The following is a 288358-nucleotide window of genomic DNA, read 5'->3' on the forward strand; positions in this document are numbered from 1 at the left end:
AACTTAAACACCATGAAAATGAGATGAGGAGCATTATTCAAACTCTTTGACTTAAGTAAAGATCATCTTGTTAATGAAATACATAGCCACTATTTAGACCACAGTATAGATGACCTCAATTGTTCATTAGTTTCTTCTATATATCTGTGATGAAACCTGCCATTGAAAATGTGGCATCAGTAGCCTTAAAAAGAAATAAAAAATATGAAGCATTTCTGATCCTTTTTACTTTGGCCATTCAGGGATGGGGCAGGGAAGGCTGGGTGATCACCAGCTTAGAACCTTGTTAACAAGGAGAGACTTAATTCCCAGCCACAAAAAGTGGACTGGGCCAGCTAGGATGAAGTAAGAAAAAGCATAACCAGGCAGGGGCACTCAATCATTTTCCATAGAAAATCGTCTGTCATGCTGAATAAAGTGTATCATGTCCAACCTCTAATCCAAGATTTTAAAAAACCAAGCTGGTTTGCAATCTGTGTTTAGAAGACTTCCATCAGAAAAGATGGAATACAAAATAATACTACAATAGATTCCAGTTTTAATGCCACTGAAAGAGATAATGAAAAAGCCACACAATGTGCTTTCCGGGTTACAGTGAGAAAGATCTTCCAAATATCACATTTTCCAAAGAGAAGGCCCTGTTAAACAGATCCCAAGTATAAGTTAATACACAGGACTATTAAGATCTTTACAACAGAACTATACTGTTCTTGATTTATTTAGAAGTGTTAACAATTTGCTATGTGTTAAGACTTTGAAGTCAGTAAGGCCTGAGTTCAAATCCTGGCTGTGCAATTTACTGGCTGGATCTTAAACTGGTGTGAGTTGTGTTTCTGTCACTTTCAATCAATAGTCCTGACTAAAAAGGAAAGAAAACTCAACCAGGTACACTCAGGACACAACAACTGATAAAACTAAAGAAATAATAGAAGTCATATACATAATAGAGGAGAAACTATGGGGACTATGTCCAGCAAGGAAAACAAGAAAGGTGGAAGGTAGATTAGAGGTACCTTAACTCTTTGTCATATATCTAATCAACATTTCCTAGAACCATAGAGCAGAGCTGAACTTCTTAAGAAGACAGCACATCTGTAGATCTTTCATGCCTGCATTTGCATATACACTTCCATGTTATGCAAAGTATTTCAGGAAGTCCACAAACCTCTCATATGTAATTAAGAATTGTTTTCCAAGGGCTATAAGATGCAACTAGTGCTAATGATGATGCTAGTGATTCATATTTCTTCTTGCAAACTGTGTGACATTAAGTAATAGATATTTCATTTGTAATATTTAAATAATAAAAACACTGAATGTAACAGAGGAGTTGTTAATATTAAGTTGTGTCATTATTTAAAGACCTGGTACTGTGAGTGACACATCACTGTGATTTAATAAATGCAGCTTTCATTTTCATCATCATCATATCATCATCAAGTTAATTAACAGATGCTTATGTCTAAGGGTGCACAGATATCAAGTATTTAACTTTCATAATCAACTTCATATTTAAATTTGAACATGTCTTTCTAATTATGTTTTATTGCCCAAATAAAGGAGCCCTCTGGTGGTCAAAACCACTTTTAGAACATGTTAAAAACACTACCTTTATTAAAGCATAAAAATGAATCACATGAGGATATTGCTATCTCCATCCCATTATGATAAAGCAGAAGTTATGGATTTATGAATGATGTTATGGGCTGAGTTGTATTCCCCCAATATTTATATGTTGAAATCTAACCCCTAGTACCCCAGAATATGACTATATTTGCACATAGAGTATTTAAAAATATAATTACATTAAAATGGGATCATCAGGGTAGATCCTAATCCAATCTGACTGGTGTTTTTATTGAAAAGAGAGCAGGACACAGACACATAGAGAATACATGTGAGGATACAAAGAGAAGGCAGCCATCTGCTAGCCAAGGTTAGAGGGTTAAGAAGGAACCAACCCTGCTGACAACTTAATCTCAGACTTGCAGCCTCCAAAAGGAAATGTTCCCAATGGGAAAATAAATTTTTGTTGGTTAAGTCACCCAGTCTGTGCTACTTTGTTATGGCAGCCCTGGCAAATAATCCATATAGATTGAGATACCAGTCCGTAGAAGACATAGATTTTCCTCTTAGTGTAAATTGTTTCAACAAATATAACTTATCACCGAAACTGGTTTGGCTCAGTGGATAGAGCATCAGCCTGTGGACTAAAAGGTCCCAGGTTCGATTCTGGTCAAGGGCATGTACCTTGGTTGCAGGCACACCCCCAGTAGGGGGTGTGCAGGAGGCAGCTGATGGATGTTTCTCTCTCATTGATGTTTCTAACTCTCTATCTCTCTCCCTTCCTCTCTGTAAAAAATATATAACTTACCCTCTCTGAGGTCCATTTGGATGTAACCTGGGTTGATGTATGCCATAAAGCATAGCACTAAGTGAGGGTTTCATTCTGGGTTTAGGCCACACGAGATTTACCTTGGTACATAACCAAATACTAGCCATTGAAAACCAAGCCAAGGAGACCTACCTGAATACTGGGGATTGCTAGATAAAATCCAGTAAGCATTAATCAAAAATTATAGAAGCATCATATGTATTGACAAAGTTCAACACATGTAATAAAACTTAATCCTATAAATAATTACTATTTGTAATAACATTTTCATAGTTTGATGTAGTTTTTGTGTATTTTTCCAAATGTTACAGCAACCTCATTATGATAGCTTTTTTTCCACATTTAAGTATAAACAAATGAAAAGTCATTGAAGGTCAGTAAAGGTTAGTTGCAAAGCTACAGTGCAAACCTAGGCTTTTTGACTCCATATCATATGCTCCTTTGACACATTTACCATTTTCCATGAGCCCCATTGCTGAGATCTTCTTAGGCATCTTTATTAAATCTGAGGGTTGTTTTCTGGTTTTTTGTTTGTTTTTTCATGAAGAATGGCAGCCATTTGTTCTACAGGTTTGTGTTTAAGATCAAATACATGAAAAAAATAACTGGATATGAAACAGGGAACTGGATATAAAGATGGATGTGATATGCACTTTCCAGAACCTTAAATTGGTTAAAGATGTAGAGATCTGAGAAGGTTTCTATACCAGGAATGGAGATGAGAATAATTTAGAAATGTTTTTATCCTCATAATCTCATGTTATTCTGTGCAGTCAGTATTTAATGAGAATTGGTGTGATCTCTCCATGTTCACAGAAGTATACTATGATTAAAGGAGGGAGTTCAACATTGCCTTTTCTTAGTTTGGAGCTTATCCCTTGAATAACTGACCCTCAGTGCATTTTAATTCAGAATATCTAAAAGAATGTAAATAAGAATTGATGGAAAATTAATTAGTAGAATTCAGTGCTAGCAAAGTGTTGCCAAATCAAATAATTAAATTCAAATGTACAAAATTTCTGCATTAAATGCAGTAAGGTTTTATTGATTTGGAGCCCATTAATTTATGATAATTTAATCTAGGTCTAAGGATGTGCTAAGGAAAATCCGATAGTGTAAACAAGAATAAGTGAAAATGCCCTAGCTAGTTTGGCTCAATGGATAGACCATCAGCCTGTGGGTGGAAGTGTTCTAGTCCAGGGCACATGCCCAGGTTGTGGGCTCGGAGATTCTCTGTCATCATTGATGTTTCTATCTCCTTCTCCCTTCCTCTCTGAAATCAATAGTATATATATATATATATATATATATATATATATATATATATGAAGAACAAATGGAAGCATTTTCATCTTGCATAAACAAAATTATTGTTTTAAGAAACCCTGACACACTCATTGTAAACCGAGTGGATCTAACCCATGATGTGGGCATAGAATGAGCTACCTGTTTAATTTGTTGAACCAGTCAGTGAATACATGAATTCAAAGTGTGCAGATTTTCTGCCCCTCAGAGAAGGCCCAAGAGTATGTCTGCCCACTAAGACAGTGGTTCTTAATATTTGGTCCTCAGACCAGCAACAGCAACATCACCTGTGAATTTGGTAGAAATGCTAATTTTCAGGCGCCAGCTTTGGCCTACTCAATCCAAAACTCTGGGGGTGAGACTGAGTCATCCGTGTTTTAACAAGCCCTCCAGGGAATCCGATGTGCGCTCAAGTGTAAGAACACTGCACAAGAAAAACAGTTGTTTGTTAGATGTGTGAATGTTCCTAATTACACTCAAAAGGAATAAAGCTGTCTTTCTTTATGAGTAGTCTGTTAACTCTTTCGCTAATTCAGAGAGACTGTCTTCCCAGTGAGTCTAAATGAAGAGAGATGAGCTATAAGGAGGTATTTGTTTGTAGAGAGGCTAAGAAGCAAAACTGATGCCCATTGTCCTGACAGGAATGAAGGCTCAGCTGTTGAGCCTGGCAGGCCTCCTGCTGATGGAAGATAATGGAAATTAATCAGGATCTGAAGCTCTCAAATGGTTGAAAATTTTTTTCAAATATAGTTTTTATTTCTCTTATTTAAGTTGTGTTTGAAATGCAATCCAAACCATATTTTCCCTAATTTACATTTAAAATTGTCCCAATGTTATGTTGGTAGGGAATGAGTGAGTCCCAAAGAGACCTTTTGAACCTACTAAAACTTGTTCTTCAAAACAGGAAGTTGCACTTTACCCAGTGCAAACAAAGTTTAGCTTGAAAAGGCCTGATTTGTACTAAGTTTTCTTAGCTGGAAATTTTGGAATATATTTTAACTTTCCAAATGCACTTTCTCCCATTTTCCTCCCCATCATCAATTTCTATATATAGCATCCCAAAGTGTATATGCTGCCTTTTCTTCTCATATAAGCTAAGGTATGGGGGCTCTGACCTTATTTTAATAATCATATGCTTGTCTTTTATGGCTAAGGGATTATATAATTCTATAAATGTATTAGTTACACCTAAGTTTAATTCAGTTCAACAGACATTTATTATTTCCTGTGCAGGGAAATAAGACTGCCTGCGGTGAAGGAGGAGACAAAAACAAATTTCAGAAATAATTTTATCTCAACTGAGACATGCCTGAGTATTTGTCATATTAAATATATTTTGATCACTCTTTGCTTCCCAACTTGTCTGCAAATTTGATATATATAGCCTCCATATTAGATTTCTGAAACTTACTGGAGATTTTAAAGAACCTCTCCATATTTGGGAACAAGCAATTTAATTAGTGGTCTGAGGAGGAGGGAGAGATGGAGCGAGAATTGTGGCAACCTGCCTGGGTCAGAGCAGAATATAGTCAGCTTTCTTGTGCCCAGCTCCTCTGTGTTCCCACAGTACTTTGCACCTACCTCCATTTAGCACCTGGCCTCAAGGCAGCTACTGATTTACACGTCTACTTCTCTTAAAAGGACTTGAGCTCTTGGAGGGCACAGACTGCTCCTTTCTCAGTTCCTGTGGAGTTGCCCCAGATGCTTGATAAAGCATGCTTCTCCAACTGGTTCTCTTAGCTACCTTGTCACTTGAGGTCTCATGGAGGATTACAGAGATCTTGCTATTTGGGCCTTATATGTATAGAAGAAGCTCCCAGCCAGTTTAGGGCAAGGCCTTTCTCATTGAAAGAAGCTAGAATGGAGTAATAAAGGAGTAAAGTCTCTAGTAACCAGATTTGGAGGCAGAAGAGCCCTGGGGAACAAGATGAGCAATTGAGAAGATAGAGATATGAGGCTCCTTCATCCCCTCTCCTGCCCCTCTTCATTACCACTCCATTCAGATGCCTCATCCTGAGCCGGGGTGCCTGTGTTCCAATCACTATTGCTGCAAAGCAACCCCCCCCTCTGACCCACAAAAACAAAACAAAAAACAAACAAACAAACACACACATACACACACACACACACACACACACACACACACACACACACACACACAAACTTGGGCTCAAAACAATCACTTTATTATCTTTCCTAGTTTCTGCAAATCAGAATTCAGGAAGGGCTCACTGGGCAGTTCTAGTGTGAAATTCTGGTGCAGTTGCATTCAGACAGTGACTTGAACTGGAACAAAGTGGGGCTGAAGCAACCGGGTCTTGGCTGGCATCCCTCTCTCTCCATCAATTGCCAGGGCCCCTTCACATAGTGCCTCCATGTGGCCTGATCTGAGATTCCTTAAAGCGTGGGGACTTCAGGGTAGTCAGTCTGCTTCCATGGAGGCTCAGGACTGCCAATATAGTTCCCACCTTGTGATAGGAGGAGTGTCGAAGCCACATTGTAGAAGAGCATGTGAAATGAGAGATAATATTTCTATCATTGGGGAATATACAATCTGTCCCAGCCAGGAAGAGAGCTAACAGTTTTAGGTACTCATTTCTTCCCACCAAAATTGTTTCCCTATAACTCCCTCACCCCCAATATACGTAAACTGTATTTCTTATTCCAGTTACATTTTTCCTTTTGTTTTACACTTAAGAAATCTGGCACAATATTAATCTTAAATACCTTAAGGTTTCTGTCCAATATGTGTGAATTGAGGTTTCATAAAACTTAAAAATACCATCGGTTTGATTGTTCACACACATTCCCAAGTAATTTTCTCAAGGAAATGCTATTTCAAATTCTCTGTTAAGGAAAGAAAAAGTTAAATGAAAATCAATATTGATGGGTAGTGCTGCATGAACATGTGTGTTGTAAGTTATTTTACCACAGAGGTAGTTTCCTGTGGAAACTGTGACTGGTAGTAAAGCTCAGTTTTAAAATATTTTGAGATACAAGCCAAAATCGTGGGTGGGGAAAAATAATTTGCTATTACCCAAAGAAATGTCAATTACTTAGTAGTAAGCTTTTAAAAGATATGACTAAAGTATGCATAGTTTCTAAAAGTAATTTGTAGCATGTCCAATTGTAGCTAGGACATACTGGCAATTAATTACTAATACATTTATTCAAAACTTGTAGGTAATTTTGTCCTAAAAAGTTTAGTTTTCTTAATAAAGAACTACTGGATTTTGAAATTTTACTGACTACCTAAAGCAAGCAGCAAGTTACTATTGACCCGATGAGATAATAACTATTATTCTTAATTACCTCACTACCAAAATCTGGTGCCATTCAACATAATTTATACATAAATTATTGCAAAGGAAAGATTCAAACTGTCACAGAATTATATTCCAAAAAGAAATATAAATTACCCTTGTCTCTGTTTTCTACATTGATGACCTGTATAATGAGCTAGCGAGGTAAAATTCAGAAAACCATTTTCATTAACAGTAAACTAAGAACAATTAATAAGAATTTTTTAAAGGTAAAGGAGAAATCACTGCCCAGGGCTACATAATTAAAAAGTGTAACCTTGTTAAAGCTGATTATGTTTATGAATGCATACCTACCTCTAACCAAAAATGTATTTGCAAGTAATTATCACCACAGCATAAAAACTGTAATATCTACCTGAGTCAACATTAGTCAGATTTGCAAAGCACCAAAAAAAATAAGCAATTAGTTGATTCCTCATCCAAGAAAAGCATATTACTTAGTTATAAATAATTCCAAAATTCCCAAAGGAATGAGTGGGTGGAGGTTGGTTCTGTACAACCATGATCCAACTTCAGGAGATGTGGCAGGGGACATGTCAATCAGAAGGCCATCTTCTGATAAACTGTGGCTCAAGCTTCCTTTTTCTGAAGGTCCATAATAATAACAGAGTTTTATGATATTGAAGTCTGATGGATATTATATAGACCTTCCCATGAATAGAACCTGAAGCACAAATGTTGATGAACCCTAGAAGCACGTGTCCAAAAGACCCTCTGTCAACAGCTCCAAGTCTGTAAGAGAAAGGCCTCAAATGGCCCTTGTCATCAGTTGTGAAATTCTGGACTATATTCATTTCAAAGCAAGAGAGTAGACATGGAAATGTTGAAATAGATTATAAACTATTCATACATTATCACTGAATGCTTTTTAGTACAAATGCATTCCTCTTCTCCCTCCCTACCAAAATTTCTGGATGTTTCGCTGAATCCTACCAAATAATTGTGGGGGACTAATTTTTCTAGGTTAAACAGAAGGCAGGGCCAACTTTTTAAAGCTGAAATTCAGAGGAACATTCATGTTTGCCCTCTCACTTGTACAATATTTATCCACCTACTACCCAGGAGTTTTATGAACAAGAAACCAGCCATGGCAGGTGTTGGAATGATGATGGTCTCTGGCTCTACTCTGTGATTGGTAAATTCCTGGGTACATATGAGATGTGGTGCCCTAGCTTCTCCTGGGAATGAGAGCCGCTGAGTGAAAGAAACACGTTATCACCTTCCTATCTGATTATCCTATATAATAAAAGCCTAGGTGGCATTGTGTGATGTTGTCACAAGATAGCCTACGTGACATCATCACAGGATGGCCGCCACAAGATGGCCACTGTCACGTTGTCACAAGATGGTCACCACAAGATGGCCAGCAGGGGAGGACTCTTGAGGGTGACCAAGGCTGCGGGGGAGGGCAGTTGGGAGTGACCAGGCCACCATGGAAGGTCAGTTGGGGGCGACCAGGCCTGCAGGACTGGGCAGTTGGGGGCAATCAGGCTGGCAGGGGAACAGTGAGGGTGTGATCAGACTGGCAGGCAGGTGAGTGGTTAGGAGCCAGCAGTCTCATATTGTGAGAGGAATGTCCAACTGCTGGTTGGATCGTTGGATTGGGCCTAAACTGGTAGTCAGACATCCCCCAAAGGGTCTCAGATTGGAAAGGGTGCAGACCAGGCTGAGGGACAAACCCCCATGCATGAATTTTGTGCACTAGGCCTCTTGTATGTTTATAAATGCATATCTACCACTAACCTTGTCCACATGCCAGTTCTGGATCAGCACAAGACATTCACTTGTTTTCTTAACTTTAGAAACTCTGTTTCAATAATTTAAGAAAGCCTAAATCAATAAGAACCATCATATTTCTAAGGAAAATATTTGTAATACACAAGTTGTTGTTAAACAGAGTAAGTCTGCATTTCTTTCCTTTTAGTCCTCATTCACAACTGAGAGTGGACTATAGTAATACACATTATCTACTTACCAACTGTTTTGTTTTACCCTTAGTTCTGTGTATAACAATCCTCTGGGAAACTGAGGACTTTTCCCTCTCATTGTCAGTAAAGATGCTCTTTGATCTTGAGAATTTTACTGTCAGAGGAGAGTAAACATTAAACACAGAAGGATCCCCCTGTGTAGTACAGGACTCTACACATGAGTCCAGTTATATTGTCCTGGATTGTTTATTTGCTGAAGATAACTTCATGTCTCAAAGTTTCAGACCCTTGAATTGATTCACTTAAGTTAAAGAGTTGGAATTCATCAAAGTCATATGCAAAAGACAGCAATATTTTTTGTTTTATTTTGTATTTAAAATGTTATATCTGTTAAAAATACATATATATCAATACATTAGCCATTCATTTTCAGCTTCCAAATTACACATTATTATTATTATTATTATTATTATTATTATTACTATTATTATATATTTTTCAAATTTAAAAACTATTTCCATACTTGCTCAAAGGCCTACTCATGAGGATTAAAGGATACAAAAAACTGAAGGTCTGTGAACCAGCCACCCTCAGGCACCCTGATGGTACTCTCTGAATAACATTTGGATGTGATCCTTTTTAAAAATTGGATTCAGAGGAAACTCAGACTTGGGACTTGTGGTTGGCATAGGGATAAATGTTGAGAAATCTTCATTTGGTTTGCATGAAGGAAATAATATGGCCACCTGGAACCTTTAAAAAAAAACACACACACACACAACCCTTAATTGTCCTGTTATACCCAATTTCCTCTTGTATGAGGAGCATTGGGTTAGAACTGCCTTTTTTGAAAGAACTACAAGGAAACTGTGAAGAACCATGGGAAGGGGGCAGGTCTTGGGACCCTCTATTAGTTACAATTCTTTATGCAATGCATACAAAGCATGTGGGGGGGGGGGCATGTGTGTGCACACACAGTTTTTTTTTTTTTTTTTTTTTTTTTTTTTACCACTACACACCATCCATTGTAAATTGTATTCATCAATATCCATTGATCTCAATACTTTTTTTTGGCTTAGTTCACTCACACTGACATTACATTTCTGAAGCAGGTACAACTACATTTTCTACTTGTATTCCTATCCTCAATCTGTTTCATAAATATACTAGTACTAGAGGCCTGGTGCACAAAATTCATGCATGGGGGGGCAGGGTGGAGGGTCTCTCGGCCCGACCTGCACTCTCTCCAATCTGCGATCCCTTAGGGCACATGTGTCAAACACAAGGCCAGCGGGCCAAATCCAGCCCGCCAGGCCTTGCAATGTGGCCCGCACCGCGCTGTCATCACTGCACTCTGCTGTCAGTTTATGACATTGTCAGTTTATGACTGTTCAGTAAACCATTCGGCCCGCGATTTAGGCTGGATTTTAGATTTTGGCCCCTTCTCTGATTGAGTTCGACACCCCTACCTTAGGGGATGTCCGACTGATGAATTAGGCCTGATCCCCATGTTTCTCTGCTGTCTGCAGGGCCTGCTTGGCCTCTCCCAGGTCATTCTCAGTAGCCGCCCCCCAGGACTAGAGGACTCCAGGAGGCTGAGAGGACTGGGCGCCACCATCTTGTGGCTATGGGCACCTCCATCTTTGTGCCGGATTGATAGTTAATTTGCATATTACTCTTTTATTAGATAGGATTTCCTGACCACCAACCTATCCCCTAGCTCCTTAGGGCAAACATAAAGTCTGCTTCTCTGGTATCTCCTATTGCTAGTAGGACAATGGTGGAGACAAAGGTACTTGAGACATGCTTAAAGAACAAATGACAATGAATACATTTCTTACTTGCCATCAAAATTCTGGGTCTAAATGACCCCCAAAATTCAAATCATTTCCTAAATAACACCTGACACCTTCTAAGGACATGATACCTATCAAGAGTGCCTTAGGACAATTTGTATGTGCAGAATGTGACATTTGCACATTTTTACCTTCATCCAGTTTAATTCTACCCCAATTTCAAATATGATATTTGATTCTTTCTGTTGATGCCAATATCTAGCAATATTGAATCTCTGCAGTAGGGAGACAAGGGACAGTCCGCTTGTGTTAACATATTTATCACAGTATACAATGAACTTGGCAGTATTTGTGCAATATCTATTGTATTTCATAGTGGTAATTCATGGATAGTGCTGTATTACTATAGTTCAGGAGGTGAAACAAACAGAGTTAGGTGTCTTCCTGGCTCAACTTTGTCCCAGAAAAGCATGTGAGCTTTTATTTCCTTGATATTTTTAAGGATACTTAGCAAGACTTTTCTGTCCACATTTATTAAACCGTCATTTTAAATCAATAAATGACACAACTAAATGTTTGTGTGTGTGTGTGTGTGTTTTGTTTGTTTGTTTGTTTGTGTTTGTGTTTTTGTTTTTTTTGCTGTCATCTAGAGGAAATATTGACTTCTAAGTACAAAAGCAAAATCAAAAATTAAAGAAAGTCTCAGGCAAAGTTAGCATGACTCATCCAGTGTAACCCTATTCCAAGTTGAATTTTAAAGTTAGAAAGGCTCAGCAACACAAAACATGCATCTTTAGCAGTTTCAGTGAAAATCTTAGTTCATCTAAGAGACTGACACAGTTCTCTGAAATCCTGACAGTTAGAGCACCATGTATGCCATGAATGTTCCTGGCAGGGAAACTAATGTTCCACACCTTAAACTACATAATTTCACCCACCCCCAACTGTAAAATATTGGGAGAATTACCCACACAATTATTATAGCTTCAATAATTAAAAAATGACAAGTCTTACTACCAAGTATAAATTATACTTGAATGGTTTAGAAACATTTTATACACTCAAATGTTTTCAAAGATGTGCAGTCAGAATGCATTACTAAATCCACTAGTCAGATATCTTCCCTGTGTCCCTTCAGCTCTACTTCCCACCCTTTTCTTCCATGCTCTCTGCCAGGCCCTGACAATCTGGACTATAGTAGTCCCCTTATCCACAGTTTCACTTTCTAAAGTTTCAGTTACACAAGGTCAAATGTGGTCTGAAAATATTAAATAGGAAGTTTCAGAAATAAACAATTCATAAGTTTTAAACTGTACACTATTCTGAGAAGCATGATGAAATTTTGTGCTGTCCTCAACTCCATCCTTCTCGGAACAGAATCATCCCTTTGTCCAGCACATCCACACTGAAGATACTCCCTGCCCATTAGTTACTTAGTAGCTATCTCAAGACATGAAATCAACTGTCTTGGTATCACAGTGCTTACGTTCAAGTAACCATTATTTTACTTAATAATGCCACTTTTACATAACTTTCATTACACTACCTACACTAATAAAAGAGAAACATGCAAATTATTGTAACTCTACTACACTACCAGCCAATCAAAGTGAATATGCAAATTAACCTACAAACATGGCGGCAGCCCTGCCCCCACCACTCTGGGCCTGTGGGGGTTGGAGAAGTCAGGTTCCAGTGCCTGAGGCTGGCTGCAGCCCAGGATATGAAGAAGGCTCCTGCCCCATGATCCCAGACTGCTGCCCCATGATCCCACACTACATCCAAGGAAAGACGGAGAAGCCCCACGCCTGCGGTCCAGGCGCCAGCACCTGCAGCTGGCTACAGCCTGGTAGACTGAAAAGCCAAGCCGCCCACCCCACAGTCCCAGGCACCAGTTCTTGCGGCTGGCTGTGGCCCAGGAGACAAAGAAGCAGGCCACCCCATGGTCCTGGGTGCCAGCACTTGTGGCTGAAGCCTAGGCTGAAGCCACCTGCCCACCATCCCCTGCGGCTACAGCCGGCCTGGGTGCCTATGGCTGACCAGAGGGAGGGAAGCCTGGATCCTGGATGCCTGTGGTTGGCTGGAGGAGAGAATCTTGGGTCCCATATGTGGGCTGAAGCAGAGGTGGTTAGAGGCAATCAAGCCAGCAGGGGAGCAGTTAGAGACAATCAGGCTGGCAGGCAGAAGAAGTTAGGGGCAATCAGGCAGGCTGTCAAGCAGTTAGGTGCCAGCAGTTCTGAATTGTGAGAGGGATGTTCGACTGCCATTATCCCCTGAGGGGTCCCAGATAGGAGAGGGTGCAGGCCGGGCTGAGGGACACCCTTCCTCCTAGCCCCCACGTACATGAATTTCATGCACTGGGCCACTAGTACTGTTATAATTGTTCTATTTTATTATTGTTGTTGTTGATCTCTTATAGTTTCCAAAATTAAAGTTTATCACAGATATGTATGTATATATGCATTTATAGGGGAAAAACATGGTGTGTACAAACATACCCTAGTTTAAATCACAATCCAATATAGACTATGCCAACTAGCATTTGATTAGATATATTATTGGTGTATGTATAAGGCCAAAAAGAATGATAATTGGATAGTTACTGAATTTATGAACAATTTATTTTCTCTTTGAACTTCTATAAGGTGACATTTAAATACTGTAGGAAAACTCTTATGATAGCCTGAACCTATTCTATTTTGTTTCTCACTAGATTATTATAAAAAAGACATTATCCATATAAAGCACCCATATGGATAATCGACACATAGCACATGATCTAGAAGTTAGTCATCGCTATTTATAAAGTAGTGGGTATGGATATCCTTCCAGCCTCCAAGGATAACTTTATTTTCAGTCAATGTTACCATCACACAAACACGCTATTCTCTAACCTCTTCACAAAGAGCTTCTAGCTGGAGTGCCTCTAATTTGGGGTCATGTCATTGTGCCAGGTCCTGAACCAACCATCAAAATTGGAGTTTTTAAAAAATGCCTATAAAATAAATTTTAAAAAAGCAAAGTTTGATATGACTTATTTCCTCTCCTCGATACCTTTCCTATCTCTATCAGAGAACTATGCGAAAATGGAATTTTGAATAAAAGAAAATGTTGATCTAGCTTTTCTAAAATAAATTTCTAGAGATGAGTATAAAAGGAAAAAGAAGAACTTGGAAAGTCCAATTCAATTGCCTTTATTCTAGAGGTCAGCTGAGGTCCTGTTTTTTCAACTGTTTTAATAAATTCTTCTGGAAGGAATTGTCTTAATTGGGTTAACTCTAGAAAATAAGGCATACTGTATTTAAAATTTAGAAATAGATATGTTCACAGAAATTAAATACAGTTAGAAAACTCAAATAGGAGTTTTACTGAATATATTTATACCTTCCACAGAGAAATATTTTTTTGCAAAGGTATCAAGTTTGCCATTATATTTTTTACTAAAACCAAGGAAAAAGTTAATCAAAGTTAGGTTTTCTTATCCAAAGAGTATTCAAAAATATTTAAACAGACCTACTTAAAAATAATGGGTTTCCAAGTTTTTTATTGTATGCTCTTTCAACTGACATCAACAACAGCATCAGTCCCTATAACAGATATAGCTAAAATCAAATTCAATTTAGAAGTCAGACTTTCTTTTTTTTTTATGCCTTCAAGGCAGTAAATTTTTTTTTATTGATTATGGTATCACATAATTATCCTCATCCCCCCATTCCCATCCCAAATCACTCCCTTCATATGCCTGCACCCCCCAATTGTCCACTGGTTAGGCCCATATGCATGCACACAAGTCCTTTGGTTGATCTCTTCTCCTTACCCCCACCCTCCCCTACTTTCCCTCTGAGGTTTGAGAGTCTGATCGCTGCTTCTCTTTCTCTGGGCCTGTTTTTGTTCATCAGTTTATGTTGTTCATTATTTCCTCTAGATGTGTGAGATCATGTGATACAAGATGGCTTGTCTCAGTTCAGGTTCTTAAAAGAAGTCAGACTTTCAATAAAAATTTAACTAGATTTTAGGTAATCAAAGAAACAACATATTTTAATAATGATAATTAACCTTATTAAGTAACCATTTGCCAGGGGGAAAAATTAAAAATAAACACTTAAATTTTGCCCATTTTTGAAAATGAAGAAACATCAAATTAACTGATAGTACTATATCTTTTAATGACATTGAAATAAAGAATTGTGAAAGATCATCATGTTTATTTCATCCAACTCTGCCTACCGTAGGTCTTCAGGGAAATGATAACAGTCTTTCTTACTATCCAGGTCTGCATTGAAATCAAAATGAAGAGTTAATAGCTATTTTTGTAACTGTATAAAGTGGTGGCTATGGGATAGGCCATGTGATCAGCACTCAGTCTCTAATAGAATATTTTCCTTCCTGTCTCCCCTCTCCTGCATTGGAATTCAGGAACTAGACACCATATATGAATTCAGGTGTCTAGACTGATGAGAAAATGTCCTAGGAGGAGTTTCTGACACTAGAACATAATCATCATGATGTTTCCTGGCTTAATTTACACATAGGCCATACACAGTGTTTGACTACTCTGTGTATCCAATGTTTATACAACTATGACATGTGATTGTTTAATTGGAAAAGTGTTTTCTAGGTGAAATTAAGGATTTATTTTATCATGGCATGAGGATTTAGGAATTTGAGCTTTGACTCCGCCACCTTACACCAGTATCTCAGGAGATGGTCACCTCAGTGCCAGGGGCTTGTCATCTCACTGGTAGGGCTTTGGTGGTCTCATTATGGGATAGAGGCAGATAATAACTAATGGCCTCTTCATATAGTTGCAATCCTGTTATTTGAACATTGGAAGATGGGGGATTAATCAGGTGTATTAACAAGGGTTCTGCTGATATAATTCTGTGCAACAAATGATTCCAAAACTTGATGACTTATAACAATAACATTTATTTCTAGCTCAGAGACAATAAGATTATCTGTAGTTCAGTTGGGCTCAGCTCCAATTTTCAACTTCTGTTAAGGTTTGTTCCACATTTCTCTTAATTCTGGGGCCAGCAACTATCTGGGGCATGTTCTTCTCACAGTTTATGCCAACACACACACACACACACACACACACACACACACACACACACGAAGTAAGTGGAAATACACAATACTCCTTAAGATCTCAGCTAAGAATGGCACCCTTTCACTTCTACTTAATATTTCTTTTGCCAAAGTAAGTCACATAGCCAAGGCCAAAACCAATGGGTCAGGGATAATTTTTCTCTTCTGAGAGGCACTGCAAACTTACATGGCAAAGGATATTGATGTGAAATTTCATTACAAGGAGATAATTAAGAATTAGGAACACAAATCTAATCTACTACCATCCCACTAGCCACTTGGTCACTAGGCAAAACTTATGATCTCTAAATTCTCTAGCTCTGATTGGTGTGCTCTCATCTTGTCCTCATATATATACAGCAATAAACCCACACATTATCAGTGAACTTTACCATCCACGCATGGGGGTGGGGTATGTGTCCCTCAGCTCTGTATGCACCCTCTTCTTGCTCCAAATAAAGAGGCTGGTAGTTGTCTGGGACAGGGTACCCTGATATTGGCCAGCCAATCCAAGGCAAAGCTGAGTCAACATTTGTGGTCTAAATTAGATGGGAATTTATTGAGGGCTCACCCTAATAAAAGGGTAATATGCCAATTGACCATCACTGCAACACACAAGATGGCCACCCTCATGTGGTCAAAGATGGATGCCCCAATGTGGACACAATATGGCTGCCACAAGATGGCCAGCAGGGGAAAGCAGTTGTTGGCAATCAGGCCGGCAGGGAAGGGCAGTTGAGGGCAGGGGGGAGGGGGGAGACCAGGCCTGCAGGGGAGTGCAGTTGTGAGGGACCAGGCCTGCAGGGGAGGGTAGTTGGTGAGGACCAGGCTTGCAGGGGATGGCAGATAGGGGTTACTGGGCTGGCAGAGAAATGCAGTTGGGGGGGACCAGGCCGGCAGGGGAGAGAAGTTGGGGATGACCAGGCCTGCAGAGGAGAGTATTTAGGGGTGACCAGGCCTGCAGGGTAGCGCAGTTGTGTGCAATCGGGCCAGTAGGGGAGCAGTTAGGTGTTGATCAGGCTGGCAGGGGAGTGGTTAGGGGGTGATCAGGCAGGCAGGCAGAAGCAGTTAGGGGCAATCAGGCAGGCAGCCAGCTGATTGATTGGGATCCAGCAGTCCTGGATTATAAGAGGGTTGTCACAGATTGAAGAGGGTGCATGCTGGGCTGAGGGACCCCCCCCACACACACACACACACACATCGTGCACAAATTTTGTGCACCAGGCCTCTAGTGTTTATATAAATTCCAGACAGTAGAAAGATTTCTTCAGGTCCCAGAGACATTTTATTCACCTTGATGCAGTTCCAAATGATTCCACAATGATCTTTAGGTTCCATAGTGAAGTAGATTTCTTAACTCTTCTCAAAAGTTCCCATGTAAGAAATTAAATAGAAAATTATGGAAGTTTCCCACAGTAGCTGTCTTAGAAGGCCTGGCAGTATTATTGACTGCCAGAAATGCAAATCACCAGACTTACGTCAACAGAAATGAGGCGTTTCATCTCTCACTCAAAATTGATTGAGTCCTCTTGAAATCTGATCTTTATTCTTACTTGTGTGAAGATGCACATCCAAATCTGAATCAGGAAAATCACCAAGCTACTCTTCTCAGAAATGGTCAGACCCTTGTGGGGTATTCTCTTCCTTGTTCCCATTTTGACCCTTGGAATTATGGGTTGTAATGGGAATGTTGGCACAATCAGAACTCTAGCTTCAGACTGTACAAGGGAGCCTCATGTCTGCAATTTTTTTTTGGCTTGTAATCTGCCAAGACATATACACAAAATGTAAACTGTCTTGGTTTAGGATTATAAATTGGATGTTTTTGACAAACTCTAAGACCTGCAGGGAAATCATTCTGCCATTGACAATTCAGATTACTTAATGAGCCATATTGAAAGAAAGGGTGGGAAAGCTCAACTTATATCTATCTTCCAAGCCTCAACCCAAGAAATGAAATTCCTTTCAGATGGTGAGACCTCACTTCCATGGACAGTCATTCAACAAACCTGTGAGAAACCATCATGGGCTATTTCCAGGCTGAATCAAAGCCATGGTTTTGTCTAGTTGCTTTGTTGCTGTCAGACCAGAAAGTTTCACTGGGATTAACTTGCTTCCCAGAGATGGGAGAAAGGATCCCACTAACAGGCTATTGACTGTGGGCCAGCAAGGTCATCTCTCAATAGTGATACAGGCTTAGAGCTACTCCTAAAAAAAAAAAAAAAAAAAAAAAAAAAAAAAAAAAAAAAGACTGTCAACAAAGGATGTGGAGATGAGTTCAAAATTTGTGCCTAACTATCATGGATCAGTGATTGAACATCAACCTATGAACCAGAAGGTTATGGTTTGATTTCCAGTTGGGTCACATGTCCAGGTTGTGGGCTGTATCCCCACTGTGGGGCATTGGGGAGGCAGCTGATCAATGGTTCTCTCTCATCATTGGTGTTTTGATCTCTTTCTCTCTCTCTCCCTTCCTCTCTAAAATGAATAAATAACATTTCAAAAATGAAACTTGTTCCAAAAATATGCTGTTTATATGATTGCTTTAATTAGTAGCTTCTGGAAGCCATTCCAGAGTATTCTGTTGATGAAAATTTATTTTTTTTAAAGTCTATAAGATGAAATTAGTGAAAAATAACTTTCCCTTCCAAGAGGTAAAAAAGAAAATATGGAATCAAAATTGGTCTGTGCCCCTAAGAAGAATTTTCACATTCTATGATACTAACAATAGGCATTGTTGTGGGTAACATCCTGGGAGAATTGTTCCCTCTGATTGCTTAGTACCTTTAAGATATTTACTCATTCGTATTTTAGAATATTTTACTAGGTAGAAATCCCATTATTTTAAATTTCATGTAGATTTATTGGGATAATGTTCTTTATAGGCAGAGAATGGCAGAAAGAAATGTGTCTTTCCTTGATCATACAATAGTAGTAATCCTGTATTTACTATTTACTACTGTGAAACAAATTGCCCTTGAATTTAGTATCCGAAAAGGACAACACCATTACATTTATTATAATTTACATTATATATATATATATATATATATATATATATATATATATCCTACCTAATAAAAGAGAAACATGCAAATTGACTGCATCTTCTTTGCTACGCCCACAAGCCAATCAGGGTGACTATGCAAATTAACCCAACTAATATGGCGGTTAATTTGCATATCCAGGCCAGAGCGAAGACTGATGTGTAGAAAGAAGCCAAGCACTGTAGAGAAGCAAGCAAGCAGGGCAGGGGAGAAGGAAGGGAAGCAGGCAGGATGCGGAGAAGGGAGAGAAGCAGGTGGGGAGGGAGAAGGGAGGAAAGCAGGTGGGGCAGCGACTGCAGCAGGAAGCCCTATTGCAGGAATCAAAATAAAAAGAAAATATGGAATCAAAATTGGTCTGTGCCCCTAAGAAGAATTTTCACATTATCTTACCTCCCTGTATTTGTGGCCTCCTATAGTCCCTTTACATGGTATAATGAAAACAAGATTTACTAGTATTTAGCTGCAGCATCTAGGATTCTGCTATGGGAAACAGCTAGGAAGAAATGGTCCCTTGTTCCTCATAACTCAATTCCTTCATTTCTCCCTTTTACTGCTGAATAGCACCCATCCTTTATTTCACTTAATAATAAATATTTTCATCCATTTCATATTTCTCTTGCATTAAAATATTCCTGGTGATTTCCTCAGTTTTCTCTTAGAGATCCATGTTCCTCTCCTCTCCATCCTCTGTGCCCTGAAGCTGCCCTCTATGATGCTGCATCAACTGGGCCAACTGGGCCTCTGGCTTCTGGTTGGGTTGGGCCTGTGTGAGGCACTAACAGGAAGTCAGGAGTTGAAGAAAAGAAATCAGAAAATGTATTCTACCCTCACTCTACCTCCCTGGCAAGTCAGTTTCCATTATCAACTCCATAGCCAACTCCATAGCCATTTCCACAGCTACAGCTCTTTTGGGTTTCAGGAACAGCACTCATCCTTTCATTAGTCCCAGGCTTCCTACTTTCATTAGTCCCTGGAGTACATCACCAACCTTGTTGGTTCCCTTCACTTTATCCACAATTTAAGTAGCCCTTTGTTCTTCAATCACCCCTGTAGTGTGCCACCTGTTTCTTGTGGGATCCTGACTAATAAAGACATTAACTAACAAACAAAATCCAAGAACCCCCATACTGAATTGTTATCATTACAGCCAAAAGCAAAGTTGCATAGTGAGATAGAAGGCGCAAAATGACCACTTTGTGTTTCAAGGGGAAATGAGGATATGCCTGTCCCTAAGTCGGAGTCCTCAGGACCTGGAAGAAGATAAATGCCTGAACCCCACCTGGCTAAGGCATTGTGCTCTTTTTATAGGCCACCATGGTCTGGGGTCAGCAAGATTATACTGTAAAGGAGCCAGCAGCAGCTGGCAGATGGAAAGAACTAAGGTCTTTAGGGGCATTTGAGGAGTCCAGGAAGGATGACAGCAATGCAGCAGCAAAGTCACTGAACCAGGAGTGGCTTTTAGGTGCTCATGAGCACAGACTATAAGTGACTGGTGGGGTGTTAGGGCAGGTTGATACAAATGGAGGGTACTGGAGCCCTTGTCAATGTTGCTCTTAAGTAATTTCTTGCTCTTTAGTGATTTCAAATTTAATTTGGAGAAAATTGATACAATGGGCCTGGATTACTAAAGTTTGTGGATTGGATTTTAGAAAACTGCTTTGTACTGACTATTATTGCAATTATGAAGATACTTAAAAATCTCTTTCATTTCAAATAAGATTCTATAAATACATAAAGAATCATCTAAAATCTCTTCCACAAGTCACAAGCCAATCTAGAATAAGAAAGTATCCTATCTAATAAAAGAGTAATATGCAAATTAACTATCACTCGTGACAGAAATGGTGGTGCCTATAGCCACAAGATGGTAGTGCCCAGTCCTTTCAGACCCACCAGAGTCCCCAGTCTCAGGGAGGGCTGCCACTGAGAGCTGGCAGAGTGAGCAGCCTGGCGGAATGCTGCCCAGAGGCCCTTCTGACCCTTAATAAAAAACAAAAACAAATTCACTCCTCATGGAGTGATCCCACACACACAAACCTGCAGCCTGCGGTCTCAACCTAGGAGGGGCGTGCACTCCCGAGGAACTGATCCCCTCCCAGTGATGGCAGCCTGAGGTCTCAACACCAGCCAGGCAGATATGGAGGAATCTTAAATGTTTCTTTTTAAAAATATATTTTATTGATTTTTTTACAGAGAGGAAGGGAAAGGGATAGAGAGCTAGAAACATCTATGAGAGAGAAAAATGAATCAGCTGCCTCCTGCACACTCCCCACTGGGTATGTGCCCCCAGCCAAGGTACATGCCCCTGACCGGAATTGAACCTGGGACCCTTGAGTCTGCAATCCGATGCTCCATCCACTGAGGCAAACCAGTTAGGACTGTCCAATATGTCAGGGGAGGGCTGTTGGAGATGATCAGGCCAACAGGGGAGCAGTTAGACTGGCAGGGGAGTGGTTAGGGAATGATCAGGCTGACAGGCAGAAGCAGTTAGGGGCAATCAGGCAGGCAAGCGAGCAGTTGGGAGCCAGCAGTCCTGAGGGGTCCCAGATTGGAGAGGGTACAGGTTGGGCTGAGGGACACCCCCACCCAGTGCACGAATTTCATGTACTGGACCTCTAGTATATTATAAAACTCGGATATTAGTGATCTAATCAAGCCCAGTGATGGGTGGTTACTGGAAAAAAAGGCAAGTTCAATTTCTGGGAACTGGTTTTTGCTATGACTTTCATGTGTAACAAATGGAGTTGCAGGATATAGAATTTGAAAGGATACTGCTAAATGTTGAGACAAAAAAAAAGAAGGAAGGAAAGAAAGAAGGAAGGAAGGAAGGGAGGAAGGAAGGAAGGAAGGAAGGAAGAAAAGAAGGAAGGAATGGAAGGGAGGGAGGGAGGGGAAAGAAGATGTTGAGAAAATATGTAAATATTTTGCATAAAGAGATGAGAAAAAAATATCTGTCTAAAAATATGGCCATGTCCTTCCCATGTGCATCATAACAAAGTAATATGGGCTTGAATGTTTGGTATTATGACCTTACTACCATTGCTCCCCTCATGCCACAATCACGTCTATGAAAGTCTTGAATCATGAATTTTTAAAAGTTTTCCTACTATAAATTAGAACTTCTAAACTAGAAACTGGGAATGACACTTTAAATATCCTACATAATAAAATCCTAAAGAGCCTTCGAATCCGGAGCTAGAGCAGCCAGGCCAGCGACCTGGAGCTGGCGACAGCTGCGTCACGCAAGGGGCGGGGCCACTGCGGGCTGACTGGCGGAGGCTGTGACCGGAAGCGGAAAAGGCTTCGACAGCGGGAAGTGGGGCCTTGTCGCTGCCGCAGCCCAGGAGACTATGGATCAGTGTAAGCGATACGGCTCCCCTGAGCCAGACCCATATCTCAGTTACCAATGGAAGAGGGAGTCTTACAGTCGGGAGCATGAAGAGGGACCGCGATACTCATCTCGAAGGGAGCCTCCACCCCGGAAATCTCGGTCCAGAAGCCATGACCGCTTACCTGACCAGAGGCGGTACCGGGAGCGCCATGATAGCGACCCATACCGATGTGGAGAGCGGAGCCCATATTTTGGTGAGGAGTATCGTGAATCTTCACGTTCCCATCATCCTCGACTGTCCCGGGATAAAGAGCCGTTCGGGATTCGCAAACATGGCTACCCTCTCCACAGACGCCGCACCAAGTCTTGTAGCAGTGCCCCCTCAAGAGGCCAACAGAGCAGTAAGCGGTTTGTGGTAGATGATAAGGACGGCCACTTGGTGTGCCGAATCGGCGATTGGTTTCAAGAGCGATATGAGATTGTGGGGAACCTGGGCGAGGGCACCTTTGGCAAGGTGGTAAAGTGCTTGGACCATGCCCGAGGGAAGTCTCAAGTTGCCCTGAAGATCATTCGCAACGTGAGCAAGTACCGGCAGGCTGCCCGGCTAGAAGTCAATGTTCTCAAAATGATCAAGGAAAAGGACAAAGAGAACAAGTTCTTGTGCGTCTCAATGTCTGACTGGTTTAACTTCCATGGTCACATATGCATCTCCTTTGAGCTCCTGGGCAAGGACACTTTTGAGTTCCTGAAGGAGAATAATTTCCAGCCTTACCCCCTACCACATGTCCGGCACATGGCCTACCAGCTCTGCCACGCCCTTAGCTTTGTACATGAGAACCAGCTGACCCACACAGACTTGAAGCCAGAGAACATCCTGTTTGTGAATTCTGAGTTTGAAACGCTCTATAATGAGCACAAGGGGTGCGAGGAGAAGTTGGTGAAGAACACCAGCATCCGAGTTGCTGACTTCGGCAGTGCCACCTTTGACTATGAGCATCACAGCACCATTGTGGCCACTCGTCATTACCGCCCACCTGAGGTGATCCTTGAGTTGGGCTGGGCACAGCCCTGTGATGTCTGGAGCATTGGCTGCATTCTCTTCGAGTACTACCGGGGCTTCTCCCTCTTCCAGACCCACGAAAACCGAGAGCATTTGGTGATGATGGAGAAGATTCTAGGGCCCATCCCATCACACATGATGTACCGAACGAAGAAGCAGAAATATTTCTACAAAGGCAGCCTGATTTGGGATGAGGACAGTGCTGATGGCCTGTATGTGAGGGAGAACTGCAAACCTCTGAAGAGTTACATGCTCCAAGACTCCCTGGAGCACATGCACCTGTTTGACCTGCTGAGGAGGATGTTAGAGTTTGACCCTGCCCAGCGCATCACACTGCCGGAGGCCCTGCTGCACCCCTTCTTTGCTGGCCTGACCCCTGAGGAGCGGTTCTTCCATACCAGCTGCAAACCCAGCATCTGACAGGCACAGGCCACTACATGAGGAGATGGAACTGGGCTGCCTGGCCCTCTTTCTCCAACCTCTAAGCACTGGGCCCCAGGGCCAGAGCCACCCAATGAACAGTGCAGCGTGAAGGAAAGCAGGTGCCTGCAAGGGTGAAGATATGCTCAGCTGCCAGAAAGCACAGATTTGACCCAAGCTATTTTATATGTTGTAAAGTTATAATAAAGTGTTTCTTAGTTTGTAACCTCTGGGACCAGTGTGTTGTCTCCAGGCTCCCTATCTTATTAATAAAGTTTTTCTTAGCAAATAAAATAAAAGCCTAATATGCAAATTGTCCTCTTGACCAGGAGTCCCACCAGGAGTTCAACCACCCGCTATGACGTGTGCTGACCACCAGGGGGCGGTGTGGAACAGGGCGGGTGTCTGTGATGCGAGGCTGGCAGTGGAGGTGCTGAGGAGAGCAGGACCACAGTAGATGGTGGAGCAGGTGGGCAGGTGGCGCCAAGCCAAGGCAGGTGTGGGCTGGAGTCTGATTGACCCGCCAATCGCCCTACAGATGGTGACCAGTGGTGATCACAGGGAGCAGGGCCGCTGCCTGGCTCCCAGGTGCTGAGGGAGCTGGGCGATGGGAGCCCCAGCCCAGATCGATTGCCCTGCAGATGGCAATCAGTGGTTGGCAGGCCCTGACTGCCTGATTGAGGCCAGGCCCTGGGCTGGGACAGGGAACTGGGGGTGGGTGGTGATGACCAACCTCCTGAGTGCTCAGGTAGGGGGGCTGCGGCCTTTTGACAGATACCTGGTGCTGGGGTGATAGGGTTGGAGAATGTGGGGTGTCCGCCAAGTTCACTCTCTCTCCCCCTGCTACCCTCCCCCAGGATGCCAGGGCTCCCGTGCCAGGGAAGTGCCTCCACCACTCAGGTGCCGGGTGCCTGCAAGGAGCCTGCCCCATACCTGTGCAGCATCTTCTGGGTAAGCCGGACCACAGCTGCCTGGACCACAGGAACCAGTTGGGCTCCCCATAGGTCCACGTAGGAGCCAGTCTGCAAGGCCTGCCAGGAGAGAGAATGCTGCCTACCCAGCTTCGGTGCAGTGCCACTGGGCAGCACAGAGGCCCATGCTGTGCCCTGATCCCAGCTGCGTTCACCGGATCTCCACATGGGGACTCGGGCACCTTGACTCAAGCTGGGATCTGTCCTTCTACCCCAGACGCTCGTGCTTCAATGGCCGAACAGAGATATATTGCTGTAGACCAGGAAATGTACATACATTATCTTCCTGAATCCTTGCAGCAATTCTAAGCAATAGACATTATTGTCTTGATTTTACAAGTAAGAAAACTGAAGGATCAGTGATATGCTCAATGCCTCAGGACCAGAAAGCAGTTAGGCTTGGATTTGAGCCCAAGTTCATGCTTTTCAACTATGCTACTTTCTAAAAATTCCAATGAGCCAGGACCGGTTTGGCTCAGTGGATAGAGCGTCGGCCTGCAGACTGAAAGGTCCCGGGTTCAATTCCGGTCAAGGGCATGTACCTTGGTTGCGGGCACAACCCCAGTAGGGGGTGTGCAAGAGGCAGCTGATCGATGATTCTCATCGATGTTTCTAGCTCTCTATCCCTTTCTCTTCCTCTCTGTGAAAAATCAAAATATATATATATATATATATATATATATATATATATATATATATATATATATATATTTTTTTTTTTTTTTTAAAGGAGACATTTAAATAAATAAATAAATAAATAAATAAATAAATAAAAATGCCAATGATTGGGGGTGGGGTCATTGAGGAAATCAAATAATTGATATTTTTAGAAAGTCGGTTTATGTAACTTTTAAATATTTCCCTTTAAAAAACAAAAAACACCACTATTTTGTTTATTGATCTTAACACCAACTCTGTATTGGTTTCATTGGTGGCTTGTTGACTACAGACAAACTATTTATTTAGGCATAAAAATGGTAGATTTGGGAGGAGGGAGTCTCATCCCAGTAAGTTAGCTGGGTAATCTAACCCCTCTCTCTGTTTAACCTTCTCATTCCTTCATGGGCTCTTAGAAAGGGACAGTTTGCTTCATTCCTGTTAGTTTTGAAAAATGATTTTAGTGCCTGTGCATCAAAACATTAACATCTAAATCTGCAGAAATAAAATGGTTTAGATATTCATGTAATTACCCAGAACATTTGGTATAAATTCCAAGACAAAAATCTTATCTTCCTGGTGAAAAAAAGCATATGGATAAAGTTAAAGGTGCTAATTTGCATTGAATGTGAAACACAATTAAACTGGCATGAGGTGAGTTGGACTGAATTTTTCCCTCTATTTCTCAGATCCTGTCTTCTAACCTGCTCCACTACCATGTCAATATAAGTTGATCTATCTTTTCTGCCTTTCCTTCCAGGGACACGCAGAGTGACACCATCCAGAAGGCACAAGGGAATTCTCCCAGCCTGCTGGGACAACAATCTGTGCCAAATCAATAAAGAGAGAGAGAAAAAAAAAGGGAGGTCAAATGATTGGGAATGACAAAGTATCATATACTCAACCTGGTTGAACTCTAGTCTATTTCTTATTTTCTGTAAGATCATAGACTATGACCTTTGCCATGGAAACTGGGTCAGCGTGCAAGGTATATTTTGAATGTATTATTACACTATAATAATATTCTGAGCAACTTGCTAGGATTTGTGAAGGAGGAATCTGCTTATGAAAGTGAAATATTGGTTTCTTCCGGATCGCTTCAGGCAGATACAAGCAAAGACTTAGTTATTCATGTAAATCAAATTACAGGTGTGAAAATGAAGCTGTGGGAGCATAGGTGCATGTTAATGAGCATTAATGTCTGAGGAAAACAGTGTCAGTTTATTTTTTAACATATGTTTAAAAGCTGCGAAGGTGAGAAAACTCACAGGATGTTAGCATGTGTGAATGTGACAGATTCACAGTCAAAGGAGACCAGAGTGATGAAACCATTGCAGTGGCATCTTATTGCTCATCTCAATTCTACTTTCAGCTCAAGAGCAGCTGCCTGTGGGTGATGCAGATAACCAGGAAAAATATGTTTGATTCTAGGTGAGAGGCAGAATTAAAGTGCTATCACAGACATACATTTGTATTAGGATGGTCTCTGGAACCAGTGTTGTACTGGTATAAATGCTTAACAACCAGATCTCCAGGAAATAAAAATAAAAATAAAAAACAACAACAACAACAACAACAACAAAAACCATGATCTGTAGCAGCTATCAATTTCCATTGTATAAATATTCCTATCGTAGTCAGTTTCAAGCTACCAACCTAACCTTTCAATACAGACCGAGAAAGAAATGTGAAGCATGCTCCAGGACACCAGAGCATTACCCTTTTCCTCCTGCAACCCCAGATGCTTCACTTGAATGGGGCACTCCACTGAGTGATAGGAAACTGACCAGTTTCTGTTTCAGAAGAAAAATTACAGATGAGTTTTTTGGGTTTTAGCTCACACTGGTTCCTGAACATCAAATGCTTTTCCCTATCCTTCTTTACATCTAGTCGTCCTTCGGGTCAGTGTAGAAGTTTTCCTTGCTTCCAACTCCAAAGCTAGGTGAGGTCCCCCGCCTACAACTCCGCAGTTCCTACCCAGATAACTTTCTGTGTCGGAATCTGATGACTGCTCTGGGAATTCCTTGAGAGCAGAGCCTGATCTCCTTTACCATTATTTCTCTGGAGTTTAGCATAGAACCTAGCACAGGATAGGGGACTTAACATATATTTTATTGAGAAAAGCAAAAAGGGAGGGAGAAAAAGTGAGAGATGGACCTTGATGTACCATCCTCAAGCTACTACATCTGAGAAACACAGCTGAAGAATTGAAGGAGTCACAAAGCATTCTTTTTTTTCTTAAGGTATTATATGTGTACATATCTTACCAGTTCCTCCCCCCACTCCCATACATGCCCTCCCTCCCCAGAGTTTTGTATCCATTGGTTTTGCTTATATGCATGCTTACAAGCCCTTAGGTTGGGATTTAAAATGTGTTAATTGGCCAAAACCGGTTTGGCACGGTGGATAGAGCATTGGCCTGCGGAGTTTAAGGTCCCAGGTTCGATTCTGGTCAAGGGCATGTACCTTGGTTGTGGGCACATCCCCAGTAGGGGGTGTGTAGGAGGTACCTAATTGATGTTTCTGACTCTATCCCTCTTCCTTCCTCTCTGTAAAAAATCAATAAAATATATTTTTAAAAATAAAATGTGTTAATTGATTTTATCATTTTGATTACAATCATTTATTTAGCTATCTAGAGTTTCCATGAAGGCTGTATAATTTGGCTTTGGACTCAGGCTCCTTGGTTTGAACTCAATTACTTCATTTACAAGCTCTGTAACTATGAGACCAGTTTTTTATTTTCAATGCTTTAACTTCCTCTTTTGCAAAATGGGGAGAATTGTAGCATGAAGTTCATAGAATTGTTGCAAGAAAGGAATAAACAATTTGTTCAGCACTTAGCTGAATATTGGACTCCTAATTAGAGCCTAATAAATGTTAGCCACTACTGATACATTGTTATTCTTCCTGTTTTCTTTCAATTGTCAACAAGAAAAAGTCCTTTGCAAGCCATATACCCCTAACTGCAGGAAGGCCATGCACATATGAACAGCTAGTGATTTGTTCCTTATATTTCCCTTTGTCATTCTACCCATGGACTAACAAGATGTACATTATCCACATGGTAAGAAAAGAGGTGATAATGTACATCTTACTTCACTCCACCTTGGTGATCTTGCTCCTCCTCATTGTTCCTTTTTCCCTTGTCGCTTTCTGTTAGTTCACATGTTCTCTGTTTAGTCTCCCATCCTTCTCCTACTTTTTCTCCCACTCCCATTTTGAACTCCATCATAAGCCTCTGGAGGTCTTTAAACAAATCTGGAAGACCCACATGATTACACTTTTCCTTTTCAAATGCTTTCAAGCATGCTTTTATCCTAAAGCCCAACAATCTAAATCAATAAAAACAAAATGTGTTTTTAAATTTTTTCCTAAAAAATGTTGCACAAGCTTTGTGCCCAGCTAAATGTACATTATTTATGCTAATGATATTCCAACTAATTTTTTTCTGCAAAAAATATTCTAATATTATTCCAACTAAAATGTTTATTATTATTACTCTTGTTGTTGTTGTTGTTGTTGTTGTTTGGGGGATGGATGCAGACTAACCTCAGAGCCTGGGTACTACAATAACATTGCTTCTATGGGAGCAAACTTGTTTGTAAATTTAAACTCCTTGTCTATGCTGTCAATGAAGTTTATAAATGATGGCTTCTTTTGTCACTTGGATGTCTTTTTTAGCCCCAGGGAAGCCTGGACAAGGAGAGATTATCCCAAGAAACACATACACAGCACAAAATACACACTCAGGGCACTGACCTTTGAAGGAGCATGCGCTTTTCTACAAAGAAACAATACTTTGCTTTTATAAGATAGTTTCTTCAAAATGTGTGAGGAGTAAGTACAGCAGGCCCAGCAGGATGTGTGTTTTGGTGAATATCAGCATGTTGATCCTAGACACAAAGCTTATCTGCTTCGCTCAAAAAAACATATTTCTGAGCTTTTGTAGAATTGGATGGCAATCAGCATGGGGACTCCACACAGGCTCACTGTGAATGCTGCTTAACTAGGGAACTAGGTTGTTGGGAGGGGACCTGCCCTTTCGAAGTCCAAACTGAGTTCAAACTGTTTCTTATCCAGTGACCTTTTAAACTTGTTTATAGAAACTTCTCATAGTTCAGAAATAACCACATTATGACCCCAAATATAGAATTACTGTATAAATGACACAGACACGATTTTAAATTATGACATATTGGTAGACTGACAAGAAAATCTTTATAGGGAGTAGAATCCTGGGGTGTCATTTGTAATGGCAGTTACCTGAAGAAGAAGCAGTTATTTAGACAAGAAGCCAGGCATGAAATGTCCTAGACTGGTAGAGGGAAATTGATGTGTAATCTTGAAAATCCCCAGGTGATCAGCAGAGCCACTAAATGCATTCAGCCAGGTCATTCGCTGCACAAGAGTAGTTGTTTGAGGGAGTTAATGGAGGCTGAAATTCAGACCATCATCTGTTGTCCAAAACAAGCCCCTATCGAACTGCATCTTCCCAGAGAGGGCACCTTTGTCACATTCACACAAAAATACTTTCTAGGCTAGCCAAGGCCTCCTGTGGCTGGCTTCATGATGGCAGCAGCCACATGGAAACACAAACTAAAATATAAAAAGGTCAAGCAAGAGCTTGACTATTTGGGTTTCTATACACAAATATCAACAAAGTACATGAAAAGGAATATGGGCTTAAAGCCCTGCATACAAACTGTCCAAACCAGGCTCAAAAAAAAACCAAAACTATTTTGTGAACCTTGTACCACTATCTGTGTTTATTTCCTTTTGTTTTTCCTTAGAACGGTATAAAACTTTTACAGAAGTCCTAGTCTGCCTTGACACTGTTTAGTGGAACCATGGGAAAGGTTTAGTTTGACGTTTGAGTCACACTAATAGAGAATCATATACCCTTAGGGCCCTGAACCATGGTAATAGAAGAAATTAGAACTGCCCACCTTCTTCCTCGTTCCCCTTCCAGGGAGATTTATAGATGTCAGCCTATTTGGGAACCCTGTAGTTTGGTTTTCTTCATATTTAATGGAAGTTAGTAGAATTTATGGTTTTTTGTCAGGGGGTTGCTGTGGGTCCTCCAGCCATACCCATAGTTATTTCTCTTTGTGGGCAACAAAGGAAATTGTCCAGAAAGAGAGTGATGGAATACTACCTCCTGCGTTTTTTTCTGAGAATCTTCATGGAATTCCATAATATTGTAACTTTTACCTCAGCCTCTCAAATGTATTTCATTACAATTTGATTTTACATAGAGAGGAATTGAGAGGGATAGAGAGTTAGAAACGTCGATGAGAGAGAATCATCGACCAGCTGCCTCTTGCACACCCCCTACTGGGGATGTGCCCGCAACCAAGGTACATGCCCCTGACCGGAATCGAACCCAGGACCTTTCAGTCTGCAGGCCGACACTCTATCCACTGAGCCAAACTGGTTTCGGCTGTATCAATCATTTCAAGTGTACAGTTCACTAGAATTAAATACATTCTTGTGGTTATACAACCATCACCATCATCCATCTTCAGAACTCTTATTGTCTTCCCAAACTGAGACCCTGGAACCATTAAACAACTCTCCATTCTTCTCTCCCCTCAGCCACTGAAAAACACCACTCTACTTTTGAAAAGTTTTTTTTTTATTTATTTAAATTCTTTATTGTTGAAAGTATTACACATCTCTCCTTTTTCCCCAGGGAGAGTGATCTCTCCCCAGTCACCGTCACCCTCTAGCACATGCCCCTACCCCCTAGTGTCTGTGTCTATTGGTTATGCTTATCCACATGCATACAAGTCCTTTAGTTGATCTCTTACCCCCTTCCCCCACCCTCCCTGCCTTCCCTCTGCTTTTTGTCTGTATGAGCAGGTACTTCATATAAGTAAAATCATACAGTATTTGTCCTTTTGTAGCTGGTTTATTTTACTTGGCATAATGTCCTCAAGGTTCATTCATAAGGTAGGATATGTCAGTATTTCATTCCTTTTTATGGCTGAATAATATTCCACTGCATGAATTACCACATTTTTGAATTCTTCCCCCCCCTTTTTTTATTAAATTATTATCTGTGTACATATTTTAACATTGCCCCCCATACATACCCTCCCTCCCCAGAATTTTTTGTCCATTGGTTGTACTTATATGCATGTTTACAAGTCCTTCGGTTGATCTCTTTTCTCCCCCAGATCTCCCTACCCTCCCCACTGTAATTTTACAGTCTGCTTGTTGCATTACCACATTTTTAATCCTCACCTGAGGTTATGCTTTTATTGGTTATATAGAGAAAGGAAAAGAGAGAAACACCAATGTGAGAGAGAAACATCCATCAATTGCCTCCTGTATGTGCCCCAACTGGGAAACAAACTTGCAACCTAGGCATGTGCCATGACCAGGAATTGAACCCACAACCAGGGCTATACCACATTTTGTTTATCTATTCATCTGTCAATAGGTGTGTGTGTTGCTTCCACCTTTTGACTATTTTGAGTAAGTCTATGATTAATATATATATATATATATATATATATATATATATATATATATATATATGCCTAAGCTACCAAACAACCAATCAACCAGTCGACCAGTAGCTATGAAATCCACTGACCACCAGGGGGAAGATGCTCAATGCAGGAACTGCCCCCTGGTGGTCAGAGTGCTCCCACAGCCAACTTCCCTTGGCTGCCCAACCTCCTGCAATCCCTCCCCCAAGCAGGTCATATCCAATCTGCCCCGATCACTGACCAGGCCAAGAGGCCTCACCTGTGCACAAATTTATGCACCAGACTTCTAGTGTTGCTATAAACATGAGTGTGCAAATACCTCTTCAAGACTCTGCTTTCAATTCTTTTGGATATATACCAAGATGTGGGATTGCTAGATCATATATTAATCCTATTTTTAATTATTTGAGGAAACATACTGTTTTCCATAGTGGCTGCACAACACCAATTTCCATTGAGACCCATGCATCATCTAGATACCTTTTAGGAGTTTCCACTCATGATGATGGAAATGACCATTTTGATCATTTGCAAATCTTTCCCTCTTCCCTCATCCTCTATCAAAAACAGGACACTTAAGCAAGAGAGATCATTTTGATTAGCTTCAATAACAATCTTGTTTCTTGGCTTGAGAAAATAATAGTATAAGTCAGTGGTCAGCAAACTGCAGCTTGAGAGCCGCCATTTGCCACTCTGTTGACTAATGAGTTTTCAGACCACTGGTATAGATCAATCCATGTTCTCTTTTCTTGGGGATATTTTGACCAAGACTATTCACTGAAGTCCATAGCCTTTCTATGGTTTTTCACTTACAATGGTTTCTTTCTTCTCAGGCACAAAAGACTTCTCTACCAAGTAACTCTGATGGTTATCATTTTATGATAGTGGAGAAAATGAGAAGCAGAACATTTAAGTAACTTGCACAAGATGACTCAGGGCTGCAGTGGCTGAGCCAGGAAGAAAAGCCAAGAGTGTGTGTTCTTCTGTCTGAATCACTAACTTGCACTAATTCTAAGAAGCACTGGTAAATCCAGAGATGGCCATGTTTTTCAAAAACTTCCCTCTGAGAGACTGACAGGTTAGCCAGATCCAGCTGAAAAGAACAAGCGGCATTTGACACTGGGTTTACTCTACCAAGGATGGCAAAGACTGACCCGTGGACAATGGAAAACAGTTGTAGGAAGGTTATTTTCTAGTAGAAGGAGTAAGAGAAAAGTACTCTCTTGAAATTGTTTAAATGCTGCTTCTTTAGTTAAAATGCATGTATGAGGGTTATTACCAACTAATGACAAGTTATGGGCACATCTTGAGTGATTGAAATATTTCTTTCAGTCTAAATATTTCTTTCAGTAAGAATAAACATGGGTGATAGGTATCAGTAAGGCAGCCAAACATCTCTGGGGCCCAATGAGAACAGATGCTGGTTCTAGTGAATGATGTCATCCTGTTTTTGAGAGGGTATATACAACTTCCTACAGGATTCTATAAAATTCCTTTTTTTAAAAACCAGTATTGTAAACAATTCTTTACTTCCCAGGGAAAAAAGAAGCTAATTCATCACTGTATTAATTCATTTGTCTGAAGCAGCAAGACCTAATGGTTAAGATAAAGGTCTTCAGAATTAGAAGATCTGGTGTTCTTACTTGGCAATAGAGCATTAGCCTGCAGACCAAAGGGTCAAGGGCATGTACCTGGGTTGCAGGTTCCTGCTGGGCCCATGTTTCTCTCTGTGTGTTTCTCTCTCTCTTCCACTCTCCCTAAAAATCAATGGAAAAGTATCCTTGGGTGAGGATTAACAAAAAACAAGTTATTTTGAAAATAAATCCTACACAACTTAAAATAATGATCACTTGATGTGATTCTATCATTGTTCTTTTACTCAGCATATACAGCTATTTTACTGAGTCCAGGCTCTGCTAGTTAATAGCAGTGAGTAAGGCACTCAGGGAGTGTATGTCTATCATTGCTATTATGAAACAAATTTAGTAAAAGTTTAGGAATGAGATAGGACACAATTCCTAGGATAAATGACTATGGCATGAACAGGATTATAGAAAATTGTCTTTGTTGAAAGAAATAACCCTCCCCCCTCAAAAATACCCATACTAATTCTTCTGATCTCTTCTAGGGCTCAAATTGTGGGTGAGACCCTTTCTGCACATCCCCATATTTGAGTATTTGGCATTCTCCAGATATGTAACAACAAGAAATAATATGCACCCAACTACATTAACATTTGCTTATTTTCTGTGACAAGATGTTATTTTGTGTAATTTACGGTGATGCAGAATAGAAAACACACTCCTTTCTCACGGAAACACTGCATAAACAGAGCTGTTAATCTTCCAAATGAACATATCGTTTTTCTATTGTATGTCTCTGGAAAATGTTCAACCCAATTGAGGTCATGTGGGCTCTGTAAAATTTTCAAACCAGTTAGACCTTGTCCTTTCAGCAGCCATGCAGAAGTTACAGATTGAGGAAAACAGATGGGCTCATCCAGATTTTTCCTGTTATATATTCCCTTTACATGCAAACAAGAGAATATTTTGAGAAGAGTATTGGGGCCACATGAGTCTTTCTGGTACATAAATTACCCATATAATTCTCCCATTGGAGAACTTTCTATCTTTTAAGAGATTTTAGGAAAAATTTTTTTAACCATAAGAGAAGCCTTAACGGAGCCAGTTTAGGGCATTGAGATTGGCCTGGTGCCCCTCATGCTAGGATGATTCAGGATGTGTGAGAGGGGAGCAGAAAAATAGTTGGAGACATAGGCAATTGTGCCATTTCCCCATGAGTCATCCCCAAGGCCAGATGGGTGGTATTGTCCCTTCTCCCTTGGCACATCCCTTTAGGACTTTTTGTGGTTTTAACATACTTCAAGGCTGTCTGAGGTTCGTTTTAACCTCATTTTAAGTTAATAAAAATGTTATGTTTGTAAGATAGGGAAAGAAGAGAAGGAGGAGTGCATACTTTGTCCCAGGGTTTAAATACCCTGCCCTTGAATCACCTTTATTTTTTAGGCCATTTTTTTAGCATGTGTTGCAAAGCACACCCTAAAAGCCTCTCAAAAGGGCTTCAAATCTTATTCTCTGTGAAAATTTTGCACTGGCAGTTACCAGACTGACCACTGAGTAATAAATCTGGATAGTAAAATGGTTAAATTAGATGCCTCACTCTACAGAGCCTTTAGCAAAATGTACAGCTACATGAATGATGTTAGCCTTGTCATAAGTCCAGAATTTGTCATAACCCTGCAATGTATTAATTGCTTCCCAGCTTTGGATAAAGCAGGTTTTCCACATTTATTATATTTTTTAAATCAAATACAAGATAACAAAGCAAAATGCATTCAGTGAAACAAACATGATTAGACATTTCAGGATTATAAAAGCCTGAGCAAATGCTGACATGTCACTAAATGTATCTAAGCCTCTTCCTTTTTCCTACTTGTTTTAAAGAAGTGCTCCAACTTTGTGGTGATTACATTTGATTTATGCTCACCAAAATTTTCTTGAAGAGAAAAGCATCCATTTTCTACAAACTACTGTTATACTTTTTCCCCTCCCAAAGCATTTTTATGTCTCTTTGGCTCCACAAAACCCTTGGAACTCTAATAGGACAAGAATTAGTACTGACTCAGCTTGGCAGGAAACTGAGGGTGTTATCCCAGGTGTTCCCTACAACACTTGTATAAAGTAAGAGCTGGACTCTCGCTGGAGTAAGAAAGACTCAGACTAGCTCACAGGATATCCATGCCAGGGCTTCCCAGCTCATGCTTAAAGGTTATTTTCTCTCCTCAACAACTCTGTTCTCTTCATTGGCCCAGGCTATCCAGTGAGAGCCAGGATAACTTATAGTGAGCCAGCCAAAATCACTTTCCAAGAAAAAAAAAATCATATGAAAGATAGCTTCAACAACTGGGGTGCTTTCTCCCTCCCGTGGTTTCATTGGGACACTGAGAAGCCATTAGTGACCTGAGCTGTCCCCAAATGGGAATAAAAATAACTAACTTGTCAAGGAAGAGAGCCTGACTGGGGTCAACAGGCTCCCTATATTTTGGGTCCTTAGTACTATGTGTTTCTTTGTTTTCGGTGCCAATTAGTTCATCGTGGTATGTATCTCCTGTACAAAACACACTCATAAATCTAACTGGAAACCAGAACGTGGCAAGAATGTTTGATTATGGGAAAAATCTATTTGATTTATAAGGTATTATGACCCAGTGAGCCGTATTGTACTTTCTTCTCTGCTGCCTGGCTTAACTGTGTTGGCAATCAAGTCAGCCTCTCTGCTTCACAATCACAGGAGTCATGGCCTGTCTCTAGCAGTGACAGGGGCCAAGGAGGGAAGGGTGAAGAACAGGAAGAAGAATTCCTCTTTAATTGTTTCTTATTTGAATATTAAATTATTGCTCATGAAAATAGCTAGATTCAGCAGTCTGTGACTTGGGCCACATTTTTTTGTTAATGTGATCAAGAGCCCTGCCTTGTAAGAACTCTGAGAGAACCCACACTTGAGTAAATGTCCTAGGAAATATTGTGAATCAAAAGCAGGCTACCCATTGCCCAGTCAGCATGGCTCAGTGGTTGAGTGTCGACCTATGAACCAGGAAGTCATGGCTCAATTCCAGGTCAGGAGACATGCCTGGGTTGTGGGTTGAAGTCCCAATAGGGGCATGCAGGAAGCAGCCAATCAATGATTCTCTTTCATCCTTGATGTTTCTCTCTCTCTCTCTTCCCCTTCCTTCCTCTCTGAAATCAATAAAAAGATAATTTTTAAAAATATATATTTTATTGATTTTTTACAGAGAGGAAGGGAGAGAGAGAGCTAGAAATGTCGAAGAGAGAGAAACATCGACAAGCTGCCTCTTGCACACCCCCTACCGGGCATGTGCCAGCAACCAACGTACATGCCCTTGACCGGAATCGAACCTGGGACTTTTCAGTCTGCAGACCGACGCTCTACCACTGAGCCAAACCGGTTTCAGCAAAAGATAATTTTTAAAAACATGCAGGCTATAAATTCCAAAAGGTAAATCATAACAAAGGCCTCACAATTCAGCTACTTTAAGGGAATTTTGCCTAGAGAGCACACCAAATAAATTATGAATCTTCTGAGAATACTTTCATGTACATTATCTGGTGCTCTAAACAGCATTTTTATGGATATTTGTGATTTCCTTTATTGGGGGTTTGGGAGTGTAAATCAACTTTGCTTCCATTTGTATGACTAATATGGGTTAACCCAAAGTGAGATAAACATCTCTTCCCACAGGTACAAAGTGACCAATTACCAAAGTGACCAACCAGAATCACTGCTTTCAAAGGAAGTATGGTAAAGTGTGATCTGTGCTTCTGCCCTTCTCTCTAAGGGAGAATATATATATATATACTATATATATATATATATATATATATATATATATATATATATATATATATATATTCATTCAAAGCAAATCTCTAAATCTAAATTGGGATAATAAATTCAAGTCTGGCCAAACATGGTACAGGGAAGTGATGAGGATTCTAAGAAGCACTGTTAATTGATCTATTTAAACAGACATCTACAAGCCTGAAAGATAAGACCAGGCTCTTGGGTAAGGGGATTAGCAAAACCTACTCTAGACTGTGAGCTTCATGAGGGTAGAGGTCCCATCTGTTTCATTTACACACTCCCTTGTGCTTGGGGCAAAGCCAAGCATACATTGGGGGATCATTAACAATTTGTATAATGAGCAAGATGATTGAGGTTCCCCAGATAGCAAAGCTAGAGAACTAATGGGTATAATAATTGTCTCCATCTCAAAGGGTAGGATGATATTAGTTTAGCTAATGCATGTCCAGTGCTTAACATTGTTCCTGGAACATAATGATTTCCCCAACATGTCTACTAATAGAATAAGAGGCTATATTGAGTCCTTCAAACTATTGGTGAAAAGACTCCGCATCAAGTCAGGTCTCCATTGATTCTGGGACTTAGTGAGGCCCAGCCCACAGATGGGTGAAGGATAAGACTGACAGGGACCAACAGACACATTCATGTGTTCCGCCAGCACAGCCAAGGGTTCGGCGAGTCTGAGGGAGGGCAGTGAAGGATGAAAAAAAGACAGAGAGAATAAGCCGGGTCCAGGTGGATCTTCTGTGCCTTGCTGAGGCCACAGAACAGATCCAGACTGCAAAGCTGATGCTTAATTTATAGTCAGGGGCAAACAAAGTAATTTACTATGTTCTTGTAAGTTTCACTTGTTTTAGCAGCACTTGCTGCCCCTCTCACAACCCACTAGCTACCCAGGAAAGATCTAGGGAGCAGTTACAAGATCAAGCTTAATTATGCTTAGAGGACTGTGCACTCCAAGCTGGGACTTGTTTGCGACTTTGCCAGCAGGACAGTCCGACACTTAACCCTATAACTACTCCCTGCACATTCAGGCCTGAGCAAAGTCCCAACTTGGGTCTTCTGCCTCATGCCTTGGTAGCCAAGTAGTTGAGTTGAAGCTTTCAAGTCAGAGTCAAGTTTAAATCCCCATTCTGCCACAATGTTCTTTGTGACCCCAGGCAAGTTATAAATTTTTCTGAGCTCTTCTGTAAAATGAAGACAATAATAGTACTTACTAAATAGTTGTTGTGAGAGATACATGAGAACATATTACATTTTCAACACAGGTCTTGGCCCACAGGAAGCATCAGCAATGGTAGCTATAGTTAGCACTTATTGATCAGACATAGTGTCTTCTTAATTTCATCTTTAAGCCTCTAAGACAATGCTTTGCACAGGATTGGTATTAATAATTGCACATGACTAACTCTTCCTCCTTCTTTACCCCATCTGTTAAGCTGAAGAGCTAAGTTCCACTCCAAGCTGCAGGTCTAGCTGGCTCAAGGGAGCTCCAGGTATGTTTCATCTTCTTCCTGGAAGCAATGGTTAGTCAAAGGATGTTCTTCTTATGTTGGTATCTGAAGCACAAGAGTATAAGCCCAACCATACAGACACATTTCAAGCCCCCGCTTGAGTCATATTTGCAAACATCCCATTGGTGAAACATGTCACACGGCCAAGTCTAAAGTCAAAATATGGGGAAATACGTTCTGTGGGAAGAACTACAAAGTCACATGGCAAAAGTGTGGCTTAGGAAATGGTGAAGACTGATTCCAACAACTAGAAAACCTTTCTTCATGATGCCCCTATATATTAAATCTCACATCTAGATATTAAATCCCAACCCATAATCTTGTAAATACTTCCACATCAGCATTTACCATGTCAACATCTATATATCTTTTTCCTTGGCTCCCCACTAGGCAAGGGAATTTTCAAAAAGAAAAATGGTGTCTTATTACTTTCTCTATCCCCAACACCTACCACAATGCCTGGCACATAGTACATCTCTCATGAATGAATGTTTGTTTTCATTGATGAATACATGTTTGTTTTCATGAATAAATGGATGTTTGTTCTCAAGAATGAATGGATGTTCATTGTGCTTATTTTATCATCCCTTATCATTCTCTGGGTTGACTGGGGCTTTGGAAGTTAGTGATGAGTCAGTATCATTAGGAACCCATGCCCGAAACAGCACCCTCTTCTGTAAATGGCTCATAGGTCTTTTCATTGGATGCCCTCATCCTTCCTCCAAAGCTTCACTTTACCTTCTTATCCATGTTCAGGACCACTTTTAGGGGAAGGTCACTGTTTTGTTTCAATCCTAAAGAAGGGAAGTACAAATAATACAAGTTTGTAACCAGCTGAGATGGTTTAAATACACACAGCTCTTTATTCTTTAGGACTCACCTTTATCTATCCACCATTAAACTCTAATCTATGGAGAACTTTGAAGCAAGTTTTGTGAAACATGTCCAGAGGGCATTTGAGTAATGACCAACCTTTCAGCTCTTTCCCTGTTCAGAATGAATTCCCAGTAACAACCCTTAACTCCCCACACACAATTCAAAGTGAGATTTAACCTTTGTTTCGATCCTTAATCTCAGTATCCCACAAGGCCTTGAGGGCATCATGTAACTAGAACTAAAGTCTTGCACTGAGAGCCTACATTTTTGCAGGTGAATAGCAGATTAGGCCCCTGCATGATTACATTTGATAAGTGCTGCAAACACATCAGCCAAGGAAGTCAAGAGTTGTTGGCTTGATTATTAAAAAAAATATTGGAGTGCTCAGTTTATGTTTTATTCTTCATTGGATTTCATAATAGTAAACATTTCTATGTTCTGTCGCAGATTATTTGCTCTTCTAAATACACTTTTTATAATAAATTAAGAAGCATTTACTCAATAGGACACTTTCAGAATTTCCAGTGGGAGTATTTTTGCCCAAATGGGAAACCAGTGTTGTCAAAATTGTCTTTGTGAATTGAGATTGAGGTCAAATGAAAAACAGCCCTTGGAACTCAATTACAGAATCATAGAAATCACATAGACCTTGAAGGAAAAGTAGTTCTTTTATTTCTGGAAAAACAGTGAAACTTACTTCTTAAGGATGAATTAGAATGAGAACTAAGAAAGGAACATTTCCTTTCTTATTCCAGGGCTGGATTCAACTAAGAAAAATGGACACATTTTGCAACAAAATTGTCTCTAACACCTTTTCTTTGTTTAGCTAAGTCCTGTGTGGGAATTAAAAGAATTAGAAAACATGATGACTGCTCTTTATAATCTACAAGTCACATATGGTAAGCTATCAGAAAGAATACCAGACTGTACAGTGTGTTCTAGTTCAGAGCTTCATAAACTTTAATGTGCATATAAATCATCTTTAATTCTGGAGTTCTGGGGTGGGGCCTGATATCCTGCACTTCTATCAAGCTCTTATATAATACTAATGTAACTAGTCTATGGCCCATACTTTGAGTAGCAAAGTTCTAGTTGTACAACATACTGGAATCTTGTATAGGAATGTAAATGTGAGGGACAGAATGAAGGTGAAAGTGGTGAAAAATTCTTTACAGAGGAAGTATCCAGATCTGGAACAATGTGCCTCTAGCAAAGCCAAAGTTCCACCAAAGATTCTCACTTACAAAGACCCCGTGATGAGTCTGAATGAATCCTAGAGTGAATTATAAATAGAGTGCCCCTTAATTCAGGTTTGCTCATGCAAATAAATCCTTACTAAATTGGTGAAATGTAAAATAAATTTAGCTCCCACCTAAGAAGACGGTGTCTTAATATGATGTAGTAGACTTTAGGTATTAAAGATATCTAAATATGTATATTTTATATTTCCATTGAGTATTTTGTGACACAAACATGCAAGTACAACCTCCATCGGTTCTTATTACCCACCTAAGACTACTTGCAATCAAATAATTTCTGAACCTGAATAGTGCTCAGTGGGGATTATCTGCCAGAAAAGGGTGATAGATTTAATAAGCTGCATTTAAAAATTTCACAATATGCTTCTAAAAATGTTATGTGACTTGGGAAATTATAAAAGAAAACTGAAGAGAGAACAGAAACTGCTTAAAGGACGGAAAGGTTTGTTGATATTTTTCAGAACATTGACTCTCTTCAGTTCTTAGAGGAGACTTAGAAAGTGAATCTGTTTCTTTATATTATTTTTAACAATGCAAAGTAGCTTTTTCCTCCATCACACACTAAATGTTGAGCAAATATTTCAAGAATATCAGTGTGAAATTGCACAAAATTGTTATCCTGTTGTCTCCAACAACTGTCTCTAAGGAACTGTTTAGATTGGTTGAAAGGACGAGCATTTTAGGCAGGAATAGAGTTCAGGCAATGGTAGTAGTACTGTTTGCTTAGAGCTGGGAAGGGGTTATGGAAAGTAAGATTGCCAAGACAGGTTGAGGCCAGATGGTAGGGAACCAGCTGAATGCCTAGCAAAGAGTCTGGATACTCTTCTTTAGGTAAGCACATTTTTTACCCAGAGATGAAATAAAATATGAAAAGGCCCATATTGAAGTACTTGATTGTTGGCATTTGGCAATGCTTGGTATGGGCCATTCACCCACTTAACAGTTCCTCAGGGAGTTTTAAGGGTGGTTCAGTAGGGAGGGGTGTCCAAGTTCAAGGTAAATGCAATAGCAGACTGCTGAGAGAGACAAATTCCCACAACCTTGGGATCAGACTCGAATCAGAGACTTCTCAGTGAGCCCAAAATACGTATATAAAGTAACTGGTCCTCAGAGGGGCAAGATGCCCAGCTTGTCCCTAAAAATCTGACTGGAGGGGGGGGCATCCATATTTTCCTCATTAACTTATTCATGACATAAATTACTATGTCTTACTGAGGAGGGTGGGAAACATTTCACTGAAGTCTTGAGCTGGAAAAAAATTAAGAGTTGTTTTTTTCCCCCTCTTTATGACCCAGGCCAAAGAAAAAGTTTGTCACTCTGAATATTTAAGAGAGGGTAAGCTAGATGAGCAGACACAGCCAAATCCTCCTGACTCATTACTGAGCAGCAGGGGCAGCATGCTCAATTAGTAGACAATTTAATTTAGCCAGCCCCCAGGGTTGGAGGTGGCAGGGACACTGGAAATGGGGGAAGGTGGAAGGTGGCAATTAGAATTTTCAAAAGTATAAATTTACCCAAGAGAGTGGGATAGCAGGTGACCCCTCTGAGTGCAGCCAAGCCGACATGGCTGCCTGTCACTTCTGAGCTCCAATAGGTCACTAGTTCAACCCTGCTGTCTATATAGCCAAAATGAATAATGCATTATCAATGTGAGAAGCCTCAGATCATAAAACCAAAGGGGAATAAATCAGCCAAGATTGTCAAGATGTGAAAGAGGTGGAGATTTAAAGCTGGGACTCCAATAGGCTGGGTAATACTCTTCTAACTCTGAAGAGGCTGGTTTCTTCCTCCCTTGGTCAGAATGGCGTTAGTGCTGCCCAAAATGAACACCGCCCTGAACTGAATTTGTTTTGCTCCTAGTGAGGGAAGGTTATTGGCGATAATAATAGCATCCCCATGGAAATGACTTTGATCGTTGTGGTTTTTAACAAACTTTTGCTCTCTGCTTCACTCTTGCTTGCACATTCATTATTTTCTTCATTTATTCTTTCATTCAGCTGTGATTGTTTACACACCTGCTATGCACCAAGTGCTGTGCAAAGCATGGGAGAATACAATGGTGACTAAGGCTCAGGCATGCCCCTAATAGGCTTTTAGTAGAGAGAGCCCAGGGATAGTCTGAAAGTGTTGGATTCTAGACTGTTCCAGAATAGCCGTGCAAGAATCCACTCTATTCCACATAGTGGTATAAGTCCTTCTTAGGGAAAACTGAATTTCTATTCTAGTTTGGACTGTACAAGAGGTTCTAGACTGCCTCATGGTATGAGAGAGGAAGATATTTGGTAAAAATTAAACTAGAACTTTCTCCTCCTGATCATACTAGAAGAGTGACAGAATGTATGCCTCTCTATGTGGATTCCCAGAGTCAAACCTGGATTAATATATGTGAGGCTTCACTTTCTCTTCTGAGAACATTCCTGAATAAAAATGAGTCTCCCAAGAAATCTATTCTGGTTTCATCTTAATGTGACAAGATAATTCTTGAGGTATTAATTTATATTCTCCCTCTATGCATTTTTTCCTTTTTCTGTTTCAAGCTGACTACAAGACCCTGAGCTTCCTCACCTCAGAGAAAGCTGGCAGAGGGAAAGCTGAAGTTGATTATTTAGAGTGCCATTGGGGCCACAGAAAAAGAAAAGGGGTGCCTTAAGGCAGTGACCTTGAATGATAGACAAGCAAAAGGTGTTACCTTTTGTGACTTCTGGAAATAGAGGAGAGATTACGAATCTGCACCCTGCAGAGTGAGCCAAACAAACCACAGTGAAGAAAGACTGAGATGCCCCTAGAAAGTCTTCCACTGGCCCAGGGACTGCCATTCTAGAGCAGAATGTTATGTCCAGGAAAGCCTGTGGAGTGGAGGTAGCATATGAGCTGGGACAAAGGGCCTCTCAATAGTAACCAGTGTAACAGTTAACCTAAAGGCTTAAAAGTGTGTGTGTGTGTGTGTGTGTGTGTGTGTGTGTGTGTGTGTGTGTGTGTGTGTGCCTGTCTGTCTATCTTCTCACTTGTAAACCATAGGACCCTAGGAGTAGGGGTAGCTTCTAAAGGTTTGAATTTCCTATCATTCAAGCCTGATGGGATCATAATAGAAACTAAATTGATTTATTTAGGTAAAAATAAGAATAGCAATATTTCTACAGTACTGAGGATATCTATGAAGTTATACCTTCTACTCTACCCAGATCCTTCTTTCCTTAGCTGTTTGTGTGATGTTCCAGGGTGGGGATATTAGGCCTGGCACACAGACCTATCTTAGAATAAAGCCTATTCCTATGAGATAGAGATCTTTACCTGAATAAAAGCTTTTCTGGAGTAGAACCCTCCAGAATGTACATGTATATTTTATATTCCTATTCTCTCTCCCTCTCTCTCTCTCTCTCTCTCTCTCTCTCTCTCTCTCTCTCTCTCTCTCTTTCTCTCTCTCTCTCTCTCCTCAATTTTTTCTCCTTCCCTCCCTTTTCCCCTCCCTCTCTCCCTGTCATAATATACTCTGTTGTCACTTTACAAATACCAAGAAAGGATAGTCAAGTCTGTCTGGGATAATGTGGAAATATCTCCAAGAATCAAAGTACAGAGGAGTGTACTTTGGAATGATTCTTTTGTGTAAATAAAAGCAATTATTTGGATATATAAATATAGACATTGATTAATTTCTTGATATTTGCCTAAATGATTTGGGGGATTGGAGAAGGAGAGACAAAAATATAGTAATAGTAGCTCCCTTTAGGGAAAGACTGAAGACGCAAGGAGAGAAATGTTCACCTTCATTTTTTTCCATTTCTATACTTTTTGAATTTTCTAACCATGTAAATGCTTTATTTTTCATAACTACTGAGATCATACAAAAGCTGAGATTCATAAGGCTTTTTTCCTTTGTTCTTTAATAATCTTTGTATATAAACAACTAATAATTACGTGTTACTAAAAATAATATCGCACTATGCTTGTCCAATAATTCTAACATTGTGATTTCACCACCTATAGGCCAGAATAATTCTGAGGTGACACTGGAGACACCCCAAATGTCATGACTAGCTCGGGCAGGGGGCCAGGCTCTAGCTTAAAGAAGTTTATATAACAGATAGAGAAGGTATGCTGTTGATTACATCACTTCTCCCACCCCAAACCCTCAAATGCCCTGTGAGGAATCTAGAAACTGCTATGTGAACTCAACTTTCATATGGGCATAAAGCTGACATTGCCAAAAACATTTTTTAATTAAAAAGAAAAACAATAATATTGACTTAGAAGCTGGATCAAGGTTATAAATGTGTGTTTTATTAGAAATTGAGATGAAATGTTGATATTTGACCAGGAACCCAAGAATGCTCAAATCCTGTTTATGATAAATGATCTGGCTCTTACAAAGACTCCCCATTCCCAGGTGCAGTATCTGTGGTTATGGGAAAGAAACAAGCCTTGTAGCTGAAGCTTCAGGCCCACACTCCCAAGGCAGAGGCTCTGGTAAAAGGGGCTACATTCAGCAAAGACATATATGCCCAGTGGATAGAAGGACTACTCTGGTGCCCTAAGAAACCCTTCAGTTCCAGTGTTTTTCCCAGCCATGTCAAGCCATTAAAACCAAGTGTCATAAAAATAACAAGACTTGCCCTAACCAGTTTTGCTCAGTGGATTGAGCATCGGCCTGCGACTGAAAGGTCTCAGGTTCGATTCCGGTCAAGGTCATGTACCTTGGTTGTGGGCACATCCCCAGCAGGAGGTGTACAGGAGGCAGCTGATGGGTGTTTCTCTCTCAGTGATGTTTCTGACTCTCTATCCCTCTCCCTTTCTCTCTGTAAAAAATTCAGTAAAATATATTTTTAAAAAATAAAAAATAAAAAAACCCACATTTTCAAATCACATTTTAATAAACTGTTAAACTGAGATTTCCCAAAACTGCAAAGAACATCCAATCACATTGCTTTCACTTATAAAGAAGAAGAGGTGTTTTTTTTCCTTTAGCTAATAATAATAATAATAATAATAATAATAATAATCACCTTATATAATAAAAGCCCAATATGCAAATTGTCCTCTTGAGTGGTCATTCAATGGGGAGAGCAGAAGTTCTACCATTCGCTATGATGTGAATTGATTACCAGGGGGCAGCAAGGAGCATGGGGTCAGGGCGGAACACAGTAAGAGTTGGGGAGAAGGAAGAATGAATTAGTGGAACACAGAAGATTTGGTGGGGAGTGGAGAACAGTGAAACTAATCTATATGATACTATAATGGTGGATGCATGTATTTAATATTTGTCCAATCCCATAGAATGTACATCACCAAAAGTAAACCTTAGTGTAACTATGAACTTTGTGGGATGATGTGTTGATGTTTGTTCATTGATTGTAATGAATTCTTCACTCTGGTGAAGAATGTTGTTTAGGGGCATATAAAAACTTTTAGTTTTTCTGCTTAATTTTGCTGTGAACCTAAAACTCTTCTAAAAAATAAAGTCTCCTTATAAAAATAGAATGACCACAGACAGTCTAGAGCACTACTCTTCTAAATTTTTTTATGTGCAGATCATCAGTAAAACATTAAGAGTATACATCCTTAATAAGTGCATATTTGCTTTATAAGTGTTATGTGTTGCATATGGTTATGCTACCACATTGTGTATACACTATGGCAAATACATTGAAAATATGAATTTTCAAAAGTTTATTTTTAAAATATTGCTTATGATTATGTTTCATTGTTTCAAAATTTCTTAGTATATTTTAGAATATATAATGAAGTAATCATTAATATAGTTTATAAATAAATAAATATACATACATTAAGAGTGTACTCAGAATTTCCTTATTCTTAAAGCGCCAATAGAAGCAGAGCTGAGACAAAAACCTTGGTGTAGGGATATCATCTAGTAGGTGATTCTGGAAGCAAGAATGAAGAAACAGGGAGCAAGAGATAGGGAGGATGGAAAAGCTAATATACTGTTGAGCTGATTACCTCTGTGGACAACTGAGATTCAGTCTTACTAGTGACACTCTAGAGTAAACTACTAAACGTGCCCTTTAATTGTAATTGTTCCTACAAAAAATATAAACCTGGAGAATTTATCTGTAACTGACATTTCCCATTGGTGAAGGGTCCCTCCCCCCACATCTCATGTTAACTGCCCAAACACACACATTCCAGACTCCTCTGTGTGGGCTAAGTTCCTGAAAACAGATAGAAGTGGCTGACAATTGGGGTGAAACTGTCAATGTGTGTGGAAACTGTCCACCTAGTCATTGATGATCAATGCCTAGATCAATGCCTAAGGGTTTCAAACTGACACTATAGGTCATTAATAAACATGTTTAATATGGACACATCTGAAAGTAGCCCCAACAACTCTGATAAGTACTCTCTGGTAAATTTGTAAACCAAAGAAGGGTGAACTTAAGCAGGGTACTTTGTATTATTACTACACCCTTTGTTCACGGTTTTTCAATCTGCTTGAATCCATTGAAACAACCTCAAAGTCCAGATCAAATCAAATTTAGCTTTCTACATACAAACATTTCCTTCAGTTCCGGAAGAAACTCATCATTAAATACCAAACATGTGACACGATTTTCATGCCCTGGATCCATAATTTCTATAATTCACTTAAAGGGGCTAGTTCATTATGATAACAAAGTGTCCTTTTACACCATTCCAGGGCTTTCTAACTGAGCCAACTATGCGGAGGGGAATTTGTCATCATATAAGTCCTTATTTAACATCTTTACTAATAATCTAGAGTAGATCAAACTACCCATGAATGAGAGATTATTAGACTAGAAATAAAGACAGGTCATGCCTGAAATGGAGAGGATGATAACACTATGTTATAATTTTTGTATGGACAAGTTCATTAAATGATGGTCCAGTTATATGGAAATGGCCCAACCTGTGGTCTCACTCCAGGAAACATAAAGTGACTGGCCTACCACCTGGAAGGAAGTCTGGACTGAAAAAGGTGTATAGGATGATCTCATTTATATGTAGAATCTAATGAACAAAATAAACAGACGGACAAAATAAGTTCAGAGGTATGGGTGCATGAAACAGAATAACAGATCTCAGTGGGGATTGGGGGTGGAAGGAGAAGGAACAGATTAATCAAAGGACATATATGCATATATGCATAACCCATGGACACAGACAATAGCATGGGGAAGGCCTAAAGTGAGGTAGGGGGTGGGAGGAGGAGAGCAAAAAGGGAGAAAATGGGAAACATCTATAATACTCTCAACAAAGAAAAAAGTTTAAAAATAAAGATAAAAAGATTTTAAAATGGTGTGTGGGAATCATGAAAGTACCCATGCAAATCCCACATAACAAAAACTGAAGAGGGTTGGTTTCAGAAATGACAGAGCTACACATGTCATTTCTGGTGTTTGAAAAATATAGAAATAAAATTGGGGCAAGATAAACTATTAAGTTCTAAGAAGAAAATTGGAACAGAAAAATCATATTCGTAGCTTTATATCTTAAATCACTGATATGCAGTATGTGTAATTGCTCTTGACTTTAAATAGATTTTGATTTTGTTTGCAACAATAGATTCATTAGCAAACTGGAAAAACCCATGTGGCCCAAACCACACAGCTTTAGGGAAGGGTTCAAGCTAGAAGTGCATACCAGAGACTCATTACGAATGGCGTAGTCACCAAATAGCAGTCCCTTGGATATGCCAAGCACTTTGCAAACACAATTAATTGTAACAACTTTGTGAAATTGCTATTATTATCTCCATTTTATTAATAAGGCAGCTGGGACTAAAAAAAAAGTTAAGTGGTTTTTCCATAGTCTCGCAACTAGTAAGTGGCAGAGACTGCTTTTAAACACAAGGTCTGTCTAACCAAGCCTTTATAATACTCTGCCTTGTGACAGTTTGGAAACAACATAAGGACATGACATTTATAGAGCATCTTCATTCAAATTGTCCATTAAGAGCCACCACATAGCTTGCCCGAAGCTCAACAAATAAACAGAGTGCTCTTAATAGCTATACTCTACCAGCAATGGGAAGGTAGTATGAAACTTCATACTTAGACATTGGCCCTGAAGGTCAGCCTCAGATCCATTAAATTTTCGTCTTTCCATCAGTAGCCTGGGAGACAAAACAATAAGTCTGCTCAACATGTTTACATATAATTGCATTCTGGGAATGGGAAATTCCAAGGAAGAAGCTTCCCTGTAAGCCTGGACTATAATATCAAAAGCCCCTAGTGAAAATCATGAAATAGAAAATAAAAGGAAAGAGTTCAGCAAAGACAACCACTAAGATTCAACACAATAAAATCCAATACAGCCTTGCCCACATATTACAAACATACCTGCAGACTTAATTCCTAAACTTGTTAGCTAAGTAGCTGTCATTTAATCAAGGTCCAAGGGAAACCATATAGGCAGAAATGTTGCATACAGGTTCTAAAAGAATCCCTTCACTCTAGAGTATGCCCTTCTGGTTCTACTATTTAAAAATTCAAAAAGCTACCAAAGAGGAAGAAGGTGGAGGTAGGTAGGTAAAGGGGGCTAAATATATGGTGATGGCAGGAGACTTGACTTTGGGTGATGAACACAAAATGCAATATACAGATGATATATTATAGAACTGTACAATTGATACTTATATTATCTTATTAACCAATGTCACTCCAATAAATTTAATATAATTTTTAAAGTTAAAATAAATTGGAAAGTCTGACTGAAAAGTTATAGAGATGATTGAACAGTCTATCTATAAAAACTTATGGACAGTGAAAGAAACTAAAGATTTTATAATAGCCAAAAGAAAAATAGCAATACTTTAATAATGGTATCTTTAAAAATTACAGGTATACTAGTAAGCCTATTGGAAACATTAAACTATTGTAAATTAGAAAGAATTTTCAAGCATGCTCCTAATATTAATCTACTCTAACTAAAATATTAACTCCATCAGGAGAGTTTTTCTTCTACTCAACCCAAATTGATATTTTTTTTTCTTTCCTTTCCCTGGAGTGATATGAGAAATAAACTCTTTTGTATAACTAATTATTTAATAATTATTTTAATATATTCTCCATTCTAATCTCTCCATCCTAAAAGTTCAAACTAATTGGTTAGGATATCTTGGGGTTGGGGGGAGTTCTGTAGTAGTTAAAAGCAATAAAATGCAGATATTTCTATTCATAAAAGGAAGGCCCAAGAATAAAAAATAAAAAATAAATTACCAGTTCAGAGCACCAACATTGTAGTGAAATTATTCCTTTCAAATGGAGGATTAGCTCTAATTTATCCTTTTGGCTTAAGTTTCACTTTGAAGCAACCCAGAACCCAAGATTGAAGAACTGCAACAATTGCTTAGTTTTATAAAGTACTTTACAACTAATAAATCAATTTTGCATTTTTTTTCCTATTTAATTTTCTTGCAAACTCTGTGAGGGAAATAGCATGGAGATTTTGATTCTTTTCTATCAGATAAAGGCCCTATCACCTCAGGAAATGTTGGCAAACAATTGGGCCAGAAGTAGTATGACATTCAATTGTCACCTATATTATCAGGGTTCTCCAGAGTAACAAAACCAATAGGAAACAGGAGATACAGGTATAGATAGATATAAATAGATAATAGAGATAGAGATGATAGAGATAGAGATGATAGAGATAGAGATAGAGATAGGTGTAAATATTGACAGGTATAGCTATAGATACAAAAAGATTATGTGGAATTGGCTCACAAGACCATGGAGGCTGAAAGTCCCAAGATTTATAGTTGGAATGTGAAGACCCAGGAGAACTAATGACATCATTTGAGCATTTAGGTATGAAGGCCTGAGAACCCAAACAGCCAATAGTATAAATCTCAATTTAAGGGCAAGAAGAAGACTGATGCCTCAGCTCAGTCAGGCAGAAGAGGCAAATTCTCCCTTCCTCCACCTTTTTGTTCTTTTCAGGCCCTTCAACAGATGGGATGATGCCCACCCACATTTGAGAGGACCATCTGTTTTCCTCAGTCTACTGATTCAAATGTTAATCTCTTCTGGAAAAAAATCTCAAAGACATACTCAGAAATAATGTTTAGTCAAATAGCTGAGCATTCCAGGGCCAGTCAAATTGACATAAAACTAACCGTCACATCCTCTAATCTCACCTCAGGGAAGCAGTTTTCACTTCTGAGGGTCTCCACCTTTGCTCTGACCCAGGCTCTACCCAGGTGGTCACCTCAGGACACTTTCTTCCAAGGAAGCCTGGATGAAATCTCCTTTAAAGACCCCATTTAATGCTAGACACTCCAAGCCTATCCATATGAAAACAAACTCATTAACAAAAGCCATAAGACCAGCTTCAGTAAGAATAAAGAGAATCTCCAAATGTGGAGAACAATAAAACAGAATTCATTTAGAAAAATACAATCTGAAATATTCAGTGTGAGGCAACCTAAGCCAGACTCAGCTGGATTCTGGCCTTCTCATATAACCAGGGCAAGTTAGCTAATCTCTCCAATCTTCCATTTACTCACAGGTTACATAGGTATTAAAATATCTCACCCGGAGCTGCTGATACACAACAATGTGGATGCCTCTCACAGACCTCATGTGAAGTGAAAAAAAGCCAGACATGAAAGAATATAACACCATATAGTTCCATTCCTATGAATTTTTAGCACAGCCAAAATGAATCTATGGAGATAGAAGTCAGAATACTAGCAGCTTCCAGGATGGTGAGAATTGATCAAAAAGGAGCAGAAGGTTACTTTCTGTGGTGATAAAAAATCATCTGTATCTTGACTGTTGTGTAGCATACAGAGGTGTATACATGTGTTAAAATTTATCTACCTGTGCATTTTACTTTATAATATGTCTCTATAAAAATTTAAAAATGCATATTTCATTGGGCTATTGTAAGAAATGAATGAGATAATATAAGAAAAGTGTCTTCTGATAAGAGTACTTGGGTACACAGTAGGTGTTCAAGAAGTGATAGCTAAAACACATTTCAAGGTAAGTGACTTCAGAAAGTCATCTAGAAATTCAAGAGGATGTCAGAGCAGGGGCATATGTCAGAGTTTTTCTGCTCCTTCCCTCAGTAGCCTACTTGTGGGATTCCCCACCACCGCAGCAACCTGGTCTTACTGAGCAGCCAGATAGGTATTGTTCGAGGAAACTGGCAGCAGGCAAGGACCCATAGGTGCATGGGTCTAAGACAGCCCTGGGTAGGGCTGATGTCCCAAATTGACTGAGGAGAGGCCTGGTTAGAAAGAGATTCCTAGTCCAGAGGAAATTTTTAGAAACCCCAGAGAGAGATCAGTCTGGGGAGAAGTGGAGGGGGAGAGGGGCAAGCCAAGGGACCTGTCTTTTAGAAATCAGTGTCAAAGTAGGGACTGAATAGAAGGCAGAGTCCAGCTCCTAGGACAAAGCAGGAGGAAAATAAAGGTCTTTCTGAGTACATAGCTTGAGCATCAGGCTTGTCCCAGAGTCTGGGTTGAAATCGAGCCTGATTGAATCGAGTTGACTCTGCTACCATTCAAGTTATATAAAATTGTTCTAGTTGAACACTAGAACACTTCTCAAAGATGAATGTGCACACGAACTGCTTGGGAATACTGTTAAAACGCAGCTTCTGGTTCAGTAGGTATGGGATAAGACCTGGAATTCTCTATTTCTATAAAATTCCCAGGTGATATCCATGCTTTATTTATCCATGGAGCACACTGGACTTACCAGAAACCTCCTAGAAGATGCACTGTGTGGAAGCAGTCTGCTAACTGGCACGACTCCTGGATTTCTTCAAATATCTGTTTGCTCAAATTCTTAAATTAGATGGAGAAGTAAATAAGAACACCCTCCAACACACACACACACACACACACACACACACACACACACACACTCACACACACCATTAAAGCCATGGAAGTCAATATTCTATGAGGCGTTCTAAGAACCCCCGTCCTATTTATTCTGAGTTTAAAACACTGCCATAGATGGTGTTGCAAAGAGATTTATAGCTTTTAATCTTCTCATATAGCACAACTGCTAAATACAATATAATATATGTGACAGGAATTAGTCCAGAATTTATTTAAGACTTTATCCCCACAGTTCATATGTCAAAAGATTGCCATTTCCAATTATTTATTAGAAATGTGATGTTTTTTAAGGTGGATGCATTACTCTTGTTATCTGCTTTCAATTAGCTGAGAATTTACTATGCTTGGCCAAATGTCCATTCATCAGCAAATTCCAGATTCCTGGCAGTCTGATTAACTTCCCAGGGCTCTTTCTTTATAGTTAAAATAAATGAGCCTGTCTATATCTCATGCTTGCTTGCTTATAGAGGGAAAAAGAATAGGTTCTGGAATTGAAGGAGGATGAGGAGCAAGAGAAGGGGGAGGAGGAAAGAAAAAGCCTCAAGCAATCAGAAAATATTATAGAAATAAATACCTGCCCTTAGACCAAAAGTTACTCCATGCTAGGGGTTTTTTTCAGCCATATCAAAAGCCAGCAGTTCCAAAGTGCCTTCAGCAAAGGGTTGAAGGACTTGAACTTGACACATCATTTCTTGCTCTGGGACCTGGTGTAATGAGAGACGCATAAGCTTTGGAACCAGTGAGGCCTGGCTCTGAATACCAATTCAGCAACTTAAAACCGGGGCACCTGGGGTAAGTTATTGAACCTCCATTTTAAACTAAGTTTCCTCTTCTCTAAAATCATGACAGTAATGACTAACTTGCAGATTTGTCATGAAATCAAGTGGAATGGTATTTATGTAACAATAAGATAACCCTGCCCTTGAGTTTCAAATGGCATTTGTTCACACTGCATCCAGTGTTTGCAGAAGACTTCAAATCACTCCCAGTTTCTCTGGGGACTTGAAGAGAAATTGGGGATAAAGGGGTGGGGGTGGTTAATGTTTGTCCCGGCCATGGCTGGCCATATGGTCTTCCTTCTCCTGAATTAGTCCTGTCATGGATTTCCTACTGTGTGTGTGCAACATAGGTCATCCCTGTTCTTTCTGGTATTCTCACACACATCCTAAAAGGTCATATGTGTGCAGCAGATTTTATTACTAATGGCCTGAGGAGCAAGAGATTTACCTTGCAGTAATTCACACGCTTAAAATTGAATATTTGCCACTTTGCACTTACAAACATCAGTAGCAATTTTTTGTTAATTATAATCTTACTTAATAATAGAGAAACATGTAAATTGAACATACCTCCGCCACACCCACAGCCAATCAAAGTGAGTATGCAAATTAACTCAACAAAGATGGCAGTTAATTTGCATACATACCTAGGTCTGGAAACCTCCTGGGCACCCAGGTCACTCCCAGCCAGCCGACAGGCAGAGGCTTGAGGCTTGGGAAAGGGCCGTGCCTGTGATGGGAGGTTCCAGGCAGGGGTTCCCTTCCCAAGCCTAAAGCCTGAGGTGGAGGCTTTAGGCTTGGGGAGGAGCAGAGCCTGCAATTGGAGGTGTCAGGGGTGGAAAACCCTTCCCAAGCCTAAACCTGGGGCAGAGGCTTTAGGCTTGGGAAGGGGCTGAGCCTGGGATTGGAGGGAAGGGGAAAATATCAATGGAAACATGTTAGGATAAAAAGAAAAATAAAGAAATGTCATATCCTATGAAAGACACATCTTGAAAATGCTTCAAGTTGTCATTTTTTTCATGGTGAAGAGACTAGAGTCTGCATTTTGGTGGGGTGTCGCTCCAGGGTGGTGGCAGGGCCTTTGTCCCACTTGGGGGAAGCCGAGTATTGCTTTGTCAGTGCCTGGTCCATGGTGCCGTTTCTTTGTAAAAGGCCAGTATGTGTCACGGCAACTCCTGCATTGAGTATCTGCCTCCTGGTGGTCAGTGCACATCATAGCAACTGGTTGGATGGTCAAAGCGACATTTAGCATATTAGCCTTTTACATATATATATATATATATATATATTATTATTATTATTATTATTATTATTATTATTATTATTAAAGGCAATGCCTCCAGGAACCAAACTGCAGATCCCTCTTTCTCATAAAACAAGCCCCAAAGGATGTTCCTGACTCTGAGCCAGATGTTGCCAGTGCCCATGGCAATTCTCTTCATTTGGCTGTTTTATTTGTTGGCCTTACTTACAGAGGGACTTACTGAGTTTGCTACTCACCAAGCATCTGCACAAGTCATGCACTAGCATTGGGGACTTATAAAATCTGTTGCTTTTACCACAATGACTCTTGGGTGCACAAGAATCACCAGGGTAGCTTGCTGAAAATGAAGAGTCTAAATCTCAGCTATAGCCAATCTGGAATAGGGCCCAGAAACCTGCTCTTTTAATAAGCCTCCTCAGGTAGTTACAATGCAGGCATCCATGGAAGCTGCAGCAGATGGCCTTTAAACAAGGAGCACCCAAACCTTGAAGGCAGCACTGACTACTCAAATAAATGGATTGGATTTTTTTTTAATACAAATGGTTTAACACATATTATCAAAAAAATAAAAAACCTACAGGATTGCCCAGGCCGGTTTGGCTCAGCGGTAGAGCGTCAGTCTGCAGACTGAAGGGTCCCAGGTTCGATTCCGGTCAAGGGCATGTACATTGGTTGCGGGCACATCCCCGGTAGGGGGTGTGCAAGAGGCAGCTGGTCGATGTTTCTCTCTTATTGACATTTCTAGCTCTCTATCTCTCTCCCTTCCTCTCTGTAAAAAATCAATAAAATATATTTTTAAAAAAAACCCTACAGGATAAACATATATTTAAAGAATGTTTGCTTCTATTTTAAATACTATGCTTGCTACATTTTTCTTCAAACTCTGGACATCATCTAAGGTGAAATGATGCTAAATTTAAAGCAATGGGTTCAATAGTTAATCTGAAAACAAATTTTATATATTAAATATATGGTAATAACTATACTACAAAATGCCTAAAATATCTGGAAACACAAAGAAAATAGTTTATTTATAAATACATACATAAATATACTCCAGAGTGTCCAGAAAGTCTATAAACATTTGAAAATGTAGCTAACATACTGCTTGATAATAAATCTATCCTGTGTTTCCTGATTGCTCCGACACCTTGTAAAATGTCATGATGTCACAAGTTACATGATTCAGATATATCATGACCTGCATCAAGTCCCCCTCGCTCTCTTCCTCCCTTCCTCCCTTGCTCTCTCCCTCCTTTTTTTCCTTTCTTCCACCATTCCTCCATTTTTTTTCTTTTTCCTTCCACAATGATTTCCCAATCTAAAACACGCACAGCACTCTTCTCTACATGGGTACAATGGATATATAGAGGGAAAGGTGTTATCCAAAAAATAAAAGGCAGAATCCCTGCTCTAAAGGAGCATTCTCCTTGGAGTGTAAAATGTAAATATCTGACACATTTAAATATTATTTTAAATCAGCATCTTAATTAGGTGACTATTCAGAAAGTATGTTCTATAAAATTTGGGGTTAGAGGTGTCAAACTGTCTGGGAGGATCCAGATTGTTTCAAGGCATTTCATTCTGGGAAGACTTTCTTCACTCTCTCTTCACCTAAGACATAATCACACAAACGTACAACAGCAGGTTGCAAATGAATCCTATGACACAATGAGAAGAAATGTTTAACTTTTCAAATTTAATATAATAGGTGACTTTGACTCAAGGGCATTATGCTTGATTCTCCATGCTGAGGGATCTGTCCTAATGCAGGGAAGAGAACAATGGCATGTCACCCAATTTTTATTCTGACACGGGTTGGCTGTTGACATAGGCATGGAAGTGTACTTTTCCATCTCATTTCTCATGATTCTTTTCATGCAGATTACTTCTTTGGGGAGGTGAAGAGGTAAAGAGATATCTTGTCTCCAGAAAGCAGGAGAGAGAAGAAATTTCCTTGGTTAAATTGATAATTTATCATCCAGTTATCCTGATCAACAGAGTTTCCTGGGACAAAGCCTTGGGCTTTTAAAGAGATTGTACAGTCCTAACCGGTTTGGCTCAGTGGATAGAATGTCAGCCTGTGGACTCAAGGGTCCCAGGTTCGATTCTGGTCAAGGGTATGTACCTTGGTTTTGGGCACATCCCCAGTAGGGGGTATGAAAGAGGCAGCTGATCTATGATTCTCTCTCACTTATGTTTCTAACTCTCTCCCCCTCTCCCTTCCGCTCTGTAAAAAATCAATAAAAAAATGTTTGTTTGTTTGTTTTTTTTAAAAAAGAGAGATTGTACAGGGTTCCATTCTGCATAAGAATTTACCTAGAGCAAAACTGCCATTTGTGTCTGGATAATTTTTTGTTGTTGGGACTGTCCTAAGTATTGTAAGATGTTTAGCAGCATTTCTGGCCTCTACTATCTAAATACTATCATAGTCACACTCACCCTCAGTTGTGACCAAAAAAAATGTCTCTGGACATTATCAAATGTCCTCTGGGCGGGGGTTGAGAATGGTGTCAAAATTTATCCTGAGAAACAAAATTACTTCCTGACTATCCACTGGAACCACTAGAGGAGTTTTAGAAGGCACTAATGCCTGGGACTTGCCCTCAATATCTGATTTGATTTGTCTAGGTGTGGCCTGCAGTTCTGTATTTTTAAATACTTACTAAGGAACTCAATGTGTAGTGAGGTTGATCTCAGATTTACCCACAAATCTTAACTGTGACAGGGACCCCACACAGATTACATGTCCAATGCTGTTTTGACCTGGTCAGTAGGGAGCAGTTCCTGCGATGCTGCAGGTCATGCTTTGATTTATGGTCTGAGAATTGGTTATTGGAGTATGTTCAGTTTGAGAAAATGTATAGAGCTATACACTTATAATTTATGTTCCATTTGTCTATTACACTTCAATAAAGTATTTAAAACTTAAAAATTTTAGGCCTTCTCTTTCTCAGCTGCTGCCCCTCACTCCCAAGTTCAGAGATTGGGGGCTTTGACAAGACACTGATGAGTCAGAAGGTGGACAAGTCCCAGAAAGCTCCTCTTGTCCTTGACCTTGTCCCCCTGTCACTGTCACATATACTCAGGTAGTCTTGCACAGGTTAGAAACAGAAAGCACAGAAGTGAGAGGACTTAGTGTCTCATGGCCTGTCTACTGGGACCCAGACAATTTCACTATCACCTCTTTTTCCAATATATTTTTATTGATTTCAGAGAGGAAGGGAGAAGAGAGAGAGAGAGAGAAACATCAATGATAACAGGGTATCATTGATTGGCTACCTCCTGCACGTTGGACTGAGCCTGCTACCCAGGCATGTGCTCTTGACTAGAATCAAACCTGGGTCCCTTCGGTCCGCAGGCTGATGCTCTATCCACTGAGCCAAACTGGCTAGGGATACTATCACCTCTTGAGATCATAGAGTCCAGCTCCAAATTGGGCAAAGAACTGTAGGATATTTTTTTCCTTTAATCTAGATTTTTTTATGCCCAAATCAACAATCTTGCAGCAATGATGGAATCAGGCTGTAGCTCAAGGGTGGGATCTGCTGGTTTGGCCTTTTGGCATTCACCACCCCAGCACTGTACACTCTGAGCTGTATGTCATCTCTGTAAAAGGCCTCTGCCCATCGTAGCAGCTAATGTTTTATCCACAGACACCATTGTATTTTCCCAACATCTGCATAATATTCTGGATCCCACACACATGAATCGAGTGTTTATTTTACTAGTGGAATACACCTGCACCTAAATAGTGTATGCTGAGCAGCTGTTGGTGACTCTGAATTGAGACCTGGGTGAAGAATTGTAAACCCGGGAGGTTCGTCCTTAGCAAGTATGATCCAAGACTTTCAAATTCAATAAATCTGAACACAGTTGAGAGAATGGAGGCATCATTACAGGCAGATAATGGTCCTAAATCCCAGCCAGTGATGATTGGGGAAGCAGATGTAAGCCAGAGTGATTTTTATATGTTCCGATAGCCCCTGCTGGGTGGGATATAAAATAAGCAATAGGTCTGATTGGATACTACATTTGGGCCACTGAGTAATTGCAGAGGTAGAAGCAATCATATTGCCTGTGCTTGCCAGAAGGAAAAAGATGGGGTTAACCTGCTAAAAGCAATCATTTTGTCACATAGCTTTATGTACTCAGACATCCTAAAATCCAGTTATGTAATTCACCTAAGGCACTGCCTGTTTGGAACAATTACTGCCCCCCACTCCAATATATTTAAGTGTCGAGCCAGTCATTCTGATATTTGGGGGGAAAAAGAATATGTATGAAGTGAAGTACTGGTAATATATTAATAAAAGCTATGACCCCTGCTTTCAAGAACTCCGTCATCAAGTTGTTCTGGCTATTGGCTGCTACATAAGAAACCACCCCCAAATTTAAGGCTTCAATATAAGAACAACCAGGGTGACTACCTTAGTCTGTTCTGGCTGTGTTAACAAATACCATAGGCTGGGGGAGGGGAGCTTAAACAACAGAAAGTTCTGAGGGCCTGAATCCAAGATCAAAGTGCCTGCAGATTTGGTTCTTGGTGAGGACCCTTTTCCTGGTTTGCATAGGGTCCTCATGTGGCTTTTCCTTTGTGTGTGCCTACAGAGAGAATTCTCCCTCTTCTTTTTCTTATAAGGGGACTAATCCCATCATAAGGGTCCCACTCTCATGACCTCATCTAGACCGAATTACCTCCCAAGCATCCTACCTCCAAACACCATCCATTATGAATGAGGGCTTCAATTTATGAATTGGGGAGGGGAACAAACACTTAGTCTATAACAGTGACCAACTTTATTAGTTTGCTAGTGCTGCCATAACAAAAACCAAAGACAGGGTGGTGTAAACAGCAAAAGTTTACCTTGTCACAATTTTGGAGACTAGAAAGAAGTCTGAGATCAAGATGTTGTAGCATTGGTTTCTTTTGAGCATCTCTCCTTGGTTTGCAGAATGCTACCTTCTTGTCATAGCCTCATATAGTCAACCCTCAGTCTGAACACTGTCCGTGCCCTAATCTTCTCTTCTTATAGTACACCAGTCAGATTAAAGTAGGGCCTTCCCTTATAATACAATAATATCATATTATTTTACAATAATAACCTCTTTAAAGTCCCTAACTCCAAATATAGTCACATTCCAAGGTCCTGGGGGTTAGAATTTCAACATGAGAACTTTGGGGGACACAGTTCATCCCATAACATTAACCATCCCGGTTTACCCAGGACTGAGTGGATTCCTGGAATGCAGGACTTTCAGTGCTAAAACCAGAAAAGACTCAGTCAGACCAGGACAAATTAGTCACCTAAACATTAATGTGCTAAAAAATCTATAACATAGCTAGGGCTCAGAGGAGACAACACATATCTGCTCTCCCCACTAGCTGGGACCCCTTGAAGGCGCACACACACACACACACACACACACACACACACACACACACACATTCTCTCTCTCTCTCTCTCTCTCTCTCTCTCTCTCTCTCTCTCTCTCTCTCTCTCTCTACCTCTCACATCTGGAGGTTGGTGGTGAGGAGGAAGAGGGATAAGGGAGATGTTCCAGGCTGAGGAAAACCTAGCTCAAACAGTTACAGGCTGGGATGGCTGTTGCTCCTCCATCATTTCTCTGTTTCTATGTGGTCTCTCCATGTGGCTTCTTTAGCATTGTAAGTGGACTTCTTATATAGTAGTTTGAGGAACCCAAGGCTCATTTTTTAAGAGAGCCAGGCAGAAGCTGTGTTCCTTTCTATCACTCAGATTCAGAAAACCTTACATCAGCACTTCTGCATTCTCTTTATCAAGGCAGTCACTATGGTTTTCCCAGATTCTAGAGGGAGAAGAAATAGACGACAACACTAAATGGTGGAGTAAGAAGAACATATGGGCACATGCAATATATTGTTGTAGCCATTAATATTTTTTAAATCTTGGAAAAACTTAGGAGGATGAAAGAGAGATAGCCAGAAAAAGGTGATTAAGGTAGCAGATGTAAACAAGCAGGAATGTGAGATGGCTTGACCTCATGGAGTTAAGAACGTTTGGGGTAAAGGTAAGAGGAAGGGAAACACAAAGGAAGAATCTTCCAGGCAGAAAACCCAGCCAAGTGAAGAGCTTTATAGGAATGCTTTGGTGTTTGCCTGTACCATAGTTACTAAGGGGGGCCATTGATGGGATTCCTAAAACTATACACGTAGTTGACTCTTCTGTACTTTTGCACATGGGGTTTTCTCAAACTGGGACATTCTCCCTTACCCCCCTCTTCCTGATAAAGTCCTATTCATATTTCAAGATCTTAATTCCTGGCTATGACCTCTCTGCTGGGACCCTCCCTGTCTGCTAAGCCATAGCTCCCTACGTTGCTGCTCAGCTCCAGAATGCCATGAGCTGAATATGGCCTTGGCCTCCCCTCCCTGACAAGCTGTGAACTCTTCAAGGATTGGACTCCCTTTTCCAGATTAGAGCCCAACATGAGGACTGAATAATGTAGAATGTGCTCAGTAGTTGGCTGAATTAATGCTTTTGAAATGGTAAAAAAGCTTGAAACAATACAGAAGAGACACCACCCCTACCCCTGGAAAAAACAACAACAACACAGTCTATCCAGTCAGATAAGAACAGGCACATCAGCCTGGATCCAGGGACATGGGAGTCTGACCACTGAGTCCGACCACTCTTTAGCTTTTATGCCATGGAGTCAGTACTGACTTGTTGGGCTTAGGTTAGTGATATAGGCAGTTACCCACATAGGCCCACCAGACCAAGAACACCAACCTTTTTACACAGCATAAAAAATGGCATTCATTGAAAGGCCGATATGTTCTGCCAATGCAGACCCAGGCTGGCCCTGAACCAATGGCTAAAGGGAGAAGGTAAAAGTTTCCATGTCTCCTTTTCTGCTGCTATTCCCTCTTACACATATGGGATTTATTCTTTACAGGTTTAAATGTTACATTGAAAATAAACTCGAATGACCAGAATGTTTCATTGAACAATCCATAATAAAGATAAAAGCCACCTGCACTGGGGGCGGCACAGACAGCCAACTCTAAATTGCTCTAGTGTTTGAAACTTCCTGAATAGAATCCTCAAGTGCTTTCTGAACAATTTAAAGAGCTCATCTGTCCAGGTTTGATTAGAACTGTCCCCAAAATGGGGTAACTTCAATCAAACAAAAATGGAGGAAAACAAAGCATTCTGGAAAGACAGAAACAAAATAAGTTACAACTGCACCCAGTGGATTCTAATAACATGGACTTTCTGTACCCTTGTATGGAATCCAGTATATCTGTATATGTGTATATATTATACTACACACACACACATTACACATATATGTATATATTACACACATATTTACATACACACATGTAATCTCCCATTTATTCTACTTAGAATATATACATACACACATGTAATCTCCCAGTTATTCTACTATAGAATCTTGGTCTAAGATTATGACCCTCTCCAAAAAAAAAATAGCAATGTAATGGAGACACTTTTATAGTCATCTCTACTTTTATGATCATCTTTATGATTGACCTCATAAAAGAATATATACATGCATGCATACATAGGCCAGATTCTCAACTTACGTAATTCTATGGGAATTCACAGAATTACATTGGTTGAGAATTTGGCTTCAGTTTTCCTTATTATAGAAATTCCCATCAATTCCCATCAACTAGTCTGAGATGAGGCTCCAAACACATTGCCACAAAACTTCACAGGCTGAGAATCCGGCTGACAGAGCACAGAACAATGTCCGCCCAAACATCGGCTGCGATTTTATCTGGCCTTGCTTTCCATAGTGGCTTGCATGATGGAATGAGCAAATGCCTTTGGCCTCTGGAGCTCTATGAATCAATGTGATCCAGTATGGGAAGCCCAAGGCTGTCTGTCCATCCTGGAGAAGCACAGTCCCCTTCCCACCTCACAGTTCCTACCTGTGAGTTGGATGGGACTATTACCTGCCTCTTCCTTCTCCCTCTGAGCATATTTGATGTTTATGGAAATACTGTTTGCAAATAGGACTCCCAAAAAATAGGCATTAAGAGCTGGAGCCCAGATTTTGTTGCCAGGGGAAATGCATTTATTTGCTAGGTTAGCAAAGTTCCAACACCACTAATTGAATTTGTGCCAAAACATGCATTTAAAAAAAAATGTTGTTCTTTTCCATTCATTATTTATAGAACATCACCTAAGGGCAATGCATGCTACAAGCCAAAAATCTCATCTTGCGTTTTATCAGAAAACCATTGCAAGGAAGGGGAGAAGGGAGAGAGAGGAAAACAATAAAATGAGATTTCTGGAAAAGCTAACGGAACTTGTCTGGAGTGTTTTGTCTGGACCAGTAATGCCCACAGGGTGACTTGATAATAATCTCCAAATGCAAGGGGACTGGATAGCAGCTGCTCTCTCTTGCCACTCAAGACAGAAGAAGAAACAAACCTCCACTGTAGCATGAAAGATTTAGGCGAGTTAGAAGGAAAAAATTCTCTAACAGAGAGTGTTATTAAAAGAAACTGAGGGCATGGAAAGATTTTTAGATAAGGGAAGTGTTTCATGTATTCCAAATAGTCTGATAGTCTAAGGGTAAGAAGCCAATTGAAAGTTTCCTCAACACTAAGACAATAGATGTCCTTAGAGATCATTGCCACCTCAGAGAACTGTCCTGGTTACCAGATGGTTTGTCATCATGTTAGTAATATGGGTTTTGGCATGAGAAACCTTGCTTCGCATGCCACACTTGGGCAAATTACTTGAACTCTTTATGTCTTAATATGCTTAAGAATTCATAAGATGGTGATAATTACTCATTTAACATCACAATTGCAGAAGAAAATATTCTAGGGGATGAGGATATAGTGGTGAACACAATAGAAAACAAAACAAAACAAAACAAAACCCCTGCCAATTCTAATGGGGTAGTCAGACTTAATGCAATAAATAATAAAGAGTACATAAGGTCCCTGGCAGGCATTGCCCAGTGATTAGAGCATTGGCCCGCACACCAAAGGGTCAGAGGTTTGATTCTTGGACAAGGGCATGCATCTTGGTTGCCAGTTTGACCCCCAGCCCCGATCAGGGCACATGGGGGAGGCAACCAATCGATGGGTCTCTCTCACATTGATGTTTCTCTCTCTTTCTCCTCTGTCTCTCTCTCCCCCTCGCTCCCTCCTTTTTACTCTCTCTGAAAATGCAATGGAAAAAAATATCCTCAGGTGAGGATTAACAACAAAAAAAAAGTTAAAAAAATGAATGAATGAATGAATAAATAAATAAATAAATAAATAAATAAATAAAATGTATAACATATCAGATGGTGATAAATGTTATGGATATAAATTAAGCAGGGAAGGGAATGAGGGTGTGGAAGTTTCCATTTTAAGTAGGGTGGTGAGGGTAGATTGTACACTGAGATGACATCTTCTGAGGAAAAAATTAAAAGAAGTGAAGGAGTGAGCTAAGAGTGCAATTGGTTGAATGGTGTCTCCCAAAAGGTTATGCTCATGTATCCTAATCCCTGAACCTGTAAAGGTGACTTGATTTGTAAAAGGGGTCTTTGTAGATGTGATTAAGTTAAAGATCTTGATATGAGATCATCCTGGATTATCCTGTGGGGCTCTAATTCCCAATGGCAGGTGTCCTTAGAAAGACAATGAGACTAATAAGGAGAACATCTAAGGGAGGAGTGGTTAAGCATTGAGAAAAGCATGTACAAAGGTTCTGAGACAGGTCTTATGCCTGCCTGCTTTGGAAAAAGCAAGGAGGCCTCTATATTTTGAATAGAGTAGAGGTTCTCAACCTTCCTAATACCTTAACCTTTTAATACAGCTCCTCATATTGTGGTGACCCCCAACTATAAAATTATTTTCATTGCTACTTCATAACTGTAATTTTGCTACTGTTATGAATCGTAATGTAAATATCTGTGTTTTCCGATGGTCTTAGACGACCCTGCTAGCGGTTCTCAACCTGTGGGTGGCAACATTAGAGAGGTTGAGAACCGCTGCTGTAGAGCCCAAGACTATCGGAAAACACAGATATTTACATTATGATTCATACAGTAGCAAAATTACAGTTATGAAGTAGCAACAAAAATAATTTTATGGTCAGGGGTCACCACAACATGAGGAACTGTATTAAAGGATCGCGGCATTAGAAAGGTTGAGAACCACTGGAATAGAGGAAGTGATGCAGCTCTCTGAATTAATGAACAGCTGAAGGCTCTCTGCTGACAACACTTCCAATAGTTGGGCAGCAAGTCTTTTCTGAAAGATGCAGTTGGGGGTGGGACTCAACACAACTGAGTCTAGTGCAGATGTCATTGTAAAACCAGGTTGATAGGGGTGGAAATAATGAGTTTCTGAGTAATTTCTTGAGGAATGGAGATAACTGGGTTAATAGTATATTGTATGTGGGTTATAAGATAAAGCGCGAGGTCAAGAATGGCTCTGAGGATGATTTTATGGTAGATTGGATGTGAGTTATAAAATAAAGAGCATTTTGGTCTGAGGAACTAGAAGAATAGAGCTGCCATTAGGTGAGATGGGGAAAGCTATACAGTACATGGGACAGGTTTGGGGGAAAAGGTCAGGAGTTTGGTTTAGGACAAGTTAGGCTTAAGCTGCTTATTAAACATCTAAGTGCAGGTATCAGATAGTTAGATATATGATTGAAGGGGAGCTATCTGATCTGAAGATGTACATTTGGATGAATTTTTAAATCTATTTTTAAATTTACAGCAAAATTCTTCCTTCTGTTATATGGTTTTATAAGTTTTGAAAAATGCATATTTATGAAACCACCATAACAATAAAAATATGCTAAGTGCCTGCCATCCCATCATTGTCCAACCAATCAAAGCATAATATGCTAATGATATGCTAAGGCTGCTCAGTCACTCACTATGACATGCAAAGACCACTAAGGGGCAGATGCTTCAACTGGTAGGTTAGCTTGCTGCTGGGTTCCAGTTGATTGGGATTGAGTGAGACAGGCTGGACATGCCCTGGAGCCCTCCTGCAGTCCCTCCCTGGCTGGTCAACCTCCTGCATCCCTCCACAGCCTCAATCATGTAATTGTGGGGTCCCTCAGCCTGGCCTGTGCCCTCTCTCAGTCCAGGCTGAGGGACACACCCCTTCCCCTGAGTGAATGAATTCTGTGCACCGGGACACTAGTAAGTATATAAATTCTTTGGTTAATCTCTTTTCGTCCCTATATACACAGAAACTCACACACACACACACACACACACACACACACACACACCAAGATATGTTAGTTAGTTTTATGCCTCCATATCTCAGTTTTTATCTTGTTTGGCAATTTATTTTGTTTTTTAGATTCTACAAATAAGTGAGATCATGTGATGTTTGTTTTTCTCAGTTTGGTTTATTTCACTTAGCATAATAGTCTCCAGGTCTTTTCATGCTGTCTTAGAAGGGTAAGAGATCCTTCTTTTTCACAGCTGCATAGTATTCCATTGTGTAAATGTACTATAGCTTTTTTTATTCACTTATCTACTGATGGGTATTTGGGCTGTTTCCAGATCTTAGCTATGGTAAATAACATTGCTTAGAACATGGGGATGCATATATTCTTTCTGATTAGTGTTTTGGGATTTAAAAGATATATTTCCAGAAGTGGGATCACTGGCAGTTCCATTTTAATTTTTTTGAGGAAACCCCATACTGCTTTCCACAGTGGCTGCACCAGTTTGCATTCCCGCCAGCAGTGCACGAGGGTTCCTTTTTACTCTGCATCCTCACCAGCACTTGTCATTTGTTGATCTGTTAATGATAACATTCTTTTGCTATACGAAAGCTTTTTTATTTTGATGTAATTCCACTTGTTTATTTTTTTCCCTTTGTTTCTCTTGCCCTTGGAGATGTATTGGTGAAAATTATGCTATGTGAGATGTCTGAGATTTTACTGCCTATGTTTTTTCTAGGATTTTTATGGTTTCATGGCTTACATTTAAGTCTTTTATCCATTTTGAGTTTATTCTTGTGTATGGTGTAAGTTGGTGGTCTATTTTCATCTTTTTCATGTGTCTGTCCAGTTTTCCCAACACCATTTTTTGAAGAGACTTGATTCCATTGTGTGCTCTTGCCTCATTTGTCAAATATTTCATCCCCAGCCCTTGGTAACCACTGATATGTTCTCTTACCTTAGAGTTTTGCCTTTTCCAGAATGTCATATAAAGTCATACAGTATGTAGCATTGTGAATCTGGTTTCTTTGGGTCAGTGTAATGCATTTGAGATTCATTCCATGTTGCGTTTATCAATAATTTATCTTTTTAATTTTTAAAAAAATTTCTTATCTTTTATTGCTGAATAATATTCCACTATATGGGAGTACCATAGTTTGTTCAGTCATTGACCCATTGAAGGACATCTGGGTTGTCTCCCGTTATTAGCAACTAGAGGCCTGGTGCACAAAATTCATGCATGGGTAAGGTCCTTAGGGCTGGCCAGTGATCAGAGTTAATCAGAGCCTTCCAGCTGTCGGCTGGGGCCTCTGTTCCCCAGCTGCAGCTACCAGCCAGGACCTCCCTTCCCTGGCTGCCTGCCAAGGCCTTCCTTCGTTATTCACTGCCCCCTGGTGGTCAGTGCATGTCATAATGAGCAATCAAACTTCCAGTTTCCCAGTTGAATTCCCAAGGGGACACTTTGCATATTAGCATTTTATGTATTTAGATTATGATAAAACTAGTATAAACATTCATTTTTATGCATGTGAAGAAAATTTTCTAGTTTTTTTGAGTATATAACAAGGATTAAAATTGTTGGATCATATAGTAAGTGTATGTTTAAGTTTATAAAAACTGCCAAACTGTTTTTCAAACTGGCTGTACCATTTTGCTTCCACCAGCAATATCATATTTTAAATTATTTTTAATTTATTTTTAACCATTCTAATAGGTATGTAATAGCATCTCATTGTGGTTTTCATTTGCCTTTCCCTAATGACTAATGGTGTTGAATGTTTTTTCATGTGGTTATTTTCCATCCAAATGGTGATGTATCCATTAAAACTTTGCCCATTTTAATTGGATTATTTGTTTTCATATTGTTGAGTATGGAAAATTCTTTATATAGTCTGCTATGAGTCCTTTGTGAGATATGTGATTTGAAAATATATTTTCCAAATTTGTAGCTTATCTTTTTATTCTCTTAAAAGTGTTTTTGGCAGAGCAAAAGTTTTAAATTTTTATGAAGCGTAGTTTATTATTTTTTTCTTTTATAGATCATTATTTTTTTTGTATCTAAGATGTCAGGAACTAACTCAAGGTCACAAATATCTTCTCCTTTATCTTTTAAAAAACATCTTAGGGATTTATGTTTTACATTTAGGTTTATGAAAATATTTGAGTAAATTTTTATTTAAGGATTGAGATATAGTGAAGGTACATATTTTTTCTTTTTTGCATATTGAGTCCCAGCACCATTTGTTGAAGCTCTGTTCTTTTTTCATTCACCATTTTCTATTTTATTTTAATTCTTTTATCTCTTAGTTTTCAGACTGGATCATTTCTAATTGTCTATTTTCAAGTTCACTTGTTTTCTATCTTTCCTTTTTAATCCTCACCCAAAAACATGCGTAGAGAAAGGAAGAAGGGAGGGAGGGAAGGGGGGAGGGAGGGAGGGAGAGAGAGAGAGAGAGAGAGAGAGAGAGAGAGAGAGAGAGAGAGAAAGAAACATTGACTGGCTGCCCTCATAAGTGCTCACAACTCAGGTACGTGCCCTGACCAGGAATCAAACCAGCAACAATTGTACAGGACAATATTCAACCAAATGAGCTACTATAGCCATGCATATTCACTTTTTTTCTTTATCATCTCTACTCTTGAACTCATCAGAGATTTTTAAAAAATATTTAAGGTATCATATTTTTCAGTCCTTAAATTTGATATTTTTATAGTTTCTATTTTTTTTCTTGAAAGTTTTGAACTTTTTATTCATTTATAGAATATTCACTCTTACTTCATGAAACATGGTTATGATAGTTGTTTTAAAGTCTTTACTAATGCTAACATCTGGATTATTGAGGTTTTGGCATCTGTTTATTTTCCTTTTTCTTAAGAATTGGTCAAATATTCCTGGTTCATTGTATGGTGAATCAATTTAGGTTGCATGCCAAATATATTTACTATTATGTTATGATACTGGGTTCTATTAAAATCTTGAGAATGGAATGTCAATAGATTTTGTTTTTTTAACAAGAAATAAACAGGTTAAGATCACAAGTTTTGTCCTACTTTTTGTGGGCAGCAGTTCAAATATCATTTCAGGATTAAGTGCCATTGTTTATATTGTCCCAGTATATGTAACACTCAGGAATGTGTTTGGGACTTGGGAGTGGTTTATATCATAGCTCGGTTCCCAGAGATTTTACCCTGCTCCTTTTGCATCTGTGCACAGCTTAGGGGTGGGTCAGAACTTCCGTCAGCTCATTCACATAATTAGAGGAATTCTCTTTTCTAACTTTCTTCTCTCTGGGATTTTCTTCCAATTCTCTGGCTCCTGAGGTCTCCCTTTTCCCAATTTCTTTATCCAGATAAATTGATTTTTCTCAGATTTTACTCCCCTATACACAACCACATGCAGGTGTATACATGTGTGTGCATACACACACACACACACACACACACACACACACACACACAATGTACAACCATCTTGGCATACAGTTCTGCATCACTAGAGTCACCCTCAGGGTGAAGCAACAAGAAAAAATAATTAATGTTGATTCCTTCTACACTCTTAACACAGAGAGATCATTCTTCTTGGTTCCACTAGTCAGAGAAACAAGGTTCACATGCCTGCACTACCATTGACATTGTCATCACAGACATTGTCACCACATCAGTGCAGATCTACAACTGGGGCTTGAATCTTGTTTTGATTATAACAATTATGAGCTATAAAATTTGAGCTACTAAGGAAACAGAAGACATAAATAAAGTAGAGAAGTGATAGAGAATTAACTAATTTCAGCAAAGCAAATAGGTTTGAAAGGGATGACAGAACTTGGTGGTTAAGGCATTATTGTAATCAAATCCAAGTTTATACGCTACAGGCACAGTAAGACCAATCACTAAAGCATCATGTATGCAACAAAGAAAAAGTTTATTGCCAGATGAGGAAATGGGAAGAAAGCCAAAATCTCCCTCCCCAATCTCGGGTTTCAGGTGCAATTTTTAGGGGTTAGGTGGAACAGGTATGCAGAAGTACTGATGGGCAAGTTTTAATGGGAGGAACTTGAAGTTTGGCCATTTATGGTAAGAGGATTCAGCACCAGATTTTCTTGGACAACAGATCCTCCACTTCTGAAAGAGTTCCTGTGTTCAAGATCTGGTCATGTCCTGATACTTTGTTTCCACAAGGAGTACAAGACTTTTGTTCCAGATGCAGCTAGAGGTCAAAATTCTCTCTTCTACACATGCTTCCACTGTATGACTTGTGGTTTTGATCTGTTGTCTCTAAAAAGCAACTTGGCATCTTGATAGAAACATAATAGGACCATTTTGAGCTGGTTCTGTGGTTATGAGTTGGTGGAAAGAACACAGGAGATACTGTCAGATAAACTAGCTCTAGTCTCAGTTTTAACCCCACCACTTGGATGCTCTGACTACATCAATAGACCAGCTTCCCTACCTTAGGATACACACCATGATCTCCTTTCCTCTAAAATTAGGAAGCAGGGTCCAGGTGGGTTATCTCTTGAGTTCTCCATTAATTTAAGGACCCATTTATTCAACACACATTTATCAAAGTCTCCTATGGGCTTCATACTGGAAAAGACACTGATAATACAAAAAAGAAAATTACAAGATTACAATAGTCATTGTTTTGGAGGTAGACCATGAATTCTGAAGGGTAGCAAAATTTTCCACCCCAGAACATGCCTCTTTGTCATAAAAATTATGTTGAGCTGGTTATTAAAAAAAGAAAATAGTAGACATGGAAGAAGCTCTGAAAATAAGTAGATGTTACTCTTTTGTAATGGACAGTTACATTTATGAGGGAAACTTCCACTTGTAAGTGTCTCCTTCTCAGGAAGAGAAGATGACCAAATTTCTAAAACCTCTTATGAATGGAGAAGGCACAGCCTTAAATCTGCATAACAACCTTAGCCTTGTTTACTATGTTTTTCCTGATAATCTCCCATACCTGCCTCTGCCCTCCCTCCAACATATTTTTTAAAATATACTTTATTGATTTCTTTTTTTTTTTTTTTACAGAGAGGAAGGGAGAAGGATAGGGAGTTAGAAACATTGATGAGAGAGAAATATTGATAGGCTGCTCCCTGCACACCACCTATTGGGGATGTGCCTGCAACCAAGGTACATGCCCTTGACTGGAATTGAACCTGGGACCCTTCAGTCCACAGGCCGATGCTCTATCCACTGAGTCAAGCCAGTTTGGGCCCAACATATTTTTAAAATTAAATTTGTTAGGGTAACAGTGGTTAATAACATTATATAATTATTAGGTATACAAGATTATTAGACATCTGTATACTCTATTGCATGTTCCCACCCAAAGTCTAATTTTCTTTCATTACCATAATTTGATGCCCTTTACCCACTTCACCCTCCCCCCACATTCTTTCTTTTCTGGTAACCATCATTGTGCTGTCTGTATCTATAAATTTGTTACTGTTTATTTTGTTTGTTACTTTTGCAGTATTATTTACAAATAGCCAAGACATGGAAACAACTTAAGTGCCAATTGAGGGACGATTAGATAAGGAAGATGTGGTACATATATACAATGGAGTACTGCTCAGCCACAAGAAAAACAGAAATACTGCCATTTGTGACATCAGGGAATGGTGAAAGTATCATGCTAAGTGAAATAAGTCGGATGGAAAAGTACAAAACACCATATGATTTAACTCATATAGAGAATACAAAATATCCTCTTTTATCTTTAGTTGGAGATAGTATTTAATGTGGTGGCTTAGAACATTTCAGAGATTTACTCAGTTTTCCTGGGTCTTTCCCATTTTTGTAAGATATATACCTGTTATTAAACTTCTGTCTTTTTCTTCTGTTAATCTGTCTTTTATTAAAGTGTGTGGGTGGGGTCTTAGCCAAGAACCTAGAAGAGGGGAGAGAAAATTCTTTTTCCTCCCCTAAAATTCCATGTATTATATCTCTCAGTTAATATAAGGAAACCAATAATCAGTCAAGATTGTTTCTTATTTAAACCATTACTCATATAATAACCAACTTCCTGCATGACTAATACAAAACTTCAATGAATTTGATTCCTTTTTACCCATTCTTCCTCTCACTTAGAGAAAACCACACTCATGTCGAATTAACCCTGGAATACGCCATCCTTGTTTCTTGGGGTTACAAATGGTGACTAGCTAGTTTACTTATATCCTGATCCCATTTTCTGAAAGCTGTTCACAGTTGTTTTAATAAGAGGGAGATTCCTTCAGGGAGCTATTGACCTTTTCTAGAGAAAAACTAATTTATAGTAACCCAATGGTATGCTTTGTTTCTGTCGTACAGCTGCCTCACCTCTGAATTGGACCGTGCTTGGGTACATTGGTCATTACTATGATTTATCATGAGCTAATTACCTGGTCAATTGTTCCCTTACTGAAATAAAGTGAAAAAAATCAAACTATCCTTCTATTCAATGCAAGGTATACCAAATGGCAGTTTCCTTCATGCTCAGGGACTCTGGGCAGCCCAGATGATTACCTGTTGTGATGTGATACCTACAGCTTTCTAATCCTCACAGCACTGTTCTCCAAGGACCCATTCACCTCTGAGTGCTTCCCTTTAGGGGTGTGTGTGTGTGTGTGTGTGTGTGTGTGTGTACACATGTACAGATGTGCACAGGCAACCAGAGTTGTTTGGGAGCCCCTGGCCACTGCAATAAATCAAAATCCATAACACCAGATGCATGCTCATCCTTCTGCATTAATTTATTGCAGGGTTTTATTATTATTCACACAAGATGCTACATTTATTTTCCTGGGTGAAGAAAGTGCAGCCACCCTGGGGGTGGGTATGACAGGTGGGAGATGGGGCCTTTGAAGTCAGTAGGTCACCCAGGTATGGGCTGTCTAGAGATTAACTCAGTCTATAAGAAAACAGCACACATCTTTGGTCCTTGGACACACCACTTTGCTTTCCTGAGTCCGTGATGCCATTGTAAGTCTAAGACTTGGCCTTGGTTTTTCAATTTCAAAGTGACTACATTTCTAACTAGAAATCTATAGGGGCATAAAGTCTGTCATTTATCTCAAGCCTCCCCAATGAATTGCTAAACTCCCTCAAGCCTCTCTTATCAACCTTGTGTGACGTATGAGGGTGGAAACTTCAGATATATTGTTTTATCTAATCCCTATTTTTCCCAAAGCTCCTCAGATTTTACTTTGTTGCAGTGGGAATTAAAAAGATTCTGATAGTGCTCGCTTCGGCAGCACATATACTAAAATTGGAACGATAAAAAGATTCTGATACTTTTTATATGTATGAAAAGGAAACTTGGGTATGCTGATAATGGCTAATAAGCCTGCAAATATATTAAAATATTTAGATTTTTCAAGAAGGAAGAGCCAAATGTCAGCATAGAGCATTCACATAGGTTGGCTTAAGATGAGCCTACACAGCTCCTTGATACCTATACCAGACTCTTTCGGGTAGAGTGACATGAGAATGTGCTTACAGAGAAAGGCAAAAAAAATTTTTTTTGAGCAACTGGGTTTATTTATTAGAATTTAATATGCCTCTATGGGGACTAGTTTGTGACAAGTTGTATCATTTGTAGGGCTGGTTGGGGGTACATACACCACAGCTGTTCATTTTCTCAGGTGCTGTATATTCCCCATGAGATAGTCTTCATCCACCATTAGCCTCATCTCTAATGGCCTATATTAATTTATAACTGAGGGGAATTGCAAGAATGCACTATGTTTCACAGAAGCAAGGCGAGCTCTCACAACCCTTTTAAAGTTATAATAAATTAAGCTGCAAAGAATGACAGTATTTATCTTGCATCATTTTTATAGTAATTGCTGCTATTTTTCTTATGCTACCTTAATTAGGATGTCTTTGGGGAATTAATTTCAGTTTGAATAAAAGCATAACTTTTAAAAATAGCTTTGTTTTATTTCTCTGAATAAGAGTAGGTACTGTGGTTTGACAAGATGTCAGAGAGAGGTGCGAAACACTGGCCTGGGAGTCTAATTCCCATACTAGCCAGGTGACTTAGGTGTTACTTTCTGGAATAGAAGAAATTGGATTACCCAATATCGAAGGCTCTTTCCCTGGTTTTTGAACACCATCAGCTTGATCACTAAGCAATCAGGCCAATTGCTGCCAGATTTGATCACAGGAATCATGAAACTAACTGAAATAGTTAAAATATATGCTAGCTTTTAAAGACTGAACTGAGTAGGTCGCTCAGTATCCTGATTGATCATTCCACAGCTGGTTGTTTTGACAACCAGAAACATTGCTGCCAAAGCAAGGACTTAGTGGAGAGAAATGGACACAGCCAGAAGCCTCTCTGCTGTGGGAGGTTTAAAGAGGCTAAGTGGGCCCTATAGATTTGTTCCATTCAACCCTCGGCCAACACTGGCCCCATTAGTCTTTCTATCTGATACAAGTTTTATACTTAATCATTTGGCAACAGCTTCATATTTAATCTACAAAGCAACCTTGGTTGACTTGAAAAGTCCCTTGGTGTAGCCAACTGTAGCCTGCTCTTCAAGCTAATCATCTCTCTTTGTTTATGAAAAGATCCATATGCCTCCTAAATTCTTATCCATGTACATCCTTATTTGCATTAACTTTATACAGCATAGCTTAAGCAATAACTCAATCCATCTAGTTTAAAAAAGGCATAAGATACCCTTTTAAACTTTTGCGATCACAAAAGATTTCCCCTCTTTAGTTTCTCTTAAAATGGCATACTTTTTTTTTTTCAGGTCAAAGAACAATAACACAACAATCATTCTTGCCAAGCTCTCCTTCAACAGACCACAGTCCACCAAGTAGGACACTGGTTGTCACCACTTACAGTAAATTACTAGATGGTGGAACCATCTTTGCCAGTCAGAAATATTTCCTCACCACACTGGTTCTGTTTGATCTGTCATGGGTTTACGCAGTTCCTGGCACAGGGAGGGTCTTTTCCTCCTCTGCCAGGTTTCTTTCAGACTCTGGCCCAGAAACCAACCCACAAAACTACCTTCCCAATTGCTCCTTTTGGCCCCAAGAATGTCATCCAGTTTTCAGTGAAGGTCTCAGTCAAAGGCTTTGTTGTTCTGGGAGCTGGTACTCCAGTGGGATGGGTCATTGCCAACCACATCTTCCTCACCCACCCTAGCCCTGGGTACAGTTGAGGGACTTTGAGTTCCCACAGCCCCATAAGCAGGCAGTGGGGGCTGGGATGCCATTGGACAAGGTTGCAGGGCATAATTATGGGATTCTGAAACTCTTGACTTATAAAGACACTGGTCAAGCTGAGTTGGAAAATAAAAACGTTTCAAGCAAATAATAATATGAATTAGGTCTCAAACTAACACTAACTAATTTGGAATTTTAGGCTACTTAGCAGAAGACCTCCTATGCATCTTCCCAGACTCTATCCCCTCACTCCCCTTGTCCATACTCAGGAAGTAATTTCTATGAAGAAGCGTTTATTGCTTGATTTATGGAAATTTCATTCTCGCATTTATAACACTTCTCAAGCTCCATATACATAAGCCATGGGATCTTGATTTCTGAAGAGGAAGTAATTGCTGGTGTTTTCTGAAGACATCAGATTTGACCAATGCTCCAATTTCTTTAGGCAAAGACTCTGTCACTTGAAATGAGAAATGGATAATGCTCAAAATGTCATGTGGTCAGTAGTAGCTGGACCTCATGTGAATTGAGTCACCTGATTGCACCTCTCTCCATCCATGTCCCTCTCATTACCACTCCATTCTCTTGATTATGGGATGAAAGACATAAAGCCACAATATTTATGTGTTATGCATGCAGAACACAGTCCAGGGTCAAAAGAAGGAGGAGAAAAAAAATAAAAACTGATAGCTCAGGCCTTCACAGTCTCACAACTGGACTGTCACTACAGCCTGATTAACTGATTTCCATGCTGCCAATTTCACCTTCAATCTCTAACCCAGTGGTTCTCAAATTTTAGGGGCATCACACTTATCTGGGGGGCTCATTAAAACATGTTCTGATCCAGATTTTCTGATATAGTAGAGATTATAATAGTATATTTTAATAAATCAAGAAATTGTATTATTAAAAAGTTTCTAGGTGATGCTTATGTTCATAGTTCAGGGACAATGCTTTGAGAACCAGTGCTCTAATCCATTCTTCTCTGTTTCTGGAATGATCTTCTAGCATAGGAGTCTGATCAAGTGCTCACCACCCAGTCACCATAGAATACAGTCTCACCTCAACATGATATTTAGGGCCTCCAGAATGTGGTCCCAGATGGTATGTACTGTCACTACCTCACACATCCCATATTCTAGCTCTCAGATTGGAATCCCACAGAAGCACTCTCTGAGATCAAGATTTGAAGGGTAATTCCAGGAAGCAATAGTAAATGAGGCAGTAAGACAAGAACAGAAATAAAACCAATATGAACTGAGTTAATGAGAAAATTACTATTGTGGGCTACTAGTGCTCAATCTCAAGGGGGTTCTCTGAATGACTGCAAAGAGCACATCTCAGAGTTATGCTTGACTGCTGAGGGACCTGAGGTATTAGTCACCAATTTTGTCAGTCACTGGTTGAAGGCTATTTCCAGACCTATTAATTACCCATCACTTCAGTGTGCCCCTGTGCAAGTCTAGCTTATTCCCAAGGCCAGAGAAAGCCCTCAGGCAGAGCCCTAGGTACTTGAAGTAGAAAGCCATTTGGTCAAAGGAAAGGAAATGGTGAGTGTTGAGGGTTCTTGGTTGGGGAACCATCAGCATCTACTCCACAAGCCCAACTATCCTCTTAATGCCAGCTATTTGACACATCTGCTCTTCTGCTCTGGCTCTCTGGAAGACAAAGCTTTGGATTGGGCTGAGGTGATTCATTGAGGCTTAGGTGGGCCGAAGACTGGGTATTCCTTGGCTCAAAACACAGAAGTCTGTATGACCAAATGAAGCTAAGGAGCCTGAGAGCAGGTGGTGAGTTGAAACAGCAGCACCCAGACACTGCTAGGGAAAAATGCTGCAGGGTAGCTTGGGGTGCTGACAAAGCAGTTGAGGGAGTGTCTGCAGGCACAATTTTTTTATAATTTTTTTAAAATCAATCTTTATTGTTCATATTATTACAAAGATTCCTCATTTATTCCCCCCTCCACCAGGTTCCCACCCCACCCTCTGCCCTTTCCCCACCCCCCATTGTCCTCATCCATAGGTGCACAGTTTATGTTCAGTCTCTTCCCCCATCCACCACTCCCCTTTTCCCGGAGAATTGTCAGTCCACTCCCCTCCCGTATCTCTGATTCTATTATAATCAACAGTTAATATTGTTCATCAGGTTTTTTAATTTCCTTGTTTTTTTTTAATTAATAAACTTTTATATTTTTAAGAATAAATTTTAAAATCTAATAATTTTAAACCTTGTTTTTTCTGCCCTGGAAACTGAGAAGCAAACTTGTTTACATGTAAACTTGCCCTTAGGCTATCAAAAGGCGTAGCCATTCAAATGTAAATAGACACATTGTTTAAAGATAGTTGCTGGCTGGAATTGGATTACCTGTTCTGGGTGGGAAGGGCTTGTCCTCCCCTTTCTCCATTGAAATTAAGGTGTTAGCTTTAAAACCTCTTTCTGGCAAGAGATCTTAAACTTTCAGAACTTTAAATTTTTCAGGTAGTAAATCAATTACTTAGTATTTTCTCATATCAATAATACCTCCACATGCCCAAGGATACACTTCACACAAAAGACACTTCCAAATAGATCAACCAATCTCATCCAGACCCCACACAAGGCACTCACAGATCAACACCCCAGCGCTATAATAACTCAACACATCCAGATCTAAGCCTTCATCACTTGATTCAGCAGACCCTTAAGTTCCCCCAAAAGTTTCCAGCCATGTCTGAGAAGCAACCCTGGGCCATGGGCAGGCTAGGAGAGAGCTGTTCCGGGCCTGGCTGCTCCGGGCTTGGCCTCTGTTGCTCTGGTCTGCTCCACAATCAGCTGCTCTGGGTCTGGCCGCTGTCGCTCTGGGCCTGGTTGCTGCTGCTCCGGGCTGGCTGCTCCCGACCCGGCTGCTCTGGGCCCAGCAGGCACAATTTTTGAAATCAACTTTTGAGGGGAAATCTGAGCCCCTTTGCTTTCTTTAGACAGTAGTGATTATGAAATATCATACAGAGAAAATAGTGTAATAAGATCATCCTATTGACCAAATGGGAATCTTAAAGAGGGAAGGATGGAAAAGAAGGGTATGGTCCCTGCAACTGTACCCTGACACTCAAGTGAAGTGCTGCCACTCCCCAGAGCTATTAGAAACCCCTTCCTTCTCAGTCAGTCTTTGCCTCAGGCACTGACCCTCAGAAATTATTTTCTTGAGAACCCAACAAGTTGAGAATATTCTCTCTTGACTGGGAGACTTCTTGTTCTACTACTGGGGTTATGAGAATGCAATTTATGGATAGCTTAAAGTGATTCAGAGCAACAAATGTGTGCAACATTGGTATTTTTGGGTGGGCAAAAAAGACAAGAATAATAAACAACAAAAATTTCCCATTTAATGTTATGTAGTAACTTAATATTCACTATGTAAAAAATGTCCTCTCTAAAAATAATATAATTTTTTTCTTAAGAAAATCTTCTGACCAAAACTGTCTTATGTTCATAAAATGTTAGTGAGTGGCTGGTTTATATCCTTTTTTTTTAATCCTCTTATTCTTTTAAATAGCAGTTGAAGTGAAATATACATGAACTTTGCAAGGCATAAGAAAACATAATTTACTTGACATGATTTGGGGAGAGAAAACTGAAATATATTAAATGTCACTCAACCACATTATTTAGAAAGAAGACAATCAGAGACACTAATTGCCCATGATGGCTATTTATACAATACACCACTGAAGTGATAACAGGCAATTTAAATTCAATCCAGAAGGCAACCAAGGGAGCCAGTAAAGACATAATAATCTCAAATGAGACTGCAGAGTAGAAAAACTTTGTCCCCTTTCCTATCTCATTTTTTTTTTTTTTACATGATGTCCTCCCCATCTGATGCCCACTGTTCTGAGGATTACCCCTAAATTCCTAAACTCAACTGGGAAATTGCTCCTGATCCAGAACAATCCTTTCTTTCCTCCACATCAACCAAAACGTACTTATGCTATCTTAATCTTCAAAAGTTTGCTATGTGATTAATTAGCTGTTCCTTATAATCTAATAAAAAATTCCCATAAAGAGTCAATAACTAATGATAGTACAAGGAGAATACATCAATTTCCCATTTTATTCTGGGTATTGCATAGGAAGGTCTTAATTTTCTCAGTGGATCCTGTGAGTGTGAACACTAAAATTGAAGTGAATAAATAGACCTGAATAAAAACACCTTGATGTTTTAAAGATTCTAGTACTTCCCAAATAATCTGTGATGGGAATGGATATTTTCTGGCGTATAAGACGACTTTTGAAACGAAAAAAAGTCAACCAAAAATTGGGGGCAAAAGACCAAAATTGCACAAAAATTACCTGCAGATCTTGACGGCAAAGTACGTCTTTTCTTTGAAGTGGGGGGTAGTCTTATACAGTGAATATAGGCCTAAACCTATGTTTTAACTGTAAAATTAGGAGGTTGTCTTATACGCCGGAAAATACAGTAGGTTCAGCTGCCAAATAATTTTGTTTGTGGTGATGAAATTAAAGGGGCCCTATTAGAGCTAGGAGAAAGGTCTGTATTCCCAGTCTTCCAAATGGATAGGCTTGCTTGGATTTCTTAGAAATAAAATGTCTACAGGAGTTACATTAGAATTTTCAGTTCTAATAAGTTAAAATATATTTTTATCTTTTCCTGGTAGGATGTGAGTTTTTGTTTCCATTTCTCAAATTATTCCTTTATGTGGTGTACCTGGAATGGCACTGGTCTCTTTGAGCCTTCAGGTATCTTTGTTTTGACTCACTGCCAGTCAATATGAATTCTCATCAGGGTAAAAAATGGACAACACAGCCACACAAAAGACACAACCAGTTTGTGCCACTCCCTCAAATCAAATTCTCAAAAAAGGGCCTATATCCACTGCCAAGTGACCTTTACGCCTGTTAACGAAAAAAACCATTGAAACCTGTAAAGAATTTTTTAATGAGTTTATTTGAGCCAAAACTGTCGACAATTGCCGGGAAGCAAAACCTCAATGGATTGAGATAATGCTCCGAAGAATGGCGAGTTACATTTCTCTATTTATACACCGAAATCAAAGGAGGGACATAGGTGGGTTACATGAAATTCATTGGTGATGGAGTAAGGAGGCGGGAGAAAGCAAAGCGGTGGGAAACTCCTGGGATTGGATAAAAAGTAAAATGATGGAGGTGTACTCAGGTGAGTGCAGGAACAATTAACATGATAAAGAAGGAATTTGAGGCATCTGTCCTGGCGCCCACCACATTTGGTTGTTCCCCAGGGGCTCTGGAAAAAGGGAAGTTACAAGTTACCCAGACATCTCACAGATATGTTATCTTAGAGGCAAAAAGGCAAATGGGCTCAGTAAAAAGATCAAAGTTGATCTTTGGGAAAATATCTGGGACATGACTACCTACTATAACCTGTTAGATATTTAATTTTCAAACCATCTTTTGTGGTTATCTTGGGTCTCTGGGTTTGCAAGACTGCCACGCAGGCCTTCCCTGAGCTTGTCAGGTTAGCATGTGGCTTTTTTCTTTCACACGCCAAAACAATGATTCCTTCACCCCTGAAGATGATGCTGCAGCTAACATTTTCAAGTAGGATTACATTGGGAAAGAAAATAGAAACTGAGTTAAACTTAGTTTAACTGGAATGTACAAGGCAGTATAATAAGATGCTTTCATAGACCTTTATTTCCTTTATTTGTTGCAAACACTTGTAAGATAGGTGTTGCAATTCCTCACTTCTCAAAGAGAAACCTAAAAAGAAAGTACTTGCCAACCTAAATTAATAAGTGGTTGAACTAAAACTGGCTCCAAGACACATGGTATTTCCTCTAAATTAAACTGGTTCTCAAGGTGTGATTCTCCAAATCAGCAGCATCAGAGAACTTGGTACAAATGTATTGAATACATTATCAGGTGTTGTTCCATATCTACTGGATGAGCAAGAATTTCAGAAGCTTGGCACTTTGTGTCTTAATAAGCCCTCCAGGGCATACTGATATTCCTTAAAGTATCAGAACCCCTGTCTTAGAACACAAATTCACCATCAAGTTCAGAAATGGGCCAGCCACAGCTTGGCCCCTACCAGGGGCATTTAATCATTACAAGCCCAAATACAAGCTCACTCCTCTGTACCCATTCTGTTCTTAGTTGATCTCTTCCTCTGAACTGTCCTTATCTATATAATCCTCTTGTCAATTTATCACTGTGTCTGAAGACAACTCTTTCACTGGGGCCTGAAACTCTTAGACCTTTATAGTGATTTCATTTTTCACTTTTGTTTTCCACTTAACAGTGCCTGACAACAGTGGCTTGCATAAAGTAACCACTCCATAAATATTCATTTCCATGATAAATGGATATATCAGAAGCAATAAAAATTGCTTTGTATATCACAAGAATACTGGATATTCTTCAGTCCATAGAGCACCTATGTAAATAAAATGCTGACAAACGAGAACACACCCTCCTCAAGATCCGTGGTTCTTAAATTCTAATGTGCACACAAACCACCTGAGGGTTTTATTAAAATGCAAATTTCATTCAGAATTCTAAATTCCTACAAGCTCCCAGGTGATACCCATGCTGCTAGTCCACAGACAACACTTTGAGTAGTGTGGCTAGGGTGCCCTGATCTTAAGAGTATGGCAACTGTAAGGGTATGGCAAGAATAGTTGAGGTGGGGATTTACATGGCTGGCTTTGGATATTTGGAGGTGAGGAGCAGTACATTCATTCTTAGCTGGCCAGAGAGCAGTGAGGGGAAGCTATACTACATTAACAAATTCCAATTTTGTCTCAATAGAGAAGAATTTCCAAACTATCAGAATCACCTATCCAAGTAAATGGATTGTCTTGAAGTATCTGCGCCCTCCTCTTTTCCTTAGCCTTGGAAGTGTTCCTGCAGATGAGGGATCATTGAGCAGAAGTATCAACAGGAGGGAATCATGAATGGCACAAGCTGAACAAGGTGGTCCCAGAGCCAATCAAGCAAAATTTAAGTACAGGTATTTCCTTTCCCAACTGAGAGCAGAGACCACATCTCATTTTTTTTGTATTTATTTTTTCTTTATTGATTAAGGTATTACATGTGTTCTTATCCACCCATTACCCCCCCTCCCTTCGCCTCATGCCTTCACTCCCCTGGTGTCTGGGTCCATTGGTTAGGCTTATATGCATGAATACAGGTCCTTTGGTTAATCTCCCCTCCACCCCCACCCTCCCCTACCTTCCATCTGAGGTTTGATGATCTGATCGATGCTTCTCTGTCTCTGGATCTGTTTTTGTTCATCGGTTTATGTTGTTCATTATATTCCATAAATGAGTAGATCATGTGATATTTATCTTTCTCTGAACGGCTTATTTCACTTAGCATAATGCTCTCCAGCTCCATCCATGCTGTTGCAAATGGTAAGAAATCCTTTTTAACAGCAGCGTAGTATTCCATTGTATAGATGTACCACAGTTTTTTTAATCCACTCATCTGCTAGTGGACACTTAGGCTGTTCCAAAATATCTAATTTTTATTAATAATGCTATCAATATTCTGAAGATAGATAATACATATATTCTGAAGAAAATATGAATTTATAGAAGTGCAAAGGAACAGTGAAAATCAGATCAATTCTATTACCCAAAGATAACTATTGTGAGCATTTTACATTACTTCCTTCAAGCCCTTTTCTAAGCATATATATTTTTTTACGCTTTTTATTTTTATTTTTATTTTATTTTTTACCTTTTTCATTTTTTTATTTTTTTATTATTTTTTTAATATATTTTACTGATTTTTTTGCCCCCCCCTCCCTCCCACACATCCCCTCCCTCCCCAGAGTTTTGTGTCCATTGGTTGTACTTATATGCATGTATAAAAGTCCTTCGGTTGATCTATTATCTCCCCCAGATCTTCCTCCCCTCCCCGCTGTAATTTGACATTCTACTTGTTGATATACTGTCTCTATATCTATCTTTTGGTTCATCAGTTTATAATGTTCTTTATTATCCACAAATGAGTGAGCATATATTTTTAAAGAGTTAAAAATGGGTGGAGGTGAAAAGAGTATAGGGGGGATAAATGGTGATGGAAAAATATAATAAAATGAAGGAAAAAAAATTTAAATATATATATATTTTATTGATTTTCCACAGAGAGGAAGGGAGAGGGATAGAGAGCTAGAAACATCGATGAGAGAGAAACATCGACCAGCTGCCTCCTGCACACCCCCTACCGAGGATGTGCCTGCAACCAAGGTACATGCCCTTGACCGGAATCTAACCTGGGACCTTTCAGTCCGCAGACCGATGCTCTATCCACTGAGCCAAACCGGTTTTGGCAAGGAAAGAAACTTTTTAAAGACAAATTTTTTTTTTAATTGTTTTCAATTACATTTAGTATCCAATATTATTTTGTATTAGTTTCACATAATTTACAATAATTTTAGTACCTATCTGTCACCATACATATTACAGTATTATTATATTATTAACTATATTCCTTATGCTATACTCTATACCCCTGTAACTATTTTGTAACTACCAATTGTACTTCTTACTCTCTTCATATTTTATATAAAATTTTGAGCTATGGTTTTTCCCTTAGTATTTACATCTTAAGTAATTCTTCAATGACCTTAAAAATGCTTCATAATATTTCTTCTTCTCCTTCCTCCTCCTCCTCCTCCTTTTTTTTTTTTTTTTTTTTTTTTTGTTAATCCTCACCCGAGGACATTTTTCCCATTGATTTTTAGAGATGGTAGAAGGGAGTGAGGGAAAAGCTAAGAACCATATGATGCCATGCATATGTAGGATATAAAACTGAAACTTGTTGGCACAAACAACAGTGTGGTGGGGATTGTGCCTGCAACCCAGGAATATGCCCTGACCAAGCAGCCACATCTACTTGTCTTTCTTCCACCCTCATTCACATTACCACTTTAACCCCTAAGAACCATTGATCTGTTCTTCACTCACTTTTTAAAAAATTTTCAAGTACGTTATATAAATGAAATAATATGTAACCTTTGGGGGATTAGCTTTTCCACACAGCATAATTCTCCTGTAAACTTACCCAAGATGTTGCATTGCATCAATAGTTCATTTTTTTATTGTTGAGTGGGATTTGTATTGAGGTATTGCAGTTTAACCATCAACTCATTGAAGGACAGCTGAGTTGTTTCCAGTTTGGGACTATTATGAATAAAACTGATATAAATATCCACATATAGGGTTTTGTATGAACATATGTTTTCATTTTTCTAGAATAAATGCCCAGGAGTGAAATTGCTGAGTCTTATGGTAGTTACGTGTTTAGTTTTTAAGAAACCTCTAAGCTGTTTTACAGAGTGGCTGAACCTTTTTATAATTCTACCAGCAATGTATGAGTGATCCAGCTTCTCTACATCCAGGTGGTATTTGCTGTTGTCACTACTTTTTTTAAACACTCCGATAGAAGTATAGTGATATTTCATTATAACTTTCTTTGTGTTTCCACAATGACTAAATGATATATTTTTATGTCCTGAATTTTTATGTGTATATTCTCTTTGGTGAAATCTCTGTTCTTGTCTTTTGTCCATTTTGAATAGATTGCTTGTTTTTTTATTGTTGAGTTTTTATTTTTTTATTTTTTGTATATTCTAGATACCAGTCCTTTGTTGGGTATATGGTTTGCAAAGGTTTTCTCTTGGTTTGTAGATTGTCTTCTTATCATCTTAACAGGGTCTTTTGAAGAAAAAATGTTCAGATTTTATCAAGTCCAATTTATCATTTTTTTAATGGATCACACTTTTGATGTCAAGTCTAAGAACTCTTCACTTACCTCTTATCCTGAATATTTCCTCCTGTTTTGCTTTGAAAAATTTTATGGTTTTACTATAATCCGTTTTGAGGTGGTATTTGTATTAAGTGTGAGGTTTAAGTCAAAGTTCTTTTTTTGCCTTTGGATGTTTAATTACTTCAGTACCATTTGTTGAAAGGCAATCCTTCCATTGACTTGCTTTAGCACCTTTGTTAAAGTTCAGTTGGTCACATTTGTGTGAACCTATTTCTGTGTTCTTTATTATCCTCCATTGATCTATGTGTATATCCTTTCACCAATGACAAATCTTGATTATTGTAGCTATATATATTTTTAAATCAGATATATTGACTCTTCTTATTTTGTTCATGTTTTTCAAAATTTTGCTATAGCTACTATAGTTCCTTTCTTTTTACATATAAAATTTAGAATGATCTTGTCTATATATAAAAAAATTATTGCTAAAATTCTGACAGAAACTGCATTAAACTTCTATATCAATTTGGGAAAATTCATACCTTTAGTATATTGAGTTTTCCAGTCCATGGTCAAATGACACATTTTTATTGAGGTGAAATTCACATAATGCAACACTAACCATTTTAAAGTATAAAATTTAGTCCCATTTAGCATATTCACCATGTTGTATAACAATCACTTTTACCTACATCCTAAACATTTTCATCACTTCAAAAGAAAATTCTGCATCCATTAAACATCCACTTACCATTCCTCAAATCCAGTATTTCAGTTTCTGTAGACTTACCTATTTGAATATTTCATATAAATGAAATAATATATGTGATCTTTTCTGCCTGCCTTCTTTCACTCAGGATGTTTTTGAGGTTCATCTATTCTGTAGAATGTATCAGTATCCTATTCCTTTTAATGGATGAATAATGTTGCACTGTATGTTTATGCCACAACTTGTTTATCCATTCATCTTTGGATGAACATTTGGTTTGTTTTCCTTTTTTAGCTATTGTAAATAGCTAAGCCTGCACCCTCTCCAATCTGGGACCCATAGGGGGATGTCCAACTTCCGGTTTAGTCCTGATCTGCAGGACATCCATCTCACAATCCGGGATCACTGGCTCCTAACTGCTCACCTGCCTGCCTGCCTGATTGACCCTAATTCCCACCCCCTGCTGGCCTGGTCTCTCCCAACTACCCCCTTTTGGCCTGGTTGCCGCTTCCTGCCCCCTGCCAGCCTTGTAGCCCCCAACTGTCCCCCCACCAGCCTGGTCACCACTTACTGCCCCCCTCTACTGGCCTGGTCGCCCCCAACTGCCCACTATGGGCCTGGTAGCCCCACATGGCCTGCTTCTTGGTTGTTTGGTCACCCCTCACTAACCCCCCTACCAACCTAGTCACCCCACGCAGCCTGTTCAGTCATCCATTTGGTTGTGATGGTTGTTAAGGCTTTAATGTAGAGAGATATGCATAGCCCATGGACAAAGACAAAAAAACAGGTGAAGGTCTGGCAGGGTGAGATGGGTGGAGGAAGGCAAAAGGAGGAGAGTAATGGGGGGACATTTATAATATTCTCAACAATAAAATAATTTTTTAAGTTAAACTTACATTATCCAAAGGATCCAGTACACCCAATAAGTGCACCTTCCAGATGGTGGAGACTGACAGTATATTTTCACTAGTCACAAAGCAAGTTCTCAAGACATAGCACAAGACAAACTACACAACAAACAGAAACATAGCCCTATCTGATTTGGCTCAGTGAATTGAGCATCAGCCTGTGAACCGAAGGGTTCTGTGTTTTGATTCAAACCAATGGTACATACCTCAGTTGCAGGCTGGACAATCTTATCTAAGTTCAAAATTACTACCCATGCTCTGATGTATCTCAAATATGTATCTCCAGTCCTGGCCATATTGCTATGATTCAGACTTGATAAACCCATTGCCTTATCAACAGTTCAACTTTTCTCTTCCACAGGCTCCCTAATCTAGCAAGTCCAAGGCAGAACTCTTGGTCCTCCTCAAACTGAATTTTACTCCTGTGTGTCCCAGCACAATGAATGACAGCACCATCTACCCAGTTGTCAAAAGGACCCAATCCCAATTTTTATTTCTTCTTCCTTATCTCCAACATTCTGAATGTGACATAAATCTATCTACTTCCTACCAACCTCACAACCTCACTGGCATTTCATTAATTCAAATCACCCATCAGTTCTCTGGCAACAGCCTCCCATCCTCCTCATCGCCAAACTCACTCTTGTTGTTCACACACATAAGGCAAGCAGAGATTGTTAAATACAGACATGAACTTTTCATTATTTAGATAAAATTCTCTCAGTAACTTCTCAGGCCCTTAGAATGAAGTTTAAACTTTTTAACATGGGTTACACACACAAGGTGATCCTTATTCTCATCCTGATTCCCCTCTATAAATTGTCATCTCTTGCAAATTAACGTTGTCATTCTCCACACTCCAGTCATAGTTAAACTGGGGATATCTGCAGCAATTTGAAATGACTTTCCAGCACCTGTTCTGTATTCAATGAGTGGCCTCAGCATTAATGAAGAGCCATGGTAGCAAGGGAGAAAAAAGAAAGCAAAGTAATTTTATCAAGTTCCTTTTTGGTCAGATGTTCATAGTATAGTTTAAGTAAGAAAACTGAAACACAAAAATTACTTTGGTGGCTCTATTTCTTTTTTTCACTTTTTATTTTATTTCATTGATTTTAGAGAGGGGTAAAAGGAGGGAGGGAGGGAGAGAGAGAGAGAGAGAGAGAGAGAGAGAGAGAGAGAGAGAGAGAGATATCAATTGGTGCACCCCAACCAGGGATCGATCCCGCAACCTAAGTATGTGCCCTGATGGGAATCAAATCCACGACCCTCTGGTGCATGGGAAAATACTGCAACCAACTGAGCCACACCAGCCAGGTTTGGTGGAACTATTGCTAAAGGAGAATGGATCTTGTGTTTTCAACCAAGCCATCTGCTACTCTGGATTTTAATATTAGAGTGGGGTCATAACAAGCATTACCCCTGTTATTGGCTTTACACAGATGCAAAGTAGTGCTCAGGAAGCTAGGAGGTTGATGAGAAGCCATGTTGGTTTGATATATTTGAACTATTCACCACTTTGAGTTAAATGTGTATATTCTGTTCAAAATAGACAATGGGGAGAGGTTCCCCCTTTTCCCTCTGTAACTTGCATAACATCAGGCCTTCCTGCTTAAACTAATGAGTATTCAGAAGTAAAAGCTCCTACTGATTCCAGCCGGTCATTAATTTTCTACTTGCAGAACCACCATGGAGTTTTTTATCCAGCATATTTTTCAGCCTTTTCCAGTTGCTTTTCAGCAGCAGTGCTGAACCTTGGGTTCCTGTGCCATGCACCAGACACATAATGGGCAGAAAAGTCCCTTCAGAAAAAATTTTACTGGAGACCAGAAATGAATGCAAAAATGAACATTTTAGTTTCAGAACTCTTAGTTTTGGGGAATGTAATTGACCTTGAATGAAAATATTAAACATTATTTAAGCCAATATTTAACCTGGTAGAAAAAGGTAAGTGGAAGTGAATTAAAATTTCTCTTAAATTAATTGCACAGTCAGCACTACCCTTTGTAATAATGATGTTTGCTCCATATTGCTCCAGGTTTGCTAAATAGCTTCATTGATCTTGCCTCGGTGGGTTTTCCATTTCTACACATTATAGTCTCTTGAGAATTGAAAAGACTATGTGTCTGAAAATGCTCATTCAACTTCAAAAAATTCATTTTCAAAAAGGTATTAACCTATCTTCAAAGTTTGATGGAATTCAAACTTTGCTCCAACAAATATTAGGGCAGAGACTCATCACTTAATTATATGTTCAACATTATTTGGAAGCTGTTTGAAAGGTCATTTACAGAGTGTAGGGAAGCAGAATTTGTGACCCCAAACTATGTCTCTTTTGCATAAGTACTAATTGAGACTGATTATTTAAAAAAATATAAAACAAAAATCCTGCAGGCACAGAAAAAGCTCTGAGTAGGAGTTACCATTTTGTAAGAGATAACTGCACTTATAAGGGAAATCTACAATTGTGTCTCCCTTTTTATCCAAGGAAAAGGAGAGTGATTAAATCTCTAGAAACTCTTAGTAATGGAGAAAGAAATCTTAAATCTCAATCCTAAACCTTAATCTTAAATATTAAATTGAATATAAAATGGAGAAGGCAAACTTAAAGCTACATAACATTACCTTTGTTCACTGTGTTTTTCCTGGTAGCCTCCCATAACTGATTCCCCACCCCAATATCTTCTTTTTAAAATATATTTTATTGATTTTTTTTTTTACAGAGAGGAAGGGAGAGGGATAGAGTTAGAAACATCAATGAGAGAGAAACATCAATCAGCTGCCTCCTGCACACCCCCTTACTGGGGATGTGCCCACAACCAAGGTGCATGCCCATGACCTGAATCAAACCTGGGACCTTCCAGTCCACAGGCCAACTCTCTATCCATTGAGCCAAACCTGTCAGGGCCCCAATGTCTTCTTTAGTCTTTAGCTGAAGATGGTATTTAAGGTGATGGCGTGCGCCATTTGGGGGAGTTACTCAGTTTTCATAGGTCTCTCTCATGTATACAGGAGGTATATATATGAATAAATATTTTTTTAATCTTGTTAATCTGTCTTATGTCAATATGATTATTACAATAGACCACCCAGAAGAACTTCTTAGAAGGAAAAAGTGTATGCCCCTACAAGACCACTTCTGAAGGATATCCAAAGTGCAGATATCTATATTCTTATTTAAAATATCATACAATATTTTATTTGAGCCAAACTGATGACAATAACCAAGAAACAAAATCTCAATGGATTGAGAAAATGCTCCAAACAATGGCAGTTTTGCAGCTTATTTTATTAGAATCAAAGGGGGAGACAATTAGGGTTACATGAAATCCATCAGTGGTTGATTAAGGAGGGTTCAGGAGAAAGCAAAAAAGGGAAATTTCTGAGATTGGATAAAAAGTAAAGTGGAAAGACATACTTTTTTAAAACAAAATTATTGGGGTGACATTGCTTAATATGATCATATACATTTCCAGTGTACCTTTCTATGATATGTGGATAGTTCTTTTACATTTGTGGATATATGATAGTTAATAACATTTACAGAGATGGTATGTGAGGAACAAGACAACAATACTGGTTTCTGTGGGTTTGTTCTCTGGTGGGGATAGATGAAAAAGAAGTTTACTCTGTCATTTCAAAGATATCTCAGATTAAAAAAAATAGACAGGTTCAACTAAGATCAAGATTGACCTTTGTCAAGGAAGCTATAGACCTAGGACATGACTACCCGCCATGACACACTTTTAATTAGTAATTTTTATGTTGAGACCATCATATGTGGTTACTTTAGGTCCCTGAGTTTGTAAGGCCCACCATGTAGGCCTCGCCTGAGCTTGTCAGATTTAGTGTTGGCTCCCTTTTATCCACAGTTTCCCCTTTCGGTCATAAATCATTCTGAAGGATGCAATGATGACCAGTCTTTTGTTTGAATAATTTGGTCCCACATGGGTAGAAAGGCTGATTCCTAGTAAGTCTCAGTGTCAGTATTTGTCTTGCTGAACAGTGGACCACTGGAGATGGGGCAAGACTGAAACTTTGGATGAAGGTAAAGACCAAATTTTTCTCAAAGTGGAATGCAGGTCTTGTGGGCCTTTAGTAAGGGAAAACACTCTGGATCATTTTTACATTTGATCTTAGCCAAAAGGCCAAGAAGTAAGAAACTGAATCGCAATGACACCAGGGGGCAGATGCTTGACCAGTAGAGGAAGGAGCCCTATTCCTCACGGAATCGGCCATGGGTTAGGTTGCTGTAGGCCCTGAATCTGCTTCACCTGCACCCAGGACCCATCGGGGGATGTTGGAGGCCCTGTGCACAAGGTTCATGCACCAGTGGGGTGCCTCGGCCTGGTCTGCACCCTCTTGCAATCCAGGACCCCTCAGGAAATGCTGGAGAGCTGGTTTTGGCCTGATCCCGCAGGCCAGGCTAAGGGGCCTCTAGTATACATATAATCGAGAACATGACAATTCATTATTCAATGGATTCTGCATTATTAAACATCATAAATATTTTGTGGAAACCCCTACTATTTCATTAAGTTATTACTGAAGACTCCGATGGCCAAACTTATAGCAAAATTATAACGTATGGAAGAAGGGGGCAGGGAAATGAAGAACAAGTGGAAAGACTATGAAGAAGTCATCATTCAAATTAAGATAAATCAATCCAAGTTGGAAAGACAAAAGTTTTTGTTGTTGTTAATTTGGACAGATTTTAGTTTTTCATCAAGAATTCCCTATTCGAAAAAAGGAATGACAGTTTAAGTATCTTAAACACATTACTGAGTTGCCCATAAAGACTGGAAACTCTATGAAACAGCACATAAATCACACTGACCAGCTTAAAACTGGTTCTGCTCCTTTAGCAGATTGGTGATCAATACAAGCCTTGAGTTATTTACAGAGACAGCACTATGCATGTGCCACCCCTGTTCTCTATTCTCACATGACTGGAACTTGAACACCGGAACCTTTTCAGAGCGAAATGTCTGTTGTCCAAGAAGTTTTGGTGCTGAAGCCCCTGACCATAAATGACCAAGTTCCAAGGTCCTCTAATTAAAACTCCACCCAGCCAGCACTTCTACATACCTCTTCCCCTAACAAACCCTATAATTGTAAGTCATTGGGTAGTTTAGGCTTTTGAGCAATAGTTTTCCTATCCTCTTTGCAAGGCCTAGCAATAAAGCGACTCCAATTTCTCCACTGAAATTTCAGTGTTTGGCTCTACTGTGTGTCAGGAAGGAAAAACTCTCTTTCTGTTCAGTTACATCTACAACCCTAAAAAAAAAAAAACTTCAAAGAGCATAGCATACAAAGACCAAGAATGGTATGTTTAACATCAATTGGATCAAATGTAATAAAGTAGGCAAAATGCTTAAACTATTCTAACTTGAAAGTTACAATGCTCTTCATCTCCTTTCTGTTGTTTAAAATTGTAACTATTTTAGTAAGCACTAAAGTTGATCCATAAACTGATCCACAATACTCTTCAAACAGGTCCAAATAGTTCAAATGGTTAAATTAAAAAGGGGTGAGTGAAGGCAATTAAACACTGAAATTAGTCAACTGCCAAGAACATACATGCTTGACAAAAATGACTCAGCAAACCATTGAATGTGAACTTCAATAGCTTTTAACCAGTTTCTTATGAAAAAGACAATTTGATTTGGGCTTTCAAATGACTTTATCAATCATTCCCACAGTTCCAAGAATACTAAGAAACAATTCATTCCTAGTACAAAAGAGTTGCCTATATTAACCTTCAACTCACCCAGACATCTACAGGCAGCACTTGCTTTTCCATCAAAATGAGAAGATGTTAGTAGCCAAAGATGTAAGTATATGCTAAGGTTATAAAACTTTGAGAAAGTATTACTCTGGATAATGGCAATAGTTGGAAGTTCTCTTTTTTAGAAAGAAGAGAAAAGACAGAAATTCCAGAACTCTTTCCCAACACCCCCAAATATTTGAGTCACAGGGTTTATTTGTGCTGAAAACCAGTTATCTTCTACTTGAAACCTAAACAGAATTCACCAGCATTTTGGGACCACCTGGGACCAAAGGGTTGTGTTGGGAGATTTCCAGATGGATTATAAGACAATTCATTGATATTTACATAACAAGAATAAATGTTTTCCCTAAGATAGCATTTCCCTTCAGTGCCTTGAGACCACCAGCAAGAGGGCGGTACAGAAATTCTGTTACATTAATGGTCTTTGTTTTTATAGCTTTGGCATTTATTAACTAGTGGGAGCTGTTTATTGGGCCATAAACTTTACTAATGGGGATATTATCTCGAAATTATAAATCTCCTTCAGTATATGGCTTAGTTATAAAAAGAATAATTATTTAAAGTGTCTGTATGGCTGCAGTGTATCATGTTTATCGGCATGATTCCTATAATGGCCATTTAATTGCTAGTTGTAGGGTTGAACTTTGAATAACCAGGGCAGTGACACACATCTCTGCAAAAGAATAAGCAGTTGTCATCCTACAAGTTCAGGAGCATATCATTGGTTTGCTTCCTTTTTCTCCTACTACTTCTCAAATGAATTATAGTAAAAGCTTGTGTAAGGGCTAAATTATCTATATATTTAAAATCTTGAAGGAAAGACAACTGACTGAAGAGTTGAATAGGTAAGTGACAAATATGTCAGCTTGAAAAGTTCCAGGAAAGTGTCATCCTTCTAGAATCTTGTTCTTTGGGGAATAAAAAATCTTAAAGAGACAAAATGGCTTGGCAATGTCAGTTGTCTTAAAAAACAACAACAACAACAACAACAAAATCCTGGGGAAAAATTCAAGTAGGCAAAATTAGATTTTTGTGGGTAAATGGTTCTAGTATTAAATTGAGTGTTTTAGTTTATTGGAAAGTCCTATGGGGTCTATTCTAACAATGGCACATATAGAGTTTATATAAGAATCATTTATTGATCAACTTTAATTTTAAAAACTAAAAGGGGCATTGTTGTTGAGAAAATTAATATGTGTGAGTGGCAGGAAGCCAGCTCATTTCTAGGTAAATGTGAAGTGAAAGAATGAGATAGAAGGGCCCCTGAGATAGCATCAGTACCTCATCCTCTCCGCAAAACATTCTCTGAAAGGTAAAGGTTGCATTCCCCTCTCCATAAGCTTCTATTGTCTTTGAGAACACCAGGTTGTTAGATTATGGTACATGGCACCCAACACTGAAGACTGGGATAGATTGGGACAAACCTCTCAAATGAATTCCCAGATGTCCATGATTATGAGTGTTAATGAAATATACACTACATGACAAAAGTTCTGCTGAGACTCATAAATGTATAGGCCTAGAAGGAAAATAAAAATAGAACTAGGGAAATGCAAGAGGGAAATGCTATAGTCTTAGAATAGCATTATGAATCTGTTATGAATTGTAATGTAAATATCTGTGTTTTCCGATGGGATGGTCTTAGATGACCCTGCTAGTGGTTCTCAACCTGTGGATCGTGACCCACAGGTTGAGAGCCGCTGCTGTAGAGCCTAAGACCACTGGAAAACACAGATATTTACATTATGATTCATAACAGTAGCAATATTACAGTTATGAAGTAGCAACGAAAATAATTTTATGGTTGGGGGTCACCACAACATGAGGAACTGTATTAAAGGGTGGCAGTGTTAGAAAGGTTGAGAACCACTGCTCTAGAGGTTTAAAGATTATTTTGATAAGATAGGCTGCTACAAAATTTGATTATACAGGTAACAAATATGTAAAAATATTTCAAAAATGTTTAATACGATCTTAATTTATTGCTTTGATATAATTTGATTTTATATTGCTATGTATAGCTGTCAAAAGTAATTTTCTTTTTATGTTGCAATAAATCAAATTACGTTGGTTGCAAAATTACCATAAGATTCTTTGGCATTAATAAATCATACATATAATAAAAGTGTTCAGTGTTTCTTTAAATGACATTTGTAATAGTGTTGGCATATCACTATATAATATGATGCTCTGAAAAACTAAAGACAAAAAAGAAATTAATTATAGTCTACAGATTTTAATTCAATATGAACCTTGTTTCTTTTTTATTTTTAATGAAATTATACCCACTGAAATAAAGTTGGCAAAATCAGAGCAGGGAATCAAAGGGAGCTGAGCAAAATTGGCATGGTCACTCCACATCTAAGCCATACACGTCCTCTAAAAATTTAAAATAGTTAACGCATTTAAAAGGAATAGGTGATGGCATCCCAAGCCACACATCTTCACATCTCTAAAAAGAAAAAAAGGATATAATTAAAACCACATTCCAAAGTCTAGATTTGTAAATGCAACATTAAATTATTTCTTGTTATATAAGCTCTTGGCAAATGTTTTCTTTTCAAAGCAGACATTTCTGCAGTCCACTTTTGGATCACAAGGACTTTGTGGGACATTGGATTCTTGTGCTCAATTCTTCATCCCTGCCTGTATTAGAATTATACACCTATTATCTCTGAGATGTGACTTTGCAACACCTTCCATGGAGTTGATTTTTTTGTTCCTTTGATAGGGGGTTGGCCATTTGACTGACTTTGGCCTATTTAATGTTAGCAGATGTGCCAAACAAAGGCCGTAATGTGCTGGCATGATCTGGCCTGGCCTCCTGCGCCTCTGTCATAGCCATGAGAAGAACATGACCCATGAAGCTGCTGCTGGTCAGAATGACACAAGTGGAGCAAGCAGAGCTGGAGCCAAACCCAGCTGACCTACAGGCCGATGGAGAAAAAAAATACCTGCTGTTAAGAACCAATAAGATTTTTGTTATACAGCATTATTGCAGTGGTAGCTCTTCTTATGCTTTATTAAGAATTTATTTTTTTTAAAAGCCAAACTACTAGCTATACACACTGCTTGGTTACTGTTTCTTCAATCTAACAATGGAAAAAACACTGTATCATTCACAGTATTCTCTTGGGGTTAAGCTACTTTATATATACTTCATATACTTCATATATATATATATATATATATATATATATATATATACTTTTTATTTAATATATGTTAAGTATATGTGTGTGCTAACTTCATAAAATAAACACCTTCACTCTAAAGGGGTTTAAGAAGTAAGTTTATGAGATAGTTGCAACAAAATTATATAAGTAATAAATGTGTCAAAGAGATATAAAAAATCTTGTATATATAAATCTATACAGATGCAACATAAATAAAAAGTATGCATGTATATATATCAACATCAACAAAAAAGGAAAAGCCTATAACTGTGGCTCCTTAAATTTCTATTTTCAAGGATAATTATTTTATATAAGAGGTGCTCTATGTTACCTACAGCTAAATTGGTAACCAAACCCACAAGGTATCACAGAAACACTTAAAGTAAGGCCTCAATAATTATATGTGATTAAATTGTGAAAGCAACCTGTGTAAGTGATATTTTACTTGGAATTTACAGAATAAGGAGCAGTTTAGCAGGAATTAAAGTCATGAAGGCTGTATCAGGCAAAGGGAGCAGCATAAGCAAAAGCCTGGAGACTGAAAGATTGATTTTTTGAGAAAGGATAGGTTGTGCAATGGTTTGGGGCACATAGCGCAAAGAGGAAAGAAAGGCAGTTGAATGGAAAAGATGGGGCCAAACTAGGGCTAGTGTATATTTTATGTTGTGATTAAGGAAAGTCATTGGTGAATCTCATCCAAAGAAATCTGATTAGAAATTAATTACATAACTAGGATGTATGAAGAGTGAAATAAAGGACAATCACTTTGGAGGTTACTGCAATAATCCTGGGGAGAAATGATTGTGTCATAACATGGGCAGCGGAAGCTGGGACGCATAAGAGCCACATGAGAAAGATTTTGCTACAGGAGACCATATAATACCTGGAAGGCGACTGGTTTGAAGTGGTCATAAAAGAAAGGGGTAGTGTTATGGGTTGAGCTGTGTCCTCTCAAAAAATATGTGTTGAAGTCCTATTATTGCAGTAACCTCCAAGCTTCTAGGTTGCTAAACATGAGATTTGGGGATAGAGATTCTCCCGGAGAAGGCATAGAAGCTCCCCACTCTTGTCCCATACCTTGCCCTATGCATTACAAGCCAGTAATCAGTGAGAAAAATGTTTCTCTAAGTTTTATAAGCCACAAGAAATTAATCAAACCCAAGAAGGGAATCTCTAACCTACAGCTAATTGGTCAGATTCTCAGGTGACAACCTGGACACGTAAATGGTGTCTGAAGTGGGGAGGCAGTCCTGTAGGGCTGAACCACTAAGCTGTGTGATCTGAAGCTATCCCTTGGTAGATATTGTCAAACTGAGTTGAATTGTAGGACACACAGCTGGTGTTGAGAATTGCTTGGTGTAGGACAGTGGTCGGCAAACTCATTAGTCAACAGAGCCAAATATCAACAGGACAATGATTGAAATTTCTTTTGAGAGCCAAATTTTTTAAACTTAAACTTCTTCTAATGCCACTTCTTCAAAATAGACTTGCCTAGGCTGTGGTATTTTGTGGAAGAGCCACACTCAAGGGGCCAAAGAGCTGCTTGTGACTTGCGAGCCACAGTTTGCCAACCACGGGTATAGGGGGAAAACCTATACATTGGAATTGGTACCAGAATTATAGCCAATCCACAAGTTTAGGAAGATTTCCAAGTTACTCGTTTAAATAATGCAAATCAAATTGGAATTCAAAGGCGGGTAGGAAGCAGGAGCTAAGCCTTAAGCAACTTGGAAGAAGGGGAATCAATAAAGTAGGGAGAAAAGATTTCTCTTCATACTTTTTGCCCATACTTGCATCTATCTAAAGAAATAACATGGCCAATCACTTTGTAAAATAAATAGATCTTTGGTGACAGGAGAATCCCCATATTACCATGCCTAATTGTTCTAATAAATCTACAAACATTCTAAACATTACAGAATATTTAGGACAACTGGGGCAGTGAGTTAAATAGCCTTTGTCTCCATTGACCTTTTATTCATCCTACACCACAAAATGCAAAAACAAAACAAAATGCAAAAACAAAATGAAAAAACAAAACAAAAAAAACAAGAACACAAAAAACCCTCCAGATTATATTGTATTCCTAGAGGTACATGTAACTTTTAAGTGGAAATAACTACATGGTAATTTTACAACAGGAGAGTTCATCTACAATAGTCCACCCCCCCCCCCTTCAAGATGAGGGTGAGCCTGCTTGTGTTTCTGTAAAGGAGCTCCCTGGATGATGCATGCTGGAATCTTAAATGTCTTTGTGTAGCAGGCTCTGCCAGTGCCCTTCCCCATTCTCTCACCCTCTCCACTTGGCTCACACCAGCCTGACTTCCAACCACCAGCTCCCTTGCACTTGGGGGAGGGGGGATAACTCTGAGTTACCTGTTGGCTATTGCACCCCTTGCACCTGGGGTGGGATAACTTGTTGGCTATTGCATCCCTGTGTTTCTCAGAGGCATTAAGCTCCAGTCACCCACATTGGTTACTGACTTAATAATATGCTCTATAAGCTCCTTTTCTTCCATTTCTCACTTCTCAAATCCTTTACTAGTGCTCTTTTCACCCCCCCCCCCCCACAAAAAAAAACACACAACAACACTATGTTCTAAGACTTGTTTCCAAGTTAGCTTCTAAAGGAAGTCAAACGAAGGCATTACGCAATCTTCCATTTATCAAAACTAATGAAATATCTATGAAAGTCACAAGACATCTTGGAACAAAGCAACTTCCTGACAAATTGTGAATAAATTCAGTTTCCAGTGTGACTTCCAGATAACTCAAGAGAATAGAGACCAAATTTCAAAAAAATATTCAATTTAATCTGAAGAAAAAGGACATGTGCCACAGATAATTTTATGAATAAAGGAAGAATTGTGAAGTATTGAGTAAAATTCAACTACAATGCAAAATCATGGCTCTAAAATGGCTGGGAATTATTGTTTGCAGAGGACCCCATGACATCTTCCAAGCTGGCTGTTACTCGAGCTACTTAAGATGTCAAACAAGTTGGCAATAGATTACTTGTTCATCAATGGTGAAAAAAAATGTGGCTGCCAATTATAAAGTCATGCACCCTTGAAATAGGAAGCAAAGATGGCACTGGATAGAAACCCAGTAAATAGCAGCTGCCCAGTGAGAATTGCAAAGCTATGAGAGACTCATGGGCCCTGGATTTATTTGCTTTGACATTTTTAAAAGGACATTTAATTGGATTATGTCTCCTTCTGGTTTAAAATTTTCTACTGTAGTACTGGCCACCAGATGCATGAGGGGAAAAGATCAGGAGCCAATTAAATTCCATGCTTCAATGAAACAAGGTTATTTTTATTCCAAATGTAAGGCTGATAAGAGTCATGTTAGTGATTTCACCCTACTACTCCCCTCCCCTCACTTGAAAAGGGACATTTCTACAGGAAATATCTATGAATTTGTAGAAAAGTCCAATAGTGTGCATGGAATTGAAATTGTGGTTTTATTGGATTTTCTTCATTGTAATAGGTTGACATGACTTTGTGAGTAATCAAGTTAAATTGACAAAATCACAAAAAGTTTCAGTAAAATAAATTAAAATTAATTTTGGAAAGATAGTTCACAAAAATTGTCAAGATGATTAAGAGTATTCTGATTACATAAGGAAAAGTTCATATGACAAGTCATGAGATCTGCTTATATTATTATGCATTCTGTCTTTACTATAATAACAATATTTCACAATTGCTTCCCTCTGCCCCAGACAAAGCTTCAAAAAAGCTGCCATCTTTGTGAATGTAACTAAAACATAGGTGTGACTTGTAAGCAAGAAATTTCTCCTTAAAACTGCATTATATCCCTGGCCAGTGAGGCTCAGTTGGTTGAGCGTCATCCCATGCACCGAGAAGTCACTGGGTCAATTCCTGCTCAGGGCATGTGCCAGGGATGTGAGCTTAGTAGCGGGGCATGCAGAAGGCGGCCAACTGATGTTTCTCTCTCCCTCTCACTTTCTCTCTCCCCCTAAAATCAATTAAAAAAACATTTTTAAAAAAAAATGTATTACAGGACAAGTAAAGTTTTCAAGGACACAGATTTTTTTGAGCTTTAGTGACAGACAGACATACATTTCAAGTAGACATCATCCAACACTTTAAAACAAAGTGGATTCCAGCAGCAGAATTTCCCACTATGCTGTTGTTTTGTGTTAGGTAATCAGTATGTGCTTACCAGTGAGAATGATTAATAATCTATTTGTTAAATTCAACCTGAAATATTAGAAATGACTGTTTATTAAAGTGTTGGCACTATCCCCTGATTATATAATCTTTACCTTTAGGAATGCTTTTGAGTCTCTGATTATCTATAAATTGGAATAATATATCCTCACAAGGTTGTTGGGACAATAAAATATCACAGGTTATTCTACCCTCTAAATATCAAAAGAAGATCCTCAACAAGTAAGGTGCCCAAAGATATATCCCAAGGTGCACTCAACTTCCTCCTACCCCCACTGCCACGGGTATATATCATACTGTGTGACATGATTACTTTAGAGCCATTTGCTAATGCTTCTGCAGTTCCAGAGCTTATGAAATGAAGCCACATCCAAATTTTCTCAGAAATGTCCAAAGATAAGATGCAAGTCACCCAGTGCAACTTAAAAAGTTTATATGAGGACTGATTTTAGTGTTATTTTTTAATGTGACTTCTGAGATTAACCAGACTGATTCTAAACAGTGGGACCTATTTTGCCAGTTTTACAGCTACCATCTGTGAGAAAGCACAATAGAATGGAGATGGGGTCTCCAGGCTGTGACAGAGTCAGAGCCACATGCTGACACCATAGATAGTCACATAATGGAGTGAGAGTTAAATTATAGCCCCAATGTGGGGGACAGGCAGAGGCCTGGCCAAGAGAGCTTCTGAGAATCCAAGCTATAGGCCACAGTCAACAGTCATAGTGGATGTCAGCTTACACATATCCATGTAGGGAAACCTCTCACCAAAGGGTAGTAGGACTAATCAAAGCTGGGCTAGCTACAATCATAGTCCTACTTATAAATTTTACTAATTTATTGTTGGGCGCTAGCCCTGTTAGCTGAGATCACCTAACCATCACAGGTAGGGGAGTCCCATCTGTGTCCAGGGGATCAGACCTGACATCCAGCAGACCAATCCAGGAGCTATTAGTCTGAATCTGGCTTTATATGATCGCTGTGTGGCTTGCTCACCTGAGCTCTTCTTTATTCTGGTAACAGACTATGCTAGATCATTCTCCATTTGCCCCTTGAATCCATTTTGTGCCCTTCCCCTTTTTTCACTGAGTTCTCTGCACTGAGAGGCCAATCTCTGTGAATTGCATCATTTCCTGAGCTTCCTTGTTCTCTGGGTTTGGGGTGGGTCCAGCCAATGTGAAGTAGCAAGAGATCAGGGCATTGATTCCACTTCCCCTTCCTCTACTCCCTTCCTGCCTGGCCATGGTTTGGCAGCGGCTAAACTCCTCTACCTTCTGATGTGCTCTGACTTCTCTACTGGGTCCAATAATACTACCACCCACCTCTGCTTCTTCAGACCTAGAAATGGTAAAGCCTTCCAACTCTTGTTAGTACCTGAGTGTTCCACTGCCCTCACTGGTTCTCCTTAACCCTACCCACTCCTCTGTCAAGAGTCCCTTCATTAAATCCATACCCCTGATTCCTTTGAGTGTATTATGTGTGTATTTCCTGATGAAACTTCACTGGTATAGTGACTTAGCCTATTCTATGCCCTGAGCAGGACTGAAGGCTCAGTTCAAGCCTGCTGACTAGCCTCTGATTGCTGAATAATGCCAACTTCAGGATTCCCTACCACTGTACTCCCTTGTTTTGGAGAGACCCCTGCTGAAATTCCCAGATGCCCTGTCCTTCCAATCCCATGTCCTACTCAGCCTCTGGTTGGCTGACACCTGTGGTCCTGTTCCTCTTTTTTGGCTCCTTCCTGTTCAACTCATTAACTTCAGTTAAACAGACTACACTGGGAAGATGTCTCAAATCCCCACCCTACCACAAATTTCATCCATTAACACTGATGCAATCTAATACCTAGTCCTGCTTAGCTTTCATTAGTTGAGAAGTCCCATTTTATTTCTCAGTGAGATCCAAAATTCAGGAATGAAATCCTCTTGAGGATAACATTCAGTCCAAGAGTAAAGACATCCAGGTTCTAACTTATTTATGGTATCTCTGCAGCTTCAGGCACAGCCAGCCTGACCAACTCATACACTGAAGGAAGCATACAGTTGCCCAACCCCTGGCCTCCACAGAGTAGCTAAGCCTTGTTCTTAACAAAACTTGAATATTGTCACATCACACTCAGAGCTAGGTGCTTCACAGCCTGGTGAATCTTGTCCTAAAGTCCCACATGTGACTTTTCCACTATGGCAGGCTCCCCAAATGTTGGTGATCCCCAAAGCTCTAAGTGATAGGTTTTCTTTAGGTTTTCTTTACTCAACTGGGCCCCACCAACCTACACATCTGGTCCAACTCCTCCATGGCCTCTTCTAGCATAACCACTCCCCTGTCAGTTCCCTGCCACAGAGTAAGTTTAGAAATGGATGAATAAATTATTCTATACCCACACTACACTTATTAAAGAATGGCTGAGGTCTATACATATTAAACTAGAAAAATTTCCCATGATTTACTATTCAGTGAGAAAAACACACTGAAGACAAATGCATGCAGTATGATAATATTTTTGTACAACAGATGACGAAATCCTCAACACACAAGTAAACAGTTGGGTGGTGGATTGGGTGAAAAGAGAAAGGAGAGAAGTAGAAAGTAAGGAAAAGAACAACAAAGACAGTTGCTAACTAGAAAAAATAAGTACGAGTCTTATTCAGGATCCCATGGGAAACAAAGCACATATGCAAACTGTGTAAGTTGAGAAGAGTTTAATAAAATAAATATCTACAAAGTTGTTGGAAGTGTTTAGGGAAACCAACAGGGGATCCTCCAGTCACTCAGGGATTGTAGCAGTGGGGTGCCATTGCCACCACCAGCAATGCTAAGCAAGTCCAACTGATGGCTTAGGCACACTAAGCCATCAGTTGGACTTCCCCCAAGGCTCCTGGACTGCGAGAGGATGTAGGCCAGGCTGAGGGACCCTGCTCCCCAAGTGCACAAATTTCAGGGCCTCTAGTTCATCAATGAAACTTCAAGCATCACCTCCACTGAGAAGAGTTCCTGTCCCTCCCCAAACCCAGTCTGTCTTATAAGCAGCTTCCTTCTCATCCCATTACAACCCATGCGGGCTGTATCATGCCATACTCCAAATCATAAGTGTATTGATTGCCTCCCCTATCAATAGTGGGCCCCTGACCTTTTCCTCTGGACCCCAGCACAGAAGACAGAACCTCCTGAGAGTCTATACTTAATCATGATTTGTCGGAGAATAACATTTGTAAATGAATTAGTTAAGAAAGTTATGAGACAGAATTCAACCGTAGTTCTGTTTAATTCCAAAGGCCACCACTGTCTCCCAATCATCTGGAAGTTCTAAAGCTGCCTGACACTCCAGAATAGCTACATGCCTGAGGGAACTCTCCAGGGGCACCAGACCAGTCCGGGCCAGAATGAGCTGGTCAGCAGAGATCAGAAAGAATAAATGCCTCTTTTCTAGGAGTATCAAAAACATGACATTTGCTTTATCAAGGGATTTTCCCAAGAAAATCAATTTCTGGAGCATGTTAAAATAAAAACAAACAACCACTCACCCACCCACTTCTTAAAGACAATTGGTCCAAAGAGATCCTAGAGAATTTAGACAATTCCACAATGTTGAGAGCACCATCTGATCACATGAACTTTGTTTTCCCTAACCAAGCATTTTTTTTTTTACTAAATTTTCATTTTAAATCAGGCTCCACTCTGAAATGTGTATCCACATACTGTATTGTTTGACCCAAGGCAAACCTGTGTGTACAGCCACAGATACACGGGGGATTCTTGACATATTCACCATTTGAGATTTGCTCTTGTAGCTCATGATGATATTACCAGATTCGCTTGATAACAGTGTTTATATCTATTTATAACTATAACCTATTATCCTATCTTCCATGTAATTGGATGTGACTAAGGTTAAAAAAAATTCAGCTGCATAAGAAAAGTCATCCTCTTATAGAACAGATGTTCTCTCTGCATGGAAAGTGAATTATCATTTAACACAAATACCCCAAAATACATAAGCACTCTTTCCAAAAGCATGGATGTTAATATTTTACATAGAAAAATGACTTTAAGACAAAGGATATTATTAAGAATAAAAGAGGGGGAAATGAAAGGGAGATACCACAGCTGGTTTTTAAAATAGGTATTAATTTTACCTCTTTCAAGGGTGATACCGGTATTAATTCAGGCACAGGATTTCTTCTCCAGTTCAGCGCAGAGAAAAATGACTTATAATCAATTTGTCCTTCACTGTCTTCAAAACTGAAAATACAAGTATATATATAATTTGATTCAAACTGCAGGATTTAGCACCAAAATGTCAGTTTAAATGCTACTATGAAAACAGAATATCAGGGATGCTTCAATATCTGATATTTTTCTTATCTATTATTGGTTTGTTATCTGTTTCTAACCTTTCAGAATATAAACTCTTTACAAGCAGAGATCTCACACATCTAATTCACCAAACTATCTGTAGTACCTAGATCAGTACTCGTACTCAATAGGCATTCAATAAATATTTGTTGCAGTTGGCATAGGAACAAATTAGTTTATTCAGTAACTAAGACCTTTGCTATATTTTGTTAAGAATATTTGAAGGTCTCTTTAATTCAAAATGGTTGATACTATATGTTAGTAAAATAAAATGCCCTTATATTTATCAAATAGCATGCTTTTTAAATCTTTAAGGCAAGCCTAGATTCATTTTGCCTAGTACATGTTTTAGGGAAAATAAAAGGTGTCTTTATCATTTATTATGTAGCCATTAAAAGGGATTATTTCAATCTATATATTCTATCAAGAAAATATGTTCATGAAGGACCTCAGAGGGAAGGTAGGGGAGGATGGGGATAAGGGGGAGAGATCAACCAAAGGACTTGTGTGCATGCATATGAGCCTAACCAGTGGACACAGACAACAGGGGGGTGAGGGCATGTGTGGGGAGGGGTTTGGGATGGGAATGGGGGGATGAGGACAAATATGTGATACCTTAATCAATAAAGAAATTTTAAAAAAGAAAATATGTTCATGATATATAGTTGGGTGGAAATGAGGTCATAAAATAGCATGTAGACTTATGATCTCACTTTAGGTTTATCCTATATTATAAAAGGCCAAAGGCCGTAAGTGTCATTACTGGAATGAAGGCTTGACCCATTGCCATGAGGTGGCATTGCCCACCTCTCGGTCTCTCCCCCATTCTGGGGGAACATGAGCAAGGGCGGGGCAGGACTGGGGACTGGCGACTACGGGTGGGCTCAAAAGAGGACCTTTTGGTCCCTCCCCGCTGTTTACAGGCTCCGATGGATCAGCAATGGTGAACAGGGGAATTGAGGTGGGTGGCTGGCTGTCAGATCACCAGCTCATCCCCAACTGCTTGGGGGCTCTGGCCTGAAGGAAAGCAGGCACCACAAACTTCACCTCCATGCCAGGGCTGGTAGGTCACAGGCGTACACCGCAGCTTCCTTCAGTGCCTCAAGCCCCAGCAGCAGTGGCAGTGGCAGTGGCGGCAGCTGCGCCCACTTGAGCGGGCCCCGAGCGGGTAGCGTGTTCCATCAGCAGCCGGCCTGGTGCACACACATGGAGGTGAAGTCTCCAGCACATACTTTCCCACAGGACTGAGCCCCCAAGCAGCCGGGGATGAGCTGTTAATCCCAACGGCCTGACAGTCTGGCAGCAGAGGCAGGTTCAGCCTAGGGACTGGAGAATGGGCAGAAGATGGCCCTGATCACAGGAGGCTAGGCCTAGGGACCCTACCCGCAGGATTTCATGCACTGGGCCTCTAGTATTTATATAAAACGACATAGAAAAAGGCCTAATAACAATACACTGAAGTATTAAGAATAGTGATCTCTGATAAGAGAGTTTATAAATTTTGGTTTTTTTTCTTTAGTATTTCCTGTATAATCTGAATGGTTTTAATTTTATAATCAGAAATAATTAAGCCAATATTCATTTTAAAATATTATCCTGCACCACAAAACTATAGGTCAAAAATAGACTCATCAACCTATTTGTCCTCCTTTTCCCCATCTCTCTCTCTCCTATTCATCAAGAAAGTATAGAATTCTTCTTTCAATACTTGATGGTCTCAGAAAGAACTCCAAGTTTCTGGCAATTACCCAATAAAGATGAGGGCTAGGAGATGACTCATGCAGTGAAACCTACCAATCAACAAGGTGCACCCCAAAAAGCTTCCAGCATTAAGGACAGAAGACAAAAGAACAACAGAAAAAAAGAGAACCAGAGAAACAAAGACAATTCAGGTAGCAGAGGGAAAGACGTGAGATAAAAAGATATATTGCATCCATGAAAAAAGAACAGAAAGCTAAAAAAAAAAAAAAAAAAAAAAAAAAGGAATTCGACTAAAAAATTGCCTATTGAAATAAAAATATGATAGCAGTCAACAAATGCAGTAGAAGGGGTGGAATATAAAGTTGGGGAGTACATCATAGTGACAAAGAGGAAATTAGGGAGAGAAAAATATCTAAATTTAAGAGCCCCAAATCTTAATAATTAGAGTTCTCAGAAGAAAAAAAAAATGAAAATGGAGGAGAGAAAATTATTAAAAATTAATGGACAATTTTATAAGATGTGGTACATTTACACAATGGAACACTATGCAGCAGTAAAAAAAGAAGGATCTCTTACCCTTTGGGACAGCATGGAGGGACCTGGAGATGACTATGCTAAGTGAAATAAGTCAGTCAGAAAAAGACAAGTATCACATGATCTCAGTCATATGTGGAATCTAATGGACAAAATAAACTGATGAATGAATCTCAGAGGGAAGGCAGGGCTGGAGGCTGGGTGGAAAGAGATTAACCAAAGAACTTATATACATATATGCATAGCCCATGGACATAGACAATAGTGTGCTGAAGGCCTGGGGTTGGGCAGGGGCAGAGAGGAGGGAGGTAAAGGGAAGGAAATTGGGGGACATCTGTAATACTATCAACAATAATCTATATATAAAACCCTAATATGCAAATAGACCTAATAGCGGAACAACCGGTCACTATGACATGCGTTGATCACCAGTGGGTGTGCATAGAACATGGTAGGCATTGGCAGCAGATGACAGAGCATGGAACATGGCAGATATCGGCTGTGGTGAGATGGTGGAGCAGGTGAGCAGGGGCGCTAGACCAAGGTGGGGCGCCAGTTGCTGTGATCAGGGAGAGCCTCTGTTGGTTAATGAAAATGCTTTGCTCCAGTGCGCCGTTGTCCTGCCTGGCACTCATATCCACAGCCAGTGACAACTGCTGGAGACAGAGCTACCACTCGCATCTGCTGCTGACACCATCAGCAGGTGCCACCAGAAAGTGCCATCAGCTCAGTGCCATCAGCAGCTGGCTGCTGACCCTGATTGCCCCACAGGGCTTCTCCACCTCCCCCTGCTCCTGAAGGGTGATTGGAGCTGGCAGATGCCTCTTGTATCCACTGCTGGCACAGGGACCAACCCTCGAATCCACTACTGGCACCCAGTTCCAGTCCCAATTGTTCAGTACCATCAGTGGGTGCAAGTGGTGACTGCTGGCCCTGATCACCGATGAGGGTTTCTCTACCTCTTCCTGCTCCTGAGGATGATTGGGGCAGTAGCCGCCACTTGTACCTGCTGACAGCACCGGCCCCACTTGCTCCTGCTGCTGGCACTCGATCCTTCCCCCCATGGCCAGCCAGATGGTCAGTGCACTCCCACAGCCGACCTCCCGCAGCGGGCCAACCTTCCATGGTCCCTCCTCCTGGCCAGCCAGCCAACCTCCCACAGTCCCTCTCCCGATTGGCCACGATCGGGACTGGGTAAGATGGCCATGACCAGGCCAAAGTACCCCACCTGTGCACAAATTCGTGCACTGGGCCTCTAGTTAAAGAAAATGCTACTAGCCTTTGGCCTCAACATCCCCGTCTGTAGAATTAGAATCACCAAGGTACCTACCCTATGAAGACAGCACGTTACAATACTTAAATAATCATCTGGACTCAGACTTGAGTCTAAACCTGGACTCTGCCTGCTCCCACTGAGTGATACATCAGTTTCCCCTTCTGGAAAGAGAGATCATTTTCTGACACCCATGGGAACTGTTTTGAGACTCAGCTGCTTCCTATATTAACCTCCATTTGATAAGTACTGCTATGTGACAGGCTCTGGCTGTCTGCTTCATATGCAAAGATTCAAAGAAGAGAACATGGGTTTAGTTCCCTGCCTGGTGCCCAACACATGCCCAAGCCTGTGAGCTGTAGTGAGTCCTGTCATCACAGTGGTTGTTATTTAAAGCATCTAGCATTGGTCTTGCACAAAGCAGGTGCTCAGTAAATGCACTCTTTGAAATTAAATAAACCTGAGCTCTAATTCTGGCCCTAGGGCCTTGGGCACATCACTTTCTCCTCCTGAGCCTTGGTTTGCCCATCTGAAAAATGGGCTCACATGGGTAATGGGCAGGCACAGCACCCAGCATAGCCTGAGGGGCCAGGATGGTATATGCTGGGTGGAGTGTTCTTATCTCAGTGGGATGTCAATGTCCTTGCTCCCTGGCAAGTCAACCTGCCATTCAGATTGTGACACCCCTCCCCCACCATGACCTCACCTTCAGAGTGGCCAGTGGAACCCTGAGGCGTCTGTGAGGTCACCCCATTCCGCTCTACACATACTCTCATAGGCCAGCAACCACTGGCTGGTTTCTGTCCCTGGGAAGCTTCTCAGACCCTCAGTCTCAGGAGCCGTGGTCAGGAAGACACTCCTGAGAGGGAAACAGAGCATTGGGAACCAAGGACACTCCAGGTGCTGAGCCTGGGAGGCCATAACCAGAGGGGGAACTCTTGTGGGTGTGCAGAGTATAATTCAGCAGTTCGGAGAGGCCCAGTGTCACTAGGCCACCATGGTCCTTGGCTGGCTATTGCTTCTGGTGATGGCTCTGCCCCAAGTCATGCTAGGCGCCAAGGAGTGCATCTTCTGTGATCTGACAGACTCCTTGGACTGCACTGGCATCCCCATGACCTGTGGCGACAACGAGGAGTGCTTCGAGGGCGAAGGCACAGCCCCCGGCCTCAACAACATCATCAACAAAGGCTGCATAGAAACCACCTCATGTGGTAATGAGGAGGCTGTCACCTACCAGGGCGTCACCTACAGCCTCATCTCCACCTGCTGCGATGGTGAACTGTGTAACAGAGCCTTCATCCCCACAGGCATCCTGAAGGCGGGGGCCACCATCGGCCTGGCACTGGGCATGCAGCTGCTGCTTCAATGACTATGACCAGCCTGGAGGGCAGGGCATGGGACTGGTCTTGGGGCTCCCCTGCTCCTTGTGTCCCCTGTCTCCTTCCCCTCCCCTTTCCCCCATTGAATGGCCAGAGTCCTTAGACAAAAAAATAAAAAATAAAAAATAAATAAAAGATATACAATGCTTTTTTTTCCCCCCATAGGAATCATAGTGTAACAAAATTTAGAAATAAGTAATACTGTCAACAATAAAAAAAGAAACATCTACTTAAAAAAAAATAAAGCTACTAGTAATAATCTAAAATATATATATATATAATGGATAATGTCTCAGAACCAAAGTAGAGAGACTTAAGACATAGTGACTCTATATACAGCCACACACAACACATACATGCACTATAAAGTCTCATCCAGAACACTAGGAATAAGGAGAAGATCCTAAGAGCATCCAGAAAAAACAATAATGGGAACAAATATTATGTCAAATTCTCAAGGATCGTAACAGGAAGTTAGTAGTAGTATCTAAAAATGAAAAATACAGAAATAGTATGTGCATGCTATTTAAATTTCTGCAGAAACAGCTACAAGGACTGAGAGTGGTTGTTTCTTGTGAATGGGGTGGGGAGGAATGCAGCTAGAAACTGCTATTGTTGGAATAAGTTTTTAGAATAATTTTATGTTTTACTAAGAATATCAGTTTGATATAAATAAAAATTTTAAAAGTATAAAAAGTAGTTGAGAGACCTTGAAACATGCTTTTTAAGATAGAAACTCATACAGGTCAGACTTGGAAAGGAAGGAGCTCCACAAGTTGGGAGCATGATGAGTAATAATTCTGGATCTTCTTTTCTTTTTCATAATTCTGCACATACCTTCCTCCCGTGGACCACTGATATAGTGAGATTTTTCATGCCCTTATTTGTTGTTATAATATACTAAAGGCCTAGTGCATGGATTTGTGCACTGGTAGGTTCTCTCGGTGTGGCCTGCAAGGAACGGGCCAAAACCAGCAGTCCAATGCTGCCTGCCACTTCTGCCTGCAGCTCCTGCCTGCTGCTCCTGCTCATCCATGCTCCACTATGCCTGATGCTGCTGCTCGTAGGCTCTCTGCTGCTCCACTGTGGTCTATGGGCTGTGGCAGCCATCTATGAGCACTGCAGTCTGGCATCCATTGGTAAGCTGAGCAGTGCTCCCATTGTGGGAGAGCACTGACCACCAGGGGGCAGCTCCTGCATTAAGCATCTGCCTCCTGGTGGTCAGTGCATGTCATAGCAACCAGTCTAACAGTTGCTGAGGCTTTTATATATATACTAGAGGACCAGTGCACAAAATTCATGCACTCATGGGGGGGGGAGGTACCCTCAGCCCAACCTGCACCCTCTCACAGTCCAGGAGCCCTAAGGGGATGTCCAACTGATAGCTTAGGCCCATGCCCTGCTACCACCACTGCACTTGCCAGCCATGTGCCCAGCTTCTGGCTGAGCAGCACTATCCCTGTGGGAGTGCACTGACCACCAGGGGGCAGTTCCTGGGTTGAGCGTCTGCCCCTGGTGGTCAGTGGATGTCATAGCAACTGGTCATTGTGCCATTTAGTCTATTTGCATATTAGCCTTTTATTATATAGGATAGATTATGTCTAATATATGTTATTGCTAGATGACACTGTGTGAGAGAGAAGACTAGGATACAAAGGGAAGCTCCAGCTGTAAAAGCAGTCCAGGTTGGAGAAGAAGGAGACAAGGTGAAGCCCTTCAGAGATGGAGAAAGGCTTGACTATTAGGAGGGTGAAAACAAGTAGGTGAGTGCCTACATTCAACCCTGAGTATTATCTCCCTAGTCATCCATTGTGGAATCCTCCCTGCCTTGTGACTATAGGCCATCATTTGCCAAATCCTACCCATCCTTTCAAATTATGACTCATATGCCAGTACATGCTATACTTCTGACCACAAACGTTAAGATCCTGATTCCCTACTTGAGTCCCCTACTTTGCTCTTTTTCAAATATTTGACTCTTGCTAAGACTCACCCATGGTCAAAGGATAATGACTTGCCACTCTAGAGGAAATTCTTTGGAAAAAGTAATTTCAAAGAAGAACTTTGTATGACAACATTGTTGAAATCAGTGCACAGAGTTCCAGGGTAACTGCCCAAAAGGGCAACACTAATTCTTGTTTTTAAGTGTTCTTATGCTTATTAAAAGTCAGCCTCCATACTTTAAATTCCCAGTTCACAGCACTAAAGTGTTTTCCTAAAATCTCCATAAATTCTTCTTTCCCTTTGATACTTGAGCAAGCCACCACTTACTTCCCTGAACAAACTAAGGGACACCTTTGTGGAAGAAAAGGGAGAGGAGGCAATTTATCTGGATCTTCTCTATAAAATAATGACCCCAAGCATGATTCCCAATGCCTCACTCGGTGGGAGTTCTTAGAAATGACTGTAATGTGTCATTTGATGGCTGTTCTTGCTCCCCTTCCCAAAAATGATACATGGCTTTAAAACTGTAGAACCCATCCATCTATTTGTCATGGGGAATAATGATGATCTGCTTTATTTCCACCATCTGTGGAGGGAAAAGGTGCAGCAGTAGCTGTGTTTTGCTAAAGACTAATATGGTTTCTCCTCTGCTGCAAAGACTATCATATAACTTACAAGAACTGGCTAGCTGTGTGACTAGGGGAAAAAGGGAGGGCAATGAAGAGACACTCTAGACTAGGGGTGTCAAACTCAATCAGAGAAGGGGCCAAAATCTAAAATCCAGCCTAAATCGCGGGCCGAATGGTTTACTGAACAGTCATAAACTGACAATGTCATAAACTGACAGTGGAGTGCAGTGATGACAGCGCGGTGCGGGCCACATTGCAAGGCCTGGCGGGCTGGATTTGGCCCGCGGGCCTTGTGTTTGACACATGTGCTCTAGACTCACTTAATTGTGTTTGGTTTCAGTTCATTATCCAGAAAACCCAGAGGAGCTCACTGAAGTACCTGGTGAGATTCTTAAAAACCTGAAACTTGATTAAAAAAAAATGGAGCTCTGGGCGATTGTGCCAACAAACATGTAGAGTTGGAAAATTGGCATTGCCCAAGTTGTCAATGAGTAACTCGTTGTCTCCAATAGCCAGACCTCTAAGTTTCAATTGTGATCCCAGCACAGATCACCTCAGTGAGGCAGGTCACAGTTGCCAAGTACAGACTGCATACACGATCAATGTTCTGTTGGTCCATGTGGTTTTGAGTATTTAAAAATTTCTTAAAGTACAAATCACCTTATATTTGAAAAGATAGAAAGCATGGGAGGGAGGGAGGGAGGGAGGGAGGGAGGGAGGGAGGGAGGGAGGGAAGGAGAGCACCTTCTCTGTGAAAACTTTTCAGTGTACCGAACACTGCAACAATAGCTGCTACATGGCTCAACCCTTGCCCCTCAGCTTTAATGCCAAATATTGTTGGTGAAATAACTTTAGCTTAAACCATGCCTCTGGAAGGGGGGCAGAGGGTGAGGTTGGGTAGAGTATAATGAGATAATTTTAAAGCCCTGTTAACTTTTTCCATTTTAACTGATATTTCTGGATGAGGCAGTAGCTCTCTTGGGAGGCCAATTCTAAGGCATTCCATGGAACACAAAGCCAGTTGTAAAAGACTAGCTTGGGGCAGAGTTGCTGGGGAAAGAACTGCACTTGAATTTCCAACTATTCCAAGTCTCGATTCAGAAGTCCACAATTAGGAAAGGAGGCTACCTCTTTACTCCCTAGTCCCACAAGGAACACAGAATTGAATGACCTCAGAATACTCTATACTTGTTATGGTTTGAGAACCAGACTTTCTTGTTAGCACAGAGGAAATATTAATATACAAGTGAAGGCTCAGAGGGGTTGACTCAATTTATAAGGTTCACATGGGAAGGAGGCAGTACAGTTGTACTTCAGATTCAGGTCTGGTAGAAATGAAGCTGTTTTGCCCTGTTCCCAACATACTAGCATAGGACAAGTCCCTGAGGCTGCTAAAATGAATGAGACATAGACCCTATCCCTAGGAGCTCAGATAGGAACAAATATTTGGGTATCTTATGTAGTTGTTATTCCATTAGACTCCATTAGAGATTTATCTTGACCTGAAGTATGCTCTTTAATTGATAGTTTCCTTATACCTCAATATTTCCATTTATAAAATGAGGAATCATACCTGCCATCAACTAAAATGCTCATCTTAATATGCTCAGGGATATATTTACAAAATATTCTAGGGCCCTTGGCACTATGTCAATACAGAGTGTACTCCTGTTATTAATGGGTAGTAAGTACCACTACATAGATATTTAAGTTTGATGCTTTGTGCATTAGTAAAATGACTTCATTTGGTAAGTAAGGTGACCTCATATCATCTACCATAGCACAAACTGATGGGAGCTGGTGTTCCCGGATGTGGAAATATTTTGAAGTCCTAATTCCAGCTTGAATTCCAGCTAATAAGAAAAATACCAACTAAATAACAAGAAACATGGAAATAGAATAGAGGAAAACCTTAGTACCAAAACACAGGGACAGGAGAAACACATGGGTAATGATCACTGAGTGAAAGAAACATCCAAACCATTAGCCGTATTGTTTTTGGTCTCCTGGTAAGAATTCGGGGCTAAACAGCTGTTCAACAGCTGCCCAGTTCTATCTCAAGGCAGGTAAAACTGCCTTTGGACTGAGTATGCATTGAAACAAATCAACAAACTCCACGGCTGCCTCCCACGGGAGACTGTAGACGTCAGAGGGGTTCTGGCTAGCGTGCCACAGGAGGGCTATGCAAAAAGAGTCTGGTCAAGGCTCTGGAAAGCCCTGTAGAGTCTATGGGGAACAATAAGAATGCAGAACATAAATGTAGGCTGAAGGCTGATGGGCCCATTAGGAATTAGGGCAGTCTTTGAAAGGAATCTGTGGAGATGATGCAAAACACCAAGCATGTGACCCACATCGTGGCAGGGCATATTGGAGGGAGAGGGGAATGAGAATGAGACATATTCTAATCTGATTAGTCTGAAGTTTCTCCTGAGTGTCAAGAAGGGTCACTGCACAATTAGAGGCAAAGTTAGACTGAACATGGTTGGCTTAGTGACTCAGAGGGATGACCTCCTTGAAGCTAAGCTGGGCTCAGAGGAAGATGTGTTCTGAGACTGGGAGGACCTCAAAGTGGGTTATGGAACAGTCTCTCTGCCTTTAATGTCAAATTGTAAAGCAAAGACAAAACAGTTTGCTGAGAGAATGAGAGGATGATGACTTGGTGGCCCCAGTATTGGATAAGAAACATGTAGGTCCTCCAGAGGCCAGGTTCCCACATTCTGGACTTCCCAGGATAACTCATCCTTGAGGCCATCAAGAGATAATCTAATAAGCATCCACAGTTGCCTGACTGCAAAACAGCTTAAAATGTAAAAGGCATTCAGAACCAATTGTTAAAAACAAAACTTCTTCTATGTAAAAGTATATAGGTTTCTTCTAGTTTATTTCTAAGTCAGAGTGTGTGGTCTATGGATTCCAACTTAAACTACTCTCCTAGTTCCCAATCAATACTTAGACTCAGGGGCAGTATTTTATGTATGTTATCTCAATTCATACTCAGAAATACTAGGAAATGGGTATTGTTATCTCATTCTAGAGGTAAGGAATATGAGGTTCATGCAACAATACACTGTTTGCTTATAGGTGGTAAATCAAACAGGTTAGAAGTAGGTCTGCATCTGAATAGAGCAAATATCAGTCACAAATTTTCATTACAAGGTGAGGGCCAAAAAGAGAAACATAGTGTTGTGAGAATCCTTCGGAGGAGATAATCACTGTCAGCCAAATAATCTGGGAGGGCTTCATGAATGTGGTTCTACTTGAAAAGAGTTTTAAAGGAAAAGCAAAGCTGAAAAACAAATTGGAAGTTACTCTATACTGAGGGGGAAAAAGTAATAAAAAAAAAGGCAAATAAAAGTGAGAAGGCAGGAGTTATCCATGTGAAATGGTAACTGGTCCATTTGGCTTGACCAGTGGGAATGGGAAGGGAAGCTTTGGGAATGTGTTAACTGTGAAGAACCCTGACTCCTAGGTCTTCTTACTTCATCTCAGGTATTTTACACCAGGATGACCTAGTTATCCTTCACCCTGATGCTAGCAAGTATAAGCAAATAGAGCAGATGTACAAAACAACCCCATATCAATCGAATGCAAAGCACATCCAAGTGGATTGGCCCTTTTATTTCTTTTAACCCTCACCTGAAAATAAGTTTTTAATTGATTTCGGTGAGAATAAGAAAGGGGGACAGGGAACATTGATATGAGAAATAAACATTGATCTGCTGCCTCCCATATGGGATCAAGCTGCATTGTGGGCATGTGCCTTGACAGGTAGTCAAACCTGCCACCTTTCGATGTATGATATGACGCTCCAACATCAGTCAGGGCTGACCCTCTTCCTGATCCCCCTCCTGACACCCTGGATCCTAGTTCTCCCACATGGGATTAAGTATTATCTGTTCTTGCCATTCTCCTTTTGTCTCAGATAAGGACTCCCAACTCCGAACAATGATCCAAATGGCAACCCTAAACTCCATGATGGAGAAAAAGAGTTCAAAGCCAAGGAGTTTGGTTTTTCTTTGAGATGGTACAGAAGGTTTGTGAGTAGACAAATTGCATTATGATATTTTTGCTCTAAAGTACTTAGCAAAGTACATCTGGTGCTCTAGCAAGATAGAGCCCTGTGTTAATAACACTATGTCCTCTTATGGCATGTCTTTAGCCATCAAGAACTACTGTTTTGAAAAATATGCCCTGAATTTTATATCTAATACCCTCATAGCCAATTAAGTTGTGCATTTTCATTTTCCTCCACATCCTATGTATATGCAAGTGTGTCTTAATGGTAAGAAGATAAAATAATCCTATATAATAAAAGCCCAGCAACTGAACAGCATAACAACCAGAACAACCAGTCGACCAGTCACTATGATGCACACTGACCACCAGGGGACAGACAATCAATGCAGGAGCAGCCCCCTCGTGGTCAGTGCGTTCCCACAGTGGAAGCAGCCGCTCAGAGGGCGGGTCCACAGCCACTCGGCTGACTGGAAAGAGCAGCTGCTCCTGCCGTGGGCTTATCCCTGCGGGCCACGTTCCCCACCAGTGCATGAATCCTGTGCACCGGGACTCTAGTAATTCATAATGGGCTCTCTAACATTTAAATCACAATTAACTTTTTCTTTTGTAGTAGTTAAAATGGAAGTGTGTCATCAATAATATAATCAAAATAGTCAAGGGTAAATCAAAGGTAATGAAAGGTAAATGGAAAACCAGGAATGGTCCCTTAAAGAAAAACATAAAGGATAATTCCCATGAAGAATGCAGATCTCACTTACTTGGACAGTAAGGATTGCAGAAGTTCACTAGTCAAAGGCAACCTGGCGGCCTTGCATAACTTTCTGATGTCACTGCTGGGCAATTTCTTTGTACTATATTAAAAACAAAATATTATTACTATATTTAAAACAAAATAAATGAGCTTATGTATACTTTGGGTCTTTCAAGTAACAATTGCATGCTATAGGAAAAAATACATTGTATTCTAAAAATGTACACATGGAAATAAGTATGAAAATTGATATTGGAATTTACAGTAAGGAAAAACAGTCATATTGCATTTTATCAACTTTTTCCATTTCAAAACTCATCAGATTCTGTCCTTACAAAGGTCTTTCCATCAGGATGCAGATTCTTTGTTGGTGATAGTAGTCTATTAAAGCTGCAGCCATTTTATTTTATTACTTAAGAGTGTTGCTCTAAGTAATCGATCTGTATTCTTGACCACCAGTTAAAAATGGTTCTGATATTTGAAAACATCTCTTAATTTGACAGGCATCTAGAGCCTCCAACACAAGTAGAGGGTGTTTTCCTACTCTTCTCCTTGGACCCAAACCTTACAACCTGGAAGCCCCAGGTGGGGCCTTAACATTCACCTCAATTTTGTGACATGTTTTCTCCAGAGCAGCCTAACAGTAATTTTCCCCAGCCTGCTGGGGGTACAGAAATTCTTGTCCAATGTTCTCACTCAGCCTATGTTCTTCCAGGCAACAGGCAAAATTAGGACCAACAGGAAACTTCTTTACAATGAGGTTATAAAATTATGACAAAATTTATGTCTAGAATCAAAGCTTGTTAGACCTAAAAAAAAAAAAAAAAAAAATCTCAAAGATGTCTTATCAAGCAGCTCCATTATTGTGAAGAGATGTTCCTTTATAGAAGGAGGGCCACACTTTTCACCCTGGGGAAGGAGTAGCACCAAGGTAGAAGGCAGGGTCAGAGTAATGCAAAGCTCAGGCCACACATCCTCTGAGAAGGTCAAGAAAACTTAAAGATTAAAGGAAAAGTACAATTTTTATAAAAACTCAACGAGGATATATTATGAATTAGGAAAAAATCATGTTCATTATTAAGATGAACTTTAGGATCTTCAAAGATACAGGGTGTGCAGCTGGCTACTTGGGTGCACACTTCAGGGTTGAGGATTGAGGGAAGAGGTCATTGGAAAGAGTGACTGCAGGGTGTGCAGTTAACAAAATTAGAAGCTAGAGGCAAACCTAAGATTTTCTAACTCCACATAAATACCCCCACACACACTCTATCAGGTCTGTGGGTAAGATGAATACCAAAACATATTTAGGTGGGGCTCCAGTTGTTAATAACAATGACTTAATAAAGTTTAATACAAGCATGATAAATGTACTAGAAATAGATTATGCTGAGCTTCATTATTTTCAAGAAAAAATAATTTCAAAGAAATTCTTTAAACGTTTACTTGCAAGCTCCTTATTTTGTATATTACAAAAGTCTCATTTATAAATCCCAGTTATCACTAAAATAACATAAGAAGAAATCTCAGTATTAAACCTTCTAACATCTTAATTTGCCGTATTTCAGTTGAAAGCTTCTAGAAACCAATTAAAACAAAATGCAAAGGAGCATCCTATTCTTTTGAAGTACATCAACAAACAAAGCTCACCATCACTATAAAATATTTTCGCCCAGATACTCTCCAAAAATGATTTAAGGTGGCTTTGCTAAACAGTAGAATATTATGAGACGTCAATTTTCTTTTTTCCCATTTTGATAAAATACAAATTTCTTCAGTAATCAGGTTCACAGAAACTTAAATTACTTATTGAATCAATAAAAGCTTACTGTTTTCGATCTTCATATTCACAGTAAGAAATGAGTTTATCAAAATCCTCATAAAAAATTTTCCTGAACTGTTCATGAGCCATTGCAAGTAGGATAGTCCCATTTGGACATGGTTTCTCAGGCACTCCATAGCGACGCACAATGGTTATAAATTGTTGTTCTGAGAGTCTGTCAACGGTTATATCCATCAGTATGTTTCTATAAAGAAAATGGAAAAACACTCATGAAGTTATAACTAAGAATATTTTCCTTCACTTTCTATTAAAAATACCCAAATCCCTTTTTATAAACTTTTACCAACTGCATAGAGGACAGGTAATTATGGCTTTTTAATTTAATTTCTCTACTTATAAATAGCAAGAAGGTACAAGTGCTAGAATAGAAAACCATAAGCACTATAGATCTAATAAAATGCTATTTTTCCCAGAGTCAAACTTCTACCTGATAATAGCCTACAACCAGGAAGTAAAATTTTAAAGTCCTTGAATGGTCTAAAAACCTAACACTAAATGCATAATTTCATGAAATGCCTGTTAATCTTACTTTACACAAAATAGCAACAGACTTGGAATTTTGGTTTCCCAATGTATAAAATTTATAAATCAGTAAATGAAAAAGAAGTTTTGGAGATGGGGAAAGCTTAAGCACATTTCTGTAGTAAAAAGTAAAAACTGACACACCCTGCCAGTGAGGAAAATAAACGAAAGAAAAAAAGTGTAAAAGAACCCAGCCAGCATGGCTCAGTGGTTGAGTGTCAACCTATGAACCAGGAGGTCATGGTTCAATTCCCAGTCAGGGCACATGCCTGGGTTGTGGCTCAATACCAGTAGGAGGTGTACAAGAGGCAGGCGATGGATGATTCACTCTCATGATTGATGTTTCTGTCTCTCCCTCTCCCTTCCTCTCTGAAATCAATAAAAATACACATTTTTTAAAAGATGAAAAAAGCTGTGTAAGGGTACAGTTGTCTGCGTCTTTAGAAGGCAAATGGCATTGAGATTATTGGGCAAAGCTTAAAAAATGACAACATAATAATGATGCAGATTCAAAGCCTGACGAATAGGCTGAATTGTTTTTTCTCTCTATATGAAACCTATAAACCATGCATAATGCATTAGAAAGCATTACATCAAAATCGTTAAAATGCAAACTGTTATGGTGGTTCAATGAATAAACTTTCATCATCTAGAAAATTTACTTGCCAGAAATAATTCAGTTCCCTAGAATACCGAATAAATGAAGGAATACAATATTTTATATGATCTTCTGCTGTAGACTGGTCTTTCAGAATAATGGCTTTCAGTTCTTTTGTGTATTTCTTCTCATTATCACTATCATTTAAGAATCCTGGGTTCTCCTGGTTAAGAATTTCATTAGAGTATAGGAAAGCCCATATTTATGATGTTCACCTATCTCAAGGAACTGCATTTCACCTACATCCCCTTCTCAGGGTTTCTGGGGGTTTCTTTTTGTCAAATAAAATATAAGGCCAAATTCAATCAAGAAGACTTCACAACTGCAGCGTTAGTTTATGTCAATGGTTGTCAAACTTCCACAAAATACCACGGCCTGGGTGAGTCTATGTTGAAGAAGTGGCATTAGAAGAAGTTTAAGTTTAAAAAATTTGGCTCTCAAAAGAAATTTCAGTCATTGTACTGTTGATATTTGGCTCTGTGGACGAATGAGTTTGCTGACCACTGGTTTAGGTCCATCAATCAGCAATATTGGTTGGGGGCTCACTGTGTGTAAAATACTGTAAAGTTACTTTGGCATCTGAAATTCTCAGAGTCTATAATCAAATAGGGCTTCCCAAGCATACAGATGAGCTCTCACAACAACAAACTATGAGGGCCAATTGAAGAACTGAGTAATAGTAAGAAATCTTGCCTTTCATTCATTCAGGTACTGTGCTGCCAAGGTCATCTCATCTACTATTATCTTCATTTTACAGATGAGAACACTGAGGCACAGAAATGTTAATTTTTATGCTCACTGTCGCAAAAGCTAGAATGTGAACCCTTTACCATCTGGCTCCAAAGCCCAAGCTCTTGCATACTATGTCCCCTTCTGTTGGGACACAGAAGACAAAATGATCATATGGAATAGGGCTTAGTCAGGGAAAGCTTCTTAAGGCAGTGGGTTTTGAGATAATGTTTCCAGACCTGTATTCCCTTCACCATGCATTACCTCTGCTTTGAGGGCTAAAACTGACCAGCATAAATAAAAGAAACTTTCAGAAACCCTGAGTCACCAAGCATCTCTGACTGACTGGTAAGTGACCACGAAGTAACCACTCCCAGGAAATCCCCTGGCTCATTTAGAACATTGGTCATGGAATAATCAGTCATGACATGTACATAAAATAAACACTATGCAACCATGAACAGTGTGTTGTTTATTGGCATTTACTGGTATGAAACATGTCCATGCTATGTTGTTAAATGTAGTATGATCCCAATGAATCTTAAGATAGTGGTACATACACTGAGTGGCAAGATTATTATGATCTCTGAATGCATAATAATCTGGCCATTCAGTGTATATATATAGTGTGTGTACGTATATATATATATGTGTGTATATATAGATAGATAGCATATTAGCCTTTTATTATATAGGATATACACTGAGTGGCCAGATTATTATGCATTCAGAGATCATAATAATCTGACCACTCAGTGTATATATTCATAGAAGATAAGACTGTCCGAAATCGGTTTGGCTCAATAGATAGAGCATCGGCTTGGGGACTGAAGGGTCCCGGGTTCGATTCCGGTCAAGGGCATGTACCTTGGTTGCGGGCATATCCCCAGTAGCTGATCGATGACTCTCTCTCATTGATGTTTCTAACTCTCTATCTCTCTCCCTTCCTCTCTGTACAAAATCAATAAAATATATTTAAAAATAAATAAATAAATAAAATACAATAGGCTTTAAAACAAACAAAAAAAGACTAGAAGGATACATGCCATGACATCTACAGTAATATTGGTGATTTCTGATAGATAGATGGATGGATAGAGGATTGTAGATAGATAGATGATATAGATAGATAGATGATAGATAGATATGGATATCAATAGATATAGTATACTTTTTCTGAATTTTTATAATAATTAAATATTACTTTCATGATCAGAGAAAAAACACTTGACAGCTTTTTCCTTTTGAGGGTAAGAAATGGTGTGAAGAAGTGGCACACACCCAAGGACCAGGGAAAAGATGTATGCGGCAGTAATGAGAAACTTTCCACACACCTTTAATTAAACTTATTTTTCTTTTCATTGGATAAACTGAAATTATCCTGGCCTTACTGCAGTTAAAATTAATATCTGCTGCGTTTCTGTATGCTTGGATTTTAAATGACTCAGTATTCCATGACTTTCCATGGTTTTATGTGAGAATTTCAAACCAGCTCTCCCAGACTTAAAAGTGCTCTTAGTCATGTGGCAGGTCCCTGCACCAGCGATCCCAATCAGAAAGTAGAAGTCTTGTTTTGCAGGACTCAAGAGGACGCCATCACGTCCCCTCAGCTTGCCACTACCCCTTCTTTAGGACTCACCCCACCCTGTCAATCTTTAATGGGGTTCACCACAAAATAGGAATCTTATCAAAAGGTACACACTCCATTTTTGTTGTGGCGGTAAAATACAAATAATATAAAATTTACCACTAGTGACATTTAGTACACTCACAATGTTGCACAGTCACCACCTCTATCTACTTCCAGAACATTTCCTCACCCCAAAGAAGTCATCACTCCATTTGCCTCCTTGCCACTAGCTCTCTGCCCACCTGGCAACCACTAAATGGAATCATACAGTATGGTCTATTCTGTTTGACTTTTCTTACTTAGAAGAGTGTTTTGATGTTTATCCATGTTGTAGCATACGTCAGTACTTCGTTCCTTTTATGGCTGAATAATATTCCATTGTATGAACATACCACATTTCGCTTATTCATTCATGCAACGATGGACATATGGGTTATTCCCACATTTTGGCTATTATGAATAGTGCTTCTTTGAACATTCATGTACAAATTTTTGTTTAAATATCTGTTTTCAACATCTACACAGGAGTTGAATTGCTGGGTCACATGGTAATTTTATGTGTAACCTATTGAATACCCGCCAACTTGTTTTCTGCATACTCCATTTTTACTTAGCAACAACTAAAAAAATAAAACCAACTTCCATCACATATAGCCATACCTCATCTAAAGGTCTGAAATAAGGTCTGAAATAATATCTTGGTACTTCTTGCCCAATCATTTAAGGGAAATAAAAATGCATTTAAAAAAAGTATCTGTAGCCCTAGCTAGTTTGGCTCAGTGGATAGATAGAGCATCAGCCTGAGAACTGAAGGGTCCTGGGTTCGATTCTAGTCAAGTGCACAAGCCTGGGTTGTTGGGCTTACAAGAGGTGGCTGATTAATGATTCTCTCTCATCACTGATGTTTCTATCTCTCTTTCCCCCTCCCTTCCTCTCTGAAGTCAATTTTTTAAAAGCAGCTGTAATTGTATTGACTGGTGTTCTGTGATTACTATCGTTAATCTTAAAGATTCAAATGGCAAGTCATCTTCACCTTACCCACGATTGCACTACAGATCATCACAATATTTTTTAGTTAATCTTATAAGGGACACTACCATGATTTTCTCTGTTTTTGTTATTAAAGTCATAAGACTCCAAAAAATAATTCCAAAACTGCTCTAAGACATTGAAGTAACTGCACAAAATTTTGAAACTTGAAATGTGCCAGTTTTACAAGACACAATTCCATTAAAGTAAATCCAGTCAAGTAATGGTAAATTGAAACTGCATTTTAAAGTTCTGAATCTCATATTGAATTTTTAAGTCTAAGCAATGTCTTTCAAACAAACTAAAAAAATAATTTTGATGTAAACAATATTTCAAGAGTGGAAGCCTTGGGCTCTAAGGCTTATAAGAAAATCTGGTTGAGTCTAAATTAAACCAAGTCATAGTTTTTATACAACTTGGTAGTACCCTTTATCATTTCCTTCAATATGATATTCATAAAATAAAATGAATTTCATGTCTTTTAATCAAAGCCTGGCACACCTACTCACATCCTATACTCCCTCGGGCTTTGTCTTACATTTGTCAGCTTAAGCTGCCCATACAGAGCAAAAAATCCTGCCTTACCATCTCTTGCATCGCAGTCCAGCATACTGTTGGACTAATGTGTTGCCAGATGGCAGACAGTGGTAGAGGTAACTGGTGGAACATGTGTGTTGAGGAAGGAAAAAATAGAAAGCTACATCAAAGTGGGGCCAATACAAATGTCTAACACCGTGGTTGGCAAACTGTGGCTTGCGAGCCACATGCGGCTCTTTGGCCCCTTGATTGTGGCTCTTCCACAAAATACCATGGCCTGGGCGAGTCTGTGTTGAAGAAGTGGCATTAGAAGTTTAGGTTTAAAAAATGTGGCTCTCCAAAGAAATTTAAATCATTGTACTGTTGATATTTGGCTCTATTGACTAATGAGTTTGCCGACCACTGGTCTAACCAAAAGGATTTTGCTACTGATCATAGTTGATCATAGTTCACAACCATCTATAAAGCTCTTCAACCTCACTGGGGAAAGCCCATATGGCCACTTAGGCTGGATACTGTCCACCTCTAGAGAGTGCCTTTATAGACTGATAGTATAAATGGTGTCCTTTAGAGTTGTGTGACATGGGAGACTCACCAGAGAATCCAAGAAAATCCAGAGAAAAGAGGGAAAGGAGATCACCACACACTATAAGAAAATCTTCTACTCCAGCCTATTTCACAAACCTGTTTGCAACTGGGAGGTGGTGTAATTTAATGGGGAAAGCGTGAGCTTTTGAATTACACAGCCCTGGTTTAAAATTCAAGCAGACTATGTAACTGTCTTGAGAAAGAGCATGATCCAACTTCACGGTCTTTGCACTTGCCAGTCCTTTTACCTGGAATGTGTCTTCTCAGTTGCTCAAGTATCATCTCTGTGAGACCTTTGCTGATGTGATCCTTCCTCGCTACAAGTCTGTCTTTCCCCAACCCACTTCTCTGCTTTCTTTTCTTCAGTGGCATTCATCATTCTCCAACATAGTATAACATTTACTTTCATATATATTTTTAATTGAGTTTTTACAGAGAGGAAGAGAGAGGGATAGAGAGTTAGAAACATTGATGAGAGAGAAAAATCAATCAGCTACCTCTTGCACACCCCCTACTGGGGACGTGCCCACAACCAAGGTACATGCCCTTGACCGGATTCGAACCTGGAACCTTTCAATCCGCAGGCTGATGCTCTATCCACTGATCCAAACTGGTTTCGGCTACTTTCTTATTTTGTATATCTAATTTATCTCTCCCCTTGGCCCCCGCCGAGTAGAACGTAAGTTCCACAAATGGTAGGGTTATTAATCTATTTTGTTCACTGCTGAATCCCCAACATCTTAAATAGCCCCTGGCACACAGTAGGCCCTCTATATTAACTAGTTTGCTGAATACATAAAAAAGATGGTTAAATTAGCAAGATATGAAAAGCATTTAGTGTAATACCTGGATTATAAGCACTCAATAAATAATAGAAGTTTTTAGTATTCTCATCACTCCACAGTGAAGATTCAAGTTGTATTAAACTGAAAGCTATTTCTCTTAAGCAAGTTTACTTTGAAAAAATATAAAATATTTTTGATGATTGAAATAATAGAATTTATCAGCAGAATATGAAAGAAAAATGATGCACTTATTTTAAATAGTCATTTTCAGGATTAAGTCTGAACTGAGAATGTAATAAACTCCAAGTGTTCCTTCCTGAATATAATGGATATAGTATTTTAGAAGCTGCACAAATGCTTAAGTCTTAGAAATCAAATGAGATGCCCCACTTTTACTCTCTATTACATAGAAAAATACTGGGTCTTCATTTTGGTCATTTTTAGTAGGCAATGGCACCTAAGACCTTAGTTTTAAATTCCTCTAATTTCTGTCAAGTTCATGACAAGGAGGCACACTGAACCCTGAAATAAGTCCTTTGGAAACGAAAGAATCTTTTGGCAGTATAAGTAATTACTGCCAAATCCATCTGCTTTGTAAATTGACTTTTTGATATATTTTCTCGAAGAGAAGTACATCTGCATTAAAAATCATTGACCCTGTTTTCTTATTCCAAATAAATATAAGCAGCTCTAGGTTTCTCTGTTACTGCTCTAATCTTCATTTCACATCAAATGCTATGGCTTTTCCTGTTTTGACATGTAGTGGAATGTACATGGTAATTTTGATTTATTTAGTTTGAAATCCGGTATGTCTTGGTGTAGTCGACTTTGGAGCTATTTAAGTGTAGCCAAACAAAATGAGATTTTCTCATGCAGTTAAGAGAAATTGCTGTATGTTATTAACAATGTTCTTCGTAGAGAAACTCTTTAAAATGTTCATCTCTAATTTTCTACAATTTGGTACAATATGCATTTAATCAAGCTAAGACAACAGCAGTGTTGTGTGTGTTTTTTAATCATGTCAAGATTTTTGGTAACAACAAATGATGGTGCTTAACTTGCAATGTGGGCAGAAAGGAATGAATATTCATTACATTTACAAGCAAAGTTATTCATTTTCTACCACCTACTTTTTCATTAATACCCCTCCTGTGTTCAGAGATTACTTATCTCCAAGAAAACTTCACTTGTTTGGATTTCTGTTTTTAACTCTTTCTCATTGGTTGCCAGATGTTTTAGAGGCCATTCTATAAGGGAGGGTAGGGTGTGGCTTTCAGGGAGGATGAACCCATATAAGCCCACAGATAATATATTGACAATAAATAGGTTGAACACAAGACCAGGCCTGTGCCCTCTGGGTGCTTACAATCAACTTACTAAACTCAAAACTTACTCATATAAAAACATATCCAAAATATATATAATTAGATTTTTAATTCTAAACACACACTTTAAAATATAAAATTTATTTGCTTTGCTCCATCATAAAAAGAATACATTTCTAATTATACAGAATTACTGTCTAAAAGAAACAAAAGGAAAACCACATACACTCCCACCAAGCAAATACAACCAAGTAAGCATTCTGGTATACTTCTTTGTAGTCTCTTTTCTATGAATGGGTATTAATTGCTTTTTTTTCTTAATAATTGTAAACGTATTTTATAGTCTGTTTTTTTCATATAACTAATAGATTTCATTTTATCACATATCCTTCTGAAACCAAAATGCTAAGCTTATTGGATATTTCATGGGCATTTTCCCAATTTTTATTTAAATAACGTCACAATGAATATCTTTATGCATAACCATTTGTCTGTATTTAAAATTATGTGCTTAGCTCTCCAAAAGGGACATACAGATGGCCAATAGACATATAAAATGATGCTCAACCTCACTAACTATCAGAGAGAAGCAAATTAAAACCTCAATGAGATATCACCTTACACCTGTCAGAATGGCTACCATCAATAAGTCAACAAACAACAAGTGTTGGGGAGGATGTGGAGAAAAGGGATCCCTAGCACACTGCTGGTGGGAATGCAGACTGGTACAACCACTGTGGAAAGCAGTATAGAGTTCCTCAAAAAAATTAAAAATGGAACTGTCTTATGACCTAGCGATTTCACTCCTGGGAATATATACAAAGAAACCTGAATCACTAATCTAAAAGAATATAAGCATCCTTATGTCCACTGCAGCATTCTTTATAATAGCCAAGATTTAGAAGCAGGCCAAATACCTATCAGTAAATAAGTAAAAAATCTGTGGTAGTCCTGACTAGGTGGCTCAGTTGGTTGGAGTGTTGTCCAGTACACCAAAAGGTTGTGGGTTCAATTCCTGGTCAGGGAACATACCTAGGTTAAGAGTTTGATTCCCAGACAGGACATCTACAGGAGACAGCCAATCAATGTCTCTCTCTCACGTTGATAAGAGAGAAATAGACTAGATTCAACCCCCAACCCTCAATATCTGTACCTTAAAGTTAATTGCAGACCAGAAGGAAAGTGAAGTCAATAAAGTAGAAAAAGGGCGGTAATAAGGCTATGTCCAAAAGCTCAGTGATAGTACCCCTCATCCAGTCTGGCATATATATATATATATATATATATATATATATATATATATATATATATATACACACACACACACACACACACACACACACACACACACACACACATAGCAGGAAAATCCACAGAGGTGGTAGTGAAGCAGACCTCGAAGGTAAAAAACAATTTACCACTCAGAGAAGTAGGGCAGGTAGGGGAAAGAGTTTGGGAGAAAAGGAAGAAAGAACCATATCCTCAAAGATACAAGGAGAGCAAGAGCATGGTACACCAGAGGAGCTATCCAAAATATTCATAACAGGAGTTAACATTAATCAAGTGCTCAGTGCCATGCATTGTTCTAACTGGTTCATATGCATGAAATAACTTAATCCTCACAATAATATTTTATGTAGGAACTTCATCCCTATTTAAAAATGAGGAGCTAAAGCCCAGAAAGGTTCACTCAATTGCCCAAGGGCACACAGCTAATAAGTGGTAGAGCCAAGATTTGAACCCAGATGGTCAGGGTTCTTAGAATGACTAGAACATAGGGAATGTAAACAAGAGATAAGTTAAGAGAACTAGTAGGTTATCCCAATCATGAAAGGCACCCAAATGGGCCATGTTCCAGCATCCAGATTTTCTTCCACAGATGAAGACCTCAGAACATGTCAAGCAAGGAAGAAATCTATACTGATAAAAGGGTAAAATGCTAATGAGACCAGGAGACCTTCTGGGAGACCTTCCAGATGTCTTTCCGGACAAAGCCATGGTGGTGGGGCCTAAGCAGAGGCAGTTAGGGGTGACCAGGCCAGAAGGGGAGGGCAGTTAGGGGTGATCAGGAAAGCAGGGGGGTTCAGTTGGGGGTGAGCAGGTTGGCAGTGTGTGCAGTTGGGAGTGAGGAGGCCAGCAGGGGGGCAGTTGGGGACAAGAAGGCTAGCAAGGGAGCAGTTATGCATCCATCAGGCTGGCAGGGGAGTGGTTTTGGGTGATCAGGCAGGCAGGCAGGTGAGCAGTTGGGAGCCAGCAGTCCCAGATTGCAAGAAGGATGTCCAACTGCAGGATCAGGCCTAAATCAGCAGTCAGACATCCTCTGAGGGGTTCCAGATTGGAGAGGGTGCAGGCCAGGCTTAGGGAGACACACCCTTGCATGAATTTCATGCACCGAGCCACTAGTATTAACAGAATTGGATGAGAGAGCATGCAGGAAGTAATGCAAAGGTAGTTAGGGCTATAGTGAGGGCTGGTAGGGAAAAGCATGGAGCTGAGAAGCATCAACTAGGATTGGATGTGTTTGGCCAAGTTTGGTCTCAGGTCTCTTGTTGCATACCTCAAAGGCAGGGCCATCATGGAAGCTAGCTTTGGACAGCAGGGGAGTGGATTACCTTTACTACTGAGATGAGAAAGGAAGAGTGCAAAGTTGTGGATGCAGGGCATTGGGTAATATTGCGATCTCTATATTCTTTATTAATCTGGTCATGAAGTTTTATGCTATGATATTAGGAGCTTAAGAGGGAGAAAATTTAAAACATCCATTGTGGGTAACTGGAAAAGGCATAACTAAGCCTCGACCCATCCTTAACTGCTTTTTTATCCTTAACTGCTCACTGACCCATCAATTGCCTAGTCTGTCATCAGTACCTTTTATTTCTTGGTTCCTATTGATCCTTTCCCTTCAGCTTATAGACATATTTATGTCTCTCCCAACTGAAAACAGCAGCAAAACCCAGCTCTCAATCTATTGCCCAATTAAGTCACCCCAGTGGCATCCATCAACTTGGCAGAACCAGTCTTTCACAGCAGCCTTGTGACAGGAAAGAGCTACACTGTGGTGTTTGATCATGTTCTGACACTCTATGGACAAAGTAAGCGTCCCTGGGGTTTCAAGGGAGGAGGGCAAAGGAAGGTGTCTCAAGAGAAACATATTGATCATTCCTCAAGAGGAATTCCTGGTAATATGGCCCATGGGAACTCAAGAATTAAATGGGAAAGTAAAAGAGGGGGGATCATATGCTGGCCTTGAGCAGGTGGAATGTGTCATAATGATTCTAGGGGTCATCAGAGAGTTCATATTTGAGGTCAAAACAGCTCTGAGGACTTTTTTTCCCTGTCATCTAATTTTGTGTTTTTATATTGCTATTGCCTTCTATTGTTACTTGTCTTTTGCAATAAAGACTATACTAGGTTTGCTTTTAGGTTCTACAAATTTTTTTTTTCTAAAAAATAACACTGTGCACTATATTTGTCTTTATTTTTTCTACTGATGTTTTAAAATATAAAACAAATGCATCATGGTATGAATTCAAAAAGTGTAAGTTATATAATGAATCTCCTCACCACCCCAATCTCTAGTCCCACTCCTCAGAATTTTCCCCCAGCTTTTTTGAGCTATAATGACAAATTGTATATATTAAAGCCTATAACATGGTGATTTGCTACACATACACATTGTGAAAGAATGATTGAACTCTGCAATTCTATTTGGAATTCTATCTTGGTTTAGTTGAAATTGCCCTAAAGTATGTTAAAATTATACCTGCCCAATTTTCAAAGATAAGGATGAAATATAATTTTACTTTCAAGATGGAATATGAGGAATTTAGCCCTTACAGTCCCCACTCTCTCTGAGTCTTGGCTATTTTATAGGTGGTATAAACCATGTCATCTTCCTTTTCAATTTTTCTAGAAATAGCATTCACCTCTTGAAATAGTATTTTATCTTTGAATTTAGATGTATACATGTATGTGTAAACTGTTTTAATGTTAAATGCTGTTCCAATATTTTTAAATAGAAAATGACTCCTTTGGGTTAATTTTTATTTTCTCTTCATTCAGTAATTTCATAAAATAATGTATTACTTTGAGTAATTTATTAAATAAACTATATTAAATCTTGTTTTCTTGCAGATTTAAAAACATTTTCTGCTGTTCCCACATATAAAAACAACTTGTCCCCAATTTTTTTACCCTCAAATCATAGAATATTTAATCCACTATCTCCTTACATTACCTGAGGCCTTATCTTTCTGGTTTTTACCTCATTGGTTTTGCTGGTGGTGATGTTGTTTTTAAGCTTTGTTTTGTATGTTTTGCTTTGATGCTTATAAAATTGTTCCCTTAACTATAACTTCTAAATGTTTACCAGGGTATATCTAGTGATCTCTTTTTATATTTTTTCTTGGAAAATAGTGAATTCTCTCAATTTCCAGATACATGTTTTGTAACTTTGAAAGGGGTTTTTCTAAAACAATCATTTTTTATTGTTACTTTGGTTCCATTTGTCTAGATCCCTCTCTGCCTCCATTTCTTTCTCGTTTTATTTCATTTCTTGTTTTTCTCTGTTTGGGGATGTTTCTAATGATAGTTTTCTGGTTTACCACCAAGTTGTCTGTAGCATCCAGTGTCCTATGAGTGCCTCCTGTTTAATTTTTAATTCAGAAAATATGTTTTATACATTTTAATACAATTCATTCCCTATTTTGGTCTGTTTGCTTCTCCAAATGGCCTGCCCTTGCTGAGATCATCATACATCTAGTTGTGACCATTACATAGCTAGTTGCTAAAAACAAATAAATAAAAACCAATTTTTCATACAATAAAATCATTCTTGGAATCTGCATGGATTCTCCTATACTGCACCATTTACTTTTTCCTCAAAGAGGTCTCTAGAGCAGTCTGGGGACTGCCATATGTCTGTGCTGTACCAAACTCCACAGGCTCTATCACAGATGGGCAGTGTATGGAGGGGGGCAGTTTAGTGGAAAAGGGATTCAACCATGTCCATCCTCATTAAATGTGCCTGAGTCGATATGAAAAGAGGGAGGAAAAGAGAGAGGTAGATAAGTTTTTGATCTGGAGACCAAGGCGCCAGTTTGGTGTGGGGTTTGGTAGGGAAGGAAGAATACAAGTCGTGGAGGAAAAGTTGGAAGCTTTGTCCCAATACCCCAACCACTAATAGGGACTCCAAAAGAGGCTCTTTCTACATGGTATCCCCAGATTTATGCAGTTCACAGTCTGCACAATCCATACAGTGGCCCTTCCCTAGGATCACATAATCACATATAGGCTCCAGGGTAGGTTCTTTGCCTTTGTTCAATTTGACAGTCATTGAGGCAACTGGTCTCCTATGCCAAAAAATAAATCAGAAAAGGAAGAAACAAGCCCATCAATGAATGCAGTGATTCACTTCCTTATCAGAATATGATGTAGAAAAATGTCTCACATTTTGTTCTCGCAGTCTACTTTTGGATTTATTTTGGTCATCTATGAAGTATTTTGAGCTTGGGAGAGGGCAGCACTGGGATGAAAATTAAATAACTTATCTGAATCAGAAGTCATAGGCACAACCTAGGCAATTGACCCAACTATATTTTGACAGTGGGTAGAACTTTTAAACTTTACAATGTCAGTGAGAAATCATTTTCAGTCTGAGAACTTGTTCCTGGCTCCTTGTTTGAAACATCCCGTATTTAAATTATATAATGAATCTTAGTGTGTAGCCACAGAACATCAAGCCTAAATATAGCAGTTTTAAAAGCAATACATGAAATCCATATGTTGATATCCTCATCTATAAAGCATAAGTGGCTCTAATTACAAAAAATAGCCCAGCTGGTGCAGCTCAGCAGTTGAGCACTGACCTATGAACCAAGAGGTCTTGCTTCAATTCCAGGTGGGGCACATGCCTGGATTGCAGACTAGCTCCCCAATAGGGGGTGTGGGGGAGGCAGCAGATCAAAGATTTTCTCTCATCATTGATGTTTCTATCTTTCTCTCCTTCTCCCTTCCTCTCTGAAATCAATAAAAATGCATTTAAAAATAAAGTAAATATGCTCATCTATTAAGAGTTTGACATTTCTACTTACAAAAAAATGAAAAATGAGCATGAATCAATTAAGATAAAACAAATTGGGGAAGATCATGTCAGTCAAAAACCTCACTTCCCTGACACTTCAGGGGACATGCTCCCCACTCTGAGTGGGAAAGAGCCACTCTGGCAGATGCTGGAGCACAGTCCATCCAGGGCACACAATGGTCACTTTCAGGGTCATCTGTCCTGAGCTGATTTGCAGCAACAGTGACTAGCCCAGCCACTTCATGCCCAAGCCTCCTGCAGGCCGAAATATCCAGCATAGTGACAGCAGATACAACCAGAATGGGGGAGAGGGGGAGGGGAACCATGCTCCAGGGAATGGTGAGCTTTTCTCAGTTATTTCCACCCCTCTGTGGAATGTATCACTACCATTAATTCTTTACCCCTCCCTGTATCCACAACCTTTCCCTTGTGACTTTGTCCCACCTTGTAAAGGGGCCCAATCATTTTCCTGCTCCTTGACAATGGGATCAACAACAGGACTTGCCTTGGACAATACAATGATGTTGAAGTCAAAGTGTGTTAGTTCTAAGTCTAGGCCTCAAGAGGTCTTCCATGTTCTTCATTCTCTGATTACGCTTTTGCCACTTCCATGAAAATGGCATGCTAGGGTTAACCTGTTGCAAATCCCAGCTCTGCAACTGAATATGTGATCTTGGATAGGTTCCTTAACCTCTCTGTGAATTAGATTTCTCATTTGCAAAATGGGAATGAAAATAGCACCCACTTTTCAGGATTGCTATGAGTATATCCTATATAATAAAAGCTTAATATGCCCAGATCATTCCACCAGTCACCCCACAGATCAGCCCTGATCATTGGCCAGGACTAGGGACCCTATCCATGCATGAATTTCATGCACCAGGCCTTTAGTTCATATATAAAAAGAATTTCATACAGGACCTTTCACATGGTAAGCAGCATAGAAGTATTAGCTAATATTGCAGTTGTTAGTAAGTGGTAGAATAAAATGTCCTTCAGGAAATGCCAAAAGCAGTCTCGGAGTCCCTTTTCAGTAAAATCCTAACTACTAAGTTAGTGAATTTAAAAATAATAATAATAATTTTGAAATACTTAAGAGTACTCTGTTCTTCTTTTTTTAATATATTTTATTGATTTTTTTTACAGAGAGGAAGGGAGAGAGAGCTAGAAACACCAGAATCGAACCCGGGACCTTTCAGTCCGCAGACCTACGCTCTACCACTGAGCCAAACCGGTTTCGGCAAGTTAGTGAAATTGAATCCAAACAAAAGGCACTGTCTTTGTTCATATGTTCATTTATTCTTCAACTAACATGCCTAAGGGGGTAAAAAGATGTGCTGAGTGGAACCAGCCATAAATGCAATGAGATCAAAGAGACACAGAACACTGTGAGCTAGGAGGTCAGGAACTTCTTAAGAGAAGAAATATAATTTGGACTATGAATTCAGGGGTAAGAGAAATCTGGACAACAAAGAAGAAACCCCTTCCAAAATGGTGTGGGAAGAGAATGACCCAGATTGAGCAGCTCAGAAAGAGCATTGCCACATCTCACAAAGGGTGATGGAGGTTCAGAGATACGACTGATATTCTTTAAGGCAGCTCGTTCATCTCCAAATTTACTTCAATCACCCATTATGGGATCTGGCACAGAGTAAGTACCTGATATATGCATATTGAATGAATGAATGAACACACGTGATTAAACACACTATGAGGTACACCTTCTACACCCAGTACTTTAGATAGCAAAATTTACTTGAATGAAAAATAGCCAGGTAGGGCCTGCCCTATGGTGGCCTAAGTGTCATTCTACTCCTGATCTGTAGTATTTTTTCTTTTTACATCATAATTTTCCCTCTGAGGAACTGAAAATTAACATTTAGTTATTTCTCATTTTCTCAAAAAAAATTTAGACTCTAATGAAAGAAGAAAGCATGAGTGGCACTAACCTGGTCATCTATTCCCAACTAGATGGCTATATGGCTGCCTTGCTTTTATTCATAGAAACTTCATTTAGAAAAGAGACCATTAGAACATTATATTTTGGATGAAATAGAAGTTTCACTGTTAATGATTTACCCACTCCCACAAGAATATAATCATGGAAAAAGAAATAAAAGAAACACAGTATAAATATATATGTATATATAAAACCTCAGAAAAAGAGTTGGTCTTTTTTCCACTCTTTAGAAACATAAGAAATAGTCTATCTGTTTTGGCACGACATTATATGATTTATTTATTCTAAAATGCCAAGAATTTTTTCTAGCATCCCATAAAACGCAAAGCTATAAGAATGGACATGCTTCAAAAATAGAAAGAGAAAAGCCTGAGAGTTATTAAAATTTTTAAATAGTGGAGCTGATTTTAACTAAGTCTATATAAGCAAAGCCAAATCCACTTCAGCACAGGTATTAATAATACTGTGACATTCCCTAATAATAATGTGTCGAGTCAGTATCTTCTCCAGTGTATTTCTAGAGAGTCCATATGGCACGGGAGAGAGATGTGTGTGGCAAAATGGTAGACAAGGCAGCAATTAAAACTCAAACTCCTGGCTGAGCTTGCCAAACAAGAGAGAGAAAATATCCCAGGTACCAAGGCAAAAAGGTATCTGACAGCCCAAGAGAAAAGTGGTACAAGCTATAGGGTGAGAAGTGGGGGAGGTGGGAATCAAACACTATTAAAGGGAAAAGCTTGGACTTTAATGCTCAGGCATAAGGATAAGCCCTCTGGCCATGATGGGCAGCAATTTAGAACTTCTACACATGAAACCTGTGCAACTGAAATGAAAGGATTAATAAACTCTACCCATTGGCCAAGAGATATGATAATCTTTTCTCTGCTGAGTCTCTGGTTACAAATAATAATCATAATAATAAGTTATCTGAGAACTCAAAGCCAATATTATGTCTAAAAAGAATTTAGGATACAAATTGTTTGACCCACTTATTGTGGAAAGTTTCAAAGCAATAAATTAACATCAAAATTAAAATGAAATTAGGTCAAATGTATAAGCCGCTTGAGGAGGCAAAATCAAAACTACTCTGAAAGTTATATTGCTGGATACCAAACTAGAGGGCAAAGGTTTGAAGAAAAGCAGGACTTTAATAGTCTCAAAATATCTGTTTCAAGGTATTTGCTCTCTACAAAAGGAAAGATGGTAACTTTATAATGGAGAAATCTGGCAGACAATCAAATGATCAGGGTCAGTATCACCAATAGTAAGACATATTAACATCATGAATCCTTCAATATGATCCACTAAGAAAGACATATCATTTCTGTAGTATTCTTGCCAAACATGCAGAATCTAAGTCTATCCAGAAGAAAATATCATACAAATCCAAATTGAAAGACATTCTACAAAATAACTGATTAATACTCTTCAAAAAATATCAAGGTCATAAAAGACAAGGAAAGACTGAGGAACTGTTACAGAAGACTAAGAAGAAAAAACAACTAAATGTGCCACATAGGATCCTCGATAGGCTCCTGAAACAGAAAAGGGACATATCTGGGAAAATTGGAGACTCAAATATGGTGTTTAGTTTATAGTATTGTCCCAATGTTAATTTCTTGGTTTTGATAATTTCATTATTTTAAGATATTAATATTAGAAGCCAGGTGAGGGGTATATTAAAACTCTCTGTACTATTTTGGAAACTTTTCTATAAGTCTATAATTAATTCAAAATAAGATTTGAACACAAGAAAACAAAAAAACTAGTCTGAAGAGACAATCCAAGAAGCAAAAGAACACTGCTGTGGGGAATAAAGTTCATCTTAAGATGAACTTAGAAAACATAAGAGGAAATAATCCTCTATGAGTGAGAGTCAGCAGATATAACAGAAGGATTGTACTCCATGAATTTTGGACAATATAACAAAAATCAGTAATGGAATATAAAAGTATTGTGTTTAAAATTAATAAAGAGATAAAATATAGAGAAAGCATAAAACAACATGCCATAGAAAAGAACAGAAATATTTTTTTAATCTAAATAGCATGTAAGAAATTGAAAGATACAGTCATTGAATCAATAAACTGGATGATGGATTTAAGGAAAATTACAAAAATGCAGCACAGAACAAAAAATAAATTAAAATAATGAATGAAAGGCATGGAGAAGTTTGGAAAAAAGACAAGAGAGATAGAACAGATTGAGAGTCTGAGACGGAAAAGCAAGAGAATAGACAAGAGAGATATTTGAAGAAATAAGTGTTTCCTAAACTTTTGACATATGTGTACCCCATCTATAATTTTCATAACGCTGAGTACCCCTCGTACTCATGAGAACGTAGAATTAGGTGCAGCTAAGCACGGTGCAGTGCACATCCCCACCAAACTCCGGTGCAACGCGTACCCCCACCAAACTCTTCCAGTACCCCTGTGGGTACACGTACCACACTTTGAGAAACACTGGCTTAGAAGAATTCTCAAACTGAATGGGTTACACATAGTCCCAAGATACCTTGCAATGAAATTTCAAAACCACCAAACAAAGAGAAAGACAAACAGAGGAACAATTATATTAACAAGTGACTTATCACCAACCACAATGGAGAGCCCAAGATATAATAAATATGACTAGAGGCCCAGTGCATGAAATTCATACATGGGAAGGGGTGTGCCTCAGCCAGGCCTGCACCTTCTCCAATCTGGGACCCCTCGAGGAATGTCAGACTGCCAGTTTAGGCCCAATCCTGCTGGAACCCCACTGGGATCGAGCCTAAACCAGCAGTTGGACATTCTTCTCATAATCTGGGACTATTATCTCCTAACCATTCACCTGCCTGCAAGCCTAATCGCCCCATAACTGCTCCCCTGCCTGCCTGACACCTAATTGCTCCCCTGCCAGCCTGATCACCCACAACTGCCCTCCCCTGCCACAACCCTCCTCTTCCTCCAGGACCACCTGAGTACTGGCCATTTTGTGATGGCCATCTTGTGTTGACAGTAAGGTGTGATGCATGAGGGCATGACAAACACCTATGCTATTATTAGTATATATAATAACTTCAACAGGTCAATGTAAAATAACTATGAATCTAGAATTATTTTTCTACCCAGTTAATCCTCAGAAGTATGAGAAAAATAAATACACTTTAGAAAATAAGGGTTCATTCCAAGAGTTATAAAGCAAGCCTCAATAAGTATCCAAGAATCAGTATCATGCAACCATACTCTCTCACTAAATGTAATACAAAGAGAAATAAAGAATTAAATGAAAGCTAACCTCACACACATTTGGAAATTGTAAAACAAATAAATAATTAATTGCCCCCAAACAGAGGATAATAGCATTAGGAAATATTTACATATGAAAGAAAATGCACACTAAAGCCAAAGCAGTACTCAGAAAGCAAATTAAAGCATTAAGTGCATTTCTTAGAAAATACTTATATTCAATGAAACAAATGTCCAACACAAGAAATTAGAAAATAAACACAGAGGGGAAAAAAAAAACAAAACAGAAATAAGGGTTTAATAAAAGCAAGAGTTCAATTAGTGCAATAGAAAACAGAGTAAAAACAGAGGCATAGTAAATTCAAATCTGGTTCTTTTTAAAACTAACCAAATAAACAACTCCAGTAAAATTGATTTTTAAAAAGAGAAAAGGCACAAATCAACAGCAATATGTTTAAAAATGGTGATGATTTTTAAAAATTAGATGAAATGGAAACATTTCTAGAAAATATATAATTTCAAAACCAACTCTAGATGAAATTTAAATCTGGAATAAGATGTATTACCTAAGAGAAAGTGAATCATTAGTTAAAAATCTACCCAAATAAAAAAGGACCAGCAACTCCTACAAAACTTACAGAGAACGAATAAAACCCACAAATTGTTCTAAGAGATTAATGATGAATATTCTGAAACTTATTTTAGAGACTATTAGAAAACAATGATATTTAAATTAGACAAAAGACAGTGTGAGAAAAAGTATAATCTTATTTACTTTATGAACAAGGATGTGAAAATCTGAATTATAAGGATTAAAAGGGAAGAAGCAAGTCTGTCATTATTTACTGTTTACATGATGTGGTCCAAAATATAATCCAAAAGAACTGACAGAATCTGAGAACTCAAAAGAAAAAAAAATAAGATTAACATATTAAAAATTAATATAAAAATTATGTACCCCAGAAACAACCAATTAGAAAATGTAATTTTAAAGTAAAAAGACAATTATTTTCAATAGCAACAAAACTATACAGCATTTTAAAATAATATACTATATTCATGGATAGGATATCACTATTTCATTGTGACAGCAATTCTTCCCACAATTAATCTATAAATTCAACATAATTCAAAATTCAAAATCCAATCTTGCCAAAACCAGTTTGGCTCAGTGGTAGAGCGTCGGTCTGCAGACTGAAGGGTCCCAGGTTCGATTCTGGTCAAGGGCATGTACATTGGTTGCGGGCACATCCCCAGTAGGGGGTGTGCAAGAGGCAGCTGGTTGATGTTTCTCTCTCATCGACGTTTCTAGCTATCTCTCTCCCTTCCTCTCTGTAAAAAAATCAATAAAATATATTTTTAAAAATCCAATCTTGCTTTTTTGAGAACTAAAAAAGGTAATCATGAAATTGATACAGAAAATTAAAGATGTAGGAATTGTCAGAACAAGAAAAATTAGAACCCTGCTATATATGGTTACAAATTCAAACAGGTAATACCACTTAGGGAGAGACAAGTAGACAAATTTAATACAAACAAAAAAGTTTATAAATCAATTCATATAGATATGGGACCATGAAATGTGTCAGATGTGTCCATCCAAATCATTAGGAAAAGGATAGACTTAACACATGGTGCTGGAAGAACTGGCAATTCAAATAGCATTCATAATTTATTTTTTAAATATATTTTATTGGTTTCAGAGAGGAAGGGAGAGAGACAGAAAGAGAAACATCAATGATGAGAGAGAATAATTGATTCGCTGCCTCCTGCACGCCCCCTACTGGGGGTGGGTGGATCAAGCCTGCAACCAGGGCATATGCCCTTGGCCAGAATCGAACCTGAGACCCTTTAGTCCACAGGCCAAGGCTCCATCCACTGAGCTAAACCAGCTAGGGTATTGGTAGGTAAACTGCGGCTTGCAAGCCACCTGCAGCTCACAAGCCACGGTTTGCAGCTCTGTTGACTCATGAGTTTGCCGACCACTGACCTAGACTCTCAATTCCAATAATTACAGGCTGTTGTTGTTCCTTGTAATTAAGCCCCTAAGGAATAATTTCTTAAAGAGAATTCAAAGTACACAAACCATAAGTTAAAAAAGTGAGTAAGTCCGTTTATAATTAAAAATCTAAACTGCCATATGGCAAAAGATACCATGCAGAAAGTTAAAAGAGAAGCCCACAAAGAGAACGTATCTGCAATGCATATAACCAACAAAGAACTCATACCCAAAATGTATCAAGAACAAAGCAATAAAACTTGAATCCCAACAGAAAAATGAGCAATATGCAAAATATGAAAGTATAAATTGGTGCTTCCACTTTGAAGAATAATTTAACAATTCTTAGATATTCACAAACTATAGCCCAGCAGTTCTACTTCTATGCTTCTATTCTAGAGAAGCTGCACAGATTCACAGACATGTGAGTTCCCTTGAAGCCATCTGTAATAGCAAAGCAGTTGCTCATAAGTGTAGGAGACTAAAAAATGACCTCCAAAGATAACAGATTCTAATCTCTGAAACCTATAAATGTTACTCTATTTTTATAAAGAGTCTTTGCAGATGTAGTTAGTTTTATTAATCTCAAGTTTGAGGGATTCCCTAGTTGATTAGTTGATTATCTTGGATTATCCAGGTGGGGCCAAATTGTCATCTCAGGCGATGGATAGATAGATAGATAGATAGATAGATAGATAGATAGATAGATAGATACATAGATAGATAGGTAGGTAGATAGATACATAGATACATAGATAGATAGATACATAGATAGATAGATAGATAGATAGATAGATAGATAGATAGATAGATAGATAGATAGATAGATGATAGATAAATAGATAGAGAGGGGGGGAGAGGTAATAAGCAAATTAGGCCAGGACTCGGTAACAGGTCATGACCAGACAGGAGGAGGTTGCGCGCACAGGTGAGAGATGGAGACAGAGGCTGGGGGAGGGGGAGGGCTGCCCGAGCCAGCATGTCCACTCAGGCAGCCCCAGAACGGACACAGCCTTCTTGTATGGCAGAAGGCAGGACACATCCTTATGTAATTTCAATCGTGCGCTGGGCCTCTAGTATCTTTATAAGAGAGATTGGGGTAGGGAGAGGACAGAAGAAAAGAGTGAGATGGGGAAGAAGGAGAAGAGAGGGGGAGAGAAAGTGAGAGAAACTTCTGTTGTTTTAAGCTACCTAGTTTGTGGCAATTTGCTACAGTGGCCACGGGAAACTAATACAAGTTAAAAAAATTGATAAACTGTATTCATTTGTAAAATGGACTACTGTAAAACAATGAGAATAAATGAACTAGATCTACATGAATTCATATGAAAATTTCTCAATACCATATATTGATTGAAAACAGAAAGTTACAAAAGGATATATACAGTGCTGTACTATTGTGAACATTTTCAAGAACAAAAAACAATATAAATTATTTATGGATATGTATATGGGAAAAATTAAGTATGGGGATTATATACACATCTTAGCAATGGTAAGGGAAACAATTTTGGGGAAGAGGGCTTTAGCTATATATCCGCTTCTTATCTTCTTAAAAGTAAGATAAAAAGAAAATGCAGAAAAATGTTAACATTTCCTAATTATATATATTTTGGTCTTCAAAAATCTTTCATTATTACAATTTCATTTAAGTTGAAAAGAGAAAATATCAGATTTTGAATCAAACAAACTTAGGTCTGAATCCTAGCCCTGCCTTTAATTAGCTCTGTGACCTTGTGTTAACTAATGAGTTTGCCTTAAAGGCTTATTTTAAGGATGAAATGAGGTTTTATGTAAGTGTCCAACACAACTTCAAAGACTAATGGTAAAGTGTTCCAGGTGGGAAAGATTGAGACCCACGAGAGAGCCTAGACCTGCTGGATAGGAGAATTATATGCAGCAGTGTTTTCCAAAATTTTTGAATTTTTTAAAAATAATTGATTTGAGAGAGAGAAAAGAAGAGGAGAAGAGAGAAACATTGATATGAGAAATAAACATCAATCGGCTACCTCCTACACACACCCCCAATTTAGGATCCAGCCTGTAACCTGGGCATCAAATCAGGTTGTGCCCTGACCAGGAATCAAACCAGCGACCTTTTGGTGCACTGGACAATCAACTGAGCCACATCTGCCAGGATTGTTTTCCAAAAATTTTTTATTACCCCTCCATTAAAAAATATTTTGAGCTGTCACCCTCATATATTACTTAATAATAATAATATCCTTATAGTATTATACTTTTATATCTAATAATATATACAAAATAATATTAGATTAAAAAGATAAATATAAATCATGGAAAAATCAATATGAATGATGGAAAAGACCATGGTCCCTTATGATATAAATAGATCTATCAAGTCTCTTCTTTTTACATATAAGAAAATAAAATCCCAATAGGTACAGTGATCTGGCCACCATTGCATGCTGGCAACTAATTCTATGAGGCTTCATGAAAATAGACGCAAAAATTTTAAACAAAATTTCAGTATATCAAATACAACAATATATAAAAGGAAAAATAACATGATGACCAAGTGGAGGTTATCCCAGAAATGCAAGGATTATCATTCAAAAAGTAATCAATATAAATTACCATATTAACAAACCTGAACAGAAAAACCAATATAATCATTTCAATTGATATAGCAAAAGGACTGGACAAAATCTAACACCTAACAATGTAGGAACAGAAAGGAACTTCCTCAATATGATAAAAATTCTTAACTAACAGTATACTTAGTGTTGAAAGATTGAATGCCTTCCCCCTAATTTAAGAAACAAGAGAACAAATTCATCTCTCACCTCCTTTATTTAACAATGTACTGGCACTTCTAAAATAAAACAAGAAAAAAATAAAAGAAATCCAGTTTGGAAATTAAAAAAAAAAAAGTAAAACTGCTTTTATTCACAGACAATATGAATGTCAATGTAGAAAACCAGATGGAATAAAAAGAAAGTTACTAGGACAAAAGGTGAGTTTAACAATGTAGCAGGATATCAGATCAATATATAAATATCATACTTGAAATATACAATTGAAAACTGAAATTAAAAACAATACGATTTATCATAATAATCTCTGGGTCCCTCCATGTTGTCTCAAAGGGTAATAGATCCTTCTTTTTCATGGCTGTATAGTATTCCATTGTGTGACTGTACCACAGCTTTTTTATCCACTCACCTACTGATGGGCACTAGGGCTGTTTCCAGATCTTTATCATACTAAACGAAATAAGCCAGTCAGTGAAATACAAATATCACATGATCTCACTTATATGTGGATCTAATGAACAAAATAAACTGATGAATAAAATAGAACCAGAAGCATAAAGCATGAAACAGACTGACAAATCTCTGAGGGAAGGGGTGAGGGACGGGATGAGATTAACCAAAGGACTTACATGCATACTACTGGCCCAGTGCACAAAATTTGTGCACGGGGGGGGGGGAGGGGGGGTGTCCCTCAGCACAGCCTACACCCTCTCCAATCTGGGACCCATAGGGATCAGGCCTAAACCAGCAGTTGGACATTCCTCTCTCAATCTGAGACCACTGGCTCCTAACTGCTTACCTGCCTGCCTGCCTGGTCACCCCTAACCACTCTGCCTGCTTGCCTGCTCGCCCCTAACTGCCCCTCCTGCTGGCCTTCTCACCCCCAACTGCCTCTCTTGCTAGCCTGATTACCCCTAACTGCCTCTGCCTCAGCCCTGACACCATGGCTTTGTCTGGAAGGATGTCCTGTCCAGAAGGTCTCCCAGAAGGTCTCCCAGTCTAATTAGCATATTATCCTTTTAATAGTATAGATAAGCATTGCCCATGGACACAGACAATATGATGGTGAAGGCCTGGGGTGGGGCGGGAACCAGGTGAAGAGGGGCAATGGGAGAAATAAGGGGGGATAGCTGTAATACTCTCAACAATAAAGATTAAAAAAACAATACAATTTACAACTGTATCAAAAATATGAAATGTTCAGGAATACATCTGATAAGAAATGTGCAAGATCTGCTCTCTGAAAGCTATAAAATATTTCTGCGACAAATTAATTCCCAAATAAATGAAGAGATATCAGAAGAGTCAATACTGTTGACAAATTTATCTATAGATTCAATGCAACTGTTATCAAAATCCTAGTCGGGTTTGCTGTAGAAATTGACAGGCTAATTCCAAATTTCAAAAGAAATACCAGTATAGCAAATTTAACTTTTAAAAAGAATATAAAGCTGGAGGACTAACATTACCTGATTTGAAGACTTATTGTAAAGATATAGCAATCAAGAAAATGTGGTATCAGTTATAAGATAGACAAATAGGTCAATGGAGCAGAATAGAGTCCAGAATGGGCCCATTCATATATGGACAACTGATTTTCAACAGTTCAAAGGCAGTTCAGTGGAAAAAGCATAGGTTTTTTTTTTTCCAACAAGAGGTGCAGAAAAAGTTACATATCTACATGTAAACAAACAGAACTTTAACTCATATCTTACACCACGAACAAAAAATTAACTCAAGATATGTACACAGATAATTTAATAAAAATAAATAAATAAATAAAATAAAAACAAAAAAAATAACTCAAGGTGGATCATAGATCTGAATGTAAAACCTAAAACTATAATGCCTCAAGTAGAAAGCCTCTGTGACCTTGAATTAGTTAAATATTCCTTAGATACAAGACTAAAAGCATGATCCACAAAAACAAAAACTAATAAATTTGACTTAATCCAAATTTAAAGCTTTTACTCTTCAAAAACCCTTTTAAGGAAATAAAATCACAAGCCACTTACAAACATTAAATATTTGGCAATCATCTATCTGATGAGAATTTGTATCCAGAATATATAAAGAATTCTCACACTCAGAAACAACAAAATAACTCAAAAAATGGGCAAAGGACTTGAACAGAAGGTTCATCAAAGAAGATTTATAGATGGCAAATAAGCTCATGAAAAACCACAATGAGAAACTACTACACATCTATTAGAATGTCTAAAATTAAACTCATAGACTGTACCAAGAGTAATAAGAAAGCATGTGGAGGAGCTAAAATTCTCAAAGACTCTTGGTAAAAATGAAAAATGATACAATTGCTTTAAAAAAGCATTTGAGAAGTGAAAAGCTGATTGAAATATCAACAACTCTTCTTAGATCCATCAAAGTGAGGCCTAACCACTACCCCAAAATTAAAAAGGCAGAGAGGCGGATACAGAGAATCGTGACTTACAAGAGCAGAAACCTAGAAGCAGAAATCTCCATGGGAACTGGAGTAGAAAAATCTGAGCTGTAACTGACAAAATTCTGGAGGCTCAGTGTAGACAAAGTTAAGAGATAAAAACTCCAGGGGAAGGTAGTCATCATGGGGACCCCATACTTGTCAGTTTTATCTCCAGAAACTCAATCGGGTTCTCACAGAGAATATTGAAGAAAAGTCCCCTCTGGCTTCTGGCACAGAGAGGCAGAAAGTAACTATTTTGAAGTATGGCAGAACACCCAGTCCGAGTGGCTCAGTGGTTGAGGGTCGACCTATGAACCAGGAGGTCACAATTCAATTCTCAGTCAAGGAACATGCCAGGGATGCAGGCTAGATCCCTAGTGAGGGGCATGCAAGAGGCAGCCGATCACTGATTCTCTCTCATCATTGATGTTTCCATCTCTCTCTCCCTCTCCCTTCCTCTCTGAAATCAAAAAAAATGTATATTTTAAAAAATATGCCAGAACATTCTGTTCTTAACAAGGGCTGCTCTCAAGACTCAGCAAATGTACACTTAAGGTTTGTGCATTTTATTGGACAGTAATTTTACATTAAAAAAGTAAATAAATGGTAAGCATGCTGAAGTACTGAGAGGAAAATAACTGATGACTATGCTTCTCTTCAAAATGGACCAAAGTTAAGATGAATGAATGGATGGGATGTGTCTTCTGCAAATTGGAGGAATTTATCAGTGGAGAGATGTATGAATGGAGGTATGCCAAACACAGGCACACCTCATTTTACCATGCTTCACTGTATTGCACTTTGCAAATATTGCATTCTTTTCAAAATTGAAGGTTTTTAAAAACTGCATCAAGCAAATCTATTGGAGACATTTTTCCAACAACATCGGCACATTTTGTGTCTCTGTGTCACATTTTGGTAATTCTCACAATATTTCAAAATTTTCCATTATTATATTTGTTATGATGATCTGTGATCAGTGAACTCTGATGTCACTATTGTAATCATTTTGGGGGAACCACACACCGCATGCATATAATATGGTGAACTTATTAAATATTGTGTGTTTTCCTATTGCTCCTCTAGCCAGCCATTCCCTCATATCTCCCTCTGTCTCTCTCTCCCCCTCTTCCCCCTACCCCCTCCTCCCCCTATCCCTCCCCCCACTTCTCCCTCCCCTTCCCCCAACCTCCCCCTCCCCCCTCCTTTCTTCCCCTTCCCCTCCCTCCTCCCCCTCCCCTCTCTTTTTCTCTCTCTCTCTCCTAGGACCTCCCTATTCCCTGAGACACAACAATATTGAAATTAGGCTAATTAAGAACTACAATGACCTCTAAGTGTATAAGTAAAAGGAAAATTCAAACATCTCTCACTTTAAATCAAAAGCTAGAAAACGATTAAGCTTAGTGAGCAAGGCACGTCTAAAGCCAAGACAGGTGGAACGCTAGGCCTCCTGTACCATACAGCCAAGTTGTGAATGCAAAGGAAAAGGTCTTGAAGGAAATTAAAAGTGCTGCTCCAGTGAGCATATGAATAAGAAAGCTTAACAGCCTTACTGCTGAAAGCTTAACAGCCTTATTGCTGATATGAATAAAGCTTTATTGGTTTGGATAGAAAATCAAACCAGCCATAACATTCTCCTAAGCTAAAGCCTAATCCAGAGCAAGGCTCTAACTCTTCAATTCCATGAAGGCTGAGAGAGGGGAAGAAGCTGCATAAGAAAAGTGTGATGCTAGCAGAGGTTGGTTCGTGAGGTTTAAGGAAAGAAGCTGTATCTATCATGAAAGTGCAATAATATTTCATAAACTTAGCTGATAAAGCAGTGGTGGGGTTTGAGAGAAATTGTTCATGAAAGAAAGAGGCTAATGATACAGCAAACATCACTGTTGTCTTATTTCAATAAACTGCCACAGCCACCCCAACCTTCAGCAATCACCAGCCTGATCAATAAGCAGCCATCAACATCAAGGTGAGACCCTCCAACAGCAAAAAATATTATGACTCTCTGAAGGCTTAGGTGATGGTTAGCATCTTTTTAGCTATAAAGTATTTTTAACTAAGGTATATACAGTACACAGTTTTTTAGAGATAATATTACCACGCTACATTATAGTACAAACATAACTTTTATTTGCACTGGGAAACCAAAATATTTGTGTGACTGGCTTTATTGCAACATTGGCTTTATTGCAGTGACCTAAAACAAACCCATAATATCTCCGAGGTATGCCTAAATGGTAAAATATTAATGATACAATCTAAGTGATGGGCTTGAGTGTTCATTGCTCAATCCTATCAAATTTTCTGAATGTTTTAAATTTTTCATGAAATGCTGGGGGGAAATGAATGGATAAGACTTTGTTGCTAATTTGATGAAAATTATCAGAACTATTTCATCCCCAAATTTATTTTTAAAGACCTCGAATTTTATAATGTTAAGATAAAATATTGTGGGCCATAGGATAATAATTTTAATAAACAGACTGAAGTTATTTGATTCTAACCAATAATTAGAGGAGAGCTTCAAGTGAAACAGCTGCTCTATGATTCTAAGACTCTTGACTTTTGCTCAGAACATTCTGCCAGCATTTGCCATTAGCTCTTTCTGGAAACTGAAGCAAGAAATAAAAAATAAAAAAATGTTCAGTGCTCTTTGCCCAGGCTTTTTGGTTTTATTTGTTTGAGTTTTGTTTGTTTTTATCTTTTTATTTTTTAACAATTGCTTCATTGTTAAAAAAAAATCAAAGAATGAGGCATACTCCATTAACAGCCTGGCATGTAGCCTGCTAGGATATCTTCAAAGGATACGCAATCCTTGAAATATTTAAATAAATATACATGCACATATAACCTTTAGATTTTAGGCATAAATAGGATCATATTATACAGACTCTTGAATTTTGCTTTATCTACAAAACAGCATGACATATATATGGTAGCCATCAGTGCTATTCACCAACATCTGGTTTCCCTCTTTCTTCTGAGCATATGGATGGGGCTATGTGACTAGTACTCGTCAATGAATTAAGAGAATAAATGATATGTATTTCTTCTCAGCTAATAACTTGTTGAGCTCAACTCTCCAAAGTTCTCCTCCTTCTCTGGCAGAGTGATCAGTACATTCAAGGTAGTGGCTGTGCCATCAGCTTCAGTCCCTGAGTAGATATTATGAAAAATAATCCCTGACAAGAACAATGGATATAGAGAGTAAGCAAGAAATAATCATTTGTTTATTGAATTCCCTGAGATTGAGGTTTAGTTATGATTGCAGCATTACCTATTCAATCTTGACTAATATATTGAACATTTCCTTCGAGTATGCATATTTGGTTTCTCTCATTCTTTCTCAGGGCTAAATAGCACTGCCTTAAAGTAATGCAACAGAATGTGTCTAACTATTCCCCTATTATTTGGTATTTGATTTTCCCCCCAAATCTTTGTTATTACAATGTTTGTTGCAATAACTATTATTGTGTGTGCACAAACTCAAACATCTATTACAATGCATTTTTCAATCTTTCTCTGAATAAAAGTGAAATTAACAGGTAGATGGGTTAAATATTAGACATGATGCTGCCATTTGTCCTCCAAAATGTTGAACCAAGTTAAATTCCTATCAATAGAAAGTGAGCATACCTGTTATCCCACTTGCTCACCTGCAGACATTTATGTTATTCTTTTTAAATGTTGCCAATATAATATTCCAAGAAGATTATATTTCATTGTTATTCAGCTTGTACCATTATTAGGCTTCATTTTATAGGTTTAGAAGTTATTTGTATTTCTTCTGAGAATTGTCTATTCCTGTCCCTAACACATTTTTGTAGGTTGATTTTATAGGAGTTTTTCATAATTCTTAAATGTTAATCCCTAGGTTCTTACAGTGTCTACAAATATTTTCTCTCAGTCTATCACTTATCTTTAAGTTTTTTATGGTATCTTTTTCTACAGAGAAATTCAAAATTTTCCTGTAGTCAATACAGTAAACTTTTTCTTTATGGTGTTTTGAAGCTGTGCCTTACCATAACATAAAAGTATATTCAGTGTTTTCTAATCAATTGTAACTAAAACCTTTATTAAAAATCCATTCTTTCTCCACTGATGAAAAGTTTTATATATATATATATATATATATATATATATATATATATATCTTATAATAAAGTCAATAAAATGGGTCTTTTATGGACTTCATCCCTAGTCCACTGATATTTTGGTTTATTTCTCTAATAGTGCATTTTGGTATTTTCAAATATCTATAAACAATATAAATTCTAGTGCCTAAACTTCAATATTCTTCTTTTTCAACATTTCTCAACCCCTTATTTTTCTTGGGGAACCAAAAGGGGACATATGTAATACTTTCAACAATAAAGATTTAAAAATATAATAACCAGTAAAAAAAAAAAAAAAAAAAAAACTCAATGAGCCAATTTCTCTTCCCCTAAACCCACAAAACCAAATCAAATCTAACAGCAATAAGAAAAACTCACACTGTAATTCAGATTGGAACTGCTTCAAATCTACAGTAATTTGGGCAGATTAAAATTTTTGCAATAGTGTCTTCCCATTCAGATATATATATATATATAAAAGTTTGAAATTGTATTCATTTTAGTCTTACACATTTCTTGTCCAATTTATTGCCAGGTATTACATTATTTTTTATTGCTACAGTGAATAGTATCCTCCATTACATAACATTTCCTAACTGGTCACTATTGCTTTTTGGTTGTTTTCTTGCATTTAGCTACCTTCCTGAATACTTTTAATAGTTCTAATCATTTTTAAATGAAGTCTTTTGGATTTTTAGATATGCAATCATATTCTGGTTCTAATTTAAAAAGCAGTCTTCAGTTCTATTTTGGGCCCTTTAATCGGTGATTCCTAAATGCCTATTTCCACTATACCTGCAGGTAAGAAAATAATGGGATTTTACGGCTGGAAGGAACCTTATAATGATCTAATCCAAGGGTTACCTAGTCAAGTACCTCCTAGGATATGCAGGTAAAAAACTGGGAGAAGAGATAAGACAATGAGGAATTGTATAGACTGAGAAAAATACAGAGAACAGGCTCTGTCTGAGTTGGGCAGCTGCCACTCACCCCCAACCGGGTGCTGCCACAGGAAAATGTAGGCTCAGATTCTACTTTTCAAGAGGTGCCAGGTATATAGATTTTTACATTTAAACTCCTAATTTTAAAAACATTAAACAAACGCCAAACAAAATACAATTGTCAGCTTTCAATTCAGGAACTTGAATCTAACCTAAAACTTTCATTTAGGCAATTTATACTCAGAAAGGTATATCAGAGATTGCCAAAGGAACAGATTGTAGGAGAGGGCTTTTTTATTTTAACTGCTTGGTGGATCAGACCAGTATCTGCAAAGTGCTAAACTAGGCAAATATTTTATTTTATTTGGTTACAAACAAGGACTTTAGTCCCCTATATTGACATTTTATTTTCCCTGTTTGTCTCATCTTGGCTTAGATTTGCTATAGTGGTAAACAAAGAGGGTACGTTTTAAATCATTCTTCTACGGTATTTTCAGGGAAATTCTCACATTATGTTCCCCATTACCCCAACGTGAAAGTCAGAGCTCAATTTCCCAGCCTTCCTTGCAGTTGAACACATGCAGGTGACTCAAGCTCCACCAATGAGAGACGCTTACAGGAGACTTTAACTTGGAATGGATTAACAGACAAAACCAGCTAGGTGTGGGCCACGTTTGCTGTCAGAACGGTCCAGCTCTCTGGAGTGGCAAAGGACTCAAGGTTGCCAAAAGTAGTGGTAGTAATGGCTGCAGTAAAATTGAGCCCTTGGCAACAGTGCAAATGTAGCAATGAGTCGTGGGTGGTGCAATGCTAACAGAGGCCATTTTCTCATCAGACAAGTTCTACAGCCCAGTCTGGGCACTGTTCCTAGAATTTAGCCTCAAGCTTATTTCTCCAGCTTTTCCAAAGATACTATGAACTATCCAGGATCCTTTTAATAAATTTGTTTTCTGCTTAACTAGCCAGAGAGGATCCTGCTTTTTAAAACTAAGCTCTCACCAATACAAACACCATCAGGCAGAGACAGAATCAAGTCTAAGATCTCGGTCTTTTTTATTCCCAGGCCAGCATTCTTTTTATGATATCATACTATTTATATGTAATGCTTTTAGGAAAGTTCAAAATATTGGGGTTTTTTTAATTATGCTGAAGCTCCCATCTCAAAGATATGCTATGAACTCTATCAAAATATCTATATGCTTCTTGATGAGAGTAGATGGTTGAGTGCTTTTGGATTTTTTTTCTTTGTCTCTGCTTTTATTCATATAGATTAATAGACTAGTGGCTTCCTTAAAAGATTTTAGATAGCTTACAATGAAAACACCAATAATAATGTACACAGAGTTGTTCAAATAAAGATAGAGAAAACCACATAAAAGAAGAGATAATTGTCTTAGATAAAGCAGGATGAGATCATTACAATGTTCTAAGCAGTAAATTTACAATGTTCTTCCTTGAAGCAAAGGACAGTAATTGGGTGGATTATAGTAATGTTTCCCAACATTGGTCCACCAACAATGATGTTTATTTTCCACCTCACTGGCCTCCAAGTTTTTAAGGAGTTTCTTCCAACCTCACTTATTAAATAATGTTTTCAATGACCTCAGCATGGGTAAATACTAACTAATTGAAATACCAAAAACAGAACATAGATTCCTAGTACTATTTTCAGTGACACCAAATTGCAACTATTGATAAAAGGGGTTGATTTCTAGTGTGCTAAAATAAGAACTTTGCATACAGTATCAAATGTATTCATCACAACAGCTATATGTCATAGGTATTATTATCCTCATTTTACAGGTGAGAACACTGTTGAGCAAGTTACTCAAAGCCAACAAGCTGCCGAAACCAGTTTGGCTCAGTGGATAGAGCGTCGGTCTGCGGACTGAAAGGTCCGGGTTCGATTCCGGTCAGGGGCATGTATGTTGGCTGCGGGCACATCCCCCAGTAGGGGGTGTGCAAGAGGCAGCTGGTCGATGTTTCTCTCTCATCAACGTTTCTAGCTCTCTATCTCTCTCCCTTCCTCTGTGTAAAAAATCAATAAAATATATATTAAAAAAAAAAAAAAGCCAACAAGCTGACAAATGACAGAGCTGAGATTTGGATTTAGTTCTGCAAGTCCAAAATCAGATGGATTTATGTTATGCTACTTCGCTCAGCATAAATTTTAGTTTTACAAGAGAAAATTTTCTTGAGGCTCTAAATCTTCGGAATTTATTACATAAATATTCAAAGGAAAACTCCTGACCCTGCCATAGATAATGGGGATCTGAGGAAGAACTGTGTGATAACTCACTATACTGAGTGGCCAGATTATTATGATCTCTGAACGCATAATAATCTGGCCACTCAGTTTTGTGTGTATCTGTGTGTGTGTGTGTGTGTGTGTGTGTGTGTGTGTGTGTGTGTTAGAGGCCAGATGCATGAATTCATGCATAAGTGGGATCCAGCCAGCCTGTCCAGGGGAGGGAACATGGGTGGTTGGCCCGCCTGCCTTCTGGTCAAACTCCTGGTCGAGGGGACAATTTGCATATTAGCCTTTTATTCTATAGGATATATACTGAGTGGCCAGATTATTATGCATTCAGAGATAATAATCATCTGGCCACTCAGTGTATTCACTAAGGCCTGGGACACAATACTGAAGGTATCTGGGAAAAACACAAGACAAGGGTGAACTGGGCATGGACCCTGCCCTCTGAGAGCTCTACCCAGGTGGGGAGAAGAGGTGAGCACCAGCAAACCAAAGTACACACAAGCTACATGGGGTGGCTGTTATCTTTGATAAATAGATCAAGGCTCATGGAGGTGGCCAGAGGGAGGGACTGGCCACATCATCCTTGGCATGGGGCCCTACCTGCTGCTGCTACTGTCTGTGGTTCAGAATCCTGGGCCCACAATGGGAAGCCTTGCCCTGCCCGTGTTCCCAATTGCCCAGCCCTGACAAGCCTAGTCTCTGCCTGGCTCCCTGCTGAAATCTGCCCATCAGGTATCCAAGACTCAGAGAAAGACTCTGCATTTTTGGATAACAATCGGCAGCTCTAATACACGTCAATCTCAAAGACCAAAAAAAATGGTCCCAAATAGGTACAGCCTAGAGGCAGAACTAGTGACCGCCACAAAGCAGAAGAAAAGCATGCCCTCCCCAAACTGCCTTCTTTTCCCTAGTCCCTGCATTCTCTCAAGTCAATTTTGAGGCAAATATCTCAGGAAAGCCATTCATTAATCCAATAATCCATTATCAACCCTGGCACCTTAGACAGAGGAACTTTTTTAGCTCCTACTCTCAAGGTTTTCCCTAAGACGATGTGAAAATCTCTGAGAAGAAGAAAAATGCCCAGGGCTTGAACCTCTGCCCAGAGCAGCAGCTCCAATCTTTGAGTCCTCAGGTGTATATTGAGGGTGCCAGGTATGTCATCAGGGGAGAGTCACAGCCACAGAGATGGGGTCCAGAGGCCTGTACCACAATGCTGCCTCTGTCTGCCTACACTACTATTTTAATGCAAGGATTTGTAAAGGGAACATTTTACAAGTGTACTTATGAACTTACACATTAAGAGTTTCAGAATGTCAATGCCTACGAGGGATCTCAGACAAAAGAATGAGGTGCAGGTAGGTAGTGAGTTGCCCATGTCACTTGGCTTATGAAGCTGAGGCCAAGCTCTCCCTGACTCCCCTACAGTCAGAGACAGATTGCTCTTCCCCAGTGCAAAGTAATCAATTATTTACTTGTTTGCTGCAAACTGCAGGCTAAATGCTCCTTGAGAAATAAGACCATTTGTTAAATTATTCAACAAACATCTATTGTATTTGGCAGGAACCAATTGTGGAAGCAGAGAAGTAAACAAATAACTCAGCAGGGGCTACCAATGGATAGTAGATGAAGAGCACTTAGCATGATGTTTGGCCCAACGTAAGTATTCAATAAATGGTGACGTCTACAAAAGCATTGTTCTAGTGAGATGGAAATAAGGAGAGAGGTAAAGGCAAAGGCTTAGAACCAGGAAAGTCCTTGATGTGTTTGAGAAACTGAGTGACAGCCAAGAAGGCCAGAGAACAGTGCTGGAGAAAAAGAAGTGATGACACCAGAAATGTAAACAAGAGAATCACATCACTCAAAACCCTGCCAGCTGCAGTAAAATGTTTGGATCTTATTATAGGCACAATGGCAAGCTACTGAAGGGTTTTTCAAGCCAGGCACAACCTGATCTAATTTTCATCTTAAGGAATTTCTGGCCAGGAGAGGGCCTAGAGATCATGAGCTGGTTCTTTCTGAGCATACATCCCTTGAGGCTATCCTCCAACCAGTGTGGTGATCCTTTATTCCACCCTCAATTAGGGTCAGGACTCCATCTGTGGAGCAACTTTTCCTCCTTGCATCTCCTGCCTGGCCTAAGTGATTCCCCCAAAGTCCCATAAACTCACTAAAGTATTTCCAATAGACTTTGCTAGAGGGTTGGGAGAATGGATGCTTTCATAAAAGGATACAAAATAATAAAAGAAAACCATTCCCTCATTTCTGATGGAAACTTTTCTCCTCCACTGCTTGCCATTAGTCTATGGCCTGAGCAATTATCTTTGTTCTCTATTCTGTCTCCATTTATTTTGCAAAAGTCCATGAACATGTGTACTACTCTGAGCAGTAACAAAGAACTATAAATTCTTATTGATCCCAGAAGGTTGGGAATTCTAAACAATAAAAATATGTCCTCTGACTGTTACTCTCAAAAGAACATTTTAGAAAAACAAAAGAGCTTTGTTAAAAGAACAAATGAGCTTTTGGGACACTTGGGGCCTCATGGTGGGCTCAGGTCACCAGCTTTTGATGCAAGAGGTGACTTCAGGCTCAAAGTTGGAGAGACCTCCCTGCCACCCTTTCCTGGGCTCACTTCCTCATTTCTCAGTTCACATCTTGACTGCATCAAGCCCAGTTTCCTATACAGCTTTCAGCCACAATTGTTTTCAGGAGCCAGAATTCTCAGCCTAAAGAGAAAGTCCCCTTTGTCCTCCACCCATGATTTAATTTACATTCTCCTGAACACTCCATTCACTTTGTTTTCAGACTAAGGGAAGTCTCACAATTCTACTAGACCCTGAATTTGAATTTCCCTGTGTTTCCACTGTTTGGAAATGAGCCTAGGTCAGCCACTGAACAGTCCCTTCAGCATTCAGCTGTACCTTAGAGAAATCTTTACTGTTCATGATGCCTTATAATATTTCTATAATTACTGTCATATATCTTCCTCAATTTCTAGATTCTTTATTGCTTTCAAAATACATAGATGTGTGTGAACATTCATACACACAGTGATATGCATAGTATAACTTTTTCTCTAATAATCAGTAAAGTTTCCACTCTCTTTTCCAATTGGATGTCATTCCTAGGGATATGTCCCTCCTTTGTTGCCCAGCTTTTGGAGAGATGCATTTAGCTTCCTTTATTTTGCCTTTCTCCCTGAGATGCACCCTTCCTGGCATTCCTCTGATCCTTCAACATCATGATTCACAAGACAATGTGATCAAATGACTTTCTATATTTTGTCTCTCTGTTCTCACCTATAAACTTCTTTATATGTAAATGCATTCGAATTTACTAGAAATGAGCGAAACTTGACCACACAGTAATATAAATGCAAAGAATTGTCAATTTCTTAAAAAAAAAAATTTAAAAAAAAGCAAGCATGCCGTATTAATTAGGGAACACCAGGGAAGAAATTTTTCTTTCTGTTCTTTGAACAATCTTGAAGGAAAAACAGATTATTGCTAGCAGAGTATGGCTTACCTGAACGTATTATAATCCACCGTCTTTGTGAGATTACAATCAACAGCCCTAAATACCTGCTTGATCTCTCTGGCTTTTGATTTTTCATCTTTCAGCATTTGTAGGGCACATTCAAGGTTGCTATGAGGAAACTGGAAGGGAGAAAAGAAAGAATAGATATTTAAATATTCCTGAGACATAGGCAGCCCAATCTTTCTGATGGCATGAAAAAAAGACTTCACACTGTGAATCTGAAGTTAGCTGGGCATGTCTTTCCATAGAGATCAACACAGAGAAGACATGACTATATGTTTACCTCTTCAGTTAAGGCTTTGGGACTAAGAGTGAGCTGGAGGTATGGCAGGCCACAGGAATCAGAAAACAACAGCTACTTCTTTCTTAGCCTCCTCCCTTTACCCTTAGACATTAGCTTAGTATGTTGGAAGACCATAATGGAGAGAATAGGGATTCAAAATTGGATAAGAGGACCCCCATTTTCTCCATATCTTCAGAGTGGGCCCCCGAAACTGCTGGCCAGCACACAATGCACTTAACAGAACAAGGCTGGGTATTAGAGGCACATACACACTGAAATCCCCTTTCATTCGTTCTCCAGGCATCCCCCAGTTTCTGCCTCCTACTCTGTGATTCAGTTTTGACTCTGTAAGAGTACTCCTTGGTCAATGCAGTGAAGCATAAGGTTGTAACTAATTACAGCTAAGAGCTAAAATATTAGAAGACTAAATATGAGAGTAATGTGGAAGATAATTTATATAAAGTCCTCCCTCTTCCACCTGAGGGTTTGGCACTTATTGCAGCCCGCCATTCCCTCCTTGCTTTACATTTCCTTTCATCTCTCTCCATGATAGGATCCATGTGCTCTTTTGAAAAGACTCCTCAGACTGATATTAAGGAGTATATTTATCTTTCTCTGCTTAGAATATCCTTGATAAGGGCAGTTTTAAAATGAGGTTTTCACTTGGGATGCTCATACCAGATGTCCAACCCTGATTTTATCTTTTTGAAAAGAGAAAAGCCATTTATGTCTATATTATATATATATATATATATATATATATATATATATATATATAATTTCTTATATATATATGCATTTTTATTGACTGTAATTAAAAATAAATTTTAAAAACATATATATACATATATATTCATTATATATATATAGTTGACCCTTGAACAACATGGGTTTGAATTGCATGGGTCCACTTCTACCTGGATTTTTAAAGGTAAATTATGTAAATGTATTTTCTCTTCCTTATGGTTTCCTTAATAGCATTTTCTTTTCTCTAGATTACTTATTATAAGAACATACTATATAATACATATAACATACAAATATGTTTATGGACTGTTTGTGTTATCGATTGGTAAAACTTCCAGTCAATATTAGGCTATTAGTTGTTAAGTTTTGGGGAAATCAAAAGTTATGTGCATATTTTTAACTGTGTGTGGGAGGATCAGCACCCCTAACCCCTGTGTGGTTCAAGGGTCAACTGTATTTTATAGAAAGGTGTAGGCTTGCATAGTGTTCGAATATCGAACTCTAATTTACAATAGATAGTAAATTATACATTGACTGAGCTTGCTATGGGCCAGAAAGTGTTAAGCACTTCACACACATTATGGTATCTAATCTTCATAGGAAGTCTATAAAAGAGACACTGGCCCTAGCCGGTTTTGCTCAATGGATAGAGCATCTGCCCATGGACTGAAGGGTCCCGGGTACTATTCCAGTCAAGAACACATACTTCAGTTGCAGGCTTCATCCCTTACCCTGGTCAGGGCCTATGCAAGAGGCAAACAATCTATGTGTCTCTTTCACCCTAATGCTTCTCTCTCTATCCCTCTCCCCTTCCTTCCACTCTTTCTAAAAATCAATGAAAAAATGTTCTCAGGTGAGCATGGAGAGAGAGAGATTTTGCTACTCCCATTTCAAAGATGAGGAGAGTGAAGCTCATGAAAGTTATATGTCTAAAGGCCAAGACAAGCCTACTGGTCTCCAAACATCTGACTGCTCAATTACAGAGCTTCTCACATGAATTCAGTGCTTTTAAAAAGATACTGGTTTGCAGTTTAACAACAACCCGAATTCTTAACACTTAAATGGGAAGACAGTGTGAGAGCCCTGGAGACTGTACAGAGAAGAGCATTGTTAGGTCATAGCCCTCAGGTGCTGTACCTTCAAGATTGGTTCAGTGCTCCTACTGAGGCTACACTCTTCCCAGGCTGTTCCCACCAATGACTGAGCAGGATGGGGGCACCAGAGCTAGGCCATCCTGCCTGACATGGGACTTTTCTAATGGGCAGTCTTTACTCTTGGCTCCCCATTGATCTAGAATTCTCAAAGCTTTGTTATGTTTGAGGCTCTTCCTGACCCATTCTCCTTCCTTCCTTCTCCTTTCTCGGAGTTCAGACCTCTGAAGGCTCTCCCTGCCTACTCATTTCCTTTACCTTTATCCTTTATACAAATTTATTCTAATACATCTCTTACACGTCTAAATCTGTCTTGGCATCTGCTTCTCAAAGGACCCAAACGAATATGGATGATATGCTACACACAGAGAAACTGATCTTAGCAACTTGCCCCTGAGCATTTTATATAGAAGTGAAACAAAATTGGCAGACTTTTCAAATAAATTGTTTCTAGATAGATTTTTCGATATTAGGAAATGATCCTTAAATATAAGTGTTTGTTTTGCATGCCAAACTAGTCCACACTTAAAATCAAGATTTTGTCAACATGTTATTTTTACTGCAGAGCACTGCCTAATAGTACTTTTAATAACAGTATCCCATCTGCCATCTCATCCCAAATGAAAAAACTCTTTGAGCTCACTGTTGCCAATTTGTCCTTGAACTCTAATTTAGGCCTCAGGTGGCTCCTGTTATGGGAAGCTGCAACCCCAGCAACTATTGGATTCCCAGGGGATTCTGTTTGTTCAGGTCTTAGCCTTCCCTCTAGGCCTGTGCCAATTAACTGGGACAACACAGTGTGTGGCACCACATTTTCTTTCTTTCCTATAGTTGCCGGATTTCTTTCTGAAAACATTGTTGGCGTCAGCAGAAAACTCAGGAAACTTGATTCAACCCTGGGCCTGCCTCCTGCCTGCGCCTGGCATCTGCGATGCTGGGCAGCAAAGGACCCAGCATGTAAACAGAGCAGACTGGGACCGGGCCTCTGTGACAGGACCTGTGGCCAAGTCACGCTGATCCATTATTCATGCCCACATGTGTGAATGCACAATGTAAAACGGGTGGCAAGATGGAGAAGAAAAGGCCTGGAGAAAGAAAAACACAGATTGCAGAGTGCTGACAGACAAGTGAAGAATTATACAAAGTAAAGTCACCCTATCTGAATTCTCCTCCATGTATTTTAAGGTGTACTCATCAGCATTGAGCAAAATAAACAGGTAGCCGTTCACGTTCAGTCTGGCTCCAATGTACAGCTCCTCGGGCTGGATATATTCTGATAGTTCACTTTTAAAAATTTCTTGTCCAGGCCTCTTCACTCGTAGTCTTTTCAAGAACAGTCCACCAGTATACCCTGCAGAAAAAGAGAAAAGTTAGAGTAGGCTTTATTCTCAAAAGAACCACACAACTTGCCTTTGGAGTTTCTTGGTGCTCAAACACAGACCATACAACTTAGCTGTGAATTCATAGTGCCTGTTATTCTCAGACTGAAAGGAAGAATGGGAAAGTAGGTGAAGAAATGAGGCTCCCTAGGTAAGAATATAAAGAAACAAGTGGCGTGTTATTCCAGCCCTTTCTTTCCTGTCTTTCTTCCTTCCCAACCCAAACATTTAAATAAACACTTATCAGTAGCAAGTCCCAACTATATGCCAGCAGCATACTGAGAATTGAGACATCAGAAAGATAATAATTTTAGTGCTTATTTGAATAAAACCAGGAGGAAAATTCCTTTATTGAGCTTATTTCCATTCATTTGACTCAGATGATGTCTTACACCTATTCTGACATACAGATTAACATTTTTTTCTTGGGCAAAATATCTTTGCTTCTTTTATCAATGTCTCATACTTCTTGCTTTCCAGAAGTCTCCCTATTTCATCTGCTCCCTATGGCATTATTTGATTTTTGACTTCTTCAATAGCAGTGAACAGAGTTAGTTGAATATGAAACTCCAGTATCTTCTGATAGTGAACTGAAATCTTGAGACCTATGAATTAAATGAGACTAGACGAGTTTTTGGGGTCAGCTTTACCGCATGCCTCCTACCATATTCAGAAACCATAGGTGGTGGAAAGGCTAGGTTTTAGAGCCAAACAGAGCTAGAGTTCTATCCCGGCTTTTTCACTTGCTTGATGACCTCTGAACCTCTCTGAATTCTCATTCATAAAATGGGAATAACATTTCTGAGGCCATAAAAATGCACCTCATCAGCATTTCCCCTAATAAATCTCTTGCATATTTAATCCCACCTTGGGGTTTGCCTCTTAGAGGACAAAACTGAACCTCATAAAGTTCTTGTGAAGATAATAGTGGGTATTCAATCACAGCTGCTATTATTATTAGTAAGCTTACAGTTGACAATCAGCACCCTTTCTGTTTTACATATGCTTCAATTTGCTTGACCATATCTTCTCCATTCTAGAAGTATAAAGTTTGTTTTTTGACCTTTAAGAGCATGATTTATATTCACCCATATTTGATTTCATATTTCAAGATTTTATCCATTATTCAAATCATTGTAAAGCCTGACTTAATTATACAAATTATTCGTTATTTATTGGTGTGCTAAGTGACTCAAACCAGCTCATAAGGGTTGACTTTTCAACTACCATAGATTTTGCAAGCCAGTTGTTAAAATGGTGATTTCTTGAAATTGAAATTGGCCATGGTTGGCCATTGGCCATTTATACCAGGGAATTTGGAGAATGATACAAATTAGATCCTTTAACATTTTTTAGAGTGCCTACTAACTAGCACACCACTGATTATTCTACCCAAACCTGTGTCTTCAGCAGATAAAAATTTTAAACATGTGAGGAAAAAACAACAGAGCCGTGCATCTCCATCATTTAGTCAGCCACAGTCAATGGCTCTCCTCATTAATGGCCACCGTATAAGCACAATGTGTATAGGCATTCCATGGGCCTGAGTGCTAGAACCATGCCAACAGCCTCACCAAACAGAAAAACCAAAAGAAAATGGACTGTGAAGATTATACTGTATTTGTCTTATAATTAAGCAAAACATTTGTAAGCGGTGCTACTAAGAATACAGATTTCCTTTTTTCTTGCTGGCTGGCAGTGAAATTGGTGGCCGCCAGTCCATGATTTTAAAGCCCTTGTTTCCCACAGAGGTGTCTCCGAAGCCACAGAAGTGTGGGTAGTGTCCAAAAGGAGGCATCCCAAGTCCCCCAGTCCCAAGCCAACCAAAACTGGTCTTCTTTCACCATTTTATATGTCCAGTTTACCATCTAGAGATCTTTGTAAAATAAGCATTATTGGTTCAACAAAGTGAAAACCAGCATCTTAGATCATCTAGTATATAAAACCAGATCATATTTCCTAATTTTCAAAGTGAAGAGACAGTTAGTTATTCTAAGGAAATTGCTATGAGAGGTGTCTCTTACCTGAATTCCTCTCTATGGGTTCAAACACTGAAAGTGTGTTATTGCCAAGAAAATATGAAATAACAAACAGCCTATCCGCATCTTCACATTGGTGCTTAATCATTTTTGCAAAGAACCGGAGTGTATTGCTCTCGTTGCCATAGCTAAATGGAAGAGAAATAAGGGTTATGGCATTACACAAGTAATCTTGCATACATTATGTATATAAAATAAAACCTGCTGCCCTAGCTGGTTTGGCTCAGTGGATACAGTGTCAACCCATGGACTGAAGGGTCCCGGGTTCAATTCTGGTTAAGGGCACGTACCTCAGTTGCAGACTTTATCCCTGGCCCTGATTAGGACACGTGTGGGAAGCAACCAACAATTCATGTCTCTCATATTGATGCTTCTCTCTGTTTCTCCCCCTCCTTTCCATTCTCTCTAAAAATCAATGGAAAAGTATCCTCAGGTGATAATTAACAACAAATAATAATAATAAAAAAATAAAACCTGCAAAGGGTGTACTATAATTTTTTTCATTGAGTTATAATTGACATATAACATTATATTCATTTCATGTGTACAACATGATTTATTTATTTTGTAACTGGGAGTTTGTACCTTTTGACCCCTTCACCCTATGGTTTTAAGATAGCAGGCTAAATTCTCTGAAGTTGCAAAAGTTCAACCATCTTCTTACTAAGGTTTTAAATTTATATCCAGAGGAATTTCTCCATTTATTAAAATACGACTTATTCTTTAGATGTCCAGAGTAACACCTTGGGAAAATGTACCCAAAACAAATGCCATAAACACATTACTCAAACAAGCTGCATTAAACTGTTGTTCCCTACTCACAAAGCTAGTCAGAATGACAAAAATCATGTCAGCAAGAAGAATAGCACCTGACCTTATTCTTGAGCATGAGCATGGTGTCCTGGAGCCACATCCTCATTTCACCTCCCACTTTCTCATGTCCCTTCTTTTCTCTCTTTTAGACCAACACCTTCTCCTCCCTGAGTCATTCCCCCATTTCCTCAGCATCTCCCCAAATTCCTTTCAGGGAAAAATTACCTTTTCCCTTTCAAATGCTATATTAAATATCATTTCACTTACCACCCATATTGTGCATAGCTATTACAAATCTGTATTCTGGCTGCATCTTATGAACCACTGTCTACTGTAACAATTTTACATCATTTTTATCAAGTTGCTATACAATCCATATAGGTTGAAATTTTCACTTAAAATTCTATTCATGAATAGAATAATCTAGTAGACTGACGATGGAATCAAAGTCTAGGGTCAAAGTTCCAGAAGCTAATTGCCTTGTCATTGAAGAAATTAACGCATGATCTCTCAGCAGAAGCATGTCTATGGATATCAGCTAGTGAAATGTGGAATATGTAACACATCCTAAACCCTTCGGGAGGTTTCTGGTAATCAAAATAATTACTCCCAAGGTATCATAGAGTAAAATAAACCATGTACTTTGTCACTTCCCTGTCACAACTCTAAGCAGGGAGGTTTCAAGTTTTCCTAGGTTGAAACTCATTCCTTCCTTGTGGTCACAATGATTTACAAAAAAGAAAGAAAACAAAAAAAAATTCTAATTCGCAGAGCAGAAAGTGCGTTTCTCTGGCCCTTTCTCAGACTGTCCAAGGAAGCAGGAGTGCAAAAGCATGGCATCAAGATTTCCAGTTTGAGGCCTCATGTGAGATGGAAAGTAGCAGTTTGGAAGGCTATCCCAGGGCAGCCCAGATCTTCATTGCTGTTTTCTTGGTCCCTAGTTTCCCAGGCTTCAGATAGACCTCATCTAGTACATAATTGGATTTATAAGTAACAAACAGATTTGGTCCCCCTCTCTTATGCTATATGGTTATGAAAACACAAGTTTGGGATAATAACCATCCTGATGGGAAGTCCATCTGTCTCTTCTATCCCATCATTAAGAATTAGAAGGTTGAATGTTTATTCTATTTAATCACTTAGGCATCATTCCTTCTCGTACTGGACAAATATTGATTGAGTCCCTAGTATGTAGTCCCCACTGTTTGAACTCTGAGGGAAGCAGTAAAGCCAGTCTCTGCTCTCAAGGAACTCTTGTTCTAAGGGGAGATCACAATTACATTATCAAGCAATTGCCACACACTGAAATAAGTCTGTGGCAAAAACAAAAACAAAAACAAAAACAAAACAAAACAAAACAAAACAAAACAAAACACAAATCAGATGAATGCTAGAAGTCACACTTCTTCTGGATTTAGAAGCTACTTTAAGCCGAAACCGGTTTGGTTCAGTGGATAGAGCGTTGGCCTGCAGACTGAAAGGTCTCAGGTTCGATTCCGGTCAAGGGCATGTACCTTGGTTGCAGGCGGGGTGTGCAAGAGGCAGCTGATCGATGATTCTCTCTCGTCGATGTTTCTAACTCTCTATTCCTCTCTCTTCCTCTCTATAAAAAATCAATAAAATATATATAAAATAAATAAATAAATAAATAAATATTTTTTTCTTAAAGCTACTTCAACTAAAAATTAGCTGTGTGAGCTTGGGCAAATTATATAGCCTCTCTAAGCCTCCATTTCATCATGTAAAGAATGGGTACCTTATGAGGCTGTTTTGAAGATTAAATAAGATCACGTATTATAAAATAGTTAGCACATCATAACTACAAATTGCTTTTTATTAGTAGTGATATTAATATTATTATTATTATTATTATATTATTATTATTATTGGTGTGATCAGCAAAGCATTGTTAATAAACTGAGAACAAAGTAGCCTAGTGTAGCAAGAAACACATAATTCTGGTTATTCCAAGTCAGACTAGACAATCAGAGGACAACACAGTGAATTTTTATCCAGACAATGAATGTCTTCTTCCCATAAAAAGTGCCATATCCTTTCATTCAAAACTATTTCCTCCAATGACTCAAACCAAATCACCATTAACCTCATCCAACAATTAGTACCCAGTAAATTTTTACTAGCAATACATATAATCAGTATCTGCTATATACAATTGTATGTCTCAATTCAGTTTATTTATTTGCATTAAGAAACCGGTCTTTGTATGCTTTGTGAGATCATCTTTCTTAGGTTCTCACAGTTTTAAACCTTGGATTATTCAAACTGTATAAGTCTCCAGCTGAATGTGCCAGTTACTATGGAAACAAGGTCACTGTGTAGGAGGAGCTTGAGGGCAGTGTATTCTTGGCACAGATGGGTAGTGGACAGAAAGAAACAAAATTAGAGACATTTGTGTTTGTACCACCATCCTCTAGCCACAACAACATGACAAGAACATGGAATACTGTCTAGAGTCAATGCTCTGTGGGCAAGTTGCCACGGTGTAGACAGGAGGAGAGACTAAGGCAACTACCCAGAAAAAACTGTTTTTCCCTGGATTCCAAAGAAACACCCTGGATCACGTTTCATCTTGTTTACTTATAAGAAAATGTCCTTCTCCTTTTATAATAAGGATATTCTTTCTTCCTGCCTCCTTTGGGTAGCTGCCCTTAAAAAACAGCAGTTAGTGAAAAGTATCCATAAAAAACCCTGCCCTGCAACCCCACTGTAAACACTGCTGTCTGTAAGGTCGGAGGATAGCGTCCCTCTCAAAATCAGTATTTCTCAAACCCTAGTACCCGTCAGAACCCCTGAAGGGCTGGTTAAACACAATACCAGTCCCACCCTCAGGATTTCTGCCTCAGTAGGTTTTGGATGTGGCACAAGAATTAAACATTTCTAATAAGTATGGGTGCCATATTTTGAGAATCATATTTTCTAATACTGAAAACAAAACTCTCAAGTCCTCAAAAATAAAAGATCATTTCTTGAAAGACAAAGGACGTCATAGACAGCCAGTTAGACATTCTTCATAGCTCTTAATAATATATTCTCACCATTTTTACAGTTAGAGCAAAACTATTCTCTCTACTTCAAAATGTTCTACAACAGCATCTGACTCCATAAATGTTATCAAATTCAGGGTGCTGTCTCTTTCTTTTCCTTCTCCTGGTCTAACTACATGTTCCCTTCATCATTTTTTCTCCATAGATTCTCCTGCCCCTTTATTTATCTTAAATAGGACTTCAATATTTACCCCACATCCTTTTCAAATATTTGAAACATTTTCCTACCACTTTCCTCCCAACTTCTTTCTCCAGGGCCTTCTCTCTGAAACATCAAAAAGGTAGATAAGGGAGGTACCTACCTTCTATATGTATGACTCAGGGGCATATTTTTCCTCATGTGTATTAGGAAAACTTTTACAAATCCATCTTTTGAAATTATATTCAGCCACGTGAACAACCTATGGTTACTAAACTCAGCTAAACCTCTCAAATTAAAGCCACATTAATTGTAACAGAAAAAGATTCATAGATACAGAAGCATTTTGATGGTTGCCATATGGGAGGGAGGAGGGGGGATGAAAAGAGGAAGAGATTAAGAAGCACAAATTGCTTGCTGTAAAAATAGTCAGAGGGTATAAAGTACAGGATAGGGAATGTAAGTCAAGAATATTTTAATAATTATGTATGGTGTCAGATGGGTACTAGACTTACTGAGTAATCACTTTGTAAATTATATGAATGTGTAATCACTATGCTGTATACCTGAAACTAATATAATATGTCAACTGTAATTGAAAAAGAACAACCACATTAATTTCCAAATAACATTCCCAAAAACACATAAATCATGGAAGTCTATATGACAAGGGTAGGCAAACTACAGCTTATGAGCCAAGTACAACCTGCCATCTATTTTTATATAGCCTGTGAGCTAAGAATGGATTTTACATTTTTAAATGGTTGAAAAAATAAAAATAATAATATTTTAATAGGCAAAAATTATATGAGATTCAAGTGTCAGTGTCCATAAACAAAGTTTTATTGAAACAGAGTCACACATTTGTTTATGCACTCTGTGGCTGCTTTCACCTGCAACTGCAGAGTTAAGTGGTTATGACAAAAGCCATATGGCCAGCAAAGCCAAAAATATTTACTATCTGACCCTTTAAGAAAAAGTTTGCTGACCCCTACTCTACACCATTTCCTAGGGACTATCATGAGGAAATATATACAGAACATATTATATATGTTTCTGTATACACACACACACACACACACACACAAACACACACGTGTGTATATCAATGTAGATATATATCTAATAAAGAGGGAATATGCTAATAGACTGTCCCACCCTCAAAGATGGTGGTGCCCACAGCCACAGGATGGTGGCGCTAAGTCCCCTAAGCCCCCCAGCCACCCAGGGCCAGTTCAAGGCACAGGCAAGCCTCAGATGGCAGCTGCCCAGCTGCTCAGGGCCTCCCGAGGCTCAGGTAACCAGGGCCAGCCAAAGCTTGCACTGCTGGCAGTGGCAGCAGCAGAGGTGTGATGGGTGTGTTGCCTTCCCCTGATAACCTGGTCACCTCCCGCCCCTGAGGGCTCCCAGACTGTGAGAGGAGGCAGGCTGGGCTGAGGGATCCCCCATCCAGTGCATGAATTTTCATGTACCAGGCCTCATGTGTGTGTGTGTGTGTGTGTGTGTGTGTGTGTGTGTGTGTATGTGTGTGTATGATTTTAGGTGCTTCCATGTGACGCTTATTAAAATAACCACTCATAATCACTCAATGGCAAGGATTTGGAAAACAGGGAACCCTTGGGCACTATACAGGATAGGGAATGTAAACTGGTACAGCCACTATGAAAAACACTATTCAGGTTCCTCAAAAAGTCAAACATAGAACTATCATATGATCCAGCAATTCAACTTCTGCATATATATTTGAAGGAAATGAAACCATTGTCCCAAAGAATTATCTGCAACCCATGTTCACTACAGCACTGTCTATAATAGTCTAAACATGAGAACAACCTAAGTGTTCATTGACAAACGGGTAGATAAAGAAAATTCAAGATATGTCACATATGTACAATGGAATGTTATTCAGCCATTAAAAAGGAAGGAAATCCTGCCATTTGATACAAGGATGGAACTTGAGGGCATTATGCAAAGTGAAATAAGTCAGACATACTTATTATCTCACTTATATGTGGAATCTAATAAAACCAAACTTACAGAAATAGATATCAGATCTGTGGTTGCCAGAGGCAGGGAGTGGGGAACGTATGAATTAGATGAAGATGATCAAAAGGTACAAACTTCCAGTTACATGATAAATAATTTCTGGGGATGTCATTAATATACAACACGGTGACCATAGTTAACCATAGTATCTGTATATTTAAAAGTTGTGAGAGTAACTCGCAAAAGTTTTCATCACAAAGAAAAATTATAACTGTGTAAAGTGTTGAATGCTAACTAATTTCACTATGGTAATCAGTACATACACATAGCAAATCATTATATTATAGAATGTTATATGTCCAATTATATCTCAGTAACACTGGGAAAAAATATAATAACCACTCAAGTAAGAACCTGTTAATATTTGCATGTTAATTGACTTCATTAAAAAGTCATAACTTGTTCCTGGACTTTAAATTAGATGAGCTGAGGAACATCTGTATCATCTTGGAGACTATAGTATACATTTGAACACATTTGGGAAAAGATCAAACCAAAATCATGGTCCCGTCAAGCACCTATCATTTTCCATGCTCTTCTTGAAGGCCTCCAGATCAGGACGAACTATGGGCACAAGGCCTATGCAAGAACGGAGAGAATCCTCTTCAGAACCAAAACCGGTATAAGGTGGAAATTCCTTTTTTCTTTTTGGAGGAGTTGGAGGCTTGCATGGAATTGAGGGAAAGTTCTCTAGAACAAAGCAAAGGCAAATGAAACATCAATATTATTTTTGCTCTGATTATGGCTGTTTTGAAAGGTTTGTTATGTTTTCAAGATGAACGTGGAGATATTTGTAGACTATTTTAAACTCTTTCAAACAAAACACAGCAAAATCCTGTGAGGGTAGGTTTCAATCATGTTTACAAAAACCACAGAACTCACTCAGTAATCGTCATTGGTTCAAAAGGAAAGAAAAAAAAAAGAAACTATGTCAAATAAGTAAACATTTGTCTTTTGTTATCACATCCCATTTCTGAATATTTTTGTTCATCCTGATTTTTCCAGTGATGTGAAAATTCAAACTTAGAAATGTATTCCACCCATTCCATATTTTAAACTGTAGTTTAGCTCTCTCATATCTTTAGTCAACACTCACTAATCAAATTCCTTTCCAAACAGGATTGACTCCTCACTATTCTGCCTTTAACTTTCCCATCCACTGTCCCCTCCTGCTGTACACACTGTAAGCCCTCTCCCTTTTCCTCAACTCAAGTCCAGACCACAGCCCTTCACTATCTAGTTCAACAAAAACCAAATTTTTTGTTACCAACCACTGCTCCAGGTTGCTCTTGCCACTGCCCACAAAAGGACTACCATTGTATAAAAAAAGTGTCATTTGTAACTCAAAGAAATTCATATAAGCAATGATTTCCTTTTCCATTGCCAAAGTTCTAATAGATGGAAGAATCCAGCTTTAGTGCACACCTCTGTAATTGAAAATGTGCATAATTTGTCATCCAGGACAAACTAACTCTTTAAATTAAAGGACATTTTTTATACTGATTAAAAGGTTAAGGGTTTGAGGCTATTTCTAATTCTAATTTGAAAAGTTCACATTTCCTTAGACTTCCTCACAGCCTTTGTGTGAACTCCTCTCAAGCATACTCCCCCATATTAATCTGAGAAATCTAACCAAAAGAGAACACATATTGAATAGCAAAGTAATTAAGAATGCATTCTACACTTTCCTGTATAATTACAGATTTCATAACACAGTGTTGTTTTCTCAACTACATAATTTTTGCAACAGATTTAGGTAACAAAAGAACCAATTTAGTGTTCCTCTGCACCCACAGTGCCATCTAGTGTATAAAAGTTGAGAACAGTTCACTCCTCATGCCTGACCTAACACCACATACACCTTTTTGGGTATTCTGACTCGAGATATAATTTCTCTGGGTAATCGCTACAATGCTTTGTACTTGCACCTGAATAAGTTCCCTGACTTTGGTTTTCCATCATCCTGCATTTTTCAGGTATTAAAAAATATTTGGTGAATGAATGAAAAAGTATACATTTCTGTACAAAGCATCTTCCCAAATATCTTCTTAAACTGACATTCTGATGGATCTTTGAGACACATCTGTTTTTCAAATAGTCTGATTCCTCTAGTTCCAAACAACTTGTAAAAATATGTATATTGAATGTCTATTTGCAAACAACTAGGTTCCAATAAATTTCCGGAGATGTGATTTATTTTTAAAAGGAATCTTAATATTCATTCACAGTGATTTACTAATTGCCATCTCAGTTGGAAACAATGCTAGGAAAAGCCTTTAATTACCTCAAAGTTGATTTTGTATGTTCTAGTGAAGCAGATACAGACCCAGGTTTAAGGAGACTTAAAGCTTAAATAATTTGGAGAAGCTCTTCAAGACAAAGAATGACAAATTATTAAGACAAAATTAGGCCCAGAGCTTGGAAAGGAAGGAGCCTACTTGTACCCAATGCCTAGGTCAAATGATTTAGATGGGATGTTCATTTTGAAGTCAAATGATTATAAAATCCCATAGTTTTCTAGTTCTAGCTAGAAATCCTTAGAAATCATTGAACTCTCAATCCTCTTCACTTCATAAGGGAGGGAACAGAGGTAAAACTGTTAACTCCATTGAGGCCATATGGTGAGACTAGCATTTCATCCCTGTCACCATATCTTGGGATGGCTAATTTGCTCAAATGACCATTAAACTCTCATCTTGGATGTCCTGTTGTTTCTAGCACCAAGAGTTCAGAGATGGCTAGAGGTGACTCCATATCAATGTTGCTTTAAGTTTTTGCTCATCCTTAATGTCAGCACCACCTATTAAGTGTTGATGGGCAATGCTAGTTTGGTTATCCCAGCCACTAATAATTAATAATAATAAAGTCTTCTTATAGACAAAAAAAAAAAAAATAAACAAAACAAAAAAACCAAACCAAAAAAAAAAAAAAAAAAAAAAAAAAAAAAAAAAAAAAAAAAAAAAAAAACAATAACCCACGGAAAGAATTCTAAGCACAAACAGTTTACATTCAAATCCCTGTCCCTTCGGTGAAAGAAACACCTGCTGGAGCCTCTGGAGCCTTTTCCAACCTTCATGCTACAGGAAAGTCCGACAGGTCTCCATCTGCCAGTCAGTGTTCATCCACATGAAATAATGAGGGATTAATATGATACAGCCCACAAGCAAGCCCGGGCCAGTGGGATGACCAAGTTGCCTAGTTGGGGGTAGAGAGGTCACACTGGACCATTTTGTGGAAGAATTCTATGGAATCACCTTCTCCTTAGAAATCTTAAATGCATTAAAAAAATCATCTTTTTAATCATCAGATTGGGTTTTGCATGGGGGTACAGATATCTCTTGGATTTCTATCAAGCCCTCTGCTTCTACATAAATAGAAAGCTTACTCAAGTACCTCTCTTGAGACTGTGGCCAACTCCTTCTCTTAGTCTGTTTGCCATTTTTTCTCTCCCCAAGTATGTTGTGGTATCATTGGTTAAGAGAAAGTACTAAGCACCAGGTTTCACAATGCATTAGAAATCTCTCCCTGGTTTCCTTTTAGGGAGGCCCCTAGCTGTGCTGCTGGTGCTTGTTCGTGACTTCCTGCCTGTGGCATTATAGAGTGGAGACACCAGGTATTCCATTGACCACAATTATGGACAAGGAAGGCAATATAACTACAATTATTAATGGGACTTTGTCCTAGTTTGGGCATCAAGAACACCAAAATATACTGCATAGAATTTGGTCATTCTTATGAATTTAGAACCAGAATAATTATAAACAAAATTAAATTGTCAAAAGTAACTTAGAACATTAAGTATATTAATTTAACCTTCCCAAAAAGTCAGGAAAAGCAAATAGAAAGATTCTAAGAGAGTATTTATTCATTGCCCGCCTAGCCCGCATCACGCATATAATTTCTAATCATTAGTTACATTAAGTACACTGTTGTTACTCAAGAAATGTTGTGTAATAATAGTGTCTGCTAAGTGGGAGATTTAAACATATGTTATGAGAAATATAAAAAGCCAGCATGACTATAAAATGCATCATAATTTACATTTGCATAATTTTCTGTTCAAATGCATAATGCTCATATTATAGTCGCTTTAAAGGCATAAACTACTTTTTATATGAGTTTATATAGTAAAATCTTAACTAGAGAAAAAGATTCTAAGTGTTCAACATTATTTTCTAATTGACAGATGCATCACTTACGAATTCCATATTTAGTCCTATAATAAGTCTTGGTAAATTCATCACAGTCACAAAGGAGCACTTTTCTTCCCCACACATTGATGCTGGCTCCTATGGTCAGGTCAGTATCTTTGTAAAAGTCTTGTACTAATTTTGAATCCTAATGAAAATAAAGGAACACAACACTGACACCACAGACCCTCCAAACATCTAACCCTTCCCAAAGGAAAAAAGCAATTTTTAAAAACTCAATTATATCATTTATAGCCAAATTTTTAAAATCAAACCTAAAGACAACTAGTCGATACCAACTTTAAAAAAATTATTTTAGCAATGCAGTGCTACTCAACAGCAATGCAAAGCATATCTTTACATAAGCACTTAAGCATGGTTATTATTGAAAAATGGCAATGCAATGTATACACTTATTAATTTCTCTCACAATCAGTCTCACAAGGGAAGAATATGTAACTCACCCCACATTTCAGGTTCCAGGGATGTCCCATTGAAACAGTAATAAAACATAAGGTTCCTCACCTTGAATTTATCCAACATGTAGCCATGCACTCGGCTTACATTATAGCCATTATACACATTGAGAACTATTCTATCTGTTACGTCTCCTGGTTGATGGACTCCAGGTGGGCCATACTGGAAGACAAAAACCAAAGCAAGGTGTGGTAGACAGTCTCTAAATACAAAAAGGGGCTCAAGTGGGAAATATGAATTGCATGGTCATCCACAAGAAAACAAGACATTTACTTTATCTACCTGTCCCTGTGCTTCTTCATCCCCTGCAGGCTGGACTATACTCCGCCCATCCATCAAAGCCCTGGGAAGCTTCATCTTTCCCCATGACCTCTCCCATCCTACTGACCTGTCCCTAATTCAATGTTCCATAGCACCTACCCGCAGGATTAATCCACTTTTTGTGGTTCTCTAGTTGCTTCATCTTTTCCCTTCACTGAGCTACAAACCATGCCTTGCCTTATTTTTTTTACTCTGCTTAGCATCCCGCCGGATCCTGAACTCAAGAGGTATTTGCTGGCTGAGAGAGACAGTGTGGTAAGATAGCAAGAACAACAGAGTGTGGTCAATTTCTAACAGAAACCATGGCGTGGAGAGAGCCAGAACACTCCTCAGTTCTATACACCCTGGAGGTGGTCCAGCAGTTGCATAAGTTTCAGGAAATACCTTAATTAACTTACAGATTCACAGTGATCAGTTTATCATATACAGATGAGAAATGTGAATCATCTTGGATACGCGTGACATAATATGTAAGTGCAAATGTGTGAATATATTATATATGGTGCATAAGTAAGCCACATAACATAGAAAAACAGTACATTTGGACACAAACTGTCTCTTCACCACTTACTAGCTACAGAACTTGGGGCCAGGCTTTTATCTTCAGTTTCATGTAACCACAATAGTACTTATTTCTTGCTTTCTCAAAAGATGTTTAGGGTGCCAGGGGAACACCTACCACTACTGTATCTTTCCCCCACGAGAAAATGCAAAGCTGTCACTGATGCTAGCCATTGGCTAGTTGGTGATTGGTGGTTACTCTCAGAAGAGCCACTCCTGTGTGTGTATGTGTGTGTATGTATGTATGTGTGTGTACACATTCACAACACAGGCCAATACCATGGGATCTCCTCAGTAGGATACAGAGGCCAAAGACCAAAGTCCCATTCAAGGCCATAAGCAACTTTTTGACTAGAGAGTCATTTACTTTCATAGGACTGAATAGGTAATTTCTCATCCATTTGACATTTTCCCTTTATTTGCCTTATGCCCAGAATATTCCAACTACAATTTGTCATATCCTCTGCATTACTTTCCAAGATGGATATTAATATAGGGCACAAAATATGAAAGTTTTCTAAACTCTTGAAATAATGTATGGTAACTGTCATCACATAGTTATAACACATGACATTCCAGTGAGTGAGCAGAGTCTCTCAGCCCACAAGCAAACTCAAAAAGTCGTTCTGTGTCCACCACTCACCTTGGGCAGCTTTCCCCTCTGGAGGAAAAATGACATAGGATCCCGGCCTGAGTTATGGGGCAGCAATTCTTTGATTTCAATAGTGTCATCAGCCAAGAAATAATGCAAGATGAGTTGTCTAAAGTCCCCAAACATTGAGGCTGTGTCATCCCACATACAGAAGAAGCGCAAAACTTTCCCATCATACTCAAGGAACTCTTTCAGTGTGTTGAAGGAATCATAGGGACGTAAAGGTCGCACATAGTCTAGTATCTGAAAATGAAGAAAAGTTTCATAATAGTTGTGGTTTGGGTATAAGCACCTAAGCACCTCTGGGATGCAAGCAATCAAAGAACATAAAGATATATTTTCCATAGACTAGTCTATATTTTTTTATTTCAACTAACACTGATGTATAACCGATTACATATATATATATATATATATATATATATATATATATATATATATATATCCACATACACACACTGAGTGGCCAGATTATTTTGCGTTCAGATATCATAATAATCTGGCCACTCAGTGTATGTGTGTGTGTGTGTGTGTGTGTGTGTGTGTGTGTGTATGTTATAACCAGTACATGTAACCAGTTTCAACCTTAAAATATAATCAAGTATTAGGAAGGTTTAATATTAAACATTATTTTAATGCACTAAAATTTATTCCTATCATATTTTTAAAAACTAATTCTTCTCAGACTTCAAATTCTTGTTTATGAAATGACAAAACTAATGCATAGTGACAGAAATTAGAATAGCAATTGCCCCTTGGTAGTGGATTGACTGGAAATGGGAACTAGGGGACTTTTAGGGGTGACAGAAATATTTTACATCTTGATTTTCATGTTCGTTACTAAATTGTACACATTTTTCAAAACATGTTGATCTGCATGCTTAAGATCTATACATCTCTGTTAATTGTATCTCAGTTAAAAATTATCTTTTCGATGAAAATTCATATCTGAATATTCTTACTCGTCCAAAGGTTTTTGTGAAGGTAAAAGGGAAGAAATATATTCATGGTTTCATTTTGCTCAAAAGCTTTAGGTATTGAGAATCTGAAAGTACCATGGAAACAGAAGCAGAACAAATGGAAAACTTCCTAATCAGCACAGAGCCACTGCCTGGGCTCTGTCCCCCAACCCAGGAACCACTAGCTCTGCAGTCTTCTTGGTGCAACTCCTCTCCATTGGTACGTTCTCAGCCCAGTCTTGGAGCAAAGCTGCTCCACTCTATCCAATGTAACCAAATGGGATTGGAAGTGCTCATTGGCAAGGGAGATGTAGTTTCACATCAATTTATGTAATCTGGTGTGTCAGTTCTCAAAAATTTGTACCTGTCCAGGGCAGTCTACATGCAGACTTATCCCAAGAAAGGAGGGAGACATAATCAAGTGGCTCCCCAGTTAATACTGATATTTTTTAAAAATATATTTTATTGATTTTATTACAGAGTGGAAGAGAGAGGGATAGAGAGTTAGAAACGTCGATGAGAGAGAATCATTGACCAGCTGCCTCTTGCACACCCCCTACTGGGGATGTGCCCACAACCAAGGTACATATCCTTGACCGGAATCGAACCTGGGACCTTTCAGTCCACAGACCTACACTCTATCCACTGAGCCAAACCGGTTTTGGCTATCCCTGATATTTAAATGAAATTGTGGAACCTTTACTTTCATTGATTGGAAAAATATTTCTTCAGCATTATAAGGCTTCTAAGACATGTATTATTGCTTACATACTATTGGGGCTCTTTTCAGTTTAAGTTAAATGATTTTGTTTTGTTTTGTTTTGTTTTTAATCCTCATCAGAGGATACTTTTCCACTGATTTTAGAGAAAGTGGAAGAAAGAGGGAAAGACAGAGAAAAATATTGATGTGAGAGAAACACATTGATTGGTTAGCTCTTGTGCATGCCCCGACCAGGGCCTGAGCCCAGGAGAAGCCTGAAACCTAGGTAAGTGCCCTTGACTGGAATAAAATTCAGGACTCTTTGGTCTGTAGGCCAATGCTCTATCCACTGAGCAAAACCAGCTAGGACAAGTTAAATTTAAACAATGCAGCAAACACTGGATAAGTAAAAGCATTAAAATCAGTATAAAAACCTCTTATTAAACTCCTAATTTTTCACAGATTTCTGTATCTATTAAAGAACTTTCTCCCTGAGGGAATAAATGCAAAAATAATTCTCCCAATCTGAAAGGAAATTACTTAAAACATTTCTAGGATGTTCTTGGTATTTATTCTCCATTCTTGGCACAAAAGAATTTTTTCTTTATAAACCTATGAAATTGCACAGTGCTGTATGCATTTCATATAATGCATCATCATTCACAATCACTATCATATAATACCAACTGTTAACTGTTACTGAATGAATGTAGCTATATGTAAAAGGTGAGAATTCTTATGGATCCATTTCTTTTAGGTTCTTACTGTTGGTTCTAAAGATGTATTTATCTAGACTCGTTCATCTAGGACATTTAGAAAAAATAAAAATGAGCCAAAACCACTAATCTCCTTGCATGACAATATACACTGAGTGGCCAGATTATTATTATCTCTGAATGCATAATAATCTGGCCATTCAGTATATATCTTATATAATAAAAGGCTAATATGCAAATTGTCCCCTCTACCAGGAGTTCGACCAGCAGGCAGGCCGGCCAATGGCCCATGTCCCCTGTCCCTGGCCAGGCTGGCCTGACCCCACCCATGCACAAATTCATGCAATATATATATGTGTGTGTGTGTGTGCATATACATACATACACACACTGAGTGGTGAGATTATTATACGTTCAGAGATCATAATAATCTGTCCACTAAGTGTACACAGGTATAATGCCACAAAGATTTCACCTTGGATACTCCAGGATCAACAATATATATTTTTCAGAAGGGTTGTATGCCTACAACATTAAAGAGTAATTCTGCTGGGGCTAAAAGGCAAGAACAGATGAATGATTCTACATGCAGCTTTTAACAAGAGATTAAAACAGAATCAAAAGAGAATTTTATTCTAACTTGGATATTATCTTTCTGCAAGGAAATGAATTACAAATTTTATAAACAATAAAAATGAGATTAATCTATAGAGGCAGAAATGAGAATAGTGGTTAACCCTGGGGAGGAGAATGACTGATTAGAAAAAGGCATGAGAGTACTTTGAGGGGGGGGCGAGTAAAAATGCTCTATATCTTGATTTTGGTATAGATTACATGGGTGTATGTATATTTTAAGACTCATCCAACTATATGCTTAATTTCTGTGAATTTTACTATGTATAATCATACTTCAATAAGAAAAAGGAATCCCTAGCTGGTTTGGCTCAGACTGAAGGGTCCAAGGTTTGATTCCTGTTAAGGGCACATGCTGGGTTGTGGGCTCGATCCCCAGAAGCAATGTGCAGCAGGCAGCTAATCAATCCTTCTCTCTCATCACTGATGTTTCTATCTCTCTCTCTCCCTCTCCCTTCCTCTCTGAAATCAATTTAATATATATATGAGAACAAATGGCAATAATGAAAATCAAGTAAGAAGCAAAAAATTTGAGTTCAAGTCCTAGAAAGAACATTGACTAGGTATATAACCTTCTACATGACACTTACCCTTTTGGGTGTTCAGATTATTTTATAAAACATAACATTTGGACCAAGGGGTCATTTAAAATAAACTTTAGAAAGAAAACAGTGATACAATAAATACTTATTCTTTCCTCCCTACACTAATCGGGGTCATACTTTTCTTTCATAATGGGGGAACATCAGAATCATGGCCCTCCTTACTCCTCCAGAACATCTCTGTATCTGATGCCACCATAAGGAGAGGTGGAAGTTCCAAGGTAGAAGGAAAAAAGTAAAAGATGTACCCAAGGCTTGGTTTAGTAAAGCAGTAGAAAAGAAGCAAAAATTTTTCCCAGAGTTAGGGAACTAAAATGGGAAAAGACAATACCAAAACCATTTGGCTCAGTGGATAGAGCGTCAGCCTGTGGACTGAAAGGTCCCAGGTTCGATTCCGGTCAAGGGTATGTACCTTGGTTGAGGGCACATACCCAGTAGGAGGTGTGCAGGAGGCAGCTGATCAATATTTCTCATCGATTTCTCTAACTCTCTATCCCTCTCCCTTCCTCTCTATAAAAAAGCAATAAAATTATATATATATATATGGAAAAGAAAAGCCAGGTAAGTGTGGATTCACTGTCAGAGACAACAAAACCAACTGCGGGCTCTTAGAAATTGTCCCATGTGGGTGGCTTACTGAAGACTCCTACTGCCTGAAAGGACGTCTCCATGGAGAGAAGTGTGGCCAGGGGCAGTTAGTGAGACTTTCTAACACTGAGGCTGACAGCCAGCGTTCCCTCCAGCCCAAGGGACAAGTGGACAACTCCAGCAACAGTTGTCCTCAAAGTTCTTTCACATCTGCATCAGAAGTAACCAATACCCTCTGTTGACTGAAGGGATTCTCATTTTGAAGAAAAGAACTCACTATATATCAACTTCTTACCTCTTTCCGCAACTTTGTGTAAGGATCATCTGGACACTTTCCCGGGGGGTTCAGTCTGACTCCTACTTTCTTCAAAAAGTTTTTTGTGAATGTATTACAGTCATAAATCTTGAAAGTCCGGCCATAAAAGACAACATCTATGTTGATATTGAAATCATGTATAGTATAAAACTCTTCAGCATTAGGAGGTGGGAGAGGAATCCGGTGACGCCGGATGGAAGTCCCTGTGATGTGAAATAAAAAACAATTGTTTCATCATGCAGCTAACAAGGAAGAGGTCACAGCACATATCAATAACAGCCCCAAATACTTTCCTACAACAGTGATCTGGGCAAAGGGCTATTTCTTGGAGGCAGCATTAGTATGTTCAAACTCTGAGGAAGCCAGAAGAAGCTGAGACTTCTGAGGTCCAGAGTTATTTGACCAGTCTTACATATTATTAGAATTGCCTAAGTGGTACTAGGGAAGTACTTTAATAAACCATAAAGACAAGGGTAGGAGGGAAGAAGAGGGCATAAAAAGTGAACACACCAGACACTGTCACCATGCCTTTTTCCAGAACAAGCATGGTCACTTTCATCCAATGTGAGCATACTAAAAAAGGCACTAAGAGTTTGCCATGGCAACAGCTTGCGATGATGCCTTTTTCTTCCCAGTTTCTGTGTGTCTCTTTAGGTCTTGTGTTCTAAGCTGTGAGAAAGGGAGGGTGTGGGAGGTCTCTGATATGACATTGTGGAGGAAGGGACAACAACGTGGATGGTGTGAGCACCAACCACCTTAAATGGCAGTTACTGGAAGAAATCCACTTGAACTGAGTTGGCGGGTGCTACATGGCCTCCGGTGCTGGGTGTAGGGTTCACATCCTCACCAACAAAGGGTCTGCATCTGTGTGTACACTGCCATTCAATGCTGAAGCCACTGAAGTTGATGTGACACCAGTGGTGTGATTAATGACAGGTTTCTTAACTCTAAGATTGCTATGCAAATTATCTGATACCTCTTATGGTTATTGCCAGGATTGAGTAAAATGCATATGCAACACTTAGCATTAGATTATAATAAGCATTCTGTGGAAGTTAGCTGCTGCCATTGCAATTTTTCTTTCACTTATTCACTATAGTATCTTAAACACTTTGCACAATGCTTTGAGCACAATAGGCATTCAAAAGTATGTGTTGATATACTCTGGTTTCTTTTCAGACCAATTACATCTTCCACCTTTTACAAAAAAAAAAAAAATGTGTGTTGAATAATTCTGTCACTATTTCAAAAATCAAAGCAATGAGATCCCCAAGCAGATTGTTTACACAAAATGTATACTCTTGGCTCAAAAATATAAGGTAATAAGCTGCATTATGGTAGGTGACAACACTATGATTTACAGATCCTATAAACATAAATGACTTTATGCTGCTTTGAAGCTTTGCAGAATCTTCTTTCCTCTACCACCCTCTTCTCTCTTCTTCTTCCTCTGTAGCCTCTTTCTACCTCCACCCAACCATACCCACAAAATGAGCATTATCAGAGGCTCCATAGTTTTAGACAGTGCTCTGGGACAAAGGTTCTGATCCCATCCCATATTTTACTTCCAACCGTATAATGCCCATTCACTTCTCTTGAAAATATGGACCCCAAACACCTAAGTGCACTCAAAATGGTGGCTTGCCACTGGATTCCCTTCCTAGATAAGGGTACCAACAACACCACATCACACAAGGCAACTTACCCAAACACTGCTGAAACCTGCTGTCAAGAACTGTTTATAGTTTGTGACTTTATTCTACTTGCAAGCTAATGAGTTAGCCTGCCAAACATTCAAGAGATGCTTTGGTTATAAACAAAGGGCAGTTTATTAACAACAATACTAGTAGTAAAAACATCAGCATTTTTTGCACCAGTTTCCTGAGCTTCAATTCCCACAAGTGATACCAGATCCTGGTAACTCCTGAATACACAGTGGGTTTCAGGAGAGGAACCCCGAGCGTAGGGAATCCAAATCTTTTATAATGGGAAACAATCATTCCTGCCTTTTGTCTCAGAGGAAGACATTGCTTTTATTAGACTAGACCTGTGTTCGGCAAACTCATTAGTCCACAGAGCCAAATTTCAACAGTAAACGATTGAAATTTCTTTTGAGAGCCAAATCTTTTAAACTTAAACTTCTTCTAACGCCACTTCTTCAAAACAGACTCGCCCAGGCCATGGTATTTTGTGGAAGAGCCACACTCAAGGGGCCAAAGAGCTGCATGTGGCTCGCAAGCCGCTGTTTGCCAACCATGGGACTAGACAGTAAGCATGTCTGTGCTTTGTTATGGAATGAAACACCACCTCTACTTTCCAAGGCTATGAGCAAATCGGTAACTTACTCCAGAGGGAGATACTATCTTTGTCTTCCAAATCTGTTTGCTACATAAACATCCTTGAACAGAGAGTAGTTGGTACCTCTGCTTGCATGATCTACAGAAGTGCAAAATACCCATGGAGAATTATCTCTCAACATAGCTGACTAACTGAGGCTTGAAAATCTACTTTAAAGTAAAGGGGCCTGACTGGTATGGCTCAGCGGTTGAACATCAACCCAGGAACCAAGAGGTCACCAGTTCAATTCCCAGTCATGTCAAGGGCACAGGCAAGGATTTTAGGCTTCATCCCCAGTTGGGGGAGGGGCATGCAGGAGGCAGCTGATTGATTATGTTTCTCTATCATTGATGTTTCTATCTCTTTATCTGTCTCCTTTCCTCTCTATAAGAAATCAATAAAACATACTTTTACAAAAAGAGTAAAGAGAAAAGACAAGCATAGCAAACTGGGGCTCTAATGGCTGAAGAAAAATTGGCTTGTGTGACCTCTGTATATAAGTGTTTCAGTACAAAAATGTCATGCAATCTTCTTCATTTTATATAGCACTGAGAATGGCACCTATACCCAAGTCTAGAAATACTCATTAAGTATTCATTACAATTTATTGGGGGGCATTTAATGAATATCTTTATGTGCCAGGTACTGTGTTAAGCTCTGTTCCATTATTCTACTAATCATCTTTTCACTCTGTTGAAAGAAAATTTACTGAAATCATTTTCATCTTCTTTTCTTTGTAGAAATTTTTAATTAGTTGGTACATTAAATTAAAAAAATAAAACTATAAAATTAGAACTGGCCTTCAATATTTTTAAATGTACTACATAAAAGATGAAATAATTTCACTGCAAAAAATTACATTCCAATTAGCCTTTAGTTCATGCCACTGAAAATAGTATGCAAATTACTTAATCATTCAAGATTAGACATTTAAAACAAATTGCATACTTACACATCTATGAAAGCATGGGCATTTCAGGTATTTTCAGAAACCATTATATACCACTTTAAAAAATACTTACATTGTGACAGTTTTTTTTAAATACATAAGATTCATTCAGTAGTCAGGAGCTTCTTCAAAAATTCCATCTATCTTACATTTGTACTTTATTATAAAAATCCAAATAAGCAATTTCTATTCAGTAAGATTTTAAATAGAAATCCTATATTTTCCTAGGTAGGAAGAACTAGCCCACCTACTGAGCTTTCAATACTAATCATCATCATAATTATCATAGCCCTAAAGTATGCTTTCATGTACATTTTCTCATGTAATCTCCAATAATCCCAATGAGGCAGATAATGCATGAAATGAAAATATTCAGCTTATGGATAAGAAAACCAAAGCTGGACTAGCTAAGTGGTGTGCCTAAAGTCACGCCCTAACAAATGGCAGAAAAAGATCTTCAACCTGGGTTTTCAAGCTCAAAGTAAATACCATTACTTTCCACAGCTTGCACTGAACTATATCTCACTGTACTGAAGCCACCAATTAATTAAGTGAAGGAATGTCGGAGTTTTGTAGGCAAAACAGGATAGAAATAGGGAGAACTGACAGCGACCATGAAAGGGAGAGAGATGATAAAGCTGCTCTTCCCTCGGAGCCTGCATATCCCAGGCCCCCACACTCTTTCTTATCTTAGCTCCCATACTTCTTTCACCAGATGGTTTTCACAAGTTTTTCGTGGTAACAGAAACAGATCTGACTGTCCAAGTGTTGGAAAAAGAAGGCAGGTCTAAAGCCAAATAAAAAAAACTTTAATAACAAGAAATCCAAAGTCACAATTCCGTGTTGATCAGAAAACTAGTGTGGGCCATTTGAAATGTATTGTTGCACATGAGAGCCTCCAATAATATATTCGAGGATTCTCTCAATTGTGTCCTTTGGGAATTGAAATTTCTATTTATTGATAATGTGTGTGTTTATAGTCTTCCATGATACATGACAGAAACCCCATCAGCAGGAATTTGTTCTGGAATATCAAAGAAATGGGCAGGATGTCATATCTTTGGCACACACTGAAAAACACTCATGATCATCAGGCTATAAAATAAAAATAATGCTACAAAATGGAAGAACAACACCAGAAGCACTATATTTGCCCTTTAAATCTTTAGATGTTTACCTTCTACACTGTCCCAAGTTGGGCAGATGTCCAGGCTCAGATACCTGCTTTTAAGCTCTTCCTTATCTTGATATTTTACATCCCTCTTCCAATTTTTAAAGGCCCTGCTATCTGATTATACTCGCAAGCTTTAATTTTCTAACATCTCCCTGTGGTTTAGATCAAAATGATGACAGATCCCTTTTTGTTTAATGTGTTTTCATTTCACTTGGTTGAGATTTGCTTTAGATCTTTGCTCATACCACTAAATTTAGTTTTTAGGAATTTACCTCCCAGAATTAAGTATGTTGTGTTCATTTTAGTAACATTGTAGACCTAGGATACATCCAATGAAAACAAGAGCTGGTTCTTTGAAACGATAAACAAAACTGACATATCTTTAACCAGACTCATCAAGAAAAAAAGGGACAGGACCTCAATAAATAAAATTAAAAATAAAAGAGAAGTAGCAACTGACACCATATTGATACAACAGCTTGTAAGAAAATACTATTAAAAATTATATGTTAACAAAATGGACAACCTGTGTAAAATGGGTAAATTTCTAGAAATATACAATCTTCCAAAACTTAATCAGGAAGAATCAGAAAATCTGAATAGATCAATTATAACTAAAGAAATCAAAGGAGTAATAAAAAATAAAATTAAATTAAAAAACTCTCAGCAAACAAAAGTCCTGGACTCAACAGCTTCATAAGCAAATTTTATCAAATATTCAAAGAAGCTAAGAACTATCCTTCTCAAACTATTCCAACATATTTAAGAGAAGGGAACACTTCCAAGCTCATTTTTATGAAGCTAGCATTATCCTAATTCCAACCCCAGATAAAGACAATAGAAAGAAAAAAATTATAAGCCAAAATCCTTGATGAATATAGATGCTAAAATCCTCAACAAAAGATTAGCAAACTGGATCCTGCAATACACTGAAAATGTATTGCAGGATCCATGATAAAGTGGGATTCATTCCGGAGAGGCAAGATACAATATCCGCATATCAATAAACATGAAACATCACAAAAACAAAAAGAAGGGTAAAAACTACATGATCATACCAACAGATGCAAAAAAAAAGGCACTTGATAAAAGCCAGTACCCATTTATGATAAAATTGCTTATTGAAGTGGGAATACAGGGGTCATAGCTAGGCATAATAAAAGCCATATATAATGTTATATATCATAACATCATACTCAGTGAACAAAAACGAAAAGCATTTCCCTTAAGAACAGGAATAAGATAGGGAAGTCCTCTTTTACCACTCTCATTCAACACTAAAGGCCTGATGCATGAAATTTGTGCAAGGGGCTCAGCCCCCACCACTGCAGCTTCATCCAGAAGATCACCTAGAAGGACATCCAAAAGGATGTCTAGTCTAATTAGCATATTACACTTTTATTACCATAGATAGATCAGTGTTCTTAACCAGGGATACACTAAGAACCAAGTTCTAGACCCCAGGCCTACAGTACAGAATCAGAAATTCTGGTGGTAGGTCAGAAGATTCTAATTATCTCTCTCAACAGAAAACTGGTATAGCCTTATCAGAATATCATAACACATTTATAATCATTATCATTTCTTTAGCATAGATTAATTTGGACATGGTAGTATTTGACAAACAATTTTTCTATTAGACAATTGGAGGTAAAACTATTGGGGTTAACCTCTGATATTCTTGGCTCAGTGTAAATTATTTAACTACATTGCAACAAATTCTACAAATATAACACATCTAACCAAAAAGAGAATAATGTCCTGGCAGTAAATGAAAGCAAGCCTTAAAGTGCAACAGTGATTTGACTTACAATACACATTATCTCTCTGACAGCCAGGATTCAGGAACATTACAAATAAGTTCTGATTAGAAGCTGCATATAACTGAATGCCCGTTATGGCACCTTGGTAAGGGATGCTTCTTTGTTTTTGGCTTATTCTAAACTCCCCTCTCCCTAAAAACTTTACATGATAGGAGGGCAACTAAAAGGGAGGCTAAATCCAGGTGCACGAATTTTTAAACATTCTGCTCCACACAAAAACAAGCAAACCAACAAGTGTATCTGGCCTCCTAGTTCATTTGGAAAATATTGAAACCCTTAGAAAGTGACAGGAAGACCATCAGTGTGCAGCACCTAAATGTGACCCCTAGCCCCTTCCCAGGGCCCTCAGGCACATGAAAAGCAGTCCCAGACCACTCAAGACACAACTGAAAGAACTACTACACACCCCATCCCAGGTCAGAGCCAATGATTCATTGTGTTTTCTTTTCGCCAGTTTTTTTTTGTTTGTTTTTTTGGTTTTTTTTTATTTAGAAAAAGGCTAAAGAAGGTACTGTATTTTCCGGCGTATAAGACGACCCCCCTAATTTTACAGTTAAAACATAGGTTTAGGCCTATATTCGCTGTATAAGACTACCCCCCACTTCCGAGGCAACACCAGTTCTTTTTTTTAATAGACCGCTTCTCTGACTTTGACCAATCTGAACAGGCTTTTTTTCCGTTTCAAGGTCGTCTTATACGCCGGAAAATATGGTATTTAAATTATTTTTCAAAGTATCCTCTATTCAAACAGACTTTCCTTCACAAAAATCATCATATTAAATTCCAAGAGAGATTGGTTTCTCACTAAACAAAGCTTGGTTATTGATGTTTGCTTTCCACAGGACTTGCTAGAGCCCATCAGGTGTCTTTTTTTTTTTTTTTTAACATATTTTATTGAATTTTTTACAGAGAGGAAGGGAGAAGGATAGAGAGTTAGAAACATTGATGAGAGAAACATAGATCAGCTGCCTCCTGCACAGTCCCTACTGGGGATGTGCCCGCAACCAAGGTACATGCCCTTGACCGGAATCGAACCTGGGACCCTTGAGTCCGCAGGCCAACGCTCTATCCACTGAGCCAAACCAGTTAGGGCCCCATCAGGTATCTTCACTCTGCTGACAAATTCGGCTCGTTACATATCATGATTACTATGTATCCTATACAAACCCCTTGAGCTGTGTCTTCACTCAGAGAAACCACCTCATCAGAATGAGCCAATCAGAAATTCTGAAATTTTCACAGGATACTTTAGGATTGTCTTTTACTCAGGGTTTGTTTTTGTTTTTTCCCCCTGGGTGTTTATGAATAACATTCCCTACTATTTACATAAAAATCATTTTGAAATAAATCACTATGACTATCTTCAATTTGCCTTTGGAGTCTGCCTATGTGAGATTTGAAACCAAGAGGATGAAAAATTGAAAACTCTTAATAAAAGAAAGGATCTTGCAATTCATTTGTTTTCTTGGATAGTTTAATAAAACCAAGACTCACTGGGCAGGTGCCAGTGAGCTCCAGGAATATGAGTTTTCACTTAAAAATAATAAAAATCAATGCAAGTCACTAATGCAGGTTCAGGATGTCCTAGACTTCCTGTCCCTCACTTGTATAAATTTGGTGTCATGTAGGGAAGGTAATCAAAAATAAGGAAAGCTTATTTAGAGAATATCAGAGTAAAGCATTTAAGTGTAAACTTACAAGAAAACATTTTTTTACTAAAACAATACGTCACTTACCTAATAGACACACTTATATAAAATACATGCTCATGGAAATTAAAAATTATAAATTTTCTTTCTTTTCTGAAATAATTCTTCAAGCATTTTCTAATACATTATTGTAAACCTTTAAAAACTGCCTTATACGTGTTAGAAATGACTCTAAAGAGTCAGAGAACTCTTATCCATTTACAAAATAAAATGTCACTTTCAACGTTAAAAATTTGTGAAAACCTTTTTTTAAATATCAAGGCTGCCTTAGCTGGTTTGGCTCGGTGGATGGAGTGTCTGTCTGCAGACCAAAGTGTCCCAGGTTTGATTCTAGTCAAGGGCACCTACCTCAGTTGCAGGCTCCTCCCAAGCCTGGACCCTGGTCAGGACATGTAGAGGAGGCAACCCATCGATGTGTTTTTCTCACATTGATATTTCTCTCTGTCTTTCCCTTTCTCTTACACTCTCTATGAAAATCAATGGAAAAATATATCTGGGTGAGGAATACACACACACACACACACACACACACACACACACACACACACACTAGTGGCCCAGTGCACAAAATTCATGCACGGGGGGGTGGAGGGGGAGCTGTTTCTCTCAGCCCAACCTGCACATGCTCCAATCTGGGGGATTGAGCCTAAACCGGCAGTAAGACATCCTTCTCGCAATCTGGAACTGCTGGCTCCTAAGCGCTCACCTGCCTGCCTGCCAAATCACCCCTAACCACTCTGCCTGCCAGCCTGATTGCCCCCAACTGCCCACCCTGCTGGCCTGATCACCCCCAACTGGCCCCCACTAGTCTGCTGCCCCCAACTGACCCCCCAGCCTGATTGCCCCAACTACCCCCCTACCAGCCTGCTCGCCCCCACCTGTCCCCATACCACCTGCTCATCCCCAACTGCCCCCCTGCCAGCCTGCTCTCCCCCAACTGCCCTCCCCTCCTGGCCTGATCACCCCTAACCACCTCTACCTCAGCCCTGCCACCATGGCTTTGTCAGGAAGGTTTCCGGAAGGAGGTCTCCCAGTCTAATTAGCATATTACCCTTTTATTAATATATATATATATATATATATATATATATATATATATATATATTAAAGCATTTCCATATTTCCTAAAAGATTTACCATTAAATCATAAGTTATTCAAATGAAAAGACCAGAGAGTAGAGAACATATCAGTTAAAACGCAATGAATAATGAGGACAGCTCATATTGCAGCCTCAAACAAATTCTCCATTCTCCCTCCACTAGTAAAATCAAGTGCAGACACCAAATCAAATCTTCTTCCTCTTTCCACCACCTCAACAGAAGCTCTATTCAAACATGGTAGAATAAGCCTAGTTGTATTCATGATCTGAACACCCCTAATTCACCATCCACATCTCTAGTCTTGACTTTTTCCCTGAAAACACATGTCAAGGTTCCACCTGCCTGTTAGGCAACACCATACAGATGTCCCAACACACTTTCAAAGTCCTCATGACCCAAACAAACATATCTCAGTTCCAAACCCAATGCTTCTCCTTGCTCCATGCTCCTGGGCTTTATTAATGCATCAACCACACAGTGAGCTCTGATGCAATCATTTAAGGCTCAGATGGAGCAAATTATCTCTCTAAGCCTGTTTCCTTTTCTGTAAAAACCATCAATGACCTATTTTAGATGGTTGTTAGGGGATTAAGTAAGAAAATGATAAAGTAAACACTTTATCATTAGATATTCCCCTTCCTCATACGGTGTATTTAAGCACTTCTCACAGCCTATCAACTCTGCCAACCAAATGTCTCTAAAATCTTTCCCCTATTTTCTATTTCTATCATCAAAGTCCTGGTCTCGACACTCAGCATTTCTAACCTAAACAATTGCAAAACTCTTGAACTAGTCACCTGTTCCCTTCTCTCTCTCTAAACCTGCTTTCCTATAAACTCCACAAGATAGGCGTATAGCAGGTCTTATTCCTTTTCCATTTTCCCCAAAACAAGCACAGTGCCTAGCAGAGAATATGTTGGCAATGCTAACTGACTCCCAATTCATTATCCAGACACAATGAAGCCATGCTCTAAGAAGAAGTTTAATCATCCTGCTGGCACGGCTCAGTGGTGGAGCATTGACCTATGAACCAGAAAGTCACGGTTCAATTCCCAGTCAGGGCACATGCCCTGTATGGGGGGAGGAGCAAGAGGCAGTTGATCAATGATTCTCTCTTATCATTGATGTTTCTATCTCTCCTTCCCTCTCCCATCTTCTCTGAAATCAATAAAAAAAAATATTTTTTAAAAATTAAGTAAAACCTCATTCCCTTGAGCATTGAAGGAAGTCCTTTGCATACTGACTCATGACCAGCTTATTCTCAAGGTCCCAAAATTCCTCTATTTCTCCCCCTAGAATCCAGTATAATATATCAATATGAAGGCACTAAGCCAAATAAGTAGCAAATAAACAGTTTATTCAACATAGGCAGAAAATCATAAAATGCATTAATAATGATAAATAGTAAGTAAAGCATGTATATATTAAACAGAGAAAGTTATGGAAGAACCAAGAGATAACTAATTTTCAGTATATATTAAGTATACATGAGGCACCTGGGTTCTAAATATTCATCATACACTAATCTACAAGATATGTAAATATTCATGAGTACTCAATATTCATGAGGCCTTAATTCGGCCACTCATCCTTTGGTGATACACATTCTGGCCCCATGTGTCCTTTGCCCAAGAAACAAAGAAAAGTCTCTACTATTCAGCAGGTGTATTGGTGAGCTGCAGCTGTGGCCAGGCCCACTGTCCCTTCATCTCTCTGATGCACTATGTGCCATTACCCCAAGGTCCCTTCTGTCTTTGGTCCTTCTTGAACTTCCACTATGGTCTCCCAACCTAATTAGCAGGAAGAGATGATGCAGCAGAAAGAGACACATAGGACCATTTTTTTATTCCAAGATTCAGGCAAGGTGGTCATTCCACTCACTTTTACCCTGTCCTAAGTGTGTGAACCTACTTCATCTCCTCCCCACTGGTTCTTGCTATGCATTTGAAATCATTTTAATGCATTATGTGACTGATGCATTTTAATTTGGCCCATGAGGCTTCTGCTCTGTGGTCTCTGGAAAGCCCATATGCATGCTTCTTGGAAGCCACCATTGCACCAAGGTAATATCCCACACTGTACTCTGGCTGCTTTGTTCAAGGAGCAGAAATGGAATCATAGAGATCTATTAGGCAGCTATTCCATTATTCTAATCAAGAAATAAGGTTATTCAGGGTTACAATGGTAGCAAAGGGGACAGAGAAACATGAACAGATTCAAGATATGTTTTGCTATTAGAATACAGAACAAAGATGGTGGGAGTAAACAGCAGGAAAAGTAAATGAAGTAGAGACAATAGTCAGAGAAGGCAATTTCAGAGCCTAAGCTATTAGAGATGGCAGTACTCAGAAAGACAAAGAGATAATAATACATCCAAGAATCATGGTTTGTCAGAGATTAAAGGGGCCTTGGAAGGTCATTGACACCAAACACCAAACTCCCTTCTTATACCTCTACTAACTGTCAGTGAAAAATAACCCCTGACCTGCTCCCAGGACCATCCATCTATACCAATGACCAAAACAAATATGTGACTCCCTTCTCCACCCAACCCTGACTATGCTCATCCAGAGCCATCCACTATAAGTTCTGGCAGCTCTCTTTCAGAAAAGTATTCCTTTTACTGAACTGGATACTGATCTATTAGAACCTGTTCTTAAGGATACAGAAAATTAGGTCACCCCTCCTCAACATGATATCCCTTTAGATTTCTGAAGACATTTATCAGGCACACCTAAGTATTCCCTTTAAAGATTTTTCCATTTCAATAATTTGCCTTATATTCGACAATTTTCAGTTCTTTCCCCATCATGGTTGCTATACACTGAAGGCATACTGCACTCAGCATTGTCCCACATGATTGACAAATAGCATAAACAAGAAATCAGCCACTTCCCTTATCTCTGCCATGCTTCTAATAATGCTTCTCATGTGGCCACATCACAGAGTTAACTCTTGTCTGGCAGAAGTGGAATATGGATAAAGATGACTGGTGTTCATGGGGTGAAAGAACAATAACCCTCTGTCAAATATCATCAAAGTCTGTAGTTAACGGGTATGAAGATGAAAGGGTGGTTGAAGCAAATGGCACTAAATTAAAGAAAAGAGAGAATACTGATCTGGAAGTGGCAGTAGAAAACAATCCTCTCTCTCCCGTTGAGAGTGTTTATTGTGAAGAAAGTAATATGATCATAGCAAAAAGACCAAAATATCTAAAGAGAAAAAGTCAGGCATGAGAGAGTTTGCTCATACTAGTATATCACCTGAAAGAATACAAGTATGTCACAGAAGAGTGAGAGAAGTGGCCAATGTTGAGGTAGGGGGCAAGAAATCTGATAAATCACCATTAGTAAATACAAGCTAATAGCATGTGTATATTCACCATTGCCAACAAGTTAAACACATAAGAAGTAGCATGTGGTCTTTTTTCTTTTCTTTTCTTTTCTTTTTCTTTTTTTAATCCTCGCCCAAGGACATTTTTTCATTGATTTTTAGAGAGAGTGGAAGGGAGAGGAAGAAGACAGAAAGGAAGAAAGAAACATTGATGTGAGAGAGACACATCAATTGGTTGCTTCCTGCACTCGCCCTGACCAGGACTGGAGAGCAAGCCTGAAATCAAGGTACTTGCCCCGGAAGGGGATTGAACCTGGGACCTTCAACACTCGCTATCTACTGAGCCAAACCAGCTAGGGCAGCATGGGGTCTTTTTAAAAAGCTACAGAAAGACAGTACATAAAGGCAGAAGTTTAAAAATAAAGAACTATAACTCTGCTTTAAATAGATACCTTGAGGCAGTCCACTATTTTTTATCTCTGGTTCATTCACTTGAATTGTGTCATCTTCAAGGTAGAAATAGATTTTATAGCGTCTAATTCTATAATCTTCTATCCTTTTATCATCCATTTCAGCTTCTTCATAGGCATCAAAAGATAATACCTGTTGGAATCATAATTAGAAACTAAGAAATAAAAAATTCAGCAAACTTAAAATCAATAAAGCTAACTTACTGTCCATATCCTTTCTGTTACTGTAAAGAAAAAAAAGTTGAGGCTATTTTGCAAGAAGATATTCTACACATCAGCCATGATGATGAATATACAATCCAGATTTCAGTATATAAAGATTATTTTATATTTTCATCACCATCTGGTTTTAAATGACATTAAAGCAATAAATCCATCATTCATCTCTACTATAAATTGAATTGTCTGTCTTTGTAATTTCACAGTGGGGTTCTATATGTATGTGTTTTAAACAAAGTAATGTTCTTTCTCACAAGGTAAATATAAATTTTGTCATTTTTGTCCATTAAAAATAACACAAAACTACCTTGGTTCAAGGATAAAAATTATCCTGACTTCTGGTCCTGCTGATTGCCTGCCTTGAGAGCAATTCAGACAAGCATATCTGAAATCCTTCTAGTGTACCAGAGACCCCACCTTATACTTCTTCAGGAACCTCAAAGAACCCAGCTCAATGCCAGACCCAGTCTCATCTCACATTGTGTTGTGTTTGGGTAGGTGGAACACTCAGGTAGGAAAGGAAGATTATAAAGTAGTCAGTAAAAATCAGAGATAGTAAAAAATACCCTCGAATACCCTAACCACTGAAACTGTGCCTCGTTCAGTAATACAACACAGCCCAATTTTCTCCCATGTTGAATGAAGCAAAGGTCTCTTGTTGAAGAGCAGTTTAAATAGCTTCCTTAGGCTTAGGTTGTATTGGGTGGGAGAGGATAGTTAATGATTGGAATAATTATCAAATGGTGAGATGCTCACATACTGAGAAAAACATGGTAATTGAGGACAACTAAGAGAACAGTTGATTTAGGCTACCATTTTAAGCTTTACCTGGGACACAGGATACTTGAAAGCTCCATTTTAATATTCCCTTTGCTCCCCCTTTTTTTTTTTTTTTTTTTTACCAATTTTTATCATTAAAGTTGCAAAATTTAATTGTGCATATGGTATAACATCAGGGTAATTCAAAATAGACAATATAATAGATATGAGTGAGTCTGTTTGGGTGGCCAGTTATCCTAGTTAGGAATACACTGAGTGGCCAGATTATTATGATCTCTGAATGCATAATAATCTGGCCACTCAGTGTATATCCTATAGAATAAAAGGCTAACATGTAAATTGTCCCCTCAACCAGGAGTTTGACCAAGAGGCAGGCCAGCCAACCACCCATGTCCCCTCTCCCTGGCCAGGCTGACCGGACCCCAGCCAGGCACAAATTCACGCACTGGGCCTCTTATATATATATATATATATATATATATATATATATATATATATATATATATATATACTGAGTGGCCAGATTATTATGTGTTCAGAGATCATAATAATCAGGCCACTCAGTGTATATGCTTTGGGAGTGTTGAGTAAAATTCTATCAGAAGCCCACACTTTAGAAGAAGCTGATAAAATGCACCAGTAGTTTATCTCTGATCAAAACAGGAAGTTTTGTTAATTACCATAAAGGGTTATAGAAGTGAGTTTTAGTTAGTGAAATAATTATATTCAAAATGAAAAAATCAGTTACAAATATTGACTAGGCACTCTTTACCAGTTCAGGTTCTAAATATCTAGTAAGCCAAGAGATTTATATCCTTCAAATGGCACCTTTGGCTTCATTCCAAGATGGTCCCATGTTCAGCTGCTTTCTTGGGGAATTCATCTAGCCTGATTCCATTTAGACGTTAGCTAAACTCATGACTATAATATTGTATTTATGTTGAGAGAATATTTCTGGTAAGATGCTATTGGATGGATACATGGTTTCTTTCTGAGGTTATTAAAATGTCTTAGAACTATGCCCTACCCAGTTTTGCTCAGTGGATGGAGCTTTGCCCTGCAGACTGAAGAGTTCCAGGTTGGATTCCAAGTCAATGCACATGCCCCGGTTGCCAGCTCAATCCCAAGGAGAAGACGTGCAGGAGGCAGCCAACCAATGATTCTCTCTCATCATTGATGTTTCTATCTTTCCCTCTCCCTCCTCTCTGAAATCAATAAAAATATATTTTAAAAAATAAATAAAATAAAATGTCTTGGAACTGAAAAGAAGTGATGGTTGTACAACACTGTGGCTATCCTAGATGTCACTGAATTGAACACTTTATAATGACTAATGTTTTATTTATGTTATATAATTTTTACCTCAATTTGGGGGCAGGCAGGTGGGGGTATGCTATAAGGAATCAATGGGAGAAAAAAGGGAACATATGTAGTACTTTCAAATATAAATATTTTAAATAAATAAAAATTAAAAATTATATTGAACACCAAACTGTGCTGGACATGTTAAAATGCTGAATTTTATTTTGTATGAATTATATCTCAGTAAGAAAAAGTAGGAGAAGATGTTGCTGGAACACCTAAAAGGACAACAGAGCTGGGGTTTTATTGAGCTTTCAGTAAAGGTAGCCAGGGAGAACAAAAGTGTACCCTCCCCCAAACCCCGAATGTGCCACTTTGGCAAGTGAGTTATTTCAAGCTGAAAACAATAGGGGCCCAACAGATTCAGGAAGAACTTTTACTTCCCACTTAACTACGTAAAAGAATTTAGATAGGGACCCTGTACCAGGAAGAGAGCTATTATCAGAGAAAACTTTTTAAATCAGAAAGACTTATCTGCATGGCATGGCAAACATCTGATTACCAAACATTTGCTCTGCCCAACTTCCTGTGAATTGTTCCACTCTCCTTTGAAGCCCCAGAGCCCTAAGATCTTCTCCTTAGCTCAAGATGTATGTAAGCCTCAATTTCCTGACTACCAGGAAGTCTCACATTTTTATGGGGCTGCCATATGTACAAAATTTATTTTCTTCTTGTTAGTCTATCTTAAATCAGTTTAATTACTAGGCTAGCCAAAGATCCTAGAAGGAAGAAGGGAAAAGTTTTCCATCCCTACAGTAGAATTCAATCTGAAATTTATCTTTTGGTAATTGGGTCAGAAAGTATAGAGAAAATATTCATAGCTCTCACCTACTTCTATGTATTGGATATATATTTATTAATGACCTGAAATGTAGTTGTCCTATATAATAAAAGGCTAATACGCAAATAGACCAAACAGTGGAACAACTGGTCACTCAAATGTGCACTGACCACCAGGGGGCACACGCAGAACATAGCCAGCATCAGCTGCAACAAGATGGTGGAGCAGGTGAGCAGGGGCGTCAAACAAAGACATGGTGCTGGTTGCTGTCATCAGGGAGAGCCTCTGATGGTTATTGAAAATTCTTTACACCCATGCACCACGGTCCTGCCTGGCACTCACACCTGCTACTGGCACTGGCCCCACTCAGACCTGCTGCAGGCACCCAGCACCAGCCCCAATTGCTTGGCACTGTAAGTAGGTGTGAGTGGCAGCTGCCTGCCCTGATCACTCCTCAGGACTTCTCTACCTCCCCCTGCTCCTGAGGGGCGATCGAGGCCAGCAGCTGACTCTTGTACCTGCTGCTAGCAATGGCCCTGCTCGCACCCACTGCCAGTGCCAGAACTGCTGCTCGAACCCACTGCGAGCACCAGCCCCACTTGCACCTTACCTGGCACCAGAGCCGCTGCTTGCACCTGCTAATGGCGCTGGCCCCAATCGCTCTACAACGTCAGTGGGTGCGAGTGGGACTGGTGCTGTCAGTGTGTGGGAGTGGCAGCGGGAGCAGGGCTGCCAGCAGGGGGACTGGGGCCTTGGCAGGAGGCACTGAATGGGGGCACAGAGAATGGGCCAAGACCCATCCCTGTGCCCACTGCAGCCCACAGTTCCTTCCAAGGTGCACGAATTCATGCACTTGGCCCCTAGTGAATATATATTTATGAATGATATACTGATATATATTTATGATATATATTTGTGAATGACCAAACTGATATATATTGATAAATGGCCAAACTGGGCATAGATCAACTGAAACACTGTCATGTATGTAATCATTAAATATTCATCAATCTAATGACGAATTAAAAGTGAGTAAAGGATGCTAAATGGAAACAAACAGAAAAAATACATCATTTTAGACTGTGCTTCCATATTTCTAGGAGATGGATATACTGATAGTTCATGTTCTGGTCCCCTGAGAATACAGGGCTGCAGAACTCCACCATGAAAGTGAAGGGGAGCACAATGTGTCATCTCAAAATATGCCTATTTGGCATAAGGATTATTTTAGAGTGGTTATTTTTAAGAAACTGTAGACACAGGAGAAACTGAGTAAAAGTTACCTTTTTGTAAGAAACATTTACATGTATAAGGAAAATCTCCATGCGCAAGGGTATTCTCTCAGTAACAAATCTACACAACAACCTTACCCTCGCTTACTGTGCCTTTCCAAATAACCTCCTCTAACTGGCCTTCCCCTTCCCAACACACCTTGTGTTTTTAGCTAGAGGTGATGTTTAAGGTGTTGGTTTGCACCATTACTGGGAGTTCCAGTTCTCCCATGTATAAAGGTGGCAGCCATTGCTGACAGAGGCCTTTGATGCCCTCTGCATTTCAGGAAAAGACACAGACTGAGATCTCAACCTCCTTTACTATCCCCATGCATGCTCACACCCTCTGAGTCAACCACTGCAAGGATGTTCCTGGTTTTGTCTTTTCACCAATGAACTGAGACCTGCCCCAACTTGCATAAAATGGACCGAATTGGGAACTTGGGCGAACCTTTCTTTATAAAAGGTGGCCACCCTTTTGTTTCAGTGGAAAACAAATTAGGTTTCTACCTGAATCTATGTCTCCCAGCTACAGCTCTTTTGTTCAAATAAATGTTTTCTTTTATTTATTACACCATAAAACTAATTTTGGTTTACATAATCATTGTGCTGAGAATAAATTGATAAATTCAAGTATTGATTCTAATAAAATTTTTAATTATATTTTATTGATTTCAAAGAGAAAGGGAAAAGGAGAGAGACATAGACACATCAATGATGAGAGAGAATCATTGATCCCCTGTCTCCTACACACCCCACACTGGAGATTGAGCCCACAACCACTAAGCCATGCCGGCTGGGCTAAAATGTTTTAAACGTACCAACATAAAAGATACAGGCAAACCTATAAATCTTGGGTAAATTATTTGATTTAGATTATTACATAAGAGAACTTAGAGTTAAAGAGAGTTAACTTAGCCCAGCCAGCGTGGCTCAGTGGTTGAGCATTGACCAATGAAGCAGGAGTTCACTGCTCAATTCCTAGTCGGGCACATGTCGGGGTTGCAAGCTCAATCCCCAGTGATTCTTTCTCACCACTGATGTTTCTGTCTCTCTCTCCATCTCCCTTCCTCTCTGAAATCAATATAAATATATATTTTTTAAAGAAAGTTAACTTAGTTAAATGTGCTAACAGCAATTCTTAACATTGACTTCACATTAGGAACTTAAAAAATAAAAGAGCCAAGTCTAAATAAATTATATCAGAATATTGGGGTGGGTAAGACTGGCATTGGTATATTTTTAAAGTTCCCTAAGTAATTCTGAAATTCAGTCAGAGTTTTGAACCAGTGACCAATGAACTGAACAAAAATTTTTGAAAGTGCAAAAATGTGTCATAAGAAAAACAAGCAGAAAGCAAAAAGGATAAAAGCACAAGTATATGAATTTGAAAGAAGAAAAACAAATGCAACAAATAAAACCAAGTTCTTTAAATAAATGAAATAGATCAATTCTAAGATGATCAAGAAAAAATATAAATAATGAAATAGTACATGACATAGAGATGCAATAAATTATAATCTTATTATGATAAATTATACAAGCTTTTATGAAAGATAAATTTAAAGCTACAATTAAAGAGATATTTCTGTAAGAATTGTGAATTACCAAAACACATGAATAAATAACCAAATAAAAAGTAAAAAAAATTACCCAAATAATTGCCCCAACAAAGGCTCCAACCAATATGATTCACTAATGGATTCTTTCAAACATTCAAGAAAAATAAATTTCCACAACATTATATAACTCCCCCAGGATACCAAAAATAATAACATAGCTGAAATCGGTTTGGCTCAGCGGTAGAGCCTCGGTCTGCGGACTGAAAGGTCCCAGGTTGGATTCCAGTCAAGGGCATGTACCTTGGTTGCGGGCACATCCCCGGTAAGGGGTGTGCAAGAGGCAGCTGGTCGATGTTTCTCTCTCATCAACGTTTCTAGCTCTCTGTCTCTCTCCCTTCCTCTCTGTAAAGAATCAATAAAATATATTTTAAAATAATAATAATAATAATAATAATAAAATAGCATGAAGGTGAATTGCAGTGCCTGATAGTCTTACCATTAAAAAAAAAAAGAAGAAGAAAAAAAGGAAACTGTGCAGCAATAATTCTCACCCAGGCTGCACATTAGAATCACCTGCAGGGCTTTCTAAACTGATGCTTGGAACACACACACACACACACACACACACACACACACAGAATGAAATCAGAGTTTCTCAGAGTGTGCCCAGGAATCAGTGATTTTTAAAGTTCCCCAGATGATTGCAATGTGCAAGCTAATATTGAGAACTATTGCTCCAGAGCAATTTCACTACTTATGATTTACAAAGCAAAGATTCTAACTAAAATACAAGCAAACAGAATTCAAATCCATAAGTTACAAGCCATTCCCACACACAAGAAGCAGCATTTTCCTCACAGATTTAAAAACTGTTTACAAATTAATAAAATAAGGGCAAATATAGGAGTCTGTCGATAAATAAAAGGAAAATATTCACTCTAAGAAATTATCGGGTAACTGCAAATTAAAATGACAGTGAGTCCCTGGTTTTGTTTGTTTCTTCTATTAAATGCACCTGGTAGGGTTACTGGATGGGTGTTAAATTATTACAATTCTTATGGGACCACGCGGTGCTATGAAGAGACATTTTAAAATTCCTATACTTCTCAGGAACTTTATTTCTGGGCCTATAGCCCAAAGAAGAAAAGCAAAATATGGAGAAACATGTGCAAAGATGTTCTTTGCAGCATTTACTTTTGTTAGAGAGAAAAAACTAGAGTGAGGGAACTTAAAGGGTTAACCAAAATGAAGCGTCTGGTGAATTATGGCACATCTATGTACTCTTGGATTATGAGTAAAGCACTAGAATGATGGTTAAAAAAAAAACTGCAACAATACGAAAAATATTTAGGTTATATAGAAATGTTGAGTGAAAGAAAAAAAAAACAGGATTGAAAATGGTAGCATACTGGATTTGAAAGCACGTATGTTTAAAGTATGTTTTAAAAGCTGTAACTATGTTTTTGTTTTTTGTTTTATTTCTTTATTGATTAACTATGCTTTTTGAAAAGAATATGGGGGGAAAGGGAACGAAAGGCAAACAATGGCGGCAGCTCTAGGGGTACACTGACCTGAGGGGAGTCGGAAGGGTTCCTTGCAAATCGCGCCCTGCCATATCCTCCCCCAACCCCACTCCTGCCCCGACTCCCCCCACTTCCGCCCTGACTCCCCCATTCTTCCCTATGCCGGCCACCGTCCCCCTTGGTTGAAGTGAGTGCTTCCGGTGGAAAGGACTTGTGGGAGGGGTGAGCTGTACTCCTTCACCCCTCCCTTCGGGAACTAGATTTGGCAATGTCCTCCTTCACAACATTGGTGGCTTAAACCTCTAAGGCTAGTTTAAGAGAGCTCTGAGTGTGGTCTGTAAGGCACCTTGCAATCTTTTCAAGGGCTTCAACATTTCAGAAAGGTCTTCTATTTCAAACCACATGGAACTTTAGACCCCCCTCCCCACTCCCATCCCCTACCGGAAGTGCCTTAATATCCTGGAAGTGCTTTGATACACCGGAAGAAGAAGGTTCTTAGTCACCTCAGAAGCACATCGTGGGCTTGGGCGCCATACTGAGCCTTCGGTGAATCCGCCTTGAGGCTTCTCCCTCTCGGTAAATCACAAACTCAGTGTGAGGCCTTTGATATTTCTGAAACACTGAGAACTGTGATGGGCTGGTGAAAGACAGCGGACCTGTCCGTAGCCATCGGACGGGTGCAAAGTCAAGCACCACAGGAACGCCTCAGAGGTAGGGTCCCCCGGCAAACGCAAATGACTGGGATCCCAGTGAAGTGGCCCCTCCGGCTGGCCACCTCATAGCTCTACCTCCCATTCAGGAGAGTCTAGCAGTCCTGGGTGTCTGAAAGCCCGAAGGAAGACCTTGTGGCCTTCGAGCCGAGGTTTTTCCAGGGGCTCAGCCTGCCAGGGAAATTCCTCCTATTCCTCAGGCCTAGATGTGGGTGGAGCCGCCTCCAAAGACTGCCTAATTCGGAGCGCTTCGGGTTCCTTTTGTCTGGAACCCCTTCTGCCTACCCCCACCACACCCCATAAGGTGCTACATAAGGTGCTACGCGCTCTGCCTGGCTGGCGCCTTTCTAAGAAAAATGGCTTCTGGAGACGATGCCTACAACTTTAAAGCTAATTCCAAATACAGTTCCTATAAGTCTATGAGCTCTGAATTTGAAGCCAAAGATGAGAGTCAAAATGGTAACCGTGAGCAGCCAAGCAAGTCTTGGAGAAAGTGCGGTAGACAGCAAAACCAAGGCTCTTCGATGACCTATGGGTTAGCTATCCAGAGCACCTTGGTAAAACCAATGCCAAAAGAAGAGGGAGAGGCTGCCACTGGTACCACACCGAGCACTAGAGAGCATCCCAATCCTGGTGAAAGACCGGCTAGTGCTGTCACCTCTGTTCCTCAGAAAAAGCACATGTCAGGGCCAGAGGTCAAGGAAAAGATGGTGATAAATGTCAGCAACTTGCACGACAGACAAGTATTTATATATCCTCAGGAGCAATCCGGTGAGAAGCCTTGTAGTGACTCCAGATTAGTCTTTTTTGAAAAAGGCTCTACAGCGTTCAAATTTCTGGGCAAATGTGACTCTCGTTCAGAAATCCAAAAGCACAATGAAAGGGATGCAGTGATTAAGCACCCCTCTTCAGAAAGGGCCTGCTCTCAGGTAGATGACATTTCAATAGTCAGATTCTCTCAGATGGGGCGAGGCTCACTGGGGCGAGGCTCACTGGGGCGAGGCTCACTGGGGCCAGGCTCACTGGGGCGAGGCTCAGTGGGGCGAGGCTCACTGGGGCGAGGCTCACTGAGTCCCTCAAGAATTTCAAAGTCTTCCTCCTTCACCACTCACCTTGCCATATACCAGCCTCCTTTGAACAGCAGCCCTTTACTTAACTATGCCTGCTACTGGCCCTGCATTCCAAAGCCTTCTCACTATCCCTCCATGGGCGACAGCAGCAATAATACAGCCCAGGCTGGGAACAGCAGCTTGGGCTACGTAAGAAATTACTGCTCCAGCCCTGCAGTGTGCTCCCAAAACTTGTCCAGAGACCCGCAGGCAGCAGGGCAAGGTTACACCCAGAATGCTTGTTCATGTCATTTCTCCAGAAGTTCGGAAGCTGTGGTGAGGGAGAAAGGAGCATTCCAAGAGCAGACAGTAGCACGTTCTGGGGGAAGGTATGCATCCAGTTCCCTGTCAAGGAGCCACTGGGAGCAGACCCTAAAGGAGGGTTTCATTGACACCCATTGCCACTTGGACATGCTGTATTTCAAGTTGTCTTTCAAAGGGACCTTTGCCAAGTTCCGACAAATATATAGCCATTCCTTCCCGAAGTCATTTCAGGGCTGCATCTCTAATTTCTGTGATCCTCGCACAATGAAGGATGGCCTGTGGGAGATGCTGTTGAGTGAGGATCTGGTTTGGGGGGCCTTTGGTTGTCACCCCCATTTTGCCCGTTACTACAATGACTATCAGGAAAGAAATATTCTGCAAGGCTTGCGGCATCCCAAGGCTGTGGCTTTTGGGGAAATGGGCTTGGATTACTCTTACAAGTGCACCACGCCCATCCCACAGCAGCACAAGGTATTCGAGAGGCAGCTGCAGCTGGCTGTGTCCCTCAAGAAGCCCTTGGTGATCCACTGCCGAGATGCTGACAACGACCTGCTGACCATCATGAAAAAGCGTGTGCCTCAGGACTACGTGATCCATAGGCATTGCTTCACTAGCAGTTACCCGGTCATTGAGCCCCTTTTGGAGTACTTTCCCAACATGTCTGTGGGCTTCACAGCAGTCCTGACCTACCCTTCGGCCTGGCAGGCCCGGGATGCTCTGAGAAAGATCCCACTGGAGAGAGTTCTTGTGGAAACCGATGCACCCTACTTCCTTCCTCGTGGGATTCCCAAAGGCTTTTGCCAGTACTCTAATCCAGGCATGGCCCTGCACACAATTCAAGAGATGGCTATAATCAAAGAACAGCCACTCTACCGCACCTTAGCCACCTTGCGTGAGAATGCTGTTCGCCTCTACAATCTTTAAGCAGAGAGAGCACTGTCAGGAGTCTTCTAAAAAAAAAAAAAAAAAAGGAGACCAACCAATTGACAGCATAGACTTGATTTGAATTCTGCCTGTATCCCAGCTCAAGGATGTGTTCAGCAAACCCATTGGCTCAGAAAAAAACAGGACATGATAGTTTTCCTTAAAACCTCTTCAGAAGACTTTTGCTTCTGACTGGTAGGATGCAGTTCAATGGGATGGGAGGAGGACTAAGGGGATCTCCCCTTGGTTTTATTAAGGTTTTTCCTCCCAGCCAGACTGTGCCAGCATGATCATTAAGGAAGAAAAATTCCTATGACTTTGCTAATCCAAATTCCTGTTCTCTGCAGCCAGGGTTTTTGAGCAGTTGGTGAATAAAATCACCTTCTTGTAAGAAAGCAAGGAATGTTGAAGTTTGAAAGTGAGCTGGGTGATCTGTTCTGTTTATTCTGTAAATTTACTTTATAGGAATTCTATAATCCATATGGTTGGTTGTTACATTCATAAATTCAGTGACTGTTCAACTTTCAATCTCTTGTTTCTAAAGATAAACCAGCAATAGCATTTCATCTAACAGGAAATTGATTTAGATGAAAATTGGTTAATAGTCATGATATGCCAAGGTACGGGGGGAGGAGAGGCTGTGGAGGAACTTGGAATGATGGGGGCCAAACTGGTTTTGAACCTGAACCGAACTCCCAAAAGTTGTATTAACTCCAAGTCTCTGCTGGAAACCAGTACATAATAGGAACTGTTTATTCAAGTTGCTCTGATTCTTAATGAGACCCAAATAGATATCTTTTGGTTCTCAGCACAAAAGCCTCCTCTACCGAGAAGCCCTCCCTGACTACCTCTCACTTGAGAGGAAAAAATCGTTGGCTTATAGTTTTGATTGAATTATAGCACTTAACACTGAGACTGTGTTGTTAGTTTATTTATGTGTTCATTGGTTATTTTCCCCACTAGGTTGTAAGTTTACAAGCTTGTCAGTCTTGTTCACACTGTACATATATACCTGATGTGAGAATAGTGCCTGGAACAGAGCAGGCAGTGAGCAAAGATTTCTTGAATTAACACGTGACTGACTAACAGACTCATTGAATACCTGAGAGTTAATGACAATATTTGGACAAAGGGGCCGATATTAGAAAGAGAATACAGAAATAAACCATCATCTTTCTGGCACCCTTCTTTCATTCAAAAGGCAAGGCGGTGATTAAAGCCCACCTATGTTCTCACTACATAAGATCCATGGAGAACTACATGTCATTTATCTGGTCCTAACCAAATGACATTACCAAGTGGCATTTAAAAAACGGTCTGAATAAATGGCTGCGTGTATAAGGACACATTCAACAAGATAAGGAGTATATATACATGAGGTCATTTTCATTTCAAAAACCAAGATCTTTTGATACGGAGAAAGTACTTCGTATAGTACTTGGCGTGCCTACTCCATTCTGGGGGTATCAGGCAGCCAGGGAGCTAGAAATCCAATTTGCTGTTAGTGGTCCCAGGGCCATCAGTCAGCCTGAGTCACAAGGCATCTCAGGCCCATTAACAGGCTCTCTGACCCTTGGCAGTCCTTCCACTGCCTGTCAATATTTTGCTTCACTTAAATGTTAGAAAGGCAGCTGTTCCTACCTTTAAAGCTAAAAAGGAACAAACTGCCCACTGTGTCTTGGGAGATGGGAGATAGAGGATTCTGGTTGTTTTGTTTTGTTTAGTTTTGTTTCAGTTGGAATTTATTCATATATGACTTTAAAATTAGTACTTGTTTATTGTAGATTTCTGAGACCATTAAAGAGCACTAAGTGGAAGAGAAAATAGTCCATACTCCTACTATTTAGACACAATCACTTTAACAACAGGAGTAGCTCTTCGGCAGTTTCTCTGATATTATTGAATAATTCCAGCATTGTTTTTGAGTCAGTTTTGCTCATAAATATTTACTATGATATTTACTTTACTTCATAATTAGCATGTTATACATGTTAGTGTCTCTGTATTTGTGATTTAAATGGATACTTTGTGTATTTTTGTTTACTTTTCTGAACAAACAAGCTAGAAGTCTAATTCTGTTTGTTTTAAAGAATCAACTCTTAGACTTCTTGTTCAGATCTATTCTGTTTCCTGGTTTATAAAATTTTGCATTTAAGTTTGAGATTTTTTCCTCCTGCAATTCTCAGATGTCTGGGGGGTTTTTGTGCTTTTTCTAATGGCTTAAATCAAATGTTTAGTTTATTTTTCATTGAGAGAGGGAACGAATAAAGCATTTAATGCCATAAATTTGCCTGTAATTGTAACTGCTGTAGCTATAGGAATTTTTGTTTTAGCGAAGTTTACTTTCCCACAGTCAAAATAACGTATGTGCATTATAAAGATGTGAAAATGTGCATAGAAAGAAGTGCAGGTATTTCTGCAACCCAAAACCCACTGCTTTCTTAATATATTTCTCATTGTGATTGTGATTATATAGCTATACCAAATTATACTTTTTAAAAATGCATATGCTTCACGCCCATACTTACTGAAGATTAATATTCTACAAATTCCCACCACCAATCTACACATACAATGTTCATATTCTGGCATAGCTTTACTTATAGTCATTTGTAAAAATAGAGTTAAAAGTACAAAGTATATCTGTTTATTAAGTAGCATTAAAGAAAGAACATTTGCGTGTCCTAGACAAAGATGATATAAATTTTTTTTCTCTTGTTACTTTTAATTTTGAAAGATTTGCCAGTTGAAGTATTAATTCTAAAAGTCAATATATGTTCAAACTTTCCTAAATACTTCTCCTTTTTATACCCTACCTTGCATTTGGGATTCATTGTATTAGTATTATTCTTTAACATTTATAGTGTTTATATTCTGTTTTGAACTTTAAATAAAATTTATTTGAAACTTATGTTTGCTTCCATTGTTTACCACTAATCCTTTTATTTCATGACTTTTCATGGCTAAACTGTTTAATTTGCTTTATAGTTGGCTGGAGTATACCTTCAAACAACTTTCTCAGGAAAAAATATGTAGATGGCATGTTTGTGAGAAACTATGTACCTGAAAACATATTTCTGTTGCTGAGTCTAGAATTTCTGGTTCACAAACATTTTCCCCTAAAAGTAATAGATACTGCTTCATTTCTGCTTCATTGTCTTCTGGCATTCATTATTTTTAATTTTATTTTATTGTTTAAAGTATTACAAATAGCACATATGTCTCCTTTTTTCCCCATTGACCTTCCCCTGGCCTCTCCTACCCTCCCTCCCCCCTCAAGTACAAGCCCTCACCCCCCTCCCAGTATCTTGCATTCATTCGTTAGACTTATATGCACGCATACAAGTCCTTTGGTGGATCGCTTAACTTCCCCCAACCCTCCCCAGCCTTCCTGCTGTAGTTTGACAGTCTGTCCGATGCTTCTCTGCCTCTATATTTTAGTTCATCAGGTTATAATGTTCGTTATTCTCCACAAATGATTGAGATCATGTGGTATTTTTCTTTCATTGCCTGGCTTATTTCACTTAGCATAATGCTTTCCAGTTCCATTCATGCTGCTGCAAATCGTAAGAATTTCTTCTTTTATATAGCAACATAGTATTCCATTGTGTCAGTGTACCATAGTTTTCTAATCCACTTATCTGCTGATGAGCATTTAGGCTGTTTCCAAATCTTAGCTATGGTGAATTGTGCTGCTATGAACATAGGGGGGCATTTATCCTTTCTGGTTGATGTTTCTGTTTTCTTGGGATATATTCCTAGAAGTGGTATTACTGGGTCAAATGACAGTAATATTTTTAACTTTTTGAGGAAACTCCATAGTTTTCCACAGTGCCTGCACTAGTCTGCATTCCCACCAGCAGTGAAGGAGGGTTCCTTTTTCTCCACATCCTCTCCAGCACTTGTTGTTTGTTGATTTGTTGATGATAGCAATTCTGACAGGTGTGAAGTGATACCTCATTGTTGTTTTGATTTTCATCTCTGGATGATTAGTGGCTTTGAGCATGTTTTCATATGTCTCTTGGCTTTCTGAATGTCCTTTTTGAAAAGTTTATTTAGGTCCTTTTCCCATTTTTTTTATTGGATTTTTCATCTGTTTGTTAAGTTGTATGAGTTCCCTGTAAATGTTAGAGATTAAACCCTTATCAGATATAACATTGGCAAATATGTTCTCCTATTCAGTGGGCTCCCTTTTTTGTTTTGTTGATGGTTCCTTTTGCTGTGAAGAAGCTTTTTATTTTGATGTGGTCCCATTTGTTTACTTTCTCCTTAGTTTCCATTGCCCTAGGTGCTATATCATTAAATATATTGCTACAACAAATGTCTGCTATTTTGCTGCCTATGGCTTCTTCTAAGATTTTTATAGTTTCCTGTCTTATGTTTAAGTACTTTATCCATTTTGAATTTAGTTTTGTGTATGATGTAAGTTGGTGGTCTAATTTCATTTTTTTGCATGTATCTGTCTAATTTTCCCAACACCATTTATTGAAGAGACTGCCATGACTCCGTTGTATGCTCTTGGCTCCTTTGTCAAATGTTAATTGAGAGGAATGGCTTGGTTCATTTCTGGGTTCTCTGTTCTGTTCCATTGGTTTATATGTCCTGACTTGCTTTTCTTTTATTTTTGTTAACCCTCACCTGAGGATATTTTTCCATTGGTTTTTAGAGAGAGTGGAAGAGAGGGGAAGATAGAGAGAGAGAGAGAGAGAGAGAGAGAGAGAGAGAGAGAGAGAGAGAGAGAGAGAGAGAGAGAGAGTTGGTTGCCTCCTACACATGCCTTGAACAGGGCCAGGGATGGAGCCTGCCCAATCGTTTGGCACTGTCAGTGGGTGCGAGCAACAGCTGTCAGCTCTGATCACTCTTCAGGGCTTCTCCATCTCCCCCTGCTCCTGAGGGGCTATCATGGCCAGCAGCTGCCTCTCCCATCCGCTACCGGTGATGGCCCTGCTTGCACCCACTGCCTGTGCCAGAACTGCTGCTCACACCCACTGCCAGTGCCAACCCCACTTGCACCTGTAGCTGGCACCAGAGCTGCTTGCAACTGCTGATGGTGCTGGCCTCAGTCACTTCACAACATCAGTGGGTACAAGCGAGGCTGGTGTGAGCAGTGTGTGGGAGGGACCAGGCCTGCAATGGAGGGCAGTTGGAGGTGATCACGCCTTCAGGGGAGGGAAGTTAGGGGTGACTGGGCCAGCAGAGGAGGGCAGTTGGGGGTGATCAGGCCTGCAGGGGAAGACAGTTGGGGGGACCAAGGCCTGCAGGGGAGGGCAGTCAGGGGGGACCAGGCATGCAGGGGAGAGCAGTTAGGGGTGACCAATTCGGCAGTGGAGGGCAGTTAGGGGCAAACTGGCTGGCAGGGGAGTGGTCAGGGGGTGATCAGGCTGGCAGACAGGCGAGTAGTTGGGAGCCACCAGTCTTGGGTTGTGTGAGGGGTGTCCCAGATTGGAGAGGGTGCAGGCTGGGCGGAGGGACACCCCCCCCCCCAATGCACAAATTCCATGCACTAGGCCTCTAGTATGTTCTATAAATCCCAAAAGGCGAGAGAAGAACAAACACAACCCACTTAAAACAATCGTTCAAAGTAGAATTTCCCATATCCCCTGTCTCCCATAATACAAGGCAGTGCTGGAATCTGAAACCCAGATTTGGCTTTTAGCTGGCCCATTTAGAAAATGCTCCCCCATATAACTTGCATCATTCGCATTATGGATAATAGTCCATTCACTCTGAAGAGAGGTGTATCTACTCCCCCTCTTCTTGCCTTCATGCTCATGTTTCTTGGGGCAGCTGCTAAGGATCTTTTAGAGCCACAGTGTTGTTTGGCATCTTTCTAAAATGTGTTCAACCCAAAAGGATCTTCCTCAAACTGAACTGTTCCTTTTTGACCACTTTTCCTAAGACTCAAACCAGAAAACTTATTGGGAACAAATGTGTTGGGTTTTATTCTGGCTTCTAGGTAACCACCACATATGTCCTTATCCAGATTTTTACTGGGCCTGCAAATATTCTGAGGCATATATTTACCACCACTCCAGACTTGATCATAAACATTGTAAATTTAATCTTCTCCATTTTAAAACAACTGCCCATTCCCTTGGATTAGTTGAACAGCTTGGTCATACTGAACTTCATTGGAAGTTTGAGGACTTGACACACCAAGAGCAATGAGATAACCTCACTAATATCTTGATTTTTATTTCTCTGCAGTATCTATCTCTTATCAGAAGCTGCCCTGGGAAGATTCCAGTCATGCTGTCTCTCTTTTTGCCTATCGTGTCAGATTTCATCCCTCTCACATGCTTCCCTATCCTCTTTTTCCACATGGGCTTTTATCCCAGCTCTTCTCTCCCTGGCTTTCTGGGCCATTTCTCTTCATGTTCCTTTTCTATTTGAGCTGTCTGTCTACTTGAGCATGCATTTCTCCAGCTTCACAAGCCTTACAATCAGCAATGCAGATGGCTTCTGCTAGTTTGGCAAAATTTTCATTTATATGAACTGTCTTCAGTCCTCTTCCATCAGCAGTGAGATGTTTGCCTAATGGACTTGTATGGCCCTTGACATTTTTCCAATTTGAAATATAAGGAGGAATCTCCCACTCTTTTTCCTTCACAGCCATCTTTCAGGTAGGAGGATGCATGACTTTTGCTGGAGGAGAAGATGGTCCCCGGAGACTTTTCTTATTACTCTTGAACATTGGAGGTGCCATTGGATCTCTCTGCATTTCCACCATCCGAATAACCCTCTAGTTTTGCTTCAGAGTTGAGTGAGGGAATGAGCAGAAGCCAGTCGAAATGAACAGGAGCCAGTTTATCAGCTGCTCAAACAGGCATGGACACAGCATCCTTCTGTGATACAGTTTTTTCTATGCCCACCCTTGTCTTTTCTGTTCTCTTTAGCAGCTTCTCCATAAGATCTTCACAGGTGTGGATCACCTGCATTCATGGCTTCCTTGTGAACCAGGTGAGTGTACTCATTGTAAATGATTGTCTTTTGGCTGTCCTTGTTGAGCAATTGTATCATTTTTTTCTTTTTAAATACATCTTTATTGTTGATTTTATTATATATCTTCCCTTTCCTCCCTCTACACCCCTCCTTCCAGCCCCTCAGGTCTTTATTACCCCATTGCCCATATCCATGGGGTTATTTGCATTATACTTAATTTTTCCTTTAGTAACCATCTGAATAGCCAGTTCGTTTGACATTTTTTTCTTTCATCATGTATCCAGTGGATATTGGGCCACATGATTGCTAGAAAAGCACCTCCATATCCAAAATCCTTTAATAACTGAGGTCTCCAACTTTTCCAGTGCCTGTATGGGGGAGGTTCTCTTCAGGAGGAGACCAGTGAGGTCTGTAATGATCTCTGGAATCTTGAGATAGCTGAGTAGGTGCAGGAAAAAGTTGGTGAGCACCATCTTCTTCCACTTGCTTCCAGCATAAGCGACCTCAGCAATATTCTGGATGTATTCTCTAGTTCTATTTTATCCTGCCAGCCTTCACTTCAGAGTCTGCTTTAACTGCTTACTTTGTTTTGTTACTTCCTTACACTCAATAGAAAGCACAAAGCAAACTTACCAAAAACATTAATTTTCCTGTAGAATACATACTTATGAAATATTTTTTCTTCCTCTGCCTCTTAAATACTATTTTAGGTTAGTGAACAAAGAGCAGTCTATTTAGGCTGGTATTTCCCCCCAAATAGGGTAGGTAATTTCCCTTCTCTTCCTTCACCATCTATTCTGCTTGATAGAAATTCACACACAGCATGTCAAGAGAAGTAGGGAGGACGCTAGGGCCATGGATAGTCTCCTGCAGGAAAAACGTTCCATAGAAATTGACCTGACTGTCACTCCAGAACAGGACGCATGTAGCCAGTCCTTCATATGCATGCTTGTCACAACAGAGAAAGGCCTTAATGCAGGGCCTGCTTTTCCCTCAGTATGACTTATCCTAGTGACACTTTCAATCCATCAATAGCTGTGAAAGTAATCCAGCTGGAAGCCCCTACAGGTTATCTTAACCCCCAACTCAAATCTTGTCACCTTCTTAGGAAATGAAATTGAAAATTGGTTTTGGTATATTTCTTTAGTACTATTCCATCTTCCCCCTATCTGGTGGAAATTCTTCAAAGTTTGCAGCATTAAAATGGAACTCCTGGCCTCCAACACTAATTGATATGGTTTCTTCATATTTTAAATTTTTGCAATCGTTTTAGTTGGGGTTGTGAAGGTGGAGAGGTTCATTTAAATATCAATGCTTAAGTTTTCATCTCATTCTAAAGGCTCATTTTTTTTCTCTCACTTCTCTTTTTTGATAAATTTATGTTCCTATGGATACTATCTTTAAATAGGCATATCTTATTTTAAGAACATTCAGTTTTTACAAATCTGAATCTCATTTAGCTTATTGAACATAAGAGATGGTCAGTAAGGTAAGTTGAATAAATGAATGACAAAAAATACCAATTATAGAAAGATGACTACCAAAATGTTTTGCTTTACAAACTATTATCACCCATAATCTATAATTCATGCTCAAATTTTCATGACTAAACCTAGGGTTCAAGATGAAATGCATCTATATGGACAGTATAAGCAGTCAATGAATTTATTTTTACTTATCTGCTTCTTAAGATCTGATTTTATAGTGCATAAAAGGGGAAAATATGTAACTAAAATGCTGGAATAGTCTTCTTTTAGTTTTATCACTAATTAACCGTATAACTGGTACAAATCACTTAAACTCTTTGTCCACTGGTTAACCTTTCAGCCAAAATTAGAAAATCAGCACTTGCTAACTACAGGACAGTACAGTACCATTTAAAGGATTAAGAAAATTATATATACAAATATAACAGAGCTTTGGAGAGAAAATGAACATATGAAACTACTGAATAATATATAAATCAGTGTAGGATGCAAAGCTGGAAGCTTAAAAATATTGTCAAAACCACATACAGTCTTTTTTCATCATTGTGGAATCTATTGAGCGATGCAATTAAATACTTGATATTATGGAGAGAAGAGATTCAGACCCACTGCTTAAAATCAGACTTCCTGGAAAATTAATTAGGACTAGAAAAGGGGAGTTATTATACCCAACAGAAATCACATTGCCAATCATAGAGTTTCATAAACTGAGTAAAGAAAACTGAATATTCAAACATTAAAGGCACAACAGATAAAACACCTATAATATAAAATACAAAGGAAAATACTTGGTAATATGTATGGAATTTGCCAAATATTTATACATTAGGAGGGTGCTGCAAGAGGTCCATGTTTCCAAGGTATGCCCCAACCACTCTTCACATAGTTCAACACTATGTTTGGGGAAACATCCAACACTGTAGGCAAAGGGAATGGAAAAAACCCTGGTAATCCTATTTAATAAAAAGCTAATATGCAAATGGTCGTCACACCCTCACACTCTCACGCGGAGACAGAAAGACCTGAGGCTGTGCCACCCACCCTAGCACCAGGGCTGGAGGATCTAGGGCCGTGCCCCTTACCCCAGTGCCAGGGGACCTGAAGCTGCACCACCCACCCTGGCACCGGGGCCAAAGGACCTGAGGCCGTGCCACCTGCCCTGGGGCCGGGGCCAGGTGACCTGAGGCTGGGCTGGGGAACCTGAGGCTATGCCTCCCACTCAGTGCTGGGCCGGGGGACCCGAGGCTGCTCCCCGCCACCCGGCAGGGCTTGACAGGGGAACTGAGAGTGTACCTCCTGCCCAGCAGGGCTTGACAGGGGACCTGAGGCTGTGCCCCCTCCCTGTGGGACTTGACAGGGGTAGGGCTGGCCAAGTCTGGGTCTTGCGTGATTTCAAGTTGCAGGTGGGCAGGGACTTGACTCTGGGTTCCACAGCACGCCCCAGACTCTGACAGTAGGGATATTTTCATATATATTTTACTAATTTTCTTTCATCTCTGACACTTCTATTATAGAGAAAAGGCAAATAGAAATATTAAAATATTTCCTCTAATTAATTCCCTTTTAATGTGCACTACCACATGCCACTAGTAATAACAATAATGATAATGATGAGGGTTATACTCTCCTAAGAGTTGAAGTCAGTAATTGCCAGGCCTGAACCAGAGGAAGAAAAAGTAGAGAAAGCAAAGATAATGAAGATGAAGTGACAGGAAAAGTCCAGTAAAAGAGAAAAATAGAGAAAAGAACAAAAGAATGTAGGGGAAGCCCTAGAAGATTTGGCTCAATAGATAGAGCATCAGCCTGCAAATGAAGGGCCTCAGATTCAATTCCAGTCAAGGTACGTACCTCAGTTGCAGGCTGCTGGCCCTGGTCTGGGGCATGCAAGAGGCAACCAATTTAAGTGTCTCTTTCACATCAGTGTTTCTCTCTGTTTCCCTCTCTCCCCTCCACTCTCTCTAAACATCAATGGAAAAAAATATCCTCAGATGAGGATTTTTAAAAAATATAATGGAAGGGGAATGGGGGAATGGAATAAGGTGGGTGAGAGATAGAGGAGGAGGGGTGGAAAACTTTGAAAAAGGAATAGGGATAAGCATGTCTGCCTCCCTTTGAATATTGTCGCATTCATGCCCTCCCTGTCACCTCCCATTTCTGAGCCGCATGTGGCTTGTGAGCTGCAGTTTGCCTACCACTGTCCTAGAATAAACAACCATGCTGCTTCAATTATTTATACCTGATAAATGATTTGTGATGATGACATGTGTCCCTAGAGAATCCTCTTTAGTAAAAGAACTATTACATACTAAACAGCAAAATGAATTTAATAGTCAAAAAGGTATTCAAATGGAAGGTCATAATTAAAATAAGTAGGAAAATATGGACAATTCTAACATCTTTAAGAGTTAAGAGTTTAGGAGAGTAATTTATTTGAAAAAATAAAACCAGCATGTTTAAAAATAAAGGGATATGAATCCAGAGGATGAAAAATAATTATACAAATACCCAGAAATCTGCTATGGTGTATTATTACCTGAATTGGCTGCACTTTGCATATACACATATATGTTATAAAAGCTGTGCCTCAAATCTTAAATCTGAAGTAGTGAGCTAGATGCAAGAGAAGACAGACTAAGATTTCATTTATATGAAGTTCAAAATAGGCAAATTAATCTATTATGATCAAAGTCACAGCAATGGCAGAGGGCTGAATGAGAGGGGGCATGAGGGAACTTTCTGGATGGTAGAGGTATATACTATATAGTGTCTGAGTTGGTGATGGACACATTTGTCAGAACTCATGAAACTATATGCTTAAAATGGGCACAATCATCATGTATAAATTATACCTCATGTATAAATTATACCTCAAAAATTAAAATAAGGTTTACCAAAATAAAGTTGATTAAAATAAAGACTCAAACAATAAAATCCTAAAGGAATACAATTATTCTGTAACCTGACTGTGGTGGTTGTCACACAAGTCTATGCATATAATAAAATTTCATAGAAATATAGCCTGGCCAGATGGCTCAGTTGGAGCATCATCCTATACATTAAAAGATTGTGGGTTTCATTCCAGGTCAGGGTACATACCTAAGTTACAGGTTCCGTTCCCAGTCAGGGAGCATATGAGAGGCAACTGATATAGGTATCTCTCTCACATCAGTGTCGCTCTCCCTCTCTTTTTTAAAAAAAATATATTTTATTGATTTTTTTTACAGAGAGGAAGAGAGAGGGATAGAGAGTTGGAAACATCAATGAGAGAGAATCATCGATCAGCTGCCTCTTGCACAACCCCCACTGGGGATGTGCCCGCAACCAAGGTACATGCCCTTGACTGGAATCGAACCTGGGACCCTTCAGTCCGCAGGTCGACGCTCTATTCACTGAGCTGAACCAGTTTCAGCATCCCTTCCTCTCTTTCTAAAATCAATAAGCATATCCTTAGGTGATGATAAAAAAAATTCATAGAACTATAAACTAAGGAGAAAATTAGTATATACATCTAAACACTGGTGAAATTCAAATAAGGTCTGCAAGTTTAGTATTATACCAATATAGATTTCCTGGCTTTGATAATGCACTATGGTTATATACTATGCTATCATTGGGGAAAGCTGGGGAAAGAGTACATAGGAACTCTCACCCACCATCAAAGGAGTAAGCTTACTATAGGGCAGAATCCTGTAAATACAAAATTGAGGAAGGCAAATAATTTTTTAATGTTTCCAATAAACTTGCATCTGATCTGAATTTAGACAGGGAAAGTACATAAGTAAACTATAGATTAAAATTCAAAACATAATATAAATTAATTTAAACTGTAAGTCAACAAATCAAATAGCAACTATTAGTTCCTAATTTGTGAGCTAAAATGTTGCAAATAGATATTTTTATGTTAAAAAACTAGTCAGTGTGCACAAAGGACAACCATGTGAAGAGGTAGCAAGAGGGCAGCCATCTGCAAGCCAAAGAGAGAGGCCTTAAGAGAAACCAACCTGCCAGCACTTTGATCTTAGACTCCCAACTTCCAGAACTGTAAGCAAATAAGTTTCTGTGGTTTAAGGTACCCCGTCTATGGTGGCAGTCCTAGTAAACTACAATTTACCTCTTGTAAGTACACAGTTCAACTTTTCATAAATGTATATAGTCACAATCCAATTTAGAACATTTCCATCACCCCCTAAAAGTTCCCTCTCCCGCTGCCAGCCCTAGGCAACTATGGATCTGATTTTTCTGATGTATCTGCCTTTTCTAGGATTTCAGATAGATGGAATCATACAATACAAAGTCTTCTTTATCTGCTTTCTTTCACTTGGTATGTTTTTTAGGTTTGCCCATGTTGGAATATATACCATAGTTTCTTCTCATTGCTGAATAATTTCCATTACGTGGCTATAATACATTTTGTTTATCCATTCATCAGTTGAATAGCAACCAGTTTCTTAATAGCAACCAATCCAGAGCAAGGCCCCCCTTTCTTATGCCCTCCCCAAAATTACCTAACACAAGCTCCAATTCTATAGGTAAACCTCTTATAACACCTGCTAACTTAGACATCCTGTCGTTACTAAGAGTGTATGTTTTCCCTCACTGCAATGAGTAATAAACCAACTCGTTCAATTAAAAAAATCAAGGTGACCTAAGAGATCAAATTATACTTTAAAATCTTTATATTGTTCAAAGCATAGAGATTCACACAGAACTACATAAGTAATCAGCTCACCATAAGCTCAATGCCAATGAATACAAAGTTATTAAAATTCTGTTTCTGTGGTCAGTAGGTTTGATTATATAATTATATTCATAATAGATGGGAAAAATAAAATAACATTCTTAAATGTATTCATATTCCATAGGATCAACCTTTATCCTGCCATTTACTATAATAGAGTCATTTGCAAAATAGCAAATAAATTAGGCTAAATAAGAGTCATTGAAAAGTGAAAAGAAATGAGAGCATAATTGTAGAGTCGATGTAAATGCTATTTAACGTCTAGATAAAAGTCACATAAAAACATTGTCATTTGAAAATTTCTAACTAGTCTGACTTTTTACAACAGCGTCTAATGATAGATTATATACAATAGCAACAACAGCATATAAACTATGAAATGCCAAATTTAAATTAATAATGAAGCAATAGGTGCCTGGTGTAATTAGATTTGAAAGAGCCCCAGGCCAGGAGATCCAGGGTCTGGGCTCAGTTCTAGGATGAAATTAATTTGCTTTTAGTCATAGGCATAGGCTGCTAGTGGTAAAAAGTCATTCGTAATCAGCTAGCCAAACTTCACATTACAGTCAAGAAAAATGAAGCTCAGAGAGTTAAGGAGACTAAGCCACAATCACAGTTAGTTAGCTATGTGAAAATAAAAATAAAATCCTCCTTTAAAATCATCAGCGTTGGGAAGCCCTAAAGCAGTGATTGTCAACCTTTCTAATACTACGACCCTTTAATAGAGTTAGTTCCTCATGTTGTGGTGACCCCCAGCCATAAAATTATTTTTGTTGCTACTTCATAACTGTAATTTTGCTAGTTATGAATCGTAATGTAATTATCTGTGTTTCTGATGGTCTTAGGCTCTACAGCAGCCGTTCTCAACCTGTGGGTCACCTAAGACCATCGGAAAACACAGATATTTACATTACGATTCATACAGTAGCAAAATTACAGTTATGAAGTAGCAAAGAAAATAATTTTATGGCTGGGGGTCACCACAACATGAGGAGCTGTATTAAAGGGCAGAGGCATTAGGAAGGTTGAGAACCACTGCCCTAAAGGGAGAGCTCTCATACACAGTCACCCACTGCCTTCTGCAGACACCAGCCTGAAGCAGCATACTTCGTACTCCCCAACAGGAAAAGGCTTACTTATTACTCCAGCAGAAAAAAGGAAGATTTTTCTCCTTGCCCAGCAACAACCCAGCCAATGAGAAATGCCACAATTTAGCCAAGAAGCAGCCATCTCCACCCTGAAGTCTCACTGCCTCCAGTGAACTCTTTCTTATTACCTCCCCTCCCAACTTCCTTCTCGGTCTCTATAAAGCAATACTCCCCTCCTTTGTTCTCTGGACTTGCCTATGGTTTCCTGTATTATACTTTGTACATCCTCCAAAATTGCAATTGCTCTGCAATTTCTGAATAAACTCATTTTTACTGGTAAAACAACTGGCTATTGTATTTTTAAGGTGAACATTACATGACAGTTCCAGGGCCTTTGGCACACAACCTCAAGAACCCTGGCACCTGGCCCACTTCTTATAAACAATCCCTCATTTATTGAGTAAGAACCAATCCAGATTTGCTGCTTCCTTGTGGAGGTGCTGGGATGACTGCAACTAATTGGGTGAGTGAATAGGTGCTTGTTTATATTTAAATGAATCCAATAAAATAATTAGTCTTTGGAAGGTGGGTGTGTTACCAGGCAAAATTATGTTTGGGTGTTTGCATAATTCCGCCAATGCCAGGAGTTTTAATCAAGTAGAACTGTGTTTCTCAATTGGCAATTTAGGAAAAACATTCTCTGCAGTGTGCAGTTGCCCTGCCCACATTGCAGGATGTAAAATCCTAGTTGGCCCCCAGCCACCCAATAGCAGCAGCACCTCCCACGTAGGGCGGGCTCTAGAGCAAGTTGATTTAAAACATCAAAATTAATGCAGATGTTTTAAATGTTAAATAAAGATGGAATCAATTATTTCTTAATTTTTCCTTTTGCCTCTGGCTCTAATATAGCTAAGCATAGCAGTTACTTATCCTGTCTTTATTTAAAATGTTGGCATTTTCCCCGGTGGCATGGCTCAACAGTTGAGCATCAACATATGAACCACAGTTTGATTCCCGGTCAGGGCACATGCTTGGGTTGCAAATTTGATCCCCAGTGTTGGGCATGCAGGAGGCAGCTTATCCATGATTCTCTCTCTCTATTGATGTTTCTAGCTCCCTCTCCCTCTCCCTTCCTTTGTGAAACCAATAAAACCATATTTAACTTGGCATTTTGTTCATCATGAATTTTTTGCATTATTTTGATTTTTATATTTCATTAAAATATTATCTGGCTTGATTGCTGAGTTTTAGGGTGCCCCTTAAATTTTACAACCAAGGCAAGTGCCTCATTCACCTCACCCAGTCCAGTGCTGCTCCTAGTCATTGTAACAACCCAAACACCTTCCCACATTTCTAAAGGCCTCCTTGGGCTGAGAATCTCTGAAATAGGGATTGATTTTTTTTCCCACATAACAAGAAGTCCAGGGAAGACAGCCTGGGCCTGGAAATGGTGGCTCTATGATGGCAGCAGAGCCCTAGATCTCCTTTATATTAGCAGCACTCACAAGGTGGCTGCTGTGCCCTGAGGAGTTATGTCCTAGTTCAAGACAGAAAAACAAAGATAGCGCAAAGGGCAGGAAAAATTATCTGCTGAGCCTGACTGTTTTAATTAAAAAAAAAAAAAAACTTTCCCAGGAGCCACATCTAATAAATCTTAACTCATATGTCATGTCACTGGCCAGAAGTGAGTCACGTGGCAGGCCCTAGCTGCAAGTAGCCTGGGGCATTGAACACTTGCAAGTGGTCAGATCTCCAGCATGAATAAAACTGGTGCTCTCTCCTTGAGATGAAGGCGGGGAGGGGTCAGAGAACAAAAGATAAATAGCTAGAAATGTCTGCCATAGGGTCCATATCCTATATAATAAAGATGTAATATGCAAATTGTCATTACGCCGTGAAGTGTAATGACCATATAACAACCAAATCACGGATCAGCAAGCTACAAGTGGGCAGTAGAGAGTTACAGGAGGGGACAGGACAGAAGCTATGGAGTGCCGGGGCTGGGGGGGGGGGGAGACAAATGGAAATACAGGAGGGCAGGGCAGCGGGAGGAGAGCTACAAGTGGGCAGCAGAGAGCTACAGGAGAGGGAAGGACAGCAAGCTCTGAGGGAGGTAGGGGAGAGGATGGGCAGAGCTACAGGAGGGCGGGGCAGTGGGCAGAGAGCTACTGGCACACAGATTCATGCACAGGGCTACTAGTAGGATAATAAACACTGGCTCGCTTTGGTAACTGTAAATAGTATTTTCTCTGCTTGTAATTTGATGGTCAGCCTGAACAGAGCATTTTGGTAGTTGCTTTTAGAATTATGGATAAAAACTGGGATGTTGTCTGAGGCCAGGCTCCACAGAAGCAGAGCCTGAAATGGATTTATGTGCATGTGACTTGTTATGAACATACTCATAGGAGAAACCTGGAAGGGAGTGAGGGGGAGCAGCCAAACAAGAATGCATTCTCATGTGAAGTTTGGTTTTGGTTGGATGCACAGGAACTATGAGCCTATCCTCTATAATAAAAGGCTAATATGCAAATCAACCAAACTGCAGAGCGACCAGTCATTATGATGCGCACTAACCACCAGGGGGAAGATGCTCAATGCAGGAGCTGCCCTCTGGTGGCCAGTACACTCCCACAGGGGGAGCTCTACTCAGCCAGAAGCTGAGCTCACGGCTGGCAAGCACAGTGGTGGTGGCAGAAGCCCCTCTTGCTTCTGCAGCAGTGCTAAAGATGTCCGATTGTCGGCTTAGGTGGGGAGTGGGCCTGAGTGATCAGTCAGACAATCCCTGATGGCTCCCAGACTTCGAGAGGGTGCAGGCTGGGCTGAGGGACCCTCCCTACAAGGGCACAAATTTTGTGCACCAGGCCTCTAGTATCAGAATAAAGAGTTGCCACCTTGAAGAAGCAAACGCTTTACCCTTGACAAATCAGTCAACCATTTTCTGCCCCCTCTTGTGGTAAAGGGGCCACTGTAACCTCTCAGGCTTCTCTGGGTGATACAATGCCCATTGGCCAAGAGCCACACTGCATAAGGGAGTTAAAAATGTAAACTGTTAGCCAAAGTACTTGCTTCAGTTGGGGCAGGCAGATGCCCTACCATTAATGTGGATCTGGATGGGTACAAAGAGCATCTACAAATATTAATTTTGATACACTTTCCAAGGAACTGCCTTTATTTCCACTTTGTACTGTTTGAGAATGTAACCCTGGATATATTGCTATGATTAATAACTATTTGAAAAACTGGCAGCAAGTTGAAAATGTCTCATTTTTTTAAGAAAAAATGATTAACAGGTGTTGACTTGTTTTGTTGAACCATGAATCTAGAAAGTGCTTTTTAATTTGCTAAGGGTATTAACCAGGATCCAGTCTGTAGTTCACAATCTCATCATAGCATGTAAATATTTCATAGTCTTAGTGTCTCATTTAAAACTTAATGAATATTTCATTGAAGTTGACCAATAAAATAACTGAAAGAATTATGTTGCATTTAGTTAGGCTTGAAATGAGCAAGCTCTTCATTTTCTCAAGTACTTGGAAGCTAAAATTATTCCAACTTCATGAAATATTCGACATAACTGTGTAAGTAACTAAAGGTCTGCAAAATAAGCTTGAAAGGTACATATTACATATTGAGAAAAACAGAAAATAAAAGAAATTTTCAACTTCAAATTCAAGAGAATAGTTAAATATTTTGTGACCTACAACAATACTTAATCAGCAGTGAATCAGTTTCAAGTATTGTAAATAATCCTCTTTTTGACACAAAAAGTAAAAGTAGAATCTTTTACCCTTGCAAATTAAATATTCTAGAATGATTATGTGCAAACACCTATAAGGTTGATATTAACAGAAAATCATAAACGATCCACCCAAGTATATTAGCCCAGAAATTGTTTCTGAACTCTGAGTCCAGCACTGAGCCAGGTACTGAAAATATTTTTTTAAGAGAGAGAAGTATTGGTCCATGTTCAAAGTAGGGATGGTTTCCCAAGAAAGAAGCTTCCCTGCCATCTGTTAGATCTCCATAAGTGTCAGCACTGGTCTTCAAAAGATCATGTGCTCTAAGTGATCGACCCTAATGCTAAAGACATAGGATACATCACTTCTACCAAATTTGACATTTTCAATGGAATCAAAGTACTGCCAACCAACCCATGTTAAAAACCACCTGGCAAACAGAATACTAAAGTTGGAATTCTTTGTGTATTCCTGAATTATGTTTTAATTACAGGACCTAAATAATCTAAACAGGCTCTGTTTTGGAAAACAGAACATGGAGCAGTGAACAGCGCTGTCAATAAATAAAGCCATGAAAAATGACTGGTCACCTTGGGGTTTTTCCTTTCAATCTTAGTCCCTTTTCAAGATATTCAAATGGATATTTGTCAACTGCCAATATGCAAATATATATGTGTGATATATATATATATATATATACACATTAAGAATTCAGACACTTCTCTAATAATAGTACCTCTTTCTTTCACATCTACAACTCTTGCCATGGCACCCTTTGGTTCTCAGGGGTGGGAGATCATAATTAATATGTAAAAAAGAAAAGAAGGCATCTTTCTGTTGCTATCTAAAGGGACATTCAAAATCAAACAAAATTATTTAGTTAATGGCAACTCACTAAGCAAAAGTGACAGCCTGACCAGACTCTTAGTATCTATAGAAGAAAAGCTTAGGAGATAAGAAGAAGGTAGGTAAAATACCATATTATTTCACTTATTTGTGGAATCTAAAAAACAACATAAGTGAACAAATAAAACAGAAACAGAATCATAGACACAGAGAACAGACTGATGGTTGCTGGGGGGGGCAGGGGAGGGGGCGGTTGAAGGACTGGGTGAAAAAAAAGTAGAGGGATTGAGAAGTACAGATCGGTAGTTACAAAACAGTCATGGGGATATAAAGTACAGTCAGTGATATTGTAGTAACTGTATGGTGCCAGGTGGGTACTAGAAATATCAGGGGGAACACTTTGTCAAGTATATGACTGCCTAATCACTATGTGTACACCTGAAACCAATACCAAATAATACAAATAATATTGGATATGAACTGTAATTGAAAACAATAAATTAATTTTTAAAAATAAAGGTTGGTAAGCATTAGCCAAGAAAGGTGAACATTTAGTGTCCTGCATCATCGGTTTGTTTCTTTGTTTAGGGCACTTTGTTCTTGAGTGTGGCTTTTGAGGAAAAACTAGCCTTAACATTTACATTGAGGACTCTTATTTTCTCAAATCTACTTAATATTTAGCACATATAACACTTTAAGACCGCATTTCTCCCAATGTTATGTGACTTACATGTTTATCAAAAGCAACCCAGGATGGTACTGCACTTCCCAACGCTGAAGGATATATACTGTAATTGGGCGTCGTCTTTGGCCCGTGCAGCAATGTCTCACGTCTTCCATGTTTAGCTTCAGTCACCAAAATTCTTTTGTACTTATCCTCTCCCACCTGTGAACACAAGAGACAGCATAAAATGACCAGCTCATTCTTTAAGACTTTTCTTATTTGTTTTAAAAGGTAAACACATTTTCTGTCATTTCTTTTTCCTATTACAAAATGCATATTAGAGTAGCAAATAATTATGATCAATCTTTCTCCATCAAGTTGTGTCACATTTAAAATTCAATTCATTTTAACAAATTCAAAACGTAGGAAAGCAATAAGAATAAACCCAATGCTCCATGCTATTTAAAACACTTAGAAATAACTATTACTGCAAGTGAACATTTAGAACATTAGTCTGCTAACTGGCATATTCTACTTACTTGCAAAGAGTAAAAACGGGGCAGGGTGGAAGGGACCTCCTCTACTTCAGAGTAAAAATGTGAGTTGTTTCATAGAAGTCTAATATTATTTTCACCACAACAGAGAATAAAGATTTTTGCTCATTAAAATAAATGTAACAGGATATTGCTCACAGCTGACCTTCTCCACCTAATTGTAGAACCTTGCCCTCCCTCTTCCTCATTCCTCTCCCCTCTTTTCTGGGGATCTGGGCAGAGAAGTAAAAGCCCGGAGTATGCTACCAAGGACTAACAAAGATGTGGGCCAACATCAGCTCACATACACTGCTAGTAGGAAAGTGAAGCAGAAAATCCCTCTGAGTTATGACAATACCTAGCAAACTGAAAGGTGTATTGCCTTAGAGGCTACCAAGTCCACCTCTAAATATTTTTCGCACTGTGCACAAGGAGCTATATATTGGACTTGTTATAGCAGTGTTTTATGAGTGAAAAATAGGAAACAACCTAAATGTCCATCAGAAGCAGAAAAGATACCTCAATGGTGTTCTCTTTATAAAATGGAATAGTAATACAGAGGTGTAAATTACATATATCAATATGAACAAATCTCAAAAAATTTCAAGCAAAAAATAGGTAGTAAAAGGGAACATAAAACCTAATTCCTCACATATAAAGCCTGAAAATATTTTTAAAAATCGAGTGTTATTATAGATAATATAGACATAAAAATAATAGAAAATTCAAGATAATATCTATGACAATACAACATCTGATACAATGAATAGCATATGTCACATCAAAGTGAACACTGACATACTCCATAGCCCTGCATAAAATATAACATTTTAGGTACCACTGAAGCCCTCTATCAGAGCTCATGCCCTTGCCTCCATCTTCAGAGGTAATCATTATCCTGAATTTGCTGCTTGAACTTGAACACTTTGCCAGGACTGTATACAGCCAGGGCAATTGCCTCTTGCAAAGCATGATGCACTGGCAGGGAAGTCTGAGTGGAAATTCAAAAAAACTTTGTCTCTTTGTTTGTATTTTCTTGTTTCAAGGCAGCCTACTGAATGAGAGAAAATATTTGCAAATCATATATCTGATAAGGGGCTAATCTAAAATACATAAGGAACTCATATAACTTAACAGCAAAAATAAATCCAAGTTAAAAATAGATCTGAGAAGACATTTTTCCAATAAAGACATACAAATGGCCAACAAATATATGAAAAGATGCTCACCATCACTAATTATCAGGGAAATGCAAATTAAAACCACAATGAGATATCACCTCACACCAGTGGAATGACTATTATCCTATATAATTAAGAGGGAATATGCTAATTGACCATCACTTCATCACAAAAGATAGCTGCACCCACAGCTAAGGCCAAGTTCCCTTAAGGAGCTTTAATGAGAAATCAGCAGGAACCTGAGGCTATGCTCTCCCCCACCCCTGTGGGGCCTGACAGGGGACCTCAGGCCATGCCCCCTGCCTTGGCACCAGGCCAGGGGACCTCAGGCCACACTCCCACCTGGTGGGATTTGATGGGATCTCAGGCCATAACCCCCGCCCCAACGCCAGGCCAGGGGACCTGAGGCCATGCCCCCTGCCTGGCAGAGCTTGACGGGGGACCTCAAGGTGTGCTTTCCCATCCTGGTGCTGAGCTAGAGGACTTCAGGCTGCTCCCCCTGCCCCAGCACCAGGCCAGGGAACCTCAGGCCGCACCTCCCATCTGGTGGGGCTCAAATCACAGCATTATTTACAATAGCCAAGACGTGGAAACAACCTAAGGGTCCACCAATAGGTGGATAAAGCAAATGTGGTACATATAATAGAACAAAGGTGAACATTGAGGGAATTATGCTAAGTGAAATATGGCAGACAAAGACAATTATATGATCTCACTTATATTTGAAATCTGGGGGGGGGGAAATTAGCTCACAGATACACAGAGAAGATTGGTGGTTACAAGAGGTGAAAGGTTTGGGGTGGTGGGTGAAATGAGCAAAGGGGATTCAACGGTACAAACTTCCCATTATAAAGCAAGTCATAGGGTGTAATGTACAGCATAGTGACTATAGTGAGCAATACTGTATTGTAAGTATACACTTGCTAAGAGAGTAAATCTTAAAAGTTCTCATTGCAAGAAAAAGGACAGATAATAGAGAGTGCGGTAGAAAGCCTTTTACAGCCACCAGCAGTTATTGAAAATTTGGGGACTGAAGAGAGCTAGCAATAATTTATATTTCAATATATGTTAGCAATATATTTGTAACTACCTTTTGCAGGTAATAGAAAATATAATGTAGAATTACCTAAAACTATCATTCTTAGGTTCTCTTACCTGATCAGATTTGGGACTAGTTTGCTTCTGTTCCATGAATAGTTTATTATTTCTCCTTCTGTATGCTTTTATTTTAAAAATTCATTTTTCTTTTTACCCTTTGTGTATTTTTATAGAGAAAAAATAAGTCACTCAGCAAATACTGTGACCGTCCCAGAGAAAATAAAAACAAAATTGCTTCAAGTATAGTGAAATCTTAGAGCTCAGGACCATAAGAGCATGAAAGCTATCATTGCTTATTAATAAAACTAAATCACTCAAAAAGAAATCCCAAATGTAAAAATAAAAAGTCATGTCAAAAAAAACTTCAAACATTTTTAAGCTAATTTTCTTCTCTTTCCAAACCTAACTTGGAAAAGTGTTGTACTCACAATTTTTAGCCATCAACTGAATATAACAGTAAGATTCATTTTATATATTTAACTAGAAGTCCGGTGCATAAAAATTCGTGCAGGAGTAGGCCTTCCTTCCCCCGGCTGCCAGCTGTGGCTTCCCTCGGCACCAGGGGCCCAGGCTGCTTCCCTCCGCCCTGGCTTCATCATAAAGGATATCTGGTCTAATTAGCATATACCATTTTATTATTATAGATAATGTACTTAAATCAGTAGAGTGAAAATACAATTTAAATCAACAAGATCCAAAGAGATATGTAGCCCCTTCCTCAAAAAAACTCTGTTTTTCTCTAAATAATTCAACTCAAAGCACCAGTCAATAAAAAGAATGCTAAAGACTTATTTAAGAGTCAATTAAAATCACTGGTTCATTGTAGCTGATTGGTACATCCATTCCCAGATTTCTTCTCCATTGCCAGTCACCATTTATAACTAAAAAAAAAAAAAAAAAAAAATGCTAAATACTCCACTGGTGTCCTCACCACCTTTTCAGAAGTCTGTTCTGGGAAAAGGCTTTTGTCCTCTCAAGCCAAGGGACAAATGCAGGTGACGCTGCCCCTAGCTCTCCTCTTCTTGCCTTAAGATGCATACATGATGCCTAGAGCTACAGTAGGTACCTTGGGATCATGGGCAGGATGCTGGCTCAGACCGAGATGAGACTTTAAATGCATGCCAGCAACCACCCACCTCCACACTTCCTGATTGGGAAGAAAAAAAATAAATCCTTGCTTGTTTAAACTTCTATTAGTCAGGTATGCCATTACTTGCAGTAAAGAAACTGTGCCCATACATAGAATACTACTCAGCATTTATCCAGGTAGCTGTGTGTATCCTTTTTTCAATGAATGAAAAAAGGATACACACAGCTACCTGGATAAATCTCCAGGGAATGATGCCAAATGAAAAAATAATAATACCAAGAGGTACGTAGTTTGTGATTCTATTTTTCTATTTATATAACATTTCAAAATAATAATATTTTAGACATGGAAAAGAGATTAGTGGTTGCCAGAAGTGAGGGATGTTGTAGTGGGGTGATGGGGGTAGGGGTGATGGGAAGATAGGTATGGTTATAAAAGGGTAGCAGGAAGAATCTTTGTGATAATGGAAACATTCTGCATCTTCACTGTTGTGATGGTTGCAGTAACCTACACATGTGGTGAAATGTACAAATTAGACTAAGTATACACACACTGCTGGTGGCTGTAAAGGGCATTCTACAGTACTAATATCTGTCCTGCCTTTAAGGGATTGAGTCTAGTACAAGTAAAACTGGGAAAATCTGGATAAGATTGGTGGATTATGTTAATATTAATGTTAATATCCTAGTTATGTTATTATATTATAATTTTGTAAAATATTACCAATGGAAAACTGGATAAAGGATACACAGGATCTCTCTGTATTATCTCTTACTGCTTTTGACTTTACAATGATCTCAATAAAAATTCTAAGTACCAATAAAAGGAAAGATAGAGTCCACTTTCCTTGATAACTAGAAGAGGTCCCACTCAGGTAACTTTCACTAAGTATTAAGTATGAACATGAACACATAAGCAATAAATGACTAGTTTCAACTAAAATGAGATGGAAATGGTCCTACAAATTGTCAAACAAACATCTCTGTTTCAATTACCAAGCTCATGTGAAGAAGAAAACACAGTCTAAGTCAACCTTTAAGCCCTGTGAATTGACCTTATCACTCCCCACACTCCAGCAATTGCAACCATTCCTTCCTTTGGGATGCCAAATACATAACTGGCCAAGCTGGTTACTTTGTCACAGTTGAGTTACCAGGTCAAATTCAGGTATTCTAAGGTCTGATTGATGAAGTAAAAATGCTCACCTCTCCCTTCCCTTTGCTTTGGGGAGTTACACACACACACACACACACACACACACACACACACACACACAGCTGGTTCTGCCCTTTCTACAACTGTAGGAACATGATAAACTCAGGAAATAACCCAAAAAATCTTTTTGCATTTGCACTAGTGCGCATCCATAATCCTGTTGTTGGGAAACTGTTCTACTAAGGGGTCCTGTCTGATGAAGGCTCAGAGAAAAATATGATGCCTCCGGGAAAAAGCCAAACTGTAAACCAACAAGGAAAAGAGCAATGTCTCTGCACGGCACAATAAGCCCCAGAGACAGTTTGAGTTGCACTGTGCATGGTACCTCTTCATGCTGTCCAGGACACTTCAGATAAGGCACACATCCTGAGAGGCTTATAACCTATTTAAGCCACTAAATCAAATGACTTTCTTCCTCTTTTATAGTCACTCTTCCTAAAACAAGAAACATGTATTTTCGCCCTAACCAGTTTTGCTCAGTGGTTAGAGCGTCAGCCTGCGGACTGAAAGGTCCCAGGTTTGATTCCGGTCAAGGGCATGTACCTTGGTAGCGGGCACATCCCCAGTAGGGGGTGTGCAGAAGGCAGCTGATCGATGTTTCTCTCTCATTGATGTTTCTAACTCTCTATTCCTCTCCCTTCCTCTCTGTTAAAAAAAAAAAAAATCAATAAAATATATATATTTTTTAAAGTTTCCAGGAAAGGCTAAGATCTATATGGAAAGAGGAAGAGAATGCTGTCAAGGAAGTGGGTAAGTAAATAATTTTAAAATTTCCAATAATTGAGTGGAAAAGTCCAAAATATATTCAAAGGACAGACAGTGAGCATACTGGTTTAACTGGGGTATTAGGCTTGTTTTCCATTATAATGTACTCATGCATCACTTGTATAATTACAAAACACAAAAAGTTTTTAAGAAACTCCAGTTCAATGGAGTTCACTATAATTACCAATTTATACCACATTTCACAATTTCTCATAACCATGTTTAAGACAAGGAGGAAAGAAAGAGAGAGAGAAAGGCTCTCATATCAGAAATATATGATATATATATGGACAGTTTTAATGAGGTATAACTTATCCTATAGAATAAAAGCCTAGGTGGTGTCACAACCTTGTGTGATGTCATCACAAAATGGCCACCACAAGATGGCCACCACAAGATGTCCAGCAGGGGAGGGGAGCTGGGGACGAACAGGCCAGCAGGAGAGGGCAGTTGGGGGCAATCAGGTTGGCAGGGGAGGGCAGTTAGGGTTACCAGGCCTGCAGGGGAGGGCAGTTGGGGGCAAGATGAGGCCAACAGGGGAGGGCAGTTGGGGGTGAGATCAGGCCAGCAGGGGAGTAGTTAGGCATCAATCAAGCTGGCAGGGGAGTGGTTAGGAGGCAATCAGCCTGGCAGGCAGAAGCAGTTAGGGGCAATCAGGCAAGCAGTTAGGAGCCAGCAGTCCCAAATTGTGAGAAGGATTGGGCCTAAACTGGCAGTCGCACATCCCCCAAGGGGTCCCAGATTGGAGAGAGTGCAGGCCGGGCTGAGGGACACACACACTCATGCACAAATTTCTTGCACCAGGCCTCTAGTATATTATAAAGTTTACCCATCTAAAATTCCAGTTCAATGGAGTTCACTATAATTACCAAGTTATATATGTAATCATCACCATAACCTAATTTTAGAACACTTCCATCATTCCAAAAAGGTACCCCATATTTCTGGCAGTCACTTCCTATTTTTCCCCTTACCCCAAATAAGTGTAGGCAACCATTAATATATTTTCATCTCTATAGATTTGCCTATTCCACACATTTTACATAAATTTGATCATATAACCTATAGTCTTTGCATATTATTTGTAACATGTTTTTGAGGTTCATCTATGTTGTACATATATCAGTATTTCATTCTGTAATATGGCCAGATAATATTCCATTGTATGGATATAACACATTTTACTGATGGGCACTTGGGTTGTTTCCATCTTTTGGTTATTATAAAAATACTGCTATGAATATTCATATTTTTTCATGTTGTGAGCAGCATTAATTAAAATGAATTCACAATCTTTATTTAAATTAAATCAACTGAGCTGACTTTTTAAAAAAGTAAATCCTATCTTGGATTAAAAGTTATTTAACAGAAATGTATTATGCTGCCTTAAGAATTTTATACATGGTTGGGGCGTGTGCAGGGAGTGACCAATCAATGTGTCTCTCTCACATCGATGTTTCTCTCTCTCTCTCTGTCTCTCCTACTTCTTTGCACTCTCTCTAAAGATATATGGAAAGGTGTCCTCAAGTAAGAATTAACAAAAAAATAAAATTAAAAAAGAAAAGAAAGGTAACCTAAGCTTAATTACTTATTTGTTTCTCAAGAAAAGCCAAGTAGGCTGGCCTGGGTGGCTCAGTTGTTTGAGAGTCATCCTGTGCACCAAGAAGTTGACAGTTTGATTCTGGGTGAGGGCACATACTTGGGTTGCATGTACAGAAGGCAACCCAATCAATGATTCTCTCCCACCCACTCCGCCTCCTCCTCACCTTCTCATCTCTAAAAATCAATAAAAAAATATTTTTAAAAAAAGAAAAAGTAGCTACAAATCATTTTTAGTTTTAAATGGGGGAAAGCCTACTCTTGCTCATATGCTACACTATATCTCACATCTAATAGCACTCTCTATAGTAGAAACTATTAGAGGATTCTTGGGCCTATTCCAATAAGGGGGAAATGTCAAGCAGGTCAGATGGGAGTGAAAAGAAATATTCAAAGTGATGAATAGCAAGAACCTACAACCAAGATTACTCTACCTAGCAAAGCTATCATTCAGAATTGAAGATCAGATAAAGAGCTTCACAGACAAGAAAAAGCTAAAGGAGTTCATCACCACCAACCCAGGATTATATGAAATGCTGAAGGGTATTCTTTAAGAAGAGGAAGAAGCCAAGACCGGTTTGGCTCAGTGGATAGAGCGTTGGCCTGGGGACTGAAAGGTCCCGGGTTCGATTCTAGTCAAGGGCATGTACCTTGGTTGCGGGCACATCCACGGTGGGGAGTGTGCAAGAGGCAGCTGATTGATGATTCTCTCTCATCGATGTTTCTAACTCTCTGTCCCTCTCTCTTCCTTTCTGTAAAAAATCAATAAAATATTTTTTTAAAAGGAAGAAGAAAAATGTAAAGATAAAAATTATGAACAACAAAATGACAACAAATACATACCTACCAACAAATGAATCTAAAAATCAAGTGAATAAAAAGCCTGATAAACAGAATGGACTGATGAATATATTAGAATCAGGGACATAGAAAGGGAGTGGACTGACAATTCTCAGTGGGAAGGGGGTCTGAGGGGTGCAGGAAGAGATTGGACAAAAATCTTACACCTATGGATGAAGACAGTAGTGGGGGGTAAGGGCATGGGGTGGGGTGGGGAATCAGGTAGAGGGGAGCAATGGGGGGAAAAAAGAGGAACACCTGTAATAATCTGAACAATAAAGATTTATTTAAAAAGTAAATAAATTAACTTATCTAACATCACATAATGAAGTCAATAATGTGTACTATGTATTTTATTCATAGTGCTTTTCTCTTTCAGGTGTTTATCATTTAAATTGCTGGTAAATTTCCCATAGAATAATTTTTCATATATATATGTGTGTGTGTGTGTATATATGTGTGTATATATATATATATATATATATATATATATATATGTCTAAGCGACCGTTATGACTGGACAACCCAATGACTGGACAACTGGACGGTAGCTATAACATACACTGACCACCACGGGGCAGGCGCTTAATGCACAAGCTGTCCCCTAGTGGTCATGTACTCTCACAGTCAACCTCCTGTGGTCCCTTCCCCTGGCCGGCCAACTTCCCATGGTCCCTCCCCCCAGCAGCCAGACCCAATCAGGACTGGGAAAGATGGCCCCAATCAGCCCCGATTGCTGGCCAGGCCAAGGAACCCCAGCAGTGCACGAATTCGTGCACTGGGCCACTAGAATATGTAGGCTTATATTAGTCTAGATAAAAATAAATTTCAAGGTATTGCCTGCACCTTTTTGTAAGAGAGATAGATCCTGTATTTGTTTTATTTTACTGTTGTAAATTCAAATATTTTTTTTCTTATTAAGGAAACAGTTGTTTCATTATAAATTTAATGATGGGCTATTAACAATAAATCCTCCAAGGATGGTGGCAAGGAAGCTTCATAAAAAGCGGAAAGTGTTCTCCTCATTATTCATTAGAGGCTTTCAGGATCAGCAATACAACCATCTGTCCAAAATACTGGAGAAAGGATTGTCAGCTTTAACTAGAAATGTACCTTTTAACTCTAATATCCTATTGCTTTTTACAATATGCCTGAGATTCTCTTAATCCAGCATGTAAATTGCTGGGAAAAGATACTGAGTATGGAATTTAGTTGTGATCTTTCCCAAATGTTTTCAATTAGTTCACACCAAATGTAATGTCATCAGAGGTACGCATGCTTCTATTTTAGAAAGCACAATACTTCTTGTCTTTTAGAGATAGAAGTACAGGTTACACATCAGCTAGCTGGGGACAGAAACCAGCAGCTAATTAAGGGAGAAAACACACTCTTTTTTAATTTCTGAGAAAAAGCAATGAAAGTTAGCTAGTGTTATAATTTGAAACCCAAACAGCCAGTAATTATACTATCTCCGGGAGGCCAACATTTTTCACTTGATAATTCAATTCAGCAAGCAAGGCTCTATAATTGAGGCAGGGGAGGGAGAGAAGGGATAAAAAGGCCAGATTTGGCTTTAATGACTTTCTGACCAGTCTACACCAGAGAACATTCAATCTTTTAACCAAGTACAGGTTTTTAAAGTAATATTAATTTTGTAGCAACACATATCACATTTAGTCCCAAGACAAGTGCAATAATTGTTTAAATGCAGCCACCTGACTTGGGCATGTACTAAGATACTAAATATATAAATACTGATTTGTTGAATGACCATCCAAGGTATCTAATAAGTATACTGCCATTCCCTAGTTTGTCCTCTCTCTTCCTCTTCTTCTCCCTCTCTATCTTGTGTGCACATGACTATTGATCTGAGGCATAAAGTAAATAAATAATTTTTCAAATACACTCACAAGTCTAGAAGCAGACCCAAACATATTTTGATATTTAATTTATGACAAACCAAGCTTTGCAGAGAAGTAGAGAAAGAGTTGGCTTTCAAAATGTATTGAAGACAAGACAACAGCCTTATCCTACAGGCCTGATCCATCCCAACTGCCCCCCCATGACAGCCTGGTCACCCCAACTGCCCTCCTCTGCTGGCCCAGTCGTCCCTATCTGCCCTCTCCTGCAGGCCTGCCCCCCCCAAAAAAACTGCGCTTCCCTGCCAAACCTGGTCTCCCCCAACTGCTCTCCTCTGCCAGCCCAGTTGCCCCTCACTGCCCTCCCCTGCCAAGCCTGGTCCCCCCCCAACAACCCTCCCTTGCCAGCCTGGTCGTCCTTAACTGCTCTCCCCTGCTGGCCCAGTTGCCCCCAACTGCCCTCCCCTGACGGCCCAATCAATTCTAACTCCTCCCCTGCTGGCCTGCTCAGTCCTAATTGGTGTACCAGGCCTGCAGAGGAGGGCAATTAGGGGAGATCAGGCCAGCAGGGAAGGGCAGTTGGGGGTGATTGGGCTGTCAGGGTATGGCAGTTGAGGGCAATCAGGATGGCAGGGGAGCAGTTAGGTGTTGATCAGGATGGCTGGGGAGTGGTTAGGGGGTGATCAGGCTGGCAGGCAGAAGCAGTTAGGGGCAATCAGGAAGGCAGGCAGGTGACTTAGGAGACAGCAGTCCCAGTCTGACAGCAGGCAGTTGGACATCCCCCAAGGGGTCCCAGATTGGAGTGGGTGCAGGCTGGGCTGACACACACCCCCCAGGTGCATAAATTTCATGCACTGGACCTCTAGTATTGTAATAATTATGTGTGGTGTCACATGAGTACTGGAAATATCAGGTGGGACACTGTAAAGTACATGATTGTCTAACCCCTATGCTGTGCAACTGAAACTAATACATAATAATTGAATGGAAACTATAATTGAAACATAAAATTAAAATTAAAATATAAATAAATAGCCCTTGCCAGTTTGGCTCAAGGGATAGAGCATCAGCCTGCAGACTGAGGGGTCCCAGGTTGGATTCTGGCCAAGGGCACTTACCTGGGCTGTGGACTCAATCCCCAGTAGGGGGTATGCAGGAGGCAGCTGATAAATGATTCTCTCTCATCATTGATCTCTCTCCTTCTTCCTTCTTCTCTGAAATCAAATGAACAACAAATAATCCTAACTAATAAATAGGGAATATGTTAATTGACCCTCACACTGTCACAAAGATGGCGACACCCACAGCCAATGAGGAGGGAATATACTAATTGACTGCCCCACCCTCAAAGATGGTACCCACAGCCACAAGATGGCAGTGCCCAGTCTCCTCAGCCCCCCAGCTGCCCAGGGCTGGCCTGAGACTCAGGTAACCAGGGCCAGTCGAGGCTTGCGCTGACAACAGTGGCAGCAGCAGAGGTGTGATGGGGCATCACCTTCCCCTAATTGCCAGGTCACCTGTCCCTGCGGGCTCCCAGACTGTGAGAGGAGGCAAGCCGGGCTGAGGAACCCCTCCCCCTCCCCCCAGTGCATGAATTTTCATGTACTGGGCCTCTAGTCTTTTGATATAAGTAGGTCCCATGCAATATTGGGGATATGTGTTTTTATTTGCTGAATCTGGCAACTCAGGTCAAGAGGGATGCTTTTCAAGTGATAATATGTTTATTTCTTGCTATTCATTCTACGATCCTTTGTGCATTTTTCTGTGTTGTACTTCACAATAAAATAATTTTAAAAGAAAAAGTACACTCAGTACAGCCTTGCAGATCTTAAAATATCTCATCCAACCACTGTTTCTCCTTCCCACTCAATCACTGCATTTGAGAGCTGTGGTACTTGCTCAAGAAGCAAGCACCGGTAATCTCAGATATTGCTGGGCTCAAAGCTGTGGGCTCTACTTTCCATTTTTATTACTGTTATTTTTGCACAGCATGCTTGTTTACTTCTGGAATCTTTTTCTGCACTGCCTCTCAGGGGTCTTTCTTATTTGTTGCCAACCTAATCTTACCAAAGGGCAATGCTAGGCTGGAGGGCCGGCCTCTTCCCCATCAGCCAAGAAATAAACAAGCCAGTGTTCAAGAAGCAAGCTGGATTGGTCAGCCCCCCTGGAGGAGTGGAATGCGGTGGGCGGAAGTTACAAAGAAACCTTGCACATTAGGGCCCACAACTTCCTTCAGAATCCATAAAATCCCATGCCTCCTTCCACCTCCTGCTTTCTAAACTTACCAGAGTGTCACACAAACACCTTTAATGGCTCCAATGAGGTCCCCCGCATTGGTATGTTACTTACCGTCTTCCTACAGACACAGTGGAAAACACAAGTAAAAGTAGTTAATTCACTGAACAAAAGCCCTAATTATTTATCTGTTGTTGTTTAAATAAGATGCTATTCATTGGCAAAAGTCCTTTCCCGCTCAGGGGTTTTTACATTGTGTGTTGTTGTTTTGCTTTATACCTTTATCTAGTTTTGAAATGAACCCCTCCTGATTCTAAATAAAGAAAAAACTCTTCCAAGTTTGGGTGCATCTCTCTAGAAAGGAACCCTTCCTATCTACCCCGTCCCCCAGCCTTGTTATTACTCTTGTTATTCTTCTTCAACTTAATAATAGTAACTGTATCTCTCTCTTTCCCACAGGGCTGTGGGAACCAGTTGCCTGAAAGAAATCCCGTTTCACCACTGAGACTGTGTAACTCTGGCCCGTGCCTCGGTTTCTTCAACTGTAAAATGGGAACAAACACAGTATTTAATACAAAGAGATGTTGGGAACATCAAATGTTGTGTAAGGCGATTAAAGCACAGCGCCTCTCTTACCGTCTTAAAAGCCCACAGATGACTGTGATCATCACTGCCATCTTACTACTCTCCAGGATCCCCCCACCTCTAAGGACTCCACTTATGTATCTGATTTAGCCAAGGCATCCAGGTGCAGGGGGAGACGCAGGGGAGGGAGAGGGGAGCGGAAAGTAAGGATTCCACCAGCCTACAAAGTTTGGTCCAGTTGATCCCAGTTCACAGAAGGGGAACCAGCGGTGGGAGGTCCTCAGTGGGGCTCAGGGACTTGGCCACGTCTGGGACCCAGACCCCAGCCAGGGTGCCCTCACTACTCACATAGCGTTCGAAGCCGTAGCCCGGGAGCATCGGCAGGGACATGGCTCTGAGCGCCTGAGGGTCAAGGGCCCGAGAGGACAGGGGCCAGCAGGTAGCAGCCGCAGGGGCGGCCGCTTTGTTTGACACCCTGCTCCCCACCAAGTTACCTAGAGACGGGAGGTGACGTCATGGAAGAGGGTGGGGCTGCAGCGGGCCGGGGGTTCTGGGCGGGGCCTGAGGAGGGGCGGGGCTTGGGCGGGGCTAGGAGGAAAGGTCCCCAAGCACCTCCGCCCCCACCATCCCCCCCACACTCAGCCGGATGCCAGTCTCCTGAGGTTTTTCTCTGCTTAAGCCTTTACACACACAAAGGCTTGCAGCCACACGGTTCCTGCCCACCCCCATCCCCAGCTTTCTACTTTAACCCCTTCTTAGAGCTCTGAGCTTCCCAGAGAATCAGCTCCTCAAAATCTTTTCACATGCTTTGCCATTTGGTTATTAAATACACAGAAAAGTGCAGAAAACAATATGACAAACAGGACACCTACGGAGATGTAACACCAGTCAATGTTACATCTCCATCCGGTTTTATTTTGTAATTACAACTTTCCAGATGAATCCAAAGCCACACAGACCTCATTGGTCCCTCTCCGCTGCCCCCCTCCCCCCCATGAAAGCCCATCTTCCGTCCTTCCTCTGTCCATTTCACATTTGAACTAAACATCTGTAAGGTGGTCCTTCCTGCCCCGATGAGGCTGACCAGGAGCGGGGGAGGGGGCACAGGACGCTGCCCCTGTCCCTCCATCACACCCCCATGATGCACAGGCCAGCAGCTCCCTCAATTCCTCTCCCCACACCCACCGCTGAGCCTTCCCTGAGTCCTACCGGCTGGGTAGGCTGGTATCTCTCAGTCACTACCTCCTCTGTGTCAGCTGAGGCTCATTATTTCCTCACTGGTTTTCTTTTCCTTTTTTCTCTTTTTCTTTTTTTCCCCAATTTCTTTTCAAACTGATCTTGCCTCCAGAGCCATCTCCTATAATTCATGACGCACCTGTTACTCCTCTGCTTCGAGTTTTTTATTGTGCGTGGATGTGTCATTCTACTCAGTGGATCATTCTTCCCCATTGTGATTTGTACTCTGTGAATTCAAAAAGCCTATAGAACAAAATGATTCTCCTATGCGTGCTTACAAATATTTTTAAATATTTTTGTTACTTTTTAAATTGAAATAATTTCAAACCAATAGAAGTGTTACAAGAATAGTACAAAGAGCTACTGACACTTCATCCAGATTCCCCCGTTGTTTTTTATTTTACTACATTTGTTTCATCATTGCCTCCATATATACATTTTTTTCTATTTTAGAGTAAATAAACCTCATGCCCCTTTACCCCTAAATATTTCAGTGTCTACTTAATAATAACAAGGATATTCTCTAACATAAATGAAATACAATAACCAAAATTAGAAGATCAGTATTAATGAAATGCTATTTTCTAATCTAAAATACTCGCATTTTGTCAATTATCCCCAAAATGTTCTTTTCAGCAAAAAGTGTTTAAAATTTGGAATCTTGACCAAACAGCTCTCTGTTTATGGCTTTTCAGCAGAAACACCACAAGAGGAATGCTGAGTCCCTCTCACTCATTGAAGGAGCAGCTACACACTGTGTATTTTAACCATCGTTGCTAAAACCTTTAACTGCTCAGTTAAGATGGTGGTGTATGCCAACTTTGTCCACTCACATAGTGGTCGGAGTTATCATTGTTTCCAATTAATAAGAGTTTTGTGAGGAGACATTTTGAGAATGTAAATGCTAACGTTCTCATTAAACTACTAACATCAATTGAGAATTTTGCCCAAATCATTTATTACCATGATGGTTGCCAAATGGTGATTTCTTAACTCAAATCCTTCTACATATATTAGTTAGCATTCTTCTACAAAGAAGAAATGTTTCTTTCTCTCTATTCATTCATTCATTTGTTCAGAATGGTCTACAGAGTCTTATTTTTTCAGTGGATTATAATATTATTAATTTTGCTGCTAAAATTATCCCACATTCGGTCAGTGGAAGTTTCTCTAAGGTGACTCCTCTCCTTTTCTCATTTTTCAAGCATTTCCATGTGCTCTGTCACTACAAGATATTCAAGATATCTATAAATATAAGTAGATATAGAGATGCATATGTAGGTAGAGATATCTTTCTATTTTTTCTATAGATAGATATAGACATATGTAGAAACAGGCATATTAAAACCCATGAGTTTATATAATACTTATCCCTCCAATTCCAAGCAACACGATAGTCTACAATGCTTCAGTTCACCTTCCCATATCTATATATTACCCTTCTCAAAGTGTGAGAAACCTGATTCCAATTACTGTCAAAATATGTACTTATTTGCTCACACTAAAAGACCTCAAAAAACAGTTTCAGAATATCTAACTCATGTCATGGTGACAAACAAACCTCCTAGCTAGAGTTCAGTGTTTGTTCTCAGGTTTTTTTTCTTTGGTCTTAATGTACTTAATCAAAATAGTCTGTTCCCAAATGATGAAGGCCTGCTTGCCCCTCCTCTCCTCTCTCCCTGTTTAGAATGCTTAGCTGCTTATGTTGTTCATTGGAAAAACATTCTGTCCCCATTTGCATGTCACCTTAACTTTTTTGCTCCATCCTTGTCTATTTCTTTTTGTCTTTCTTATTTTGTAGGTGTGTTTATCCCTTTTTAAAATATTTTTATTGATTTTAGAGAAAGAGAGGAAGAGGGAGAGGAGAGGAGGAGGAGGGGGAGAGAGAGGGAGGGAGGGAGGGAGAGAGAGAGAGAGAGAGAGAGAGAGAGAGAGAGAGAGAGAGAGAGAGAGATATGAGAGATAAATATCAATGGGCTGCCTCCTGCATCCCCACTACTAGGGATTGAGCCCAGAACCCAGGCAAATGCCCTGATTGAAATCAAACCTGGGGCCTTTTGGTTCATGGGGCAATGCTCAACCAACTGAGCCACACCGGCCAGGGCTCTCCTTTTTTTTTTGTTTGATTAATTTTACTAGTCTTGTTACTTTTTTTAAAGAACCAGAAGTTTATTTTTTACTTGAGCCTACTGTTTTGTAAGCCTAATGTCCATTATTTGTCTGCCTTTACCTTTATTATTTTCTTTCTTGTGCTTTCTTTTGGCTCATTTGTTTTTCTTTCTCTCGCTTTTAAAGTTGATATAATTCATTCATTTTCACTCTTTTCTTTTTATTGGTGTGTTTTTATTAAATATATTGGGGTGACATTGTTAATAGGGATCATATAGGTTTCAGGTATAGATTTCTGTGATGCAAGATCTATGTATTGCATTGTGTGCCTACCACCCAAAGTCAAATCTTCTTCCATCAGCACACACTGAGTGGCCAGATTATTATGAACTCTGAACGCATCCCCTCAAGGGATGTTGGAGGGTGAGTTTTGGCCTTGCAGGTAAGGCCAAGGGACCCCACTGGTGCACAAATCCATGCACCGGGCCTCTAGTATGTATATAGAGGCCCCCACTTATTTATCATTTCCATTTGCACATGCCTCTATTTTTGAACTGTGTGAATCCTTTTGAATTTGATATATCTCCTGTACACCACATATAGTTGGGTCTTGCTTTGTGAGCCATATAGAAAATATTTTCCTCATAGTATATGAGTTAGTACCATTCACATTTATTGATGACAGATATTTTTGTTCATGATGTGTATTCTTTGCTATAATAATTTATAAATTTCTTTTTCTCTCTAGGAAAGCTTGCATTTTTGTTCTAGTGTTTATTTTTGTAATTATAACATCTTAAAAGAATTGAACATTTTCAATTTTACCAAGTAATATTAATTTTCAAAGGTTATTGTAGCCAGTACATTGAAATTTTAATTTCAAGAAGTGAACTTTTCATTCCAGAAGTTTTATTTGTTCTTTTAAATCTGTATGTTCTTTCTTTTAAATGGGATCCTGCTCTTTACTTTTAATTTCTCTTGCTTGTTTTAGCTCTTTAATCATTTTAAGTACACTTAGATTAGAATCCTTATCCAACAGTTCTGCTCTTTTATGTTCACAGGGTGCCACTTATCCCCTTTCCTGTGTTCTGACTCCCTTCAAGGCAGGGTTGTTCCCTCATGTATTTATGTTTCTGGTGATCTCGCCTCTGTGGAAAGTTGTGGAGTTTGGGCCTCCCACCCTCTGATGTCTAGCCCAGTGTCCTTTCTAGGATGCTCTATCGCAGACTGACTGCTGTCCAGTCACAGCAACACTCTACGCATACAAGGGCTCTGCCTTCCACATGGAGGATATTTGGGACCCCACTAGTGCACGAATCCAAGCACTGAGACTCTAGCATGCATATAAGATCTTTGGCTAATGTCTTCCCACTCTCTCCCCTCCCCGCTTCCCATAGTGGGGAAAAACAATTCTAATAAGAATGACTTTCTTTTAAAAATTGACTGAACAGAATGTTTTAAATTAGAGCTGTCTGAAAAATCTAGGAGCCAAAGCTGCCATAACCCATCCATCTATTGCCCTGCCTGTTCGCACATATTACCTCCTTTGGGTGCACTGATACTTCCATCTTTGTATTTCCGTAGGTACTCCCCACATGCTGTCTATTCTCCCATACACACATATAGTTTTATGATACTGTATTGATTCCATGGGTTCTCTTTTTTAAAAAATCCTCACTGAGGGTATGTTTTCCATTGATTTTAGAGAAAGGATGGGGGAGGGAGAGAGGGAGAGAGGGGGAGAAAGGGGGGGAGAGAGAGAGATGTTGATTAGTTGATTGGTTGCTTTGTTGATTGATTGTTTACTGTATGGGCCCCAACCAATTCACAATAGAAACCAAAACCTGAGCATATGCTCTGACTGGGAACTGAACCCACCACCCTTTGGCACATCAGAGGATCTCCAACCAACTAACCAACCAACTAACCAACTGAGCTAAACCAGCCAGGGCTGATTCAATCATTTTTCATTTAACAAATATTTATTGATCATCTACTCTGATGTAGCAGGACCTCTTTCAAATAGGGATAAACCAGTGATTAGGACAGACCGAACACTTCTAAACAACCCAGATATGAGATTCTCAGTCTTTTGTAACTTGCAGTTTATCTTCTTGCTTTGTTTACTTCCCATGACACCTGTCTTCCCATTTCACGTCCCTTGACACATCTACTACAAAGGAACATCTGAAATGCATGTATCTCTCTTTCAGATAAATTGAAAATAAACTAGACGCCCCCTGAAATAACTGAAGACACTTTGCGGCATGTCAGGACCAACACTAGGAAGCACTGTTATTTGTGTTCAAAGAATCCGTTACACACACCCATGGATGAAGAAAGCACAGGGGAGGTCAGCAGACCTAACACTTCTGAACAAGCTCAAACTGGCCTCTGAGCAAGGAAATATTTGCCCAGTTGGAAATTTTCTTTTGAGCCATGAGGTCATCCAGCAATCTAGAGCCTTCCTACAAGATGTAAGAAACCTTGGCAGCAGGAGGGAGTGCCCGTGACAGTAATTCTGTGGGAATTTCCTTCACTCCTCCATTGAAGCTTTGTCTCTCAAGTCCCTCTTGTCCTGATGTCCTCATAAATATCACTGCCCCGTTCCTCTAAGCTCCTCAAAGCTGACACTCTTTATTATTTTGTGCTTACTTGGGTTTCATCCACATTTCAAGCCCTCATTCTAAGCATTTAAAAGAAGAATTAGCACCAATCCTTCACAAACACTTTCAATAAATAAAAGAGAAGGAAACACTTCCAAACTCATTCTATTAGGCCAGTATTACCCTGACACCAAAACCAGACAAAGGCATCACAAAAAAAAGAAAAGTTATGAATATCCTTAATGAATAGAAACATAGAAATCCTCAACAAAATACTAGCAAATCAAATCCAGCAATATGTAAAAAGGACTATTCGCCATGATCAAGCGGAATTTATTTTAAGAATGCAAAGTTGGTTCAGAATCTAAAACTCAATCAATGTAATACACCATACTACTAGAATAAATAAAAATCATGTGATTATCTCAATAGACACAGAAAACGCATTTGAAAAAATCCAGCATCTTGTTTTAATTATTTTTAATTCAACAACCTAGGAATAGAAGAGAACTTCTTTAACCTAATAAAAGCCATACATGAAAAACCACAACTAACATCACACTTGATGAAGAAACATTGAATGCTTTCTCCCTGAGATCGGAAAAGCCACTTCTGGAAGTTTTAGCCAAGGCAATAAGACAATAAATAGATAGCATCCACATTGAAAATAAAATGTGAAATTATCTATTCACAGAAAATGTGACCTTGTGTATAGAAAATTCTAAAGAACACACACACACACACACACACACACACACACACACACCTACTAGAAATAACAAACAAGTTTATTAAGGTTCCAAGACATATGATTAATAAACATAAATCAATTTTATTTCCATACATTAACAGTGAACAATTTGAAAGTGAATTTAAGAGAACAATTTTATTTACAATAGCATAAAAAATAATAAAATACTTAGAGATAGATTTAACAAAAGAACTGGAAGACTTGTATACTGAAAGCTACAAATGTCAGTGAAAGACACTAAAGAAGATATAAATAAATATATTAATTTCATAGATTGGAATATTTAATATAGTTAATATTGCCGTACTCTTCAAATTGATCTAAAATTCAGTGCAATCACTATTATAATTTTAAATGCATGTTTTGCAGAAATTGTAAAGCTAATCTGAAAATTGATATAGAAATGCTAGGACTCAGAATAGTCTAAACCATCTTGAAAAATGAGAACAAAATTGGAGGCCTCACACTTCTTAGTTTCAAAACTTACCACAAAGCTACAATAATCAAAACAATATGGTAATCATATAAGGATACACATACAGATCAATGGAAGAAAATTTCAAGTCTAGAAATAAACTCTTAAATTTATAGTTAATTGATTTTTTTTACTATAGCTTATACTAAAAAAGATGAGCATAACAAGTGTTGGTAAGGTTGTGAAGAATTTGGAACATTCACACTTCGCTGATGGAAACAAAAAATGTTGTATCTGTTTTGGACAACCATTTGGCAGTTTCTCAGATAGTTAAACACAGAATTACCATATGACCCAGAAATTTCATCCATAGGTATATAGTTAAGAGACTTGAAAACATATGTCTAAAACAAAAAACAAACATGTATATGAATGTTCATAGTAACATTATTCACAATAGTCAAAAAGTGGAAATAGCCCAAATGTTCATCAATTGATGGAGAAGCAAACTATGTGTATGCATACAATGGAGCATTATTTGGCTATAAAATTGAATAAATGAACTGATACATGTTGCATCAGTTGAGGAACCTTGAAAACATTATTCAAAATGAAAATGGCGACAGACAAAAAGCTACATATTGTATGATTTCCTCATTTGAAATATCCAAAATAGGCAAACCTATAGAGAAAGTCAGCAGAGTAGTGGCTGGTTGCTAGAGATTGGGGGCAGGCAGAATGGGGAGTGACTGCTAATCAGTTTCTTTTAGGGGAGATATGTTTTGAAATAAATAGTGATCAAAGTGTAACTTTTGGATATATTTAAAGCCATCTAATTGTATACTTTAAAAGGTATACCTGTGGTATGTGAGTTTTATCCCCAAAAAGCTGTTTGCAAACATTTTTAATTAACAAAAATTAAATAAAATTAACAAATCATTTTCTCAGTTGCACTTGTTACATTTCAAGAGCTCAATAGCCATGTATGGCTAGTAGTTACCACACGGGATAAAAATAGTGCTGGTATAGACCTCACTATTAAATCTCAGAGATTTAAGAAATACAATATATTGAGTATGTGCAATGTAAGGGCTTTATTTGAATTCTTCTTTGAACACACTGTAAAACAAAGGTGAGAAAATGGAGAAATTTTGAATAGTGAGTGGGTATCTATTATATATAATAAAAGCCTAAGCCATTGTTACAGTGGAACAACCAGAACGACCAGTCACTGTGATATGCACTGACCACTAGGGGTCAGACACTCAATGCAGGAGCTGTCCCCTAGTGGTCAGTGTGCTCCCATAGAGGGAGCACTGCTCAGCCAGAAGCCATGTTCACAGCTGGCGAGCCTCACCTGCCTTCATGGCAGCACTAAGGAGCAGCGAGCAGGTGGGTGGTAAGGAGCAAGTGGTCCCAGGCTGGAGAAGGATGTCCTCCTGCCAGCTGAAGGACCCACCCCCACCCCCAGTGCAGGAATTTCATGCACCGAGCCTCTAGTTTTATTAAATGAAGGAATTACTGTTAAATTGTTTTAGATAAGACAATAACATTGTGACTATGTTTTCTAAAAGTACTTATCTTTTAGAAATAAATACTAAAATACTTATGACTAAAATTAAATAGTGCCTGGAATTTGCTTCATAATAATCCAGGGTCAGGGAAAATAGACATAACAAAATTGGCCATGAGTTGATCATTGCTGAAATTTCAAAAATGGGTATCTGAGAGCTCATTATGCTCTTCTATCTTTGGAATTGTTGAAGTTTTTATAATAAGCAGTCATAAACCAAACAGGCAGCCACCACTTATTTGCATCTAATTGAGTGTTACCACATAGAAATATAATATTGTCCTATTTTTTAATTTTTAAGAGAATTTGGAAATCCAGATCCTAATGTAAAATCTTTGGTGTTTCCTGGTTCGTTTATTTAATTATAAGGCACAAATAACCATCCTACGTGGAGCCCGGATTCAGCACACAGCTCCCACTTTACAATGTCCAGTTTTGAATAACCAATGGGATTAACAGATTCTAAGGTCACACATCATAAAAATTATTTATCCTGAGCAGAAAGTTAACATTGTGCATTTTATTTTTTAAAGCAGAGGCTTCACCAGGATCACTAATGAATAACAATAGACCTTTGCTCATGCTGTCCCCTTTGTGTTTCCTGCCCCTGTCTTCCTGGTCAGTTCCTATTAGTCCTCTTGGTCATACCCAGGTTCTCTTTTCCAAGTGTACTCTTCTGTTCCCATAGTCCCCTGCACAGACCACCAGCATACATATTTCTTTCCAGGTAATGTGTTTTTCTCTCTCCCACTGAGAGGAAAACTCCTTAAGGAAAGAGACCCCCATCTTACTTGGTGTTGCATCTTAGCATAGAGTAGAAACTCAGCAGAAAATGGAGAAATTTTGAATAGTGAATGGGTATCTATATAATAAAAGCCTAAGCCAGTGGTCAGCAAACTCATTAGGCAACAGAGCCAAATATCAACAGTACAATGATTGAAATTTCTTTTGAGAGCCACATTTTTTAAATTTAAACTTCTTCTAACACCACTTCTTCAAAATAGACTCGCCCAGGCCGTGGTATTTTGTGGAAGAGCCACACTAAAGGAGCCACATGTGGCTCGAGAGCTGCAGTTTGCCAACCATGGGCCTGAACTGAATATGAAACACAAAAAGTAAAATTTCTTTAAATTAAGTAATGCCATATTGATTTATTAAAAAATGAGAAATGCTCTTTATTTTAAAAACCAACAGGAAATACATTAAAGTACAAAGAAGAAAGCTGCAAATCCCCCAGAGTCCCACCACATGGAAACTGATGCCATGATGGAGATGTCTCTGTTATTGTTATAGGGAACATAACAATCCATATAGCCTGAAATAATTTCATAACAATACAGTTGGACTGCACATGCTATGTCTAGTAAAACAGATGGAATTTAATAATACTTTGACTTGAGAAAAAAGCTGAAGTGAGTCTGCAGGAATATGCTAAGCCGTCCATGAACATTTCTGCACCACGAGCATTAGTGAGCTTTGAAAGTGATTCAGGCTCCCAGGAAGATGATGTGAGTTTGGCAGAGAAGTTAACAACTTCAATTACTGTGGAACTTTGGGAATGGTTAGAGAGTTCCCACGAGGAAAGAAAAGTTTTACTCAGAAACGAAATGTACTGAATTAAGCAACGGGGAGTTCAAAAACAATTATTATTAAGAGCTTCACTGTTTTTTTAGCTTTGCAAAATTGCTTTTCATTACTTCTGCTCTTGGTTCAATAAAAGCCTTTTAAATTGGCTGCTTTTAGAATTTAATAAGCTCCTTAAAAGTGATGCAAATATTTCTTAAATCCTGAAATGAGCTTTCCACTGCATTCAAATGTGCCCATCTAAAAAGTTTGATTCCAATCAATGGAACTTAAGAGATGCACCTACTTGAAGGATTACTTAGGGTGAACCTTACATAATGCAATATGGAGAGCCATGACCCTGTTTTTCAGATAGATACAACCTGGCAGAGATGTGTTCATTTATTCTGTAATACTTTCCACAAAAAATGGCATTGTGCCCGGCAGTGTGCAATACACAGTGGTTGTAATATGTCCATCACACCAAGGGTAAATGGAGAGTTAAAAGGTCGCTTTGGACAGATATAGTACAGAGTTCAATTATGTCATCAGGAACTCTTCCACCATTATAATAGCATCAATACCAGATATAGGATAATCATAGGGAATTAGTTTGGGGGCAGTGTTATCAAGATGTTTTTCAGTTACCTGGTCTCACAACTTAAGAGCAAAGGGTGGTTTTTGTTATAAGTAAACTGATTTTGAGATCTCTTTGAGGAATTCACACAAAAGCCAATCCTCAGTTCTTCCAGTCACAGAATTCTACCGCTATTAAATTCCACACCCTGAACCAAAGGTTCTTACTTTGTGATACTTTCTAGAAAGGGTGATGGAATAGTTAAGAATCTGGACTCTGGAGCCAGGCTGTCTAAGTTTCCATCCTAGCCTCTCCCCTTATGTGCTATATGATCCTAGACTACTTATTTAACCTCTTTGTGCCTCAGTTTCCACATCTCTAAAATGGGGATAATGGCCCTAACTAGTTTGGCTCAGTGTATAGAGCGTCAGCCTACAGACTGAAAGGTCCCGGGTTTGATTCCAGTCAAGGGCATGTACCTTGGTTGTGGGCACATCCCCAGTAGGGGGTGTGCAGGAGGCAGCTGATCAATGTTTCTCTCATCAATGTTTCTCTCTATCCCAGTGGTCGGCAAACCGCACCTTGCAAGCCACGTGCAGCTCTTTGGCCCCTTGAGTGTGGCTCTTCCACAAAATACCACAGCCTGGGCAAATCTATTTTGAAGAAGTGGTGTTAGAAGAAGTTTAAGTTTTAAAAATTTGGCTCTCAAAAGAAATTTCAATCGTTGTACTATTGATATTTGGCTCTGTTGACTAATGAGTTTGCCGACCACAGTTCTATCCCTCACCCTTCCTCTCTTTAAAAAATTAATATATTAAAAAATAAAATAAAATGGAGATAATATTACTACTTATAAAATAATTTGAGGATTAAATTAAATCGCAAATTCTTGGTAATTGTTAGGTATCTTGCTTTCCAAGGGAAGAAATAAAAAAAGAAGGCCATGGATGTAATTTGAGTGAATGAGCATATTTAAGGGGTGTAAGGGAAAAGGAAAGGCAGACATGACAGTACAGAAAGGTGTCCTAGAAAGAAAGTCTCATGAAGCAAGAAGGCAGCAGATTCAGACACTGCGGAGTTTTAGGAGAAAGAGCCACTGTACTTGGTAAGTAGGAGCTCCTCGCTGATTTTTAAGAGCTAGCACCACTGGCCAATATTGCTTTCTTATTACCTGGTTTGTTTGGTTTTATCAAGGAGGGGGGGAAAAACACCCTTTTTTATTTGGGAAATTTTAAGCGTATATGAAAGTAGAGAGAACAGTGCGATGAATCGCCATTTATCTACCACTCAGCTTCAACAGTTGTCAACATTTTGCATTACTTATTTTAAAAATAAACAGTATTTTAGAAAGTGGAGGTTAGTGTTGTTGTTGTTTTTTGACATAAATTGGGGCCCTATGCATTGTTTTGTAACCCATTAGAACTCAAAATATATTAGACAAGTTTTCATGTCAATATCTGACCTCATTTTTTTTTAACATCTGTATAGTATTTCACACTGAAGTACTACAACCATTAGCTCTTTACCACTTCCTCTGTGGTAACATCTGATCAGTTTCTAAAAAGATGAAGTACTGTCTGGCTCCACACTAGTTCTAGCAAGAGCTAGAACAGTGACTCTCAACTTCACATTTTCAAAACTCCAGGACTTGTATTGTTTATAGTAATACTAAAAACTCAATGATAATGGTGATTAATAATAATAATACTCAAGCCCTGGCCAGTGTTGCTCAGTTGGCTGGAGCATCATTCTGTACACCATTTAGAAGCTGCCCTGAGGAGGTAACGTTTGAACTGAATCTTGAAGGCTGAGCAGAGGTTTGTCTGGTAGAAAAGGAAATCGCACTTTTGAAGTGAGTCGGGTATCTTGATATCAAAACAGAATATCCCCAAAGGGCTCCACAAACCTACAGACTTTTTTGCTGTTACAATATTTAGATAATTTAAGTTTAAACTAGCTGGCTAACTTGGAGATATTTCAACTTCTAACTATACAGTTGACCCTTGAACAAGGTAAGGTTTAGGGACACCAAACCCCACACAGTTGAAAATATGAGTATAATCTTTGACACCCCAAAAATTTACTGATAGCCTAATACTGACTGGAAGCCTTGCAGATAACATAAGCAGCCATTAACAAATAGTTTGTGCTATATATGTCACATATTTCATTTTTACAATAAAGTAAGCTAGAGAAAAGAAAATGTTAAGAAAATCATAAGGAACAGAAAATATATCTACAGTATTTATTGAAAAAAATCCACATGTAAGTGGCCCATGTACTTCAAACCCATGCTTTTAAGGGTCAACTGTATTTTGTTTTGTATAACTGTGTATTTAAATGAGATTGGTTTTATTATTTTTTATTGAATCTACTGGGATGACATTGGAAAATAAAATTATATAGATTTCAGGTGTATAGTTCTATAATGTATCATCTGTATATTGTATTGCATGTTCACCACCCCAAGTCAAGTCTCCTTCTGTCATCATTTATCCCCCCTTGCACCCTCTTCTACCTCCCCCCACATCCTTTTCCCTCTGGTAATCACCATACTCTTGTCTGTGTTTACAAGGGTTTTTTGTTTTGTTTTGTTTTCATTCACTTAATCCCTTCACCTTTTTGACTAGATATTTGCAGCATTTCAAAGAGGCAGATATCCTGGGAGAGGATCTGAGACTATTAAGTAATCATAAAAGCATCCACATTTGTTGATGAAGGGTGTGGCGAGGGTCCCCATGATCACCCCAGGTTCAATGATTGACTGGGAGTGCTCACAGGATTCAGCATAGAATTATACTCATGGTTAAGATTCATCACAGTTAGTGTTTCCCAAAGTGTGGTACGTGTACCCCCAGGGGTGCGGGAAGAGTTTGGTGGGGGTACGCGTTGCACCGGAGTTTGGTGGGGATATGCACTGCACCGTGCTTAGCTGCGCCTAATTCTACGTTCTCATGAGTACGAGGGGTACTCAGCATTACGAAAATTATAGAAGGGGTACACATATGTCAAAAGTTTGGGAAACACTGACACAGTGAAGGGACACCAGGCACAATCAGCTAAGGGGAAAGGCACGCAGGGTGAAGTCCAGGGAACACCAGGGGCAATTTTCCAAGAGTCCTCTCTCAGTAGAATCATAAGTGTGTGACAACACATGTGAAATGTTGCCAACCATGGAAGCTTGTAAGAGATTCAGCACCGGGATTTTCACTAGGAGCTGGTCACGTAGGCACCCTTTGCCTGGCAAGCACTCAAATTCCAGCCTCCCAGAAGGAGAGCAGGTGCTTAGCATAAACCTAATGCTTGTACAAACAGTTTATACACAGTGCGCCACACTTATCAGTTCTGGAAATAGTAGATTGCTCCTGAAATCTAAGTTCCCTGACTTCAGCCAAGGGCTAAATGGGTAAACAGGCCTTTCTATTCTGAATTCAGAATAATATTTTTCCCACAAGTGCATTTTTTCTTTCTTCATAAGTTATCATTCCAGTTTCTTAATATCTAAAGCAAAGACCTATTAATAGCATTGTATGGACATATATTTGGGCTTTGAGGGTGTGTGTGTCTGTGTGTGTGTGTTTAAAATAGTCATTTTACATTAAACAGCCTAAATGTTTTGAGTTGCAAATGTGTGGTCTTTCCTTTATGGTTAATACATTATGAAGTCCTTACAGAGATGAGTAATTACCAGAAAGTATTGTGGACTATTATAAATGTCCTATTTTTAAATCATTCCTTGGCCATTACAATTTGCTTCACCTGCTCTTAACATCAGTTTTCTATATGCAGGTACTCAAGGAAAGAACAAAAAAACACACCTTTGAGCAATATTTCTTCTTCAATCACATTTTTTTTCTTTATGATCCACAACTCCTCTGTTGTATATGGAACAATTACTACATTTTTAGTACTGTGTTTGTCGGTCGAAATTTTACTTCTTTTTCTTTGTTTAATGTGTATATAACACATAATCCTATATAAAGCAAAGTTAAATCTTCCTAAGCATGGAAATATTTGAAATCAGTGATAATCACGTGTTTTTTTTAAATAAAACTCTCACTTCCTGAAAATTATTCTATATCATCTGATGCCCAAATTTTACAAATCAATGACCCTCAATTTTTACTCCCAGGAGATTATTTCAAATAATGACCCTCCTGCATATAATCTTCTTCAATTCATTATTTCCCAAAACTGATTTCAATGGATTCTGTATTTATTTTTTATTTATTCATAGAATAAACATTTGTGTAATGTATATCACATGCCTTCTAGGTGTCAGGATACAAATAATAAAGAAAACAAGGTCACTGTCCTCAAGGAATTAAAAATCTAATAGGAAAGTCAAACAGGTTAAAAAATGCAAATTATCTATGAAATAGAAGGTATGCAGGGCATGGCGTAAGTAGAGGTGATATAGTTCAAGGGTGTCAGAACAGGTTTTAGATTTATGAATTTAGTTTTGAATGATAATTAGGAATTCATCAGAGAACTCCCAATATTCTGCATATGCAATGACCCCAAGAACAAAAACACAGCTAGCCAAGGAATTGCCAGTAGCTTAGTGAAACTAGCTTGCTAAAGGGTGGGGCATGTGGCAAAAGATAGAATTGAAAAGATGGTCAGCGGCCAGATCATGAAGGGACATGAAAATTATGCTTACGAATGTTGGAGTCGTCCTGTGGCAATGTTTAATCCTTGAAGAATTTTAAGCAAGAAGGAGATATGATGAGGTTTATGTTAGAAAAAAATACCTCTTGGGGCAAACTGAAGGGTGTTGAAACAGAAAACATTGAGTCCAATTAGGAAGATGTTGGGTAATCCCAGTGCGGGATTAGGAGGGTCTGATCTAAGGATAGAATTACTTATTCCTAATTCAAGTCCATATTTTAAGCTGTATTCAAAACAGAGATACTATGATGGACTTGAAAAATATTTTTTAAAATGCTACCTCTCAGGATCATCTTCAGTAACACATACCCATCATCTAGCAGAGAGTGGCCAGGTCACATGATAGGTTCTTGGGGACATTTTCCTTTATCCTTCCCCTCTCTGGAATTTTTATTTCACTCCCTTTGTTCCGGGGTCACATGATACTCATGATGGCGGTGTGGGTGTGGGTATGGATATAACTGAAGAGGCTGCAGTGAAGAAGAGACTGAGCACCATGTGAGGCAAAGGAGACTTGTTTGAACATTTATTTTCTTATTTTTTAATTGGAAAAATATGCTAATAAATGTGAATTGTAAAAATAAAAAATAAAAAAAAAGGTCGTGTCAAAATCCATTGTAAAAAATTTGAAAATCCCCCCCTATTCTATTCCCATCTTTATAAGTAATCAGTGTTAAGAATTTGTATATCTTTCCAAAACCGGTTTGGCTCAGTGGATAGAGCTTCAGCCTACGGACTGAAGGGTCCCGGTTTCGATTCCAGTCAAGGGCACGTACCTTGGTTGCAGGCACATCCCCAGTAGGGAGTGTGCAAGAGGCAGCTGATCGATGATTCTCTCTCATTGATGTTTCTAGCTCTCTATCCATTTCCCTTCCTCTCTGTAAAAAATCAATAAAATGTATTTTTTAAAAAGAATTTGTGTATCTTTTTCCAGAAATGTTTAGACACTTAAACATGTATAAAGATGATTTTATTGGTTTTTGTTTGTTTTAGTTTTACAAAAATATCACATTACACATATTGTTGTGGAACTTGCTTTTCCATTCAAATGTATTCCTTGCAGATCACTCCATGCTAGTACATAAAGACCTACCTTGGTCATGCTAACCAAGGCATAGAATTCCATACTATGGCTAGACCAGACATTTAACCAGTCCCATTCTGATGCACTTTAAGGTACTGTTGTTGTTATTACTATTACAAAGTGCTATAATTCCCCCATCCTTGTGCATTTATCTCTGAGAGTGTCTACAAGTGTTTCTGCATAATAGATCCTAAGAAGTGGAGTCAATAGTGTGTATTTCAAACTTTCATAAATGGCATTAGATATTTTCCCGGTGATTCCCAATTGGGTGAGAGAGAGAACTGACTTTCAGTGTCACCTGGAATACTTATAAAAAGCACCTGTGCCCATTCCCGCTAGACCATCCTGACATGATCACCTCCATCGGACTCTACGAGGCAGGAAAAGGGGGGAAAGTGATGTGTGTAGCTCCCTGGTGATTTTGTTACATGCCTTCCTCTCTTGAGAACCATTTCTTTGGCTCTTCTAATTAAGAGGGTGATGCTCTGGCTTAATTCACTTCCCACTGGAGTCATGTTGGCCATAATCCCTGTGAGAAAAGAAATGTTCCTTTAATATGTGTAGACCCTGTTTTCTTCAAAAGGCAACTATTTTTCCCCCAGTGTCAACACCATTTATTGTGAACATCTCCTAGTTCAAAAGAATAAGTCAATGCTGGCCCACAGAACAGGAAGAACCCAGGAAGTTGTCTATTTCATCTCCTGCCTACAGCCAAAACCATATTTAACCATCAAGGGCCTATGTGCCTCACTTGCTTCCCCCTCCCCCAAGGGACCCATATTTCAGGCAACTTTCCTAAAAACTCATCAATAAGAAAGTTAATTTTTGGGGGGGAGGGGGAGGGAAATAGATGAAACAGTATGGTTGTTCTCAACAAGACAGAAACCTGGGATTAGACATGCAAAGCAAAAAGACTCTGTAAACCTTCACCAACTTTCAAGCAAAAAAAAAAAATGAATTTTCAGGTATCTTTCCTGAAAAACAAACTTTAACCTAAAATACCAATGCACTTTACTAGAATCCAAAGGCCTAGGACTTAAAAAAAAGGGGCGGGGGGTGGACTAAACTTTAAAAACCGGAATTAATTTTCTAAGAAGAGAGAAAATGGAAGGTGGGGGATATTTTTAAGTAGTTTCAGAGCACAGGAAACAGAATAGTCTGGAGGATGATCAATAGTTGTTCTCTGTTTTCATCATGAATAAGTGACTCAGACATAGGTTTGAATTACAGATGGAGATTTACCACATTTCTTTTCCCCCAAACTATAGTAACAGTCAATATTGTGTTAGTTTCAATTTGGACACTTATATAACTTAAAAAGTGTTATCCCTGATAAGTTTAATACCCCCTAACACCGTACATAGTTATTAGAATATTATTGACTATATTGCCTATGCTGTACTTTACACCTCCATGACTATTTTGTAACTAAAAATTTGTATTTCTTACTCCCTTCCCCTTTTTGCCCAGACCCCATTAACACCCCTCCTATCTGGCAAGCATCAGTTTGTTCTTCGTATCTATGATTTTTTTTTCTGTTTTGTTTATTTTGTTATTTAGATTTCACATATAAGGGAAATCATGTGACATTTGTCTTTCTCTGACTGACTTATTTCACATAGGATAGTACCCTCTAAGAGTCCCATCCATGTTGTCCCAAATGATAAGGTTTCATTCCTTTTTTAGGGCCAATTAATATTCCATTGTGTATATATATACACCACTTCTACTTTTTAAAAAAAAAATGTATATTGTTGAAAGTATTACAGATGTTCCCTTTTTTCCCCATTGACCCCTTTCACGCCCCCTCCTCAGGCCTTCACCACACGGTTGTCTGTCCAGGTGTTATACATGTTATATGTATATAAGTTCTTTAGCTAACCTCTTCTCACCCCTCCCCAACCCCTTCCTTATGAAATTCATCAGTCTGTTGCATGCTTCAATGTCTCTGGACCTATTTTTATTCATTGGTTTATTTTGTTCATTAGATTGCACATATGAGTGAGATCATGTGATACTTGCCTTTCTCTGACTGGCTTATTTCACTTAGTACAATACTCTGCAGGTACCATGCTGTTGCAAATGGTAAGAGTTCTTTCTTTTTCACAGCTGCATAGTATCCCATAGTATAGATGTATCACAACTTTTATATCCACTCATCTACTGATGGGCACTTGGGCTGCTTCCAAATCTTAGCTATGGTAAATAATGTTATGCTGATTAAACCTCACTTTTTAAAATGCACCAGCTTCCTTTTGCCCCAGGTAAGATAATTCATTTTTCCATGTTCCCCCACAGGACTGAGTTCCAATTGCCATAGTGATAACTTGCTCAATAATGGACCAGTTATTTGCTGCCTTCCCTCCCCTGCCTCCTTCCCCTCTTCCCTACCACTGGGATCCCCTCCTGAATGAACCACCTGTTTCCCAATCCTTGTCTCAGAGTTGCTTCTGGGGAAACCTAAATGAAGACACAAACATTGAGGCCAAGTGCCAGGAGGTAAGCAACCACTATCCCCTGGGGCTTTAAAGTCAGATAGGGCTGGATTCTAATCCCAAAGTCTGTACGTGGCCACGTTCTATGCTATCTAGGAGTCCAAATTTACTCATTTGTAATGCCCTTCTTTATAGGGTTGTTGTGAGTATTAAACAAGATAATGGGTATAAAGGGCCTAGAATATAAGATGAACTTGAAAGTGGATACGACTGTTATTACTCTGAGCCTCCCCAGACCATGAAGTGGAAAAAGAAACTACTGTCTCTATTGAAGTGGCTTCCCAAAGAGAACTCTTTTTCACACTCATATGTACAGATCCAATTTCACCACAACACCGCACATGGAAATGCCCCATACTCCAGCCTGATTCCTGCAAGGAATACGTTTTAACATTTATGAGATGAAAATTCACCAAGTTCTCTAACGGTTAAAGTCTGCCCTCACTCATCACCTGAAACTAAGCAGATGGTCCTCAGCCACATACATCTCTTGAGATTTTTCAACGTAAGTGCCATTTACCTCAGGGAAGCAGAATATTCCAATTCCCCGGGAGACCAACACACACTGTGATCCCCTCTGGTCCCAGGCCTGTACTTTGGGATCTGCAGCCACTGTGGGATCATTATCTATATTACTGCTCTGATGTGTTTTAATGATGGAGTTAGCACCATCTCTCTTAAGGGCTAAATAATAATGGTTCCTTGAATTTATGCAGCATTTTTACTCCTTCAAATGGGTCAATCCATAGTACCTTATTTTGTACTCCAATAGTTCTCATATCAAAAAAAGTGTTCCTCTTTTTTTTATCAGAATGTTTGTAAACCACACTGTTTCTCATGGTTACAATCCTTGGGGGATTTATAGATCAAATAAGTCCCTCCTTTGGGTTAACATCTTTCAATGGCCGTAGACCAGACCCAACCATGGCCCATTCTCCTCCCTCCTATCAAATTCCCTACAAGCCCATTTAAAAGTCAGGGGGAAGGATAAAAGTGCCGTAAAACACCACCAAACTCCAGCAGCAATATCTGCACATATACCGTATATACTTCCTCATCCTTCTTTTCTACCATTTCTTCTAATTATTTGTGTGCCTTTTCCCTGGCTTCAAGAGAAAATAAATATTCTAGGTCAAAATGTCAGCAACATCATAGGAAAAAAGAAATTTTCAACTCTCAGGCCTGCAGAGTCCCTTTAAGACAAAAACAATTCAGCCATCTTGGACCTCCTTTCTTTCTTTGCTTTTCTCCATCACTGGTTGAAGGCTTTTAAATCCTTCTGCAACATGTCCACAATATCAAATAACACAGCTAATGTGGGCACAGTTATATCTCTCCCTTCGAACCCAATCTGACATCCTAATCTAACAGGCCTGACAGTTGAGGATACTTCCCTGTAACTGTACACACATACACACGTACGTACACACGAATACACACACACACACACACACACACACACACATCTTTCCGGTGCTCACCATCTCCTTTCTCGCTTATAATCCAGTCTTCACATTATCATGCCATAGCCAATCTCCCACTAGGCTGTGGCCTAGATTCAGCTTCTGCCTCAATTAAGAAAACATGGGAGACAAAGCAGCACTTATTTTTCAATTAAAAAACCTCCTGGCTTTCTCCCTTACAGGCTGTCCTGAGTGCACTGCCCTGATCAAAGCTGCTTTGAACATTCTTCTGCTCTGGCAGGCAAAGGAAAGAGTGTTGCCGGTAGAAAACATTCGTGTAAAACAGAGCTTCAGGAACATGTGAGGGCCCAAATCTGCATGGAGGGGCTGAAAAGTTTATCTTCCAGAGTCCTCAAAAAATATATATCAGAAACAGAAGTTACTTGGGTCTAATTCTTTTTACTTTTTCTCAATCTGTGGCTTTTTTCTCATTTCTGTCATTTATTTGTTTCTTCTTATCCTTGCCCATTTTAATTCTCTTGTTAATTAATTTCCCCTTGGATTACCTTTCTCAAAGGGCCTTTTGTTTCATTTTTTATCACTCCTCCATCCCTAGTCTTTCAATTGTATCCCCTGCTTCTCTTTATCTTCTCTCGAAAAAGAAAATAATCACTGATCCATCTATCATTTATTACCATTTCTCACATGCCCCCTAAAATTACTTTGAAAAAGTGTTTAGATAAGTATATTTCATAATAGAGCAAAATTGGGAAAACCCAAATGTTTATTAACTGGTAAATACGTAAACAAACTGTTATATATCCATGCAATGGAATATTATACTAACAATTTTAAAGAATGAACTACTGATAAACACAACATCATAAGTGAATCTGAAAATAATTGAGAAAAAAATCCAGACATAATGGAGTATCCTGTATAATTCCATTTATATTAATTTCAAGAATTGGCTAAATGAATCTGTGGTGATAGAAATCAAAACACTGGTTATGGAGAAATAAAATATTGAATAGAAAGAGGTACAAGAGCACTTTTAAGGGTGATGGAAATAGTCTTTATCTTGATTAGTATGTGTTTGTATTTGTCAAAACCCATCAAACTATGCTTTAGATCTGTGCATTTCATAGTCCATAAATTATATCTCCATTTTAAACTACATGTTTTAAAGAATAAAAAGGAGATCATTATTAACTGTGCTATTGACATCACATGGCTCATGACATGACTACTTTAAGTAATTTTCTGAAGATTAATAACATGGGGAAATGCTTAAATGTGAAAAAGGAAACACACAAAACTATAAGAATGGCCCTGTTTTTCATAGGAAATACTTTCTATATGCATGGAATAAGATGAAGAAGTTTTTAAAAAATTTTAGAGGCTTGCCTCAGCTGGTTTGGCTCAGGATAGAGCATTGGCCTGCGGACTGAAGGGTCCCAGGTTTGATTCCGGTCAAGGGCACATGCCCAGGTTGTGGGCACATCCCCAGTGTGGGGCATCACTGGGTCGTGCAGGAGGCCTCCAATCCATGATTCTCATCATTGATGTTTCTCTCTCTCTCTCTTCCTCTCTCCCTTCCTCTCTGAAATCAATAAAAATATATTTTTAAAAAGTTTAAAGGCAATAGGCTCATAAGAGATTTTGCCTTCCCTGATGTCTGGTCCTGATTGTTACATAAAGCAGGACTGTATATAAAAGATAAACATTCTTTCAGAAAACCACAAGCTGTGCCTATTTGTCTAGTATGGTCATCATTTTCTGTACCGGGTTGCACAGAAAATGAATGAACCCTGGAAGCCTGTTTTGTTTTCTTCCCAAAGTCCCTCTGTTTGATTCAGCAGACCTCTCATTTGGTTTCTGTCTCTTTGTCCAAGTTACCAGAGCTCTGTTAACCCACCATTTCTTTACCTCTTCAACCAGATGTGATCAATCATGATATCCGAACTGTAGGCATAGCGTTATCTATCCAAGTCATTAGTCTAATTAATTTCAGAACAAGTTACATGACTATGAGAGTGCTGAGACCTGAGAGAATGCAACTGGTAAGCCCACATTATTTTTAATAAGCATTGATAGGGATGGAAAGGTTTTTTTTATTCAAGATCAACTTTAGCTGAAGAAGGTACAAAACCTATAGGAAATGCAAAAGGAATTATTTTGGTAATTCTTAGACTTTTTTCCAGAAATGATATAAAAAAGGTGATCACTCTTGAAAAAGAGTAAGAGAATAGGTAGCAGATAAAAAGAATCAAAGCTTATGGGATCTTCATAGATACCAATCAAAGGGAATGTGAATTTTAAAAAGTAAAAACTTGGGACTGACTACATTCTCTCATTCTGTCCTCATTTCCTTCATTCACTGATGAATGGAACTTTAGGAGAGACTCAATCCTAATTTTTATGGAGATCTAGGAAAACTTCTGCTTTGCTGACTCTTTCAATTCCTCTTTTGAGAAAGGCTGGTATTGTTCCAGGGGTTCAGGGAGTGGGGGGGGGGGGGGATCAATAGGCAGAGCACAGAGGAATTTTAGGGTAGTGATACTATGCTGTATCCTATATAATAAAGAGATAATATGCAAATTAACTCTCACACCCTCACAAGATGACTGCCTACAACCGGGCCAGCAGGGGGGTTAGTGAAGGATGACCAAACAACTGAACAGCAGGCTGTGTGGGGAGATCAGGTGGGGGGGGGGGGGTAAAGGGGGGCGGGGCCTTTGAGGGGTAACCAGGCTGGTGGAGGGGCAGTTGGGGGCAATCAGGGCTGCAGGGGGGGAAGGCAGTAAGAGGCAACCAGGCCAGCAGAGGGGTAGTTAGGGGTGACCAGGCCAGCAGGGGGGGAAGTCAGGGGCAACCAGGCCAGCAGAGGGGCAGTTAGGAGTGACCAGGCAGGCAGGCAGGTGAGCAATTAGGAGCCAGCAGTCCAGGATTGTGAGAGAGATGTCCAACTGCTGAACATCCCCCAAGGGGTCCTGGATTAGAGAGGGTGCAGGCTTGGCTGAGGGGACTCCCTCCCCGAGCACAGATTTCATGCACCGGGCCGCTAGTAATATTATAAAGGTGAATACTTTTTATATAATTGTCCAAATCCATAGATTGTACAACACAAAGAATGAACTCTAATGTAAACTATAGGTTTTGGGTGATAATGTTGTATCAATGTAAGTTCATCAATTGTAAGAAATGTATCACTCTGGTGGAGGATATTGCTAATGGAGAAGGCTATGCATATGTGGGGGCAGTATATGGGAAATCTCTATATCATCTCAGCTTTGCTGTGAACTGAAAACTGCTGCAGAAAAATTAAGTCTTTAATTAAAGATTTTTCAAAAGAAAAATAACAATAATAAGAGTTTTTTCAGTATAATGTTAGGATGAACAGTTATTTGCCTACAGAGTATCCATTTCCTTCTTCCCCTTTCCTAACAGAAATCAGTTTTGTTCAAGCATCCTTCTAACTTCCACACAGCCCAACCGACTCAAGAGAAGCTGATCCATTCCTCAGCTCTAGGAATAGGTCTTAATTAGTCTCAGATAATCGGGTAATCCCATCATTCTTGACAGCAATTGGTTAAAAAAAAAAAAACCAGGTTGATGGGCATTCATTGCACAGCATTCCCTAGGCAACTGTAGCTTCATGACCTTAGCCCGGCCAATCAACACTGTAGGAAATGGACTTTTAGTCTCTGGTTGGGGGGGAGATGCTTTCTTGCTCTCCCACTGAAAATGAGCAAGGTGCTCATTTTCCCAGCAGCTGCTGGTACTGGTGGCTACCTTGCAATCAGGAAGGAAGTCAGACTGAGGACAAAAGAAACACATGAAGGAAGGCAAAGCCAAAAAAAAATTGAGAGAAAGAAAGCAGAGCCCTGTAAATGGTGCCTGGAGTTCATATTACCTTTGGGCATGGTAATGGATTTTCTTACTTTTAAGCCTTATTTCTGTCACCTGACACTGGAAATAATCTGACTGGTACTGGGGTTCCCTATTTGATTGGTTTTATGTGATCTTTTGCTCGCCATATATCCGTAATTATTTTTGGCAAACCAAGTATTTTCAAAATAGCACAATTAATTGTGTTAGTGATATTATAATAAGACTCCAGTAAGACTAGCCAAAAACCTAAACTCAGGATTTGATAACATCTGCCCAACTGGTCAGTCATGTATTTATTCATGCAACAGCGAGTTATTAAGAGCCTAATATGCATCAAGCATTAAATAACGTGAAGTCCACTGCATCCTGAGTCTGTCCCTTTAAATTATATTTGAGTGCATAGAAAGTAGGGCAATTTGTGGTTATGCATATATTCATTACAAACTACTGCACAAATATTTGGCTCATAACTACGAGTTAAATGGTATGACATTTCCATGAGAAAATTAATTACTTGAACATGTGTTATAGAAAATATGTCAAATCATTTATTTGAATGTTGTAGATTGCATATCAGTTTTTAACCAAAGGAAATACATGAGAAATAAACATGAAATACACATTCTATACATCATAAATGTCATGTTATGCCTAAGGGCTTCTTGCAAGTGAACAATTTTTTTCTTCATGAGGAGAATGGTGTCCAAAAGATCATAAGATCACGACCCAAAGAAGGGAATCATGTTGCGATGAGTTCTTCATGCATTTAGAGGTTGCACCTGTTTCATGCAGATAGCTATGTGTAAAGAATGGGTAGATTAATCATTTCAGATAATAAATTGCCTTCTAAAATAGTTTGGAATTCTGTCTGCTTAGGAGTAAAAAATAAAGATTTATGGTGTAATATGAGTACCTATATTCTGATGTTGTTTATGGTTTCAACAATTTTAAGGGAGAAAGATCTATATAAAGATCTATAAGTTAGAGACTTACAGATCTATAAATGTCACTTCAGATAAACATATAATTCTATAATAAATGATGGTACAAGACAACTAAATGGGGGGAAAATCAACCAGCAAGATAAAATACACACCCAAACAAAATAAAGCCTGAATTGCTTGTTGAGAGTCAAGAAACAGTTCATAAATGAAAATAAAATTCCCCAGAGAAGCATATGGGTTTCATTCTGTATGCTCCAGAGTAAATATGCTTATTCAGTCAGGTATACAGCAGGACCTTCTCCATATTAATATAGATACACCCTAGAAGCCAGTCTAGCCCCTAAGACCCCAACCTAACGCAGAATAGACAAAGCCAGCCTTGTGCTCTGTTAAGGAATGTTTTATGTCATTTGATTACTTATAAGAGCAGAGAGATCTGGAACATAGTCACTAATGCTGTATTAACAAACTAGACTTATTGGGGGATAATTTCATAAGTTATATAAATGTCTTATCACTATGTAATACACCTGAAACTAATATAATATTGAATGTCACCTGTAATTGAAAAGCTCTTTTTTAAAAAAATTAATGTTTTGCTTTGAAATATTCTATAAGAATGGAAAAATAAGCAGTAGATCTGGAGACAATATTTGTAATACACATCTTACAATGGACTTATATCAAGAAATAAAGAGCTCTCAAAATTCAATGGTAAAAGAGAGAACAATTTCATTAGAAAATGGGAAAATACATGAAGTGCCATTTCATTGAAGAGAATATACAGATGGCAAATATGCACAGGGCAAAATATTCAGCATCACTAGCTGTTAGAGAAACACTGCTATTAGAAGGGCTGTTCAAAAATGCTAGTGAGGATATGGAGAGGCTAGATCTCTCAAACATTGCTGGTGAGAATATAAAATGTTACAGCAATTCTAGGAAAGAATTTAAGCAGTTTCTCTTTAAAAATAATCATATATTTACTATATTATCCAGCAAAAGTACTCCTAGGCTTTTATCCCAAGGGAATGGAATCTTGCGTCCACACAAAAACATATAGATAAATATTCATAGCAGCTTTATTTGTAATAGTCAAAAACGGGAAACAATTAAAATGTCCTTCCTTCCCAGCAATCAAAAGGCACAAACTACTTATACAAACTATCCATGAAACAATTTGAATGGATAGTAAGGGTGCTATGCCAAATATCAAAGGTTACAAAGTGTATGGGTCTATTTACATTCTCAAAATACAAAATTAGAGATGGCGAACAGATTTTTAATTAGCCATGGTATAATATCAAAATCAGGAAACTTTCATTGGTACAAATCAATACATGTGATAAAATGGCACAAATCTATGCACATACTTTGCAACGATTGAAAGGAACTGGGTAAAGGGTAAAGAGAACCTCACTAAGAAGATGTCCTGCCCACTATTTTTTTATAGTAAATATATTTATGACTCATACAAAATGGCAAACAGACAAGAAGAGTGTATTAATCAGCTTAACAATAACTCACAATCGTCAGACCAACTATAAAAGAAGGAGTTCTTATCATTTGCAACAGCATGGATGGAGCTGGAGAGCATTATGCCAAGTGAAATAAGCCAGTCAGAGAAAGATAAATATCACATGATCTCACTTATTTGTGGAATATAATGAACAATATAAACTGATAAATAAAAACAGATCCAGAGACAGAGAAACATCAATCAGAATGTCAAACCTCAGGGAAGGTAGAGGATGGTGGGGGTAAGGGGGAGAGATCAACCAAAGGACTTATATGCATGCATATAAGCCTAATCAATGGACACAGACAACGGGGGGGGGGGGGGGTGTGCCGGGAATGAATGGGGGTTGGGAGGTAATGGGGAAATAAGGACATATATGTAATACCTTAATCAATAAAGAAATTTTTAAAAAAAGAAGAGTGTGTTACAGCACAGCATTGGCCAAGTGGCTCAGTTGGCCTGAACGTTGACCCTTACACCAAAAGGTTGTGGGTTTGATTTCCTGTCAGGGCATATACCTAGGTTGCAGGTTCAATCCCTAGTTGGGATACATACAGAAGGCAATTAATCGATGTTTCTCTCTCACATCAAAGTTTCTCTCTCTCTCTCTCTCTCTCTCTCTCTCTCTCTCTCTCTCTCTCTCTCTCTCTCTCCCTTTCTCCAATTAAAAACAAACAAATATATCCTTGGGTTAGGATTTAAAAATCCATTATTTTTATTCACTGATTAAGAGAGCAAAAAACTAAATTACTGTCTTAAAATAAATACAGTAAAAGCATTCAATATAATTCCATATCTACTTAGAATAAAATTGCCTAATAACCTAGGTCAAAGATAAATTATTTACCAAACACCTACATCAAATCAATTTAATATCTAACTCTGAAGCATGAAAACTTCACCTTTGAAATCAGATCAGGAACAAGACAAGGATTATTACCACTTCTATTCAACATCAAACTAGAGGTCCTATCTGGTTACATAAAGTGAGAAAGAGAATTTATAACCTTTACAGCTTATAAGAATTTAAAAAAGAGAGAAAGTGTTTGATTGCTAACACGGAAAACCCAAGGCAATAATTGGACAACTGATTGGAGTTAATAAAATAATTGAGAATGGTTTATTAAAATGATAAGATTTAAAATTCATTTCATTTATACACAACAGCAACAGATGGAAAACATAATGTTTCAAAATAGACCTCATATAATAGCAAAAATGTTGCCTGGGAATAAATCTAATAAGGTTATGAATGACATTTATAGAGAAAATAATAAAGCTTTACTGAAAGTTAAAACAACTGTACCTCCCCAAACTGATAGAAATGTGGAGGTTTATTCTCCATACAGAAGACCTCTGGCCTGCAGACAATAGGGACATTTGAAAGCAGAAGTACCTTGCACAAACCAAGCATCTGACCCAATCTTTAAATGCTAAATACTGAGATCCAACCCAGCTGCACCTCCAAGTAGGTTCTCCCATTGGATTTCAAAACTCTGGCAGACAAAACATTACCCTCCTGGCAGAAAATTAGATGATCTCCTCTAGGGAATTCAGCCAATCCACAAAGAAAAACCTAAAGATACTGACATTAAAGATTTCCTCCAAATGGCTCACTCTACTCATTCAACGGTAAAGCTCAAAGTCAACAAGTTCCACACAAGTGGTCAGACTTTCAATCAACTTTTTAATCCTAACACTTCATCGTGATCAAACAAGGTATAACAAACATCATAGGAAATTCTCTAATACTAGAGGCCCGATGCACGAAATTCATGCAAGAGTAGGTCTTCCTTTCCCTGGCTGCTGGCACCGGCTTCCCTCTGGCACCCGGGACCTGGGCTTCCCTCCGACCTGGGCCTTGTCCAGAAGGACATCCAGAATGATGTCCAGTCTAATTAACGTATTACCCTTTTATTATTATAGATGGAAGATAGAGTCCAAAATAAACAAAGTAGTAAACAAAACAAAAAAAATAATTGAAAGCAATCTGAAGGAATCATAATCTATGCAAGGAAAAGAATAACTTTACCAAAATGCCCACTACCTTTGTATCATCTTTTTAACCTGAGAGCAACAAATGCAGGTTAGCCAGACCAAGACTTTTCTATGTATTTGGTTTGTCTTGACTAAATTATTGTCTTAAATAAGTAAAAGCATTTAATTCGTGTTCTCATTCAATTGAGGGAATAGAGCATGGAGGGGAGAGTCACAGTTCAACTGGCCAAGTGGCTCAGTTGGCCTGAATGTCGACCCATACACCAAAAGGTTATGGGTTTGATTCCTGTCAGGGCATATCCCTAAGAATATGTGACTGTGACTCTCTCCTCCATGCTCTATTGCCTCAATCGACTGAGGATACTCATTTCATCCACAAGAATGTTCTGCTTTGACCTTCTCCTAGGAGCAAGGGCTGCTGTCTTGTGGAAGATACAAACATTTTTTAATGTGGTCATTTTCTCATACAATTTTCTGTTCAAGGACCACTCACTGAGTTAGTATAATGGTTAAATATATAAGACCACCCAGACAAGGAAAAGCAGAACCATTTCTATATTTAGAATCTTTCATTGTAATTGTGACAGCAATATTTGAAGAGCCTATTTTACTCTTTTAATTCCTAAATTTCCATGCTGCGTTTTCAAGAATCACTCAGAAGCATAGATGACATAAATAATGCAATGTTCATCACACATTCTCTCTTTTCATAAAATTGAGATAAAGTTCTAAAGAGACAATTTTTGAGAAAACCAGGTGCACACATGTAACAATCATTTAAGCCATTTATTGTGACAGTAAATAAGAAATTGAGTAAGCTGTATTTCAGCAAAGAAACTTCTCTAAGAGACAAGGACTCTAAAAGACATTGTGTCAGAATGAAATCTACCCATGGCTCAGTTATTTACAAAAGCCTTAGCTCTGTTTTCTAAAGACTAGCCCATGGATGTAGTGGCATATATTGTGAGTTACAGAGAATGTTTCCAAGATTGATTCAAACATATAAGCAAAGACAGGAGAATACCTCTAAAATTTTAAAGCAGTCTTGAGTAAACAATGCTTGAAGTAGACAGCTATTGTGGTCTGCCTTTCACTTTTCCCTCCTTCTAGAACAGTTCTCCACATTTCAAGTAAACTGTTCCTTCTCCCACTCCACCCAACTGCTCCCACAGGGGCAGTCAGCCATACTTATGACCATGTGACCCCTATGACCTCATAGTCCTCATTTCCCTTTTAATTGGAGCTGAAAAATAGAAACAGTCCCTCTCAGACAGCAAACCTATTTCTCAACCTGGTCCAAGCCCTCATTGTATTCACCTGGACTATTATAATAGGCGACTGATCTCCCTATTCCATCCTTGCCTCTCTACAGTTCATTCTCCACATAGAAGCCAGAGTCTAACACTAGTCAGATAACATTGCTCCTGAGCCCAAAATGAGTGGCTGCACATGAAATTTTGTGAGTTTGCCCTTTAAGAGGGTGCCTGCATTTCCAGCTATCTCTCCCTAGCAGACAGAAACCCCACTGCTTTTCACAACCACATGTTATGTGGGCATCTTTCTCAGTTCTGGTGCTCTGGGCTGTGGAGCCCAGATTGAGGTTTAGAGCCCAGAGTTGTTGGTAGGAAGTCCTCCCAGCTAAGACATCACTCCAGAACTTCAGCTGCTGCCTGTGAGAACTCAGCCAGCAGTCTGGTGCCTCCGCACTTCCTACCAGTCTGGATGCAGTCTCCACTTTCCATCCTTGGTCATTAGGGGTTCTCTCCAGCTACTCTTTAGTTGGGTATGCAGGATGATTTTTTCTACATTTTAGTTGTAATTCGACTTTGGTCCTAGGAGAATGTCAATGTAGCTTCCACTTACTGCACCATTATCTTCCCTCCTCCATGTTAAGCACTTTCTACAAAAGGCCTTTAAAACTAAAAAAGAAGCCATGCCTTACCATGGTTCAACAATTCTATGGAACATTATCCAGCTTTTCCATGTCAATTCCATGTGAACAAGAATTTTTGTCATTTTCCCAGCATCTAGAACAAAGCCTGACAAATGGTAAGTGTACTTATCAGTCAGTTTTTGCTATAATCATGCTGAGTTACAGAAATCCCAAAATCTCAATAGCTTATAGCAACAAATGTTTATCTATTGCTCACTGTTCTGCAGTCCACTGTAGCAACTTTGTTCCAGGCTGTGGGTTGGGTTCAGGTCTGTTCCATGTGTCTTCCCATGCCAGGGACTAGACTGAAGAACATGGGGGACATATTCTTATAGCGGAGGGCAGGAGTCCATGAAGGCTAACAGAACTTGCAATGCCTCCCAAAACTTCTGCTAGGATCTGGCACATTGCCACTTTCACCGCTCACATTCCATTACCAGTGGTCGGCAAACTCATTAGTCAACAGAGCCAAATATCAACAGTACAATGGTTGAAATTTCTTTGGAGAGCCAAGTTTTTAAACTTAAACTTCTTCTAACGCCACTTCTTCAACATAGACTCACCCAGGCCATGGTATTTTGTGGAAGAGCCACACTCAAGGGGCCAAAGAGCTGCATGTGGCTCATAAGCCGTGGTTTGCTGACCACTGCATTAGCCTAAACAAGTCATGAGAGCAACTTCTGCATAAGTGGGGCAGGGAAATATGCTTCTCCCCTGAGGAGTTGAGGAATGGGGAGTCAATATTTGCTGAACAACAATAAAATACTCAATAGCTACTTGTTGAATTATTGTATTAATAAATCTACATGTACTGATATGGAAAGAACCCCTTAGCACCTCCCACTAAGTGAAAAAGGCAAGTTGTAAAGCAATGCATATACTATGATCCAATTTATAAACACGCATACCAAAAATAAAACCATGCACTAATATATGCACATATATTTTCATAAATGCCTACAGAAGGGGCTGGAAGTAGATGCACTAAACACTTAACCGTGTAACTTCTAGGAAGGGAAGTAAGATTGAGTAGGAATAAAAGGGAACCTTTGCCTTTACATCATTTGAAACATTTTTACAACAAGAACATCTTTATGCTTAGTTTGCATGATTTTTTAAAGTGATTTTTTAAAAGAATAAAATAATAAGGCAATGTCCATTGTGAAGTTCCTCACACAATTTGGTAAAAAAATATGTCACATGAGCAATTGTGAGGAAGTTAATGTCATAGTAAGAATGACAAATTAACAACACAATGTGCCCAAGCTCTTATAATTGTTTAGTTACTGCTCTGACATTTAAAAAAATATTACAACCTTTATGGTAAGTGTCTTTATCTGGCTTATGAAATTACTTTGACAGTATCTTGCACTTACATTGTATAAAAGGAAACATTTACCTAACCCATGCCATGTACATAGTAGATATTCAGCATTTGTTGCACTTAATAAGCAAAAATCCTAGCAAGTCTATGACTAGTTTAAGATTTGCAATCCATATAGAAATATCAAGCCTTCTTAATGAAGAGAAATAGCCTCTAAATGGCATTTTTTATTTTGAAGATGTTGTAATAAGCCATAGTGTAAAATAAATTAGACATTCAATTTTCTACCCCTTTCTCTAGAACCTTATGCTTTACCAGAGTAGTCATGGATATAAACATTCTAAAAGACTGAATCACTTTATCAAGTAACATCTTAGAACATCTTATCAGTGCTATTATGGCCACTTTTCATAGCTAACATTTCAGCAACCACACAAACGGTCACAAAGTTTGGTGGCTGAGGTCTTGGAAAAAAAGTAGGCAAGTTAATCAACCCCCAAACCTTCAACTGATTGACCACACAAAGCAACCAAGATCTTTTAGGTGAATTGATACATTTCAAAGAACAAACATCAAAGCCATCCTTCCCTTAAGAGTAAACAACAAATAAGTAATTTTAAATTTTGGTGTTTTGAGCTAATCTTTTAAGGTAGTTCTTTACTTACCCTAAACATTTCTGTTTTGGATGTGATTTTCAAACTTGCAGGTTCAGAAATTCCAGTATGTTAAATTATCCAAGGTTGAGCTCACCTGTTGGACTAGTTCATAATAATCAAACTCATCGGAGGTTCACTTAAAAACCAGACTATGAATTTATCCATTTATGGTACCCTACCAAGTACCTCCCAGAGCACAAGTTTCACTCCCTTCCCAGAACACAAAGGCTACATTAAGTCCAAATGGTTGGCTGACAAACACTAAATTAAAAAAGAGGAAACTGTATGGTTTAAATAATGGTTATTGATCTGATACCACGATAACCTCACTGCTAATGAAAATATCTGCCTGGCTGACTTTACACCTGGGTTGGTCCACCAAAGCAAGCCTCTTTCTTGATGGTGCTAGGGGACCCTGAAAAACTATCCTTATCAACTCCTCATTAAGGATTTAGTTCCAATGTTGGCATGTGGCTATGAAGGGTGTCCCCAATTGACAGTTGGTCTTAATTTCCACTTATATTAGTGAAGATTAACTCTTTTAATCGAAAGTATTAGAAAGTTAAAACTCAAACTAAATTAAGCAAACAAAACAAAAAAAGGATAAGTTATTTGTTCATTTCTGAACCCAATACACTGGCCGAAGGGATAAAATGTGCTGATTGTCCAGGCTTGGATTTCTCAACTATGCCTAGGAGAAAACCTACTCAAAAAAAAAAAAAAAAAAAATCACAAGGACTGAGGGAGGACAGAGTTTCTCCGGTAGAAAAGAAGATTGGACACTGTCAGGCCAATAATAATAATAACAACAAGAACAACTTGGTGGTTGAGATTCTTGGCCATACTCCCCTTCCCTGGCTCAGACTCACTTTTCATGGATAAGGAAGCATCCACACCAATCACCAGTACAATGATGAATTGTTGGTTACCTATTCAAGAAAAAGAAAAATCACAAAACAGAAGATGTTGGAATAGGCTAAAGGTTTCATTTCAATATTTTAAGGTTTATCTTTTTATTTGCCTTTTAGCCTATTTTATCTTTCAGCTAGTTCCAGTTATTCCAGATGCTCGATCTCCAAAAGATAACATGACAATTTAACAAATAATAATTATAAAAGTCATATGTGAATTGATTTAAGGATTACAATTTCAAATGTAAAATTTGATGAGTTCAACATGATTAATGCCCAGTGAAGATATTAGAGATTAGGAAGAACACATAGAGTTACAAGAAGTTCCATCAGAGCAGACATCTTGTAACTGGTCATGCCCTGTGTGCTCAGAGCTCCGTAGGGCCTGGGAGGCACACAGCTTCCCCTCGTGGATGAGGCCAAGGTCACAGTTTGAGGGAGATTGCACTCCTTAGCTCCTGTATCTGGCAGAGCTGGTGAAAGAGAAGGTGTGAGAGGAAGAGACAATCCTTCCCAGCTGCCAGGATAATCAAGAGTTGTGGCCGGACCTTTGAGCACACACCTAGAGAGTGAGAAGCCAGATGCAAAGCACAGGCCATGGCACTGAGATGGATGAATAAGGAACTTAGTGATTTGGTTGGTGACTCTCCAGCACAATGTTCTGCAGGTCCAGTTGGGAAAGATATGTTTCATTGGCAAGCCACAATTATGGGACCTAATAACAGCCCATATCAAGGATGCATATTCTTTTTATATATTTATACTAGAGGCCTAATGCATGAAGATTCGTGCAAGAATGGGCCTTCCTTCCCCTGGCTGCCGGCACCGCCTTCACTCCAGTCTGGAGCTGCCTTTCCACCTTCCCACGCTGCCCAGAGGCCCAGAGCTGCTGGGGCAGTGTGGAATTTCTACATCATCACCATGGCAACAACACAAGCATCCCGCCCTGCCTTAGGCCACTTTGCACCTGCATATGCAAATTAGCCCACCATCTTTGTTGGGTTAATTTGCATACTCACTCCTGATTGGCTAGTGGGTGTTGTGAAGGTGCAGGCAATTTGCATATTTCTCTTTTATTAGTGTAGATCTTTATTGATTTTAGAGAGGAAGGGAGAGGGGAAAGAGAGATAGAAACATCAATGATGAGAGAGAATCATTGATTGGCTTCCTCCTGGATGTCTCCCACTGGGGATCAAGCCCACAACCTAGGCATGTGCCCTTGTCCGAAATTGAACCTGGGACCCTTCAGTCTTTTACATATCCTCCTAGGGAAGAGGTCAGTCCCACAACATAAAAAAGTCTGTATTATAAATTTCACATGTTGAGCTGTAGGTACAATATTAAAGTTGCTCAAATACCCCAGGATTTCCTTTGCCCAGACACCCAAATTCAACAATGAATTTTTTTTTCTTTTACTTGATAAGTTGATAACTAAATGTAATGTCAAAAAAATAGGAAAAATAAAGTCTGAGCTAAAGGTAGTGTATATTCTCAATCAATTAGGTGTTATTTTTCTATGCCTTTACTGTTTCCATTCCTAATTCCTTTCTCCTTTTATTTTTACGCTCCACTTTAAAGAAGAAATGCTCACCTACTTAATTCTATGCCAAAAGTCTCTCCTTAATACAAGATAAGGCCACTCAACTGACTCAGTCTTATTATTTGCTGTGATTACTTTCCTTCCCAACCTTCTCATAACTTGCCTTTATTATAGTTTTTAATGCTGTTTTCTTTTGGTCCATTTAAAGTGCCTGTTCTACTTCTAAAAGGAAAGGCAGAAAATAAACATTTTCATTAGAAAAGCCATGCATTGCAGATTGTCAACCACCCACTTCTCTTGTCTTTCAATACTCTGCTCACTCCCTGGCATGATGAAATTCATAGGGCTTTCTGTATGGTGAGTGCTGTATTAGTTTCCTAAGGCTACCATAACAAATAACCACAAACTGGGTGAGTTGCAACAATAGAAATGTATTCTCTCCTGGTTTTAGAGACCAAAAATCTAAAATCAAGGTGTCAGGAAGGCCATGCTCAATCTGAAGATTCTATGAAAGACTCCTTCCTTGCCTCTTCCAGCTTCTGGTAGTTTCTAGCAATCCTTGTCTATTCTTGGCTTATAGATGCATCTCTCCAATCTCTGTCTTCATTATCCCATCACTTTCCCCTTCATCTTTCTGTTTCTCCTCTTCTAATAAGGGTGAATTCTTTGGATTTAGGGCCCACCCAGTTAATCCAGGATGATCTCACCTCAAGATCCTTAATTGTATCTGCAAAGACTCTTTTTCCAAATAAGATCATAGTCACAGGTACTGGTGGCGAGGACTCAGACACATTTTGGGGGAGCCACTATTCAATCCACTATGTCATCCAACTGAAAGAGGTATCACTTTTAATTTAATAACCATTAAATCTTATTGTTTTTCCCTTCTTGATTATCTGTGATTTTTGAGCATATATTTCCTATGTGATGGAATAAAAGAGGACTTTTTAAATGTGTAATTATTGCCCAGCCAGTGTAGCTCAGTTGTTAAGTGTTGGTCTATGAACCAGGAGGTCACGGTTCGATTCCCAGTTAGGGCACATGCCCTGGTTGTGGGCTCCATCCCCAGTAGGGGGCATGCAGGAGGCAGCCAATCAATGATTTTCTCTTATCATTGATGTTCCTCTCTCTCTCTTCATCCCTCTTCCTCTCTGATATCAATAAAATATATATTTTTAATTAAATAAATGTGTCATTATTAAATATCCCCTGGCTTGCAGTGTTTGAACATCACTTAGGACTTTGCAAAGTTCCTTCGCATTTATGTCCTTACATGCATCCCCTGGCACTGTGTGACAGGCCAGATAAATATTATCACTTTAGAGATACAGAATCTGAGGCTCAAAGACTCATCCAGAATCTCCTGTCACAGAATATGCCCATCTGGAGTATTAATCTTGGTAGAAGTGAGAAACCCCAATAGCATTTAACCTTTAGGACTCAATGCGATGGCATCTACCACGTATTTGGAAACCATTTATTTGTTGTCATCTGAAAACAGAACCTCTGACCTCCAATAATGATAGACTGTGAGTAGTTTTCATGACTATTTTTTCTCTTTCTGAAATTGAGGATGTCTTAGTCCATCCATGCTGCTATAACAAAATATGACAGGACCATGGATGTCAATAGCCAGGTTCAATCTAGTAGGACTTCCTGACAAGAGCCCAAAGAGTGTCACTTTGCAAAAGGCACAAAAGGTGTGCTTCTCCCTTTTAGAAGGACTATGAACCACTGAAAAGCTGGTATGAAGGCAGAAAGTAACGGCTATTATCTTCCCATGAACTTTAGAGAAAACAATATACAATTGTCATGAGTAGTGTAACCTTTGGACTGCTCTGGAATGCAATATCCTTTCCAAGTGGGCAAGCCCTTGATGGTGTTGATTCGGTTTTGTATTTGCTTCTAATAAGCAAAGGGAAATGGGAGATTTCTGGTGACAAGCAGCCAAACCATGCATCTAAAGATTTAGTATGTGTGTATATGTTTACTTTGAATTATATAAGTTACTCCCATTTGATCGTTTATATCAACTTTAAAGAAGTGAACAGTACCTATGTTAAAAGTTAAATTTATCATGCACTACATTCAGGGATTGCTTCAGAAGTCTCCCCTTTCAAAGAAAACAGTGATTTGTCTAATCTCAATCAAATCCAGTGTGCATGGAACACAAGATCACAGGGCCAGAGATGAAATAAATAGCACCTGCTGAGTGCTTTGAGAGGGACATAAATTATGAGGGGGAAGTTCCCCAGTAAGTATGATGTAATGTTCATCTCCATGTGCTGTCTGCTCTCTGAGCCTCTCTTAACTTTCTCTCTCCCTTTCTCTCTACCCATCTGTAAGCCAAGAGGCTCTACACACATGCTGCTGGCCTGCATTTCAGCAGTCTACCCATGCATGATGCCCTATTCTAGGGCCCTTTAAGAAGAAGAAATGACCTCTTAAACACAAGACATTAGTTATTATCACAGCCTGCAACCGAAAGGAATTTTCTAAAATGAACATAGCACGCTGAGCACAAGTTAAATTGTGCTGGTTCCCTGACTCGGGAAAGGTGTCAAGCAGATTGATCACAGTACTGACCCTTATAAGGGACACTTGAGGTGCCTCATCCAATTCTCTTTTCTGGACCAGTACCCCCATTCCCCAACTGCCAGAAATGGTGGTTGCTGAGAGCTCACAGCTGCCCCCTCTCCAGAGAATTGCTCTTATGCAAATAGAGCCATCTGGCAAGGGGGATTATACCTTACCCTACTACCCCCAGGCTGCAAAGCCAGTGACCGGTTGGCTGGGAAGTACAAAAGGCAGGCCCCTTTACCTCAAAGTGTAACTAATTGCATGATCCAATCAAGTTATAGGTTCCCTGTGGGATTGGCTGACACTACCTCCTTCCTTTCTTTTTTCTCTCTCTTTTTTAAAAAAAGATTTTTTAATTGCTTTTTAGAGAGAGAGGAAAGTAGAGGGAGAGAGAGAGAAACATTGATGTGAGAGGAAAACATCAATCTCCCTCTTGCATGCCCCCAACCGGGGATTGAACCCCAAACCCCCACCCTGACCAGGAATCAAACCAGCAACCTTTTGGTGACCACACCCACCCACCAACCAAGCCATAGCAGCCAGGGCTTCCTCCTTTCTCTGCTTCTCCCTTCTTCCCTCACTCTCTTTCTCCTAAGAACACTCCTCCAATAAATCACTAGCCCAAGAATTCCTGCCTCAGATTCTGCTTTTAGATTCTTGATGAAGATGCTCCTTTATGTTGAGAGCAAGAGCAAGCCTATACAGCAGAAATGCTACTACCTCTTTGCAGTGCCTCACCAGGAGGACCTTAACTCTGACCTCCAACCTCTGATCTCGGACCCAAGTCAGGTTCTCCCTCTTGCTCACTCTTGTAGCCATAGCCACTAAACAAAACTCTGTCTACTTAACATCTTGTCACTCTACGCCCTCCCCAGTCACCACCCCAGGTCAGACTCTCATGGCTTCTCAGCTAGGTAATGTCAAATCTTCCTAATTGGTCTTTCTGACTTCAGGCCTCTTAGCTGCCTGCTGGTATTTTCCTGAATGACAAAGATGATCATGTATCTGCCGAAACCAGTTTGGCTCAGTGGTAGAGCGTCGGTCTACGGACTGAAAGGTCCTGGGTTCGATTCTGGTCAGGGGCATGTACATTGGTTGCGGGCATATCCCCAGTAGGGGATGTGCAAGAGGCAGCTGGTCAATGTTTCTCTCTCATCGACGTTTCTAGCTCTCTATCCCTCTCTCCTCCTCTCTGTAAAAAATCAATAAAAAATATATATTAAAAGATGATCATGTTTCTTTATCCTCAAACACTCTTCTTGGTTACCTTATTTCTCCAGAGTGATTGCCACCCTTTATTATCTAAAATAATAAAAGTGTAATATGCTAATTAGACCAGAAGTCCTTCCGGGTAAAGCCAGAGCTTCTAGGGAAGCCCAGGTCCTAGGTGACAGAGAGAAGCCAGTGCCAGTAGCTGGGGGGAAGGAAGGCCTACTCTTGCACGAATTCCGTGCATTGGGCCTCTAGCATATACCGTATTTTCCGGCGTATAAGACGACCTTGAAACGGAAAAAAAGCCTGTTCAGATTGGTCAAAGTCAGAGAAGCGGTCTATTAAAAAAAAGAACTGGTGTTGCCTCGGAAGTGGGGGGTAGTCTTATACAGCGAATATAGGCCTAAACCTATGTTTTAACTGTAAAATTAGGGGTCATCTTATACACCGGAAAATACGTAAATAAGTGATTAACATCCATCATCTTATCCTGTGAAGTAAAACTATAACAAAGTTATAATTATCCTCTTTGGCAGATAAGAATATTGAGTCTCTGGAAGGGTAAAGAATTCACACAGCTTATAGTTACAGATTAATCTGAAAAGAAGTTCTAGCTGACTTAAAGTCATGCTCTAAATCTTATCACTAGGTTGCCTCAATAAATCCAGACTCAGGATTCTGGCATTCAAAGCTCTCTGTGGATAGGACACAAATAGTTTTTTAAATGTATCTCCCCTGAGCTGGCCAGGTGGCTCAGTTGGTTAGAGCATTGTCCCATACACCAAAATGGTTGTGGGTTTGATTCCTGGTCAAGGCACAAATCTAGGTGGTAGGTTTGATCACTTGTCAGGAAGGGAATAGGAGGCAACTCATCAATGTTTCTCTCTCACATTGATATTCCTCTCTCTCTCTCTCTCTCTCTCTCTCTCTCTCTCTCTCAAATCAATAAAAATATATCCATGGGTGAGGATTAAAAAAATTTATCTCCCCAATTCATCATACTCCTTACCCCAACCAAACCAGACAATTTACCATTCCTTCAACACACTTGGAACATCCTTCTTTCCTGGTTCTGTTGTTTTATGTGACTAGAAGGCCCTCTACCCAAACATCTACCTCTCATACCCTTGTGGCAGACAGCACTTTCTCTTCTACAATATGACCTTGACTCTTCCTTCCATCAAGAGATGGGGCTTGTGGCCCCTCCCCAGCTGCTCATAGTGATTCTCTATCAGTATAATGTTTCAGAAATGATGCTACATGATTTCCAAGACTAGGTCAGAAAAGTCCACCCAACCTCTGCCTTAGACTACCATGCTATAGAAGCCATGTATAGGCACTATAGTTGGCAACCCAGCTGAGTTTCCGCTGAAGGCCAGCATCAATGTCAGCCCTGAGAGTGCACCATCTTGGACATCCAGGCACTTGAGTTTTCAGATAATTGCAGTCCCAGTCACATTTGATCAAAGACCACAAGCAAGAACTGCTCACCTGAGACCTTCCTAAATTCCTCAGCATAACATTTTCAGCAAACTAAAATGATTGTTTAATGCAACTAAATTTCAGGGTAGATATATTATATAACCATAGTAACCACAATACACCTACAATTTTCCACTGCCCTCATTAAATGCCAATTCTGTAGGAAGCCTCCCTTGTGGGATTTAATTTCTACCTTCACAAAACTCTCATAATAGCTTCTCAAATATATTACTTATTACAGTTGGCCTTTTAAGATAGTTGTTCGTGTGTTTGTCTTTTCTTAGTCATTAATACATCTTGAGAGAAGGAATAATGCAGTATTAATATTCATTAACCTTTATATTCCATAACTACTAACCAGAAGCCTGGTACCAAGTGACACAGGTTTGAGTGACACAGAGGCTGCAGGAGTCCCATGAAGTTCCTCTTAAAGGGCTGGCACACAAACTTACAGTGTCCCACTCTGAGCTCTAGCGCTAGGTGTTGTCATTGGGGGGATGGTGGGGCAGGGACATATGGGGAGGAACTGGATTGTCTGGCATTGAGGCAGGAACTCGGGAGCAACTTTCTCAGTATACTGTATCTCCTATATCACAGATTTTTGGTTTCAATAAATATTTGTTGTCATGGACTAAATTGAAGAGATAAGGAATGTCTTATCTACCAACAGGAGAGAGTTGCAAATCTCTATGCATATTGGAATTACAGTTCTTTGCTGTACTCCAGATCCAAACAAAAGAGTAAGACTTGCCAATCAGAGTGAAAAGCTCCATTAAATAGAAGAGACAGTATAGTGTTGTATCATTGAAGAGAATGGATTTTGCCAGCCTTGATAAGGTCTTGGTAAGCTACTTCTCATCTCAGAACTTCAGTTATTCCCCTCTAAAACAGATCAATAGTGCCTACCTTCTAGAGTTGTCCTGAGAAGAAGTCGAGATAATTTTGTCAAAGTACTCAATTTGAACCTTCAACAACAAGCCTTCAATAAGTGGTAGCTATTCATATGATAATAGTGAGTGTATATTAAAATTCCTGAGACGTCAATTTCATAGTTTCGTTCTTGTCTACACAATGATTTGTCATATAAATCACTTAAAGCTATGTAAGACTCCTTTTAAATATATTCATAGACCATAAATAATCTTTGGCCAAACCATTAGTTCTGATTTTTGTTTAAAAAAATATCATCACCAAACTCACAGCTCACAGGACCAAAACCTCATGCCTTTGATGGTTCACCTGCTGTTCTGTATCATGAGTACAGGAACCAAGCCTTAGTGATTCTTTCACACTCAGCAGGTAGTAATCAGAGTAAGGAGAGTATCTTAAACCGGACTTAGTTGCCAGCTACTGCTGTCATAATAATACCAATCTCCAGTTATCGCCATGGTGGTTTGGACTGTAGATAATGCTTCCTAGAGACACTAGATGAGGCAACAGCCCCAAAGAGGCATTTAGAAGCAAAATATAAACATTACTAAATCATGCACAATTCCAGAGCTCACCATTTACACTCACATAGGATACAATGTAAGGGTGTCCCCTGGGGTTGTGCAATATGGCAACTTGGATGCCATAAATGTTATGTGTATGCATGTGCCCTTACCCAATCTGTCTTCCCCACTGCAGAAGAAAAATAAAGCTAATAGCACACTCCACCCCAATCTGCATCTCTGAGTTCTCTCAAGTGTACTTTATTCTGAAAAAGAGAATAAATAATATGTGCAGTGGTTATTTTACGAGTTGTAAAGACATACTCTCAAACTATTATCTAACATGAAAGGCTCAAAACAGATCTGGCTTTTTTATTTTTCCAAAACAGAGAAAATTCTTTTGTTATAAACTTTTCTGAAACAAATGTTCCAATTTTCTGTTCTCAAAAAAGTCCCCCTTCCTCCACCAAAGCAAATAAGCAAATAAACTTGTTCACAACTCTACTCATTATGCAACATCAACATTTATGAGCAGGACAACAGTGGGGAATATAATGAAAGAAGATAATTTGAAACTCTCCCCCACATACACCTCACCAAAAAAAAAATGACTTTAAACATAAAAAGGGGTTTAAAAAATCCTTGGCTTTGTTCTTAATGTGTGCATCCTTTGGATGGCTTAGAGTTAGACAATACCAAACAATGCTGAATCATAAACCTGGACTACACCCAAATAAACTCAGAAACAATGTGTTTACTATGGAATCTTCCAGTACCAAGAGTCTCGGAAGACCTTACTTAATCCATCATAATTCCTTCTGTTCTAGCTTTTCCATTTCCTTTTATGTTGTCCTCAATGGGAGTCGAAACACCTCTCACCATTAAGACCCCTTGTTATATAGAGTCAGTCCTTCCTCTTGGGTACAGGTCATTAGGTTCCCAAACATTTACCAGAAGAGAAAAGCCTACAACCCACATGCTCTGGTGTTGTTCTTTTGTTAGTTTGTTTGTTTGTTGTGTGTGTGTGTGTTTTGTTTGTTTTTTGGGGGGGTTGTTGTTGTTTTTTGTGGGTTTTTTTTTTTTTGTGTGTGTGTGTGTTTTGTTTTGTGGTGTTTGTTTGTTGCTGTTGTTTTTGTGTTTTTGTTTTGTTTTGTTTTGTTTTTGCTGTCTATTCCAGCCCCTAAATGAACTGAGAGATCAAAGCAGTGGGAGGGGAGGGAAGTATGGAGCCTTGCTAGTGTAAAAAAATTGGAAAGGACAATATAAAGAAGTGGTGAAAAGTGGAGCTGTTGGCATTTAAAGACCAGAAGCACTTCTCCAGGATTTTCTTTCTGTTCTAAACATATTTCCCCCATGTTGAGACCTTTCATCGTGGTCAATGAAAGTGCTCAATAACAATAACCACAATACCTGCTAACTCTTCAATATTCTTTACAGAACCTCTGCCAGGGACTGAATACATTGAATCTTCGTACGGATGTTGCAAAATAGGTATGATTGCTACTGTTTTATTGAAAATAAAACCAAGATTCAGAGAGATAAGAGCACCAGGTGAGAAGGCAGCAGAGCTGGGAGTGGATCACAAGCTTACTGACCTGAAAGCACACAGCAGGCTGTCTTTGGATTATGCAAACCACACTGCAACTTCAACCACATTCCACCTAAAGCATTGGTCCAGCTTGTACTCAGAAGTAGGATTTCCCTATGGATCTAAAATATTTTTCTCCCGCCCTAGCCCGTTTGGCTCGGTGGTTGGAGCATCGGCCTGCAGACTCAAGGGTCCCAAATTCGGTTCCGGTGGAGGGCATGTACCTTGGTTATGGGCACATCCCCAGTGGGGGAGGGGGGTGCAGGAAGTGGCTGATGGATGTTTCTCTCTCATCGATGTTTCTGACTCTCTATCCCTCTCCCTTCCTCTCTGTAAAATATCAATAAAATATATTTTTTAAAAATAAAATATTTTTCTCCCATTTGAGTATTCCACTTTGTCAAGATTTTTTTAATGAGGCACAAGTCCTTACATCTTGTTATATTCTAAAATAGACCAACCTTTTCTAACTCTTCCCTTTGCCCAAGGCCGTCCCCACCATGCACAGCAAGAGGAAGGGCATGAGGTTAGTGATCACATAGCTGTTGAGATGGGAACATAATTTTTTAGGCAGACATGTGTCCTCGTTTCTCTGGAAACAATTTTTTTAAAAATATATGAATACACTGCAACAATTATACTATCACCAAAATAAGATATAACATATACTAATTATTTTATTTATATTTGGTGAGCCATTAGGATGATAATATTTTCTCTAACACGTTCTTACATCGTTAGGAAAAGTCTGAATTGATACAAATTCTGCATGATAATAGAGCAATATATCTGAAATCTATAAAAATAACATGTGCACATACCATTTGTCTTAGATGAACTTCCCTGGAAATGGGCTGAGATGGGAACTCTTGTGCAGATAAATTATAGAGGGAATGTTCTCAGAAGAAACATGTAAGGGAAGTAGGGTGGCAGGGGGAGGAGCTAGAACAAGATGTGGCTTCAAATCAGTAGCCCCAGCCTGGTCCGACAAGGAACTTTTGAGTGAAAATTGCCTGCAGACTTCGTCCTGCCCAAAGACAAGGAGGATGGGCTGTTAGTAGTCACACATCTGTCAATCACTGGCCAAGGCCTGTCCCCAGAAGGATGAGTAACTTCCAAGACATCTGTGGGCAAGGCAGCAACTGTCAGTCAACAGCAGTTCCCCAGAAAAGAAAGCAGGTGTGAGCTTTCAGCAGCCAACACCTGCAGCAGCTAGGGAATAGGTATGGCAGGCCCATAAGAGAGATCTGGGCCAAGCATCAACTACACCTGCTGTCAGTTGACCCAGCTATTCCATATCTAGTAACTTACCCTCAGACACATGTGCAGACATTTAAAGGGATGCCTGTCCAAGTTTATTCATTGCAACTTTGTTTACAAGTAAAGGCCCATCAATAAGCTACTGGTTAATTACATAAGGGTACATCCATGCAATGGAATATTAAGTGGATGTGGGGGAAAATAAGAGTAAGGAAAAAAGATTTTAATAAATAAGAGTAAGGAAATCTTCCGTGTATGGATTTGGAATGAGTTTAAATGTGTGTTTTTATCTGAAAAAAGCAAGGTGCAGAATACAGTATGTATAGCTAAGCTGAGAGGGGGAGGTATTGGCAGGGGTGGGGGGGTAGGGGTAGAGGGATTGAGCAAAAAGAAAAAAGAGATCTTATGGGCATGGACAGCAATGTGGTGATGGTGGCGTGGGGAGGGGGTGGGTGGAGGTGGAAGATGGCATAGAGGGGATAAATGTTGGTGGACAAAATAAAATAAAAATTGTATAATTGAAAAATGTATGAATCAGGGCACTCATTTTATTAATGAGATGCTAATAAGTGTCTCAAGACAAAATATCTCTGTGGCTAATAAATTTAGGCTAAAGAGATTTTTATACTATAGGACTTATCAGAGCCCTAATGGTACAATGTGCATTTTGAATCTCCTGAGCTGCAGAATTCTCTCTAAAACTACCTGACTACTGATCAGACTCAAACCTCAGAGGGAAGGCAGGGGAGGGTGGGAGTAAAGGGGGCGGGGGGGGGGGACAAAAGGACTTGAATGCATGCAAATAAGCCTAACCAATGGTCACAGACAACAGGGGCGGGGGTGAGGGCATGAGGGCATGCCCTCATGAGGGGGAGATGGGGGGAATGGGGGATAAGGACACATATGTAATACCTTAATCAATAAAACAATTTTTATTTTTTTAAATATATTTTATTGATTTTTTTTTTACAGAGAGGAAGGGAGAGAGATAGAGAGCTAGAAACGTTGATGAGAGAGAAACATCGACCAGTTGCCTCCTGCACACCCCCTACCGGGATGTGCCCGCAACCAACATATATGCCCTTGACCAGAATCGAACCCGGGACCTTTCAGTCCACAAACCGATGCTCTACCACTGAGCCAAACCGGTTTCGGCAATAAAACAATTTTTGAAAACACACAAAACAATGATGCTTTCTCTCTGACCTGCTCTGGTCTTTCGGGCAGCCAGAAGCTCTGCCCCTTTTCACAGCTGATGTCACGCAGGCCACTGGTCTCGGGTGTGGTGCCCTGAGCTGTGGAGCCCAGCCTGGACTCCGGGCCTTGGTCTTCCCAGGGAAATAACCCTCCCCTAGCGGGAGACCTCTCCCACTCTCGGCCTGCCTCTGGCCACCTCACCATTCCCACCAGTCCCCAGGTGTTTCTGTCCTTCCTTGATATACATCCCCTCCTCAGCTGGACCGCAGCTGGTGATTCCAGGTGAATGTTCCCCAATTTAATTTTATTTCCAGCCCGGCCCTGGGAGGACGTGCATGACAGGTCTGCCTATTTGGCCACCATCTTCTCTTGGATCAGTGCATCCTTTTTTTCTTTGCTTTATTGATTATAGTGTTACATATGTGTCCTTATCCCCCAATTATCTCCCCCCCCCCCGCTCTCATGCCCTCACCCCCCTGATGTCTGTGTCCATTGGTTAGGCTTATGTGCATGCATACAGGTCCTTTGGTTGATCTCTTCCCCTTCCCCCACCCTCCCCTGCCTTCCCTCTGAGGTTTGACAGTCTGACCGATGCTTCTCTGTCTCTGGATCTGTGTTTGTTCACCCATTTATGTTGTTCATTATATTCCATAAATGAGTGAGATCATGTGATACTTATCTTTCTCCAACTGACTTACTAGTATTTCACTGAGCATAATGCTCTCCAGCTCCATCCATGCTGTTGCAAATGGTAGGAGTTCCTTCCTTTTTACAGCAGCAGAGTATTCCATTGTGTAGGTGTGCCAGTTTTTAATCCACTTTTTGAAACTAAAATTTGAGGGGATAAAACCATACTCTATAGTTTACATTGACAAAAAAAACATTAATTTTAGTATAGAAAATTTGACTTCTCTGTTTCAGACCAATATTACTTCAATCCTTCACTATATTTGTCTATGGAAGTAAAGTTGAACAACCAGATTTTTTTAAATGCTGACTTCCTTTATCATCAAGCTAAAGAAAAATATCAGAAATATTTTATTAGGACAATGAATCAAAAATGAGTACCCTACACACACACACACACACACACACACACACACACACACACACACAAACACACACACACACACACACACACATGCTTATTATGAAATTCCTTGTCAGCAAGTCTGAGGATTGTGTAACCATTACAAGTACCTTCTTCCCAGTTCAGTACAACAACATTAGCAGCAAAGGCTCAGAGTATGTGAGCAATGCATAATTAACACATTTTGAATATCGTGTGGCTAAGGCAAGAAAATATTTCACAAGCTCTTAATGTACAAAAAAGGTTTCACATATTCAGTGAAGGAAAGAGTAAAACAGGCTGACTGAAGAATATTGAAAATGGTGGAATAATTTTTTAAGTGGGAGGGAGACATAGGTTAAGCAAGTTGCACTTGGTTAAGCAAGTTGGTCAAGAAGACAGAGGAGGTAACCCTGGCTGGATAGCTCAGTTAGATAAAAGCATCATCCTGATATGCTAAGGTTGTAGGTTCAATTCCCAATTAGGGCACATACAAGAATCTACCAATGAGTGAACAAGTGGAACAACAAATTGATGTTTCTCTCTCTCTTTCTGAAAGGAAAAAAAAAAGTCAGAGGAGGCAAAAGTGACTCTTCCACCCCTCCAGTCAAACCAGGAATGACAATGTCACCACTAAGCAGGTGAACTGGGCAGGAGAGCACATTCTCAACATTCTCAATGGCAGGTGACAGCACAGAAATCAGGGGACAAAACCCATGGGTGATGGCTCAGACCTGGAGGGAAGACTGGCTTGTTGAGGAAAACTGAAGTTGCTGGAACACTGGTCATGGTCTCTCTAATCACAGGCCAGTGTACAAGAGGCTCATGTCACTTTGCTAAAAGTGGCCCAGCTCCACAACTTTTCATGTTTCCTTGCTATTGATGAGTCTACAGGGAACACTACCTTGATCATGTTAAACATGTGATGTATCTTAAAACCAGGAAGGACCTTAGAGATCATTTGTTTCAACCATTTTCTGTTTGGAGAAAGTCCTCTGGTTCTCACTACACGACAACTTTCTCATCTTCAAAGGTCTTTGGGCTCAATTGTTAGTTGTCAACTTTGCATGGTCACTGACCACTTCTGAGGTCTCCTCTGGAAACTCTTCTCTCTGAGCTCCCTGTGAACTGCACACTCTCAGAATTGTCTGAGATTTCCCACTTGGCTATCATTGTGGCCAAATACCATAGCTTTACCAACTTCTCAACTTCCCACTTTGCTGCTGGAGAGAACATTGGTTGGGTCATTTCTGGCCTTTTGACAACTGCAGTGATTTCCTGGAAAACTTTTGAAAACCACCTGCTCCATCCAATGCTTCATGCTAAAAGGAAGCATCAGTTTCTCCCCCACCTTCCCCATACTGTGTAAGCCCTTCAGCCTTTGGTTTCCTGCAATACATACAATGGCCCTGTTTTCCTGTCCAAACCCTGTTTTCCTGTCAAAATATACTTGCATGGAGAAACGTCCCAACTCTCACACTGCAAAGTGAGAGCCAAGATTGCTACTTCAAAGCAGGAATTCTAGGAGTGGGAACTGCTTGAATTCCTGGGCTTAGTGACTGCTCTCCCCTCTGTTCTAGATGTGCAGTGGTGCTTGGCACAGGAATCACAAATACACTGGACTAAGCATGTTGTTGCTTAAGCAAAATATATACGGAAGGGGCATTATAAGGTTACTGAGGTGTGTCCTGAAATTGAAGGAAAAGTTAGACAATCAATCTTCAGGAAGGGTAGAGAATGGGACTTGAAAATGGCAAACTCATGAATACTTCTATTCTCATCTTTTGGTTTTCTCTCTGCATTTTTGCTTTTTTTTTTTTTCTATTTCATTGCAGAAGTGTTTTCTTTGTCTCACAAGCTAATGGAAGCAAAGATTCTAAGTTAGTTTGTACAGAAGAAATGGGTAGAATAGAAAAAGGACTGTTTTCCAGGAACAAATTGCCACTGGGGTGGAGTTTACAAAAATTTGAATGCAATCTGTGCACATAGAGATCAGACCCTCAGCCTGGGAAAAAGGCATGGCTGGGGACCCAGAAAGAGAGAAGTCTGAGCAGAATCACATTCTAAGAGATACCACAGGTTCAGTGTGCAAATGGTGGTTTCACTTTCACATTGAAGAACAATGGTTCTTCAAAATAGAATGTGTGCATCCCTTTGTAGGCAATTTCCTGCTGCTAAAGGGGTACTGAGTGAGAGTGACTGCTAAACAGCTCAACAAAGTCAGAATGCAAGTGAAAATAAAACGAAGGAAAGGAAAAGACATTCCAAATGAACGCGCAGACAAGAATTCTAGCACACAGGATGAAATCTCACGCTATGGGGGAAAAATCTAACAAAATGAAAATCTGATATGAACTCAATACAGGAAGAGTCAAGATTATAAAACAGAAAATGTTAAAAATAATTGTTTAGGGTGCGCCAAGAAATCAATGAAGAGATCACATCTATTTTTAAAAGGGCTTCTAACCATAAAGACCCACCCCACCCCCACAAACCCCTTTCCCCTCCCTTAAGGACAGCAGGCCCATGCAGTGCGCCCAGTCCCCCTTTTCCTCCTCCAGGCACTGGGCTAGGTGACTGCTCCCCACTCTGTTCCAGATGCATTCTCATCGCTTAGACTCCTTGTGGGAGGTCTGTTCTGTTCTCCCATGGTTGTGAGTGCTTGTTTTAGAAAATTAATAGATTTTCTTTTTTGGAGCAATTTTATGTTTAGAAAAACTAATCAGAAAGCTCCCACATGTCCCTCTCCCCCACCAACCCACAGTTTCCCCTATTATTTATATCTTGATTTGGTGCTATTACTAACTAACGTCCATAGTTTACATCAGGGTTCACCCTTGGTGCTGTATATTCTATAGGTTTTGAAAGGTGTATCCACCATTACTGTGTCACACTGGGTAGTTCCACTGCCCTAGAAATCTTCTGTGTTCTATCTATTTATCCCTCTCTCCTCCCCAACCCCTGGCAACCACTGATCTTTTTACTGTCTCCACGATTTTACCTTTTCTAGAATATCATATTGCTGGAATCATACAGGATGTAGCCTTCCACAATTATTTCTTTCACTTAGCAACATGAATTTAAGGTTCCTCCGTGTCTTTTCTTGGCTTGATAGCTCTTTTCTCTTTAGCACTGAATAATATTCTATTGTCTGGATGTACCACAGTTTATTTATCCACTCACTTACAGGGGGACATCTTAGTTGCTTCCAAGTTTTGGCAAGTTTTGGTAATTATGAATAAAGCTGCTGTAAACTCCCATGTTCAGGTCTTTGTGTGGATGTAAATTTTCAACTCCTCTGAATAAATACAAGAAGCACGATTGCTGGGTTGTATGATATGAATATGTTCAACAAAAAAGAAAAAGAATATATATTAAGCTTTGTAAGAAACCGCCCAACTATCTTCCATAGTAGCTGTACTATTTTTCATTCCCACCAGCAATGCATGAGAGAGAGTTCCTTTTGGTCCACATCCTCACCGGCATTTGGTACTGCCAGTGTTCTCGATTTTGGCCATGCCAATATGTGTGTTGTGGCATATATCTATTGGTTTGGCATATATAGATAGATATAGATAGATATAGATATAGATATAGATATAGATATAGATATAGATATAGATATAGATATAGATATAGATATAGATATAGATATAGATATAGATATAGATATAGATATAGATATAGATATAGATATATGTTATTGATTTCAGAGAGAAGAAGGGAGAGAAAGAGAGAAAGAGAGAGAGAGATAAATGAAGAAGAAGAAGAAGAAGAAGAAGAAGAAGAAGAAGAAGAAGAAGAAGAAGAAGAAGAAGAAGAAGTGCTCGTAGGGCTCTAGGTGATAGGAGATGTGATGGGCTTGGGTAAATCAGTCATGAGGAGCATAAGCCTGTGGGGATGGGGAGCACCCGCCACCCTTGCTCCGACCTTCTGCTCTGCTTCTAACAGTGATTTGCTTCTGGAGGTCGCTGCCATAGTCTCCCTGACTCATTTGGACTTGAAACAGCTGCTTCCTTCCAAAAGGAAGACTCCTCTGTGGTATGGATGATGAAAGAGGCCTGTGGGGTGAGATTGAACCAGGAATTCAGACAGTTCTCTTTCGTCCTCAGAGGCCTGCCAGTGTTCCTGGAGATGCGCATTGAGAAGCTGCCTCCGGCTCAAGGGAGCAGGGAGCGTGCAAACAGACATTCTCCACTGAGAAAATGCATGGCATCCTATTGAGCATGGAGGTGCAAACCTGAAAGCCGAGCAGCCAGGCCTGTGCCGAGGTACCTGCCATCTGACTTCAGTCCTGCCCTGCGGTATATACGCCCTGGTCACATTTGCTCAAGCACTTTCTCTGGGAGCTGGTTGTGGGGGCGGGGGGCATCGGAAGGAGCCTTGACAGAAACTTAGCTCAGCTATTGGCAGGGCACTGGCACAGCAGATGGCCCCGTACCAGGAGGAATGCCAGGCACACACAAGCAAAGGCTGCAGCTCTGCTGGGAGAGGAAGGAGACAAGTTGCCGAGGAAGCAGATGTGTTCTGGGAAGGGAGAGGAAAGGGGAGCAGAGCCCAGGAGGAATTCCAGTGGACTGCTGACATCAGGGCAGCTATGACCGGGAAGACACCAGAGCCAGTCTGGAGAGGCCTGGGTGGAAGCTTTTCTGGATACTGAAGTCCAATCCCTCTGCCCCAAGGCTGAATGCAGACTAGGTCTCTGTGTGAGTGGAGCAGAACACACCGCGGGTCCCTGCCATGGATATTGACCAAGAAGAAAGCAACGGCTCCTTCAAACTCAAGTTGAAGGAATCACAGAATAAGCCTCGTAAAAAGGTTCTCACCCTATCGATCAGCCCAAATTGGCAGCCCAATTGCTTTGCATAAAAAGTCACAGGGCGTGGGGTTTTGTTTTTTCAATTACAGTATACTTTCAGTATTGTTTTGTATTGGTTTAGGTGTGGTTAGGTAATCCTACACTTTACACAATGTTCCCCCAATATTTCCAGTACCCACCCGGCGTAATACATAGTTCTTGCAATATTATTGACTATTCCCTCTGCTGTGCTTTACATCCCCAACAGTCACAGGTAGTAAAAAGGGAATTTTCCAAAAGTCCAGCTCTCTGCAGCACTCTGTAATCACCGCCTCAATTTTCTGGCCAAATGGAGAGTGGCACTGAAACAGCCTGAGGAAAAAAATCCCCAAGAGCCCTGGCTACAAAGAGCTCTCCTGCCAGCCTCCTCTCAGCAATGCTTTCCAGAACAACAGCCTAAATTGCAGCACTTCAGAGCCCAGGCCCAAGCCAGTCTTGTGTGTAGGCCGTGAACAGCACCAAGCTTCTCTCCCACACCCCATCTAGCTGTATTTGACAACAAGCTCGTAGACCCCAAATCTCCCTCCCCCGACTCTCAGCATCCATTCCTCCTTCTGAAGAGGCACTCCAGCCCCCAGCACAGTCCTCAAAAGAGCCCAGCCTCACCCTCGCCTCCCTGAGCCACAAGGCCGCACGCATTCCACCAAGTCTTCGGGCCTCTCTTTCTTACAAGGCTGCCCTTGCTGGCTCCCTCCACAGACCAGTCCTAAGCCCACAGCCAACCAGCCTTCTGCTCCGTGGTGGTCAAATGGCGACTTGGTGATGGGAGCCAGGGAAGAACAAAGGTACTGACCTCTTCCTCCAAGCCCACCGTGGTGAGCGGCCCCCTACTGTACAGTTCATGAGGAGGCAGATCTTGGGATTGAGAGAGTTCTGGTTTGAGAATATGGGAACATATGTTTCTTTTTTTCTTTTTTTAAAAAATATATTTTATTGATTTTTTACAGAGAGGAAGAGAGAGGGATAGAGAGTTAGAAACATCGATGAGAGAGAATCATTGATCAGCTGCCTCTTGCACACCCACTACTGGCGATGTGCCCTCAACCAAGGTACATGCCCTTGACCGGAATCAAACCTATGACCTTTCAGTCCGCAGGCCGACGCTCTATCCATTTAGCCAAACCCATTTCAGCAACATATGTGTCTGAGTTCCAGCCCTGTGGCAGATAAGTATGTACACCTACTTTTTAAATATGCCTGCCCAGCCTGCATGGCTCAGTGGTTGAGCATCAATGTGTGAACCAGGTCAGGTTTTGATTCCCAATCAAGGCACATGCCCGGGTTGTGGGCTCTCTCCCTCTCCCTTCCTCTCTGAAATTAATATGCATACATATATATATTTAAACCCAGCCAGCATGGCTCAGTAGTTGAGCATCGACCTATGAACCAGGAGGTCATGGTTCCATTCTCAATCAGGGCACATGCCTGGGTTGTGGGCTTGATCCCAGCCATCCCCAGTGTGGGGTGTGCAGGAGGCAGCCGATCAATTATTCTCTCTTATTGATGTTTCTCTCTCTCTCTCTCTCTCTCTCTCTCTCTCTCTCTCTCTCTCTCTCTCTCTCTCTCTCCCTTCCCTCTGTAATAATAATTTAAAAATCCACCAAACACCTTGGCATTTGGTAAGAATACCTCAAGGAGTCCCCTAGGCCAAGAGTTCCTTCTAGCCACAGAATGGCTGGTCTAGGGGTGGTCAAGGAGAAAAACCTGAACTAAAGCCACAACTGGGAGACTGAGCCTTGTCTCTTTGAAAATATATTTAGCACTAAATGTGTGCTCACTGCAGTGGCCAATTTCTCCTCTGAACATGGCAATGAGCTCTGTTAGAGAAAAGACATGTACATCCATCAATGTGGAGACAATAGTGATAGGCTTTTTAAAGGGCTCAGTTTTCACCATTACCATTAAATGCATCCGATAGAGTAGGACTGCTCATGGCATGCCATATTATCAAAAGACAATTTCAGTACTTTTATGGTGAAGCAGGATTAAGTCAGTCACATTTATTTTAGCCCTCTGAGCATTTCTCAAAGACCTTTTTAAAAAGGAAGTCTGTTTTTGAGACAGAGCCAGTTTTATTTAGTTGAGCTTTTCATGGTTGAATTCTGTAAATACCTGGTATGTGCCATCCTGGCTTAAAGGTCATCTGGGCCCAGTACACCCAACGCCTTATCCAACCAGAATTCCATTTTTGTTTTTTCATAGTTTATACAAAAAAAACCTCTTGATCAAATCTTCATCTCTTTATGGGTAGAGGTCATGAAGGATTCCAAATCACAGATATACAGGCCAATTCCATTTATTCTTAGAAATCTCCTTAGGCAAGGCTCTAGTAACAGGCTTCTATGAAGTGTCTGTGATATAGAGACAGGCCTTGGAGTCCTGGAGCTTTCCAAGCACTGAGTTTACATTAACATAAAGATGGCATGCAGGTAAGCTTGGAGGATGGACAAAGGACAGACTAGAATAGATATTCCAGATTTCCCAAGTCACCAAGTGATTCACTAAACTGGTGACTCTTTCACAAAGGTCTTTAGAGTGTTTGCTTGTACCTATTTTAACTGTCTGTTTTAGCTAAGTGAATTCAATTATGTCAAGTATAAACAGTATCTGGGTGAATTTCATGATTATATAATTTATGCAAAATCTATAATGTGGTAGACTCTATAGGGCAAATGACTCATTTTCTTCCAAAAATAGTAAGAAGCAAAAGAAGGAAGAGGAACCTAAAGGTTTAAAGAAATTAAGATATATATCAATCAATTGCAATGTGTGAAGCTTGTTATGATACTGACTTGTAGAAATCAACTGTTTTTTTAAATAAGACAATGGGAAAAACTATAACATTCATTAGATATTTGTTAAAAATAAGGGATTCTTTTACTTTTTAGGTATGATATTGTAAGAAGGAAGGGAGGAAGGATTTGGTTGGCCTTCATCCCAGTTCCTGGGAGGTAATC

General features: G+C 39.3%; 4 protein-coding genes and 1 pseudogene across 5 annotated transcripts; 3 read left to right on the top strand and 2 right to left on the bottom strand.

The window, feature by feature from the left end:
- Window positions 1–22220: 22220 nt before the first annotated feature.
- LOC311614504 (dual specificity protein kinase CLK3-like) lies at window positions 22221–23867 on the top strand. The gene has a single exon (XM_084869352.1). It carries the CDS (start codon window positions 22236–22238, stop codon window positions 23694–23696), a length of 1461 nt encoding a protein of 486 aa, XP_084725478.1. The 5' UTR covers window positions 22221–22235; the 3' UTR covers window positions 23697–23867.
- A 70783-nt stretch (window positions 23868–94650) lies between these two features.
- On the bottom strand, window positions 94651–233995 carry EFHC2 (EF-hand domain containing 2; the record flags this gene model as incomplete). Its single annotated transcript, XM_084870884.1, has 15 exons — window positions 233869–233995; window positions 220587–220742; window positions 190496–190646; window positions 177597–177820; window positions 173095–173346; window positions 171618–171731; window positions 171102–171240; window positions 167421–167592; window positions 160825–160967; window positions 158576–158772; window positions 155229–155359; window positions 118083–118280; window positions 116264–116356; window positions 103809–103914; window positions 94651–94752 (listed from the first exon to the last, which is right to left on the bottom strand). The coding sequence occupies exons 1-15, from the start codon at window positions 233908–233910 to the stop codon at window positions 94651–94653; spliced, it is 2220 nt and encodes a 739-aa protein (XP_084727010.1). The 5' UTR covers window positions 233911–233995.
- On the top strand, window positions 108534–108905 carry LOC311615001 (sperm acrosome membrane-associated protein 4-like; the record flags this gene model as incomplete). Its single annotated transcript, XM_084870123.1, has 1 exon — window positions 108534–108905. One exon carries the CDS (start codon window positions 108534–108536, stop codon window positions 108903–108905), a length of 372 nt encoding a protein of 123 aa, XP_084726249.1.
- On the top strand, window positions 199078–201018 carry LOC311615371 (putative deoxyribonuclease TATDN2; the record flags this gene model as incomplete). Its single annotated transcript, XM_084870817.1, has 1 exon — window positions 199078–201018. One exon carries the CDS (start codon window positions 199078–199080, stop codon window positions 201016–201018), a length of 1941 nt encoding a protein of 646 aa, XP_084726943.1.
- LOC311615373 (SNW domain-containing protein 1-like) lies at window positions 206595–207956 on the bottom strand (annotated as a pseudogene). The gene has a single exon. The product of its transcript is annotated as an SNW domain-containing protein 1-like (transcript).
- Window positions 233996–288358: the final 54363 nt, after the last annotated feature.

The sequence above is a fragment of the Pipistrellus hanaki genome (assembly GCF_964339955.1).
Source record: "Pipistrellus hanaki genome assembly, chromosome: X".
Taxonomy (NCBI): domain Eukaryota; kingdom Metazoa; phylum Chordata; class Mammalia; order Chiroptera; family Vespertilionidae; genus Pipistrellus; species Pipistrellus hanaki.

What these genes read in the sequence shown, in the direction of transcription:
- LOC311614504 (XM_084869352.1), top strand. Translation starts at nt 22,236, where the DNA reads ATGGATCAGTGTAAGCGATACGGCTCCCCTGAGCCAGACCCATATCTC.